The sequence below is a fragment of the Castor canadensis genome, chromosome 8, assembly GCF_047511655.1.
Source record: "Castor canadensis chromosome 8, mCasCan1.hap1v2, whole genome shotgun sequence".
Classification (NCBI taxonomy): domain Eukaryota; kingdom Metazoa; phylum Chordata; class Mammalia; order Rodentia; family Castoridae; genus Castor; species Castor canadensis.
In genome coordinates, this window is record NC_133393.1 from 98638590 (window position 1) to 98914062 (window position 275473).

Below are 275473 nucleotides of genomic sequence, written 5' to 3' on the forward strand. Positions count from 1 at the left end.
AATAGATGAACAGATGAAGGAATTTAAAGATGCTTGGGACCATGGGATAAGAATTTCGAATTTCCCATGCCTGCCCCTCTCTGACAACTACTTTGTACAGAAACGCTTTTGCGAGCCGGATGGGGTGGTGCACCCTTGTAATCCCAGTACTCTGGAGGCTGAGAATCGCAAGTTCAAGGCCAGCCTGAGCCACATTCAAAAGAAAAAGGAAAAAAAAAAATGCGTCCTCAGACCAGAGGTTACTCATTAGAAACTGGGCAAAACTGGAAGGAAGAAGCCCCCGACCTGGGAGTGAGTCAGGCTGACCAGACCGCACCCTGCCGCCTGGTGGACCTGCCAGAGCCTCGCGCGGCTGCAGGCAGCGCTCCGGGCACTGCGCTCCCGCATTCCAGCCCAGTGCCAGGTGAGCCCGCCCACTGCGCCGGTGGGGGGGGGGAACGGGCGCACCAGGGGGCGGAGCCAGCCTCGCCCCGCCCCGCTCGCCTGCAGCCCAGCCTCCGGTCACGTGACGGAGGTGCAGGTGAGCACCGCTTCCGGGGTCGGGCGGCTTGATCGCTGCTGGCTCCCGCTTCTACTCGCTCGGGTGCGCGGGAGACTATGGCGTCCTCCTCGGTCCCGCCAACCACCGCACCGACGGCAACAGGGGGCCCTGGCCCGGGATTCGGCTTCGCTTCCAAAACCAAGAAGAAGCATTTCGTGCAGCAGAAGGTGAAGGTGTTCCGGGCGGCCGACCCGCTGGTGGGCGTGTTCCTGTGGGGCGTAGCACACTCGGTGAGAACTGGTCCTTGTCCCCGTAGCTCTGCCCTAAGCCTTTAGCTCTTGCGGCTGGGGGCGTCCCAGTTTCCAGGCTCCCGCATCCTGAGCCCCACGCGCTGCCACCCGCCACCTCCTGTCTTGGTCCCTGCCCACCAACCTTCACGTGTTCCCCCAGACTGTCTACTGGTTGTAACTTTTGTCTTTCCCTTTGCCCTTTCCCTCCTGAGCTAGAGTTCCATCTTCCCCACCTAAAATTCAGCCCCTGTTCCTTGACTCCTTCCTACCGCGTCCAGCCTCAACCTCAGGCTATGGAGACTAGCCAGGATTTGGCTCCAGCGGGAAGGAAATTAGGAGTGGTGCTTTGTGGTTGGTGGTCCCGTGAGAGTGTGTGTGCCTGGAGGAGGTTTGGGCTGGATGGAGGGAATCGTTCACTTTCCTTTCCGTTTTGCTTTCTAGCCCCAGTCCTTGACTGTGGAGCCTTGGCTTTGACTGGGGGAAGCATCAGGCTTCTTGCCCTTTCCTTTCTCTTCCAGAGGTGCAGCATCTCAGAGGAGCTACCTAACCCGGAGCCTAGAGATTGCACTCACTCAAGTCTTAATGTACATATATATGCCTTTGGTCTTAACTGCATCCCCGTTGTTGTCTGGAGTGGTGGTGTTTGTTGTAAGTGGGGGTCATTTGTGAGCAGAGAAGGCTGAGGAGCCTTGGTCCTAGTGACACTAGATTGGTGAGCTTTACAAGTTCTAAGGGATTTGGTCTGGGAGTCAGGAGGTGACTAAGGAGACCAGTATATCTCCTTTCCTGAGGATACCGCTGGTGGAAGAAGCACATCCATTGCCTCCCTACTCAGATCTTGAGTAGGAGGGATGCACTGATCTTCAGTGTGACAGGAAATATTTTAGTAATCAGCTTCCTCCAATTGTTATAGTCCTGGTTGGGTTGTGGAGGTGGAAGGATTGAGGATGAATGCAGTCTTTGTCACTTTCTTAACTAGTAGTTTAGAATGTCTTTTGGGGTCAGTTGGTTTTCTATTGCATTTGTGGCTTTCTGAGTGGTAATGTCTAAGGTATTGGTATTGGTATGGGCAACTCTGATGGAGGTAGGGCTGTCTGTCCATATGTATCTTCCATGTGACCCATCCATCCTTGTTGGTTGCTAATAGAGAGGGTTTTCCTTTGGTAAGGATTGGGGGAATTACATGTAAGAAGACCTGCCTCAGCTTCATTAGGTATATATATTTTACCTGTAACATCCCACCCTCTGGCCAACACACATCTACTTCAGATGTCTGGAATGGAGAAATTCCTTGAACATATGCCTTAGTGATGATTCAGCCTGCTTAGCAGGTGGTGAAGAGGGGGCAGGAAAAGCTATAGCTGAATTTTAGGCTGGGAGTCTCAAGTGGCTTTTTTTTCCTGGAGGAATATGTCTGTCCTCCTTTTCTACTAAGAACAGGAGGAGTTGCATGCACTGCAGCCTGGTGGGTTTTAGGTTAGACTGAAATTCATAACCTTTATTGAATGATCAAGTAAGGATAGACAAGATATTCATTTATTCAATTCACATTTCAGACCACTGTGTGCCAGACATTATGCTAGCCAGACATCTGAGAGATGGCAGACAACTAGGATGGACCCTTGCCCTTGAAGAGCTCACAATCTTGGGGGTGGGGAGAGTTAGATAAACTGGTGTTTAGAGTCATGTGTTACATGCACAATTAAGGGCAGGTGAAAGGTACTGTAGCAACACTGAGGAGAAAACACATCTTGGGATTCCTAAGTACATGAACCCCCTTTAGCCTTGAATTAGCAGGCTGCAAATTCTGGGGGCTGATGAGAAAATGTGCTGCTTGCACCTTTGGGCTGTGGATTGGCTTGATTTAGGGAACAGACACCTGAGGAGCTCACATTCTCTGATGGCCTGCATTCTTTTGAGATCAGCTGCTCTTCCTTTACCTTACACTTATGCAGGTGGACACCGACTGCAGAGAACTAGGTCATAGTAGTCAGGAAGCACTGTCCTGTTTGTATGAAGATACCTCTTAGAGGGTATGGGCATTTTATCCTTCTTACTGCTGCTGACCCCCTCAGAGTCCCATTAATTCTCTGTGTACATTAAAAATGCTTTGTGTACTGGGGGTTGAACTATAGAACCTCATGCATGCTAGGCAGGTGCTCTACCACTTGAGTCATGCCACCACTGCACTTTTTGCTTTGGTTATTTTTTTGAGATAGGGCCCTGCTTGGGACCTGGCTTGGACCACTGCTTCCCATCTAGCCACTATGACAGACATGTGCCACCACACCCAGCTGTTGGTTCAGATGGGGTCTCATAAACTTTTTGCCTGTGTTAGCCTTGAACCTCCTGATCTCTGCCTCCTGGGTATGTAGAATTATAGGTTTGAGCCACTTTTTTTTTTCCCTAGATGGAACATGTAACTTTGTCTTGAGCCTACCGGGTTTTTCTTGGTGTTTTAAAATTAATTAATTATTTTTTTGGGTAGAATTTCTTACAGCTTTAAAAATAGTCCTGAGTGCTTACAGGGCTTTCCTAATATAAAATGACTGTTATGAGCATGAAGTTCCATGGGAGTGGGAGTGTGAGGAGTGTGAGGGTTGCTTACAGCCATCCTTGGGTAGCAGAACGGGTTAGACATTCTCTCACTTCAAGCTATGCACAACCGATGTTTTTAAAGGAGTGAGGTTTGAGTTTGAGTTTGCCCTTTCCTTACTCCTGTTCATATACAATGTATAAGTACTCCACACCTTTAACTCACTGCCTCCCTGTTCATGTTTTGGATTATCAGATAAATGAGCTGAGCCAGGTACCTCCCCCAGTGATGTTGCTGCCAGATGACTTTAAGGCTAGCTCCAAAATCAAGGTCAACAATCACCTTTTCCATAGGTAAGTGGGCATTCTTGCCTTTCTCATGGCAACCTTCTAGAAAAACAGTAATTTTAAAAGATTAAACGAGGAGCTGGGGACATGGCTCCAGTGGTAGATTGCTTGCTAGCAAGCACAGGCCCTGAGTTCAAATCCTAGTACCAAAAAAAAATGAGTTGAAGGTTTTAGTATTAGGAGTGAACTTACAAGTTGTATGGTCTAATGGCCTTCCCATGCATAGATTGAGTTTTGTGCAAAGAAACCATTAAAAGAATTTCCAGTGTTGCCTCTCCTCTAGCCTGGCAGTTCCATCGAGTAGATACATTCAGATTCCATTGCCATTAGCTACTAGAAAGAAATTATTGAGTCCCCTAGGATTCCTTATACCACAAGACACCATTCAAAAGTTGGTGTTTATAACCAACTTTAGGATGCCTCTAAGGCGCTTGAAATTTGAAAAATGCTTCTGTCTAGATGGACAGTAGATCTTTGCTCTCCTTATACCAGCCATGTGACTTGGGTAGGTTACCCACCACCCTGAGATACAATCTCCCCTACTATAAAATGGGACAATATACTTTTTAAGTATTTCACAGGATTTTATGAGAAGCAAATGAGGTAGTAAGTGTAAAGGTGCTTTATAAACGTGAAGCCTCATACAGATGTAAAGTGATGCTGTCACTTTGTTCTCTTACCTTAAAAACCTGTATTTTAGGGAAAATCTGCCCAGTCACTTCAAGTTCAAGGAGTATTGTCCCCAGGTCTTCAGGAACCTCCGTGATCGATTTGGCATTGATGACCAGGATTACTTGGTGAGTCTATTACAGGGTGAGGGTAGTCCTGGCGACTGGAAAGTCCTTGGGATAGTCATGTTTGGAGACTTGAAAGCCTCAGCAAATAGGGCTCTTTATCTTTTTGTGGTCATGGCATCTTCAAAAATCTAATGAGAACTAATGAAGCTGTCCTTGGAAAAAGTATAGATACATTAAGAGTTTTTTATTCAGTTTCATTCGGTTCATATGTGGCACCAGATTAAGAATATACCCTGATCAGTCTGTTACCCCAGAGTTTCATCCACTTTCAGAAGCACTCGGTTGGTCATTATCCTATGATCTGTAATCCACAAAAGGGGATAGGAAAAGAGCTTGTAGCCTGTTCTTTCTCTCCAGGTATCCCTTACCCGAAGCCCCCCAAGTGAAAGTGAAGGCAGTGATGGTCGCTTCCTTATCTCCTATGATCGGACTCTGGTCATCAAAGAAGTATCCAGTGAAGACATTGCTGACATGCATAGCAACCTCTCCAACTACCACCAGGTCAGACTTCTCTCTAGCCTCATTCTTTCCTCCTCTTCCCTACTCATATACATAGCTCAGCTGCTAAACCACACGAAGAGACTTTTTCTCCCTTCCAAACCATTACTCTCCTTCAGAAGCACTCAATATCATGTTTTGTTTTTTTTTTTTAAATTAGGAAGTTCAGGGGAAAAAAGGGCTTCTGCTACCTGTTTGTGTTTGATTTAACAACAATTTGATATATCCTTTCCCACTTGGTACTTATAATTTATAACCACTGTGGATTGATACATACAGGACACATGTGTAGCACAATGTAGACTAGAGAGTCAGAATTAGGGTGAGTGCTAACATCACATACACTATGAGGAATGGCTGCAGTTTTGGGAGAAAACCAGGATAAAGGCATGATTGGGATGAATTGGAACGTAGGATCCATAATCACATCCAGCCCTAAATGGGACTAGGGAAGCTATTCTGTCTGATTAACTTTACTTGAAATGTGGACTTTATGTAATGTTTTGTTGATAAAAACATGCCTCCTGAAGGTCTTTCAATTGAAGAAAACTCATCAAAATCAATGAACAAGAAATAAATGAAAAACAGGTATGGTGGTGCACAGCTATAATCCCAGCACTTGGGAGGCTGAGGCAGGAGGATTGAAAGTTCAAGGCCAGCCTGGGACACAGAGATACCCTATCTCAAAAAAGCCAAAACAGCGAGGTGCTGGTGGCTCATGCCTGTAATGCTAGCTACTCAGGAGGTAGAGATCAGGAGGATCATGTTTCAAAGCCAGCCAGGCAAATAGTTCTCGAGACTATCTTGAAAAAACCCATCACCAAAAAAAAAAAAAAAAAAAACTGGTGGAGTGATTCAAGGTGGAAAGGTGGAATTAAAACTCCAGTACCAAAAAAAAAAAAAAAAAAAGCCTGCCAAGACTCTAACAGGAATCTTGATTTATTCAACAAATATTGAATGTCTATTACTACTAGATTCTATTCTATGTTAGGTAGTAGAAAAAAACAGATGAATGAAGTAGTGATGGCCCTTTGAGAATCTCTTGGTTTAATGGCAGAGTCAGTAAACTAGCACTAGCACACCAGTAAGATGCGTGCAATACATGATAAAAGCTTTAGCACACAAGGGAGGGGTGAGGATAGGTAAGACACCTAAAAAATTAGCATTTGTTGCCCTTAACGCAGAGAAACTAAAGCAGATACCTTAAAAGCAACTGAGGCCAATAGGAAAAGGGGACCAGGAACTAGAGAAAAGGTGAGATAAAAAAGAATTAACCTAGAAGGTAACACACACACACAGGAAATTAATTTGAGTCAACTCCCTGTATAGCTATCCTTATCTCAACCAGCAAAAACCCTTGTTCCTTCCTATTATTGCTTATACTCTCTCTACAACAAAATTAGAAATAAGGGCAAAATAGTTTCTGCTGGGTATTAAGGGGGTGGGGGGAAAGGGAGGGGGTAGAGTGGGTGGTGGGGAGGGCAGGGGGGAGAAATGAGCCAAGCCTTGTATGCACATATGAATAAAAAAAAAAAAAAAAAAGATGCGTGCAATAGCCAGGTGTCAGTGACTCACACATGTAATCCTAACTACTCAGGAGGCAGAGATCAGGAGGATCACGGTTCGAAGCCAGCCCAGGCAAATAGCTCATGAGACCCTATCTCGAAAAAAACCTTCACTAAAAAGGGCTGGTGGAGCAGCTCGAGGTGTAGGCTCTGAGTTCAAACCCCATACCACAAAAAAATAGTAGAGGTATGCACAGAATGTTCTGAGGTTGCGGAGATCACCCCCAACTTACCTGGACAAGGAAGAACACTTGGGAGGCTTGAGGAGAATATTTGAGAGTGGAGGAGGTATCATAGGAGTTGATCCTTTTTTTTTTTTTTTTTTTTGTGGTACTGGGGTTTGAACTCTGAACCTTCACTTTGAGCCACTCCACCAGCTCTATTTTTGTGATGGGTTTTTTTGAGATAGAGTCTCTCAAACTATTTGCGGAGGCTGGCTTTGAACCTCGGTCCTCCGATCTCTGCTTCCTGAGTAGTTAGGATAACAGGCCTAAGCCACTGGTGCCTGGTGATCCTTTTTTTTAAATTGCTTTCTTTCCTCAATATGTGTGTACATGCACACATCCATGCATGCGTGTGTGTGTTTGTGTGTGTGTGTGTGTTGCTGGAATCACACTCAGCCTTTCACGTGCTAAGCACACACTCTACCACTGAGTGGCGTCCTCGGCTCAGGAGTTAATTCTTGAATGACTTGGAGAGGTTAACCAGAGGACAAGGTGGAAGAGAGCATTCTAGGCAAAGGAGAATAGCACTTGTAAAGGCACAGAACCATGAGAGACCGTGGTATTAGAAAAGCGCAGAAGAGTCAGTGTGGCTTTGATGTGGTATTGTAAAAAACTAGGCAGGAGCCACATTGTGAGGGACCTTAAAAGCCACAGAAAGAAGTTTGGGTTTTTGGCTGGAGGCATTGCTCTAATGCTAAAGTGCCTTGTGAGGCCCTGAGTTCAAACTCCAGTACCACAGAGGGACAAAAAAAGAAGAAAAAAAAAATCCCTGTGGCAACATTGTAGAGAATGGATTAGAGAGGGGAAATACTTAGGATGTATAGAGGTCAATTAATTTTAATAGTGTAGATGAGAATGGCAAAAGCCTGGCAGAGCAATGGCAGTGGGCATAGAAAGAAAGACCTGTGGGATGGTTGTGGAAGTTAAGGCAAAGGAGCCTCTGAATTCCTGAATGCCCATTCACTAACAATTGGAAAACAGATAGAGGAGTAGATTTTTGGAGGAAGGTAATTCTGAGTTGAACCTGGTGAATTTTAGGCTTCTGCAGATACAGATGTCCAGTAAGTGCTGGGGTATGAGTATGGAACTCAGGAAGAGGATTAGACTAGGAGTATAGATTTGAGAGTTACACATCAAAAAGTGGTCATTAAAATCACTTATTGCCACTTACAATTACTTACAAGTATAGGTAAGATTACTGAAGGGAGGTATGTGGAGTGAAATGAGAAGAAGGTTGAAGAAACAACCTTAAAGAGTAAGTAAGGAAAAGAACCCACAAAGGAGGTTACATACATGGATACTTTTTTTTTTTTGGTTGGACTATGGTTTGAACTCAGGGCTTCACACATGCCAAGCAGACACTTTACCACTTGAGCCACACTTCCAGTCCATTTTGCTGTAGTTATTTTGGAGATGGGGTCTCTAGAACTGTTTGCCTGGACTGGCCTTGAGATGTGATCCTCCCAATCTTAGTACCCCAAGTAACTAGGATTACAGGTATGAATCACTAGCACCAGGCACATGTGCACTTTTGGTTATTTATGCCCTAGTCCATTCCATAAAGGACTTGAGGGGAAGGGGGAAGAAAATTCAGAGTAGTATAATGAGAGCTGAGGGTGAAGATCATTTTGAGTGCCACATAGTTGAAACTGGGCAAGGACTAGAATAGCCATTGGATTTGACAAACCAAGGGTTTCAGGGAGTATTTCAGAAGAGAAATGAGGGTATAAATCTGGTTTCAGTGATTTGAGGTGTTAGTTCCAGATAGGAAATTGATTACTGATTACTGAGGTTAACTTTGAAGTGGACAGTGACAGAAAGAGAGAGAGAGAGAGAGAGAGAGAGAGAGAGAGAGAGAGAAATGGCAAGCAGTAAAAGAGACATTTATTTATTTAATACAGTGCTGGAGATCAAACCTATGGTCTGGTGCATGTCAGGCAAGTACTCTACCATTGAGCTACACACCAAGCCCTGAAAGAGAAATTTTGTTTGTTTTTGGTTTTTTTTTGTTTCGTTTTGTTTTGTTTTGTTTTTGGCAGTACAGACTCAGATCTTCTTATCTATGGTCTGCCAGGCAGCTGGGATAACAGACATGTGCCACCACATGTGGCTTATTTGTTGAGATGAAGATCTCTTTAACTTTTTGCTAGGCTGACCTTGAACCAAACTGATCTCTGCCTCCTGAGTAGCTTGGATTTTGGGTATCACTCTTGGCCCTGGTTTTGTTTTTTTTGAGACGGGGTCTTACTAAGTGAGCTAGACTTATCCAGAACTTGCTATGTAACCTAGTCTGGCTTCAAACACATGATCCTCCTGCTTCAGGCTCCCAAGTGCTGTGATTATGTGTTCACCACCATGTCTAGCTGAGGAATTGTTTCTTAAGAATCTAAATCGCAGCCTGGAGGCAGCCTGGGAATTGAGCCCAGGGCCATACTAGGCAAGCACTTTACCACTTGAGCTATTCCCCAACCCTTTTCCTTTTTTTTTGTTTTTGAAACAGGGTCTTGAGGCTATCTTTGCTTGGGCTGGCCTGGAACTTGAGATCCTCCCACCTCCTGAGTAGCTAGGACTACAGGTGTTTCCCACCATGCCTGCCTCCAAATTGCAGGCCATCTTTTTTTTGGGGGTGGGACAGGGGTTTGAACTCAGGGCTTCACTCTTGCAAAGTAAGAGTGAAGAGCACTTTTCCACTTGAGCCACACCTCCAGTTCATTTAGCTGTTGTTATTTTAGAGATGGGGTCTCTTGAACTATTTGCCCAGGCTGGCCTTAAACCACATTCCTCCCAATCTCAGCCTCCCAAGAAGCTAGGATTGTAGGTGTGCGCCAGTATGCTTGACTTTGCAGGCCATCTTGCGTGCATTTTTACTACAGGAATGTAGCCCACCAAGAAACATTGATGTAGATAAAGTAATTTTACTGATAAGCAGCTGTAAATTGTATTCCTAGTTCTGTGACCACTTGCATACAGAGAGAGCCTAAACTAAGGATTTTAGCACGTACCTTCCACATCTGGAAGAATGATAAAGATGAAATGAGAGATGGCACTTTAAAATTAAGAGACATTATACAAATGGATGAAATTGCAGGAGACGGATTGTGTGGATTAGCCAGGGGCATTTTTAGGAAGCTCCCACTTTTTTTTTTGGTGGTACTTAAGATTGAACCCAGGGCCTTGGTGTATGCTAAGCAAGCATTCTACTTGAGTCATGCCTCCAGCTCACTTTTGATCTTGTAACTACTCTACCTGAAATTGTCTGCCCCACTGCAGAGCAGTAGAGTTTGCTTTCCCATCCCCGAGCCTTTGTGTTTTTGCTACTCAGTCTCTCCTCATTGCTTTCTTGCACCCTAGTACATTGTGAAGTGCCATGGCAACACACTCCTGCCACAGTTCCTGGGGATGTACCGGGTCAGTGTGGAAAATGAAGACAGCTACATGCTTGTGATGCGCAATATGTTTAGCCACCGGCTTCCTGTGCACAGGAAGTATGACCTCAAGGTATGGACAGGCTAGCGGGGCTTAGGGAGAGGCTGCTGCTGGCCTGAGAGTGGGAAAGGCCTGGGAGGACACTGGGTGGTTCCCTTCAAAGGAAAGACTGGATTTGAGTACTCATCTTAGGAGTTCTTCTCTTAGCCACTTCTACTAACTTGGTCTTTGGGTTTTTCCACAGGGTTCCCTAGTGTCTCGGGAAGCCAGCGATAAGGAGAAGGTGATACTTGCTTTAGGTGATGGGTAAGGGAGTGGGGTGGGTGAAAGGGATCTTCTTAGGATAGAGAGGCCATTCTCCATAATGGGTAGGGATCACCATCTGTTTGTCTTAAACCACTGAAAACTTCTGCTGATCTAGGGATAGTTTGCAAGGGGCAGTAGGAGCAGCTGTTTTGTTAATGCCTTAGGTTATTCCATGTGGAATATGGAGTATGCCAGTCTTTTAGAGCAAAATGGTCACCTTCCACCTGCCATGCTGGGGTCTTGTATCTAGACTGCTGTTTTTGCTGAGGAAGAAGGAAGAAAAGTCAGCAAGGAGGGTGTTGACTGAAAACCATGGTGGAAAGTGTGGGATGTGATGTGGGGTACTACTGAGTGATCATCATCAGAGGCAGAGCACAGAGCAACTGTAAGACCACCTTGCTTTGAGGCTGCTGAGGTAGAGATAGAACTCTGACAGAGACAGTGTTCTCCAAGACCTTGAGGAGAGATATATTCCCAAGACGTCCTTTTCCCTATTCTAGGTTAAAGAACTGCCCACACTTAAGGATATGGACTTCCTCAACAAGAACCAGAAAGTATATATTGGTGAGGAGGAGAAGAAAGTGTTTCTGGAGAAGCTAAAGAGAGATGTAGAGGTGATGACTGGGATATTCAGAAATGCCATATTTTATCCCCCTCCCCCTTTTTTCTTTCTTTTTTTTTGGTTCTCTTCCATTTACAATATGAAGGCGCTCCTTCCCCTTATTCTCTGTTTCTTCTGCATATGGGAGGTTGGGTATGTATGAAATTAAAAAAAAAATAAAACCCTGAAGCTAATCCCTGGAGACTGGAATAAGTAAAAGGGTGATCTTAGATTCCTGGACATTTAGTCACTAAAGGGCAGTGGTCTCACTCAATCTCAACTTTTGCACTTCCTTTCCCCAGGAGGGCCCCAGAAATTCAAGGGTGGAGGTGGGGGTGAGGGAGATCTGGGATGTGTGATTTGTCAGTGGGTCTCAGTTTCTAGTGCAGCTGAAGATCATGGACTACAGCCTTCTGCTGGGCATCCACGACATCATCCGGGGCTCTGAACCAGAGGAGGAGGGACCTGTGCGGGAGGACGAGTCAGAGTGGGATGGGGATTGTAACCTGACTGGACCTCCTGCTCTGGTGGGCTCCTATGGCACCTCCCCTGAGGGTATTGGAGGCTACATCCATTCCCACCGGCCCCTGGGCCCTGGAGAGTTTGAGTCCTTCATCGATGTCTACGCCATCCGGAGTGCTGAGGGTGAGAGAGATCCTGGAAATTTTGAGGATGAAAGAGGGGGGTATTGGGGGCTAGAGACCAGGGTGGTGAATGGAGAGACTGGTTAGTTTTTCAGAACAAACTGCTCCCTGGAAAAGGGAATTGAGACTATACCTGCTCTTTATTTTTGACCTCTCTCCCTAGGGGCTCCCCAGAAGGAGGTGTATTTCATGGGCCTCATTGACATCCTGACACAGTATGATGCCAAGAAGAAAGCAGCTCATGCAGCCAAAACTGTCAAGCATGGGGTGAGAGTTCCCCAAGGCCTCTACTTTCCTATCTGGACTCTTCTCTGGGAAGAGAGAGCCCTTGTGTCAGAGAAGTTAGGTGGCAGCAGGAGGGAAATGTGGAGAGTGGGTTAGAGGATGGGGAGTAGGGAAGGTAGAGGGCAGCCTGACACAGTGTTCCATGCTTCCTCTCACAGGCGGGAGCAGAGATCTCTACTGTCCATCCTGAGCAGTATGCTAAGCGATTCCTGGATTTTATTACCAACATCTTTGCCTAAGAGCCTGCCTGAGCTGTGGTGATTGCTGCTTTATGTTCAAGGTGGTAGGGTTCTGAGAGGCTTGGGGGAACTGTGGGTATTCTGGCCACTACTTCCCTTCCTCCTTTGCTAAATTCAGGCTGTAGTTTCCTTCCATCCAAATAACTCCATCTTTTGAATAGGCTTTTCCTATTTCCCTAAAATACATTGTCCTTTCTCCCTTTGCCATTTTTCTGCCTTCTGTCCTTCCCACCACCAAGCCCTGTTACTTCATTAGAGTGTTACTGTTAACTCTCTCTCAAGTGCCTTGATCTTTGTAAAATCTCCTGTTGTTTCTATAAAATAGGAGGAGCTGGGGGCAGGGGGTTGTTTGCCATCTTCGGAACCTGACTGGACAGTGGACGTGGCTCAAGCAACTACTCTGGATGTACTTTGCTGTGTGGGATGAACTCAGAGTGTCTGAATTTTACTGATAACTTTATAGAACTCACTGTGGCATGCCTCCCTCCTGGTCGGCCCTGGGATGGAGGACTTTCAGGCTACTACAGATGTGGCGCAGGCATGCACACACAATGGAAAATGGCCAATCTGAAACATGGAGGTGGGGTGGTGAGTGGTCAGCAGGCTGGCGCCTCACAGAAGCCGGACCTAAAGGGACTTTTGTGACTATGCAGGGAATTGGAGAGGGTGTTTGCCAAGGATTGACGACTCTTCAGTCTCTTCTCCCATCCCACCTTCACCCAGCTGTACTTCTGGACACAGGAGCCCAAAGAGGGCCAGAGGTGGTCAAGCCAGGGTATAGATATCTGACTGCTGCCAGAAGTGTTCAAGCCAGGGTGTAGATATCTGACTGCTGCTGTGCTTCCCCTGAACCTTGCGCCTTTGCTGGGCTGGAACCCATCAGTGAGTTTGTGGCCACTCACTGGATGCTGGGATGACGGGCCAGAGTTTAAAGTTCATTCCCCATGTTAGATTTCTTTTCTTCCTATCTAGCCATTCCCAAGGTTTATTTCCAGCAGAAGGGAATATCTCTACCTGGGTCAATTCTGGTCATTTCAAGAGGATGGAGGTCTTGAGTGTGGGAACTTGCCCATCTCCTGAATGTGGGCACCTTCCCCTACCCTTACTCAGACCCTTTTTTCCAGTGGAAATTGTTATTCTGTTCTCTTCTGTCCCATCTTATGCTGTTACTGTGTCTCTCAGGGGACAGATGGCCTACTTTGTCATCTTCACTCTCCACCCCCAGAGAGGAGTCAGAGCCATAACTCAATCACCCATCCCCCTTCAAAGATAGCTGAGTTGGTGCATGATATTCTCCGAATGTAGAGGACTCTGATGAGATAAATTGTCCTCCCCTCCCTCCCCAATGCCTTTGGGGCCAAAACACCCATTCATCTTGCTTCCCCATCCTCATCCCCCTTGAGACTTCCATACTTTTTTCCCCCTAAAGATGCTCTGAATCTGGCTGGGCTGATTGGTCTCGGAAAAAGTCATGAGACCCACAGGAAGAAGCTCTTCCCTTCACCTCTGCTCCAAAGGAAGTAGCAAGTGGGGTCCCAATCAGGGCTTGAAGCCCCTATAGTATCTCCCTGTCAGGAGCCTGCTGATTCTTTTCCATCCCCACCATCTACCTTTCCCCTGTTGAATGCAATAAAGCTCTGTGACACCAGCAGCCATTGTTCTTCAGAACTGAGTTCTCTGACCATGAGGCTGATGTATCATGGGCAATATGGTCGCCTTCATTTATTGCCTGTTTTTCATCTTTTTTGTTTTATTAATAAAAGATCTTGTGTATTTACTCCCATTGCTATCATAATACTGAAAATAAATTATTCAATTTCCTTCACATAAATGCCTTTTTTTCTTTTTAAAACTTTTCTGGAAAATCCTGTGGTTAGGAGTACAGAGATCAACTGAAGACTAATGTTAAGGTGCTGGGCCCCTAACTAAGGATGTGGGTGTCTAAAATGGCTGTGGATGTAAGAGATAGTGAGGGGTAGAGATGGAAATAGAAAACATCCATCAAGACGTGTGGTGGTACACACCTGTGTCTCTAGATGGTCCAGCAGGAGCATCAAGAGTTCAAGGCCAACCTGGGCTACATAACTTTGTCTCAAAAAAAGAAATTCATGAACCTAGTGGGAATTTAGCAGTAGTGGAGGCCATGGAGGAGTGGGATGATGCACCTCTCTTCCCCCAGGGCTCTGGGCTCCCTCATCTCTAAAGGTGAATGGGCCTCTCAGCCCACCAGCTAAGTGAGAAGGAATTCTGTTTCCCCAGACTTCCCTGGGAAAGCTGTCCTCTGTTTGGAGGACAGAAGGAGTACAGCAGGGTCCTGGGAAAATGAGAGTGACGGGTCTCCAGTCCAGAGGGGGAGTGAAAAAGGGTGATGACTAGAGGTGGTTGCCAGTCAGAGATCAGCATGTCTTGGCTAAGGCAGTCTTTTGGCTGGTGGAAAAACCTGGCTTGATGTGGCCCCAGGGAAGTGAGTTGGACTGGGGGCGGAGTCTGCTGTGATGTGGGAAGCAGAGCAGAGCAGAGCTTTTTTTTTCTTTTTTTTTTTTCTGTGAGAACTTTTAACTCTATTTGAACCATACCCTAACACCACCACCCCAAGGCATTTTTAAAAGATCTGTTCATTTCTCATTCTGCACCAGCCTCAGTGTCCCCCTATTTATGAAAAGAGAAAAATCAGAGGCACTCAACAGTACCCATCTGGGAACAGGTTGTGGGGGTCACAAAAGGTAAAATCTAGAAAAAGGCAAAAGATGAGGGAGGGGACTGAAGCAGTTTAGCAATGGAATTTATTTTGGCACCGGTGCTTTTCTTTTTAATAAGACACTTCCCATCCCACCTTGTTCCTCAAAGGCCCTTGTAGCATAAGGATTTCAAAAAATTGCCCTCCCCCCCAAATCCCCATATGCTACCAACACTACTCACCCACCCATCCACCACCAGCCCCCAAAGCTGCCACGCAACTGGCTGGAAAAGAAAACGTAGAGGTCTTCTCCAGGAGGGGAAGCGAGAAGGGTGGCGTTTCTAAGGGATTTAACCTCCTACCCCTGGTTACATGACGCCACCCCCTCCCTCCAAAGACTGGGATTGCGCCTCCATTTTTGTTTTGGGGCGGAAGGGCAGGGGCTCCCGGATAGAAGGGTCAAAGGAAACGGTGATTGTCACCCGAGAAAGGAAACTGGATGCTGTCTTCCCTCCTTCCCTTTCCTGCACCCCTGCACCCCCTTCCACCTTCTCGGGGTCTCCCCCCCACCCTTGTTGCTAAGGCCCGGACCGTCATCCCAGCAACAGCCTCAGTCATGTGACCGGCAATGGCGGCGCTGACGAGAGGTAGGTGAGCCCGGCGCCCCCCACACCCACCGCGTGTCCCCCGGACCCCGCTCGCAACCCTTGCAAGCTCCCCGCTCCTCTTACGCCCCCTTCTCCCCCTCCTTCCCCCGCGCGACGCGCCGGGGTCCCCCATCGGGGCCGGGCGGGTCATCTTTCTAGCACTCCCAGCCTTGGCCTCCATTTGGGGGGTTCTGAGGGCCGCAAACTGGTCGACATTCACCCCTACCCAGCGGCGGGGCTCCAGGGGCTTCCGCGAGTGGGGGATGCAAGGAGTTGGTTCCCGTCGGGTCTTGGAGGAGGTCGTGGGGGGAGGGGGAGCTGCCACAGGGGATGCCCCCAGGGACCCTTGCCCTTCCCGCTGTCCCTGACTCTGGCCTCGGTCTGGAGGGAGGGACTGGCCTTGTGTCCCGTCTGGATTGCCCCAGAGGAATCACAGACCCAGCCTAAACTGTGGCCCCGCCTCCCTATGCTGTGCCAGCAGGACTTGGAGCTAGGACACCTGAGTCTCCTCTGATTGGGAGGGGACGTTCCACCCTTTACAGGTTCTACCTTACACCTTATGCGCAGATCCTGCCTGGGGTTCCATCTGGCCTTGAGGGAGGCTATGATAGAGGCACAAAGGGACAGCAGCTCCTTTTTTTGGAGCAGTCAACAAATTGAGGTCACACTGATGGCCCCTTCTTCCAACTGAACCACACTTGGAGGTGTTGTGGGGACAGCTATGTAGCTGAATGTAACAGGACTTAGGGGAAACATCAGGCCCCTCCTGCTGAGCCCCTGTGTGAGCCCTGCCTCTCCTAAATGCAGAGTAGGAGCTGACCGGCAGTGCTTGTGTAAACGGTGACAGTGGGAACTTTGTTACTGCAGGGGCTGGGCTGTTGGCACATTGTTGGCATCTCTAACAGCCTTCGGCAGAACGAAGTTAGCTCTCAAGGAAGGCTCCCCTTCAGCCACAACGGCGGAATTATTTGGGAATGTGGAACAGGGCAAGGACTTAGGGAGTAAAAGAAATATTCCTGTCCATGTGATCTGAGGGAGGTGGCAAGAATGACCTCCGTCTGTGTGGGCTTTTCCCTTCCTGTCTTCTCTTATCTGTGCTCTAGGCTCTCTTGAGAGTCTCAGAGCTGGAGAAAAAAGAGAAAGGTTAGCATGTTGAAAGTTCCTTTAGCAACTTGGAGAGAGAGAGGCTGGAGGTGGAATTCTGCCCAGGAGAAGAAGAGGAAATGGAAGAAGAGTTTTATTTCTGGGCTGGTGAGGGGACTTGGAAACATTTACCATCATAACCCTTTACCTTCCCTCTCACCCCCCAGCTCTGGTCAGCTGAGTGAAGAAACAGAGGGATTTGTGCTGCTTCATCTTCCATGGGCTTTCCAGGTACCTGTGTCCCAAGAGACCCTAAATCCTTGCTTGGGTTTCCTCAGATGCGCCAAGTAATCCTCTTTCTGGTAACTTACAGGTTTACCCCAGGTTCTTGTCTTTACATGGGCTCCTGGGATGGGGCCACAGGAGTTGAGGAAGGGGTTTCTTACTTTCCGTCCTTTTCCTTCTCACCCTACCAGGTCACACAACCAACAAGTAGGGAGCAGGGAAAGAGAGAGTGAGCCTGCATGCCAATTCTAAGCTCTTCAGGATCAAAGTGAGCAAAAAGGAGGGTCAAAAGTCTCCCTCCCCTTGTAAAGAGCCCATTTTTTTAAAACCAAGATGGGGGAGGGACAAGATGGGAGAAATGAGATTCAAGTCTGATGCTTGGCGTATAATAATAAAGTATGGAAACTTTATTGCTCCTCAGAGGGTGCTGGGGATATGGGAGATAAGGGGAGATAGAAAATGAGTTTGCCAGAGGGCTTGGGGGTTGGACTTTGATACAGTACAGGCAATACAGGGTTTAGAAGGAACCTGAAGTAGGAGGCACTAATAAGTATCAAACGGGGACCCCCCACCCTGAGTCCCTTTCACCCTGGGGGTAGTGTCGTTCGTCCTGTCCAGAATGGCAGCCTGTGGAGGCACCTGCAAGAACAAAGTGACTGTCTCCAAGCCTGTGTGGGACTTCCTGAGCAAGGAGACCCCAGCCCGGCTGGCCCGGCTTCGGGAGGAGCACCGCGTATCCATCCTTATAGATGGCGAGACTTCTGACATCTATGTTCTCCAGCTCTCCCCACAGGGCCCTCCCCCAGCCCCTCCCAATGGGCTGTACCTTGCCCGGAAGGCTCTCAAAGGGCTACTGAAAGAGGCAGAGAAAGAGCTGAAGAAAGCTCAGAGGCAGGGGGAGCTCATGGGCTGCCTGGCTTTGGGGGGTGGCGGGGAGCACCCTGAGCTGCACCGCCCAGGTCCACCCCCTCTTCGAGCAGCCCCGCTCCTACCTCCAGGGGCAAGGGGGCTCCCTCCTCCTCCTCCTCCCCTGCCCCCTCCTCTTCCTCCCCGTCTTCGGGAGGAGGCAGAAGAACAGGAGAGCACCTGCCCCATCTGCCTGGGTGAGATCCAGAATGCCAAGACCTTGGAGAAGTGCCGGCACTCTTTCTGTGAGGGCTGTATCACCCGGGCCCTGCAGGTGAAAAAGGCCTGCCCCATGTGCGGCCGCTTCTATGGGCAGCTGGTGGGCAACCAGCCCCAGAATGGGCGGATGCTGGTCTCTAAGGATGCCACCCTTCTACTGCCCAGCTATGAGAAGTACGGCACCATTGTCATCCAGTATGTCTTCCCACCCGGTGTCCAGGGGGTAAGAAAACCACAGCCTGCTCTTACCCTTTGGTTTTCCCCATGCTTGTTCTCTGATCTCAGAAAACTGGGTAAGGGAGAGTGTGTTTGTTAGATGTGATATGGTCTTGCTGATTCGAAGTATGTTTTCCTACTCGGTGCTCTGGAGCTGGGAGGTCTCCTTGAGGCCCAGCTTTTCCATTCCCATGACTGCAAAGCATACATAAATATCAGATGTGAGGGATGGGGTGTAGCTCAGTGTTAGAGCATGTGCTTAGCGTAGTATGCAGGAGGCCCTGGATTGACTCCACTCCCTAGCACTGCAAAAAAAAAAAAAACCCAAACAAACAAAAAGTCAGGTATGAGCTGGGCACTGGTGGCTCATGCCTGTAATCCTAGCTACTCAGGAGGCAGAGATCAGGAGGATCCAGCTTCTAAGCCAGCCTGGCCAGAATAGTTTGTGAGACCCTATCTTGAAAAAGACCCATCACACAACAAAAGGGCAAGTGGAGTGGCTCAAGCAGTGGAACAGCTACCTAGCAAGTATGAGGCTGTGAGTTCAAACCCCAGGCCACAAAAAAAAAAAAAAAAAAAAAAAAGACAAAAGAAGTCAGGTTTGAGAGAAAGGAATTGCATACTAGTTCCCTAATGAAAGTGGATGTTGAGAAATATTCTTGGCTGAGGTAAAATCTGTGGAGGTGATGGTCAAGGTACAGGCAGGCATAACAGAAAGGGATCTGACCATCCTAACAGAACTGGGACTGTTACTTTGTTCCACATTTATGAGCTTGACAAGCCTGAAAGGTAGAAACAGGAGTTGTCAAGGGTCTGTAGTTGTCTTCCTGCTGGACAAAGAGTGACGTCCAATTCTGGTTCTGAGAGGGATAAGAAAGCTCTGTAGAAGAGAAACAGAAAACTGGAACAGGTTAGACAGTGGCAGAAGCATTAGGAGTAGAGGAGCAAAGGCTGAAAGATAAATTGTATTCAGTCTTCAGATTTCTGAGTTATCTGGAGAGTAAGGACCAGCTACCTTCCATTACTTCTGAGAATCCATTTGTTGCTGAAGTAAGACTTGAGGAATTGTATCAGATGAAAGAACCTCTTGACAAAAATTATTGTGTCCACAAACAGGCTCTTTCTGCTCAGGCCTGAGACTTGCCCCTTCCCTGTTAAGCTGTCAGCCTGCTGTTGCCCTGCCAGCATCAGCTAGGAGTGCACAGACAGAAGGCTGGTCAGGATGACCCTCCATTGGCATCCAAGCCGTAGGATGTCTAGCTGCTTACTGCCCACTCTGCTTCCCCTTCCTCCTAGGCTGAACACCCAAACCCAGGAGTTCGGTATCCTGGTACCACACGGGTGGCCTACCTCCCGGACTGCCCTGAGGGCAACAAGGTGCTGACCCTGTTCCGCAAGGCATTTGACCAGCGTCTCACCTTCACTATTGGCACGTCCATGACCACAGGGAGACCAAATGTCATCACTTGGAACGACATCCACCACAAGACCAGCTGCACAGGGGGACCCCAGCTGTGCGACTCCTCTTCATTTCCCTTCCCTTAGCTCCTCCCCTTCTTTCCATTTCCACTGAGGGAGCAACATTAACCCCCTCCCTCTAGGAGCATCCTAACTGGAGAGGGCCACTTCCAAACTGTTCAGCCATCTCTTCCATCTCAGTTTCTCGCACTTTCACCCTGGTCCTGATGTGCTCAGGTTAACCTACAAAAATATGCAGAGTTGGACTGAGTCAGCTCCAGTTTGGAGGTCTTTTCTCAGGGGTGGTGGAGAGGGGTCTGAATGCAGCTTCTACTGAGTTACTCAGAATGAGGGTAACCATGGGGTAATATAAGCAAGCCCAAATAGCTAATCCTGACCCTCATTTGCCTTTGCTCCCAGGTTTGGGTACCCGGACCCCACCTACCTGACCCGGGTGCAAGAGGAACTGAGAGCCAAGGGTATCACAGATGACTGAAGGACATCTCTTTTTGCCAAGGCCCTGCTGTCCTCCTGTACTAGGACCCAACAGAAGCCTCTTTTCTCCTCTTTCCCCCTGCCCCCCACATCACCCAAGTAGGGGACCTATCTGACTGAGGAGGGAGTTCAGAGGGGAAGGGGACAATCTCTTCCCCTGTCCCCATTGGCCAAGTGCTTCAGTGCCCTGTGAGCCACTCCCTTCTGGCAGAGACCAAGTCTCCAAGGCTCTGCTCCTGGCTGGCTGCCCCGTGTACATACTCCTTGTTCCTTTGCCCCTCCATTGCCTTTGGCTTCTCCTGGTATGTGCTGTGCTCCAGTGACTAAGCTGAGAAAGGACCTAGGTGGGAAGGATGGGGTCTCTTGAACCCTAGACCCCATATACTGCTCCACTTTGGACTGATGTGAGCCCCTCTCCCCCTCCAGGGAGCCAGCTGTGTGTCCATAAGATAACAGTTCTCCTACCTTAACTTTGTCCTCTCCTGTGTCTGTCTCTGTCAGTTTGTCTTTCTCTTGCTCTTCTGTGCCCCCTATAAAGAGCCTCCTTATCTTGTTCTGGAATCGCTGCCAGACTGTAGCTTTTAATTTAATAAAAATAAAGTAAAATATGCAACTCTGTATGCTACACCCATTCTGTTTCTTGGATAGGGTGGGATGGAGTGGGGAGCAGGACCTGCTGAGAAGGGGAAGGTGATAATGGGGAAATCCCCTGTCCCATCATAGTCTTTCTGTCTCCTGAAGACCCGGGGAAATGGGATGGAACTAGTGGGGTCTGCAATAACACTGCGAAGCTCTGGGCCACGCTTCGACATTGGAATCGGGATTCAGAAGGATTTGTTTGTTGTGGAACTACGTAGAGAAAAGAAAAACCCTACCCCTTTTGCGAAGTTTGGCTGGGTGGGAGTGGGGGCGGAGCCGGGCAGGGGGGCGGATTCGGCCGCAGCAGCAACTCCCCGGACGCACGCAGGCATCAGAGCCCCCCAGCTTCCGTGCCCCCTCGGCAGTGAAACTTGAAGTAGGGTAGGGGTCCAGCATGAAGCCCCCGGACCGCCCCGCACCTGGCCGCACTGACCGGATACTAGGGGTTATGGGGGGCATGCTGCGCGCATGCGCCGTACCCGGGCAGGAGGGGGTAAGAAGAGGGGACCGTGGTGGGAAAGGGGGGTCTTTAGAGTACAACCCAATTTACCCGCAAACAAAAGTTCTGCGGAGCAGTCTCAGGGATCCTTGAGTTCAATTACGAGGGCCATAGCCACGTTCTGGGAGACTCTTTCATAACAATGTGGATTTTGACAGGAGAGAGAAAGGGAAGAGGGAGGTCAAGCCTGTTATAGTCATTCTGTCCTTGCAGCCCCCGAAGAGAAGTCCCATAGGACCGGGGTGTACCGAGGCAGAGAGTGACTGTGCCGAGAGGGATCAGAGAGAGGAGCGCGAACGTGAGATCCTCGCCTGGGCTCCGCAGCCCGGTAAGAAGCTGGGGTAGGGTGGGGCACAGTTTGCCCTCCTGCGCCAAGTGGCGATTTCAAAAATATTCTGCTCTTATTAGCATAAAGGTTAGCATCTAATTTGCATGGACCATTTAATCGCAGAGATCTCTACGCTTCTCTTCGCCTTCTAATCCGATGGGTGTCCCCCACTTCAGCTGGTCCTGAGCCCCTGCAGGCGGAGTGTCCCCAGCGCCCCACCCTTGGCCCCTCGCCAGCTCAGGCTCCAGGACTTCGCCTTAATTGGTGATTAGTCTTAGCTGGAGTCCCGGGGCCTAGAGGAAAGAAGGGTCCGGAGAGAGGGCGGCTCCTGGGTTGTGTTCCCCACAAAGAGTTCCCCATACACGCACCCCCTACCGGGAGTGGAAGGGCTGGTGACAGCTCCAATCCCAGAACATCACATAGGCTAAGGCCCCATCCATCAAGTCCTTTCCCACCTCAGAGACCTAGGGGCGATCTGGGTCGACCCAGGGGCCAGGGTTAGGCCCTAACCCAGCGCTCCGCAGTCAGGGCCGAGATGCAGGAGGGAGGGGAACCCGGGGCGGGGGGGCACAGGCTTGCGAGGAGGGGTGGAGGGGCTGGGGACGTGGAGTGGGAACGCGGTGGTATCTGGGGGAGGGGCACTGGGGCGGGAACCCGGCCAGGGCAGGAGTGGGAACGCGAGGGAGAGGCGGAGCTGGGCCGCAGAAGCCCCTCCCCGCGGCCGCACTGCTGCGGGGCCTGTTATTCCGCTTGCCACTCGGCCAGGACCCGCGCAGCGCCAGTGGCTTGGGGAGTCGGCCCCCGCCTCCTCCTCTCCCAGGCCTAGAGCCACCCCCAACCAGAGGCCGGAGACCGAGCTGGAGCGGCTGCCGCATCCCGGCCTAGCCTCCCCCATCATCCCTCCCTCTGGCTGGCTCTCTGGACCCTGGGCCCCGCACCGACGGGGTTCCGGAAACCTTCCCCGCCCAGTTCCGCGGCCCGGGCCTGCACCGCCCTCTCTCCAGAGCCCCCAGCCCTTCACCAGACCAGACTTGCATCTACTACTGGAGTCCTCTTCCCCATTCCCTCTCTCCCCTCCTCCCCCAGCCTGGACCCCGGTAGGAGGGAGGGGGGGGTGTGCGCCCTGCGCCGTCCCCTCCCCGCCCCCCCCGTGATTCCCCCTGCATGGCCGGCCCAGGTGGGGGGCACGGGGGGGCACAGGCGCCATGCGGGGGGTGCACAAAGGGGGTCGCTGTGCCTGTCCCCGTGTGATTCGAAAAGTGCTGGCAAAATGCGGCTGCTGCTTCGCCCGGGGGGGACGTGGTGAGTGCGAGGTCGCAGGGGCCCAGTGTTGAATGGGGGGGGTGGGCTCCATTTACCCTGGCCTTAAGGATGTAGAGTTGAAGCACGTATGTGTGTTTTCTACGAAAGTGACTTAGTAGATGATCTCTAAGGTCCCTTCTGCTTCCAGATTTCTATTAGGTCAAATTGGAGGAATTGGGGAAGGGGCAGAGGACTCATCGCTTTCTTAGAGTCAACTAGATGTGAGAAAAACTCACCCACAATTCCCTTGGACTGAGAAACGCGTACCTTCCCTCAAATCATTTTGCTGAGAATCTACTTCTGAAGAAGACAGGGGAATGGAGGAATGAGAAATGAGGGGAATTCTACAGGGGGCTTTATAAGGACTCAGTTGTAGCTCCTCTCAATTGATGGCCAAAGATAACCCTGCTGAGGTCTCACTGGGCCTCTTACTTGGGTGTGCGTGTTTTGGGGAGGTGGGCTGCTGAAGTCTTTTCTTTTTATAGTGATTGCAGCCTTTGGAGGAGGAGGGGTCTGGAGGTGGCAGATGGACTCTTAGCTCTTTTTTCCCCCCACCTCTTTCCCTGAGAATGATCTGTACCCATTGAAAGGGGGAGGGTTGAAGGAGAGCAGATGGCTATCCCCAGCATCCAGTTTCTGCCCAGATGGCTGCCCTCACCCCCGTTTCTCTGCTCTGCTCAGAATATGGGGACCCTCCACATGTAACTGGGGGCTTCAGGCCTGGGGAGCCATCCTCATTTGAGATAGGAGAGAGAGAGACTGACTACCATGGGAAGGACATCCTGGGAGTTCCCAGAACATTCTCAGTCAGGAGCTGAGGCAGTATTTATTACCTCCTTCCTTTTTCCCCTCCGTTAGAATCCTATTCCATTGCTGGTAGTGAGGGGAGTATATCAGCTTCTGCTGCCTCGGGTCTGGCTGCCCCCTCTGGCCCCAGCTCTGGCCTCAGCTCTCGCCCTTGTTCCCCGGGCACCCCGGGACCAGTCGGTGGCCTGAGAAGATGGTTGGATCATTCCAAACATTGTCTCAGTGTGGAAACTGAGGCAGACAGTGGTCCAGCAGGACCATATGAGGTGAGCAGGGACTGCCACAGAAGCATGTAAAGCATCCATGAAGGACACTGGGAAGGAGGGCAAGTTGGGGCCACTGGTCATTGGGGGACCCAGCTTCTGTTTGTGACCTCTGACACTTGACTTCTGGACCCAGAACTGGATGCTAGAGCCAGTGCTAGCCACAGGAGAGGAGCTGCCAGAACTGACTTTGTTGACCACATTGTTGGAAGGTCCTGGAGCTAAGCTACAGGTAGGAAAGAAAGGGATCTGAGGTGGCTTCCCTCACCCAAAAGGGATTCATTTGCTTATCCCAGGGTTTTTTTTCTTCCAGCCAGCTGAAGAAGAGACTTTGTCCCAAGCCCCTGAGACTGAGCAGCAGCGAAAGAAGAAGGCTCTGGAAAGGAGTATGTAAGTATACACACACACCAACCACCTCATCCTGCCCTGCCCCAGTTATAGAACTTTCACAAGACCATCCTTCATATTTTGGGTGGAATGCTCCTGAAGTTGACTGTGGTGATGAAGGAGCTTCTGGTGCAGGAGGAAGGAACTGGCTAAACCAAGAATGTACCCAGCCTTTGAAGTGAGGGCACTCCTTCCTCCTTTTCTAGGTATGTCCTGAGTGAACTGGTAGAAACAGAGAAAATGTATGTGGACGACTTGGGGCAGATTGTGGAGGTAGCTTCCTTTACCCCCTTATAGCCTGGCCTATCTGCCCTTTCCCTCTGCTGGGGTTGTTTTCAGGAGATGCGATGGTACTCCGGTGCCCCAGCCTCCGAGTGCCCCTGCTTCTGTACTTCCGGCGGGGGGCGGGTGTCACAGGACCGGGGATACATGCACATGGTTTGACCACAACCTTCCCACAGGGTTACATGGCCACCATGGCCGCTCAGGGGGTCCCCGAGAGTCTTCGAGGCCGTGACAGGATTGTGTTTGGGAACATCCAGCAAATCTATGAGTGGCACCGAGAGTGAGTGGTGGAGCCCTGAAAGCCGGGTGCTGGGGGAGGGATATTCATCTCCTTCTTGGTCTCTGTATTCATTACTGGGCCCATTGTGACCCAAAGAATGTTTGGAGAAGTTTTGTGGGGAGAACAACTAGGGCACAGTAATTCAAAATCCAGGATGTATGAAGGAGGTAAAGGTTTGAAAAGTATTTGATCTGTCTTTCCCTGCCAACCCTCCCAGCTATTTCCTGCAGGAACTCCAGCGGAGTTTGAAGGATCCTGATTGGTTGGCTCAGCTATTCATCAAACACGTGAGGCTTGGGGGGTGGAGCTTAGGAGGGGAGGGGCTTGGAAATGGGTTAGGGCTCTTTGAAGATGTGCCTTAGATCCTGGCCCACCCTGCTCTCTCTTCAATATTACGTCTAATAGGAGCGCCGGCTGCATATGTACGTGGTGTATTGTCAGAACAAGCCCAAGTCAGAGCACGTGGTGTCAGAGTTTGGGGACAATTACTTTGAGGTCAGTGACTGAAGCGCCTTGGGGAAAAGAGAACAGAATCAACATTAACAGGCTTTCCAGGCTGCATAAGCACCCTGTCCCTGTCCCCAGGAGCTCAGACAGCAGCTGGGGCACCGCCTGCAGCTCAATGACCTCCTCATCAAACCTGTGCAGAGGATCATGAAATACCAGCTGCTGCTCAAGGTCAGGACCACCTTTTCCTTGAGGGTATGGCTAGCTGGGACAGCTGTTTCCCCAGTCACCTCTCCATGGTTCTTGAGGATCCCCAGACTTCTTGGGTGGTCTTCACACCTGAAATCTCATGGGAAGATGGTGAAGAACTTCTGAGGACGTGCTGATGTTCTCCCTGAGCACTTCTTCTCTATGTCTTAGGATTTCCTCAAGTATTACAGTAGAGCTGGGATGGATACTGAAGAACTGAAGGTGAGGATCCTAAGAACCTCCAGAACACACCATGTTCACCTGTCCTCTTAGTCCTGTGGGTTCCCAGTCCCTACGGTGGGAGGCTGGTTGTGGTGGATATGTGTGACAGGTCAGCTGGCTGGGGAGATCTCTTTTACCAACAATCACTGTCTTTGCCCAACCATGTTCCTCTTCATCTGCATCCATAGCAAGCTGTGGAGGTCATGTGCTTTGTGCCCAAGCGCTGCAACGATATGATGTCACTGGGGAGACTGCGGGGATTTGAGGTATGGAGATGGGGCAAGAAGCCAGCGGTCCAATGCTCTTGTGCCCAGGTCTTAGCACTGTGGAGGTTCTTCTGGGGGCTTACCTTCTTCTGGGGCTGACTCATGGTTGGGAGTGTCAGGGGAGTGAAGGAGAGAGCAGCCAACAGTTGTTCTTTTCCTCTTCTTGCACATTCTCAAAGGCCATATCCTTTGGTTCCAGGGCAAACTGACTGCTCAGGGGAAGCTCTTGGGCCAGGATACATTCTTGGTCACAGAGCCTGAGGCTGGGGGACTGCTCTCTTCCCGGGGTCGAGAGAGGCGTGTCTTCCTTTTTGAGCAAATCATCATCTTCAGTGAGGCGCTGGGAGGAGGAGTGCGAGGTGGCACACAGCCTGGATATGTGTACAAGAACAGCATCAAGGTGGGGAGGGGCCAGCAGGGAGGGCTCTGTATGGGGTGAGGCCTCCGAGAAGATGCCTGGCTCTTGGACTTGTTGGGTGGCCTTGAAGAATATGAGGACTATCTCCTATTTGCCAATTCAGGTGAGCTGCCTGGGACTGGAAGGGAACCTCCATGGTGACCCTTGCCGTTTTGCACTGACCAACAGAGGCCCAGAGGGTGGGATCCACCGCTATGTCCTTCAGGCTTCAGACCCTGCAGTCAGTCAGGCCTGGATCAAGCAAGTGACTCAGATCCTGGAAAGCCAGCGGGACTTTCTCAATGGTGAAGCTCTCATCCTCCCTTGTACACACCTTTCTTTAGCCTTTTGACCTCCTGAATTCCTCTCTTCCTGATCTCCAAACCTTCCCTCTTAGCCTGGCTTCTCTCCACTCCTACTTTTCCACTATCAGCTCAAGATTTGGTAATTCAGAATCCCTGAAAGCCTCAAGTTCTTTACACCAGCTGACTTGGGAGGGAGGGAAAAATGGAAGGATGGCCCCAGCAGAGTCCCTAGGGAAAGGCACCTTTCTCTGATGTAACCTTCTTCTGTTCCTCTCTTTTCCCCAGCATTGCAGTCACCCATTGAGTACCAGAGACGGGAGAGCCAGACTAACAGCCTGGGGCGGCCAAGAGGGCCTGGGATTGGGAGCCCTGGGAGAATCCGGCCTGGAGACCAGTCCCAGACCAGCACACATGCATCCATCAATGGCTCTCTTCCCTCCCTGCTACTGTTGCCCAAAGAGGAAGTGGCCAGAGCTCCCCTACCCTTGGACACACAGGTATGAGGAGTATAGTTTCCTGGTTGTAGGGGTAGAATGAGGAGGGCCTCTCTTGTTCCAAGAACCCCAAATCCCCCTCCCCCACATCATTCCTTTCTTCTACCATCTTCCTTTTGTATGTCCCTTCTTACTTTCCATTCCTTACTTTCTTCCCCTCAGGTGGAATTCTGGGGTGAGAGGAGGTGGCTTGGCTAGGAGTCTTAAACTGAAAAGAGAAGAGTGATGGTAGATTGATGACTTTTGTTGATCCTTTGACTTGAATCTTTCTTCAGGCTCTCAGTGACACCCTCCGGGTTCCTTATGAGTCTCCTTTAGCCCTTCCAACTCCGAACACCCCTCCCTGCCAGGCCAGACTTGCCAAGTTGGATGAAGATGAGCTGTAACTGGTGAAGGCCATGGGGGTGGTACTGACTCAGCCACCTGTTCCCTAAGGAACTTCAGGGCAATCCTTCTGGCACCACTCCAGAATTCCTCCCTCTTACAGTGTCTGGAGGATGGGCAAGACTGGGAGAGATGTCAACTTGGAGGAGAGTACTTAGACCCAAAAGGACTTCTTTCTGCCCAAGGAACACAGGATCCTTCAGCTCCACCCATATGCATGCATCATCGGTTCTCTCAAAAGGAAGATATATGGGTGGTTGGAAGGGAGGGATGAGGCAAGGGCCAGATAGAAATTATTGGTTTTGGTTTTGATCTTTTTTTTTTTTTTTCTGTTTTCTGCGAATAAAGGTTTTGTTATTTCACCAAGGCTGCTGTCTTGGCAAGGAATGAAGAGGCTGCAGTGGAGGTGGGATGGGTGAAGTGGTATGGAAGATATCAGCTGGCCCCATTCATTTGAGGAGGGGCCTGATAAAAGGATAAGGGCACAGAGTATAAGACAAAAGATGTTGCTATCTTTATCCTTCACCTAAAATTGTAGCATTAGTCCAGAACTCTCAGTCCAGAACTGGGGCTTAGGGATACTGGAAAACTCTAGATCCTTGATGTAGGGTCCCGGACCCTGTAAAATCCAAACCCTGCGGAGAAGGGGATCTCTCTACCGTCTGAGCCACCCAGAGATAGCCCAAAGCATGGGACTCTCTCCCCAGAGACACCAAAGGGAGAGACCGTAAAGGGAGCCCAAGAAGGGTAGGTGGACTCACCAAAGAATATCCGGTGTTGGATGCAAGCAAGGGTGATCGGGAGGATGAGTCCTGGCCAGTCACGTCCTCAGGGTGGTCGTGGGGTGAGTCAGAATCGGGGTCCCACCAGGATTAGTGGGGAACCCGCCCCGAGTCATGGCACCAAATGTAAGGAAATATAGGCCCCAAAATGACCACGTGGAGAGGAGTGATCTGGCCAAGAGATTCTTTATTGCTGGGTGGGAGAGGGAGAGAGCAGAGAGAGCCAAGAGCGAAAACTCTAGATCCTTGATGTATTCTTCCCTTTATCCAGCCCTTCTTTTCCACCCACCCGTCCTCTGGTCCAGACCCACTGGAATACTCAAGTGTACATAACTTCCTGACATTCCCCCCAACATGCAGATACTAAGGAACAAGATACCCAGTGTACCTTTCCTTCCGAGGCCCCCATGTTCAGCTGAGGGAGAATGAGAAGGTGGGAAGGAGCCCGGGTCTCCTTTGCTGTCTGGGAGGTAGTAAGGCATGTCCACACTGAGCCGGCGAGGATTCTTCTTCAAACTGGGATCCAACAGTGGAGATCCCTAGGAGACCTTCACCCCTCCCAACTTCTGGTATGGTCTCTGGAATAGAGAGAGCCAGACACACAGATCCAGATGCCCTGTTCTAGGTCCTTGTATATCTGTGTGTCCCTGTGTCCATTCCTCCCCTGGGCTTGGTCACGTGTGCTGGGGCTTCCTTGACAGACAATAGACTGCTGGGGTGGGAGGGTGAGGAGATGCTGGAGCCTCCCTGTGGGCCCCAGGTCCCTCTAGCCGACAATAAAGGGAGGGATCTGTAAGGGGGGGACAGGACATGGGCCCAGATAAGATTTCTGGGGAACAATAGGAGGAATTGAAGAGGGGGGACCCACCCTCTCTGTACCCCACCCCTAGGGCTTTAGGGTCAGGGACTGGGGGACCACAGGGTGATGGGGAGTGGTGCCAAAGATTCTTGTGAATGGAGGAGGGGATGGCAGCAAACAGCAGGATTCTGAAGTTCATTTTCAAGCTACTTTGATAGAGTCACAGGGGTACATGAGGTGGATGGGTGACCCTTTTGTACTTAGTTTAACCATGCATTCCTACGTTGAGAATAGCACTTGAATGTGAGACTTAGTACTTGGCTCCTAAGAAGTAAAACCAAAATTTCCTGTCAGTTCAGTATTTTCCTAAACTAGCTCCAGCCACTCTCTCAAGGTATGGGGTGGTGGGTCTCTGTCATTGTCCCTGACCAATACATGTAAGCTTCTTCCCATTTCAGTATTTTATGAAACTGTGGAAGCCAGTAAAGCCTCTTACACTTTGCTGGGGCAAGCTTGCCATCTGAGGACTTGGGTCTGGGGTAGGGATCCCAACCTTTGAGGAATTTTCTGCTCCTTTAGCTGCCAAGATGCAGACGCTCAAGGCAGGACCCATGCAGGAACCAGCCTTTGTCTCTGCTCAAAGTGCAGATGGAGAACGAACTAGCCTGAAAAGCTGGGGATCAAAAACCTTAGGAGTGGCAACCAGTGCCTTTGGACCTGTCTGATCTCTGCACTTTTCTTCAATTAAGCTCATAGCAAGGCCCTTGGGCGCTGGAGCAGTCATATCCGGCTAAGAATATCTGAGGAAACACATACAGACTTTCTCCTCCTCAGCCTGACCCAAGAAGATCCCCGAGAGAAGGCGCCCTTCAGGGAGGGATTGGACAATGTTTCATGGGGGCGGGACTCAGAGCTAGCTCGCAGACGGGTATTTAAAACCCGGAGGCGTTGGAGGGGAAGCAAGGGCAAAATGAGTGGGCTACTAGGCGGCAGGACCTGCTCAGCCCCAGAAGAAGCCTCCAACCTTAAGTACCCCCTAGGCACCAGGCTCAGGGAACCTCTCACCGAGGCTCGGTTCCAGCAGCTCTTTGGGGGCCCAGAGCAGGAGCTGGAGCTACCCGCAGAGCCCAGATTGCCCCGTTTGTGCAGGCTGTGGAGGGGCCAGGCCAGCACTTGTTCCGGGTCGGGGGCATGGCGCCTGCTGCTGGCACGGCTGCCCCCACTGCGCTGGCTACCTCTTTACCGCTGGCGGGCCTGGCTGCTCGGGGATGCGGTGGCCGGAGTGACCGTGGGCGTCGTGCATGTGCCCCAGGGTGAGAGTTCCCAAGACCAGCCTGTCAGGGGTTTCAAGATCTAGGGGACTTAAGGGAGAAAGCATGGGGAGCTGGGAATTCGGGGGTGAGGTGGTGGGTTAGTGTCCCTGAGAGAAGGATCTGCGGCCAAATTCTGAGGGGAGGACTGTGGAGCTCCATCAGATCTCCACCCCCATCCCTCCTTATCTGCGCAATCCTGCGAGACGTCTTGGACTGGTTCTGGCTCAGAGAATTGGAGAGAGGCACTATTCCTGCCCCCCAGGACGCTGGCGACAAGGATCTATGACCTTGATAACCTTATGATCTCCCAGTGAGGCCCATTAACCCTTCAGTTCCTCATTTGGCATGATTTGCCATCCCTGATGCCAGCCTAAGAATCTGGAACAGGTGGGCCTGGAGGCTGTATGTCCTCCCCACCTGCACCCCCAACCCCTCATACCCACTCCAGACCCTTCCTTCCATTCTACCTCAGGCATGGCTTTTGCACTCCTGACTTCTGTGCCCCCGGTGTTTGGACTCTACACTTCTTTCTTCCCAGTCCTCATCTACAGCTTGCTGGGCACTGGGAGACACCTATCCACTGGTGAGTGGTCAGAGCCCATGACTCCTTTCTTTGTGGGGTGAGAATGGACAGGGGTTTGAATCTTCCTTTCACTTTTTCTACCTTCCCTCCCCTTCTTGCCACCATTCTGCCATGGAACTCTGACCTAAGCAAAGCTGTTGGAGTGGGTGCAGAGACACCCCCTTGGCTAAAATGAACAACTCCCAGAATTGAAGGAAAAGATGTCCCTCCCCTACAGGAGCACACTAGGAGTCAACAGAAGGGGTTTTTGTTGTTGTTGTTTGTGGCTGGTGCGGCTATCTTCCCAGCCGCCCTCCCCCCACCTCCCGCCCCAGTTCCTGGCCAGCTCACGTCCCACTGTCTTCATCCTGGCTATTGCCTTCTAAAAGATTAGGGTCTGACAGCAGCATTCCAGGCTCCAGAACTGGGGAGCCTGTTCTGTTTCCCTGCCGGGGGTGGCACAACCACTGATTCCAACATTTGTCCTCTGACTCCAGGAACTTTCGCAGTACTCAGCCTCATGACCGGCTCAGCTGTAGAGCGGTTGGTGCCCGAACCTGTCGCAGGAAACCTGAGCGGAATTGAGAGGGAACAGTTGGATGCTCAGCGGGTTGGGGTAGCAGCAGCTGTGGCCTTTGGCAGCGGGGTGCTGATGGTGAGGGAGGGCCCTAGAGGATGAATCTAAGTTAGATCTAAGAGGACCAGAGGAACTGGACCGGGGGAGTGGGGGGGTGGGAAGCCTCCTACTCAGATCCTGTGGGGCAGAGGTGCGGGGGTGGGGGGGTGTTGGGGGAAGCTGGTGCACTGTGCTCTGGCTGGTCTGCCCCACCTCTGTTTGTGATTGCGCGTTTTTCTCTCTTGGCAGCTGGGGATGTTTGCGCTGCAGCTCGGCGTCCTGTCCACCTTTTTGTCCGAGCCTGTGGTCAAGGCGCTGACCAGCGGTGCAGCGCTTCACGTGCTCGTGTCCCAGCTGCCAAGCCTTTTGGGGTTGTCCCTCCCGCGCCAGATAGGCTGCTTCTCTCTCTTCAAGGTGGGGATGGGAGAACAGCGGAAAGAGGCTGTGGAGGTCCCTGGAAGAGGGACACTCAAAAGGGGAGGAAGGACGGAGGGGTGGAGGGACTGTGTGATGAGCACGAAGGAAAGGGGTTTTAGAACTGTGGCCGCAGGAGGGCGCTGCAGAGGTGGAAGCCCTGATGACAGCCGGAGAGAGAGCTTTGCCTTAGTCGGATGGGTTGGGGCTGAGGAGGGAAGGGGACAGTCAATTCTGGCAAGGGCACTTCTGCTCACGCCTCTGCCCGCAGACGCTGGCCGCCGTGCTCACGGCGCTGCCCCGGAGTAGTCCGGCCGAATTGACCATCTCGGCGCTCAGCCTGGCGCTGCTCGTGCCCGTCAAGGAATTGAACGTGAGATTCCGAGACAGGCTACCCACCCCGATCCCCGGGGAAGTCGTCATGGTGAGGATGGCCGCGGGTCCCGATTCCCTGCCCTGCACGGACCCTGCCCATCGTTAGGATCTGGCCGCTGCCGCCCCCTTGTGGAACGCAGAGAAGTCACAGGCGAGAGGTCCTGCTCACACACGTACTTTCCCAGGCCTTGACCCACCAGAATCCCCCACCTATAGTGTCCCGCTTCTTTCACGGAACCCCCTCTAGACCTCTCAGAATGCCTTCTTTCTCCATACAGCGCCACCTTACGGTCTTGCTGGCCACAGCACCTCCTGTCTTCTCTCTCCTCACAGGATCCTTCACTGTAATTCAGTGTTACTCCCTCTGTCTTCCCAAGTATAAAATGTTCTATGTCTCTGCAGACCCTCGCTTGCCTAGATACAACCCAACTTCCCTACTTAAAATGGCTTAGTTGCGTCTTTGATATCCACCACACCCACGGGAGCCCCCTCTTACTTCCTCTGGCCTGACTCTCCCTGGTCCCAGGCATACCTCATGGCTTTTCCCCTTCCCCACACTCCTTCACTCTAAATGAGTTGTCAGGTGGCCATTCCACCAGTTGTTAGACTCCTGTGACCACCTAGTCTTGCATTGGAACCCCTTCTCATGCTGAACCCCTTCTAGCCTCTTTCAGGGGCCCATCTCCTACTAGATCCTAATGTGCTGCTGTCTTCCCCCAGGTGCTTCTGGCCTCCGTGCTGTGTTTCACCTCTTCCCTGGACACAAGATACAATGTCCAGGTAGTGGGGCTGTTGCCTGGAGGGTAAGAGAGTATGAAAACACACCAGCTTTTTTTTCTCTCCTGTCTCCCACAACCACCTCCTCTTGTCCTGCCCCATCCTATTTACTCCCCCTTCCCTATCTCCCTGTAATATTCAACACCTCCTCACCAGGGATTCCTCTCTCTCCAGATTTCCCCAACCCCTCCTCCCCAACATGGCTGAGCTGCCCAGGATTCTGGCTGACTCCCTGCCCATCGCACTGGTGACTTTTGCTGTGTCCACCTCCCTAGCCTCCATCTATGCAGACAAGTATAGCTACACTATTGACCCCAACCAGGTGCGACTCTGACTGTGGATCTCTAGCCTCATTCAGAGATGGCCCCCTAACCTTACTTCCCCATGCCTTTGTCTCTCTCCTCTTCATCTCACTGCATCCCTGCAGGAGCTATTGGCCCATGGTGTCTCCAACCTTGTTTCATCCCTCTTCTCTTGCTTTCCCAACTCAGCCACCCTGGCCACTACCAGCCTACTAGTGGATGCTGGTGGGAATACACAGGTAAGAGGGCGCTCTTGGAAGAGGAGGAAGGATGAGACATTTAGGCCCCGGGCAGTGGTACTGGAGAAATAGATGGAAGAGTGGTAGATACCTTAGTGGTATCTATGTAGAGAATGATGAGTGAGTGAGAGGATGGGATTATAGAGAGAAGAGATAGGCGATAACAAGATCCATGAAGACCTTTGTAGCTTCTAAGCACTGAAAAAGTTTATGGTGCCCCAGATGTAATTTACTAAACTATAAAGTAAGTTTAAGGGATAAAATTCTGATTTTTTCCATGAGGACTTTTTCTTTTAAGAAATATCACATATTAGTCTCCCCCTAATATTTTTTCCCTTACTTTGCTACAGCCCCAGGTAGGTGGTTAGCCTGCTTGTAGAGTCATCCAACCGTGGCTTTGGTTGTTTTTTTGGCAATGCTGCGGATCAAACCCAAGGTCGTGCACATTCTAGACACATGGTAAAACATTGAGCTGCAACTCCAGCCAGAATTTTTTTTTTATAGTACTGGAGTTTGAACTCAGGGCTTCATGCTTGCTAGGCAGGCACTCTACCACTTGAGCCACTCTGCCAGCACTCCAACAGTGACTTTTAAAATGAAGGTGGGCTACAAAAATAGGGAACTTGAGCTGCAGACAACCAGGGGAGACTGGTGAATGATAAGCATTTGACTGGATGGAGAGGTAAGTGTGAATGGCAGAATATCAAGGAGGATGAGAAATGAATATCTGTGTGGAAGACTTGGGAAGAGAGAGACTCCCAAGAAAGATGAGGCAGAGTGGGCAGGGAGACCAGTTCTCCCACAGGAGTTGGGGAATGAGAGATTCCCTCCCTTCCCTGCTTCTGTCCCTCTTTCCCTATAGCTGGCAGGCCTCTTCTCCAGCATAGTGGTCTTGTCCGTGCTGCTGTGGCTGGGGCCCTTCTTCTATTATCTGCCCAAGGTATGGGACAGAGGAGACATGGGCATTCCTGAGGAGGGGTGACTCGTCCAGGACAATGGGGTTAGTCAACCTACTTCCTCTGCCCTAAGGCTGTCCTGGCTTGCATCAATATCTCCAGCATGCGCCAGATGTTCTTCCAGATGCAGGAACTTCCACAGCTATGGCAAATGAGCCGCATGGACTTTGTGAGAAATGGCAACATTACTCTCAGATTACCCCTTCCCATCTTTCCAGCATCCCTAGCCTCTGCCCTGGACCAAAGCTAATTATCCTGGTCCTAAGTTCTGCAAGCAACCCACCTCCAACACAAATACCTCAGAGACAAGGGAAAGGGTTGGGGTGAACCCCTCAGACCTTATTTGTTTGAGGGCTTTTTTTTTTTTTGGCCATACTGGAATTGAACCCAGGGCCTTGCACGTCAGGCAAGTGCTCTACTACTGGGCTACATGCTCAGCCTCGACCTGAATATGTATAACCTCCCAACTGGCACACGGTCTAAGGTCATTCTACTTTCTCCTGGGCCATCCCTCCCCATCACTTGCCCTGATATTCACTGCCTGTGGATCCCAGTCTTTCTTCTTGGCAACCCACCCCAATCCATGTCCTGTAGGCTGTATGGATGGTCACGTGGGTAGCTGTAGTGACTCTGAATGTGGACTTGGGCCTGGCTGTAGGCGTGGTCTTCTCCATGATGACTGTGGTCTGCCGAACCCAGAGGTGGGTGTAGAGATGAATAGAGTTGAGAAGAGGAGAGGACAGGGTGCTTGGGGGTGACTCTAGCCAGACCAGGCTAGGCTGGGAATCTGACCTCAACTTCTTTCCTAGGGTGCAATGCCTGGCACTTGGACTGGCTGAAGGGACCGAGCTCTACAGACCACTCAGAGAGAGCCACAAGGTGGGTGGACTTCAGCCAAAGAAAAAAGGGAGATTAGATCTAGATGATTCTCTGACCATCTTACCCCATAGCTCCTCCAGGTCCCTGGTCTCTGCATCCTGAGCTATCCAACACCACTCTACTTTGGGACCCGTGGGCAGTTTCGCCACATCCTGGAGTGGCATCTGGGGTTTGGAGAAAGAGGCAAGGTGAGGATTTTAGTGAAGGAGCAGTGTGGATCTTCTGGGATTGGGAGGCAGGTGTGTGTTCTGAGGCAGATCCTGTGCTTAAGGGGTACATATTCATACCCATGTCTTGGGTTGGTGACTGCCCTTCTCTATTTATAGGACTCTCCAAAGCCAGATGGCTTATCTGACACAGGTGAGATGGGATGACAAGGAGGGAGATTTGGGCATGACCCATGGAGGTATCCAAGTACTCCTGCCTTGTCCCATCCTAGTTGCTGAGCCTGTCAAAGTGGTGATCCTAGACCTCAGTGGTGTCACCTTTGCAGATGCTGCTGGAGCCAAGGAAGTAGCACAGGTAAGGGAGTAGGTAGGCTGAAGAGAAGTCCCTTATCATTTCACCCATCCCCTCTGACTTGGGATTTAACCTCTCTGCCCTACAGCTAGCCAGCCGATGCCAGGATGCTGGGATCCACCTTCTCTTGGCTCAGTGTAATGGTGAGTGGTGTGGAAGGTGGAAGGGCTGGAAACTGGGGAATGGGTGGATGCACAGGGGAGGGAAGAGGACACAGTGTGGATTTTGGGCTTCAGAGCCTGACGCCTTCCCTATATAGCCTCAGTACTGGAGACACTGACCCGGGCAGGACTCCTGGACAGAGTGACCCCAGAACAACTTTTTGTGAGTGTCCAGGATGCAGCTGCACATGCCCTGGAGAGGCTGGTAAGAGGTAGTAGCATCAGGAGAGGGAGCCAGGGGCTGCTAGGCTAAACCAAGGGAAGGGTGGGTGAGTGGAATTTGGAAAAGGGACCAAGGAGGAAGATTTAAGAAGGAAGATGCGGTAGAGATGATTAGTACATTCAAGACCAAGTCAAGAGACTGGGCCAAGCTCTGGGTTAAGAATAGAAGAACTAAGGATCCCAGAGGGGGTGGAGTGTCCCCAAAGCACTGCCAAATCTTGGGGGAGGAGGTGATACCTAATCTATTCCCAACCTGTCCCCTCTTTTCTCCAGGAGCTCACTGGTCCAAAGATTTGCACAGTGTGGGTCTAACCAGGTCGCTTGGAGTGTGGAGGGCACCAACAGTATGTGTGAGAGGAAGGCCATGGTCACTTAGCTCCCTTACTTAATGTAATAAAATGAAGCTGAGAACCTCTGGGGTCTGTGAAGTGGGTCCGGGTATTTGCATGTAGCTCGCTGCTGCCCCTCCCTCCACACCCACAGCAGCTCAGAGACACAAGTTAAAATGGCTTTCACCATGTGTTCACCAGCCCCACCTATCTCCAGAGTCACAGTGCTCTCTGTGGGGGTGGGCTGGAGCGGGTGCACGGAGTGCTGGATCCAGAGCTGGGGGTCTTGGGATTGCATGTTAGGAGCTTCCCTACCCCCTCAGTCCCAAGGAGATGAGAGTGTTTCCACTTGAGGGTCTTAAGAGTCCTCCTGGGCTCTTTGGCACTTGGAAAGTGAACTCCCCCATTTCCTGCCCCATAGAATGGGGTGGGGGGAGGACTTGGCACTGGCTGTGGGAGAGGTTATGGCTCCATTAGGTTCCTGGGCACTCACTGAAAGGAGGGGTGTCACCAGGACAAGCCCCTATTTGGGATCAAGTTCTGAAGGGGAGGGCCATCAGTGGAGTGCTCATGGGGTGGAGAGGTTTGCTGGAAATTCCTGGCAAGGATAAGGAGGCAGGCTGAGCCTGACAGGCAGGAAGCCCAAGTGACCATCATTCAGCAGTCATGCACTGCAGGCGGTGTTTGAAGAAGAGCAGGCGGTGTTTGGCCACCTGACTTTCATCCAGTGATCCTGGGTAACGGTACCGGGCATAAGTCTCTCTCCCAGCCTCCCTTGATACCCAGGGCAGCTTCAACTTTGATGCATGATCAACAATGACGTCAGAGCAGGAGCCAACTCGAAGGGAACCAAGCCCATCCAGGAAGAATTCTGGGGGTGGAGGAAGGGAGAACAGGCAGTGAGGGGTCCTGACCGTGGAACGGGCCAACCCCTAAGTTGGAATGGAAATTGAGGGTATGGAAAGAGTGCCTGTGCGAAGACCTTGGCACATACCCCTCTCCATTTCAGTTTTACTCTTGTATAAAATGGACTCCATACACTTTTTTTTTTTTTTTGCTTTAACGGAAAACCTACCCCCTACAACCCACACACTCTCAGAGGTTCGATAAATGCCAGATGGGCTGCTCCCGAGTGCAGTCTGAACAAGAGGATGTGGCTGGGAATGAAGAAAAGGTGGTCATGACAGTGACAGAAAAATTCAAGGCAAATCCGGAGGCTGTGCTGGGCGTGGAGGTTTACATGGTGTGCGGGACTGGAGAGGGTGGGAGAACTGTCCCCTCGTCAGGGTGCAGATCTTGCTAAGTCTCAGAACTGCCCTAGGGGCCCAGGGGAGAAGGGGCGCGTGCCCTAGGTGTCCGATTGCACCGTGCCTCGCCCAGCGCCGCTCTGTCTCCTCCTAAACCCTGCGGAGAAGGGCACCACTCACCTAGATGTGCCACGCGGCTGAGGCGCGGGTCGAATCCCACCTCGCGCACCTTCTCCGTGCGCGCCAGAAAGAAGTTAACCACGCCGTCGGTCACCACGCAGCCTGGGAAACCCACGAGCTCATGGTGGAAGCCGCGTTTTTGACGGAGGCAGTTCCCGAGACCTGGGGCGCCGGGCTCCACGCTCAGCAGCTGCCGGTAAGTGGTGGCGAAGCCCGAGATCTCGCGCACCGCGCCCCCTACCTGCGGAGAGTGGAAGGATGATTCCAGGACGACCCTAAGAGGGTAGGTCTGTGCTCCTTGTCCCTCTTTTGGTTCCCCTGTCCTATCCTCTTCCGCTTCACTCCTGTACTATCCAGAGTGCCCCCCCCCCGACTCCACTTTGTCGGCCCCTTTCCGTCCCACGGCTGGCTGTTCTGGACAGCAGCTGTCCCTCCTTGGCATTGGCATGATTAAGGCCCTTCTTCCACCCAAGCCGCGGCTCCTCCCCTACCAGGTCCAGCGGCGTCCGCTCCAGCACGTCCACCAGCCTCTCCAGCCGCGTGCGCGCGGTGAAGATAAAGTCGTCGTCCACCCACAGCACGTATTTGGTGGTTACTTGGGAAACGGCCAGGTTCCGGCCTGCGAACCAGCCCTGGGGAAACAGGTGTGTTTGGTTGCAGTCTGTAAACTGCGACACTTCCCTCCGCCAACTTTTTTCCTCTTCCCTAACCTCTTGCAACAATTTGTGTCTTTCTCCACACTTTTGAGTACTTTTCAGTGACCAGAAGCTAGGTTTAAAAATGCAGGTTCCCACCTCCCTCCACTCCCGGAGGTTCTGAGTCTGTTTTGGGGAAGGGTCTTGGAGTACATTTATGTCTTGCGTACATCCATCCGTCCATTCATTCGTCAGTTATTTTGAGTGCCCAGTAGGTACTAAGCACCATTCTAAGAATGCAGATAGAACACAGCAGGCACGATTCGGCTCCCACGGAGCAGGGACCTGCTTGATTCTGAGGCAGGTGGTTCTCGAATCACTACCTTGGAGGCTGCAGATTGAAGGCGCGCCCCCTCCCAGAGTCCTCGGGCGCCCGGTTCAGCCTTGCTGGCTGCGCACCTTGCCAAACGGCATGAGATAGTGTTCTATGTGGGGGCCGCTAACACGCTCAGGTTTGTCGCTGTCGTCGGCGATGACCACGGTGACGGTGGGGTAGAATCGGCGAATGCTGGCGATGAGTGCCCGCAGTCGATCATAACGAAGGAAGGTCTTGGTAGCAATGGTGACCAGAGCACTGATGTTGTACTTGGCTGAAAGTGAGGCCCAGGGTTGGGTGCAGACACTGCAGGAAGGACCCCCTCCCCACCAGGTGGCCCTTTCCCAACTCCCTCCCCGCCAGGGCAGGGCTGGATCTGCTACTTCCCTACTCCCACCAGCCTCACCTCCCTGGGGAAGAGGCCCAGCCGGGTACAGCCGAGGATTGGGGGGATGTCTTATGCGGATGGTAAAGGCCACCTCATGTCCCTCGGTGGAGAATCGGACTGAGAATAAAAGACATGGGCTTGTGCTCTCAAGGCTAAGCAGCAGTTCCTTTTCAGTCAATCAATATTTCAGTGCTTACTCTTATTTTCCACTTTTCTTTTTTTTGGGTAGGACTGGATTTGAACTCAGGGCTCACACTTTCAAAGCAGGCATTCTATGGCTTGAACCATGCCCTCCATTTCGTTTTGCTCTGGTTATTTTTGGAGATGGGGGTCTCCTGAACTATTTGCCTAGGCTGGCCTCCAATCATGATCCTCCCTATCTCAGCCTCCCAAATAGTTAGGATTACAGGTATGGGCCACTTCACCAGGTGTGTGTCCCACTTTTCTAGGCCTTGATAGGCAAGGCTGTTACTCTCATGGAACTTACATGCTAATGGTGGGAGAAAGACAATAAGTAGGTGTTAATTAAAAGCTAAACTTTATTGAGTATTTACTATGTGCCACACTTAAAAAAATTACTTTGAAGGGCTGAAGGTGTGGCTCAAGTGGTAGAGCACCTGACTAGCAAGCACAAGCCCTGAGTTCAAACCCCAGCACCACAAAAAAAATTACCTTAAATATATGAATTGATTTAATCCATTAAGCCCCTACTACAGAAAAAGAAGCCTGAGGCAAGCCAGCCTCCAGTGTCTCACACCTGTACTACTCAGGAGGCTGAGATCAGGAGGATTGAGGTTCAAAGCCAGCAGGGCAAATAGTTCACAAGGCCCTAGCTTGAAAAAAAATCCATCACAAAAAAGGGTTAGTGAAGTGGCTCAAGGTATAGGCTCTGAGGTTAAAACAAAACAAAAAAAGCCTGAGGCACAGAAAAGTACCTTAACCCACCCATATTTACATAACAACAAAGTTGACAACATTTTCAGTCTGGTCCCAGGTAAATGAATAAGAAATTTCAGGTACTGGTAAGTTTTAAATAGCCAATAAGACAAGTAATGTAATAGTTCAGAGAAGGCATTTGAGCTCAGATCTAAGTGACAAGAAGGAGCTGGCCATGGGCAAATCAGGGGGAAGAGAATTCAAGGCCAAGGCAAGTGCAAAGGTCCTAAGGTGAGAGCAAACAGTCAGAAAAACCTGCTTTGCAGAGAAGCAGGAGAGCTATGTTATGCCCCTTTTGCTACAGGACAAATGGGGACTCTGGAAGTTAAGGCCTTTGCAGTGGTAGGTTGGGAATAGAGCCCTGAAACTTCTGGCTCCAGGAGCAGGTCACTTCATGGGACTTTCATGGTTGTCACACCCAAGGCTCCAGTTTCCCTCTGACCTGCTCTGTCCCCATATGAACAAAGGTCCCTTCTCTCCCTCCCTGGCTCTGCTGGCCCAGTTGAAACACCCATTGTGTGACTGGGCAGCTCTAGCTATTGCTCAAGTGCCTCCCACACTCTGCCATGTGCCCATTGCAGCTTTTCTGGGTTCTTTCTGTTTGTCCAGCCTGTCCTTGCACCCCACCTGTGTCTGCTGTATTGCCCTGATAGCTCCGGCTGCTGTAGGTGACCAGTTGCAGCTGCCGGTTCAGTTGGTCCAACCCTGAGCTGGAAAGGGTGAGATCTGGCTGCCCCTCTCCAGTGAGAGTCACTCCAGTCACTTCCCCTGCTACATCCCAGTTGCCCAGGGAAGCGGTCAGGTTCACCTGGCACAGGGAATTGGAGAGTTCACGGTTAGGTCCTATACCCACCTCTTGCCTCCCTGATTCCTCCATCCCTCCCTTGGTGGTCCTTCCTCCCTCTCAGCATTCTCCATGCCCACCTGGCCTCCTTGCTGTCCTGTTTTCTCTCACCTGGTATACTTCCTGACCAGAAACTGCCTGCAGGCTCAGCCCTGGGAGGAAGAATGGGATCAGAATTACATAGAAAGCCCTGAATTCTTCATTTTTGCTCCCCTCTTGCACCACATACAACACAGAACGACACCCATCCTTTTTTTGAGGCCTCAGCAGAGCATTGCACAACAGCCTACAGTGACTAATTTTTGACTCCTTCCCTTTAAAAAAGCACTATCTTTTTTACACCCTGCCCTATGTATCCACTAACCTTTGGCCAGCAAAGAACAGATTATTTTCCCCAAGCCTCCCCAGTTATTGTTTTCTGCAATTCCTAACAACCCTAGAGTTCCTTCTGCCTTCAACTCCCACCTCCTAAACTCCCTTCTGACCTGAAGGCCCCCTTTCATCAGAAGTCCTCACCTCCCTAACACTTTTCTCACATTCTTCCCCAACCAACCTCCACTTCTGCCACCCCCCACGGTGGCCTAGACCTTCCAACCTCACCTGGCACCAAGATGCTCCTGAGGGGCTGAACCTCCACGCCTTGCAGGGGATATTGTAGAGGGGAGTTGGCAGGAGCTATGAGCAGCTGGTCAGCTGGGGAATGGCTCCTGGCAGTGGAGGAGGGGACAGAGGAGGAGTCAGGAGGAGAGGGGCTATCTTGGCACAGCCACTGTAAGCCTTCACTGCCCTCCTCTGGCAGAGTCATGGCCTCTTTTTTTCACTGGTACCTTGAAAGGAAGGCCTGGAACTCCTGCTCCCTGGAGGCAGAGGCAGCCCTCAGCTCCTCAGGGTCAAAAGCCTTGGTGAAGTCAATGGCTCGGACCTGTCTCTGGAAGGGGAGGAGGAGGTTCCCTCCACTGGACTCACAACTGCAGTTGTTCTGAGTCAGCAGCCTGAAGAGGGAAGAGGGGTCTTCAGAGCCCAGCCACAGCTGCATTCATCCCACAAAACGCACAGCGCCCCACACTTTGGCTCCTCAATCTGCCCTATCCAGTATCTGTCCCCTTAAACATTGCTCTTCTAATAGTCCCCAGGAGGGGACTACAGATGGGATGACACATTCCTTAAATCTGATTTCACGGAGGTGTCGAATAGGATTTCAGGAGCTGCCTACCCACCATTAGGAATCACTCTAGAAACTCTAGTCTGAATCTGGGCATCCGGGAGGATTTCAGGGTCCTTCTCTGCCTCACTCTCTCTCATTCCCATCACCATGACAAGGTTCAGGGAGGACAGATTTTCTCCCAGCACAAGCCTCAGCAGCCCTCTCCACCTCCCACTTCACTCCACCCAACCAGTCAGGAGAACGCTGGCAGCAGAGCCCAGCAGTGGAGGAAACAAAAGCTCCCCAGGCCACCCCCATAGCGAGCGCTGCACCGCGTCCGCACTCACCCCACCACTTGCTCTTTGATCTTGACTGGGATGTGTGCGTAGCGGGGCTGTGGGGCAAGGTCTGGCAGCTCGGGCCTGGGGGGAGCCTCTAAGGGCGCCCACAACGCAAGAGGGGTCCGGAGGCCCGGCGCGTCTCGGGTGCTCGCGTACAGGAGCGCCAGGGAGGCGCAGGCGAGCAGCAGGACTATCGCGCAGAGGGCCCGGCGGCCCAGCCGCATCCTGGGGTGGGGGTAGGATGCGGGGTGAGAAAGGGAGAGAGGGAAGGTGAAGGAGGGAGGGGCTTAACTCCGGCGACCTCGAAGGCTCCAGCCAGCTCCCCAGGGCGCTCCCCATTCCACACATCGCTCTAGGATTTGCACTCTTCTCCGTACCCCTCCCCTTATTCTCCCCCTTCCCGGCCTCAGGGTTCCCAGGCCTCTATTCTTTTCGCCCTCTCCAGCATCTCAGTTTCCTCCAACACCCGAGGCCTGTCATCTAGATGTAAGAGACATTTGGCTTGCGGTGGTTTCGACGCGGCAGTTCAGGAGTAGAAAAGCGCCGCTTTATTAGAACAGCGGACGTCCCCAAGCCAGCCACCCGCCCCGGCCCACGCACCCCCACCCCCACTCGACTCCTCAGTGTGACCATCACCTGGGCCGGGGTGGGCTGCAGAGGGGCGGCTCCATACCTTGCCTGTCAGGGAAAATGCAGAATCACACCCCAGCTATCGGATGCCCCAGCGGAGGTAACCCCTGGGGCGGCCTCGCTAGGCTGCGCTGGGGACCCGCGAGCGCATCTCCTCCCGCCTCCAGCTCCGCCTCTCATCCCGCCAGGGCACTGACCTGTCTAACGCTCTAAGGCCACCGTAAGATTTCGGTCCGGGCTGCGCCGGGCTCTCAGCCCTGGCCTGGGGGTCCTCATGGGGCCAGGGGCGGCCTGACGCGGGAGCTGGGCGTGAGCCTGGAATGCGGAGGATGCTTTGCCTCCGCGGAGCGCCCGGCTCCTCCCGCCTTCGGATTCTCGGGGCTCTGTAGACCTCGGCGCGGGGGGCGGTTCTGGCTGTTTTCTGCGGGGGGGTACACGGAGTTAAGACTCCGACGTGCCCCAGCCCCGAGAACAAAGCCGGGGATTCCCAGCACTGTGTCGCACTCGCGGGGCCTGGAAGGCTCAGGCCGCCGCCCGGCTTTCACACCGCAATGCCGCGCGATTGGGCTCTGCTCTGCGCCGCCGACTCGGGAGCCGTGGCGCCTTCTGGTGGGCGCGGAGGAAATTGCCGGGGTGCGGGGCCGACGCGGGATAGGGCCTCCCTCTTAGTGCCACATCCCTTTACCCCCAAACTTTGATATCTCAAAGAACTGCTCCCAATCCCATCCAGTCTATATCCTGTCCACCCAGAGGCGTAGGCAAGATGGGACTACTGGATTTTGGCAGAAGGTGTGTCGGAAATGCTTTAAAACCTCATGCCAAGGAAAGCTTGGGTCACTAGGGTGAAATAAAGGAAGCCACGCTCCCCGCACCCTCCCCCTCCCTTATCAAATGAACCTCAAGAAATATGAACACAGTAATTTAGGGCCTACTCCTCATACTGCTCTTACTGGTCCATTGGTCAGCCTTGAATAAGGGGAACCTCAGCCAGTAGCCCTGCTTCTGAACTTTAGACCATAGACACTCTGAGTCCTTACACTGCCCAGACTTAAAGTCCTATGGGCCAGTAGTTTTCATAGAAGATATATCAAGATTTAATAGGAATAAAAAGACATAATACGTGTAAGAAATGTAGAACCCAATGAAAATCTATGTTGGACAGAATGGATTGTTGAATGAATTGCATACAAGTAAATGACTAGTAAGCCAGGAAGAAAAGGGGAATCCCATCGTTCTTACACCAAAATAAATTCCAGATCTGCCTTTTTATTTTTTTATTTTTTTGCATTGGGGTTGATCTTAGGTCCTTGTTTCTGCAGATGCTTTACTACCCGAGTCACATCTCTGGCCTAAGGAGGTGTTGTTTTGTTTACAGTCTTGGAGTGAAGAAGAGTATCTAAGCAAGATATAAAGGGGCTATTAAGTAATTTAATAATACATTTATAAAATTTGCCTATACAAAAACACTTGAGGGGGCTGGGAGTGTATGTAGCTTAGTGGTGGAGAATTTGCCTATCATGTTGGAGGGTCTGGGTTCCATCCCCAGCTGCGCGCACACACACACACACACACACACACACAAGCATATGAAGTTCCTGGAGACCATTGCAAAACATGAAAGTCACTGTCACACTTAAATATTGAAAGTAGAGTTTTCTTCACTGGCTTATGGGGTTTGAGCCTTTCTGCAGCAGAATGACAGGACAATCTTGCCTTGAAGGGAATGGGGGTTTAATTGTATCATACCAGTATCCTTGTTTTTTTTATTTTTAAAATTGGCATTTATTAAATTATACATAGTGAGATGTTTTATCATGGTATTTCCAAACTCTTTGTAACATGCTTTGATAACAGCTCTCATTTCTTTTTATTTTATTTTTTATTTTTTATTATTTTTTATTATTCATATGTGCATACAAGACTTGGGTCCTTTCTCCCTCCTGCCCCCACCCCCTCCCTTACCACCAACTCTGCCCCCTCCCTCTCCCCCCCACCCCCTCGATACCCAGCAGAAACTATTTTGCCCTTATTTCTAATTTTGTTGTAGAGAGAGTATAAGAAATAATAGGAAGGAACATGGGTTTTTGCTGGTTGAGATAAGGATAGCTATACAGGGCATTGACTCACATTGATTTCCTGTGCGTGGGTGTTACCTTCTAGGTTAATTCTTTTTGATCTAACCTTTTCTCTAGTTCCTGGTCCCCTTTTCCTATTGGCCTCAGTTGCTTTTAAGGTATCTGCTTTAGTTTCTCTGCGTTGAGGGCAACAAATGCTAGCTAATTTTTTACGTGTCTTACCTATCCTCACCCCTCCCTTGTGTGCTCTCGCTTTTATCATGTGCTCAAAGTCCAATCCCATTGTTGTGTTTGCCCTTGATCTAGTGTCCACATATGAGGGAGAACATACAATTTTTGGTCTTTTGGGCCAGGCTAACCTCACTCAGAATGATGTTCTCCAATTCCATCCATTTACCAGCGAATGATAACATTTCGTTTCTCTTCATGGCTGCATAGAATTCCATTATGTATAGATACCACATTTTCTTAATCCATTCGTCAGTGGTGGGGCATCTTGGCTGTTTCCATAACTTGGCTATTGTGAATAGTGCCGCAATAAACATGGGTGTGCAGGTGCCTCTGGAGTAACCTGTGTCACAGTCTTTTGGGTATATTCCCAACAGTGGTATTGCTGGATCAAATGGTAGATCAATGTCTAGCTTTTTAAGTAGTCTCCAAATTTTTTTTCCAGAGTGGTTATACTAGTTTACATTCCCACCAGCAGTGTAAGAGGGTTCCTTTTTCCCGCATCCTCACCAACACCTGTCGTTGGTGGTGTTGCTGATGATGGCTATTCTAACAGGGGTGAGGTGGAATCTTAGTGTGGTTTTAATTTGCATTTTCTTTATGGCTAGAGATAGTGAGCATTTTTTCATGTGTTTTTTGGCCATTTGAATTTCTTCTTTTGAGAAAGTTCTGTTTAGTTCACTTGCCCATTTCTTTATTGGTTCATTAGTTTTGGGAGAATTTAGTTTTTTAAGTTCCCTATATATTCTGGTTATTAGTCCTTTGTCTGATGTGCAGCTGGCAAATATTTTCTCCCACTCTGTGGGTGTTCTCTTCAGTTTAGAGACCATTTCTTTTGATGAACAGAAGCTTTTTAGCTTTATGAGGTCCCATTTATCTATGCTATCTCTTAGTTGCTGTACTGCTGGGGTTTCAACAGCTCTCATTTCAAAGACAGTTTCACTATATAACACTGGCTGGTATTGAATTCACTGTGTAGCCCAGGCAGACCTGGAACTCACAATCCTCCAGCCTTCACCTCCTAAGTGCTAGGATTACAAATGTGCACAACCATGCCAGGCACTTATTTTGCTTTTGTGTTTTGAATAAGACTTGTCTTTTTAGTACATATTTGGAATATACTAGCTGTCATTTTATGTGTTTGTAGTGAAGGGACGGTTTTCCCTTAAATTTACTCAGTCATTTGATGGAAGTGATCCATTAAAATTTGTCTACTTATAAACTTATTTTTTTTTATGGCAAAGACTTTCTACCATACCCATGGAACTACACACTGCTTTTTCCACATGGCCCATATCCCTTTGAGGTCTTTTGATAAGAGCACACATCTCATTTTAGTTTGATGGCATATTATTACATCATATAGATCTATCGTAAATTATTTGAGAAGTCCTAATTGAAAGATATCTCAATCAGGTGTTTCTCTGCAAACAATGTTTCCATAAACACCCTTGGTCAACTTTTGTAAGTCTGATCTATTTCAACCAAATATGTTCAGAGTGTTTCTTAATTTAGATGTTTGAAGCCAGGCATGGTAACACGTGCTTGTAACACCAGCATTCTCTATGTGGAGACAGAAGGATCGTGAGTTTGAGGCCAACCTGGGCTACATAGTGAGACCTTGTCTCTAAAATCAATAAAAAATTTTTGAAGCCAGCCTGGGCTACCTAGTAAGACCCTGTCTTAAAAGTCAACAAAGTTTTTTAAATGTTTGGCTTAGGTTATGGAAAATAGTAAGTTCAAAGATGTCAACCAGAAAAGACAAGCAAGAAAACTGAATCACTTATTGCTTGCCACAACACTTTATTCTGATATAACAAGTTGAGCTAACAAAAAGGAAGCCCTGTGCTACTTTATTCCTGGGATTTGATCAGTTTTTCTCAACCCATCACAGTTTGCTGGTTGCCTCAGTTATCCTTTGTTTCTGATATGACCTCGATCCCTAACTTGTAATGTGATATCAACACAAGAATTATATAATAAGTTTTTTTGTACTCATGGCAGTTTGTAAACTGGGTCAGTAGTACTCACAGGTTAACTGGGGTTGAAGCCTACTAATCCAGATTTCCCCTTTTGCTCAAATTCCAAGTGAATTTCTCCCAGATGCCTCTGACATCTGTTCTGTGTGTATACTCAATTGAACTCACATTTATCTGGGACCCAGAGGCACATAGAGAAAAACTCAGAATATGTGGCCACATGCATCATCTGCAGACATTTACTTACTAAATTTTACCAAAAGCCCATTGTCAGGGACAAGGCCAACAACTTATATTTCATCCTGGGAATTCTGCACCATTAGCGAGGCCACGCTCCCATCACCCAGTACTATGGGTAGACAAGGTCTTACCAGCCACAAATAATTCAACTGCTCTTTCCATTTTTATACCCTAGGGCAGGGTCTGACTCTGTGGCCTCCTTGAAAATGGCCACCTAGCTGAAAACCCTATCATCTTCCTCCAGCCTATTATCATATCCATAATCAAAGATAATTACATTTTACAATATCTGAATCCCTCAGCAGTCTCTTTCTCAAAAGAGAAAAGGGCTATAAGCCAGGTGCTAGTGGCTCATGCCTATAATCCTAGCTATTCAGGAGGATTGATGTTCAAAGCCAGCCCAGGCAAATAGTTCTCTAGACTCTATCTTGGGAAAAAAAAAAAAAATCACAAAAAAGGGCTGGTGGAGTGGCTTAAGGTGTAGGTCCTGAGTTCAAAGCCCAGTACCGAAAATAAATAAATAAATAAATAAAAGGTCCATCAGCTAGAAGCTGCAGTAGGTATGGCTGCAATAGGGTTTGCCCATCAGGAAGCCACCCTGTGCAATCTAACGTCAACAACTGAAACAACCACAATGAACATCCATGAGACTGCCATGGAACTTAAGAATTACTTAATAACACTTAATTCCTTAGTAAACAATGTCCCTGATGATCGTTTAGCACTAGTTTTGGATACATGCCACAAGTCAAGGCAAACATTAGGATATTGAGCTGGAGTCATGGCTCAAGTGGTAGAGAGTTCAAGGGCAAGTAATGGAAAAAAAAAAAGGAAGGATATATTATCAGGCCTAGGGGCACCATTCTTTTGCTCTTATTTCATAATAATACTAAGATATCATTTGTCTTTTTTTCCTGGGTTAACATTTGCACAGATATACAAAAACAATGCTGGTTAAAACACCCAGCACTGTAAGCACTGAGGGGCTGACCCTCAACTGTGTCTCCATGATGTCTGTTATAGTAACGCACTGCAGTGAACTATGCCAGTTTTAATTTCTTTCTTTCACCATACCTCCAGTCCATTTTACTCTGATTATTTTGGAGATGGGGGTCTTGCAAACTACTTGCTTAGGCTGGCCTCAAACCTTGATCTTTCAGATCTTAGCCTCCCAAGTAGCTAGGATTTTAGGTGTGAGTCACTGGCGCCAGGCTCCCTCACTTCTTCAAATACCTATTGAAGTCTTTTGCTCAATTTTCTATTGGGTTGTCTGCATTTTCTTTTCTTTTTTTTTTTTTTTAGGAGCCATGCTAAATTTCTTTGTATCATTCCAATTTTAGAATATGTGCTGTTTGAGTGACCATTACTGGGTTATCTGCATTTTCAATTTGGTTAATGAGAGCTCATTATATATTATGAACACTTGTCCTTTGAAAGACAGCCATTACAAAACTTTTCAAACTTGTTTGTTTTGCAGTATTGGGTTTGAATTGAGGGTTTCACATTTGCTAGGCAGTTGTGCTACTTGCTCAAGCCATAGCCCGAGAAAATCTCTCCTTTAAGGCTTCTATTGTATCCTCTCTATGGTAACTATTTTAAAACTCTTACTTTCCATGTAGAAAAACTTCCTTTTAGCTCTTGAATAATAGGGGAGCAGGGTGATAGAGAAAAAGTAAACAATGGGGGGGGGGAGTGTAATCTGATTAAACCATGTCTGATCAATATACACTTAAAAAAAAATGAAGGAGCCAGGAACCAGTGGCTCATGTCTATAATCCTAGCTACTCAGGAGGCAGAGATCAGGAGGATTGTGGTTCAAAGCTAGCCCAAGACAAATAGTTCTTGAGAACCTATCTCGAAAAACTCAATACAAAAAAGGGTTGGCAGAGTGGCTTAAATGGTAGAGTATCTTCCTAGGAAGGGTGAGGCCCTGAGTTTAAACCAAAGTACTGCCCCCAAAAAAGGTCAGGGGGGTGGGTACCAGTGGGTACCAGATGGGCATAAGAAGAGTGTGAGTGAATATGGTAGATGTATTTTGTATTCATATATTAAAATAGAAGAATGAAACCTGTTGAAATTTTTCTAAGAATGGGAGGAGAGAGGAGGAGGAAAAATGACAGGATAAATCTAAGGTGTATTTTAAACACACATGTAAATATCACAATGTAGCCCTCGTGTACAACTATTAAATGCTAATAATAAAAAATTTTTTAAAAAGAAAAACTTACATTTTCCTTCATAGGTAATGCTTTTTTGGTTCAGTGTTCATGAAAAGTTTCTCTCTTATTATCCTCCTAAAGCCTCAATTTTGCCTTGATAATGTAGCTTTATAATACTCCTGGATTTGATTTTTGTAGATGATGTGAGGTAGGATGTGTAAGCCAGCTTTCTGTAGCTATAACAAACACCTGAGATAATTAAAGAGGAAAGGTTGATTTTGGCCCAGGTGTTTAGAGGTTCATCTTTGATGTCGGCCCCATTGCTTCTGGGCCTGTGGTGTAGGGCTGTAAATCACAGAAGCAGTTTGTGGCAGTGGACCTCAGGCCAGGAAGCAAAAGAGACAGAGAAAGGGAGGGGACCAGTCTGGACTGTGATCCTCCTATTTTTGCTTCCCACATACCTGGGATGACAGGCACACACTACCACGCCCAGCTTTTTATTGGTTGAGATGGGGTCTTGCTAACTCTGCCTGGGCTGGCCTAAAACTACTATTCTGCAGATCTCTACCTCCTGAGTAGCTAGGATTACAGGCATGAGACACTGTGCCCAGCTCAGTTTTATGATTTTCATTTAATGTACAGTTATGTAACCAACACAATAATCCAAGTTTAGAACATTTCTATTGCCCCCCAAAATTTCCCTCTTGCCTAATTTCAGTCAACTTCCACTCTACTTCCTGCCCCAAGCAATCTTTGATCTGCTTTCTTTCTCTAGAGATTTGCTTTTTTTTTTTTTTGCACATTTCATATAAACAGAGCCATGAAATATAAAGGTTTTTAATTTTTAACTTTTTTATGGTGCTGGGGATTGAGCCCAGGGCTCATATGTGCTAAGCATATGCTTTACTATTGAGCTACAAGCTCAGCCTGACTTTTCTCATTTCATATAATATTTTTGAGGTGAATACATATTGTAGCATGCATCAGTGGCTCCTTCCTATTTTATAGCTGAATAATATTCCATTGTGTGGATATGCCACAGTTTGTTTATCCATTTACCAGTTGGTAGGCATTTGGATTATTTCATTTGGGGTTGTTATGAATAATGCTACTATGAATATTGACTTTCAAGTGTTATGTGGGCATGTTTTCATTTTTACTGGCTAGACACCTAAGACAGGAATTGGTGGTTTGAATAGTTAAGTTTATGTTTAACTTTAAGAAATGATCACTTGTTTTCTGATTTTGCTGAGGATCAAACTCAGGGCCTCAAGTGTGCCAGGCACTGAGCCGCACCCCCAGTCCAGGAAATGGCCACTCTTTAAAGTGGTTGTGCCATTTTACATTCCCATTCGAAAGACATGAGCGTTCCGGTGCCTGTATTACAAATGTTATTACAAATAACATTGCGATTGTGTCTTTTTCATTATAGTCATTCTTGTGGGTATACAGTGATATCTAATTGCAGTTTGAATTTTTATTCCATAATGACTCATGATTATTTCATCTGCCTAGTAGTTGTTTATCTTCTTTGTTGAAATAGCTATTAAAATCTTTTAATCATTTAAAAATTGAATGCCTGTGATGGTGGTGCGTGCCTGCAATCCCAGCATTGAGACTGTGGGAGCAGGAGGATCATGAATTCCAGGCCACACTGGGCTCATAATTGTTGTGGGAAATTATGAGCTGAGATATGGGACACCGAGGCAGCTTAGCAGGAAGCAACGTTTATTGGGCCGGCTGAGCCCCAAGAACAAAGGGATCTCACCTTATATACCCTTGCAAGCAGATTACAGAAGCAAAAACCAAAACTCAACCCACATCTGGCTGCATGTGACTTCACTGGCTATTTCATTTTCCCAGTGCTATGTAACCTTCATGTTTCAATTCTTTAAATGTTATCTCTTTGCTTTGCCATCCCCCCCCGCCCCCCCCCCAGTCTCATCATAACACAGCCTGTTTCTTTTCTGCCCCACCCCCTTCCTGCTACATCATTACCCTTTTTGATGCTCAGACCACTGAGGGCCAAAGAGCATTATCTGGATCTAGGGGTTTGTATTTCCACAGCATCATTACATGTGCAGCTGTTTTCCTTTCTATACTGGGCTCCATAATCGTCCTGGCAGACCGCAGCACCAGGGGGACCAGGCAGGGCAGTATTAAGCATGCTCCCAGGACTGGGCCTATTGTCCTTATCAGGGTTTTGAATCCACCTAAGGCAGAAAACCACCCTCCAAACAGGTCATTGGGATCCCATCCTCTCCAAGTCTGGACAGGGACATGGGCAGGCTTTCTCGTTTTGTTGGTGATCTCTTCTATGACCTTTCCTTCATCATCAATCTGTAAGCAGCAGTTGCTCAGGTTAAATTTTCCACAAACTCCTCCTTTAGAGGCCAAAAATTAGTCTAAAGTCAAGTGGTTCTGATACATGGCATTACGCATCTTAATGTTTGTTTTGCCAGCAAATTGAGAGCTCTTGTAGTTTTATTAGTTATGATTTTAACAACAGCCTGCAGCCTGATGATACCGTTGAGCAGATATATAGGGGTGCGATAGCCCCAGGACCCGTCTTCTGCCCAGGTGGCAGGACCATAGTACTAGATAATTCAATCAGGAGGCCTCTCTTCATCCTTCCACTTGCCAATTTGTAAGGCACCCTATTTTTGTCTGTTTAATCTTTCTTTATTTATGGGGATTCCCATCTTTTCACCTTGTCTAAGGGGAAGCAAGAAGAAAGATGGTCTGACTGAGCCTAGCACACAAGACCTGAACCAGCTGCTAGGTAGCACTGTATAAGCTTGCTTCCCACAGATCCAGTAGAGCCCCCTGGGTGCCCCCCAATTTATGTTTGTAGTAAGATTGTTTCAAGCTCTCTGGAGATTAGAAAATTTGGCCAGTGGGTGGGGCTGGGGTTCTGTGTGGTTTGGAGCTCCCCACCATTGGGTCTCTTGGGCAGTGTCATTGTAAAACTTCTGTCCTAAACAAGTTAAATCCTCCACTGAGGTGGAGAATTGGCCTTCTGGGTGGGAGATTTCTGATGATGGAAGTCTTTAGGCGTCAGATGCCTTTCCTGTGCTTTGGAAAAGCAGTCTCGTTAAAAGTTCCTGTGTATCCATCTCCCTTGCTTCCTAAGGCCAGTGGTCTCCCAAGTTGGTCTCCCCACAAACATAGCACAAAGTGACATTCAGTGTCCGGGCTATAGACTCAGTCAGTGAGAGGAACAAGTTTTTGGCCTTGGTAGAGATAGAAAATTCACTCCTCATCTCCTCATAAAAGGAGTGAAAAACTTGGTATGAGGAACTCTCATGGGTATCAGTCACTAATTTGAGGTGCATCAGAGTCCCGGGGTCAAGGCCCTTTCCATCTATCCTTATGCCAATTACATGTCCCCGTGTCCAATCAGATGGCTTAAGTACAGTGAAATTTACAGGGTTACAGGTGCCAGGGGTGCAGTCAGGGCAGCTTCCCCTTGTGAAGGAGGACTGTGTGCTTAGCCCCCTGCCATGTGGCCCATGCACACAACCCTAATAAGGACGATAATAAGAACCCACATCATCACATGGCCAAGAGCTGTCTCCCCGGCACAGATTCTTATCATTTGACGTACAGGCTCTTTCCCAAGCTAGGCCCCACAGTCACAGCATGTACCTTCACACCTACCTTGGTCTATGGCCTCATATGCATCAAAGAGCCTTGACACTGGTTTATCAGGGCTAAACACCTGGGTGTGGCTGACAAGGTTTTCAGGGTTGCAGACGCTCCGGATCTCTAACCATTGCTCCTGGGGATGATAAGTGAATCACTTAGTGAAGCAGATATGCTGATTACCATGGGAACACACTGAATAGATGGTTGTGGGTGCATGACCCGATGACAGTGCCTGCTCAGGAATAGTAAGCGTAGAAAATCAAAGTCTAGTGACAGCACTGTCTGCTGGAGTAGTATGTATACACAGGTCACAGGAGGAGGGCTCTAAGGCCAAGAAGGGAAACCACATCAGCAACAATAAACAGTAATTATGCATCCTGCCCAAAAGAGACAGAAGAGAGCAAATAAAAACTTTTCACCATGAATCCAGTCAGTGGGGACGGTTTCTGCCAAACCTGTGGTAAAGACTAGGGTGAGAACTACAGCAACAGATACAAACAAGGGGTGACAATTCATTACAGTGAGATAACTGGTGTAAAAAACAGTCTGTTCTGTTGGGGAGTCCACTCCTCAAGCTTCTGCTGTGCATAGACTAGTCAGCTTCCGGGTGTGACTAGAGCAGGTCTGTTGTCCTGCTGTTCGTGATCCCCTGTTGTTTCCTGGGAAGCAGAGTCCTCCGGAGAGAGGGCGCTCAGGTTCCGTAGGGTGATCTTACATGGCGAAGCTGGACCAGGGATGCATACCCACTCGAGAGAAGCTGGCTTTGACTCAACTGTGGTGGATCCAAGGAGCAATCTCTGCTACTTTAACTGCAGCAGGAGTAGACAAAATAATGACAAAAAGGCCTTTCCAATGAGGCTTTAATGGTTGGACCTTCCATTCCTTTACCCAGATGGCATCCCCTGGCCTATATGGGTGTGTGGGAGTTGTTAGGCTAATGGAAAGTCTCTCCCAGACCCCGTCATTAGTCTTTGAAAGAGTTAATCCGAGGGCCTGCATCTGTTGCCTCAAGGTGAGGTCACCTATTTCTATAAGGTCCCCTGTACGCCCTTGGTTAAGGGGGATGGGCATCTATAAAGGACTTTAAAGGGTGAGAGCCCCGTTTGTTTCATGGGGCTAGAACTAATCCTTAGTAATGCTATGGGCAGTAATTGATCCCATTGCAGATGGGTCTCTTGACACAGTTTCCCTAACTGTGGTTTTAGGGTTCTATTCATGTGCTCCACTTTTCTGGAACTCTGGGGGTGATAGGCTCTGTGCAGCTTCCAGGTGATTCCTAAGCCCTTAGCCATTAGCTGTACCACCTTGGCTACAAAGGCTGGCCCATTGTCTGACCCAATAGACACAGGTATTCCAAACCAAGGGATGATTTCCTTTAATAGGCGGGCTACCTCCCGGGCCTTTTCAGTTCATGTGGGGAAGGCTTCCTCCCATCCTGAGAAGGTATAAACAAACACGACAGGTATTTGTATCCTGAAACTTGTGGCATTTCACTAAAGTCTATGATCAAGTCTTTTTTTTTTAATTAAAAAATTTGTTTATATACAAATATGGTCTTTCATTGAGTGGTGTGGTCTTGGATAATCCATTCAAGGAAGATCGCTTAGACTAACTTAATGAAGCTGATGTCCTTTGCATACTGACAGAAACACTGCCGGCATGAGTTGAGCCCGTGCTTCCAGATCAGACCATGCTGGTTCGAGCAGATGTGGCAAGAGTGAGATCCCTGGCTGAATTACTCCAATAGAGCTGCTGGTGACTCATCTTGCCTTCAGATGTCCAACGAGGAGAAAAGAATGATCAAGTCTTTAAGAGGAGTTCTACCAACACACTGAGCATGAGGGGGTGCTCTTGGCTCTTGTCTGGGGTTGTTTTTGGCATATAAGGCACATCTTTCATATACTGCCTTATTTATGTTGGAGAACCTGGGGACATAAAAATGCTGGGCCAGGGTGGTCTCAAGGGTGTTCGTCCTGAATGAGTTCCTTCATGGAACTGTTTAACAAATGTAGGGGTCAGCGGCTCGGGGATAGCAATACGATTATCAGTAAATTTCCACCATCCATTTGGTAGAAAATTTCCCTCCTCAGCCTTAAACCATGCCCATTCTTGTGGTGTATACCATGAGTCCCATTCAGCTAAGGGGCATAGGAACAAGGCAGCTGTCAGAACAGCTGGAGCTGGTACCCTCGTGAGGGCCACTTGTTTGGCTTCCCTCTGAGCTTTTCCATTTCCCTGAGCAATTGTTTCATCTCCCTTTTGGTGCCCTTGGCACTTCGTAATTGCCACTTGTTTAGGGGTCCATATGGCATCTAGCAGTTCAAAGATTTCCTGCCCATGCTTGATACTTTTTCCTCTTGAGTTAATGAGTCCCTTCTCTTTGTATAAGGCCCCATGGACATGAATGGTTGTGAAGGCATATTTAGAGTCAGTGTAAATTTTTACTTGTACTCCTGCAGTGAGCTGGAGTGCCCATGTGAGGGTGACAAGTTCAGCCTTTTGTGCAGAAGTCCCTACCGGCAGTGAATGAGCCTCAATTACTGAGTCTAAAGTTACCACCACATATCCAGCAAAGCATGTGCCATCTTGGACAAAGCTGCTGCCATCTATGAAATATTCAACATCCAGATTGCTGATTGGCTGATTGGTTAAATCTGGCCAACTCGAGAAAACCTCATCCATAACCTCTAGGCAGTCATGCTTAGGGGGACCGGTGTCAATTGGTAATAGAGTGGCTGGGCTTAGAGTCTTAAGAACCTCCAGCCGGATGCATGGGTTTTCACACAGCATACTCTGGTATTTAACCATCCTAGAGTTAGTCAGCCAATAATTTCCCTTATACTCCATAAGTGTCAGGACAGAGTGGGGAACTCGGACAGTGAGTTCTTGCCCCAGGGTGAGCTTATCTGCTTCTGTTACAATAGTGATAGTAGCTGCCAACCCCTGTAGACATGGTGACCAGCCTCAGGAAACTGCATCAAGTTGCTTGGATAAATAGGCTACCAGGAGGTGTCAGGAACCTAGCAGCTGGGTCAAGACTCCTACAGCTATCCCCAGTCTCTCATGTACATATAGGAAGAAGGGTTTCATCACATCTGATAGGCCCAGAGCAGGGGCATTTGTGAGTGCCATTTTAGTTCTTTAAAGGCTTTTTCTTGTTTCCTTCCCCATACCAAAGGCTCCCTTTCTCCTCCTTTTGTGGTCTCATAGAGGGGTTTGACTAAGTGGGAGTAGTTAGGGATCCAGATTTGACAGAAACCTGTGGCTCCCAAAAATTTTCTGATTTGCTTGCGGGTCTTAGGGTCTGGAATGGAATATACAGTCTGCTTCCTTTCAAGGCCAAGCTTGCATTGCCCCTGGGACAGGTGGAAGCTGAGGTATTTGACAGTGTTTTGGCAAATCTGGGCCTTTTTCCTAGAGACTTTGTATCCTGCCTCCCATAAAAGAGAAAGGAGAAGGCATGTCCCTTCCATGTAGTCCTCCTGAGTTGGCCCAGCCAGCAGGAGGTTATCTATGTACTGGAGGAGTGTACAGCTGTGCCAGTTGGCTGAGAAGGCTTTTAGGTCAGATGCCAGGGCAGTTCCAAAAATAGTGGGTGAATTTTTGAAACCATATGGCAACAGAGTCCAGGTTAGCTGTCCCTTTTCCCCAGTGTTGGGATTTTCCCATTGGAAGGCAAAAATGATCTGGCTCTGTGGGACCAGGCGGATGTAGAAAAATGCATCTTTAAGATCCACGCAGGTAAAAAACTTTGCCTCAGCTAGAACAAGACCTAAAAGCGTGTATGGATTTGTGACTATGGGGTGCAAAGTGACAGTTGCTGAATTTACTATCTGGAGGTCCTAAACTGGCTTGAAATCCTCAGTCCCTCATTTCTGGACTGGTAATAAGGGTGTGTTCTAGGGCAACTGACAAGGTCGGAGGATCCCATATTTTAAAAGTCTGTCAAAGTTTTTTTGAATTCCAATCTGGGCCTTTCTAGGAATGAAGTACTGTTTTTGGCAGGTGGGGATGACTCCCAGCTTTAATTCTACCACTACTAGTGGCACATTTCAGGCCAGCCCTGGGGAGTTATCTTCAGCCCATATATCTGGAATCTTGAAGGGGAGTTCGGGGATTTCAAGAGTCCTCCCCTCAGGGGCATAGAGCCACCATTCCTCCTCTTGTGTAACCATGAGGATTAAAGTCTTTGCCTCTGGTCCTCTCAACTTTAAGACTGCTGTGCCATCTGAATCAAAAGTTATCTGTGCCCTCAGTTTGCATAGCAAGTCCCACAGGCCCACAGGACAATCAGGGAGACAGAGGAATTTATGCCTTATTTCATGACTCCCTGGATTACATTGTTTAGTCATTAGGAAGGGCGACAGACCCGGTCCCCCCAATAATAGTGGTGTGCTTGTTGGAAAGAGGACCCATTGATTGGGCCACAACTGAATGTTCAGCACCTGTGTCTACCATGAGATCAACAGGATGGCCCCCTATTTTTATTTGGACCATAGGCTCCTGGGGGTCCAGTCATTCTCCTGGAGCCTGGTCTGTCCTAGTCTTCCTTATTGCCTTCCAGGCCTGCCAGACCAACAATGCTTTCCTCCCAGGGGCTGGGTCCCTTGTGGATGAGCTGATATTTTCCTTCAATGATTTGGCCTTCGTCTCTAGTCTTGGGGGTTTTTGGGAGTCCTCAGCCCACTTGGGACATTTATTCTTTCAATGCTCTTCCTGGTGACAGTAGGCACATTGGTTTCACCCCAGTTCCTCCCTAGGGTGGGGAGTGTCCTGGAGGCATTTGTATTTGTCATTGCCGTGGGGATTGCCTTTGCCTCTGGCTGGATTTTCTCATCTGGGCCCACCTGACTGTCCTGCAAAGACTGCTGCAAGGAGGTCCACTTTCCTTTTCATCTTCCTTTCAGCCTCCTGCTTAGCCTCCTGATCTCGGTTGATAAAAACCTTTGTGGCCACCTCCAGGAGCTGGCTAGCATTCATTCCAGCAATTCCCTCCAGCTTCTGCAACTTTCACCTTATGTCTCCCTAGGCCTGGCCAACAAAAGTGGCCTTGATCATCCTCTGGTTTTCAGTGGCTTCCGGATCAAAGTGGGTGTACATATGGAAGGCCTCACACAAACACTCATAGAACTGGCTGGGACTCTCACCTGGCCCTTGGAGAACTTTTGATGTTTTGCTCATGTCCATGGCCTTCCCCCCCCCCCCCCCCCCCCCCCCGCCTTCCTTCATGCCTCCCAATGCTGTTCAAGTTGCTGGTAATCTTGGCTATTATCGGGGCCCCAATGGGGGTCTTGTTCAGAGAAATAAGCCTGAGTTTATGCTTGGGATTTTAGAGTGCCCTCAGGAGCATGATCTTCTAACCACGTTTGAGCTTCCAGTGTTATACGGCATCACTCTTCGGTATTAAATAGAGTCAGGAGAAGCTGTCGACCGTCTGTCCAGGAGGGTTTGTGAGTCTGGATGATAGACTGCATCAAATCAGTCAGAGCCTGAGGTTTTTCCATGAAGAAGGGGGTATGATGTTTCCAGTTGAGGAGATCTGTGGTGGTAAAGGTCTGAAAGACAAGCACCCATCCTCCTCCTTGTATTTGGCCTTCCTGATCATAATACATGGGGCTCTGGGCTTCCCTCAGGGGCATCTTCAAGGCAGCGGGAGTCTGAGAAGAGGAGAGGTCCTCACAGTGACTGAACAGATGCTCTCAATCAAATGGGGAATGTGGAGTGGGCACTGGTGGACATAAAGTGGGTATGGGATCCATAGGACTCAGGGGAGTCAGGGGAGTTGAGGCTCCAGGAGGTTCTGAACCAGATTTTACAGGTGTGACTGTCCCTCAAGCTTCTCCATCTAGTTTCAGAGGTGGAGGAGTGGAACTGGGCACTGGTGGCAGAGGCGGATAGAGTGGTGCATAGGGTGGTGGTATATATCAGGTTCCTCAGCCATATAGGCTCCTTTGCTTTCTCTCTACACTTGGAAGTTGTGGCCACCCTAGCTACCATAATCCTACACACCTCTTCTAGGTAAGGTTTTAGCCACTTGGGCCAGCTGAGAACAGCATCCTCCCAGCAATCAATATAGGGAAATTGATCTTGGTGTCCAGACTACTCTACAATTACTCTATACACTTTATTAACCACAGCTTTATCTAGTGACCCTTCGGGGGGCCACCCTACACCAAGAGCAGGCCACTCTACTTCACAAAGGACCTTAAGCTTGTTATGAGTTAAATTAACTCCATAGTCTCCATTAAATCCCTTTTTAAAGTTTTTAACCATACACTTCAAGGGAGTGTTTTTACTCTGATTTTTACCCATCTCCTCCCATTACTAGACTGTCAGACAGAGACAGCGGAGGAGGGGTTTTGGTAGAACACTGGCTTCACCTGTCTCTGGTCACTCCTCTTGCGGGGATTTAGGCATCTCTTTGGCCCTAGTGAGTCTGTATAAACCCCAGACTGGAGGCCCTGTTAGGGCTCACCCTTGACCTTATGAGTTTGCCACAGACCTGCAGATTGGGACTTCTCACTCACTTCACAGCTGGGCTGCGTCTCAGGCTTGCACTTTCATACATTCTCACATGGCAGAATACTTCCATCATGCTCCTTAAACCAGAGAGACACATTTCACCCCAACAGGTGGTTACTAGCAGTCTCTGGGAGGTGATCAGCCTCCCCTTCTGCCTCCTGAGGCAGGCCTGAATTCAGACCTGGGTTCTTACCAGTCTGATGAGTGGTGCTCCTAAGTTGGTTCGTGCACCTCACTGGGTTCTGTTGTCCATCTGAGGCCCTCACCCCGACTCGCCAGGAGGACAAATCCCCCTCCAGATTAAGTTGTCCATTGGCACCTGGTGAGATCTCCTTCCAGCAGTCCAGGGGATGCACCCTGGTGACAAGGGAGGTGATAACTCACTGTCTCTGCAATCCTGGAAAGTCCCCAAGTAATGATGTGGGAAATTATGAGCTGAGATACAGGACACTGAGGCAGATTAGTAGGAAGAAATGTTTATTGTGCCGACACAGACCCAGCAGACTCATGTCCAAAGGCTGAGCCCTGAGAACAAAGAGGTCTCACCTTACATACCCTTGTAAGTTACAGAAGCAAAAAGCAAAGCTCAACCCACATCTGGCTGCATGTAACTTCATTGGCTATTTCACTTTCCCAGTGCTATGTGACCTTCATGTTTCAATTCTTTAAGTTTTATCTCTCTGCCATCCTCTCCCCCTGTCTTATCATTAGAACACAGTCTGTTTCTTTTCTGCACCCCCCCCCGCCACCATTCCTGCTTCAACATAGCAAGATCCTGTCTCAAAAAACAAACAAAAAAAGTGTTTTGTAGGCACCCTCTCTTTGGACTCCTCCCAGCTCTGGGGGCTCTACTTTTGCTGCTTTTCTATCTCAGTAAGCTCTCCCACTTTACTCACACACAAAAAAAGTATTTTGGTTGCAAGTCTGTTATCAAATATATGATTTGTAAATATGTTCTCCCAGACCTTCCTTCCTTCCCTCCTTCCCTCCCTCCTTCCCTTCCTTCCCAGAGTAGCCCATTAGTGTTAGGATTATGTTCTCCCCACTTTATTTTTTAATGGTGACTTTTGAAATGCAAAATGCAGGTTACTGGGAGTGTCTGTAGATAAGACCTCTGGGAATGAGGAGCACCACTGGGTCTGTACCCAAGATTTTCTAGGGGTCTGATTGGGGTGTAACTGACTCTGGGTTTGCATAATTTATGAGATCTTTGTTACTACACACAGGAGCCAGTGCCCACTGCTTCACTGCTACTGCCTTGGCAGCTAAGCATAATCCCTCAATCCTTTTGCCCCTTTGGAAGGTTGTTCAGCACCCCCCCCCCTTTTAAACTGGCAGTGAACCCAGAGCCTTATACATGCTAGGCAAGAGTTCTACTAGTTGAGTCAGGCCCCAACACTTTTTGTTTGTGTTTCATTTCTGAGATAGAGTCTCCCTAACTTTGCTTGGGCTGACCTCTAATTTGAGATTTTCTAGTCTCTGTGTGCTGATAGCTGGGATTACAGGTGTGTGCCATCACACTTGGCCTGGAAAGTGGTTTTAAACAACAGAATTTCTCTAGACTTTCTAGGAGTGTGTGTGTGTGATTGTCAACGCCTGCAGCACCTGGATAAACTACTCAGCATTGGTGAAACACCAGAGGACATGTAAAAGAAGGCCTCCTGCCTATGGTGGTGGAGGTCATGTGCCCAGAGCTTCCTGCTCTGACCTCTTTAGCATCTTCTTACCTGAATCACTAGAACCTGGGCTAGGTCACTGCTTTGGGCTGGTCTGGTTGTCCTGTTGGTGGTAGTAGTAATAGGTGGCTCTCATGGGCCCAGTAAAATGTCCTCAGTCTATAACTCAGGGATGGTGCCCAGAGAATATGTCAGTCAAAGTGTCGTATGGATCCGACAACACAGACCCCTGTCTCCAGAGCCAGGGAGGTCAGTGGGCATGTGAAGTGGACTTGCTTTGCTGAGGGGTATATCTGGGTGGACAGTGGTCCACCGGACAGTTCTACAGGTAGCCTTGGACCCTACCAGTTCTCTCCCTTTCTCAAGAATAATTGTAGAACGTGCCAGAAGTACAACATCCTGAGATGAGGAGGAGCTGCTGGAGATAGGCAGCTAGTTATGGTTGGGACTCTGGCAGAGTCGGTTAAGTTACGACAAGGCACTTGATTTCCTCCCACACATTGGGTGTCAGGTCTCCACTCAAGCCAGGTGTAGGCTCCATTGATACACGTGGTTTACCACTGGCAGGATGAGAGGGATACTACGGGTGGTGACCAAACGGGTCTGGGATGGTAGATCCAGCTCTTTGTCAAGTGACTAGTTTCATCAGGTGGTCACAGCTTAGAAGAGCCTAATGGAAAAAGGATTGAAAAGATTGACAGGTATGCCCCCCGCCCAGGGTCTTATGTTCCCTACCTAACCAATAGCAGTTGGGCTGCACTAATATGATGACCCAGTCTATCTACCTATGTCCTGAAGCATCTGCCTTCTCTCTGTTGCCTTTGTGCTTGACCCAGACCTTCCAGCTTGACACCCGGTCCAGGAAGACAGCTATACGAAATCCTATATAGATTTTTCTTTTCTTTTATTTTTTTTGGCAGTGCTGGGTTTTGAATTTGGTGCCTCATGTTTGCTAGGCAGGTGGTCTACCACTTGAGCCACTCCATCAGCCCTCTTCTTTTTTTCTTTGTGATGGATTTTTTTCAAGATTGGGTCTGGTGAACTATTTGCTTGGGGCTGGCTTTAAACTGTGACCTCAAGTAGCAGTTGATATGGCTGGTACAAAGTTCACCAGAATAGAAAGATCACATGCCCTCCATGTATAAAAGGGACCTTAGTATTCCTTGGTCCCATGTCCCACCTGCTGGAATCCTGTAGGGGAGACAGAAGGTGACAGGTGGAGGAAGCATCTCCTTGAGATTAGGAACCTTGTCTGCACTACTCTGGAACTACGAACAACCTCCAGAGTATGCATTCTGAAGGGAAAATGGGGGAGGGGAGAGGAAAAGGTTGGTAACTCTGGGACTGCAACCTAATCAGGTGGCCACCTGCTCCACCTCCTCTCCTGCGAAGCCCAGTATTTCTCATCAGCTACCATAGTGCCATGTTTCCCTTGCTTTGGGGGCAGGGCTTAAAGTCCACACTGTCCTAGTCAGATGGGGATACTGCTCCACTGCAAGGCTGTCTTGATGTCCTTTCTTCAGTTGTTATGTGACTAGGATGTTCCATCATTCAAAGGCTCCATTGTCCTGTAGACAACAGGGAATATCACATTCCATGAGAGTGTGTACTTTTTCATGTTCTTTGGGTAGGGAAGAATGTTTGGGGGTCAGAATAAAATCTCATGAGATATCCAAAAACATGACACATTTCTCTCAAGGGTTGTCATCACAATTCCAGCATCTACATGAGTGATATATATTTGCCCCTTCAGGCTAGCAAGTTGTTATCATAGTCCTTATCCTCACACAGGGTGTCCTTCGGTAGGGTCCTTAGTCACTCAGTTGTCATTCTCCTGACCACATGGCTAGCCTATTGACAGCAGCCCCTAAATCAGTGACAAAGTAACAAGATATGGTAGAAAATGTAGCCTGTATGCCTATCACCAGCTGCATGTAGTTTGACATGTAGTTCTGTCTTGGGCAGAATACCTGTGTCCAGTCCCACAGCTGGTTGACCTCATCTGCTTATTATTTTACAGAGCCATCAGTCAACCATGCCACATTACTGGCAGGTGTGTCACTGAACCTTGGATAATGGAACTCTGCTGAGCTTGTCCAGTCTTATTGGTGGGGTTTAAAGCACCCAAGAGAGTTGGGGTCTATGTCGTAGCATCACATATAGTACTCTGGCAGTACACATTCAGGTTCCAGCAGTTTCCATGCTCAGGCAAAGAGCTCCAAACAAAATAGTAATGTCAGGCTGCTACAGGGATATGTGCCACAGTACTATCTATGCAGGAGGCTGAGGTGGGAGTGAGGCTGGATAGATCAGGGAAAATGAGCCATGGGGAACAGGAGCCAGGAATTCAAAGATAAACAATGTATTAAAGAATAGCTTGATTAGAAGCACTGGGCAGTACGTTCTTGCTTGAAGCTTTACACTCCCTCAGTAAGATGCAGTATTTAGTAAAAAGAAAAAAAAATGGGAAAAAAAGCTGCCCTTTCCTTCTGACTTTGCCCATGGGCCCAAATAATTATGTGCTCTGAGAACTGGTCAAGGATATCTTAGAAAAAGACACTTGTCCTGGGAGTGGGGGGAGAGGGTCACTTGGGAAAATAACTCCTCTGGGTACAAAAAATGCTTGCAAAAGAAAATATTTCAGGAAGAGACACCTGTCTTAAGGGGAGCATCTGGCAGGACCCATCCTTTGTTTAAAGGTATGCTTAAACATCTATGTCTTAATGAACCAAATTTAATAAATGAATCAACTTTGGTATCTCTGGGCCCAATTGACAATAAGAATGATTAAATGTACCAGGTGTTCAGAACAAAAGGAAGCACTTATCCTAAAGTGAATTTGAGCCAAATCCCCAACCTACTTTTTCACCATCAATACCCTTCCTTGATGTTAGAGCACTCGTTGCACTTGTTATCAGATGTGCTTGCACCAATGCCTGGACTGTATATTATCTTTCTATCTTTCCTTTGCTGTGTTTTGTTAATAAACTTTCTTGCTCTCTAGGTCAATGTGTCCTAAAACTCTTTTTTTGTGACATCACGGCTGGGTGCTGGTGGCTCACACCTGTAATCCAAGCTACTCAGGAGGCAGAGATCAGGAGGGTTGTGGTTCGAAGCCAGCCTGAGCAAATAGCTCATGAGACCCTAATTCAGAAAAACCCATCACAAAAAAAGGGAGGGTGGAATGACTCAAAGTGTAGGCCCTGAGTTCAAATCCCACAAAAACAAACAAAAAACACAAACACAGAGGAAAAAAACGTGGAAGAGTGACAACATCACGAACTTGGTATTCAAGATCATCAGGCCTCCTTCCATTTTGGAGCCTCCCTCTCTGGAACCTCACCTGTTCTGGAAACAGGAGGATCACTTGAACCCAAGAGTTTGAGACCAGCTGGACAACATCATAAGACCCTGTCTAAAAAGAAAAAGAAAAAGTGATGTCCTGCTCTGCTTTCCGTATGTAGTACTGCCTTTGTTCACAGGTGGGATTGGGGTGGGGGTGCATGCCTAATCCCATCTACTAAATGGTAGGTAGAGGTAGGAGGATTTGTGGTCTGAGGCTGTCCTCAGCTAAAGGATTGGGGCATAGCTCAAGTGGCAACGTGCAAGCTCAAGCCCTGGGTTCAATCCCGAGCACTGCCAAAACCAAAGCAAATAAACAAATTAAAACCACACACACACACACACACACACACACACACACACACACATGGACTAGGGTAGCTTAGGGGGAGGCAGGAGTGGATATGCCTCACTGTTGTGGCTTCAATTCTTAGCTGTGAGGAGAGGAAGTGGTGGTGATGTTCTGTGCCACAAGCAGCCAAAGTGCCTATAATGTGATGGGGACCACAGTGACCTATGAACCACTGGAACCCAAAATGCCCAAATGGCCTAACTTACAAGCAGATAAGCACAGCCCACAGACAAGCACCACATGTTACTGAGTTCTTCCCAAAACTTTTCAGTCACCACATTAATGTTTTTCCCAAGGGATCTGGGATACTGTCATGTGGCTCTAGTAGCTAAGAACTCAGAAAGTCTGATTCCCAACCCCCACCCCCATTCCCCTTATATTTTGATATTTTGATCAGAGTATAGTGCCACTGGCTTCCAGGGGGAACCCAGAGACCTTGGCCAAATTCCTAAGTACACCAATCAGGGTGAGAAATTTGAATGTGAAATGTTCCTTTATCAAACAAACACAGTGGCTAGGCTGCATGAATTTCCTCCACTTTCCTCATATGCAGCCTTTAAATAGTGTATCTCCCTTTCTGTGAAGGCCCACACTGTGTGTGCAGCTTCCCTCTCAGGTGCCTCAGGGTGCTTCTGAGTCCCTTTCTCTCATAACTTGGGGTCCATGTGAGTGTCAGTTCTTTAAGCCCTCTGGTCCTGGGAATGAGCACCTAAGTGCTCAACAAAAGGGCATCCTGTGTTTTTGCTCCTCTATTTCCACATTGCTTTCTTTCTGCCCAATGCATGCACATTTGAGGAAGTATGTCTATGTGGGTAGCCCAGGTCCCACTTATCACCCTTCCTTCCCCATAAATCAGCCAGCTGTATGTCCCCAGGCTGAGGGCTCCAAGCTAGGCCAGGCACTGGGGGTAGCACACCACCTTTTTTTTTTTTAAATCTCAATAGTTTCCTTTATTTTATTTTATGTTTCTTGCTTTACTTTTTTTTTTTTAATTATTCATATGTGCATGCAATGCTTGGGTCATTTCTCCCCTCTCCCCAACCCCCTCCCTTACTACCCATTCTGCCCCTTCCCTGTCCCCCTAACCCCCTATCTCTAATTTTGTTGAAGAGAGAGTATAAGCAATAATAGGAAGGAACAAGGGTTGTTGCTAGTTGAGATAAGGATAGCTATACAGGGCATTGACTCACATTAATTTCCTGTGCGTGGGTGTTACCTTCTAGGTTAATTCTTCTTGATCTAACCTTTTCTCTAGTTCCTGGTCCCCTTCTCCTATTGGCCTCAGTTGCTTTTAAGGTATCTGCTTTAGTTTCTCTGCGTTGAGAGCAACAAATGCTAGCTAATTTTTTAGGTGTCTTACCTATCCTCACCCCTCCCTTGTGTGCTCTCGCTTTATCAAGTGATCAAAGTCTAATCCCCTTGTTGACACCACCCCTTTTAACAATAAGCCTTAAGCTGTCCTACCCTCCCTGGTCAAGGTACCAGTGTTTTATGGTTTCTCACAATTTATTTATTTATTTATTTGGCTTGAAAATTTAGAGGATATTTATTTCTCGGGAAGGTCCACAACAGCTGGCAGACACCACTTTCCCTGCCTGGAGGATTTCTGCCCTCTCCTATTCTGGAAAAGTCTCCTCTGTGCTTGGAAGTGCCCATGGGGAGGCTGGGATATGAAAAGAAACCATACACAACACTCCAAAGCCTTAAAAAACATAAAGCAACGACCTCTTCTCCACAAATACACACATATAAAATAGACATAAGAGAGAGGCTACGTTCTTCACACACAGCTGTGGGGCTTCACCCCACTCTCCTAGCCAGGATTATCCAGAGACTACATGGTGATGAACCAAGAATAAGCCCTGGCTTCAGAGGGAGGATGGATGGGTCCTCTCTCTGGAGTCCAGCAGGGAAGATGTGAGGGTAAGGTAGGAATGAATGAATAAATAAATAAATACAGATTCAACAACATGCTTCCAGAGGCCTAAAGGCTTGGGCCAAGGCTTGGAGCTCCTGGGGTCTATTTCCCTGAATAGCAGATCCAGTAACAGGCAGAAGATGCTCAGGGAACTCGAGTTCAAAACCACACCCCACCTGGCCTCCAGAGCCTACATTCTTCAAGTGATAGAAGAGCCCAGACCCAACAATTTATTTATGACATACATTCCACATCCATAATTTTCTCCAGTCAGTTGGTCTTGACCAATCAGAGAATGGAGTCATCTGACACCCATCCTACAAATGACCTTGCCGATAGTATGGGTTTTAAACTGGCCTTCAAACTTGCCCGTGACCTTGTCACCTTCTCCTCTGCCATGTTCATCTGGATGGACACAGGCCTTTTGCACCAATAATACACTTGTTAGTGGAGCATTTCCATGGCACACAGAAATCCACGGGTGCCTGGAATGGTTTTGCAGGTCCAGGATGCACTTGTTACCTCCACAAGGGTGAGCAGAGAGAGCCGGGTCAATTCTGTGAAACGGTTCATTATGCACTGATTACCAAAGCGTCTGGATCCAGTAAGACAGGATATAGTCACAGAAAAAGGCACAGGAAGCACATTTACTATTTAACGTGACAGTTCAGGACCCACTGTGAGCCAGTCTCCCAAGACTCAAGGAAGCTTCCAGGGACTGGGGGTGTATCTCAGTGGCCCTGGGTTTGAGAGAGAGAGAGAGAGAGAGAGAGAGAGAGAGAGAGAGAGTCAGGCATACATAGATGGAACCATGACTGTGTATTCCTGTTGGCACTACAAGGAGGAGACAGGTAATTCACCCTTAGGGTTCCTGTGAGTCACTGGGCAAAGCTTGGAAAGCTATCCCAATTCTAGGGGAGAAAGAACCAAACTGGGCAGTTTCTCCCTAACTCAGCATGTTTCAAAGTATTCCACTCTCAGGAAGGGACAGGAAGTGGTTGTGTTTGGCAGTTCCTCCCTAGGTCAAGACAATTGTGTTGTCAGCACACTCCTCAGTTATTTGTGAGAACTACAAGCAAGGGCATGGGGGGAAAAGGGGAAGAATCATTCTGTACAAAAGTTTTAAATTTTTATATCGTCATAACTATGAATTCTGTCTAACCCAAGGCATGGAGATTTTTTCCTAGCAGTATGAAGGCTCCTCAAAAACTACAAATAGAATACTATAAGGTACTGCTGGGGGAGGGAGGGAGAGAGAGTCTGGTCTCTGATTATCTGTGACCACCAGATAGAACAGGTCGACATGCCCGGCTAGTTGAGTAACTGGAAGTTCCTGAGGTGTTTTTCAAGCAAAGAAACAAATAGGGGAGTTGGGCAAGCAGTCATAAATCAGGGGGTCTGGTTTCAGGGCTAGCCTTGGGATCTTCTGCCTACCCCAAGAATGCCAGGGACCTAACATTCCAGCCTTTTGTTGGTATTATGGTCGCCGATTGATCTAGCTGCTTTGTGCTGAATGAGGGCATCGTTAAGGGGGATTCAGCTGGAATTTGGAAATTTGTGAGGTCCCCAGGAGTAGAGGCTGATGGTTTTTCCCAGGCTTCATTTGTAGACAAGGCCAGTTGTTGGGAGAAGGTTGTAGTAACATTTGGTGGAAAGTCTGTCTGCTGAGTTCCCTGAATGATCCTGGTGGCATCTAGGGTTAAAGAGCATTTTCCTAGTTTAAGGGTTTGTATTTCCATAGCATCATTACATGTGCAGCTGTTTTTCTTTCTATAGTAGCCTCTATAATGGACCTAATAGATCGTATAGCAAGGGAAGGAAGCAGGGAAGTATGGTGCATGCTCCCAGAATTAGGCCCACTGCCCCCACTGGTGTTTTAAATCTACATATGGCAGAAAACCATCCTCCAAACAAGCTATTAGCATTCCAGCTTTTCCAAGTTTGGACGGGGACATGGGCAAGCTTTGTCATTCCCTCAGTGATCTCCTCTATGGCTTTTCCTTCATCATCAATCTGCAGGCAGCAGTTACTCGGTTAAATTTTCCACAAACTCCTCCCTCAGAGGCTAGCAAATAGTGCCTTGTTTTGCCAGCAAATTGAGGGCTCTTGCAGTCTCATTAGTAATAATTTCAACAACAGCCTGCAGCCTGATGATGCGGTTGAGTATATATATAGGGGTGTGGTAACCCCAAGACCTGTCCTCCACCCAGGTGGCAGGACCATAGTACTGATGTTTCGCTCAGGGGGCCATTCATCGTCCTTCCAAGTGCCTATTTGTAAGGTTCCCCATTTTTTTAATTTAATCTTTGTGCATATATGGGGACTCCCAGGTTTTCACCTTGTCCGAGGGGGAACAAGAAGAAGGATGGTCTGATGGAGTGCAGCACGCAAGGCCCAAACCAGTTTTTAGGCAACATTGTACAGGCTTGCCTTCCACAGATCCAATACACCCCCTGGGAGCCTCCAGTTTATATCTGCAGTAAGATTGTCCCATGCTGTTTTGAGATTAGAAAAGTTGGCCAGTGGGCGAGGCTGAGGTTCTGTATGGTGTGGAGTACCCCACCACTGAGTCTCTTGGGCTGTGTCATTGTAAAACTTCTGTCCTAGACAAGTTAGGTCCCCCACTAGGGTGGAGAATTGTTTTCCATGGTGGGAGATACAGTAATTCCCAATAATGGAAGTTTTAAGGAGCCAGACGCCTGTCCTGTGTCATGGGAAGGAACTTTCATTGAAAGGCACTCGTGGGTCTAACTCCCTTGTCTCCCAGGGCCAGTGGTCCCCCATGTTGGCTCCCCTGCACACATAGCATGAGGTGACATTTAATGTCTGGGCTATAGATTCGGCCAGTGTGAGGAACAAGTTTTTAGTTGTAACAGAAATGGGGAAGTTATCTGGCATTTCCTCATAAAAGGAGTGGAAGACCTGGGGAACTCTCATGGGTAACAGTTGTTAACTTAAGGAATAACAGAGTCCCGGGGTCAAAGCCTTGGCCTTCTATCCTTATGCTAACTATCTGTCCCTGTGTCCAGTCAGATGGCTTAAGTACAGTGAAATTTACAGAGTTACAGGTGCCTTGACTGCAGTTAGGGGTAGAAGTACCTTTTTGAAGGAGTGCTAAGTGTGTAGTCCCATACCATGTGGCCCATGAAACAGAACTCCAATAAGGGCAAAAATGATAACCCTCATTATTACATGGCCAGGAGTTGTCTCCCCAGCACATATATTTTTCATTTGATGTACAAGTCCTTTCCCAACCCAGGCCCCCACAGCCACAGCCTGTACCTCCACATAGCTTGTCTATGGCCGCACATGCATCAAACAACGACATTGGTTTTTCAGGATCGAACACCTGGGTGCAAGTAACAATGTTCCCAATGAGGTGGCCATTCCTGAGTTCTAACCACTGCTCCACAAGGTGATAAGTGGGGTTGAAGCAGGTAAATTGATTATCATGGGAGCACACCTGATAGATGGTGTGATTGTGAGTGCATGACCCAATAACAGAGCCTGCACAGGAATAGTTAAGTGTGGAACAGTAAAGTCTTAGTAACAATACTTCTTGCACATGCAATGCACATGCATGGGTCACAGAAGGAGGATTTCTGGGCTGTGAAGGAAAAGCAGATTGAGAGCCAAATGAGGACTAAGAGCTTATGCAGGAGTGGAAGAGGGAGAGAGTTTGCAGGAGAGGCATAGCCACATGGGTCCTAGTGGTACTCGTCCTTTTTTGTAGTGGAAGAGTCTGAAGTTGGTAGGCAATGTTTTTTCCTTGAAAGGTGCTGCCACCAGGGGGTCTCGTTGAGCTTTGATGGTGGTGGGCATTGTGAGGACAACCAGATGAGGGCTGGTCCACTGAGGTCCCAATGGAGAGGGTCAAAGATCCTTTAGAAGAACAAGATCCCCTGGTTTAACAGAAATTGTTACAGGGCCCTCTGAGGGGTAGGACAGGATCTGATCTGCCTGTTCTCTGAGAAGTTCCCAGAGGAGGTTAAGATAAGGCAGATAGTCAGCCAGAGGAGCAGAGTCTTCTGGAGGCAAGTTTCCTAAGAGAAATAGGTAGCCATACATTATTTCAAAGGGGCTCAAGAAGGAAGGGCTTTGGGGAGTCTGTCCCTTTAAGAACACACTTAGGTAGGTGACCTGTGGGAGACATAATTGAGCCTTCTCCTTAGAGACTTTGTATCCCCAGAGGCCAGAAAGTTTTAAAAAGGACTCAGTCGCCCTGCAGATGAGGGGCTCTGTGGCTTTGTACATATTGAAGAAGGGTGGCCTCTGGGTAGTGCCAACCTAATAAGTCTCTGGTTAGGGCTGTCCACAAAGATGAGGGCTGTCTTTAGACTTGTGGCAAAACTGCCCAGGTTAGTTATTATGAAGCATTTGTGGGACTTTTAAAGACAAATAGAAGCTGACTGTCAGAATGTAGGTTAAATGTAGCGCTTTTGGATAAAAGAGATTTAGCTCATCATTTTATATAAATTTACATTTTTAACTTTGTAAATGTTTGTACCATATTTAGGTAAAGTATAGACACAGAACACAGTTACAAAATGGTCATTTAAGACACATGAGGAAATATGTAAATGAACTCTGATTTAGTAGTACTTAAAGCTTGACAAGATCAACAGAAAACACAAGTAATTACTTTGATAAAATCTTTTATTATAACAGTTTTCTGTAGATGTAACTCAGAACAGAGCAATATTAAGGTAACCTTGTTGTTTTGTAGAAAGAGAGAATTTGATTTTAGTTTGACATGACCTTAAAAAAATCTTTTAGGCAGCTCTTATAGTCAACTTTAACTTCATTACATATTGAAGTTTACCTATCTATATCTATTTCAGTAGTTTACTTTGTAACTTGTATTTTAAAATTAACTTTTATAAGAATTTTAAATTTAAATAAAACTGTCTTTCTTTTTTGGCTGGTGGATGAGACCATCACCCCCACCACGGAGATCTGTGAAGAATAAAGTTTACCCAAGAAGTCAGGTAGCACCAAGTAGGTGATTGAGGCCCATCTGCTACTTGGATGGTTACCCTGGGCTCCTTTGAGGTGATCATAAAGGGGGCCGAGGTCCCAGGGCTGCATCAGTCTTCTGCCGCCAGGCCCAAGAGGTCTGTGAGGCCTTCACTCTGTTGAGAGTGGGAGTGGGAGACTGACCTAACTTGCAGAGACAAAGAGGGGCAGTTGTCCTTCCAGTGTCCATTCTGGCCACATTGTGGACAGGGTCCTGGCAGCAGGTGGGGTGAAGGGCAGTGTTTTGCCCAATGTCTTGTCTGGTTGCACTTGAAGCAGGCCCTGGAGGCATGCGTTGTTGTCCAGCCCATCTCAAAGTTGGAGGAGGTAGCCTCAGGGCAGCCATCAAGAGCTGGGCCTTTCACTGGTCTCAAACCTCATCTTGGTTATTAAATACCTTAAATGCCATTTTCAAAGATCTCCCTGGGGGGTTTGAGGCCCCCCTCTGTCTGTTTAAGTTTTCTTTGAATATCAGGGAAGGATTGGGAAATAAAAATGAGAGTTCAGAATAATTATTCCATCCTTGGAATCTCATGCCAAGTCATATCATATGCTTGGATAAGGTACTTAGATTCTTTAATATAGGAGGCTGAGTCATTAGAGAAGGAGCTAAGTCTCTTTTCAATTTGAGAGAGATCAGTCATGAAAAAGGGCATATGAACTCTGATAATGCCATCAGCTCCTGCCACCTCCTGGAGTGGGTATAGATGAGCTGGACGTGCTTGGGAGGAGGTATGGGAGCGGGCATGGGATGAAGGTGGGGAGAAGGGTGAGGGTATAGCAGGGGCTGAGGGCAAGGCTGGTGGTGTTGGTTACTGAGGAGCCGATGGCTCATGGTCAATTGTGACTACTGTAGAAGGGGAATAGGGGGCAGATGTTTGGCAGAGCCAGCAGGGGTGGAAGAAGGAGGGTCTGAGCCATGTGAGGATAGAGTGGGAGAAGAGATTGATGTAGAGGACTGACGAGAGAAGTTGGGAGGTGGGCAGATGGAGCCCATGAGGTCACAAGTAAGAGGAGTCTTCTGAAGGGGGTTCAGTGGGAGGGAGAGACACAGACTTTGAGGGGGATTTTGTCACTGGCAAGTTTTGTCTCTCAAACTATTTGCCTGGGCTGCTTCAAACCTCAGTCTTCCTGATCTCTGACTCCTGAGTCGCTAGGATTACAGGCATGAGCCACCGAGCCTGGCTTCACATTTTCTTAATCCATTCATCAGTTGTAGTACATCCAGGCTGTTTCCATAGGTTGGCTGTTATAAATAATGCACACATGGGTGTGGAAATGTCTTTATTGTATCCTGACTTACATTCCTTCAGATATATAGCTAGGAGTGGTTTGGTATTTGTTAGGTCCCTGGCATTCTTGGGGTGGGCAGAGGGTCCCAAGGCTAGCATTGAAACCAGACCCCCTGATTTGTGACTGCTTGCCCAACTCCCCTATTTGTTTCTCTGCTTGAAAAACACCTCAGGAACTTCCAGTTACTCAACTAGCCAGGCATGTTGACCTGTTCCATCTGGTGGTCACAGATAATCAGAGACCAGAAACTCTCTCCCTCCCCCATGGCTTGGCCCTTCCTATAAAGCACACTACCCATTTCAGCCAAGCTGCTGCTTCCTGATCTGGGGTGGGGGGAGCAGTCCTGTGGTCTGGTTCCAATAAATCTTTCTTTTCCACACGTGGCGTGGTCTTTATTTGGCAGTACCTTATATCTGGTGCCAAAACCCGGGAGAGTCTAATAGGATGCTCCGGCCTGGGGCTGCTCCCTTGGCCTTCATGTCCTGCCCTCTCCTGAACTCAGACTGCTGAATTGACCCCACGTGCCTCCGGACTGTGGATTTCCGACCTTACTGCCTTGCTGGCTTTCCCATCCATCATTAACCTCTCTCTTCCATTGCTCTCCACCTGACCTATTCCTCTCCTCAGTTTCGATATGTGTCACCCTCCTCAGGGCTGCCTGCTCTCTCTGGTCTGGTAGTTGTGGCACCATGCCAGGTATGCCTTCTACACCCGCTGGGGCACCCCTCCACTTAGCACAGGGACACCTGTCTAAACAGTTGGGCATTCTCTACAAACGGCATCCCAGGCTGGTGACACCTGCCCTTGGGAACCTGTTTGGGTGACACTCCCCCTCCCTCTCACTCTCTCACTCACTCTCTCACTCTCTCTCTCTTTCTCTCTTGCTCTCCCTCCCTGTTTTCCTTTCCTCTGCCTAGGGTGAGAACTCAACAGCCCCCCCAGCTTACTTTGACCAAACAGCAACTGGACAATTCTGCTCTCCTCTCCTTGTCTTAGTCACGAAAGGGAGGCTAAATCTTGACCTAGGTCTATATTGGCCTGAAGGGTGAATTCACCAAGGTATCGCTCCCTCTCCCTCTCTCTCTCTCTCTCTCTCTCTCTCTCTCTTTCCTTCTACATTATGGGGCCTCCCACTGTACATTAGACGCATCCACTGGGATGCCTTCTCTGCACCCTCCCCCTTGGTCTCCAAGATGATATAAAACCTAAGCGACTGATCTATGACTGCAAAACCATTTGGCCTCAGTACAAGCTAGACAATCATTCACAATGGCCTGAAAATGGTACTTCTGATTCCCACAAACTTCTAGATCTTGACAATTTCTGCCATCGCAATGGCAAGTAATCTGAAATTCCACTCATCCAAGCTTTTCTTTCTCTCTGCTCTCGACCCTCCCTGCACCAATCTTGTAACAGTGTTCAAATCCTCCTTGCCAGTGACAAACCCCCCCCTGGTGTTTTGTTTGGTGACAAAACCACCAAACAAAGGGCTGGTAGAGTGGCTCAAGAAAATGTGATAGAGGGCTGAAAGAGTGGCTCAAGTGGTAGATATCTGCCTAGCAAGTGTGAGGTTCTGAGTTCAAACCCCAGTAGCACTAAAAAAAAAAAGAAGAAAATTTGGTACATATATACAAAGGAATATTATTCAGCCATAAAGAAGAATGAAGTTATGTCAGTCAAAGTTAAATGGATAGAATTGAAGAACATCATATTAAATGAAGTAAGCCAAGTCCAGAAAGACAAAGATCACGTGTTCTGTCCTAAGTGGGAAATAGATTCAAATACAAACAGAAGCATTATCATATATACATGCATATACCTATATAAATATATATATATATGTAGAGAGAGAAAATATGTTTCCAACAGTGGGACTGTTAAGGAGACTAAGGAAGGAAAAAGAAGAAAAGAATGATAGGGAGTGAATAAAATTGAAATGGATCACACTGTGTAGGAACAAGACAACACAATGCACTTAAAACTGTTGAACAACACAGGGTAGGGGAAAAAGGATAAGGAAGAGTAAGAGGGGGGTTGACTGATTAAAGTACAATATATTTATAGGCAAAACCCCATTGAACAATGAAAAACACTAAAACAATAAAGAACGGGAATGTAAAACAGGTCATGTTAAGGGGAGGGGAATAGCAGGACAGGGAGGGAATTTGAAGGGGGTCAAGAAGGAAGAACATGGTTGTGGTACTTTCCATCCACTTATAAATGTGGAACACTGAAACCTGTCATAGTTTTAAGAAGGGGGCAGGGAAAGGGAAAACAATGGAGAGGATGAACCTTACCGGGGTACAATACATATGCATATGGAAATGTCACAGCATAACTATCATATACTATGTTGTAGGCACCATGCAGTCTCTGCTCAGAAAATTTCCAAATTCTTTTTTTTTTCTGTACTGGAGTTTGAACTCAGGGCCTTCACCTTGAGCCACTCCACTGGCCTTTTTTTGTGAAGGGTTTTTTTTCAAGATGGGTCTTGCAAACTATTTGCCTGGGCTGCCTTCGAACTGAGATCCTCTTGATCTCTATCTCCTAAGTAGCTAGGATTACAGGCATGAGCCATCTGCACCCAGCTCCAAATTCTTTGTGTCTTACATGTAAGCATCCAGGCAGGACACATGGGTATAATAAGTTAGGTAATGGAGTTCATTAAAAGTTATGGGTGGGAAAATTTACAACAGCCACGATGGGCCAGGTATGAGGCAAAAGCCTCACCTCTTTCCAGGTGCTTTTTAAAATCTGTAGTAATCTATGGGAGGGGAAAAAAACCTAGTGAGTGGGAAGGGTGTGGGTGGTCCCTGGGCTGAGGAGATGTTGTTGGTTTAGTTTTCCTTGGGGCAAATGTGAATAATCTGCACATCTTTGCAATTGAAAAGGCTCAGAGAAAGAGAGGACTTTTTTTTTTTTTTTGCGGTACTGGGGCTTGACCTCAGGGCCTACACCTTGAGCCACTCCACCAGCCCCTTGTTTGTGAAGGATTTATTCGAGATAGGGTCTTGCAGAACTATTTGCCTGGGTTGGCTTTGAACTGTGATCCTCCTGATCTCTGCCTCCTGAGTAGCTAGGATTACAAGTGTGAACTACCAGCACCCAGCAGAATGTTCAATTTTTGAACTACAATATTAAGTCAGAGTTTTAAGAGTTTCAAACTTTTCCTATCTTAGCCTGCCTTACTTGAAAAAAAAAAAAGGCTTTTAAAAAAGAATTTTTCCTAAAACTTTCTTAGTTCTAGTTTTTATGTTTAGGTAAAGTGTGATCCATTAGGAGTTAATTTTTGCATGTGGCAAAGGTCTAAATGTTTCTTATGGATTTCAATTTTTCCTACACCATTTGTGGATATGACTACCCTTCCCCATTGAATTGGCTTGGCACCTTTGACAAAAAAAATCAATTGAAGGTTTATTTTATTTGATTGATCTATATGTCTAGTTTTATTCCACTACAGTGTTGTGTTTTGTGTGTGTGTGTGTGCACGTATTGTGCTGGAGATCAAACCCACACCTCACACAGGCTAGGCAAGCATTTTACTAACAAAGTATACTTCCCATCCCCAATAGAATAAATGCAAATGTGTGTAAAAGAAGTTTCTAATTGCTTTCAAGTCTTGACAAGTAAGGATGAGGGATGACGTGGTTCTCTCAGGTTCCCAGTTTCCATGCAAAATCACAGGTACTTGAGATCCACACGTGAAAACCATTTTAAAGTGTCTACAACAAAATTTCTCACAAGGTGAAGTCGTTGCAAGGATTTATTTTGGTATTACAGAATAAAGAAGGAAGAAGTGGGAAAAAAAGGGACATTTCCTGCTTCCTACACAGGAAATGGGAGTAAAGACCCCAAATAGTGGTTCTTATCTGTGGCCTTTGCACTTTCTGAGATGCCCCAATCACTAGACAATGGTTCCTCGTGGCTAAGACCAGGTGCTGCCTATTATAAATATGGAGAGGCGATCTGGAGCATCGTGCTCTCAAGGCAGGCACTCCAGCACTTGAACCATATCTCCAGCCCACAGTGAAAGTTCTCATTGCTCCACATCCTCAACTGCAGGCCAGGCTAGCCTGGAACTCAGCATGTTGAATTCATGCACCTCCTGCTGCAGCCTCCTGCGTGCTGGGATTTGCAGGCATGCACCACCATGCCCTGTAGACGTAAATGATTTAAAGAATTCACTTTCTTCCTCCAGATAGGAAGGCTACAAAGTTAGAAACTCAATTCTTTGAACTATGATTATGGGTGAAGCAGTAGAGCTGCACAAGTATGAGGCCCTGAGTTCAATCCCCAGAACAGCAAAATACACAAACATAAAATAAATTGAATTTTTCAGTCTTCAGCGAAATGGACACAGCCTTTTGCATAGTCCTCAGTCTATATGTATGGAATGCTTCAGCAGGAAACACATGGCTGAATTTTTTCTTTTAAGAGGCCTTGTACTCCAGATCCATAGCTGAGAACACCTATTGCAGGACACTGAGCCAAGCCAGACTGGACATCAACACCCAAGGCTCCTGACCAATTCTTTTCCCTCTTCCTGAATTCATCCTGGTTTATTTATTTATTTATTTATTTATTTTCGTACTGGGGCTTGAACTCAGTGCCTACACCTTCAGCCACTCCACCAGCCCTTTTTTTGGTTGGGTTTTTTCAAGATAGGATCTGGAGGACTATTTGCTGGGGCTGGCTTTGAATTGCAATCCTCCTGATCTCTGCCTCCTGAGTAAGTAGGCTTACCGCTGTGAGCCACTGGCACCCAGCTTATCCTGGTCTATTTAAAGTCTGGTTTCTGTTAGCAGCAAACCCCAGAGGCTAGGAGATCAAAGGTTGTTGGTGAGCAAATGGGGTTTCTCTGTAGTTCTAGGGGTGAGTCTTCCCCTAACATCTATTCTGTACTGCCTGACTGCACTAACCCTAGGGCAGGATGGCGTCCTGTGGTGCAACCTTGGGAAAGCCACACCAGGGAAGCACAGCAGGAGATAGACTTTTTCATCATTCTATTAGGTAGGCAGTGGTGTCTCAGCATATGTTTCTAAAGACACAAGATACAGAGCAGCTTTTCATGCTTTCCCCTCCGTGCATCTGAATGCCTTTGGTGAGGTGTCTATAGGTCTTTTGCCCATTTTAAAATTGTGTACTTTTCTTGTTTTTGTTTTAAGAGTTCTTTGTATATTTTGGATACTATTTCTTTTATTTATTTAGTTTTGGTGGTACTGGGGTTTGAACTCAGGCCCTCACACATGCTAGGCAGGTAGGAGCCACTCCTCCAGCCCTTTGTGCGTGTGTGTGTGTGTGTGTGTGTGTGTGTGTGTGAGAGAGAGAGAGAGAGAGAGAGAGAGAGAGAGAAAGAAAGAGAGAGAGAGATGGGTGTTTTTTGAGATCGGGTCTTTTGATCTATTTGCCTGGGCTGGCTTTCAACTGTGATCCTCCTGATCTTGGCCTCCTGAATAGCTAGGATTATAGGCATGAGCCACTGGCACCGGCTGGATACCACCTCTTTCTCAAGTATGTCTTTTGCAAATATTTTCTTGCATTCTGTGGTTTGTCTTCTCATTCTCTTGAAGGACTGATTCTTTTTAAGTAGACAGTTTTTCCCAGATTGACCTGTGGTGTAGATTCATTGCAATCTGTATCAAAACCCTAGAAAGATCTTTTGTAGAAATTGACAAGATGACCCTAAAATTTGCATGGAAATGCAAAGGTCCCGTAATAGCCCGAATAATTTTTAAAAAGGGAGAATTCAGAAGGTTTACTCATTTAGCATAAAGTAATCAAAACTTTCATCACCTTATGTCCACATAAAACATGCACATTTATTTCTAGACGCTTTATTCTTAATCGCCAAGACTTGGAAGCAATCAAGCACTCAAGCAGTAGAGCTCCTGCCTAACAAGTGTGAGTCCCTGAGTTCAAAACCCAGAACCACAAAAAAAAAAAAAAAGAAAGAAAGAAAAATAAGAAGATGCCCTTCAGTGGGTGAGCCGATAAATAAATAAGTGATAGCCTGCCCAGACAATGGAGCATTACTCCATTCTGCAATACATCTTCTAATTCCATTATGATTTTTACTTTGAACCAATTGGGTTTTGGAAATTTTTTATTTTCTAAACATTTGTGTTTATTCTAGTTATTTCTTGGGTACTGATTTCTGTCTTAATTACTTTGGGGTCAGAGAACTTGCTCCCTTTGATTTAAATTCTTTAAACTTGTTGAGACTTCTCACTTTGTCCAGTTTATCTCAGTTTCTGTGAATACTTCTTTATGCTTGAAAAGACTGTGTATTCTACTGTTGGGTACCATGTTTTGTGTATACTCTTTAGGTCATGATTGGTAATCATGCTTTTCAAATCTTTTGTGTCCTTATGAATTTATGTCGCTCATTCTAAATACGGATTTTTGTATGCAGCTAATTTTATTCTGTCATTTGCTGCTTTTTATATCAGAGCTACTTATTCATTTATTGAACAAATATTTATTGAATGCCTTCAGTGTGTCACATCTGTTCTAGCTGTTAGAGAATACAATGGTGAATCAAACACAGGAATTCTTGGGTTGGACTAGAGGTTTGGCTCAACTGGTAGAGTGCCTGAGTTCAAACCCCAGTGCTACATTCACTCCATTCAAACTCAAAAAATCTTGCAGTAAATGAATCAGACTAAAAGCAAGATAAATAATTGAATTAAAATTTGAAATTAGTATCTTTCTAAAGAATTGGAGTTTTGAACATTACAAAGTGATCATCTTCCTCTTTAATACTGTTTAGTGTAAACTCTAATTTCTGTGATATTAATATTGCTATAACAGCTCATATTGAGTGACCACTGTTTTAAAATATTTTCCAGCCCTTTCTTTTCAACTTTCTAGATTCTTATGCTTTTTTGTCTTGAAAAATATTTTTAAATTGATATATAGTAATTGTACTTACGGATTACAGTGTGACATGTCAATACCTGTACATGCTGTGTAATGATCAGGTCGGGGTGATTGGCGTATATATCACCATGAACATTTCTTTATATTTGGAAACACTTGGAATCCTTTCGACTAGCTATTTTGAAATGTTCAGTTAAGTCTTGTCAAGCATAGTTATCCTACTGTGTTACAGAATAGAAGTTATTCTTCTGGGATGGAGGTGTGGCTCAAGAACATCCCCAACACCCTTCCCAGGATCTAGTAACCACTATTGTATCTTCTGCTCCTCCTCCCTCTTTCCTCTTCCTCCTCCTCCTCCCTCTTCTTCTTCTGTAGTACTGGGGTTTAAACTCAGAGCGTCTTTTTGGGGAGGTGCTCTACCACTTGAGCCCCACCTCTAGCCTCCATATCAACCCAGTAGTGGGATTGCAAGATCATGTTCTAGTTCTGGTTTGTTTTTTGAGAACCTCCATACTGTTTTCCATAATATCTATACAGGTTTACATCCTCACCAACAGTGTATGAGAGCTAGCCTTTCTCTACATCCTCACCAGCATTTGTGGGTCTTTTGCTTGCTTGCTTGCTTGCTTGTTTTTGTTTTGGTAAGGATTGAACCCAGGACTTCATTCATGTTAGGCAAACACTCTACCAATGAGCTACCAGACCCCCAGTCTGGTTTTTTTTTCTTTTTTTATAATAACCACTTTAATTGAGGTGAGATATTTCCTTGTGGTTTTGATTTTAATTTTCCTGATGATTGGTGATATTGAGCATTTTTTCATATTTTTATTAGAATTTATATGTACTCTTTTTTTTTTTTTTTTTTGCAGTACCAGGCATGGAACTCAGGGCCTTCACCTTGGGCCACTCCACTAGCCCTATTTTTGTGAAGGGTTTTTCGAGATAGAGTCTTGCAGAACTATTTTGCCCAGAATGGCTTTGAACCGTGAGCCTCCTGATCTCTGCCTCCTGAGTAGCTAGGATTACAGAAGTGAGCCACCAGTGCTCACCTCTATATACTCTTTTGAGAAAAGTCTATTCAGGTCATTCACCCATATTTAAAATTAGATTTGGATTACTTTTGTTTGGCTGTTGAGCTGTTTGTGTTCCTAATATATTCTAGAAATTAGAACCTTCTTGGGTGAAGAGTTTGCAAAGGTTTTCTCCCATTCTGTAGCTTCTCTCTTCATTCTGTTGATTATTTCTTTTGCAGAATAGAACCTTTTTAGTTTGTCAGTTTTTGCTTTGTTACCAGTACTTTTGGGATCATATCAAAAAAATCTTTGCCCACAACAATGTCCTGAACCATTGCTTCCATTTTCTACTAGTTTCATAATTACATGTCTTACCTTTAAGTCTTTGATACATTTTGAGTTAATTTTTTGTATATAGTGAAATATAGGAGTCTAGATTTTTCCTTCTGTATATGGATATTCAGTTTTCCCAACTGTTAGGGTTTTTTTCTTGCATTTTATTTATTTATTTTTGTAGTATTAGGTTTGAACTGGGGTTTGAGTGCTTGCTAGGCAGACATTCTACCACTTGAGTCACTCCAGCAGCCTGGTTTTGTGTTGACTATTTTCAAGATAGGGTCTTGCAAACTATTTGTCCAGGCTAGCTTCAAACTGGAATCCTCCTAATCTCTGCCTGCAGAGTAGCTAGGATTATAGGCATGAGCCACCACTGCCCAGTCTGAGCACCATTTATTGAAGAGACTGTTGTGAGAGTCTGAAGCTGAGATATGGGACACTGAGACAGTTTAGCAGGAAGAAACATTTTATTTTTGCCAGCACAGACTCAGTGGACTCATGTCCAAAGGCTGAGCCCTGAGAACAAAGGGGTCTCACCTTATATACCCTTGCAAGCAGGTTACAGGAGCAAAAAATGGGGTCTAATCCATATATGGTTACATGCAATCCTATAGGCTACTTTACCTTAGTGCTATGTGACTTTCTCCCCCTGCCCCAGTGCTATGTGACCTCCACTTTTGGATTTCTTAGGTTTTATCTCTTTGCTATGCCATCCCTACCTCCCTGCTACTTTATCAGAACACAGGCCTGTTTCTCTTCTGGTCCTCCTCCCTACTACATCATTCCTTCCTTTTATGCTTGGACCCACCTAGAGTCAAAGAGCATCATCTTGATCTAGGGGTTTGTATTTTCATAGCATCATTACATGTGTGGCTGGTGTTTTCCTTTTTTTTTTTTTTTTTATTTATAGTAGCCTCTGTAATAGTTCTGATAGACAACAACCCCGGGGGAACCGGGCAGGGTAGTATTAAACATGCTCCCAGGACTAGGTCCATTGCCCCTAGCAGGGTTATGAATCCTCCCCCAAACAAGTCACTGGGATCCCATCCTCTCCAGGTCTGGATGGGGACATGGGCAAGCTTTCTCTTTTGTCTGTGATTTTTTTTTTTTTTTGTTAATGACTTGTTCTTTATCATCAATCTGTAAGCAGCAGTTGCTTAGGTTCAATTTTTTACAAACTCCTCCCTTAGAAGCTAGCAAATAGTTTAAAGCCAAGCGGTTCTGATAGATGGCATTGCACATTTTAGTGTTTTGTTTTGCCAGCAAATTGAGAGCTTTGGAGGTTTTATTGGTTATAATTTCAACAACAACCTGCAGCCTGATGATGTGGCTGAGCATATATATGGGGGTGTGATAGTGCCCAGATCCATCTTCTGCCCAGGTGGCAGGACCACAGTACTGGATGATTTTGCTCAGGAGGCCACTCATTATCTTTCTAATTGCCAATTTGAAAGACATCCCATTTTTGTTTATTTTATCTTTTTTTATATATGGGGACTCTCAGTTTCTTACCTTGGCTGAGGGGAAGCAAGCAGAATGGTCTGATTGAGCCTAGCACACAAGATCCAAACCAGCTGTTAGGTAGCACCAAATAAGCTTGCTTCTCACCCATCCAATGTAGTCCCCTGGGTGCCCCCAATCTATGTTTGTAGTAAGATTGTTTCAAGCTCTCTGGAGATTAGAAAAGTTGGCCAGTGGGTGGGGCTGGGGTTCTGTGTGGTTTGGAGCTCCCCACCATTGGGTCTCTTGGGCAGTGTCATTGTAAAACATCTGTCCTAAACAAGTTAAATCCTCCACTGAGGTGGAGAATTGGCCTTCTGGGTGGGAGATACAATAATCTCTGATAATGGAAGTTTTTAGGAGCCAGATGCCTTTCCTGTGTTTTGGGAAAGCAGTCTCATTAAAAGGCTCCCGTGGTCAATCTCCCTTTCTTGCCAAGGCCAATGGTCTCCCGTGTTGGTAACTCCCACAAACATAGCACAAAGTGACATTCAGTGTCCGGGCTATAGACTCAGTCAGTGAGAGGAACAAGTTTTTGGCCTTGGTAGAGATAGAAAATTCACTCCTCATCTCCTCATAAAAGGAGTGAAAAACTTGGTATGAGGAACTCTCATGGGTATCAGTCACTAATTTGAGGTGCATCAGAGTCCCGGGGTCAAGGCCCTTTCCATCTATCCTTATGCCAATTACATGTCCCCGTGTCCAATCAGATGGCTTAAGTACAGTGAAATTTACAGGGTTACAGGTGCCAGGGGTGCAGTCAGGGCAGCTTCCCCTTGTGAAGGAGCACTGTGTGCTTAGCCCCCTGCCATGTGGCCCATGCACACAACCCTAATAAGGACGATAATAAGAACCCACATCATCACATGGCCAAGAGCTGTCTCCCCGGCACAGATTCTTATCATTTGACGTACAGGCTCTTTCCCAAGCTAGGCCCCACAGTCACACAAGCATCAAAGAACATTGACACTGGTTTATCAAGGCTTAACACCTGGGTGCGGCTGATGAGGTTCCCAAGGTTGCAGACGCTCTGGATCTCTACCCATTGCTCCCCAGAGCAGTAGGTAGGGTTGAAGCCGATACGCTGATTACCATGGGAACACACTAAATAGGTGGTATGGTTGTGAGTGCATGACCCGATGACAGAGCCTGCACAGGAATACTAAGTACGGAAAAGCAAAGTCTTAGTGACAATACTTCCCGCCCAAGTAGTATGTATACACAGGTCACAGGAGGAGGGCTCTGAGACCACGAAGGGAAACCAGATCAGCAACAATAGACAGTAATCATGCATCATGCCCAAAAGAGGTAGAAGAGAGCTAATAAAAGCTTCTCACTGTGAGTCCAGGTGGTGGTAGCAGTTTCTGCCAAACCTATGATGAAGACTAGGATGAGAACTACAGCAACAGACACAGACAAGGGTTGACAATGCATTACAGTAAAATAACCAGCATAGAAAACAGTCCGTTTATCCCATTGGATAGTTGACTCCTGAAGCTTCTGCCATGCATAGACTCGTCAGCTCTGGGGTGACTAGAGCAGGGCTGTTGTTCAGTCGTCTGTGGTGCTATTGTTTCCTGGGGAGCAGAGTCCTACCGAGGAAGGGCAATGATGTTCTGGAGGGTGATCTTACATGGCAAAGCCGGATCAGGGATGCAGACCCAATTGAGAGAAGCTGGCTTGACTCGACAGTGGTGGATCCAAGGAGCAATCTCTGCCACATTAACTGTGGTGGGGGTAGGTAAAATAACTAAAAAAGGGGCATGAGGCTTTAGTGGTTGGACATTCCATTCCTTACCCAGACGGCATCCTCTTGCCTGTAAGTGTGTGTGGGAATTGTTAGGCAGACAGGAAGTCTCTCCCGGACCCAGTCATTGATCTTTGAGAGAGTCAACCCAAGAGCCTGCATCTGCTGCCTCAAGGTGAGGTCACCTATTTCCTTAAGGTCTCCCCATATGCCCTTGATTAAGAGGGATAGGCATCCATAAAGGACTTCAAAGGGTGAGAGCCCTGTCCGTTTTGTGGAACTAGACCCTAATCGATCCCACTGCAGATGGGTCTCTGGACACAGTTTTCCTAACTGTAATTTTAAGATCCTATTCATATGTTCCACTTTTCCTGAACTCTGGGAGAGGTAAGCCATTTGCAACTTCCAGGTGATTCCTAAGCCCTTAGCCATTTGCTCTATGACCTCTGCCACAAATACTGGCCTGTTATCTGACCCAATTTACACAGGTATTCAAAACTGAGGGATGATTTCCTTTAACAGACATCTGGCCACCTCCCGGGCCTTTTCAGTTTGTGTGGAAAGGCCCATCCTGAGCAGGTACAAACACCAACAGATATTTTCATCCTTGATCTTGTGGCATTTCAGTGAAGTCCATGATCAAGTTTCCAAGAGGAGTTCCACCAACACCCTGAGCCTGTGGAGGTGCTTTTAGCCTTTGTCTGTGGGTTTTTTTTTTTTTAGCACATAGGCTACATCTCTCACATACTGCCTTAATTATGCTGGGGAGCATGGGGACATAAAAATGCTGAGCCAGGGTGGTCTCAAGGGCTGTTCGCCCTGAATGAGTTTCTTTTTTCTTTTTTTTTAAATTTTTCTTTTATTCATATGTGCATACAATGTTTGGGTCATTTCTCCCCCCTTCCCCCCTCCCCCGCATACTCCCCCGCATGCTCCCTCCCTTACCCCCCCTTACCCCTTGCTACCTGGCAAAAACTATTCTGCCCTTATCTCTAATTTTGTTGTAGAGAGAGTATAAGCAATAATAGGAAGGACCAAGGGTTTTTGCTAGTTGAGATAAGGATAGCTATACAGGGAGTTGACTTGCATTGATTTCCTGTGCATGTGTGTTACCTTCTAGGTTAATTCTTCTCGAACTAAACTTTTCTCTAGTTCCTAGTCCCCTTCTCCTACTGGCCTCAGTTGCTTTAAAGTATCTGCTTTAGTTTCTCTGCGTTGAGGGCAACAAATGCTATCAAGTTTTTTGGGTGTCTTACCTATCTTAATATCTCCCTTGTGTGCTGTTGCTTTATCATGTGATCAAAGTCCAATCCCCTTGTTGTTTTTGCCCTTGATCTAATGTCTGCATATGAGGGAGAACATACGATTTTTGGTCTTTTGGGCCAGGCTAGCCTCACTCAGAATGATGTTCTCCAATTCCATCCATTTACCAGCGAATGATAACATTTCGTTCTTCTTCATGGCTGCATAAAATTCCATTGTGTATAGATACCACATTTTCTTAATCCATTCGTCAGTGGTGGGGCATCTTGGCTGTTTCCATAACTTGGCTATTGTGAATAGTGCCGCAATAAACATGGGTGTGCAGGTGCCTCTGGAGTAACCTGTGTCACATTCTTTTGGATATATCCCCAAGAGTGGTATTGCTGGATCAAATGGTAGATCAATGTTTAGTTTTTTAAGTAGCCTCCAAATTTTTTTTCCAGAGTGGTTATACTAGTTTACATTCCCACCAGCAGTGTAAGAGGGTTCCTTTTTCCCGAATCCTCGCCAACACCTGTTGTTAGTGGTGTTGCTAATGATGGCTATTCTAATGGTGGTAAGGTGGAATCTTAGTGTGGTTTTAATTTGCATTTCCTTTATTGCTAGAGATGGTGAGCATTGTTTCATGTGTTTTTGGCCATTTGAATTTCTTCTTTTGAGAAAGTTCTGTTTAGTTCACTCGCTCATTTCTTTATTGGTTCATGAATTTTGGGAGAATTTAGTTTTTTAAGTTCCCTATATATTCTGGTTCTCAGTCCTTTGTCTGATGTGTAGCTGGCAAATATTTTCTCCCACTCTGTGGGTGGTCTCTTCAGTTTAGAGATCATTTCTTTTGTTGAGCAGAAGCTTTTTAGTTTTATGAAGTCCCATTTATCTATGCTATCTCTTAGTTGCTGTGCTGCTGGGGTTCCATTGAGAAAGTTCTTGCTTATACCTATTAATTCCAGAGTATTTCCTACTCTTTCCTGTATCAACTTTAGAGTTTGTGGTCTGATATTAAGATCCTTGATCCATTTTGAGTTAATATTGGTATAGGGTGATATACATGGAGCTAGTTTCAGTTTTTTGCAGACTGCTAACCAGTCTTCCCAGCAGTTTTTGTTGAAGAGACTGCTTTTTCTCCACTGCATATTTTTAGCGCCTTTTTCAAAGACAAGTTGGTTATAGTTTTGTGGCTTCATATCTGGGTCCTCTATTCTATTCCACTGGTCTCTGTGTCTGTTTTTGTGCCAGTACCATGCTGTTTTTATTGTTATTGCTTTGTAATATAGTTTGAAGTCGGGTATCGTGATACCTCCAGCGTTGTTCTTTTGACTGAGTATTGCCTAGGCTATTCGTGGCCTCTTATGTTTCCTTATAAATTTAACGATATATTATTCAATCTCTTTAATGAATGTTATTGGGATTTTGATGGGAATTGCATTAAACATGTAGATTACTTGTGGAAGTATAGACATTTTTACTATGTTGATTCTAGCAATCCATGAGCATGGGAGATCTCTCCACTTTCTATAGTCTTCCTCAATCTCTTTCTTCAGAAGTTTATAGTTTTCCTTGTAGATGTCATTCACATTCTTTGTTAAGTTTACACCTAGGTATTTGATTATTTTTGAGGCTATTGTAAATGGAATTGTTTTCATATATTCTTTCTCAGTTTGTTCATTATTAGTGTATAGAAATACTGATTTTTCTATGTTGATTTTATATCCTGCTAACTTGCTATAGCTATTGATGGTGTCTAGGAGCTTAGGAGTAGAGTTTTTTTGGGTCTTTAAGGTATAGGATCATATCATCTGCAAATAGGGATATTTTGACAGTTTCTTTACCTATTGGTATTCCTTTTATTCCTTCTTCTTGCCTGATTGCTATGGCTAGGAATTCCAGTACTATGTTGAATAGGAGTGGAGATAGTGGGCATCCTTGTCTAGTTCCTGATTTTAGAGGGAATGGTTTCAGTTTTTCACTGTTAAGTATAATGTTGGCTGTAGGTTTGTCATATATATCTTTTATAATGCTGAGGTACTTTCCTTCTATTCCTAGTTTTTTTAGAGCTTTTATCATGAAATGGTGTTGGATCTTATCAAAGGCTTTTTCTGCATCTATTGAGATGATCAAGTGGTTTTTGTCTTTGCTTCTGTTAATGTGGTTCATTACGTTTATTGATTTTCATATGTTGAACCACCCCTGCATTCCTGGGATGAAGCCTACTTGGTCGTGGTGAATAATCTTTTTGATGTGTTGTTGAATTTGGTTTACCATTATTTTATTGAGGATTTTTGCATCAATGTTCATTAAAGAGATTGGCCTCTAGATCTCCTTTTTGGAGGTGTCTTTGCCTGGTTTTTGGATAAGTGTAATACTGGCTTCATAAAATGTGTTAGGCAGTTTTCCTTCCCTTTCAATTTCATGGAACAGTTTAAGGAGGGCTGGTATCAGTTCTTCTTTAAAAGTCTGATAGAATTCAGGAGAGAATCCATCAGGTCCTGGACTTTCTTTTTAGGGAGACTCTTGATTGCTGCTTCAATTTCATTTTGTGTCATAGGTCTGTTCAGGTGATTAATATCCTCTCCGTTCAGTTTTGGATGATCATATGTATCTAAAAATCTGTCCATTTCTTTAAGATTTTTGAATTTATTTGCATTTAGGTTCTCAAAGTAGTCTCTGATGATTTCCTGGACTTCCATGGTGTTTGTTGTTATCTCCCCTTTTACATTCCTGATTCTACTAATTTGGGTTTTTTCTCTCCTCATTTTAGTCAGGTTTGCCAGGGGTCTGTCGATCTTGTTTATTTTTTCAAAGAACCAACTTTTTGTTTCATTAAATCTTTGTAATTTTTTTTTGGTTTCTATTTCATTGATTTCAGATCTTATTTTTATTGTTTCTATTCTATTTGTTTTGGGATTTGCTTGTTCTTGTTTTTCTAGGAGTTTGAGATGTATCATTAGGTCATTGATTTGGGATCTTTCTGTCTTTTTAATATATGCACTCATGGCTATAAATTTTCCTCTCAGGACTGCCTTTGCAGTCCCATAGGTTCTGGTAGGTTGTGTTTTCATTTTCATTGACTTCCAGGATCTTTTTAATTTCCTCTTTTATTTCATGAATGACCCATTGTTCATTAAGCAATGAGTTATTCAGTTTCCAGCTGTTTGCATGTTTTTTGTCTTTATTTTTATTGTTGAGTTCTAGTTTATTGCATTGTGATCAGATAGAAAGCATGGCATAATTTCTATTTTCTTATATTTGCTGAGGCTTGCTTTGTGCCCTAGGATATGATCTATTTTGGAGAAGGTTCCTTGGGCTGCTGAGAAGAATGTATATTGTGTAGAAGTTGGATGAAATGTTCTGTAGACATCAACTAGGTCCATTTGATCTGTGATATATTTTAGATCTAGGATTTCTTTATTGATTTTTTGTTTGGATGACCTATCTATTGATGATAATAGGGTGTTAAAGTCTCCCATGACCACTGTGTTGGAGTTAATATATGCTTTTTAGGTCCTTCAGGGTATGTTTGATGAAATTGGGTGTGTTGACACTGGGTGCATATAGGTTGATAATTGTTATTTCCTTTTGGTCTATTTCCCCTTTTATTAGTATGGAAAAGTCCTTCTTTATCTTGTTTGATCAATGTAGGTTTGAAGTCTACTTTGTCAGAGATAAGTATTGCTACTCCTGCCTGTTTTCGGGGGCCATTGGCTTGGTAAATTTTCTTCCAGCCTTTCATCCTAAGCCTATGTTTATTTCTGTCAGTGAGATGGGTCGCCTGTGAGCAAGAAATTGTTGGATCTTCCTTTTTAATCCATTTCGTCAAGCGGTGTGTTTTGATGGGTGAATTAAGTCCGTTAACATTAAGCGTTAGTACTGATAGGTATGTGGTGATTCCTGTCGTTTAGTTGTCTTAGTTGTTTGAAGGTTTGATTGTGTGTACCTAAATCAAGGTTACTCTCTACTGTCTTGCTTTTTCTTTTCCTGTAGTTTGGTGCTGCCTACCCTTTCATGGTTATGTTGGGTTTCACTTTCTGTGTGCACAATCCCTTGAAGAATCTTTTGTAGTGGTGGCTTTGTGGTCACATATTGTTTCAGTTTCTGCTTATCATGGAAGACTTTTATTGCTCCATCTATTTTGAATGATAGTTTTGCTGGGTAGAGTATCCTAGGGTTGAAGTTATTTTCATTCAGTGCCCAGAAGATCTCACCCCAAGCTCTTCTTGCTTTTAATGTTTCTGTTGAGAAGTCTGCTGTGAGTTTGATGGGTTTACCATTGTATATTATTTGTTTTGTCTCTCTTACAGCCTTCAGTATTCTTTCTCGAGTCTCTGTACTTGTTGTTTTAATGATAATATGCTGTGGGGTAGTTCTATTTTGGTCAGGTCTGTTTGGTGTTCTGGAGGCCTCTTACATCTGTATGGGAATAGTTTTCTCTAGATTTGGGAAATTTTCTGTTATTATTTTGTTGAATATATTATGCATTCCCTTTGCTTGCACCTCTTCTCTTTCTTCTATGCCCATGATTCTCAGGTTTGGTCTTTTGATGGAGCCAGTGAGTTCTTGCATTTTCTTTTCACAGGTTTTGTGTTGTTTAACTAATAGTTCTTCAGTTTTTCCTTTAATTACCATTTCATCTTCAAGTTCTGAGATTCTGTCTTCTGTTTGTTCTATTCTGCTGAATTGGCCTTCCATTTTGTTTTGCATTTCTGTTTCATTCTTTTTTCTGAGGTTTTCCATATCCTGAGTTGCTTCCTCTTTAACTTTGACTATTTTCATCCTAAGTTCATTTATCTCTTTATTAATCATGTTCTTTGTTTCACTTTGGTGTTTATACAGTGCTTCTATGGTTTCTTTTACTTCTTCTTGTGCTTTCTCAAATCTCTATTTTTGTTGTCTTGGAATTTCTTGAGTGTCTCCTGTACATTTTGATTGACCATATCCAGTATCATTTCTATAAAATTCTCATTGATTTCTTGGAGTATTTCTGCTTTCATATTATTCTTGTGGGCTTCATTGGGTTCTTTGGCATAGTTTATCTTTGTTTTGGTGGAGTCTGGATCTGAGTATCTGTTTTCTTCATTTCCCTCTGGTTCCTGTACTAATTTTTTGCTGTGGGGAAACTGGCTTCCCTGTTTTTTCTGTCTTCCCATCATTGCCCTTGGTATTGTTATTGTCCGTGTACTGTGTGCAATTAAATATTTTCTAGCTTGTAATAATAACAATGGTGGTATTTAGAATGGAAGGGTGAGAGGAGAGGGAAAGCAAAGAAGGTAAAGAAAAAGGGAAAAACAAACAAGTAAAAAAACAAAACAAACAAGCAAACAAATGTGTCAAAGATATAAACAGGGAGAGATAGTGTGCTAATCATCAGTAAGTTAAATAGGCATTAGAGAGAAAGAGAGAGGATTAAAATAATAATAATAATAATAATAAATAAAATTTAAAAATCTCCAAGTTCAAATGCAATAAAGTTTCAGTCTTAATAATTTTGGTGTTAGTCCCTCAGCCTCCAATCCTGGAGATGGTGTCTCAGAAGCAGTTCTGTCATTGTTTCATCTATGGGGAAAAAAACCAAAAAAACCAAACAAAAACCAAAACACCACAATGTGTCCCAAGTTCAAATGCAATACAGTTTCAGTAAGTTTTTCAGCATGCAGGTGTAGTTTGGTTGTTATCTCTTCAAAGGAAGAGAGAGAGAGAAAATAAAAGAGTCTGGAGACAGTTCTGTGAATGGCTATCTGCTGCTGTGGCTTGCCTGCCCGCTGCTGTCAGCCTGCTGTTGCTGGTGGTGTTATTTATTCAGATCTCTTGAGTGAGCTTAACACTCACCTGGCCCCTCAGGCTATGTTTACTTAGAGTTCTCCTGGACACGACCACCACTGCTACAATCTTTCCCATCTCTAAGCACACTGGGGGATGTGACACTGCTCCCGCTTTCTCAGGCCTTTGTGTTTATTTACAGTTCACGTGGGAAGTGGGTCTTCCCCCTCTCCTGTGGAGTTTTCCTCCCACTGCTGCTTTTACAAGCTTTCCCTCTCCAAGGTTGCTGGGCGGGTGCCGCCACTCCTGCCTTCTCTGGCCTGGCTTGTTTATTTACAGTTCTATGAGGGATTGCCCCTACCTCCCTCTTCAGCACTCAGGGAGCCCCGCCCTCTTTGCTACATGTCTTTTTTGTTGTTGTTATTGTTTATTCAGTATTTTTTCTCTCTTTTTTCCCTGGGTCGGGGTTGGTCTGTCCAGGGAGCTATGCTGATTTTCCCCAGGGTCGTCTGTGGGAGTACTCCATGCTGCTTAGCTCACCTGGTGGTCTACGTCTTCCCAAGTGGTCTGGGAGCTGGCGTCTGGCGACTCAGGAGCCCTCCTGGTTTCTCCATTTAACATGGAGTGGGAATGCCATGCGTGGGCTGGGGGTGTGGAAGAGTCAGGGTTTTGCCTCTTCTTGGTGGTTTTTCCTGTAAGGTGCATCTCTCCAAGATTTTATTTTAGGAAGCACGCTTTCTGCTTCCTCCCTCTAGTGGCCATCTTGGAATCTCTGCCTGAATGAATTTCTTTGTGGAACTGTTTGACAAATGCAGGAACCATTGACTCAGGTATGACAATGCAGCCATCAGCAAACATCAACCATCTGTTTGGTAGAAAATGTCCCTCCTCAGTCATAAACCAAGCCTGTTGTGGTGTGTACCATGGGCCCCATTCAGCTAGGGGGCATGGGAACAAGGCAGCTGTCAGAACAGTTGGGGCTGGTCCCCTTGTGAGGGCCATTTGTTTGGCCTCTTTGTTAGCTATCCAGTTTCCACGGGCAATTGTTGCATCTCCTTTCTGGTAGCCTCAACAGTATATTACTGCCACCTGTTTAGGAACCCACACAGAGTCTAGAAGTTTGAGGGTTTCCTGTCCATATTTGATACTTTTTCCTCCTGAGTTAAATGAGGGCCCTATTTTTATTTAAGGTCCCATGGACATGAATGGTTGTGAAGGCATATTTAGTCAGTATAAATGTTTACTCATACTCATGCAGTGAGCTGGAGTGCACAGGTGAGGGCGACAAGTTTAGCCTTTTGTGCAGAAGTCCCTACTGGCAGTGGGTAAGTCCGAAGTCACCACTGCATAACCAACAAAGCGTGTGCCAACCAGGACAAAGCTTCTGCCATCTGGGTTTGGATTGCCAATTGGCTGATTGGTTAGGTCTGGCTGGCTCAAGAAAACCTCATCCATAACCTCTAGGCAGTCATGCTTTGGGGGGCCTGAGTCAATTGGCAATAGAGTGCTTGGGTTTAGAGTCTTAACAACCTCCAGCCAGGATACATGGGTTTTCATATAGCATACTCTGGAATTTGACCATCCAAGAGTTAGTCAGCCAATAATTTCCTGTATCCTCCATGAGTGTCAGGATGGAGTGGGGAACCCAGACAGTGAGTTCTTGCCCTAGGTTGAGGTTGTCTCCTTTGCTCACCAGGGCAGTGGTGGCTGCTAGGACATGCAGGCAAGGTGGCCATCCTCAGGAAACAGCATCAAATTGTTTTGACAAGTAAGCCACCAGTTGGTGCCAGGAGCCTAGTAACTGAGTCAGGACCCCAATATCTGCTCCCTTTCACTCACGGACATACAGGGAAAAGGGCCTCATCACAGCTGGCAGGCCTAGGGTAGGGGCATTGGTGAGTACCTTCTAGACTCCTTGAAAGGCTTTTTCTCACTTCCTTCCCATACTAAAGGCTCCCGCTCTCTCCCTTTGTGGATTCATAGAGTAGTTTGGCCATGAGGGAGTAGTTAGGGATCCAGATTCAGCAGAAATCTGCAGCTCCCAAAAACTCTCTAGTTTGCCAGTGGGTCTTAGGGCCTAGAATGAAACATACAGCCTGCTTCCTCTCACAGCCAAGTCTGTGTTGCCCCTGGGACAGGTCAAAGCTGAGGTATTTGACAGTGCTTTGGCAAATCTGGGCCTTTTTCATAGAGAATTTGTATCCTGCCTCCCATAAAAGAGAAAGAAGGTATGCACTTTCCCATACAGTCTTCCCGAGTTGGTCCAGCCAGCAAAAGGTCATCTATATACTGGAGGAGCATACAGCCAAGCTGGTCAGCTGAAAAGGCTTTTAGGTCAGATGCCAGGGCAGTTCCAAAAACTGTGGCCAAATTTTTGAAATCTTGTGGCAACTGAGTCCAGGTTAGTTGCCCCTTTTCCATAGTGTTGGGATTTTCCCAAAAATAGGCTGGCTCTGTGGGGCCAGGTAGATGCAGAAGAATGCATCCTCAAGATCTAGGCAGGTGAAAAACTTTGCCTCAGCTGGGACAAAGCCTAAAAGCGTGTATGGATTTGGGACTACGGGGAGCAAAGTGACAGTTGATGAATTTACTGTCCGGAGGTCCTGAACTGGCCTGAAATCCTCAGTTCCTCATTTCTGGACTGGTGTTCCAGGATGACTGACAAGGTTGGAGGATCCTGTATATTAAAAGTCTGTCAAAGTGTCTTTGAATTATGACCTGGGCCTTGCGAGGAGTGAAGTACTGTTTTTGGCTGATAGGAGAGGCTCCTGGCTTTAGTTCCACCACTACTGGGAGCACATTTCGGGCCAAACCTGGGGGGTTATCTTCAGCCCATACACCTGGAATCCTGAAGGGAGTCTCAGGAATCTCAAGAGGTCTCCCATCAGGGGCATAGAGCCACCATTTCTCTTCTTGTGCAACCGTGAGGATTAGAGTCTTTGTCTCATGTCCTCTCAACTTTAAGGATGCTGTACCATCTGAATCAAAAGTTATGTGTGCCCTCAGTTTGCATAGCAAGTCCCTGCACAACAGGCCCATAGGGCAATTAGGGAGATAAAGGAATTCATGTCTTACTCATGACTCCCAAGATTGCATCATGTAGCTATTAAGAAGGGGTGGTGGACCCTTTCCCCTGTACCCCAATAATAGTTGCTTGCTTGTTGGAAAGAGGACCCACTGGTTGGGTCACAACCAAATGTTCAGTACCCATGTCCACCATGAGGCCAATGGGATGGCCCCCCATAGGCTCCTGGGGGCCCAACAGAATGGAGCCCAGTCTGTCCTAGTCCTCCTCACAGCCTTTCAGGCCTGTCAGACCAACAATGTTTTCATCCCAGGGACTGGCTCCCGTGTGGGTGGGCTGATATTTTCCTTCAACAACCTGGCCTCTGCCTGTAGTCTGGGGGGGCCTTTTGGGAGTCTCTGGCCTGTTGGGGACATTCACTCTCCCAGTGCCCTTCCTGATGACAGTAGACACATTAGACACATTGGTTTTGCCCTAGTTCCTCCCTAGGGTGGGGTTTCCTGGGCACATTAGTCATTGCCCTTGGGGATTGCCTCTGTCTCTGCCTCTGCCTGGATTTGCTCACTGGGGTGCTCCTGACTGTCCAGCCAGGGATGATACAAGGAGGCCCACTTTCCTTTTCATCTTCCTGTCGGTCTCCCACTTAGCCCCCTGATCGCAATTGACAAAAACCTTTGTGGTCACCTCCAGAATCTGGCTAGCGTTCTTTCCCATGATTCCCTCCAGTGTCTGCAATTTTCACCTTAGGTATCCCTAGGCCTGGCCAACAAAACAGCACTAATCATCCACTGATTTTCAATGGCTTCTGGGTCAAAGGGGGTGTACAAAAGGAAGGCCACCCCCTTAATACCCAGCAGAAACTATTTTGCCCTTATCTCTAATTTTGTTGAAGAGACAGTATAAGCAATAATAGGAAGGACCAAGGGTTTTTGCTAGCTGAGATAAGGATAGCTATACAGGGAGTTGACTCACATTGATTTCCTGTGCATGTGTGTTACCTTCTAGGTTGATTCTTCTTGATCTAACCTTTTCTCTAGCTCCTGTCCCCTTCTCCTATTGGCCTCAGTTGCTTTTAAGGTATCTGCTTTAGTTTCTCTGCGTTGAGGGCAACAAATGCTATCTAGTTTTTTAGGTGTCTTACCTATCCTCACCCCTCCCTTGTATGCTCTCGCTTTTATCATGTGCTCAAAGTCCAATCCCCTTGTTGTGTTTGCCCTTGATCTAATGTCCGCATATTAGGGAGAACATACAATTTTTGGTCTTTTGGGGGGCCCTCTTCTTTGACACACAAGGGAGGACAAAAAAAATTGCCCATATTGTAACAATACTTAAAAAAAAAGGGGGGAGGGGACAATACGTGCCACTTATTGGTGACCTGGGCATGGTCAGGTCCTACACAGGGTCCTCACATGCTTGTCTGTCCCCAGCCGCTCCCCTAGTGGGGATTTAGGTGTCTCTTGGATGTAGTGAGTCTGTATAAGCCCCAGACCAGAGGCCCTGTTAGGGCTCAACCTTGACCATATGAGCTTAACACCGACCTGTGGATTGGGACTCTGCACTCACTTGGCAGTTGGGCTGTATCTCAGGCTTGCACTTTCACACACTCTCACACAGCCCAATACCTCTGCCCCACTCCCTGAACCTGAGAGACACGGTTTCACCCCCAAAAAGCAGTTACTAGGGTGTCTCATTGGAAGTAAACCAGTCTTCCCTTCTGCCTCCGAGGCAGGCCTGAATTCCCATATGGGTTCTTACCAGTCTGATGAGCAGTGCTCCCCTCCCCTTGCTGTTTCCTGCACCTCACCAGGTTCCATTGTGTGTCCTGGCCCTCGCCCCAACTCACTGAGAGGGCGAGTCCCTTCTCCAGATCAAGCTATCTATTGGCACCTGGCAGGCTCACTTCTCCTGACAGTCCAGGGGACACACCCCAGCAACAAGGGAGGTGAAAAAAAATACCATCTCCGCAATCCCGGATGAACTCCCAAGAAATGTGGGAATCTCAAGCTGAGATATGGGACACTGAGGTAGTTTAGCAGGAAGCAAGATTTTATTGTGCTGGCACAGACTCAGTGGACTTGTGTCCAAAGGCTGAGCCCCGAGAACAAAGAGGTCTCACCTTATATGCCCTTGCAAGCAGGTTACACAAGCAAAAAGCGGGGTCTAACCCATATATGGTTACATGCAATCCTATAGGCTTCTTTACTTTGGTGCAATGTGACTTTCTTCCCCCAGTGCTATATGACCTTCTCCACATTTGGAGTTCTTAGGTTTTTTTCTCTCTGCTATGTCATCCCTGCATCCCTGCTACTTCATCAGAACACAGGCCTGTCTGTTTCTCTTCTGGACCCCCTCCTGCCACAGTCCCATTTGTCAATCCTTTCTCATAGTTGCTGAGCTGCTTGAGTTCTACTGAAGAAGTCCTTGTCTATGTCTATTGCTTCCAGTGTATTTCCTGCTCTTTCCTGTACTAGCGTCAAGGCTTCAGGTCTGATATTAAGGTCCTTAATCCACTTTGAGTTGATACTTGTACAGGATGACAAACGTGGATCTAATTTCAGTTTTCTTCATACAGACAAGCAGTTTTCTCAGCCACATTTGATGATGAGTCTGTCTTTTTTCATCATATGTTTTTGGTACCTTTGTCAAAAATTAGGTGGACATAGAGTAGAGGGCATAGTCTTCTATTCTGTTCCACTGGTCTTTATATCTGCTTTTTTGCCAGTACCATGCTGTTTTAAGTATAGTGTAGTAGAGTTTGGAGTTAGGTATTGGGATACCATCAGCGTTGCTCTTTTTGTTCAGTATTGCCTTGTATATTCATGGTCTTTTGGGTTTCTAAGTAAGCATTAGGGTAGACTTTTTAATCTCTGTGGTGAATGTCATTGGGATTTTGATGGGAATTTTATTGAACATGTAGATTGCTTTTGATATTATAGCCATTTTTACTATGTCGATTCTGCCAATCCATGAGCACAGGAGATCTTTCCACCTTCTGTAGTCTTCTTCAGTCTCTTTCTTCAATGGTTTGTAGTTTTCTTTGTAGCAATCATTTGCATCTTTTGTTAAGTTCATTCCTAGGTATTTGAGGGTTTTTTTTTTTTTTTTGAGGCTACTATGAATGGAATTGTTTTCCCACATTATTTCTCAATCTGTTCATTGTTGGTGTATAGAAAAGATATTGATTTTTGCAAGTTGATTTTGTATCTTGCTACTTTGCTGAAGCTGTTTATGATATCTAGGAATTTTTTGGTGGAGTTTTTTGGGTCTTTTAGGTATAAGATCATGTCATCTGCTAATAGGGATAGTTTGATTTCTTCTTTACCTAATTGTGTTCCTTTTATTTCTTCTTTCTCCCTTATTGATCTGTCTAGGGATTCTAAGACTATGTTGAATAGGAGTGGAGAGAGGTGGGCACCCTTGTCTTATTCCTGACTTTAGGGGAAATGCTTTCAGTTTTTCCCCATTAAATACGATGTTGGCTATAGGTTTGTTGTAGAAAGCCTTTATTATGTTGAGGTGCATTCCTTCTATTCCTAGTTTCATCAGAGCTTTTATCATGAAATTGTGTTGAATTTTATTGAAGGCTTTTTCTGTACCTATTGAGATGATGCAAGTGGTTTTTGTCTTTGCTTCTGTTAATGCGCTATACTACATTTATTGATTTGCATATGTTGAAACATCCCTGCATCTCTGGAGTGAAAATGAAATTGGTCATAGTGTATGATCTTTCCAATATGTTGGATTCAGTTTGCCATTCTTTTATTGAGGATTTTTTACATCAATGTTCATTAAGGAGATTGGCTTGTAGTTCTCTGTTTTGGATGTGTCCTTGTCTGGTTTTGGGATGAGTGTAATACTGGCTTCATAAAATGAGTTAGGCAGTGCTCCTTCCCTTTCTATTTCATGGAACAGTTTAAGGACAGTTGGTATTAGTTTTTCTTTAAAGGTCTGGTAGAATTCAGCAGAGAATCCGTTAGATCCTGGACTTTTCTTTTTTGGGGAGACTGTATTGCTGCTTCAACTTCATTGCATGTGATAGATCTGTTTAGGTGATTAATATCCTCTTGGTTCAGTTTTGGATGCTCATGTTTATCTATAAATTTGTCCATTTTTTCAAGATTTTTCCAATTTATTTGAATATAGATTTTCAAAGTAGTCCCTGATGGTTCCCTGGATTTCCTTGGTATTTGTTGTTATCTCCCTTTTTATTTCTGATTTTATTAATTTGGCTCTTTTACCACCTCATTTTAGTCAGATTTGCCAAGGATTTGTCAATATTGTTTATTTTTTCAAAGAACCAGCTTTTTGTTTCATTGATTCTTTGTATGGTTGTTTTTTTTTTGGTCCCTATTTTGTTGATTTCAGCCCTTATTTTTATTATTTCTCTTTCTGCTTGTTTTGGGTTTAGCTTGTTCTTGTTTTTCTAGGAGTTTGAGTAGAATGAGTTTGTTTATTTGAGATCTTTCTGTGTTTTTAATACATGCACTCATGGCTATAAACTTTCCTCTTAGGACTGCCTTTGCTGTGTCCCACAGGTTCTGATAGGTTATGTTTTCATTTTCATTAAATTCCAGGAACTTCTTGATTTCTTCCCTTATTTCTTTTATGACCCACTGATTGTTGAGCAATATATTGTTCAACCTCCAGTTGTTTGCATATTTTTCTTCTGCACTTTTGTTGTTGAGCTCTAGTTTTTTTGCATTGTGATCTGATAGTATGCAGGAAGTTATTTCAGTTTTCTTATATTTGTTGAGACTTCCTCTGTGCCCTAAGATATGGTCTATTTTAGAGAAAGTTCCATGAGCTGCTGAAAAAAATGTACATTATTGATGTTGTAGGGTGGAACATTCTGTAGATATCTGTCAGGTCCATTAGATCTATGATGTCATTTAGTTCTTGGATTTCTTTGCTGATTTTTTTTGTCTGGATGACCTATTAGTAATAGAAGGATATTAAAGTCTCCCACTATCTTTGTGTTGGGGTCTATATGTGATTTTAAGTAACATATACTAAAGGTATATGTTTTACACATTGAGTACACTGACATTGGGTGCATGTAAGTTGATAATTGTTATTTCCTCTTGATGTATTGCTCCTCTTATTAGTATGAAGTGACCTTCTTTGTCTCTCTTAACTAATTTAAGTTTGAAGTCCACTTTGTCTGATATAAGTATTGTTACTGCTGCCTGTTTTCAAGGGCCATTAGCTTGGTAAATCTTCTTCCAGCCTTTCTCCCTAAGCCAGTGTTTATTTCTGTCAATAAGGTGGGTCTTTTGTAAACAATAGATTTTCAGGTCTTCCTTGTTAATACAGTTTGCCAAATGGTGTCTTTTAATGGGAGAGCTGATTCCATTAACATTCAATGTTAACTTTGAAAGTTATGTGGTGATTCTTGCCTTAGTTATTTTGGTTGTTTAAGGATTTGTGTGCAGTTGATACAGTGCTACTTTCTGAATAGCTGTTCTCTTCATGAGGTTTAATACTTCCTATCCTTTTGTGGTTATGTTTGTTTTCATTTTCTGTGTGTGGAATTTCTAGCAGAATCTTGGTAGTCATATATTGTTTTCGTTTCTGTTTATCATAGAAGACTTTTATTCCTCCATCAATTTTGAATGATAGTTTTGCTTGGTAAAGTATCCTAGGACTGAAATTATTTTATTTCTGTGCTCGAAATACCTTACTTCATTCCCTCCTTGTTTTTAAGATTTCTGTTCAGAAATCTGCTGTGATTTTGATGGGTTTACCTTTGTATGTTATTTGTTTTTTCTCTCTTCCAGACTTCAATATTCTTTCTTTGTTCTCTGTGCAAGTTGTTTTAACAATAAAATGCCAAGGAGAGGTTCTATTTTGATCAAGTCTGTTTGGTGTCCTGGAGGCTTCCTGTACCTGAATGGGCAACTTTTTCTCAAGATTTGGGAAATTTTCTGGTATTAGTTTGTTGAATATATTACATTCCCTTTGGTTTGCACCTCTTCTTTGATGCCCATAAGTTAAGTCACAGGTTTGGTCTTTTGATGGAATCACTGAGTTCTTGCATATTTCTTTCACAACTCTTGAGTATTTTGTCTAAGAGTTCTGTTTTTTCTTTAATATCCGTTTTGTCTTCGAGCCCTGAGATTCTGTCTTCCATTTGTTCTAGTGTACTTCTTTTGAGAATTGTCTGTTCAGCTCCTCTTCATATTATGATTCTACTTCTGTAGCAAAAACCTGGACTACAAGTGCCCCCTAGTGTCAAAACAGCATAAGCAACTACAATCTAACAACAGACAAAACCAGCCTCTGGGAAAGTGTATGCTAATGAGTACAGTTAAATAGTAGCTTGCTGCAAGATGGCCAGGATTCAGAGAACTTGTACTGCACACTGTGAACCTGGGTGTCCTATTAAAAGAGCTTTGAATTTCCCTAACCTCAAACATGGAGATTTGAGATGGAGAGGTCTCCTTTGTTTTCCTCTGGGCTGGCCTTGAATAAACCTGTTTCTTTCTACCCTTGCTTTTTTTTTTTTTTTTTTTTTGGCAGTTCTGGGGTTTGAACTCAGGGCCTCATGCTTGTGAGACAGGTACTCTACCACTTGAACCACTCAACCATCCCTTTCTTATTTTGGGTATTTTTGAGATAAGGTCTCCTGAACTATTTTCCTGGGTTGACCTGGAACTGCCATTCAACCTCCTGATCTCTGCCTCTTGAGTAGCTAGGATTACAGGTCTAAGACACCGAAGCCTAGCTCTCTACAAACTTCTGTCTTCTGGGTTTTCAGTAGAGTAGCAAGCAGTACTTTTTGGCAGTACTGGGGTTTGAACTCAGGTCCTCACACTTGCTAGGCAGGTGCTCTACCATTTGAGCTATACCAGCAGTCCTTTTTTTCTTTAGTTATTTATTAGCTTGGGCTCTTCTACTTTCGCTTGGGGCAGGCCTTACACCATGAGCCGCCCACCTGTGCCTCTTATAGCTGGGATCCCAGGTGCACACTAACATTCCCAGCTTATTGATTAAGATGGAGCCTAGCTAACTTTTTCCTGGGAATGTCCTCAAGCCAAGATGCTCCCAATCTCCACTTCCTGAGTAGATTGGATTAGAGGCTTGACCCACCGTACCTGGCTCCTGGTAGCAATTTCATACATGAATACATATGCCAAAACTCAAGGCTGGGGGCCTGTGGCTCATACCTGTAGTCCTAGCTACTCAGGATGCAGAGATCAGGAGGATGGAGGATCAAAGCCAGCCTGGGCAAAGAGTTAGCCAGACCCTATTTCAAAAAACCACATCACAAAAATGGGCTGATGGAGTTGCTGAAGATGTAGGCCCTGAGTTCAAGCCCCAGTACTGAAAAAAAAACTCAAATGGCAAACATTAAATAATTTGTTTTAAATCAGCTGCTCAGTTGCACCTGCAGAAGATTGTTAAAACAAAGAACTCCTGGCTTTTGTCTATTTGCTACAAGCCAGGTACATTTACTGCTAGGAACAGTATTGAAATTTCTTTCCCATTGAAGGTTCTTTTTTTATTTTTTTGCAGTACTGGAATTTGAACTCAGGGCTTCATGCTTGATAGGCAGGTGCTCTCATGATTTGAGTTGTAGCAGGGAGGAGGACCAGAAACACCTGTATTCTGATAATGTAGCAGCGGGGGAAGGGATGGCATAGCAGAGAGATAAAACTTAAAGAATCTAAATGTGAAGAAGGTCACATAGCACTAGGGTAAAGTAGCCTATAGTATTGCAGGTAACCATATATAGGTTAAACCTTGCTTTTTGCTTCTGTAACCTGTTTGCAAGGCTATATAAGGTGAGACCCCTTTGTTCTCAGGGCTCAGCCTTTGGACTCAAGTCCACTGAGTCTGTGTCGGCACAATAAAACGTTGCTTCCTGCTCCTCTGCCTTGGTGTCCTGTTTCTGTGTTTGAAATTCTCAAAACAGAGCCACTCCAGCAGCCCTTTTTTGTGTTGGGTAGTTTCTTTTTAAGCAGTACTTGGGATTGAACTCAGGGCCTACCCCTTGAGCCACTCCACCAGCCCTTTTTTGTGAAGGGTTTTTTTAAAGATAGAGTCTTGCAAACTATTTGCCTGAGCTGGCTTCAAACTGAGATCCTCCTGATCTCTGTCTCCTGAGTTGCTAGGATTACAGGTGTGATCCACTGGAGCTTGGCTATATGTTGGGTATTTTTAAGATAGGGTCTTTCAAACTATTTACCCTGGGTTGACTTTGAACCTTCTTTCCTTTCTCTTCCTTCCTTCCTTTTCCCCTCCTCTGCCCTCACTTTCTTCCCTTCCTTCCTTCCTAACTTCTTTCCTTTTGAGACAGGATCTTGCTATATATCTCAGGCTGGTCTCAAGCTTGGACCTTCTGCCTCAGCCTCCGGGAGGCTAGTAATGCACCACGCCCCCCCTTGCCTTCTCCCTTTGCCTCCCCATTCCCATGTTACTTGTGGCTATTTCATTTTTTTCCAATCCATTCCCCTAGAGCTCCAGGTTCAAGAGCATATGGTGTGTCTTTCAAATTACTACTACCGTGAACACTACTGCCCTGCACCATACATGACCTAGTTGAATTCTACTACAACCTAGTCTTGCTTGTCTTTGAGGACAGAGTACCTGTAGACCAGAAGTTCCTCTTCAGTTGGCCTAGCCAAAACTGGTTGCCTCTAAGATGGCTGCCAGAGTGACCAGACAGCTTCTACCTTCATTACAATCTCATCTACATACTAAATGACACCCCTCATCCCCTAGCCATTACAGATGACAATTGCTGTGGGATATCTGGAAAGAACCATAAAAGGATGGAAAAGAGCCTGAATTCCTGGGAAATCTCCACTCATTCCCACTCCTTCCCCTTCATTAGCATATCCCTCCCCTTAATTTTTTTTTACCCTATAGCTATAACCTCCCCACCTCAGGGATTGAGATTGACTTGCAAATTTATCTTTCGTTTCTCATATTCTTGACCATTAATAAAGATTTCCTTCACTGTTCAATGGGTGCTTGGTCATGCTCTTAGTTCCACTATTCTGATAGGGCCAAAGGACCCAGTTTCGGGGCAAAACAAGCGATATTTTGTCATCGCTTAATAGGATGCTCCAGATAGTGTCTGTGGACTCTCAGTTCCATGTTTACTGTTTCAGAACATTTTCCAACTGTCAGTGGGAGAATCCTTCAGTTACATTTCTCAGACTTCCTAGCTAGCTGACTTCCTGTTGGATTCCAACAACAATGGTTTGAGCTGCAGTGGGCTCCTGAGAGTCCTTGGCTCCTGGGTTCCTATTCAGGTAGCTCAGTTTAAGAGCAGCACAGCAACTGTGGACTCTGTTTAACATCATTTCCTCTTTTGCTCCCCTGGCCCTAGAGTTTGTGGCTTCCTGCTTTTACTAATCTTTCAGTAATATTTTCTTTTCATTACTTCATCTGTTGTGACACTTTCATAAATGATTAAATTTCCTGTACTTAAAATACCTAGAAATGTTTCTGTTTTCTTAACAGAAACCATGTTTATTGTTTTCACGCCTTCAGTATATTTTCTCATTTCCAATCTAATTGCTATTCGAATGCCAATATATTTGGGTTTTTGTTACAGCAGCACTCTACTTTCTCAAAATGTCTGTATTTGTTAGGTTAGTATGCTAATCAAGGGCTGTGATGTAGCTCAATGGTAGAGTGTCTGCCTAGCATAAACAAGGCCAGCATTATACACACACACACACACACACACACACACACGCACGCACACAAGCCAGTGCTCAGTGGTAGTAATGCTAACTGCAGCCCCCAAACAACAATGAATTAACAAAAGTTTATTCCTTTATCATTGCAGAGTCTGGCATCGTTGGAGGTAGCAGTGTAACATGCTCTGAACCATGTATCCATTCAGAGACTCAGTTGGCAGAAATCTGCTATCTTCAAATGTGGTGGCCAAGGTCTCCTTGGGAGTTGTAATCCATCTGCAGGCAGAGGCTAGAAAAGAATGTGGAAGAAAGCACAGAATCTTTTAGGAGCTAGGCATGAATGTGGTAATCCTTTTGTCTACATCTCATTGGCCAGAACTCAATTACCTGACCCCAACTAACTGCTGGGAGGTTGGGAGAGGTAGTTCACCTGTGTATGAGGAGACAGTAATGGAACTAGTTTGGTAAAACACTGCATTGTCTCTGCTACATTAAATTTCATTTTATTTATACTTTATATGGTTTTATATTTTTATACTATACTTTTTTAGCCATTTTATTATTAATCATTTTGTATCCTTTCATTTTAGATGCTCTTCCTTTTAAGAAGCATATATTATATACACTTGATTCTAAGATACACATTTTTTCATATTTTAACCCATCTAAAATTGGGAATATCAATGAGTTGTGACAAATGTATTCACCCATATAATCCACACTCTGGGTGATTTTAAAATCTGCTGTTTTCCTTTAGTGCCTTCTATTCAGTTTTACTCTAATATATAGAGAAAAATTTTTGGTACTGGAATTTTTGGTACAAGGCCTTTAGCATGCTTGGCAAATGGTCTACCACTGAGCTATATCCCAGACCTATATAGAGACTTAAAAAATTATCCTGCTTGAAATTTGTTGGACCTCTTGAGTCTGTTGTTTTGTATCTTTCATTATTTCTGGAAAATGTTCAACTATTGCCTTAGCTCTGTTCTCTCTCTCTCTTCTCCTTCCAGAACTCAAATTAGTTAGGTTTTTCATTCTATTCTTTGAATGTTTTATTCTGTCTTTCGTACTTCTTTGTTGCTCTGTGTTTCATCTTGGATAATTTCTTCTGACCCATCTTCTATTTCACTAATGTTACCTTTGACTAAATCTAAACTGTTCTTTGTGGGCTAGGAATGTAGCTCAGTGATAGAATTCTTGCCTAACATACACAAAGTTTGTGCCCTGGATTTGATCCCCAGCACTACAAATAAGACAAAACAAACAAACAAAAACCCCAAAACCCTGCTCTTTGCATTTTTTAAAACAAAATGAAAATGGAAAATTAAAATACAATCAAAATGTATTATCATGCTTCAACAATGATCACATATGTTTAATTTTATTTCTTTTGTACCCCAGCACTTCACCTTAGACTTCCAGGTGAAGTCTTATTTTAATTATTTTAATAAGAATCCCAGGCATTATACCATTTCATGGATAAGTACATAGTATGTATTTTTAAGAGTTAAGAACGATTTTAGAAAACACAATCATGGGGCTGGGATGTGGTTCAAGTGGTAGAGTGCCTGCCTAGCAAGTGTTAGGAACTGGGTAAAAACAAACAACCATAATAAACATTATTGCATCTAACAAAATTAATAATCATATAGTATCTGATCTGTGTCTTAATTTCCCTAGTTAATTTATAAAAGTCTTTTATGGTGGCTCAAGTGATAAAGCACTTATCTGGCAAGCACAAAGCTCTGAGTTCAAACCCCAGTACCATCAAAAAAAAAAAGTTTTTTAAGACCTAGATAGTTTGATTCAGGATCCAAATAAGATCTAACCATTGCATTTGGTTGATGTCTGCAGACTCTTTTAATCTATAACAATTCCCCTCCCTCTTTGTTCCCTTGCAATGTATTTGTAGAAAAAATTATGATATCAATCTTCTTTTCTCCTGATTACATTCTTGTGATGTCATTTAACATCTTCTCCTATTTCTTATATTCCCTATGAACTCTTACATTTAGAGTCTTACTTTTCTTTTTTTTTTTTCTTTCTTTACTTTTTTTCTTGTAGTACTGGGGTTTGAACTCAGGACCTCATGCTTGCAAGGCAATCACTCTACCACTTGAGCCACACACCCAGATTGTCATTTTTTTGGAGAGGGGAGGACAAGAGTCCTTCATGGATAGTTCTGTTACTTCTTATTATATCACAGGAAGCAGTACTGGTCGTTCCTTCTTTCATGCTGCCATGTTTTATCAGTGTATTCATATAGTGTTAGTTTGACTCACTCTTAAGCCCCTACCTAATATTTTTGATAGTTGGTGCCTAAATCATTTCATTAGGATCGTAAGATGATGGAAATACAGGTGGTTAAGCATGACTAATCCAAAAGCTTAAATCTGAAATGCGCCAAAGTCCCAAACTTTTTCAGCACCAAGATAATGCCACATTGGAAAATTCCACAGCTGACCTTGTGTGACAGGTTGCAATCAAAATGTAACCAGGTGTGGTGGAGAACACCTGTAATCCTAGCCGCTCAGGGAGCAGAGGTAGGAGGATAGGGGTTCCAGGCCAGTCCAGGGAGAAAAGTTAGCATATGATCCTACATGAAAAAACAGAGAGTAAAAGGATTGGAATATGACTCAAGTAGTAGAGTGCTTGCCTAGCAAATGAGTCCTCGAGTTCAATCCCCAGTACTGAAAAAAGAAAACATTTTGATAAGGGCTTGGGCATAAGCTCAGTGGTAGAGTACTCGCCTAACATGCACAGGTCCTTGGTTTGCTCCCTAGCAACACACACAAACACACACACACACACACACACACACACACACACACACACACACACACAATGCAGCTTGTGGGCTGGGGAGCAGGGTACCAAAAATGGTAGAGTGGTGCAAGTTCCTGGATTCAGTCTCTGGTATTGCCAAAAAATTCAGGTTGCACTAAAAATCCTGTAGAAAATTATCTTATGCTCTATTTTCAAGGTACATAGGAAAGATAATAAATTTCATGTTTAGACTTGGATCATGGACTAGGGGCATGGCTCACATGGTAGAGCACTTGACTAGCAAGCACAAGACAAATTTATAGACTGACAGGTTTTTTGTTTTGTTTTTTTATAAAACCATCCAGATCTGAAATTAGTTTTGATTTTTTTTTTTCAGGCTGGGGATGGGCTTAGCATATGCTAGGCAAGTGCTCTACTGCTGAGCATTTCTTTATGGCTCTGCTTGTGGTCATGAATTTCCCTCACTCAGCTGGACACATAAGAAACTTTCACTGCAGCTCTGTGGGAACTGGGATGCAAGGGAAGGCTTCCAGCAGGGAGGCTTTTCTCTTGGATTCTGCACCTCAGGCTCTGGAAAACAGCATGCTTGGCAAATACCCTCCAAGTAAATATGACTGCAGTGTTTAGAGGTCCTCTCTAGGTTCCTGACTTCATTTAGACTGTGGCCTGTTACTTCTTCACTATCTTGCTGGCTTTATCCTGCTTTTCAGAAGACATTTCCAGTGCTGGAGCTGTGGCTCAAGAGGTAAAGCACTTGCCTAGCCCTGAGTTCAGATCTAGTACCACTCAAAAATGAAAAAGATCGATCTACCATTTGATCCAGCAATACCACTCTTGGGGATATACCCAAAAGACTGTTACTCCAGAGGCACCTGCACATCCATGTTTATTGCGGCACTATTCACAATAGCCAAGTTATGGAAACAGCCAAGATGTCCCAGCACTGACGAATGGATTAAGAAAATGTGGTATCTATACACAATGGAATTTTATGCAGCCATGAAGAAGAACGAAATGTTATCATTCGCTGGTAAATGGATGGAATTGGAGAACATCATTCTGAGTGAGGTTAGCCTGGCTCAAAAGACCAAAAATCGTATGTTCTCCCTCATATGTGGACATTAGATCAAGGGCAAACACAACAAGGGGATTGGACTATGAGCACATGATAAAAGCGAGAGCACACAAGGGAGGGGTGAGGATAGGTAAGACACCTAAAAAACTAGCTAGCATTTGTTGCCCTTAACGCAGAGAAACTAAAGCAGATACCTTAAAGCAACTGAGGCCAATAGGAAAAGGGGACCAGGAACTAGAGAAAAGGTTAGATCAAAAAGAATTAACCTAGAAGGTAACACCCACACACAGGAAATCAATGTGAGTCAATGCCCTGTATAGCTATCCTTATCTCAACCAGCAAAACCCCTTGTTCCTTCCTATTATTGCTTATACTCTCTCTACAACAAAATTAGAGATAAGGGCAAAATAGTTTCTGCTGGGTATTGAGGGGGGGAGCGGGAGGGGGTGGAGTGGGTGGTAAGGGAGGGGGTGGGGGCAGGGGGGAGAAATGAACCAAGCCTTGTATGCACATATGAATAATAAAAGAAAAATGGAAAAAAAAAAAAAAAAAAAAAATGAAAAAGACATTTCCATTTTCCTGCTTTTTTTTTTTTTTTTGAGACAGGGTGTCATTGTTTAGCCCAGGCTGGCCTCTAACCCATGATTCTCCTGCCTCAGAATACAGAGTGCTGATATTACAGGTGTGCACCACTACAACTAGCTGCCCACCCTTCATTACTTGTTTCAGAAATACTCATCAGATTGAAGAAAACAGAAATCTGTTTAGCATTCCCAGCTCAACTTTTTATTTTCATTAGAAGTAATAGTTGGCTTTTGTCACTAATGTAGTCCCAAATTCTCTTCTACTTATGCAAATCTCTTCACCATAAGTCAAATATGCTAAGTATTCAATCAGTTTTATTTTCTTAAAGAAACTACTCCCAAACCTTTCTGAACTGCTGTGATGTTAAGGAACTGATCTCTAGTCCTGCTGTGCAATATGGTATTTTCCTTCAGCATTTCTCTGTCTCTCTTTTGTGCTGTATCCTGATTCTTGGATTCCACAGTCTCATTTTTGGCCTGCTGATTTTTCTTGATGTAATAAATCCTTTCCTAGCGAGGTGCTGGTGACTCACACCTGTAATGCTAGCTACTTGAGAGATTGAGATCAGGAGGATTGCAGTTTGAGGCCAGCCTAGGCAAATAGTCCCAGAGACACCCCCCATCTTCAAAATAACCAGAGCAAAATGGACTGGAGATGTGGCTCAAGCAGTAGAGTACCTGCTTTGCAAGCATAAAGCCTTGGGTTCAAACCTGTCTCTCTCTCTCTCTCTCTCTCTCTCTCTCACACACACACACACATAAATCCTTTCCTATATTTCTGAAAAATAATGCATGGAGTATTGGTACTTTGAGACCTGTATATCTCAAATAGTCTTTATACTTAAAGAAAAATTAAATCATAGTTTGGCTGGAAGTAGAATTCTAGATTGAAAAAAAAATTTTTCCCTAAAAAAATTGAAGAGACCCAGTGCTGGTGGCTCACAGCTGTAATCCTAGCTATTCAGGAGGCAGACATCAAGAGGATCCAGGTTTGAAGCCAGCCTGTGCAAATAGTTCTCAAGACCCTATCTTGAAAAAACCCATTACACACACAAAAAAGGGCCGGTGGCTCACGTTGTATGTCCTGAGTTCAAACCCCAGAACTGGAAAAAAAAAATTGAAGATGTATGCAGTGGCATGTATCTGCAATTCCAATACTTGGGGGCACAGGCAGAGATCTTTAGTTGAAAGGCAGCCTAAGTTACACAGCAAGATCCTGTCTCAAAAAAACAAGGGTTGGGTTGGAGTATGCCTGCCTAATAAGCATGAGGCTCTGAATTTAAACCCCAGTACCACCAAGAAAGCAGAAGGGTGCAGCTCAGTGGTAGACTGCTTGTGCAAGGCCATGGGTTCAATCCCGGAAACCCCCCCAAAAAAAATTTTTTAAGGCAATTGGGTGTGGGCACACACCTGTAATCCCAGCATTGGGGAGTGTGAGGCAGGAGGATTGTGATTTTGAGGTCATCTTGGGATACATAGCAAGACCCTGTCTTAAAAATTAAAATTAAACAATTGAGGGCTTTTTCTTTTTTTAAATCTAAACATTAAGCTTTCAGTGATGTTTAGATTATGAATTATTTTTCCATAAGTTAATTTAGGCACACTGGTTTGTGTTGTAGAGAAAATAATTATCTTTAGGACACAACTAGGACTGTCCTAGTTATATGCAAATATTCGAAGATGATTCCAAATCTAGCTAGCCTCTTTCCCAAACTGCAATCACTCATTTAATCTTTAATAACTAAACAGATCAAAAACAATTATTTAACCACATCCATGTGACATCCTGGTGAATTTAGAAATCCCTGAAGGAACAGTAAGCTGTGATTATTGAAAAGCTCAGAACACTGTTAATTGTAAAGTATTTAACAGAAGGCCACAAAGGTTGTGCTCCTGAAGCCCAGCGTTGGTGGCTCACACCTATAATCCTAGCTATTATGGAGATAGTGATCAAGTTAGCCCCAGGCAAATAGTTGGGGAGACCCTGTCTCAAAAATACTCAAGACAAAACAGGGCTATTGAAGTGGCTCAAATGGTAGAGCACCTGCCTAGCAAGCATGAGGGCCTGAGTTCAAACCTTAGTGCTACCAAAAGGGAAAAAAAAAAAGGCTATGTTCCTGAGAGGATGAACCACAGGTGCCACTAGCAATGCACTGAAATGGCATGGCCCAGTGTGCATGCTGCACTGAAGGCATTTTCTCTTGTCTTCTAGCTCCCCAGGTTCAGTGATAAGTTTAATGCTGTTCTGATCCATGGGTGTTCTTTTTCTCTGGTAGCTTTTAGAATTGTTCGTCTGTGTCCAATGTTCTGAAATTCCATAATGTGACTTGGTGTGGGTCTGATCTTTTGTGCCCTTTCAATTTGTAGACTGAGTTTTTCAGTTTAGGAAACTACTTTTAAATAATTTCTTTGATGATTTGTCTTCCCTTCTCATTCTCTGTTCTCTTTCTAGAACTCTCATTCTTTAGGTGTTTGACCTTCAGCACTGAGCCGCTGGTTGATTTTCCTCTAAAGTAGAGCAAATTTGATATTCTTCAACTTTATACTCTAGTCTTTCTATTGAATTTTTATTTCTCCTATCATGGCTTTGATTTCCAAGATCTCTTTTTGCTTATTTGAGTAGTAGTTACTTTAACATAGCTTTCTGGGCATCCTGGCATGATGGTACATTCCTATAATCCCAGCATTCAGGAGGCAGAGGCAGGAGGATCAAAAGTTTGCAAGCTACATTAATAAGACCCTGTCTCAAGTGGCGATGTACTTCAGTGGTAGAGTGCTTGCCTAACATGCTCAAGGCCCTGGGGTTCGGGAAGTGGCTCAAGTGGTAGTGCACCTGCCCAGCAAGCAGGAGGCCCTGAGTTCAAATTCCAGTACTGCCTCACCAATTTAAAAGAAGCTGTGAGTTTGATTCCCTGTACCCAAAAACGAGAACGAAATGCTTTCTGTTGTTATTTTATGGATGGACTATATTATTTCCGAGGATATGGATGACAGATTGATTGATGTATTGATTTGGTGGGACTAAGGCTTGAACTCAGGGCTTTGCACTTGGCAAAGCAGGCGTTCTACTGCTTGAGCCACACCTCCAGTCCATTTTGCTCTGGTTATTTTGGAGATGGGGGTCTCACAAACTATTTGCCCAGCCTAGTCTTGAACCTTCATCTTCCCAATCTCAGCCTCCCAAGTAGCTAGAAATTACAGGTGTGAGCCACCAGTGTCCAGCTATCTTTTTTCTTTTGTTTCCTCCCTTGCAAGCTGTTTCCCCTAATTTACTTTTTCTTTTTTTTTTTTGCTTGCTTTGATTTCTTTCTTGTATGTTGTAGACTTTCCTTAACTATCTAACAATGCATGACTATCTGCTTATATTTACTAGAACATTAATAGTTAATTGGAAAGTCTGCGTGAGGACCAAGGCATATAGGTAAAGGGCTTTGTAGTGGGATTCACCATCTATTTCATTAAGAAAAAAATCTGACGAGAGCATCTTTGGGATTTTTCTTTAGGACTGGTGAGATTCCTCAGAGAAGGTTTTTTAAAGGCAGAGACAGGCTCTTGTTTACTTTCAGGAATCAATTTTCTCAAGGTTTGCTAAACCAGTTACTACAGTTACTATTCCTGTTTGCTTTTCAGCTTCCAAATGCCGCTGCTGTTACCTCCTTTCCCTTTCCCCTTACACGTCTCTACCTCTACTGTATGGCCTAGGCTTTCCAGCCTCCACCTTGAAGCCCTATTTCCTAAGCAAAATTTAAAAAAAAAAAAGGCAGTTGGCCTTGAATTCGCGACCCTCCTGCCTTGCCCTCCTGAGTACTGGGATGACAGGTGTGCCCTTCTCTTTAGGATAATGTTGTTGGAGGACAACTGCAAGACAGTGTAGAAAGGTTTTTGACACAAATTATCTGAATGCCTTAAGGTAGTATATATACTATGAAAAGATGTATTCTTCTGTATAGTAATTGGTTTTGCAAAAAATACTAAGTAACTTCCAGGGATATCCACACAATACTCCGCCCAACCGGGGAGGTATATATTGTAAGAAATCTATTTTAAAAAAAAAAAGTATTAAGAACTGCGCATGGCAGCTGAGTGAGAACACAAAACTTGCTAAAGAAACCCAGGGCATAGACCACGCCTCTTTGGAATTAGGGGAGAATGAGGGAGGAGGTCCAAGCTTGTTGATGATTGGTTGGTTTCTCTGACCAATCACGCTCAACAATCGATTTTGCTACTCGTTGTGATCCACCTCCCCCGAGGCTTTGGAATCACGTTTACAAATGGGAATAGAGTACGTAAGAGGGATAGAACGTATAGCCAATAAGATTTTGCGGCGCTAATGGGCGGGGTGAGGCCGCTGCCAGGTTTAGGGCGGAAGGAGCGTCTCCCGAGGAGACGGGGAACGAAAGATGGCGGCGGAGTTGCTGCTGTCCAGTCTGTTGAGGTTGCTATTTTTGGGGCTCCTGGTACCTGCAAGTCTGACCCGCGGTGTCGGGAGCCTGAACCTAGAAGAACTGAGTGAAATGCGTTATGGGATCGAGATCCTGCCATTGCCTGTCATGGGAGGGCAGGTGAGGAGGCGTAGAAGGGGCGAGGGTCCTGGGCAGAAGAGGAAGAAAGGGAAAGCTAGAGAAGGAAGGGCAGCTGCGGACTCTGAGGCCGGCGATTAAGGGAAAATCGAGAAGAGTAGGTAGGATTTTTACCTTGACCCCTAGAGAATCACAGTCAGACCCATTCCCTGGGGACCAGGCTCTGGGAGGTATAGGGCTTCCCGCTGTCGGCCTCCAGGTCCCATTTCGCAATGAAAACACCCAGACTCCGCCCCGTGGAGAAGTGGCCTCTCTCCCACCCACTAAATGCAGCTGGAAGGACTTGTGGATCATTCTGTCTTCGACTGGGCTCTTCCCCAGGATCTAAAGAGGGATCTCGTTGTTCTCCCTAATCCCAGCCTCTCTTTGCCTCCCTGCCCCTAACCCCTCCCTTCTTTCCCAGAGCCAAGCTTCGGACGTGGTGATTGTCTCTTCTAAGTACAAACAGCGTTATGAGTGTCGCCTGCCTGCTGGAGCTATTCACTTCCAGCGTGAAAGAGAAGAGGAAACACCTGCTTACCAAGGGCCTGGGATCCCTGAGTTGTTGAACCCAATGAGAGATGCTCCCTGCCTGCTGAAGGTGAAAGGAACTGGAATAGATGAAATGCTGTCTGGGGAACTAGCAGTCCATCTGAGAACTGGAGTGCTTGTGAATGGAGTGGGACCTAGGGAACATGCAGGAGTTAAGAGGCTGTTGGCAAACCAGACATGGTTTGTAGACAAGAAAAAATAAATAAGCAAAGACTCCTGAAACTACTGATGACACTTTGCCTAAGGTAGGGGAAGACCTCAGAAGAGGCTAAACCAAGATTGAGGTGCCTACAGAGCGTCAGTGTGGGATAAAAGGTGCAGGCCTTTCCTTGGAGAAGCTTACCTGCTACCGTAGCCATCTGCCTCTATAACTCTACCCCTTTCCTGTTTTATCATGGCACCCTTCATGATCTGAAATTATCTTATTAATTGAAACAATATGTTTATTTCTTGTCTGAATCCTAGTATTACGTCTGTGAAGTGAGAGAATTTGTCTTGTTCAAAGGTGAATTCCCAATGACTAGAACTATGCAAGGAATGTTATAGAAGTTCAATTCATATTTGATTTTTGAGGGTCTTCTCTGTTTCCCTGATCTGAGTTCTTCAGGGATACCTTGATTTCTTATCTCTGTGGAAGGAAAAGAAGAATTAAAAAATCATAAAAAAGGGAGAAATGGAAAGACCACAGGTAGTCCAGGTGTGGTGGGACATGCCTGTAATCCAAGAGCTCTGGAGGCTTAGACTGGGGTATCAAGCAGTTTGAGGCCAGCCTGGGCTACATAGTAAGAGGGAGACCCTGTTTCAGAGAGTGAGGGGAAGGAAGGAACAGGAAGAAGGAAGGAAGGACAATGGAAAGACGGTCAGACTTTAGATGTATGCCTCTAACCACAGAAGGAGAACAGCTGAGCCCTGCTCACTGAGCATCTGGAGAATGATGTTGAAGGCAAGAGAGATAAGAAGCAGGTGACGGCTTATATATTTCAGAGCTAGGAGACTCTAGCTCCAAAAAGAGGCCTCTGCAACCTACCTCACTGGTTGTTTATTTTTTAATTGTCAGACCAAGGACTGGTGGACATATGAATTCTGTTATGGACGCCACATCCAGCAGTACCATATGGAAGGTAACTCACTCCTACATTTTCTCTAAGCCCTCGACATTGTATCATAGAAGGTGACCTGCCTCCCCAGCCACCTTCCATCCTAGACCTCTTAAAAGAGAATAACATGCTCCAATGTGGCTTCTCTTGCAGATTCAGAGATCAAAGGTGATGTCCTCTATCTCGGCTACTATCAGTCAGCCTTCGACTGGAATGATGAAACAGCCAAGGTGGCAGGAGTGTGGGACTGGGAGAGAGTGGGGTCTGGCTGCAGATTGAGCCCAGATAAGAGGGGAGGATTAAGATTAGCTGATGTGTTTCTTGGGGCTTGGTGGTCACCAGAACAAATTCCCCTAGGGCCTGGATTCTTATAGTCTCAAAGTTCCTTTGTGGGAGCAGTGCCATTCTTCTACCTTGCTATCTTTCTTATGGTCCCTCCCTCCTGCCTGATGTCTTCCCCAGGCCTCCAAGCAGCATCGCCTGAAACGATACCACAGCCAGACCTATGGGAATGGGTCCAAGTGTGACCTCAATGGGAGGCCCCGTGAGGCTGAGGTTCGGGTAAGTCTCGAAAGAAGGAAGTTGACACTCCCTGGATGACAATCCACATTCTAAGAGAAGAGGGCAGGGTTACATCTTATAGTCAAGAGGGTCTCTCCCACCTAGAACCTAAAATTTGAGACTTGTTTCCAGGTGTCAGCTAGGCATTATTGCCTGGATATTCAGGCATTTCCCATATGTTACCCTCTGTAGCCCTGCCACATTTAATACTTTCCTCATTTCTCCTTTCTGTCACCTACATTACAAAGCTGAGTGTCAATCCTTGACTTGTTTTTCACCATTATCTCACCATTCTTCATTTAACAACTTGAGACAGGGTCTCCCTATGTAGCCCAGGCTAACCTCAAACTCATGATCTTCCTGTCTCAGCCTCCTTAGCGCTGGGATTGCAGGTATGAGCCAGCATACTCAGCTTCACTTAACAACTCTTTGGTGAGGTCTTGCACTGAACATAGGGATACAGTGGTAAGCAAATACAAAGTCCCCGTCCTTGTGAAATGCACAGTGAGGGGAAGACAGATACAAACAAAAGAGTCACAGAAGTGAGTCTGTGATTATCAACTCAGAAGTAAGGAAGAAAGAAAGGAATCTAGTTCTCTCAGAGTAAATAACAATGCCTAGTTTATTCTACTTCTAGTAATCTCTTAAACTCTCACCTGCATCACTGCCAATAGCCTCTTAACAAGTGGTGTTCTTCTCCTGGTCCTTAACTGAGTGGAGACAGGCAAGCAGACATGCAGAGAATGTTCCTCAGAATGCATATAAACACTTAGTAGAGCTGTTTTCCATAAAGTAGATTTGCACTGGCAATCATGTGCTGGTAAGTGTTGAATCCCCAGATTCCTGGGGTAGGGGAGAAGCTCTGAATTGTAGTGATTTTGCTGTTATCCGTGGTATAAATGCTCCTGTCATGCCCACATGAAGCTATCAGTGTGGTGCCAATCACCTCGAATCATTTCCAGAAATGTATCAATTGATTTTTGTGAGCTGGCTCTTACACACCTCTGTAAGCATATGTCACTGAAGGTTGGAAAACCTTCAGTGATTCTGCTTTGCACAAAGGATAAGATCCAAACACTTCTAGTGGCAGTGGAAGTGGTAGGAAACAGACAGGTTCTGAATATGTATTGAAGTTAGAGCCAGTAAGATTTGTTGAAGGGTTGCATATGGGACAGAATTAAGGAGAACTCCAAGATTTCAGCTTGAACAATTCTAATGATAGAATTGACATTTACTAAAGTATAAAGGCACAGGTTTGCCAGAGGAAATTAGGTTGGTTTGGGGCATTCGAAGGTCGGTCAAGACGCCTGTTAGATATCCCAGTAGTGATTTCAGTTGGCATTTAGCTCTGTGATTATGGAATTCAGGGACAAGATCTAGGCTGGAGATAAAAATACTCTTGTTTCTGTCACACTGGCCTTCTTTCTGTCCTTTGAACCAGTGGGTCTCGTTGTTCCCTCTGCCTGGAACAGTCTCCAGATCTTTGAATGGCTTGCTTCATCCCTTCATTCAGGTTATATTCAAGTGATACCTCTACGGAGAGACCTAAATCATTCTCTTCCTCTGTTTCCCTCTATCTTTCTCCCTCTTTCTCTCCCTCCCTCTCCCCCCTTTCCTTCTCTCTCCCCTCCCTCTATTCTCTCACTCTCTGTCCTCCTTTCCCTCTTTCTCCCTCTATCCCTTTCTGTCCTTTTCCCCTCCCTCCTTCCCTCTTTCTCCCTCCCACTTCTTTTTCTTTCTCTCCCTCTTTCCCACTCCCATCCTGACAAGCATTTCTTGTGTTTTATATTCTTCAAAGCATGTATCATTACCTGAAATGATTTGTTTAATATCTGTCTCTACCTAACTACACTAAAGTAAGCTCCAGGAGGACAGGGGCAATGTCTCTTTGTTTCTGCTGTATCTTCAGTGCCTGAAATGGTGCCTGGGCACCACGTAGGAGAGCAGTTATTTGCATGATAAATGGAATGAATGAAAAACCAGTTTAAATGCCATTTTTCTTGATTAATCCTTCACTGTTCATGTATTTTCTTTGGGTGTTTGTACCTTTAATAGGCCAAGAATTAAGGGCAAAGACCACATTTTCCTCATATCGATTGAACACATGCCCTGCGCGCTGGGATAAAAGGGTGTTTGAGAGCCTGGTTCTATTCCTGCCCTCAGGAAACAGATATTAAATAAACAGCACAACAAGCAGGCTAAGTACTATGACAGATGAAGCACATATCACAGGGGAATGCATGATAAAAACTGAGTCTGGGGTGTAAAGGGAAGGCCTGGTAGGAAAGTGATCTTTGAACTGGTAACTGGAGGATGAGAAGTTATCTCAGAAGATGTGAAGGGGCAGGAAGGCAAGAAGAGGGCATGTCAGGTGGAAGGTGTGGTAAGTACAGAAGGAAGACCTGGAGTTTGAACTCAGGATCTACACTTTGAGCCACTCTGCCAGCCCTTTTTTTGTGATGGGTTTTTTCTAGATAAGGTCTCACAAACTATTTGCCCAGGCTGACTTCAAACCACAGTCCTCTTGATCTCTGCCTCCTGAGTAGCTGGAGTTATTGGAGTGAGCCATTTTATATATTAGAGAGATCATCCTTTTGCCTTGTAATCTTCTTTTGATGCTGGGGCTTAAACCCTAGATCTCACACATGCCAAACAGCTGTTCTTAGCTAAAATCCCAGCCTCTATTCCTGTAATTTCTTGAGCAGAATGCTCGCCCCACTAATTTCCAAGCTTTCTCCTTTCCTAAGGATGCATTTAAAGCCATTCATTTCACTGTAAATTCTATTTTGGTTGCCTCCCTCAAGTTTTGATATGTGTTATTTCCATTTTCATCATGATCTCTACCTTGCTTCAGAGCTTACTTTGGATTTTGTTTATTATATTTCTAAACAAACAGGTTTTACTTTTGTTTTTATAAGATTGCTGTTGGTCTCTAATGTGACGGCATTGAGTGAGTGATTCTTTGATGGTTTTAAAGACTTATTTGTGGTGTTTTTTTCAAAATGATAGGTTTGTTCTTGAAAGCATGTGTTTTCTGTAGTTATTCAGTTGGAGACTAAACAATGCTGGGCATGATAGTGTGCACCTGTAGTTCCATCTACTTTGGAGGCTGAGATAGGCTGATAGCTTGAGCCCAGGAGTTTGAGACCAGCCTGGACAATATAGTGAGACCCCCATCTCACTTTTTTTTTTTTTTTTTGGCAGTCCTGGGGATCAAATCCAGAGCTTTGCACATGTTAGGCTCTACCTCTGAGCCACATCCCTATCCTGAGACCCCCATCTCAAAATGAACAAACAAGGCAATTTTCTGTTGAATTGGCCAGTCATTATTGAAAGGAGTATGTTGAAATTCCCATCATGATGTTGGATTTGCCAGTTTGTTAATTTTTCTTTCATATGTTGTAGGATATTTTAATTTGAAATTAAATGATTTATAGGTTTTCTAACATTGAACCAATTTTTCATTCTTGAGGTAGACCCATTTGGTTACATATATTATCCTGATTGTTCCTTTGACATCTCCCATGATTCAATTTGTCTTTGTTGTTATTGCTTGGGATTTTTTGTTTGTTTGTTTATTTTTTGAGATAGTGTCTCCCCATGTAGCCAGGGTGGCCTAGAACTCAAAATCCTTTGTCTCTGGCTCCCAAGTACTGGGATTGCTTATAGGCACTTGCCTCATGCGCAACTCTCTTACTTGTTTTTATTTCCCTTGACAACAGTTCTTAGAGATCTTTCGATGTCAATATAGCTATTTCTTTCTTTGTTTTTATAGCTATATAATATTTCATTGTCTTTTTTTTTTTTTCTTTTTGGTGGGACTGGAGTTTGAACTCAGGATTTGCACTTTCAAAGCAGGTGCTTTACCTCTTGACCCAGACCTCCAGTCCATTTTGCTCTAGTTATTTTGGAGATGGGGTCTTGCTCAGGCTGGCCTCAAACTATGTCCTCCAGATCTCAGCCTCCCAAGTAGCTAGGATTATAGGCCTGAGCCACTAGTGCCTGGCTATTCTATTGTCTTGTCATCATTACTATCCTGACTGAAATAGTTTTGTCCCCAATCTTTTATTGCAAAAGATTTTTACATAAAATAAGCATTCAAGGAAGCATAAATTCTAAGTAGCCTGATTTAATCATTATACATTGTATACATGAATCAGATTATCACACATACCTCCTAAATTTGTACAATTAGTATGCCATTAAAAAATGAAAATTTTTGTTGTGGGGCAGGCACCAGGGGCTCATACCTGTAATCCTAGCTACTTGGGAGGCTAAGATTGGGAGGATCACAGTTCAAGGCCAGACTGGGCAAATAGTTCATGAGAGCCCATCTCCAAAATTCACAGAGCAAAATGGATTGGAGGTGTAGCTCAAGTGGTAGAGCACCTGTTTTACAAGCACAAAGTCTTGCAAACCCCATTCCCACCCCCAGAAAAATTGTTGGGGGCATGGCTCAAGTGATAGAGCACCTGCCTTACAAGCATGAGGCCCTGAGTTCAAAACCCAGTACCACCCAAAACAAGCTAATTAATTAATTAATTAAAAAATTTTAGCTGGGTGTGGTGTTGCATATCTATAATCTCAGCACTTGAGAGGCTGAGACAGGAGGTGCTTTTTTTGAAGAAAACTTGTTGCAAAATAAAAATTTAATTAAAAACATTATACATTTGTCTCAAGTGTGAATACTTAAGTGTAATTGCTGGTGTGGATTATGTACATTTAAAGTTTGTTTTTTAAAAAAACTGTTTTTGTGGTACTTCCTAAGGTGCTCTACCATTTGAGTCATACTCCCAGCCTTTTTTGCTTTCATAATTCTCAGATTGGGTCTCAGGCTTTTTGCCTCGGCCAGCCTTAGACTGCCATCCTCCTACCTCCACCTTCTCTGTAGCTGGGATTATAGGTGTGTCCCACCACACCTGGCCCCAAAATCTTATAGAGAATGCAGACAGGGTTTAAATAATAACACCACTATGTTCTGTTAATAAGTCATTAGGTATGACTGAATTTCTTTTGAGGTTACTAAAAATCTCAAATTTCTGTCTGTAGAATAAAATTTAATTAAAAAAAAATAATACAGAAAATGCAGCCAGGGCTGGGAATGTAGCCCAGTGGGAGCTCACTTGCCTAGCACATGTGAGGCCCTGGGTTGGATCCCCAGCACCACAAAAAAGGAAAACAAATGTAGTCATGCATAGTAGCACATACCTGTAGGCCCAGCTCTTTGGGAGGCTGAGACTGGAGAATTGCTTGAGCCTTGGAGTTCAAGGCCAACCAGGGCAACAGAGGGAGACCCCCTCCCCTCAAAAATAAACATAGAAGATTACATATAAAGCAAGAGACAACTGTACAGTGACCCCTTGTATCACCTATCTTTAACAATTTATGGCTAGGCCATTTCATCTGTTCCCTCACTACCAGGTTATTTAGAAGTGAATAACAGACATTAAATTTTTTCATCTGCAAATATTCCTATATCTCTAAAAGATAATGGCTCTTTTAAAACCATAACCACATGCCAGATTACACTAAAAGTTAACAATACAAAAATTTTTTAAATAAAAAGTTAATTTCTTATGATAATCAAATAGCCAATGTTTCTGTTTCCAAATATCCCAAATCATACATACATACACACAATAGAGTTCTTTGACTCATAATCCAAATACGGTTCCTAATGTTTGATCAAACGGCTCCTGAATTTCCTTTCATCTAGGGATAGCACTTCCAACTTTTCTGACTTGCTTGCCATTTATTTGTTGAAGAAACTGGTTGTTTGCCTTGTAGTCTTCCATAGTCTGAGTTTTCTGAATGCATCCTCAGAGAGTCTTTTAATGTATTTCTTAGTCTTCCTGTTGTTTTCTGTAAACTGGTAATTAGATGTAGATATTTTTTTGTTTTGTTTTGTTTTTATAGTGCTAGGGATCAAACTATGTCAGTGCATACCAGGCAATCTCTCTTACCACTGACCTATACCCCAGGCCTAATTCTTCTTTGAACTTTGAGTTGTTCAGAAGTTTCTTCTTAAACAAGGTACTGGTGACTCACCCCTGTAATCCTAACTGCTCAGGAGGCAGAGATCAGGAGGATCACAGTTTGAAGTCAGCTTGGGCAAACAGTTCAGGAGATCATATCTCGAAAAAAAAAAAAAAAAACCCTATCTCAAAAAAATGAAAAGGGGGTAGGGACTGGCGGTGTGGCTCAAGCAGTAGAGCACCTGCTTAGAAGCGTGAAGCCCTGAGTTCAAACCCCAGTATCACACACACACAAAAATTTCTTCTTTTCCTAACATCTGAGTTTATTCTAATTATCTTTTATGGACTTCTTGCTTAATTACATTGTGGTCAGAGAAATTGTACCATTTTGTTGAGACTTTTGTATGGCCCATTATATATCAGTTTCTGTGAATGCTTTTCTCTCTCCCCCTCTCCCTCTACTCTCTCTCCCTCTCTCTGTCTCTTTTCTTGAGACTGGGTCTTGCTATGGTAGCCCAGTCTGATCTGGAGCTCTTAATCCTGCCCCAGCCTCCCAAATGCTGGGATTACAGGCTTGTGCTGTGACTGTTTCTTTGTGCTTGAAAAAAACACATTTACTCCAGTGTTGGCTACTATGTAATTTGTGTGCATTTTAGGTCATGATTTTTGTTGTGTTGTTCAGGTCTTTTGTATCATTAATCATCTGTCTCCTGCTGTAAGTATGGATTTATATACTATTCCTTATTAGTCTCTTAATTTATTCTTTCTTACACTGTCAGTTGTTCCTCCTTGAATCTGTGGGGCTATTTACTCATTTATTCACAAGTATTTATGAAGCGCTTCTCTATGCTAGGGATATTTCCGGTTCTAGGGATATTTTAGTGAACAAAAAAGACAAGAATTCCTGTGGTAAATTGAGAGAGCAAGAGCAAGAAGTACATACGATTTTAAAATTAACTTTTTCACAAATTGAACCTTTTAACATTATGAAGTGACATTCTTTAGTAATTTTAAAAGTGTCTTGTGTGGGCTGGCAGAGTGGCTCAAGTGATTGAGTGCCTGCCTAGCAAGTGTGAGGCCCTAGGTTCAAACTCCAGTACCACAAAAATAAAACAAAAAGTCTCTTGTGTGATATTAATATAACATAACAGCTTGCTTTGAGTTACTATTTATTACATTTTCTTCATCCTTTTATCCTTTCTATGTTCTTAAGGATTTTTTTCCCTTCAACCTTCCATCTGACCACTCCTGCCTTATTTTTATGTTTTAAATGTGTTCTCTAAACAGCATATTATGTTTTTGAAATTTTAAGTAGTTTGACAATGTCCTTAGGTAAAGTATTGCTCTAAGTTTGACATTTGTGAGTGAGTGAACTCAGGGTAAGTGCTCTATTGCTTAGCCATGCCTCCATCCCTTTTTGCTCTGGTCACTTTGGACATAGGGCCTAGACTGCAATCCTACTTTACACTTCTTGCTGTAGCTGGGATGACAGACTTGTGCTACCCTTACAGGTGTGAGTCACCATGTCCCAACTTCTTCTTCTTTATATTTTTGACTATAGCCATCCTAGTGAGTATGTGGTTTTGCAGTTCCCTGATGGCTAAAGAGGTAGAACATATTTTTATCTGTTTATTGACAATGTGTTTATCTACTCAAAAGAAATATCTACTTGGATCTTTTGCCCATTTTTAAATTGGGTGATTTATCATTTTATTATTGAGGTATAAAAGTTTTTTATATATTCTGGATACAAGTTGTTTATCAGATACATGATTTACAAATACTTTCATTCTGTGGATTAAAATTCACATTCTTTTTGGGTTTTGTTTGTTTTGGAAACACTGGGGTTTGAACTCAGGGCCTCAGTGCTTTGCTTTATCAGTTTTATGCAGTGCTGTGAATTGAATCCAGGGCGTTACACATGCTAGACAAGTGATAAATCCAGCCCCTTATTTTATAGTTGAGACAAGGTGTTGCTGTGTACCCCAAGCTGGGCTCAAACCTCTTAATCCTCCTGCCTCAGTCTCCTGAATGCTGGGATTACAATTATAGGTGTGCACTATCATGCCCAGCTCTAAATTCACATTCGTGATGGTGTCCTCTGTACCACAGAAGATTTTAATTTTGGTGAAGTCCGTTGTATCTATTTCTTTTTTTCTTTCTTTCTTTCTTTCTTTTTTGGTTCTTGTGCTTTTGACATCATCCAGGTGACCTAGCATTACTTCTTGAATAGACTATTCCTGGGCTGGGAGTGTGGATCATGTGGTAGAGCACCTGCTTAGCAAGCACAAGACCCTGAGTTCAAACCCCAGAACCACCACCATCCAAAAAAAAAAGACTATTCCCATTTAATTATTTTGGCAATTTGAACTTTACTCTCTTTCACTTAGTCACCTCCTTTGGAGAGTTTGGGCACTTTCTTAGGGACTACCTCCCCTGCTGGGCAAAATCTCTGAAACCCTACTCTGGAGCTAGTATAGGGACAGTGGTTTGCATTTCTAGGAGTGGCATTCCTGCTTTATGAGCAGGGAGCTGGTTGTTCTTAGTCTGCATCTCCTTTTGTAACACCTCTACCTTGCCCATGAGTGAGCTCAGGTGAAAGTACTTAGGGTCCCAAGATTCTTGTCCTGCTGCACTTGAGATAAAGCTTCTGCCCTGAGAGTGGGCAGAGTGGAGGAAGGGAGGCCTGATCTCTTGGCCACATTTGCCACTTGGATCTGGGGAGGGTTGAGAAATACTGGTAGCCTGTCCCGCCTAGTGAAATAACATATCCAACTGCTGCATGCCTGGAAATCCAAGCACTCAGAAGATTGAGGCAGGAAGATTGTGAGTTGGAGGCTAGCCTGAGCTATTTAGTGAGACTCTGAATTGATTTTTGTGATGCTGGGGTCCAAAGTCAGGGCCTCACACTTGCTAGGCAGGCACTCTATCACTTGAGCCATGCCTCCAGCCCTCAAAAAGAATTTTTAAAATTATTTTAAATATGTCTTGTTGCCAGGTGCTGGTGGTCACACCTGTAATCCTAGCTACTCAGGAGGCAGAGATCAGGAGGACCACAGTTCGAAGTCAACTGTGAGATAGTTTGTGAGACCCTATCTCAAAAATCCCCAACACAAAACAGGGCTGGCGCAGTGGCTGAAGTGGTATAGTGCCTGCCTAGCAAGCTTGAGGCCCTGAGTTCAAACCCTCAGGAAGATCACAGTTTGAGACCAGCTTGGGCAAATAGTTTGAGAGACCTTATCTCAAAAATACCCAACACAAAACAGGGCCTGAGTTCAAACCACAGTACTGTCAGAAAAAAAAGGGGGGGCGGGGGCTGGGATGTAGCTTGGTACAGCAGTTGCCTAGCATGCACAAGGCCCTGGGTTCCATCCCAGCACCAAAAAAGAAAAGACAAAAATATATATATATAAATTTATGTATATATACATGTAGGGTATATACCCTACATGTATATAAAGCAAAAGAACATGACACAAAAATCATCTGGTTACCTACAGTTAAGCTGCCTGAGTTCATTTCCTATTTTTGCCACTTAATCAGCTGAAACAAGTGACTTAACTGCATGGAACCTAAGTTTCTTGAGCTCAAACTTGAGATCTAATATCTCTCCCACAATTATATGAGCTATGTCTATGCAGTGTACATGATGTAATGCACAGTACCTGTAGTGCTTAATGAAATATAGCTGCTCCAAGAATTAAAGCTAGCTATTGGTGGCAAATACAGTTTCTTCTCCCTTTCTGTCCTGGCAGTTCCTCTGTGACGAGGGTGCAGGTATTACCGGGGACTACATTGATCGTGTGGATGAGCCCTTGTCCTGTTCTTATGTGCTCACCATCCGAACTCCTCGGCTCTGCCCCCACCCTCTCCTCCGGCCGCCACCCAGTGCTGCTCCACAGGCCATTCTCTGCCACCCATCCTTGCAGCCTGAGGAGTACATGGCCTATCTTCAGAAGCAAGCTGGTAAGTGACTAAAAGAGTGAGGAGAGGAAGGAGAGAGATGGGGACTGGCAGGCACAAGGTAGCAATGTGTCCCTGTCCTCCTTGCCCACTGTTTTCAGTAGACTCAAAGCAGTATGAAGATAAAATCACAGAGGAGCTGAGAGACATGGACTCCCAAAGGTGGAGTGAGACCAAGTCTGGGGTAATGCCCCCAAAGAAAGCAGGTATGATGTGGTTCCACCTGCTGCATGAAACTGGCTTCCACTTCTTTCCTTCTTCTTATCTTACTGTCCATACTGACTGGTGTGGTTGGGCTGAATGATTATCATGACCCAACCCCTTGGCAGTGTACCCCGTCATGTTTTCTCCCTTCCTTTCTTCCCTCCTTTCTGTTCCATCCTGTTCTTTGTACTCCAGGTGTAAGCCCATCCAAGGATGAGAGTAAAGAATCAGACTTCTGGAAGATGGTTCATGAGCCAGAGGACCAGACCCCAGAAGGGGAGGAGTCACAGGTGGAGGTGAGAGCCATCTTCCCAGCTGCTTCTCTGATAAGGCTGGACCTGAGCTTTGGGATGGGGAGGATCCCTCAAGCAGAAGTCACTATGAGGTGACCTCCATCTGTTGAGGAATACAAAGATATCCCCAGAACCATTGCCTGAGAGCATGGTGCTATAAACCAGCTTTCATACTTGAGTCTGCTCTTTCTCATCAGGAGCAGAACCTGAACCTTGACTCTGCAGCAGATCCAGCCCCCAGCCCTCCTGATGGTGAGTTAACACTCCAATATCTCCTTTACTGCTTGAATAGGCTGCTAGGGCTGAGAGTGGAGAATAGAGCTAAACTGGGATGGGAGGTAGGCAGTTAGGCCAGCAGGAAATTCATCTTCCTTCTTCCCTTCTTTCCTTCCTTCCTCCCTCCCCTGGTGCTGGGGATTATACCCAAGGTCCCCACATGAGAAGCACACACTTTACCTCTGAAGTACACTTCCAGCCCCAGGGAATTCATTTTTACCTGAGTTAATCTTTGTAGACAGCAATGCTATTTGAGGGAGACAACAGAGCAGAGGCTCCACCACTTACTGACTTTGTGTTCCTGGACAATTTCACTTAACCTCAACCTCAGTTTTCTAACCCACACTATGTGGGTAATAACTCCACCTTACCAGGTGGTTATAAGAGTAAAGGGAAATGAATCTATAATTTGCAGTAGAATGCTTTGAACTGTGTAGTCAATGAGAGGTTAGTATTTGTGGAAATGGGAGATCAGAATCAAGGAAAGAAGAGCCCTTGGCCCCACAATCTCTGCTGTAGTGCTAAAAACTGGAGTTTTCACCAAAAGGGCCTTAGAAGTGAGTGAAAGAGCTTGTTGGCATCCCCCTCCCGCTGCGAGCCTACCTTAGGACAGAGCTCTTCAGGGGTGTTTACTCTTCTGTTACCAGGCAGGTAGCACTAGGAGGCAGAGACCATGTCCCTCCTAGGCCTCTCGTTGCCTCTCCTTAGGAATCAAAGAGAATTTAAAATGCATCAGGCCCATGCTATTCTCTCATCTCAGATTTCCAGAACAATGTGCAGGTCAAAGTCATTCGGAGTCCTGCAGACTTGATTCGACTAATAGAGGAGCTGAAAGGTGGAACAAAAAAGGTAAGGCCCCTACTGGAGGGAGGAGTAGGACCTGCCCCCTGCCTGAGGGCATTTGAAAACCTACCCCTACCTGGGCCTGAATTGGACTCAATGGAGTTTATTCCCATCCTTCGTTCCTCCTCAGTTCCCCACTACCACACTCTGCTACCTGTTTGTCTACCTCTCTCCCCACTGTGTGTCACTACTGAAACTCCAAAATTGTCTGTCTTCTCACCAACCCATCCAGGGGAAGCCAAATGCAGGTCAAGAGCCACCTGGAAATGATGCTGTGGAAATCCCTCAAAGGGAAACAGAGGTGAAGGAAAAGGGTGACACCAAACATCAGAGTGCTGTGGAAGAAGAGGAGGACAACGATGAGGATGAAGACGAAGATGAGGACGAACGGCAGTTACTGGGAGAATTTGAGAAGGAACTGGAAGGGATGCTGCTCCCATCAGACCGGGAGCGGCTCCGTTCCGAGGTAAAGGCTGGCATGGAGCGAGAACTGGAGAACATCATCCAGGAGGTGAGCCCAGCTCTTACTTCCAAGGCTGCTGCAGCTACCTGCCTCTGTGTGGAGTAGGAAGGGCCAAGAGGCTGAAGCAGTGCAGCTTGGGCCATGGAACAGAGAACCGGATGTGGTGGTTGTTTACTTAATTAAAAGGGCAGAAGAGGTGGGAGAGAGGGTTGAGAACCAGACATCAGACTCTCCTATTGAAGCATCTTCTCCACTGGGCTGGACTCCCAGATCCTTGATTCTTTGCCCCCTCTTGGACTTTCTAGACAGAGAAGGAGCTGGATCCAGATGGGCTGAAGAAGGAGTCAGAGCGTGATCGGGCAATGCTGGCTCTGACATCCACTCTCAATAAGCTTATCAAAAGGCTGGAGGAAAAACAGAGTCCAGAGCTGGTGAAGAAATATAAGAAAAGGAGGGTTGTCCCAAAAAAACCTCCCCCATCACCCCACTCCACAGGTAAGAGCAGCCAGGTTGGTTGTCTTCACCCTTCAGCTGGTGCTGTTCCTGGAGGGCACCAGGTTTTTCCCCTTCTGAGGGTGCACATTCTCTTCCTGCCTTCTGGAACACTTCTCACTGTTGCCTTCTTCCCACCACTGCCATCCATTTGTGTGGTTACCTCCTAGTTATCTTTTTGGAAAGCAGCTTTTAGCAAGAGCCTATCTTGATTTCTGATTTGCTCCTCTGTGCACAGTGCCTAGCACTCTGCCTGGCACGTAGATAGTAACTAAATGACTATAAGCCTAAATGCTGAAAACCACACATCTGTGCTTGTCAACAATTAGGACTTTGTACTGGGAGAGGCCCGAGCCATCAGTAAGAATAGGCAAGCCCAGCTGCACATAAGCCTCCAGCCTGAACACACTTTTAAGTTACTCCTTTTTATTGCATCAGCTTGTGTCCATTCCACAGGATTCTATAGGTGTGGAGATCAGACATTCCAAATGGAATGTTCCAGTTTCAAACCTTCCATCCCATTCTTTCTGTAAACATTGAAAGGTCATTAAAAGCCCAGCATGTGAAGCACCAAACCACAGTTTTCCAACCTCTTTAAAACAAAACTGCTTTGTTGATGCAGTTGGCCTGGATTTTTGCTTTCAGAAAACAGTTGTTTTCCTGAAGGTGTTGGGAAGAAGAAGGCTACCACTGGGGGAAGTGCACTATTTTTCTTGAGCCCTGGCTCACATACATTGAAATGGAATAGCCACTAAAACCAACCAACCGATGGCTTAGGAAGAGGTGACCACCACAGCCCCTAACCCTGGAGTCACGGCTCTGCTTTGTGTCTCCCTGTGTGTCTCCCCCTCTAAGAGGAGGATCCTGAGCACAGAGTCCGGGTCCGGGTCACCAAGCTCCGTCACGGAGGCCCCAATCAGGATCTGACTGTCCTCGAGATGAAACGGGAAAACCCACAGCTGAAACAAATCGAGGGGCTGGTGAAAGAACTGCTGGAGAGGGAGGGACTCACAGCCGAAGGTGGGCCCTGGAGGGTGGGCTGAGTAGAGCTGTCAGAAGGGCTTGCTGCTGAAGTGGAGGGGCTGGGTCAAGGTGGACTGGAAACCTCAGCTGGGAACCTGGGGAGCAGGGAACCCTGAGGCTCCCAGCCTTCCCCCCTTCACTACCATTACTGTTCCTTTCCAGGGAAAATTGAGATCAAAATTGTCCGTCCTGGCACTGAAGGGACTGAAGAGGATACACGTTGGCTGACTGATGAGGACACAAAAAACCTCAAGGAGATCTTCTTCAATATCTTGGTGAGGCATCCCACCCCAAGTCCTGGATCTCCAGCCCTCCCTGATCCCAGCACTCTGTGCTCTGGGAGTGAAGCCTAGTCACACACTGTCCAGCCTTGCATGCTGAGCTTCAGCCTCCTGTCTGGAAGGCAAGCCTAGTGTTCTGGCTGCCACTTGGGAAGAGCCCTTTTGGGGCCTTTCCCCCTATCAGTCCCCAGAACCTCCCTGATCCTGTGGCACCCAGCACTTCCCTTTCGTTCTGTTCAGCACCATCAGCTCACCCCCACTCTCCCCAGGTGCAGGGAGCTGAAGAGGCCCATAAAGAGCGCCAGCGGCAGAAAGACCTGGAGAGCAATTACCGCCGGGTGTGGGGCTCTCCAGGCGGTGATGGCACTGGGGACTTGGATGAGTTTGACTTCTGAGATCACCATTGCAAGACCCTCCAAGGAGTCCAAAGTCTTCCTAATTGGCCCTGCCTCCTCTAAACTTCCCCAAACCTGGGGCCCTGGAAGCAAAGTGGTAGAGAGGAGCTAAACCGTGGATGCCTGGGGCCCAGCCCTGAAGTGTGGGGGGCTGAGGGCCAAGAACTGCCAGCCCCCTCCCACTTCACCAGGCCTGAGGGTGTTGCTCTCCCCACATTCCCCTTCTTTTCCTCCTTTCCTTGGCTTTCCCTGTTATTGTCCCCTAATTTGTGGGTTCTTTCCTCCTTTTACCTAGAGACTTTGAAATTTTGAGTGAGGCAGGGAAGATTAGCAGGCTACAGGAAAACAGACTGCCCACGTCTGCCCTGTGTGGAATCACTTTGCCCGTTCCTTTGGATCGCCTTGAATTTCCTTCTCCCTTCCTGTTCCCACAGTCCCCTAAAATCTGTGCTTCTGGGTCAAGGAGCCTTTACCTCTGTCACTGAGGAAATGAGAGACCATTGTGCATCACCTCGGACACAATCCAAAAGAAAGGGTGGGACGCAGAATCATCCGCCATGTTCTTCAGCAATCAGGTTTCTAAATAAAGAACTGAACCATTAACCCATCAACCTTTGGGGGAAACAGGCAGGATGCTCAAGTAGAGGAGGTGTGGTTTTCTTTGCTGGTTGGAGGGCACAGTCTCTCATCCTGTTCTTTGCTCCACACCTCACAGGTGCTATATGTGGGATTGGGATACACATGCAAAGACCATGACAGCTGAACAAAGCCAACTTGCTGACAAGGGTTGAAAGAAACATTTGAAGTATTGTTATCCCTCTTTTCCTCATTTGTCCCTTCCTTTTTTAAAAAATTATTTTACTTATTTAGTGGTACTGGGTTTGAACTCAGGGCCTCATGCTTGCTAGGCAGGTGTTCTACCACTTGAGTCACTCTGTCAGCCCTGTTTTTATTTTTTTGGTGGTGGTGGGAACAAACCCAGAGCTTCACAAGTTAAGTACCCTACCTCTGAGCTACATCCTAGCCCAGCTGTTTCCCTATATTAGCACCATTTCCTTCCCTATCCTTTCTCTTTATATCCTAAAAGCCAAAATAGGACCAAGGAGACAGCTCCCACACCCTGTGCCCAGACATCTTCCTTCTGCTGATACCTGTGTGCATGTTCCAGACTCGTTGCCAGCCACACCCCCACACCCACCTGGTGTTCACCTTTCCTAAGAGAAGACGTCCACCTTTGGCGATGCCCAGAGAGGGCTGCTGCCCACACATGCTAGATTCATAGTATGTCAGGGGTAGATGGACCTGGTGGGGTTTTTTTTGGTTGGTTGGTTGGTTTTTTTTTTTTTGGAGGGGGTGGGGAGAAGGGCTTCATGCTTGCTAGGAAGGCACTCTATAGCTTGAGTCACACTTCCAGCCTGTCTCCATCTCTTCCTCATTGCCAAGTCCAGGTCTGGGCCCCCTCACCCCTGCTTCCACTTCCAGAGCAGGGGCTTACAGCTCCCCACGTCAGAGTGACTCCACTGACTTGCAAGAATAGGAAAGGGACAGAGACGATATGCAATGTCTTGTCTCCAACTGTAGAAAGGGATTCAGTTGTTAGAACTTGCATGAGTCTGAATATGAACTAGTACTTACTATGCATGTTACACTGTTATTTTGTTTTGAAATGTAAATGGGTAGACTTGTCTAGACCCATGTTGAGTACCTTGAGGGGAGGGATGCTTCATGGGGCAAGAACAGGAGCTGCCTTTGAGGGTGGATAGAGGCAGAGCACTGGGTTCAAATCCTCACCTCCATCTCTCATCAGTGCATACTTGAGCAAAGGATTTAACTTTTCTAATGCTGTTTCCTCATTGGTAAACTCTGACTAATAAGCACTGGCCACTAGGACAGTTGTGAGGATTAAGACACAGTGTGTGTCATGCTCTTTGCATGGACCTGGACCCCAGTAAGTGTGCATCAGTTCATAAACCAGCTTCTGAGAATTTAAGAGATAGTATTTGGAGGCAAGTCTTGGAAGGCATCCTAAAAACTGACAGGAAGCTACAGTAATCCCTTGGAATATTAAGGGGCAAGAAGCTGGGGCAGGAGGTTATCTTTGGTTTGCTGGGTGGAGTCTCAACATGGTCAGAAAACAGATCTAGAAACCACAGTGTTTTATCATTTTGTACTTTCAGTAATAAATTCCTTTTTTACTTTTCTTTGGCTCTTGGCAAAACTCCCATGGAGGTCAGTTTGCCCCAGCTGTGCTAAGGCAAACAAAAGGAGGGGTGCAGGATATGTGGCAGATGACAACCAGAAGGCCTGGAGGGCTGGGAAATGGCAATGGGAACCCAAGTGAGGAAGTGCAAGGTGAGATGTGGGACTGGCATGGATGCAAAGATGGCAGCTTGCCTTCATCCACCCAAGATTCCTTCTAGAATCTTATTTTACCATAACCTGGAGGGCCTGTCACCCCAGCTGCCCATTAAATAATCAAGTGATTACTTGGTGGTGGGATTGGTGGATACCTTGACCATTTTGCTGGTAGAAAATTAGATCTTCCCACTGGCCTGTAGTTCCCTTTGCTGGTAACTTCATTCTCTCCTGGGTCCTTGTTTCTTCCCCATACTCTCTCGCACTCCAAGCTTCTGAGGAAAGGAGTGAGCTTTTGCCATGAGGAAAGTGGAGATGAAGTGAGGAAGAGTTCAGGGTCTAAACTGAAGGCTAAGTGGCCAGGTCCTCCAGGTGAGACTTATTTCCCCTTCTTCCTCTCATTTGCCCATACATCTGCATCTACACCTGAACTCCTGACGCTACCTTTTCTTGGGTCACACTGCTGTGCTGAGTGATCACTCAGCCTAGGATCCTGCAGAGTGGCAGCCTGCATGTGAGTTGGCCTGATGCTGGTGCTTCCGCCATACCTTGTCTGTGGGCTGGCACACCTGCAGTTGGATTCCTTGGGGCTAAGAGGCACCAGGGACTGAAAGCAAAGTTGCTGGTGTCACCAACTGATTCCTCAAAGTGGACAACACATGGGGGCCCACCACTATCCTGCCAATTCCCTCTACCAGGGCTGATGCTTTCAGCTGCACGCAGGCTTATGTGCTGAGCTGAGTAAGCCACCCACCCGATCAGGATGGCGCCATAAGGATAGGTGTGCAAATGCCTGCATCAACTGGCATGGAGCTTGTGGACATCAAGGACCTGTAGCCAGTTGGGCAGTCTTTCCCAGATCTTTCACCCACTGCCTCCTGTACCCACTGCCCAGGGCCAGGAGGATCCCTACTGGTAGCTCTACCCTGATATCCAGTGCTCAAGGAAAGCAGGCTGGTTTAGGGCAGCACAGGTCTGGAGCACTTTCCACACCTGGTGCCTTCTGAACAGATATTGCCCATACTACAAACATGCCACCCAGGTCACATGCCCAAGGTCCCCTAGCTAGGGAGCAGAGGGCCAGGTACCTGTTCTTAAATCAGAGCAACCCTACCTTCTTACCTCCCCTGCCCCCAGGCCTGTCCATTCTTCCAAGCACCACACCTACAACTGGCTTATCTTGTGCATCTGACTTTTCTGCTCACAGCCCCATAGAGCAGCTCCCATTTGCCTATTTCCTTTCATTACATGAACTCAGGACTGTTGTACAAGATGGAACAACCTCTGTGCCCTCAAACCAGCCCAGCCGGAGGTACAGATGCCTGGCCCTTTCCACTTCCAGGTCCCCACCTTGACCAAGGCCATACCCTGACCTGCCTCTTCAAGAACAGACCAGCAGCTCGCCCCCTAGACAAAAATCACTTCCTCTTTAATTGCTGTTGAAGATTCACACCACCTGCTTCCGAGGAGATTGGGGGAAGCATCGCCCTTGCCCCCATCCTACTCCCCTCCCCTATTACCTGGTCTTTTGCAAAATATTTTTGCCAGGAAAAGAAAAGGAAAAAAAAAAAAAAAAGACCGGAAACCACTGACACAGACAACCCAAGGGCTGGGTTGAACGAGGGAGGCAGAGATAGGCCAGGTAAGTCCACCCCACCTCCCCCTTCTGAAGATGGGGCAAAGGGACCTGGAAACCTAGAAGCCACTGCACAGCCTCTCAGCCCTGGCTGGGAGGGAGCATGGAATTGAGGGACGGGTCTGGAGCTGCTCCAGTGGGAGGGAAGGGCTGGACAAAAGAATAATGGGGGAGAGGGTCCCATTGTAGGAGTGCCCCCTACCCCAGGTCACCATGGGCGCTGCACAGTCACAGGTACGCAGTCACGGTCACAGACACTCACAACCCAAGAGCACCCCCACCCCACCCCCTGCCCACCCTTGGCTTCCCCTCCCCCCAAAACGCCCTCCCCACGCCCTTGCCCACCCCACCCCCATGTTGGGGAACAAAGCAATAAATTACAAGGCCCCTCTCAGCCCGCTTCTACTCCATCCCTTCTCCCTCCCTAGATAGTACGGGAGAGACCCAGGCTCTAGGATCCCCGCTTCCATCCAAGGGTAGGTGTAGGGGGACATCTTGATTTCCACTCCTCATGGTCCCTTTCACGGAAAGGGTTGGGGACCCCCCCCACACCTCCATGGGCAGCAGGGGTCCTGCCCCTCGCTGCCCTTCCCCCCTTCACTTGGCAGTGAGATCAGCGTGGAAGGGGTGGGGTCCCGGTATTGGTCCCACGTCCCAGGGCTAGCCCTCCAAGTACGAACCCCTCCCTCTGGCGTGGCATAGCCCCAGGAACCAGCCTGGGTTTGGGCTCCCGCCATTGGATTGTTGAACGCAGGCAGGACTGGATCTTTTTCCGCCCCTAGGGGGCGCGAGTGGTCATGTCCAAGCGCCCTGCAGCAGGTACTGCGGCGGGGGCGTCCCCTTCTGAAACACGGAGCGGGAAGACCCAGAGTAATCCGAGTGTGCAAACAGTGGAGAAGGGGGCTTGTTGAGCTGGGGTCTCCATGCCTCGTTGGGGAGAGGGAGGTGAGTTTGTGTCTTCTGGGAGGCGTGGGGGCTGTGCCCTCGTGGGGGTAGGAAGTGCTCCCGTGGGGCGGGGTGCGGATTGGAGAGGTGAGTTGGATGCATCTGTCCAACGATCCACCCGGTGTGGTCGTGCCCGGCTCGCGTGGGGGTGGGGGTGTCTCTCCCGGTGCTGAGCAACTATACCAGCGCGACCGGGGCGTCGGCGCGACCCACGCTGGCTGCGCTGCTCCGGCGCCGGGGGCTGGGCGTGGCGGTAATGCTAGGCGTGGTGGCCGCGCTGGGCGTGGTGGCTGTGCTGCTGCCCTCACCCGGGCAGCCGTGCTGGAGAAGGATGTCTGCACACAGCTGGCTCCCAGCCTGACGCGCGTAGAACAGCGCGGTGCGGCCCTGCGCGTCGCGGGCCGCCACGTCCGCGCCGTACTAGAAGACGAAAACGGCAGCGTGACCGCGTGTCCCGAGGGGAACCCGGCCTCCCCAAGACTTCCACGCCCACCTTCAGCGTCGCTCTCCCGCGCCGGGTGTTTTCCGAGATGGAATCCTCAGGACCCCTTTACCTACCCCCTCCCATTCACTTACCCACAACAGCAGTTGCGTGATGACAACGTGGGCGAGCTCAGCAGCCAGGTGAAGTGGGGAGCGGCGCTGCGGGTCTTCCACGCTGGTGTCGAGCGGCCCGTGTCGCGCATGGGCCAGAAGCAAGAGAACGGCGGCCACGTCCTGGGCCTGCACCGCGGCCCACAGCTGGTGGCCTAGCGGCCCCTCGGTAGTGCCCAGCGGCGCCAGGAACAGCAGCTGCTCATATTTGGCGCGAATCCAAGACTCACGCTCCTCCCTGCAAGACCAGGCATCAACTGAGAGAGTTCTAGGGACCTCTAAATGGCCAGGGGACTCGCTCCCAAGAGCCGCACGCCTTAGCACCGCTGCCCCCAACCCCCGCGCGCGCTGTTCCTTTACGCTTACCGAGAAGAGTCCCGCGTGGGCTTGGCGCGGCCCCGAGTGTCGCTCTCCCACACGCGGTTGGCCGTGTCGTTGCCAATGGCCGTCAGCACCAGGGTCAGCTCCCGCGGCCAGTCGTCCAAGTCCAGCGAGCGAACGCGGGACAGGTGTGTGCCCAGGTTCCGGTGAATGCCAGAACACTCGATGCAGATGAGTGCACCCAGGTTTAAACTGGCCCACGTGGGGTCTGGGGACAGAGTGCAGAGGTAGGCTCCCGATTGGGCCTTGATTGGAACCACACTCCCTGGCCCAGGGTACCACTTCCCAGTCCCCTCCACTGCGCCCTGGCACTCACTGGGGGCCCCACAGTCAACGCAGATGGAGTTTCCCTTGGCATTCCTGATCGCCTGGATGGCCACAGCTTCACTTTGACTGTCTGTGCGCAACTGCAGACGGGGTGAGATTAGTACTGATCCTCCCACAGAGCAATTCCTCCCCCCTCTCCACTCCATCTCATCTCCGTTCAGCCACCACAAACCATTACCTTGACCTTGCTGCTCTCGCAGCATTGCAGACTGGCTAGGATCTGACTCTCAATAGCCTGGACCCAGGCATCCCGCTCCTCAAAGCTGGCTGCCTCAAAGTGCCACGTCTGACCAGTGCTGGATACGATCAGGAACTCAAAATTTTCCTCTGGGTTATGGACGGATGGGGTCATGAGGGACAGAGTTCAGGCAAGGGCCTTCCCCAACCCTTCCTCCCTGATGTCCATCCGGAGCCCCTGGGAGTAGGGCAGTGGGGAAAGGGGAAGCAGAGGGTGGGGGGAAAGCAGGAAGCCCGAGCACATGCAGGGAGAGGCAGGGGCACCCCCACCCCTCTGCACCCCAGCTGAGCGCCCCTCCAGGCTCCCCACTTGTTACCTGCTTTATAAATATTTCTTAAACTACCAAAGGATTTTAGTTTCCACATTTTGCGCTTGGCTGGTTTCCCGAAGCGGAGGAGATAGAGATAGAATGGAGAGCAGACAGAGAAAGAGAGACCAAGAAAGGAGGAAAAGAGAGGCAGATGGAGAGATGGAGAGAGACGGTGACAGAGAGTGCCAGAGACAAAGCAGGACAGACAGATGGGGAGAGAAAGCAGAACTAAAGTCAGTGGCCCCAGAGCAGAGTGGAGCGGAAGCCAAGAGCCATGAGAGTAGGCAGATCTGGAACCAGGGTCTGAGCACCTGGCAGAGAGCAGGGGCAGTGGGAACAGTTATGATCAGAGAGGAGCCGGGTCTCTGCAGGGGTGGGGAAGGTCAGGATCTGCATGAACACAGGGGAAGGGGACAGAAGCTGGGCCACAGGCTAGGATGAGAAATCCCTGGGATTCAGGAGGAGACTGTGGGGCTAGGGGAAGGGTCCCTGGGAGAAAGAAATAGAGATCACTGTTGTTGAGGAGCTGGCGATTGCTGAATGTTACTGAGAACAGGGGCCAGGTGGCCAGAGTTCAGGAGCTGGGGACTGGGGACACTGAGTTCAGGGGTTGAGTTACCAGGGTTAGGGCGCAAGGGGCACAGGGGCTGGAGTTGTCAGTGGAGATTAGGGCAGCAACAGGAACTAAAGAATCATTAGGAAAGGAAACAGAACAGGCTAGAGGCTCTGGGGAAAGGCACCGGCTGGGGAACAGGGGAAGGGGCCAGGGGATGTCCATCCATTTCCCACTAAATCATGTGCAATGCAATGATGATTCAGCATTCATCTCAGGCACTTTGCCTCCTGTTGCAGGAGCCAGGCCAGGGATCTGATGTTGGGCATGAGGGTTCAGGGTAGAGTGGAACCCCCACCAGAGCCTCACCTTCAGCTTGCACAGCCGAGCCTTCAGTCTTCGATGGTGTTGTCAATTTTTTCCTCCTCTGCTTCTTCACCATGGGAGATGGAGGGGGTTCCCGACTCAGAGGGCTCAGGTCTCCAGATGGGGTACAGTCTTAGGAAGGGGGACACAGCTGCCTCAGTTGCCCCCTGCACAGGTTTCCTGATTTCTTGATAGCCCTTCTCCTCCCCTGAACTAGCTTTGTCATTATAGAGTATCCCTCCTCAGCTGTCCCTCTCCAGGAGGTCCCCCTGGATCATTCCTAGGGAGGTGGGCAGATAAGTGGTTTAGCATTAGACCTGTACTCAGTTCCTGGCTCTGTCACTAGTACTGGCCTTGGGACCCTGAGCAAGTCACTTAATCTTCTGAGCCTCAGTTTCTTCATCCCTAAAATGGGGACAATAATCTTGACCTGATAAGGTTGTTGTGAGGAACATCTGCTACAATGTTACTTACTACTTAAATATATATTTATATACATGGATATGTATTTCTGAACATTCTAAACACTGGTATATGCTATCTATATATGCTAGATAATGTTCTCAGTTGTTTAATCCTTGATGAAATCCTGTGAGTGGAAACTGTATCTCCACTTTACAGATAAGGAAATTTAGGCATGGAGAGGTCAAGTAACTTGCCCATGTGGCAGCCAGGATTTGGGCTCAGGCAGACTGGCTCTAGAGCCTACTTGTCCTAACCATCATGGTAGACATGATGTGTGAGTTTGGTGCCAGGCACCCAGCAAACACTCCATGTGTTCACTCAAGCATTTATTCCAGCTCCAAGCCTCCACCCCAATTTCACTTCCCACCCACATCCCACTGGGATCTGGAAGACAGTGGATGAATGGTGTTCCCACTGACCAGTGCTGAGGGCTCGAGCCAAATTCCGATCTGGCTTCAGCAGGTGCTTGGATGACTGGTCTGGTGGTAGCTGCAGGGAACTGGGGCTGGGACTGGGGCTTGGCATGGGAGTAGTGGCTTCTGAGGGAAGGAAAAGATGAGACTTCAGTTCATCTGTCTCCCAGCCTCCACCCTTATGTGGTACCTCTTTATCACCCACCTTCCCACTGACCCATTGCCAGCTCCCACTTCCCTCCTGCTCCTGTTTTCTCTTCTCTGGCTTCTCTCCTGCCTCTTTGTCATAAGCCCCACTTACCAGGGCCTTCACCCATCTGGACAGTGCTCATGTCCTTGACTAGCCCGTTGATGCTGGCTGAAGGTCCAAAAGCAGAGATGGCTCTTGGGGGTCGCTTGCCTGGGACTTTGACTGTTGTTCGTAGCAAGTCCATTTCCTTGCCGTGGGTACTATGGATGTAATCCTGGAGGAGTATGGAGTTGAGAGTGTAGGGAAGGTTGGGGTCTTTGGTGATGCTGGGAAACAGTCCATAGTAAGGGATGGCAATGGGGCCCTGGGAGCTAGCTGACTGGGCTGGGATGAGCCTCTAAGGAATGGCCCTAGAAATGTGCCATCAGACTTGGCCCAGGATTATCTCCTCCAGAAAGCATTCCCTGAATGGCCAGGGACAGGGCCTTCCTGGTGCTCTCCCAGGTTCCTGGGGAGGTGAATTTACCTTCACAACCCCAGTATGGGCAGATGGTGAGCTCTTAATATGCTTGCTAAACCTAAGAGCGTAGAACTAGAACTTCCCAGAAATTATGTTAATACTTGTCAAAGGCACAGACAGGTAGAGCTGGAAGGACATCCAAGGTTGGCCTGTGGCCCACTCTTTGCCACTCACATTAATGCTGGGGTGATAGAGTAGGAAGCCATTACTGGACAGGGTCACATATTTCTTCTTCCATTCTTTGTTCAAGGAGTTGCCACTCCGCTTTAGTAGGAAGCTCTGAAGTACAGAAAGACATGTATGGGAGAAAAGCCAGCTAAGACTAGCTACCCCAGCCTTCCCCCAGTCCCCAAACCACCTACCTGTTTGATGGGGATGGCTCGCCCACTCCCTGTTGTCTCTCCCCGACTATCCAAGCTCCGCTTCTCAGAGTCACTACCCCGACGATTCTGATATGGTTTTTGGAATCAATCAGATGGATAGAAGGACAGAGAAGACAAATGAGTGCCCAACAAAGAGGACTATGGAGTAGGGATGAAGGGAAACAAACAGAGGACAGCAGGATAGCAGGTCTGCATGTTCAGTACCGCAAAAAGGCTGGTCCTTCGCTTGGCTGCACGATGCAGGGACCCTGGAGTGCTCAGTCCAGCCACTGCAGCTGCCTCAGCTCGGAGCTCCCGGTGGCCAACATTGGGTGAGGATGGGAGGGAAGAAGAGTAGTCGCTAGTGTGGCCCCCGTTACTAGCCTGGGAATATAGAGAGGAGTCAGCAGCGATGAGCTGCCCCCCCTCCCACCTCCTCAGTTATGAGGAATTGGGGACATTCCTTGATCTCATCACTATTTATTTATGTTATCAGTAATAAAAATGCTTACTAACATTGTTATAGTGCTTTAAGTTTTGCAGAGATTGGCTTCACACATATTATGCTATATGATCTTCCAAAATAATCTTTAGCAGTTAGGTGACTTGCCCAAGGGCATTGCAAATGTTATCTTAAACCTGGTCAGTTTTCAGTCCAATGTACTTTCTGCAAACAGTATCACTGCCATTTCCACCTGTTGCCCTCCCTCAACCTCCTGTATTCTTTATCAGTCTTTGGATCCCCATCCCTTCCTCTTGTGTTTCTGACACCCCGACTCACCTGCCCAGCTACAGGGGTGGAGGCAGCTGAGTGGCTTGGGGAACTAGGCAGGGACTTGCAGGCAGCCAGAAGCTGCTGCTGTTTTCGCAAGGTCACTACCTTCTGGGCCACTGAAGGGAGGGAGAGAGGGAGGTGTGAGCAGGGCAGATACCCAAGTCCACTCTTCCATGCCCACCTTTGGGAAATTCCCAGGAGTCAGGTGCTGGTGGCTCAAATCTATAATCCTAGCAGCTTGGGATCAGGAGGATGCAGGTTCAAGATCAGCCTAGGGAAATAGTTTGCAAGACCCCATCTTCAAAATAACCAGAGCAAAATGGGCTCTGCTCAAACAGTAGAGCACACCTGCATTGCAAGAGCAAAGCCCTGAGCTCAAGCCAGAGAGAGAGAGGGAGAGAGAGAGAGAGAGAGAGAGAGAGAGAGAGAGAGAGAGAGAGAGAGAGGAGAGAGACAGACAGAGAGAGAGAGAGATTCCCAGGTGATAACAAAGGTCCCAACTTCCTTGTCACTGTGTCCTCCATGCCACCTGTGGCCCAGCCAGTTCTCAAGCCCAGAAAGCCTTTGTGACGATCAAGCGATCAAGCAAACCTTCCCTGGCCTACCTTATCTATCCTCCCTCCCACAGAGCTAATTTTGTGTCACTCACTGGAAAACATAGAGACCTGGATGCATAGAACATCCCAGACCCCTAGCTCCCTGCTTTTCACATATTCTAGGGATCGCCATACTCACCCTCCTGGAAGACCCGATCCACGTTGAGTCCATAGGTTGCACACGTCTCATAGTAGCTGCAGCGTTTCATGTCTGCACACAGAGCCCTGGCACGAGCATCACCCACCACACGAGGAGAGGAAGCACTGATTCTGTCTGAGGGAACATGAAAGGAGCAGGATTGGATGTGTGTGTGTGTGTGTGTGTGTGTGTGTGTGTGTGTGTGTGTGTGTGTGTGTGTGTGTGTGTGAGGTTGGGCTTCTCCCCACTTTTCATGATTCCTTTTCCTGTGTGCTCCAGGCTCAGGCTGGGTCCACAACAGATGGAGGTGGGAAAACATCTAATTTCAAGTTAGTGTATAAGCTCTTTCTCTGTGCTGGCCAGGCTCACACATCAGCTACATGTAAGGAGGCTGGGTGACCTGGGTGAGCTCTGTGTGTGTGTCTTTTAAAAGAGCACTATAGAAGTGAGTGGTGCTTCCTGACAAGGTCTGAGCTTGCTGACAATGGCTGAGACTCATGAGTGATAATTACCTTGTCCTGAAAATCCACTGAACACTGACCTGAGTGAAAGGACACCTGACATATGAGCTAGAAAAAAGTTGAACACCCATGGGTAACAGGTGGACTGTATAGTGAGAAACCGGGAGGCAAGCAACAAGTGGAGGCATACACCTGCAGCATTGGCAGCCAGACAGAAAGTCCTGCCAGCTGGATGCAAGTGGCACTGGAAAAGCTCTTCCTGTCCTGGTCTGGTAGAGAGTCTGAGGGCCTCAGAGTCACTGCTTTGAGAACTAAAAGGTTTTCTGTTCTCCTTTTTTCTCTAGCATTTCCTTTGTTGTTTTTCTTTATTTCTAAGATAAGTTTCTTTAAAAAGGTATCAGACTGACCTGACATGTAGCATGGGGAAAATGGGAAAGACTTTCTAATCCATTCTAGGACTTGAGACTCTTTGTGTGCCCCATGGTAGTGGCATCAGGAAATGGTAGTGTGAGAACAGAAGGTAAGTAACATCTCAGGAGAGAAATCGAGATAACTACTATGGCTGTCCTTTCCTCCCTGGTACTTTCTCTGCTCAGATCTCTGCATTTTTGTTTAGTTTCATGACTCCCTTATTTGGAGATCATGCTCCCTTCCAGAGGGTTACTGGAGTCTAATTAGTCATCTCTACATCTCACCAAGCTCTCACCCATGTTGGGGAATATCGCAGTGGCAGCCTCCCCTGAAAGCAGTGCTTCACCAGCCCCTCCTTACCTTGTGTCCCCACCAGTGCCAGGGCCAGGCCTCCTCGCCCCTCTCCTCGAAGGGAGCTCAGCTGCCCGTGGAGACGGCTCACAGCCTGGAAACTGCTCTCATCCTCCAGGCTAAAGACGAAGATCACAGCATCTGCCCAGCCTGAGAACTTGTGGGGATGAAAGGGCAAATAAAGAATTAGACAGGTCCACTCCTCTGGACACTAACCAGAGAGAGACCAGGGAAGCCAGAAATCTCTCCCTTGTCCTGTCTACCCATCCCACTACCTTCACCCCTCACCTTGGCATCAGGTGCCCCAGCTTCCTCTCGGATCAGCACCAAATGAGTCTGCCCATCCACCAACATCTCTTTCTTGTACTGCTCACCTGCCCAGAAGAATCAAAAGGTTTAATAGGTCTGAGGTGACCAGTCACCAAATCTTTCCATATTCTCTATACTTAAGTTATTGTGGTCCCATCTTCCCTCTGCTCTCCATACCTCCTGGACCCCCACCCCCATCCTTAGCTTACTGTGGTTCCTGAGAACTCACTCTCACTCTTCTCCAGCACCTGGTATGAACCGGTCAGGAATCGGTGGATGAGTGATGACTTCCCACTCCTGGTGTCACCCAGCACACCCTAAGGCCGAGGTTGGAGAGCAGAGAGTGGGAATTAAGAGAGAGCAAGATGCTTCTGTGTGCACATGCCAGAGAACCCAAAGGAACTGACAGTGTCAAATCACAGTCAGTCAGGAGAGGCAGTTGGGATGAGTAGGGCATAGTGTGGTAAGAAATGATCCCAAACTTGAAGTGGACCATAAGCTGTCCAGTTCCAGATGTTTTGGTGTTGTCTAGGAGTCATGGGACCTGTGGGGGGGGGGGCATATCTCAAGAGTGGGCATTCCTTGGAAAGTTTTACCCAATTTTAAGCAATAGACTATGAAGGGCCAAAAGGGTAGATGCCTGGAAGAGGATCCTGGACAAACAGAAGATAGCACATGAAGATGAGCAGAAAAATCATGTATTAAGCCCCACAATAGTGCTATGAAGGTAGTGTCTCAAGAGCAGAGGTAAACTTCCTGGTCCTCACAGAGAGAAGGAAAGGGAGAGGTGAAGAGAAAAAGAGGTGAGAATGCAGTAGGAGAGGTCAGCCTTCCCTGCAGGCCAGGGGCCTGGGTTACCTACCAGGCGTAGTTCAGGAATGGAGCGGCTCAAAGTCCATTCCTGGCTATTGACCACAGCCTCTGTAAAGGGAGAGGGGCAGTAAGAGGGGAGGGTGCAGCCCAGTAGGACACCAGATTTTCTGCCACACTCCTCTCTTGGTGACGTCCTTAACTCCCAGGACCCTGCCTGCACTGGAGAAGTGTGTGGAACACATAGTTCTGACAGTGGTCCCCAGTCCTCCCATCCCAGCCGCTCTCCCCACAGCTGTTGCCACCACTCAGTGGTTGCTAAGCAACAGAGCTAGCAAGACAAAAATACTTCAGTTGGCACCTCCCTTAAAACACATCCCCAAATGTGGGTCCCTGCCCCAGACCGGGAGACAGGACTCTGTCACTGGTGGGTTCTTCCCCCTAGAAAGAGAACCAACCGAGGGGCTCCTCCCAGAAGGACAGATTCCCAAGGCAGATACAGTGAGGCGGTGCTGAGCATAGAAGGCAGTGCATCTTTCTCAATCTCCATTTCACAGGAGAGAAACTGAAGTGAGGGCTTTTCTTCCCCCTTTTCAAGGTCAACAAGCAAGGTATTCCTGACCCCTCCCCACATCCCAAGGGATAGACAGCTTGGATTTTCCTATGCTTCTGTCTCCCACAGCCTCCCACAAGCGCCCTCCAAAATAACTGTGAGGAAGGGCTCCATCCCCTGGCTGAGACAAGCCACTGGCCTGGGGAGAAAGGACACTCCTTCCGCCCGCCGGGTCCAGCCCCCGCGCCTGACACTGGCCGGACGTTCCCGGGGCGCCGCAGCTGCGGCGGGAACTATGGGATCCGGAGCCATCTGCTCCCACCCGCTCTGCAGCCAAACCCGGGGGGCCGCCCCCGCTTTCAGACCCGCCTCCCCTCCGGGGAGTGTGAGCCGAACTGAGTCCCCCTGCCTATCTTCCTCCAGTTTCGGGAATTAAAAAAAAAAAAAGTACCTTCCCTGTACCGTCCCCCAAGTCTCCTGGGGTAAGAATTGTCTTTGCAGCAGTTCTGCCCCCCTGACTCACTCTGGGGTCAGCCCCCGGCGGGTTTCGACGCCGCTGTGGGGCGGGGGTGGGTAGTGGGGAAAGTGAGGCTTCCTGTCAGCCCCCTCTCAGTTCACATTTAAATATTCAGCACGTTCCAGCCCCCGCGCACTCGCGGACCGCCCAATCCACCTTCACTGCATGGAAAACACCATTAGCTTGCTCTCCACCCAGGAGACCTGTCCCTGGCGAGCAACTGCCTGCAAGGTCATTGTCACGCCACCTGCCCCAAGTGCTACGGGGAACTGGGGTTTCCACGTCCCCTTCACCCTACAACATCCCTCTAGGCAAAGCAAGGAAGGCTCCGTCTCCCTGCTTCCAGCTGAGGCTGGAAGAGGGGTCTGAGATTGCTCTGGGAGTAATTTCCTACAGGTATTGACCAAGGGCATAATTTTCTAGAAAGCTCTGAGTCTCCCCAATCCCTCCAAAATCGAGTCATCTCCCATGTCGCGCAGTGTAGCTACTCACCGCGCTTCAGGGTCTCTTATTCTTTGCCCCCGTCCTTCGGAGAGAAGCGAGCCTGGCTTGTCCGCCCACCCAAGAGAAAAGCTTCCCTAGTTTCCTGCACATCTCTTCCCCAACCCGAAATGAGCATTCCAGGTGCCCTCCCTTCCTTGTTCTCAGGCCCTGACCCTACTCACTAGGGGAGGCGCGGAGCTCTGCGCCCAGCAGCTCCCTGGACCCGCTGCCAGAAGACAAGCCTGGGGGTCCGGGAAGGGGCCCGGAGCCAGGAGGCCCTCCTGTACTCTTGGTGAAGATACCGCTGATAAACTTGAGCATCTTGCGGTCACGAGTAGATGCTCGGCCCCCCTCCCGGCCTCGTTTCAGCCCAGGGGCTGGAGGCTCCAGAGTGATAGGAGGTGCAGGCCCTGGGGACTGCATGGAAGCGGCGGTGACAGCAGCGGCCGGAGCCGGGATTGCTGGGACGGTTAGCGGAGGAGGAGAGCCGGCAGGCGGTCCTGGGTGCAAGTCACTGTTGTCCAAGGTCTTACTCTTGCCTTTCCGAGGAGACAGCTTTCCTCGGGATCCAGCCCCAGCCCCGACCCCACCAGAGGTCGCGGCTGCAGCGCCCCCTCCCCCGGAAGCGGCGGCAACGGCAGAAGCTCCAGTCCCAGCGCTGCTCTTTGACCCCTTGACCCTGGGCTTGCCCTCGCTTTCGGGCCATGACAGGCGGCTACTCGCGCCCTTGCCCCCGCCGGCTTTGGCTCCACTAGTGGTCACGGTCTTGCAAGGCTTGGGAGCAGGTGGAGGAGGCGCCACCTTGAGCCTCCTGCTGCCAGTGCCAGGGTGCGGGGAAGACGAGCCCGGGACGCCGCCGCCCGGCCGGCCTTCAGGTTCCGGGCCCCCCCAGCTCGGGCTGCTGAGTAGAGGGCGCCGGGAGGAGGGGGGGGCGCCCCCGGGCTTGGGGTCGGGGCTCAGCCCCCCGGAGAGGGGGGGTCCCGGAGGGGCGGCCCAGAGGGAAAGGCGGCGGCCGGGAACCGGGGAGACCGGGCGAACCGGACTGGCTGGGGACAGGGCGGGGGGCTCCGCGCCCCCCATTCCCGCGCTGCTCGTGCTGATCCACAGCGCATCCTGCCGGTGGAAGAGACGCTCGTGCCGCTTCTTGCCCGGCTCCTCTGCGCCTCGAGGGCTACCAGGATCCCCGGTCTCGGAGCCTCTGGCTCCGGGGGCGCCGGCCGCGGCTGCAGACGGAGAAGGCGGTGGCGGAGGTACCGACTCGAGCTTGACCAGGGTCAGCGAGATGAGGTAGGTCGTTGTCCGGCGCTGAAGCGCGCCCGCGCCCCGGCTCATGGGGCCCCGAGACCCCCGAGCTGGGGAGGGGAGGGGACTCCCCCGGACTGTCTCAGGGGGGCCCAGCCATGGGGCCGCCCTGCTCGCTGCCCCCAGCCCCCGGCCCCCGCTGAGCCCCCGGCCCGGCTCCGCTGTCGCCGCCGCCTCCGCCGCCTCCGCTTGCGCCCCCCTCCCATCACATGGGGCGCCCCCTCCCCATGCTCCCCGCCCTGCACCCCCACCCCCTTGGAGCCCCGGGACCTTGGTGCTGCTCCAGGGAGGCGCGCCGGACCGTGCACCCCGGCCTGGGTGGGGGCTCTGAGATGGGCGGAGGAGGGTGGGGAGGACAGTAGTGGGGGCAATAGGGGGAGAGGGAGGAAAAGGGGGCAGAAAAAGGGACTGGAGACTGAGGCAGAGAACCGGTGCGGGGGAGGCAGGGGCGGGGAATGGGACTCTAGGGACAGGGGCCGCGGATGCGGTTGGACAGGGGGTCTTGAGGGTGGGAAGCTAGTGGGGCTGGCTGTGCGGGGGATTCGCAGGAGCGCGGGGAGGATGCTGGGGATGGAGATATAAGAGGCGGAGGGGGAGGAGGAGGGAACGGGAGGGGGTGGGAACCCAAGGGTCTGGGGTCTGGGAGGGGAGGGGCGTGAGATCCTGGCGAAGAGTCCGGAGGCCTCGCCCGGGCTCGGCTGTGTCCGGATGCGCGCTGTGTCCTGGCGCTCCCCTCACATTGAGGAGGAGGCGGCCCCCGGGTCCCCCCACCCTAGCTCCCCCCAACCTTTCCACCAGCACCGCTGTCTGCTAGGGCGGTGCAAAATCCAGGACTGGATTTCCCTCCCAAATCCTGGGCTGGATTTCCTGGGACTTGGACTCACCTCCTCCAACAACCTAGCCCCCTCCTCTCAGCACATCCAAGGTTAGGAAGCGTGACTGTGGTGGGTGTGGCATTTAGGAACCAGTGTAAAATTGATCTACTGGGTGAACAGGCGTCGGGAACAGAGCGAACTCGGGGTTACTGCCAATTCTGGGGCAGCAAAGTGGAAAAGTGGGGAACCTTGAAATCCTTTTCCCAGGACTCCTCTTCTCCCGCTTCTGGGGTACTTGGATGCTTTCCGTTTCTCATCACCCAGTTCCTTCTTCTACCCCTACTCCATACTTAGTACTTTCACCAGCCGACTGTCCCAAAGTGAACTTGAAAAGTATTCCCCAGGGATGAGGACAAACATGGAATTTACCAGGATAAGGAAAGAGGGAGGGTCTGTGCAAGAAACCTGAGGGCTTCGGAGCCTAGGGTGAGTCAAAGACCCCACCTCAAGGTGGAGGGAGAAGAAATACATCTACCAGCTGTCACACACACACCCCCCCAACCAAAATGCATCAAGTCTCCATAGCAACCGTGGCTCCAAGGGTGCCTCAGAAGCAGCAGGGATAAGCAGAGAAGCAGGATCAGTATGTAGAGTGGGTGGGAGACCGGCCAGGGGCTGTTGGGTTAATAAAGTACTCCACTCACACCTGGTTACCCACCTCTGAGGGATTTTGCTCCCCAAATAAAAGGATCCCTCAGTTTAAGTAGCGGGACCCTGTCACTTCTAGGTTTCCATTCAGTCTCCTGAGGTTTATGGGGCAGGCTCTTAGCAGGTTAAAAAGGAGGTAGGTAGAGCGACTGGACACCATTTACTCTGTGTCCCCACACCTCTAGCAGCCTTCTATCCTCCAGCCTGAGTGAGAAGCATGAGGAGTTAGGCCTATGGGGAAGAGACCCCATTGGGGTAGCATAGCGTGGGCCGGGAGGGAGAAAGTCTTTCCAACGCCTTGGAGACCCCTCCCCAGGATTTGGAGAGTCTCAAAGGTCCCTTGATTTGACGTCCCACCCTCCTGACGCAGCCGAGACTATAATAAGTGCTCCCGTGGGCGGCTCTTGGAGGCAGGAGCCGGCGGCATGCTCGGCCTGGTGGGGGGGGCGGGGGCTGAACCAGGATGCTGGGAACCCTTTGTTCTCTGTGGCCTGTACCCAGTTCATCCTAAGTCCTGTCTTGGAGGTCAGCAGCTTCTTCCCTACTCCTTGAAGAACCAAGATGACACCACCCCCCAGGACAAGACCCTAGTCTTATGAAGGAGGGGGTGAAGGAGAATTGTTAGTTCTGCCTTAATCTTCCTGCCTTTGATGGCCTCCGTTTTCCTTCACTTTCAATGGAAAGAAAATTCCTACTTCCCTAGAGAAACAGTAAAACAAATCACTTATAAAGAGTGGAGTCTTGGGCTGGGGGTGCAGCTCAGTGATAGAGTAGTTGCCTAGCATGCAGGAGGCCCTGGCAGCCCTGGGTTTCAACCCCAGCACCACAAAAACGAACAAACAAAAAAAGTCTTCTTTTTTTTTTTAATGGTAGTACTGGGGTTTAAACTCAGGGCCTTATGTTTGCTAGGCAGGTGCTCTACCACTTGAACCACTCTGCCAGCCCTCTTTTGTGTTGGGCATTTTCAAGACAGGGTCTCAGGAACTACTTGCCCAGGTTGGCCTGGAACTACAAGTTCTCCTGATCTCTGCCTCCTGAGTAACAGATTACAAGTGTGAGCTACCAGCACCTGGCTAAGGGGAGCTTTTCTATCTGGTCTAAACCTCTCACTCTTTTTAAAAACAAAGGTGGGCTTAGAGTTCTGGGAGGCCACTAAGGCTGTCACTGAAGCTGTCAGGTGTAGTTCCTTTCAGCGTGTGGGATGGGAGCTGAGAAGGGCACTTAGCTTTATAAGAGGAACAAGCAGAGCAAGGTATGGAAAGTGCATCAGGCCGACCTACTAGTACCCCAAGCCAACCAATCCTCCCCCAAGTTATGCTCTGGTGGTCTCTCCTGTGAGGGGTCTGGTAAGAGGTGTCCCTGATGGAAAGAATAGTCTCCTGATCTCCCACATACACACACACCTTGGGGATGCAGCTAAGAGTGGAGAGGACTGCAGTGACTAGAAGAGATCAGGATATGATGAAGATGTGCTTCTACCAAACACTCCTCATGAACAAAGAAACCTGCTTTTGTGAGTTCTTGGCTATCTCTGAGGTGAATGAGATACAGCAAGCTAGAAACAATGTCTAGTTCTACCAGTTCCTTAGTGATGGGCCTTGTGGATGGAGAGAAGCTGTTCCTGAAAGGGCCCCACCACAGGATTAAAGGCTGGGGTGGGCAGGAGGATGTGGCGGATGGTGTTGCCATGGCAGCACTTCCTCTCTGTGTTGTCATCACATACTCTAATGGCCCTAAGGAGGTAGAGCGGAAGGTGTGTGTGTAGGGGGGGGCAGGAACAGGAGCACGGGCAAGAAAGGGGACCATGGCAAGTCCTGGGGACTGCTCTGTACTTCAGCTGTGCAGAACATGGTGTTTAAGTGTTAGTGTGCCTGGAGGCCCGACATTCTCTGCATGGGGTATTTCTGTGTGTGTGTGTGTGTGTGTGTGTGTGTGTGTGTGTGTGTGTGTGTGTTTCTCTACAGCTGGAGAATAAGAGGTCGCTGATCCTTAGTAGGTCCTGGGAATGAACATATTATCCAGTCTCAGAACCTTCTGCCCCAGACTGCTTCCTGTTCTGGACTCCCCAGGCAAGGGACCACATCTACCATGGGTTTGTCACAGCTTGTCTTCCCCATGCTCACCCACTTCTCCATTGCCAAGAAGGTCAGCTCAACAGTGACCTGTATTTTGTTCTCCTGGGAGAAGGATCAGAGTTGGGGAAAGAAGAAGAATGATACCTCCCATGTCTTTTTCTATTGTCCCCAAATGTATTCTTCCTCAGAGTCCCAGCTCCCTCTTGGGGACTAGGAAGTAGCTGTTTGAGAAATATTTGACACAGCTAACCTTTTCATACCCCTGGTCTCCAAACATCCAAGTTAAGGCTGGTGCTTCTCTTACCTCGTATGCTCTCCAGTGAGGCCTGGATGCTGTCCCGAAGATCAGGGTCACCCACTCTCTCTGCTAGCTTCCTGAGGCGGCTTAGAGCCTGCTTGGCCACCTCATGTCGTCTGACTTCTGCTCTCACTGTGGCTACAGCCAACTGCCTCTGGGCATACATGTTGCCCAGACTTGTCTTTCCAGACTAACAGCGACCTCTGGCCCTGAAGCCCATGGCCCACAGCCCCCAAACTCCAGAAGGCCCCCTCTGCAGCGCCCCAGAACTCCCCGCCTCTGCCCGCCCTTCCGTCTGGCGGCCTCACTTCCTGACTGGTGAGTTTCAAACCCACAGCCTAGGACAGCACCACCTTCTGCACCTCCCACCCCCTCTAGTGTTGGCCCATCAGACTTGCCACCCAGCCCCTGCTATGATTCCCTAGCCAGGTGGAGGGACAGACCTTAACAAGCTTCTCAGGCCCTTCTGGGGGAGGTGGCTAATTAAGATGGGTGTTGGTTCTGGCAGAATGTGGCCAGCCAGTTCTCAGATGCAATCCCATAACTCTTGGGGATTTGCAAAGTTGTGTTGTATCACATTCACATATACTTGGTCTGTCACCTCATAGCCCTGCATTCTAGTGTGCAGTTGTACTCACCAACCACTCTACACATTCAACAAGCCCTGCCTACTTATATCTTGCAGTGTCAACTACCCACCATTATCACTTCCTGGTCAAGAATCCCAATAGTTGTGGGGAGAATGAGTTATAAAGGGGGAAAATAACCTATAACCAGATAAAATTACCATTTTTCTATATTCAATTACCTGCATAATAATTGACATGTGTATAACATTTAATAGTTCACAACACACTTTCATATGTATTATCCTCATGACAAGCCCAAGGGGTAAGATTATTTAGCCCTATTATGCAGAAAAGGAAAATGAGGCGCAAGCCAGCAAGGAGTGAAACCAAGATATGGATCTAGGTCTTTGATTACAGTTTTAATACACATACTCAACCAAGATACTTGCCAGCCAGTTCCTCTTCCTCCTAATGCCATTGTCCTGCTTGAGTCAGGATCTGAGAGAGAAGAGGGTGGATGAGGAATGAAAGAAGAAGAAGGGAGATGGGGGTAGGATGAGGGGTACTTTGACCTAATTGCTTTGTTTCACATCTTGAACTTCTCCGGTCCTTCTACATTTCTATTCCCTTGCATAGCTTCTTGATGGCGATTTATGAAAGACGAGAGATTAATTTTTATTCGTGTACTTGGAAATAAGGGAATTAAGGTTGGGATTATCTACTGAACTCTAAAATGGCCTAGATAATAATAACTAACATTGAGTGTTACTATGTGCCAAGTATTAAGCATTCTATATATGCTAACTCATTTAATCCTCACAACAGTCCTGAAGTTGTTAAAGGTATATTATTAGAGGCAAGCGTATTGCAGTGTATTCCCATTTTACAGATGAGGAAATAGGCAGAGTTTACCTGGTTGAAGTTTATACAGCAAAGTTGGAATTCATGCGATCTTATTCTAGTAGTAAGGCTATCCTGTGTAGACAGCTACAGAATCTAAGTACAAACTTAAGTCATTCTGTGGGGTTGACGGGATGTTTTTCTTTTTTTGTTCCCACTAAGACTGTTTCTTCTCCTGGGGGAGGAAGGGAATATGCTTTCCCCATCCCTATGACAAGGAAGTGTGTCAAAACACTTATGCAATAATGAAGGTATTGACCAACCCCTATGCCCACCTCTGGAGTGAAAATGTGGAGAGGACTTCTTCCTCTCTTATTTATTCATATCCCAGACTCCTCCTTTGTGTCATTTTTGCTGACCCTGGATCAGGATGCTCGTTATGCACCTGTGGCTTTGTCACAAACAGGGATTGTATACGCAAGGCGAGGCCGCTGTTTTCCGTTGGAATGTCTGGCACATCTACAACCCCTTAGGAGGGAATGTGCTACAGAACATGCATACTAGTAGACACACTTACAAACGTGTGTGTATTTTTGCTGGGTGTTGCTATGCCCAACCCGGGGCCTCGTGGCGGGACTAAAACAGCTCAATATTTGGCTTTTTGAGTGTTCCATGTATGATGCAATAACAAACCGGTGGCGTCATCATGAGGTCACTGCGGGACAAGGGAAAAGAGGCGGGGAAGGGCCCGCCTTCGAGGGGCGGAGCTCCCTCGCTCAGCTCTCGAGGCCCCCCTTTTCTCTCTGTTCATCTGAGTGTTTCCAGAGCCTCTTCCGTCGGATTACCCTCACTCAACAGAAAGCTCGGTTTTCGATCTCGGCCTTTGAAGATGAGGCTCTGGTGGGTCGGAGAATGTGTAGAAGCACTGCCCCCAGTTTTAAGTTTCATCCAATGAAGAAGCTGAGGGAGGGACTGGCAGGCGGGTCGGTGACGTAATGCAGATTGATTGGCATTGAGGCCATCGATGTTCTGGATTAGCCACGAGTTTCGCCAATCCAGAGGCAGGGGTGGGACGGGGCAGGCGCAGAGACTTGGTTTGGCTGGCCTCGATTTAAAGAGACAGAAGGTGTCGGGGTCCTGGAAGACTGTCCCCAATACCCTCCCCCCAAGTCTTTGGGACCACTGTGGGTCCTCAGAGCTGGGGAGATGGTTTGCGGCGGCTTTGCCTGCTCCAAGAATGCGCTGTGCGCTCTCAACGTGGTCTACATGGTAAGGTTTTAGAAGTGGGGAAGCTTCAGGATGGAAAGGCCAGTGAAGAGAATCTCTAGGGGTCTTCAGTGGGGAGAGGGTTGTACTGGGGGGGCTCGGGGAAGATTCTCAGGAACTTCCGATGAAGAGGGGATTCCTGGGGACTTCCGTGGAACAGGAGAGACTTCCGGTGATGAAGGGGCTTATCTAGGGGTGGGGAGGCGTGAGCTGAAGGCTCTAAGCACAGGGTCTCATTCCTCACTTCTCAGATGTAGTTTGTTCTCAAAACAGAGGCAGTGGACGACGTCTGTATATTGAGACCCTTCCTCCCCACCCCCATCCCATTCTGCCCTCCTTTGCGAAAGCGCCTGGAGATGCTCCTGGATCCAATAGCACACCCTTTACCCTATTCACACACAGCTCATTTATCCTACTGCCCCAGTCCCTTTGTAATGCCTTTGGCTGTCTGCACACCAGAATTCTTTGAGATGTACTCTGCTTTCTGTTTCTTGTAGCTGGTGGGCTTGTTGCTCATTGGAGTAGCTGCTTGGGGTAAGGGCCTGGGTCTAGTGTCCAGCATCCACATCATCGGAGGAGTCATTGCTGTGGGAGTCTTCCTTCTCCTCATCGCAGTGGCTGGACTGGTGGGTGCTGTCAACCACCACCAAGTCCTGCTATTCTTTGTATCCTGACCTGAAGTTACGGGAGAACCTGGGCTCTTGGGAGGGCTTTGTCTAGGAATTAGAATAGGGAAGGGACTTCAGGGATAGTGGAGACATGTCTCCTTAACCTGACCTATGCAATGATCCACAAAACAAAACTTTTTTTTTGAACTTGGTAAGGTTGTGTAATTTCTATTAACAAAAATGAAACAAAAGAATCTAGATTTTTTTTTTCCCATAACTTCCTCTCAGTATATGATCATCCTTGGTTTGGTCTTCATCTTCCAGTTTGGAATCTCTTGCTCATGTCTGGCTATTAACCGAAGCAAACAGGTAAGAGAATACCCTTTCAAATATTTGCTTGCCTTTTTTTCCCCCTTTAGTTTCTCACCCTTACTTCTGGGAACTTTATTACCCCAAACCACCGTTAGGTCTATTACTTCCAGGCTCACACCATTTGCTTCCTCTGGGATGTATGGTTTAATTCTCCATGAGGACCTAAAGGGAGGTCCTTAAAAAGTAGACATTTACCATTGCCTGTTAATTGTGGCATACCATATGTTTCTAACAATGCCATCTTTGCAATATTAGGGAAATTGAGGCAATTGAACTGAGATCAGAGTGTAGGGAGATTAACTTCCATGTGTCTGTGTCCTCTAGACAGATGTCATCAATGCTTCTTGGTGGGTCATGAGCAACAATACCCGGCATGAACTGGAACGTAGTTTTGACTGTTGTGGCTTGTTCAATCTTACAACTCTGCACCAAGATGACACTTCTTGCAATGCAGTGAGTTGGGGGATGGGGGAACACAGCAGGGAAAAAGGTAGAAAACTAGATAAGGACAACGTCATTGCCTCTCTCTAGCAGCTCTTTTGAATTGGGATGTGTGTTGGAGGGAGGATAGAGGCTGGGGATTTAGCCAAGTGGGATTTCAGTCTGTATGATACTGGTCAGATATTAATTTCTAGGGATATTCACTCTAGGTATTTGGATAGGAAATGTGACTTTGTATTCTGCACATACATCCTCAGATCTGCAAGAGCAAGAGCTCTATATGCCAGTTGTGTGGAGAGAAGTTTCTCAAGCATTCAGATGAAGCCTTGAAAATCCTAGGAGGTGTTGGACTCTTCTTTAGCTTTACAGAGGTAACATTCTCCGGTTCTCTCATGTATACTCCTTCTCTTGTTAATCCTCAAGGTTCAAATTGATTTGTGCTTCTCTTTCCCTTTGTTCCTATAGATCCTTGGTGTTTGGCTAGCAATGAGATTTCGGAATCAGAAGGATCCTCGAGCCAACCCCAGTGCCTTTCTATAAGACTTTGAGTCCTTCTGACATTTCTTCTGCTCTCTCTCAGCTTTTTACTCCTCCCAGTGAAAACCTAGGTCTGTGCCTAGGCTCTTTGCCACATCTCCTAAAACTGAATGAATGGCTAAGCTTTATGCTTTGACCTGTTTGGTGGGAATGATTACAGGGAATAGAAAGAAAAACTTTCTCCCTCTCTCCAAGGGAGATATGGACAGTTCCTGGGAATGCATGGCCGGGGGGGCGGGGTTTGGAGTTATTCTTAGCTGTTTTCCTTCTTCACTCTTCAATATGATGAACCACTCAACACACCTTAGCCTGGCTCCTAGAGTACATCAGGGAAAGAGCCAAGAAAACCACCAAGAACTCTTTGGAGGAGGGTGGGGCACAGGGTTTGCTGCACATTGAACCCAGGGCCTCACACATGCTAGGCAAGTGCCACCACTCAGCTACATTCCCAGTCCCACCAAGAACTCTAGTAATAGCCAGGTCCTGGTGTGAGGAAATTCAGTAAATATAAAAATAAAAGCTATTTTAACTCCATATTCAAAAGAAAGTTCCTTTCCAATCTTTGTCAGTCAAGGGGCTCTACTGCCTACCTAGGCCATGTTTTAACTTAAAAAGAGAGAATCTTTAAAGTCTTACAGAGAAGTTCCTTCTTTCAAGTGGGTTCCCAAATCTCCCATGGCAAAGCCAATTAGAGAAACATTAAAAAAAAAAAAAAAAAAAAAAGACCGCATTTCTTTGTCTTGTTTTGTTTTCCTGTATAAAAAGGACCCCGATTTTAAGGACAGGGAGGGGAAGGAGGGGATATACCCTTAGTGTAGAGAAAGAGGGGGACAGGAGGATAATCTTCAAAGGGTGGATAGGGAATGTCATTAAGGCAACAAAATGTTCTCTGTAAAAAGCTGGAGGAGTTGCCACAGTTTCAGGGGAAGGCAGAGGTCGCCTTCTCAGTGGGGTTCTCTCCACTCAAGTGTCCAGAAGGGGGAAATGGCACCCACTCCACTGCTCACTCCGGATCACCTTCTTCCTTATGTAGATAAGAGTGCTGCAGGGCTCGGAAGGCAGAAATTCTCTTGTGTGGGTTAAAAGTCAGCATTTCCTAAGGGGAGAGACAAAGGTCAAAAAACCATGGGGCAGATGGGGGGGAAGACTGCTGTCTACCCCCAACATACCTAGGATGGGCTCTCTATTTTTCCATATCCTGGTCTGTGGCTGTTCAATCACAGTAGGAATAAAAAACTGTAGCCCACTTACCAACCAGGTCTTATGAACCACAATGGTCTGGGCCCCATTATGACCCCATTTCTCAGCCCCATCCCACCTCATGCCCATGTCATTACCAGCAGCAGCTGTGCTCCAGACTCTTCCATCTCAGGCACCACTGACTGCACTGGATGAGGTCCTCTGGGGGCAAAGGCTCCTCTGGGTAGAGATACATCTCGAGGCCAGTCATCCTCTGGGGGCAGTCCAATCAGACTGTGTGGACAGGAGAACTCTGGTCAGGAGGATCATCCTCCAGTTTCCCATCCCCAAGGGCAGAGCCAGTTGCCATCCAGGGCTCAGCAGAAACAGGACTCAGAATGAAAAATTTCTTTCCCCTTTCTTGGGCACTTACTCAAAGATTTTCCCTAACTGGTCAGCTTCAGAGTTTCCACAGAAGAGAGGCCTAAGGTGAGGAAGAATACAAGGTATCAGTCCCTTTCAAAGACAGTGGAATGACTATTGCTAAGTGGTTTACAGAGAATGGAAACTAAAGGGATGTGCAGTTCCTAATTCGAGGACATTTCAGAGTTTTGGATTATAGGTAGGAGATTATAGGTGATCAGTAACACTCAAGTTAAAGAATGGGCAATGTGGGCTGGGGTCATAGCTTGGGGAGAACACTTGCCTAGCATGCACAAGGACCTGGGTTGGATCCCCAGCACCACAAAAAAAGAGTAAGACATAGACATGGTTTATAAACCTAGAATAAGGAATTGCATGTCTGGGGTTATAGCTCAATGGTAGAATACTGGCCTAACATATGTGAGGCTGAGTCAATCTCCAGCACCACAACAACAACAAAAAAGCCTGGAGGGGAGTGGACTCAAGATGGTTTAAGGTTTTGAGTGCCATACTTTCGACGAAACATCTCTGCAAAGATACAGCCAACACTCCACATGTCCACAGGTGTTGCATATGTAGACTGTAGAAGAACTTCAGGAGCACGGTACCAGAGTGTAACAACCTAAAGGGAACAGAAGTGGGTGAGTTCCCACCTGGTTACCCTGAGCCCCAACTGCTTGCCTGAAGGCACAAAGCAAAAGACTTCTTAACTGCTATGGAAAACCACTCTTACCCCCCAACCCATTTGGGCTACCAGCTTTGTACTGACCACAGGTGTAAGGGCCATCTGGTAGCTGTAGATTCTGGCCAAGCCAAAGTCAGCCAATTTGACTGTCCCACCACTCGTCACCAGAATGTTCTCTGGCTTCAGGTCTCGGTGGACGATGCAATTGGCATGAAGAAAATCTAGACCTCTTAGAAACTGGCGCATCAGATCCTGGTTTGGAAGGGAGAGATACAGACTCACAGTGGAAATAGGTACCATACTTAAAATTCCTACAAGTTCACTACAAAGGTCTCAATGAACCTCTCATCTACCTATCCCACTCACCTTGATGGTCTCAGCTGGCAAGCCTGGTGGGGGTGCCTTGTCCAGATATGTCCTTAGGTCTTGGTCTACATGCTCAAATACTAGGGTCACCTTGATCTCCCGGTCAGTTCGGGAAGTGGCACAGACGTCCATCAGCCTGGCCAAAATAAATGGTCAATCCCTGGTCAGTTCCCTTTGATGCAACATGGCCTCCTGTATTTCCTCAGGGTCCCCACTCTCCTAACCACACACCCCATTATGGGTTCTTTTCCCCTTTGCTCCTCACCCTCCACCTTCTCACCGGACAACATTGGGGTGCTCAAAAGCCTCCAGCCGCCTCAGTAAGGCCACCTCACGAACTGTGCTGATGGGAAGGCCCCCTCCGGCTCCTCCTCCATTGGGGACTCTCACACTCTTGAGGGCCACAAAGTGGCCACTGTGGGGATCACGGGCCTTGTACACCGTCCCATACGCACCGACACCAATTTCAGCCACAGGCTCATATCGAGAGGTAGCCATTCTCAGATCGGGGAGACCCTACAATCACAAAGACTTCCACTACCAAAATTTCCTTCCACGATTAGGACGCTATGAGCCTGCATCAACAAAGTGACTCCCACAAAGACAGCACAAACACACGATCACTGGCATCCCACCCTCTTCCCAACCATCCAGGGGCCGCCCCTCAGGTAACACAATGACTGCCACCAAATCCTCCAGCCACGTGATGCTCTAGAAGAAAAAATTACTTTTTTTCCTTTGCGGCCATCGTGCCGGACACAAAGGATATCACATAAGACACACGCCTTGCATCCAAGACTCCATAACTCAGTCCCTAAAATTACAGCTGCCCCGCCACATCTCGACAACCACAAAGGCCCCACTTCCCGCCCTTGGGCGACCCTTCCATGAGCCTGCAAGGCGCACGCGTGGGAGGCCGCGGGGGGCGGGAACTGATCCCCATTCCTGGGTAGAGGCTGCACTTACTTCACGCCCAACCAGGCCCGTTATCGGGGCTCCGGAGCCGTTCCCTGCGGCGCCATACACCCGAGCTCGGTCCCAGGCAGCAGGACGCTAAGGGACGGACCATAGACACAAGCCACAGGCTAGAGAGGCCCCCTTACCCCCACCCTCACCATGTGACCATCTGCCAAAGAGGCGCGCGGAAACCGGGAGGGCGGGGCGAACGCCGGACGTTCCGAACACGTGACCTCTACCCAGGCGCAGATGGGAGGGGGGTGGTGAAGGGAAGAGGGCGGAGGGCTGATGGCAGCCACGTGATCTGTTGCTATCACACGTGACCGCTTGACATTGCTCTGAGGAGCAGAGGCGTGGTTACGCAGCGGAGCCGATGACTGGCTGTGGAGGGGGGGCGCGTGGGGGTGAGAGAGGGTGGAGCCCGAGGCGGTGCCATGACGACCTGGGCCACCCAGATCCCAAGTCGCGGTTGAAGGCCAATCCCCGGCGCTTCTCCAGTCTCGCTACACTTTTTTCTGTGTCGCTGTGTGGGTGAGGGCTCCGGGTGAGGGTAGGGGATTCCGGTATCAGAAGTGATGCTGCTGTCACCTTTTCCACCGCCACGGGAAAGCATATTCTTATTTGTGTCCGTTTGCTCATGCAACGAAATTTTATCAAGTGCTTTGCTTTTGGTTTGTATGTGATGTTTTTGTTTTGGTTTTGATGTCTGTACTAGCCTTTTGAAGTAGTGATAAAGCCGTGTGGCTAAAATAGGGAGCAGACGGTGCCCATTTGAGGTCAAAATGAGGATTAAAAAATGGACGGAAAGAGTACTATAGTAATTCAACAGGAAGATTGGCAAGGGAATGCCCAACCCTCTTCCCAGCTTCTAAACCTCCCTGGGAGTGTTAAAGAAAGACTGAGAAGTTCTTGATGAACAGGAATACTTGACCAAAAGTTTTTTTCCAGTACTAACATTCTGAGATTTTGTGACGTGTGTATAATGTGTCATATATGAACGGATAGATACAAGGGTGAACACGTGCAAGGAAGTCACCACCACCTGAGATCACCACCTTGCATTGAATGACTAGAGCCCCTCTGCAAACCTTGTGACTCCTCATTGGGGTTACATCCCCTCTTTTTCGCCATTGCAGCTGTATTTAGCCTTATTGCTGCCCAGAACAGTTTTTCCAAAGTGGCTTCGGTCCACAAAAACCTAGGTAAACTGAGGTAACTTTCCCTGTCTTATTGGCTCCAACTTTATTATTTCCCAGACCTTGGGGATATGACAGTAAGGGACCACTGTCCCATTGTGAAAATTTGTCCAAAATCTGAAGCCCTTTTAAATTTGTTGGTGCTGAATATTGAGCCCAAGGCCTCGTGCATGCTAAGTACACCCTCTATCACTGAGTTACACCCCCCCCTTGAAAATATGAAATAGTTTTATTACTTGCTTGCCACACCTTTCACCTTAACTTCTATCCAACTGGCTGAGAATATGAGTTCGGACTTGAAGATTAATATAAATCATGATTCAGGACAAAATGGAAGATAGACTTCCTCCTTTTTTGGTTTTCATGCTGGATGGACCATTGGAGACTAGTATGAAAAATCTGAACTGGCTAACAGGCTGGAGAGATTGGTGTTTTGCTGGCTACCTTGCTAGGGCTGGTAGGACTGTAAGCCTTCTGGAAAGCATGAGCCTGTCAACCTCCGTACTTACTCATCACTAAACTTCACCTTCCACATGAGCACACCGGTAGCTTACTGTCATTAAACAGGAATGGTCCTCCTTTGTCTGCTTCAGTCCCAGCTCCTTTTTTTGCTTCATTCATTTGTCCATTCAAAACACCTGAATGCTTTATTAAAAACATTCGTCCCTCCTCTCACCTTCTATTGAGGAGCCTTAATTTGGCAATCTGTACCTGGCTCCATCTCCTCCATTCTCCTGTTAATTACTCTTTTACTAATTAATTTTTTCCCAGTATATTTGACCCAGTGGGCTCCCCTGGAATCCCTTTTCCTTCAGCTTTGCAAAAGGGATGAAAGGGACGGTGTAAGTGTAAGGCAGAAAAAAAAAATGTGATGGACCTAGGGACAACTGACTCTCAGGGTCAAGGCTCCCATAAAAACAAAGAGCTGTGTGTTCATAGTAGTAGAGGTGAGGGCAGGAGGGTACCAGGAAAGACACTCCTATCGTCCCTTTAACATTATCTCCCTTTGCTCACTCACCTCCCTCACACATTTCAATCAAACGCTCTCATTGTCGCACAATCGGATTCCATTACTTACACACTCACCTCTCTTTCGCAGTCCCACGCCCATCACACTTTATAGTCTTTTGTGTAAGTGTTCATTGCTTGAGTCCATCCCTTGCCAACTTACATCCCTCACACCTCGGACCCTCGTACAGCTTTTTCTTTGCACACTCCCACTGTGCACAAGCCTCTCTCCCCCGGTACACCTGCACCCTTGACCACTCACCTTCCATCCTCACCCCCTCATCCCCACCCAATACACACACCTACCTATTCTTCTACCCGACTGCACACTCCCCTTCCTTGGCCACTCCCCTCTCTCCACCCTCCCCGGGCTCGCACACTCGCCCCGCCCCTGGGGACACCTGCTCGTGCAGGGCAGGGCGGGGATGCGCAGCCGCGGCCCCTTCTCTCTCCCTCCCTGCCCCGCCCCTCCCTCCATCCCTCACCGGCTCCCCGGCTCCTGCCCCGCCCGCCCGCCGCTCCGGGGGGGTCTCCGCCGCCGCCGCCGCCGCCGCCGCCGCCGCCGCCGGAAGGAGCCGCCATTTGCCACCACCGAGCGCACGGGCCGAGCCGAGCTGGATCCGGGAGCCGGAGCGGGACTGGGGCCGGGAGGACGGCAATGGGGGGCGGCCCCGCCGCAGGAGGTCCTGGGCGCGTAACCCCCGGGGCTCGGCCGGCTCCGGACCCGGACCCGCGGGGCGCGGCACCCTGAGTCCCCCTCCCCGCCCCCTGCCCCGGCCATGGCTGCCCACCCCGCCGCCCCTGGGCCGCCAGCCTTCTCGGCCCCGCGAGCCCCGGAGCCTCGGCGGCGGCATCAGTGAGAGGCGCTTGCAGGCCCCAAGACCCCAGTCGGGTTCGCCTCTCCAGCGCGCGCCCCCTTCCCGGCCTTGTCCTCTCCCCTCCCCCCGCCGCCCGACAGCCCCCTTGCACGCTGCCCCCCGCCCCCCGGCGCCTGGACGATGCTCAAGTCTCGGCTCCGCATGTTCCTGAACGAGCTGAAGCTGCTGGTGCTGACGGGCGGGGGGCGGCCCCGGGCCGAGCCGCAGCCCCGGGGGGGCGGGGGAGGCGGCTGCGGCTGGGCGCCCTTCGCCGGCTGCTCCGCCCGGGATGGTGAAGGCGACGAGGAGGAGTACTACGGGTCGGAACCGCGGGCCCGGGGCCTGGCCGGTGACAAGGAGCCACGGGCCGGACCCCCGCCGCCGCCTGCGCCGCCACCGCCGCCCCCAGGAGCGCTGGACGCCCTGTCGCTCAGCAGCAGCCTGGACAGTGGGCTCCGAACCCCCCAGTGCCGGATCTGCTTCCAGGGCCCGGAGCAGGTCAGGCCGGGGTACCCGGCCGGGCGGGGAGGGGTGGGGGCGCGCACCTGGGGCATCCGCGGAGACCGCGAGCGAGGGGCGGGCCTGAGGAGGCTGGGCGGGCCCCAGGACCTGGAGTGGGTTTCGGGTGAGGTTGGGCGGCTGGCTGGAGACTCCTAGAGAATAGCGTTAGGGTTGAGGGGTCTGGGGTCCCCAGGAAGGGATGGGGATTTCTCCTGGGAGGGCTCGGAATCCCTCTCACCCATTAACGGGAACAGCCTTTCTCCCCTACTTCCCTCACCCCAGAGTCGCCATTGGCTGAGAGGACCTATTCTCTCGAGGTGGGCAGAAAGGAGAGTGCATGTGTTTCCACCTTGAGGGGAGAGACCCGGCCAGCATCCTGCCTTACTCAGTATTTCTCCTGGTGGGGTACTTTTCATCATTTCCCAGTCGGCAACTTTCTACCTAATTCTAAAGAGCCGCCTTTGTTAAATTTTATAAGCAGAGTTGTCCCGGGATAGTGCTAGAGGATGTCTCTGTGTACTGAGAAATGATTCCTTTGCTAACGGGGAACATATTCCATTCTCACCCCCAGGATTTCTCCCCTTTTTATTACCTGAAAGTTGAGAACAGAATCCATCCAAGTCTCCATTTGTACTCCCCATCATTGCGATGGGGCGGGGAAAGGAAGGCATGGGTCAGAAGCTCTTGAGCTTCCCTTCCTTCTGGCTCCTAGGGGAAAAAACCTTCCCTTTGGGAGGTTTTTAAAGACCACTGTCTCTAAGTTCTAGGGGAAGACCTGGTCTTTCCCCCACCCCCCATCCTTCATCCCTTTGGCATGGGAAGTTTGCCTTGAGCTCTAACTTTCTTGTTTTATAATGCAGCCTTAGCCTCTTTCTTTGTTTTGGGTGAAAGGCTTGAGGGTTTTTTGTTTTGTTTTGTTTTGTTTTTTGTTTTGCGGTACTAGGGCTTTAAACGCAGAGCCTGCACCTTGAGTCACTCCACCAGCCCTTTTTTGTGATGCGTTTTTTTTTTTTTTCAGATAGGGTCTGACAAAATATTTACCTAGGCTGGTTTCAAACTGCGATCCTCCTGATCTCTGCCTTCTAAATAGCTAGGATTGCAGGCATGAGCCACCGCCAACCGGCTAAAAGACTGGAGGTTTTTTTGTTTGTTTTTAAGTAGGAGAATGACTTACCTGAAGAAGAGTTTTCCCTCCAGGAGCACATGAGGGGTCCAGGTGGTAATGACTGACAGGGGCCCTCCCCACTCTTCCTCTAGGGGGAACTCTTGAGTCCCTGCCGCTGCGATGGCTCAGTGCGCTGCACACATCAGCCGTGCCTCATCCGCTGGATCAGTGAAAGGGGCTCCTGGAGCTGTGAACTCTGCTACTTCAAGTACCAGGTCCTGGCTATCAGCACCAAGAACCCACTGCAGGTGAGGTGCAAGCGGAGGACTCAGAGTGGGTGAGGGCCTTTCAGACATCAGACTGGAGGACTTTCCAGGGATCCTATTTCATCTTATTTACTCTTTTCCAGAATTTACTTGTCCTTCTATTATGGCAGTTCCCAGTCTATAAATCCTCCATTTGTTCTGAAAGACATTTTTAGGTGTCACTTGTATTCCATGTCCTGTTCTAGGTACTGGAACAATGGAAAAGGAAAAGATGATAATATTGTTGATAATAGCAAACCTAGTGTTTTCTGTGTGTCAAGTTTTTGGTGTATATTAACTCTTTCAATCATAACAATCCTGTTAGTTAGATACCATTATTATGCTCATTTTACTGATGAGGACACTGACACATAAAGAGATGTAAAAATTTGCTCAAGGTTACTCAACCAGTAAGTGATGGAGTTAAGGTTTGGAATTCAAACCTATATGCTTTGGCTTCAGAGGACTCAGCCAATCCTGCCTTTCTAAAATGAGGCAGACAAATGGTGTTAGACAAGTGCCACATTTTAGGTTGATCAGGGCACAGAGAAGACAGATGTTACTCTTGCCTGAAAGGTTTAGGGAAGGCTCCAGGAGCCTTCTCTTTTTCAGGGTGCACATCGACTGCCCTCCATCCCTTTCTGTGACTTTTTGGAGCCTTTTCTCCCACACAGTGGCAGGCCATCTCCCTGACGGTCATCGAGAAGGTCCAGATTGCTGCCATAGTTCTGGGTTCACTCTTCCTTGTTGCCAGCATCTCCTGGCTCATCTGGTCCTCACTCAGCCCTTCAGCCAAGTGGCAACGGCAGGATCTGCTCTTTCAGATCTGCTATGGCATGTATGGCTTCATGGATGTTGTCTGCATAGGTAAGGGCACTTTTCTCCCCCTTACCTGCTCAGTATCTCTCTTATTCACTTAACTTCCCTGCCCATCTCTTCAGTTTCATGGCCACACTCTATGCCATTGGGGGCCTTTAATGCTGTCCTGGTACTCCTCCCTTTCTGCTTCTCCTGGTTTCTTTTCACTGCAGGAACGCATGCGTAAGACCTCTGGCATAGGTCTGGGCAGTAGATGACCCTGGACTTCTCTCTCTCTTGCTCAGGCCTCATTGTCCATGAAGGCTCTTCTGTTTACCGCATCTTCAAGCGCTGGCAGGCAGTAAACCAGCAATGGAAGGTCCTGAATTATGACAAGACCAAGGACATAGGAGGAGATGCAGGAGGAGGGACGGCAGGGAAGCCGGGCCCTAGGACCTCACGGACGGGCCCCCCTGCTGGGGCTACCAGCCGTCCCCCAGCTGCCCAGCGCATGCGGACGCTCTTGCCTCAGCGCTGTGGTTACACAATCCTGCATCTTCTTGGACAGCTACGGCCACCAGATGCCCGTTCCAGCTCCCATTCAGGCCGAGAGGTTGTAATGAGAGTCACCACGGTCTGACCTGGACTCCAGGAGCAGGGATCTTAAGTCAATGAATCAGCCAGAGATGAGCTCTCATGGCTGCTGGAGGTACCACCTAGACAAGGGTTTGGGGTACAGTACCCCCACCAATGAGGATCTCTGTGGGCAGCCTCAAGCTGGAGACATTGCCTGGCCTCTACTGCCCACTGGGTAGAGACACCTGGATAACATTCCAGCCTTCATTGACAGCTCTTCACACTCATCCTGAGATGACCAGTGGGAAGGCAAGGAGAGCAGCTTTTCTTCCTGGAGAGAACCATCTTTACCTCAGTTCCTAGGGCCTCCAACCCCCTGAATCCACCATGGTGACTTGGTGAAGGGGGACCAATGCCAGAGAAAAGGGGCTGTAGACCCCCCATTCCCCACCCCATGGCCACAGGGCATCTGGCAATAAGACTAGTATACATTGACCTCCCGTTCCCTGCATGAGGGCGGGGGACTTCCCCCTGCTCCACCCCCCCATTGCATGGGGGAAGGGCATAAAGAATCATTTATATGCACGTGAAGACTCCTTTCTCATCCAGGGCTTTTCTGGAGGGCTGCAAGGTGTGGGAAGGTTTCTCTGCACAGGTTGCAAATCCCAAATGCAGCAGTGGGTTCTGAGTTGGAGGCATGACTCCCACTTGCTGGTGAATAATTCACATTGGCTGCTAGGTGGCAGTGCTCAGAGTATCTGAGGAGGGATAGACCTGCCACCTGTGAGTTGTATGATTTAGAAAAAAATCTCAATGCTATGGTTTTCCTGTCTACCTCACAGAGTTGGAATGAGGATAAACAAGGAGCAGGTTGGATGCCATTGAAAGGAAAATCGATAAAGGCACAAAAAGATTTCTAGACTAGTTAATGGTCTATTTAATTCAAACAGCTGGGATAACAAATTCTGAAGTGTGTTTTTCATCAGGAGTTGCATAGAACCTGGGAATTTTGTGTTGAGCGATAATAGTTATGGAAATATGAGAGGAAGTAGACATTGCAAATGTGAAGGCTGATGGATATTTGGAGGAATGAGAACTCCTGACCCTCTTAAACATTGGGACCTGAGGTTTTGGAAAAGGCTCGAGCCATCCAATCCATCTTGTTCTGAGAGCATCTGAGTTCTGTTAGTCCCTCCCATGTACTGTGCTCCACCATAAAAATATTGTGCAGTGAATATGGGATAATTTGAGTGAGATGAAGAGACCTCCCCCTAACGTGATGAGATTAGCCCCAATTTAAGCTGTTTTTAAGGCAGTTCAGGCTCACACATCTGAGACTGGTGTGCCCAGCTAGAGGTATTAAGCAGAAGACATTGTGCTTAAAGGTAGCAGCATTTAGGGCTGTTGTTTTTAGAGAGAATTGAGGACTGGTTGAAATGTGGGTCAGAGGGCTGGGTGGCAGTATGGGGGGATTATAGCTCAGTGGTAGAATGCTTACCTAACAGGCATAAAGTCCTGGGTTCAATCCCTAGCACTGCCAAAAAAAAAAAAAAAGTGGGTCAGCTTGAAGCCTGGTTCCTTTCTCCAGAGGCTTGGGGGCTATGAATTATATGAATGATGTCTTTTAAGTGAGCCATTCTTCAGCAATTAAAATAATTCCTTCATATATTGCTAGTGTCAGATACAGAGGCCTTACTTATTATTGGTCCTGCTCTTAAGGAAGGTGCTGTTCTGCCTCCTCCCTTGGGAGGGTTTGGAGAAGATGTTTCTCTTCTAAAGACCCAGGTATCCTTGCACAGAAAACCTTGCTCCTGAAGGGGTCTTGGCTGCTGTCCATGGTGCTGGCATCCAATTTTGCTTGGGAATGTAGGAACCAAAGCTGAACTGGGGTCTGACTTACTTCCAGGTTCTAAGGAGATCAGAGTAAACAGGGGACTGAGGCTGAGCCCTCCATCTTCCCAATGGGAAACTGTTTACCAAAAAACTTATCCCTCTATACTCCTCAATTCGGGAGTCAGAAGAATTAGACTTTATTGACTTGCCATTCACAAAAGAGCTGGTGGGAACCAGATGAGAGACAGCAAATCATAGTGACTGTTAATACATATACTGGCAGGCAGACACATGGAGTTTCTATGTCAAGCCTGGGCTGTCACCTGTGATGGCTCATGGAAGCTGACTCATATTCAAGAACATAGACACACACACAGTCTCTATTTCACTGTGGGTCCTAAAGCCAGACATGGTGAGACAGTATTTTTTACTTTCCTTCAGCACCAAAGGAGGTCTTGGGATGGGGTTGAGACCAGTCACCAGAATGATCTCTCCTTCCCTTTTTTTTTAATTTAGAGACCCTTGTTTAAGAAAGGGGTCATGAGCACCACTGCTAAGAAATGCACCTTCTCAAGTGGGCATTTCTGTTTGCTCACCAGGGAGTATGGGTGGGTAAATTCTAATTGATCCCAGGGGAATGGATCTGACAGCAGGCTGGGCTTCATTATTCCTTAAAGCTCTAATCTACTAAGAATCAGGTCATTTAAGTTCAAGGTGAGTTTGATGATAGACAATACAGGTGGAGACTTGCTGTACAGTAGAGAAAGGGAGAAGGGGCAGTAAATATACAAAAACCTTGGTTTCTGTACAAGGCTTTGAGCATGCCTTGCCTTTCTGTGTATCTTGCATGATTTGATTTCCCACAGACGGCCTAGTGGTCAGGGAGCCATGTCCAGGACAGGGGGCAGAGGTGGTGTGGAGGATAAACAAGTATGAAGTGAAATCTTTATCTACACCCAGCTAATTGGAATAGGGGGAGGAACATGGAAAGGGGACAAGTTCTGACGTGGGGAGGGTAACCTGGGATGTGGTTTATTTATTTATTTATTTGGATGAAGATGAGTTAATCTGTATACATCGCAAAGCGAGTACTGTGCCCAGCTTCTGGGGGGTCCAGAGAGTGCTAACTCAGGGAAATAGGCTCCCTCTGTCCACCCCCCTTCTCCTGCCTTGATGCCCCAGGGCTCTTGGCCATGTCACACACTCGGCTTCCATCCTGTCTGATCTGCTTCCCTGTCCATATCCCTGTCTTTCTCTGAAGGAAATTATCTTGGTGTAACTTTTCCAGAGAGGGTAGAGTGGCCATTCGAAGATGCTCTTCAATTTTATCAGTTCAGGTTACAAAATCATTTCTCTTCCCAAAGACCCAGTCACCTCTGCCTATGTCTGCAAATCCCTACTTCCTGACCCATTCCTTTTCACACACACAAACACACACACACACACACACACACACACACACACACATACACACACCCTTAATCTCTTCTAGGAGCCAGACTAGACTTGGCTGCTCTCACTACAGACAGAAACATGTCTAGGTTTGTTTTAAACCACTATTCCAGGCGTCCAGATCTCCCATAGTTAGGGGAGTCGCTCCCAGAATCTGAGACAGCAAAGTGGGAGATGGGGGTCAGGATCATGCTGGGAGTGAAACAAAAGTGAGCCAAAAAGTCAATGATGAAACATTTTTTTTAATTTCAAAATATGAATATTTTTCAATTTCAATATTAAAAAAAAAGACAGAAGCCTGGGCAGGGACAGGCGGAAGGATGGGAACAAAGTGGTGGGGCAAGTCCATTTAAGAGTAGCTAGAAGTCAGGCTTGGTGGTACACACTTGTAATCCCAGAACTCAGGAGGCTGAGGCAAGAGGATCACAAATTCAAGGCCAGCCTGGGTTGCACAACAAGTTTGGGGCCAGCCTACTTACATAGACCCTGTCTCAAAAAGAAAACCAAACCAAAAAACAATACAAACAACCAACAGAACAAAACCAAAAAACACAAACAAACAAAAAACAACAGTAAGAGTGATCAGAGAGCCAAAGAGTTTTTTTTTAAGTTGTAAGCCAGGCTAGGGAAGATTTACTTTGGTAGGAGCAAAGATGGGGGGGAGCGGGGGAAGCACATGGGCTGGGGGAATGGCTCAAGTGGTAGAATGCTGGCCTAGCAAGCACAAGGCTCTGAGTTCAAACCCCAGTACTGGAAGAAAAAAAAAATGGGGAAGGGGTGGTAGGCAGAATGTGGTAAGCTGATGCTGCTTGTTCCTTCTGCCACATGGTTCAGATTCAGTCTGAAATGTGTATGATGTCACCTAGGCAGGGACAGGATAAATAAATCAAACAGGATTGGGTATGGTGGTACATGCCTATAATCCTAGCATTTGGGAGGCTGAGGCAAGAGGATTAGAATTCAAGGCCAATCTGGGCTACATAAAGAGACCTTTTTTCAAAAAAACAAAATAAAAAAGCAACCAAATAAGGTCTAATCCCTCCTCTCAGCTCACATGCTTAAGTGGGAGAACCAACCACGTGCAGACCAGATGTACAGTTTCTTAGCTCATGCCATGGTAAATGCTTAGCCAGCAGTATGGATGAACACCATGGAAACACCAAAAGAGCAGTGTCTCAGGTCACCCAGCCTGATGAATTACCATCTGAGTTGAGGAGAAGTACTGAATAGTAGGAGAGCATGGTTCTCTCGGGATCTACTGAGTCATGCCAAGTACATACTTCATACATGGGTCAGGGCTGCTTCATTCTATCCAGTTTGCTCAGACAGACATGCCTGGGGGAAAGCCCGATTTTGAGAGAGTCCTTCTGCAGGACTATCTGTCCACAAACTGTAGATTGATGCTTCTTTCAGGTACCAGGACAGTCCGGGTCATGGGTCTGATTGGGGGAGCACCTGGCTCAGGCAGAACTTCAAAATGGGTCAAGATCTGGAAAAGGAAAATGAAGGCTATCATTATGGGGATCTGTAATGGCAGGACTGATTGGTAAAGAGCATTGTTAGTATTAGAATGGCCAATAAGGGGCTTCTTGGTTAATAAGGGCAAGGGATTATGGAAAGGGAAAAGATAATCCAAATACCCTTGCTTTTTCGCTTCAGGCCTGTAATGGGATTGTCATATTTCCAAGGATTACATCTGCTGGATCTTATGTTCTCCTGTGTTTGTCAGAAGACACAAGTACACAGGGTTTTTTTGTTTTTGTTTTGTTTTTTTGCTGTACTGGAGTTTGAATTCAGGGCCTACACCTTGAGCCACTCCATCAGCCCTTTTTGTGATGGGTTTTTTCCAGATAGGGTCTAACAAACTATTTTCCCGGGCTGTCTTTGAACCTCGATCCTCCTGATCTCTGTCTACTGAGTAGCTAGAATTAGACATGAGCCACTGGTGCTGGGCAAAAACATATAGTTTTAGAGGGCTTGAGTCTTTCTAGTCTGGGAATAGTAAAAGGTCTAGATCACTTACCTGGGCCAAAGCCATTTGCAACTCAAGCTCTGCCAGGCGTCTCCCCATGCAGCTGCGTTTGCCAAAGCCAAAGGGAAGAGATGCAAATGGATGGGGGGCTGGGCCCTCCCCCAGCCAGCGAGCTGGATGAAAAGAATTTGGCTCTGGGAACTGGGCAGGGTCCCTTGAAGTGGCATAATGACATAGAGAGACCAGCGTCTGGTGGGGGAGGAACACGAACTTGTCAGTTTGGTAGACAGATATGGTAGTGTGTACCTGTAATCCCAGCACTTGAGAGATGGAGGCAGGTGGATAATGAGTTCAAGGCCAACCTGGACTACCTAACAAGACCATGTGTCTTGTCAGTTTGGGCCCAGAGGATTAGGACAAAGGCAGACCTTGGTTGGTGATGGGGAAGTATTCTGGAGTTACTTTTGAAATTATTTCTCTGCTATCCCATTATAACCTAAAGGGCTGGAAGGGCTCTTGGGGAGTATCTGAGAACCAGGCTGGGGCCAAAGATAGTAAGAAATGGCTCAGCAAAAGGAGCTCATAGACTGTACTCACATTTTTGGGGATAATATAATCACCCACACAAATGTCTTTGTCTGGGACACGGGAGTTTCCAGGTACCACAGGGTACAATCTAGGTTGCAAAGCAAAAGATGGAGGTGAGGCTGGGGCCTATACCTCCTCCTTTTCATCACCTCCAACTTTTGGCCAGGAGTACCATTTTCCTTTTCCCTAGCTCCCTGGTTTCATTTGCTATCTGCTTCCCAGCCCTCCCCCAGAATTTTTGCTAGTTCCCCATTTTGTCCCCCTCACCTTAGCACTTCCTTGACCACAGCCTTCAACAGAGGTAGCTGAGACAGAGCGGTGGCTTGAGGATGGGCACAGGAGCCAGAGCCCAGAGCAGCTGTGATCTCAGAGTAGAGTGCAACCTGGACTTCAGGGTGCTGGGAGAGTTCATATAGAGCCCAGGAGAGTGTGTTGGCCACCTGAAGGGACAAGTGAAAGCACCTGAGATGTTAGGAATGGGGACCCAGAAGCAGGTGCGCAGAATACAAGGCAATGTGGGGCCAAGATGGAGCTAAGCCAAACTGATCTAGTGGTCACAGTGGATCCCATGAAGCAGGAAAGTGGCCCCAGAAGCTGGGGAGGCTAAACTCTGTAAGAGCAGCTCACAGAATGGAAGGAGAACCTCACCGTGTCCACTCCAGCTAATAGCAACTCTGTCACATTCCCCACGATGGACTGAACAGGCAATTTCTCCCGGAAAAGGAAGTGGGTCAGGTGTGGCCCAGACAACATGTCCTCCTCAGGCTTTCCCTGGTTCCTCATGGCTATCTCGGCCTCACGCCGCTCCACGTGCTGCTGGGCTGCATCAAAAGAAGGCACCCTGATGCCTCACAACCCTGGACACAGCCTTATATCCCCCCATTGCCACCTCACTTCTGTGCCTTACCAAAGGTAAACATCTGGTCCCAGTCTCGGCAGAGGCGGGCCCAGGGTCCAGGCACAAGGCGGTGCAGCCAGTTGGGCATAGCCATGGTCAACAGCGTGGACACAAACACAGACCCCACCGCGCGGATGAAGGTTTCCGTGTCCCGAGGTACTTCAGATTCCAGGCAACCCAGGCGCGAACCCAGCAGTACGGCAGCTATGCCTGGCCGGGAGGGGGCGCTGTTAGGCACTGGGAGATGTGGCTAGGTGCAGTCAACACCTGCCCCTAATTCTGTTTTGGGACTCACCTTCTAGTCCGAACTTGTAAAACTCTCCCGCCACGTCCCGAACCAGAGCCGGTGGCCCGGTGCCACGTCCCCGCTGGTGCCTCAGCCGTCGCACAAGGTCACGGACCACGTTGTCCAGGCTCCTGGTATAGCCACTGGCCGCTTGAGGCCGGAGGAGGAGCGGGGCAAGGAGACTGCGAAGCCTCTGCCATTCTTCGCCTTCCCTGCGGGGGTGAAGAGAGAGCGCAACCAGGAGGTGGGGAAGGGGGGCGCACACTCGCGCGCGCGTGTGTATGTGTGTGTAGCTGCCTCGTGGGGGCTGGCTGTGATGGAGAAGGAACACGTTTGGCTGCCGTGACCAGGAGAAGCACTGTGTCTGCTCCCTACGGGTACAGAAACGTGCCCCTACCTGCGCCCATCTTCCATCTGCCCCGGATGGGGGTGGAGGTGGGGGGCGGGGCTGGATTCCCGGGTAACCTGAGAATTCGAATTCCATTCGAGTGCTGGTACTTGTGCCTATTCCGCGGGTTTCCTGGGGTTCCCAGGGTTGTGGTCTCAAAGGATAAGGAGGTGGGTAGGGGGCGAGGGCGGGGCTCAACCCGAGTTTGAATGGAACGGACTGGAGAACGCGGAGATGCCAAAGAAGACTGGGAGAGACTGCCGACGTCCCTCCAAGCCACGGGGTAGATTGCCGTGGATATGAACTTTTGGGGCAGAGAAGACTCACGCGGTGAGTAGTCCGCAAGGCCACTGGTGGCGGCGACGGTGCTCCGCCCAGGACGAGAAGCTGCAGCGTTCCGGTAGAGGCCCCTCCTGTCGCAACACCTGCTCGATGAGTGCAGGGGCAGACACATACACGGTGCGTACCGTCCCGAAGCTGGCCAACCACACCGGGCCGAAGCGCGCAGCGCCCTGCACCTGTGAGAATCCACACAGCGGACTTTAGACACCTGGTCAGAGGATTTCAGCTTGGCTTGTGCCAATGGCTAGACTGGGGAAGGGGAAGCTTTTAGAGTACCTGTCTAGTGTATGGCCCTGATGCTGCAAACTCGTCTTTTTTCCATCCCATCAAAGTTTGAGTGTGACAAGCAAAACGAGAAACTGCATAAAACATTCAGGACTTCTCTTTGGTTATCTGGGTCGAGCCTAGGCAGAGCTATCACTAAAGGTCCTCCACCTGGGCTGTCCAACTCAGGACGTGTCCCAGTAAATCAAAGCAGTGCTTAGCTTTAAGCCAAACTGCACGGAGGTTATCATGCGCTTCCTCCTCCCGCGCACTTGTCCTGGACCTCCGGGATCTCCAGACGTCAGAACGGAACTGGGTGTTGGGATGGCCTCCGAGCAATTGCGCCACCTCCCCTGGTCCCAACGTGCCTTTTCCAAAATTCTCACTGGTACTACCTCTTGCATTCTGCACTAATCTGCCCTTTCTGGCTCTGAGAGCCAGTTCCCCCAGCTCTTAGTTCTCCTCCTACCTGCAGCTCGTGTAGCCTGGATAGCCCCCCTTTGCAGAAAAGTTCAGCCAGGAAACTAGGCACGGAGGGTCCTGGGATGTCTGCCAAACTCTTGGGTGCTGAGTTGGAGCCTCGGGAATCCTGTGAAGCGCCCAGCTCCTGAGGCCAGCGAATTCGATGGAACACTCTGGAGGCCAGCTTGAGGGTCTGGGTCATGGTTCCCTTCAGGAAGCCTGGGAAACAGAGCGTTTCTCCAGAGCATCTTGCCTACTTTCCTGAACCCCTATTTAACCCTTGATAGGGGAGGTGCCTATGCCTCCTCTTCAAGCTCCTCAGCCAATCCCCTTTCTTGAGTGGTCCTCAGTGGTCAGCACCCAGAAACTGTAGGCGGGACTGGGGCTGACTCTGGGTCCTTTGGGACTCAAGTTGCCTAATGACCTTGGTGGGGGTGGGGTGGGTGTCGAGAGACAGGACAAATAAAATCTGTTTCTACTCCTGGGCTAGTGCCCTGGTCTGGCAGCCCAAAGGTCTCTTTCTGGGACAGACTACTTGATATGAATTACAGGGGTCAATCCCTCCTTTCCCCACCACTTCAACCAGGGAGCCAGGATTCCCCATCCTCCAACTCCTCCAGGAATCCAGGAAGAGGTACATTTGTAATTATCCCTACTTTCTTGGCTCATTGAGCATCACTGTCTCTGTGAGCAGAATTTTCTGGCACTAACTATATCTCCCTGTCCTTCTGTACCTAACATGTTAATACAGGGCAGATGACAGTGAGTTAAAAATAGCGGCAGACACTGTTATCTTTGGTTCTTGGGGAAGGGGGTTTATTAGGTCAACAAGCCCCCAACTTCCAGCCATGAGATTTGGGGCCTGAGGAACAGAAGTGAAGGAACTTTTTGCAAAACAGAAGTTTGGAGATTTTCTCTGGGCCATTGGATGGACGAGGGGCTAAGTGCATGCTCTGAAGTCCTAGTTTACTCCGTCTCCTCTGAGTTTCAGAATCTTCCAGTTTAGCTCCCTGCTCCTCACTCCTCACTACCCTTCCCACCCATATCAGGCCCTGTGCCAGTATGTCAGTTCTGAAGTTTTGGAATCAAAGGGCAACATGGAAAAAAGAGAGAGTCTCCGCTCCCTCACCTTGTAGGGACACTCCACATACAGCAATAATTAAAGGAGCACAGATTGCCCAGGCAAGTCTTAGGCAGGAGAGGATGGGAGGAGGCACGTGATATACACCCCAGCCTTTTCTAAGAAACAGCATCACGGGCACGTGCGTGCACACACATTATCCCCAGGACTGCAAAGTAAACACAAGTGGACAGTAATTTGAGCCGAGCAGACAGTTTAGATGGTAGAGTATTGCATTCCTCACTTCAGCTGAGAGACCCAACAAGGAGAAGGGAGTATTAAGGGAGAACAAGACCCCACCCCCTTCCAAAGGCCCCCTCTGGTCCAAGGTCCTTTAACCTTCCCAGTCAGCTTCTTTTGCTTTTTGCTGGCAGTGGAAAGGCAAGAGGTCGAGGGAAGCAAGGGGCAGGTGTGACACAGTCAGCACCCCCAACTTTTTGATGAGAGATCACGTCCTCCCAGCCTCACCAGTCTCAGCTGGGAGGGCCCAGGGGGCTTGATCTTTCTAGTCCCTGGAAGATGGGATCCAGCTAAGGTAAGGTAAGTAGTCAGTGACCAGGCAGGGTAGGATCGGGGGTCACTGCCTGGAGGGTGGGATCCTGTATTCTTCTAAAGATGGCTGGGAAATTCTTTCCTCCATTGCGTAGAACTTTCTTTCCTTCCTCAGTGGAGGTGCCTAGATGTCCCACAATGGGGTCTTCACTCTAGAAGAAAGGATCCAGCATGTTCTTGCCCACCTTTCAAATGGTCCTGAGCCCCTAGACCCCCACCCCATCCTTTTGTCCTAAGCTGGGTTCAGAGAGTTCAGGATCTCTGCAATTTTCCCTAAACCTTTTACTTACCAGCTCCTCCAGAGGCACACGCTCAAAAAGGGGGTGCCCTTCGAAATGGGTGCACATCCACTGGTGTAGCTCCAGCACATCAGTTATGGTATATAGCAGCCCCTGCATAGGTAAAATCACCCTGGGCAGAGCTGCACTCAACTCAGCAAGATGATGAGAGTGATGGTGTAAGTGCCTAAATGCACCACCAATCAATCCTTAGTGAAGGGCCCAGGGTAGGCCAACCAACCTATCCTCACCAACTCACCCCAACTCTCAGCACGTAGGCATATTCTGCCAGCAGTGTAGGACTGATGATTCGCCACTTGTGCTTTGTCCGCTTGAAATGTGGGTCAGGGAAGAGGAAGAACATCTTTGTCAGCTGTGAGACAGACATGTACCAACAGGATTGTGAGTGCCTGACCTTCATGTTATACCTGCTTACCAACCTTTCCCACCAGGGCTGCTTCCCACCTGGCCCTTGCGGAAGAAGTTAGGAAGGTGCTTCATGGCATTACTACGGAGACAGGCGATATTCTGGAAGCCACCTCCAGGAGCTGCACGTAGGGCCCGAATCCGGTCTTGAACATAGTCTGAGACCTTCACCCGAATCTCAAGACCCAGAATCAGGGTGTCTGGGAACAGTGGTGACAATGCCACTGGACACAGAAATAGCAATGGGATATCAATCACATACTTGCAGGAAGCCCAAATGGTCAACACAGGAAAGAAAGCCTCAATTTGTAACTACCAAAGCCAGAATTAGGATCAGAGGTATCTATATGGATAGTTCCCTGCTGGAGAAGAGGCAGGAAAGGTAGAAAAATTGTCATTAGGACTAGAAAGGAAGGGCTGAGACCTACATGTACAATTTTCAACTGCTTTAGAACTTTCACAGTGATTACACACATAGTCTCATTTACTCCTTATCACACTCTGAAGTAGACTGTGAAGATGAGGAAACTGAAAGTCAGAAATGCTCAAGAGGATTGGGGGGTGTGGTTCAAGTGGTAGAGTGCCTGCATGAAGCCATGAATTCAGATCCCAGTACCATTAAAAAAAAAGTGCTTGAGATCATAGAACTAAAAAGGAAGAAAGCTGGAATTCGAACCAAGATTTTCTGCCTGTAAGTGCCTGTCAGGCTGTATGGGAAGATCTAAATCTAGGGAAGTAGCTTGGTATACATGCCTGGAACAACACAGACAATACAGAGGAACCCAAAAACATGACAGTAGAGCAGAAAGAATGTGTTCTGGTAAGGGAGGAGGCAGGAGAGGGGAGGTGGTGGAATCCCTGAGAAGACAGTTCAGGATCACTGGCTACAGTGGCTAATCTCTGATGCTTGTGCTGACCAGCTCACTGACCCAGCACAGGGCAGGTAAAATGGCTCATGTAGGGACTAGAGCCAGACAGAACAACCCAAGTTCTGGAAGGCATTTGAAGCAGCCCCCTCCCTTCTCCAGGGCAAAGACCACAGACCTAGAGTAGAGGGAAGGTGGATCTTTCCACACTGATGTCACCAGTGTCTGGCATGAAGGGGAAAGGTCAACTATGGCCCCCACTGAACCTGCTGAGGTGGCAGAACCTAGGCCTCTCTTTGCCCCAGAGAAAGGGCCAGAGTGTTACCTAACAGGCCACCATAGCCACAGCCTATGTCTGCAAACTCCACTTGGGCTTCAGATCGCTTTTCTTTCTTATTCTTTGGGCCATCATGGCTTTGATTTTGAGTGAGTGGAGCGAAGAACTCAGGGTATAGCTCAGACCAGTCCATCTCCTCTGGCTTCACAGGGCTATTGGAGAGAAGACATGAGAAATGTGAAAAGGTTGGTCATACACTGCAGAATTGCTATTGTTTGTGTGTGGGTGGGTGGGGGGTGGGTGAGGGTGGGAAGCAGATGGGTAACAGTGGGCCCTGTGGCCTTTAGGACCAGTGTGAGTCACAGGTCCATCATAAGGCCCATGATTACTGACCTGCCAATCTCCACTTTGGAGTTAATGTGATCTTAGCGGGAAGCTCTTCTTTTTGGGGTACAAGTACCCTTTCTTCCAGAGACTGGTTGCCTAAGGCATAGTTTTTTGTTTTTTTGGGTTTTTTTGGTTTTTGTTTTATTGGGACTGGGGTTTTTAACTCAGGGTTTTGCCCTTGCAAAGCAGGTGCTCAACCAGTTGAGCCACACTTCCAGTTCATTTTGCTCTGATCATTTGAGATGGGGTCTCCAGAACTATTTGCCCCTGCTGGCCTAGAACATCGATCCTCCTGATCTCAGCCTCCCAAGTAGCTAGGATTACAGGTGTGAGCCACAGGTGCCCAGCTGGGATCCTATTTTGCTTTGGTATTTTGTGGGAGAAGGATGGAGTAAGGAGTGGGCAGCAATGGGTATACGTTTCTCTTTTTATGAAATCCAACAAACAAAATCAAAAGATGGGAATGACAACCTGCCTCTTCACTCTAGTTTCAGTAATAATTTCTTTCTCTTCCCAGATTTGGAACTGCTACCAAGTCTTAGGCTAGAACACTACGCCCCCTCCCAACTGGCCAACTCCGCCCTCTGCCGAATCTCCCAGACCCACCCCAAGCTGACGTTACCCTGCCAAGCCTCCCGTGGGTACCAAGTCCTCCCTCCGGTCCCAGCACAATTGCTGTCCCAGGCTCCTTTCCCTTCCCGTGCCCGGCTCGCTCACTAGCGCAGCGTGTGGTCTGCCATGGGGTTGGAGTGGGCGCGTTGCCGGTAGTAGCGCTTCTGAGGCTGCTGGGCCTCGGCTCCCGCCTCGTTGCCAGCCTCGGCTCCCGCCATGATGCCAGACCCCGGGTTTCCACCGGACCCACGTGGAAACGAAGGCGCGCGGCGCACGATAATGACGCATCTCCAAGCTGCGCGTAGGTACCGCCTCTTAAGGGCCCAGGAGCAACTTCTGCGCGTTTGGTCACGGAGGACCGCAGGCGGAGAATGCAGCAGGGACCCTCAGCATGGTCTGTGTGTCACTGGGCTGGCAAGGCTCGACCCAGGCACCCAGCCTCTTCCCTTAGCTTTTTTTGCCTGCTCTGGGTTATCACGTTAGTTGTAGGCACCTGTGCGCCCCACAGATGAGAGGGACTTGGGGGCCCCCACCTTCTATAGTGGAATCCAGCATCGTTCCTCTCTCCCCTGGTCTCAAGCCAAGTCTGCGGTGTCTGTTCTGTAAGGTCCTACGTGGGTCTTGTCGGGTGTGTGACAGGGCAGGGGGACAGCCCCTCCAGGAAGTCCAACTAGAGGAAGGAGGGGAAACTCGGGAAGGCGGGGCTCAGTGCCACGGGGAAGCGGAGACGGCCAGCAGCCCCCAACCTATAACCCGCCACAGACCCGAGATCCGACCACTGGCCGTGGTGCCCGGGCACGCTCTCGCGCGGGATGGCGAACTCCTGCCCGGATCCTGAATCAGAGTTAGAATCGGTGTTCCCTCGGGAAGTCGGGCTCTTCACCGACTCTTACTCGGAAAAGAGCCGGTTCTGCTTCTGTGGGCACGAGCTAAGCATCACGCAGAACTTTGGGTCCCGTCTCGGGGTGGCGGCAAGCGTATGGGATGCGGTGAGGAATGGGCTACTTGGGATGAGGGTCCCTGGGAGGTCTAGACGCCTAACCCCGCCTCTCCCATATGGAAGCCACGTCAGTCTTTCTTCCCCTCCCCCCCATAGGCTGTAAGTCTGTGCAACTATTTCGAGAGTCAAAATGTGGATTTTCGAGGCAAGAAGGTGATCGAACTGGGCGCGGGGACGGGCATCGTGGGAATCTTGGCAGCGCTGCAGGGTGCGTGAGCTGGCATTGCGGCGGGAGGGGTGAGGGAGAGGGAGTGGGAGTGTGGCGAAATTGTAACTACGTGGATTCCTGGGAGAGGGGAGTGCTTCAAGCTCAGCCTAGTTCCTTTCTTTTAACAAACATTCCCCTTCCCCAATTTTCTGTATAGCATTCAGCGCTAATTGGCTTTCAAAACTCCCAGGATGGTTGATTTGGGGACAGGAAATAAAAATCAGGCAGGGCTTGTAAAAGGGAGTTGCTTCTATCTTTTTGCTCTTCTGTGAGTTCACCGAGAATCCTGTCATTTAAAATCCCCTTTGGATTGGGCATGGTCTTCTGCCAAAAATGCATATAGTGGGTATCCTGTACAGGGAGCAACCTGCTGATACTAAGACTCGTGAATGCTTTTATAACTTCGTTGAATATATGTTAGGCGTTTTTTTTTTTTTCTTTTTGATAGAACCTCATTATGTAGCCCAGAATGGCCTTGAACTCAAAATTCGAAATCCTCCTGCCTCCAATTCCCAAGTGCTGGGATTACAGCTGTGTACCACTATACCCAGCTAGATCCTTTAGGTTTTTATTGCTAGGATAAATAAAGGTAAAAGTTTTGGTGGGTTACATTGTGCCTTTTGGGAAGTGGGGATAGTAATTAAGCACCTCAACAGACTTGGGAAAGAAAGGGTAGCAAAATTATGCTTTAGTTTCATAAAGACTCAGAAACTAAAAAGGTCCTTAATTTATAAATATAAGGGGCAGACCAAGCCCCACACTGAAAACACTCATTTATAAACACTATTAACAACAACAAAAAAAGAAAGAACAAAAAAACTCCTAAAAACACTTAAGAAGTCTTGTAAACAAGCAGGTCCTTGTTCACAGGGACAGAACTAGGCGACATTAAGGGAAGTCTTTCCACAGGCATGCGGTCATCTATTCATTCAGTCAACATGTATTCCAAGTCCTCTATGTGCCAAGAGTCATGCTAGGCATGTGGGATTTGAACAAAAAGTACTTCCTCTCCCTAAGAAGCTTGTGGTCTGGTAGGGAAAATGGAGGAAGATGCTATGGTACAGTACTATGATGTAGAACCAGTGGGTATGCTTGGGCCATGTCTACCTTGACCCCTTGGGAATCCAGCAAGGCGAAGCTCTGTCAGGCAAGAAGGAGATGAACTGGGTGAACACAGAGACTCATGAAGAAAGGATAGAGTGCAAACAGCAACTTTTCCATGAAGGATGGGAGAATGAGCATCAGCTAGTTATATTACAAGGGGAGAAAAGGCATGTATATGAATGAGAACACTCATCCTCACTCGTTCCCAAACTGGCTGCATCTCCTTTGTCCCCTGTTGAGTTTCTAAGTCAGAAGTCTGGGTGTAAATTTCTTGCCTTCTCTCTTCACGTCCCAGAAATCATCCTGTCCTCATATGGCCTTAGCACTTCCACAATTATCTACTCTTCTTTCTACACGTTTAGTTTAGGCTACTACCATTTTTGGCCTGAATTTTTATGAGTCTTCATGCTTCCCCAAGGGGAAGTTTAACATTCCCAAACTATATCTTGTCGTTGTCTCCCACCAAACCTGTTTCTCCCTCAGACCTCCCCATCTTGGTGAATCAAACCACCATCTACCCAATGGGAAACCTAGACTTCACCTTTGACATTTCCCTGTTTCTCACCCAATATTCCTATTGATTTTATCTCCTAAAGATCTCTTGAATTTTCTCCTTTTTCCATCTCCACTGACAGCTCCCCAGCCTAAGCCAGCACCCAGTTGCTTGGACTGTGATAATTAGTTAAACTGCTGGTCTTCCTGCTTTGACTCCTTGCCCTGGCCTAGACCTCTGCCCACTCGCTCAGTAGTCAGAATGACCTTTTCAGAATGCATCTATAATCACACCCCACTTCTACTCAAATCTTTCGATGGCTTCCTATTTTTGTTTTGCTTTTGTTTTTGTTTTTTGGGGGATTTTTTGGTAGGACTGTGGTTTTGAACTCAGGGCTTCACACTTGCAAAGCTGGCACTCTACCACTTGGGGCCACACTTCCAATTCATTTTACTCTGGTTATTTTGGAGATGGAGGTCTTGTGAGCTATTTGCCAAGGCTGGCCTCAAACTGCGGTGGTCCTGATCTCAGCCTCCCAAGTAGCTAGGATTACAGGCATGAGTCACCACGCCCAGTCAATGGCTTCTTATTGTTTTTATAGTAGAGCCAACATCTTTAGCATGGCGGCCAATGCCCTGCCTCCCTCTCCAGCCTCTTTCTGTGCCTCTCTCCCTCCTGTCCTTTTTGTGCTACTTACTACCCTTCTGTCAAACTCACTTTGATCTTCCCTTCCTTAGGGACTTCCTTTGCACTTTCTGTTTGAAACCCTGTTACCACATGGTTAACACATATGCAGTCTTCATTCTCAGCTCAAATATTACTTCCAAAGCTTCTTTGATACTCCCATCCTAGTCTGGCTTAGGCCCTCCTAGTACATACACAGCTATACTAACTGGTCTCATTTTAAAGTTAGTATCACTGAGGTCAGGTGGGTTCTAAGTACCACCCAACTAGCCTATTACAATTCCCTTATCTGTTTATTCTTCCACTCTCCTAAACGTGTCACTGCAATTTGAACTCAGGACCTCACACTTGCTAAGTAAGTGTTCTACCACTTGAGCCACACCCTCAGCACCTTCTTGTTCTTCAAATATATGATGCCTCCTCTGCTCTCAGTAATCTCACTTGATTACTTTGTTTCCTATTTTCTTATTGGTTCCATTTTCTCAGAAAATGTCCGTTCACATGTTCCTATTACATCTAACCTAACTGTCTGTATGCACTGCCTCTATCTTGTTATCATGGATAGACAAACTAGTGATGGTCAAACTCTCCACTGTCACAAGATCCCAAGCCTTCCCACCTGTTCAAAGACACTGTTCAGATGGACACTTGTGGCTTATGCCTGTAATCCTAGCTACTCGAGAGGTAGAGATAGGGGGATTAACATTTGAGAGACCCTATCTTGAAAATATTCCAACACAAAAAAGGGCTGGTGGAGTGGCTCAAGTGGTAGAGCACCTGCCTAGCAAGTATGAAGCCCTGAGTTCAGGCCTCAGCACTACACACACACACACACACACACACACACACAATTCAAGCACCTCCCTCTTGTCTGTCTGTCTCTCTCCACACACACACACACACACACACAGACACACTCATTACATGTGCATGAATATGCTTTAATTCCTCCAATCTCAGGAAAAAAATCTCTGATCCTATTTCTTCATCTAGTTCCTAGCCATTTTCTCTGTTCTCCTTTAAAAGAAAACTCAAAAAGTTAAAGTCCACTGCCTCTAGTTTCTCTCATTTTTTTTCTCAATCCATTCTAGTTAGACTTCCATTCCACCATGTCCCCTTTCTAGTTAAGATTATGAGCTTTCTGGGGTAACACACTATTGGTTTCTGCCTACCTTACTGGCACACTTTTCCATTGTCTTTGTTGATTCCTTTTCATCTTCACAACTGAATATTTGAGAGCCTCAGAGCTCAGGAGTAGCTCTCTGACCCTTTCTTTCTTCTGTCTACACTCCCTCCTGAGCAGTCCATTACTCTGTAGGTTGGTATGTCCTTTTCATGCTGATAGATGTGATTCTCCCATTTCTATTTCAAGACTTGTTTGCATAGTGCAATGCCTACTTCCTATCTTCATGTAGTTGTCTGATGGGCATCTCAAACTTAGTGTGTCCAGAAATGAAATCGGGATCCTCTTTCAAAGCCTGCTCCTCTTGTAGCCCTCCTCATTTAAATGAACTATAATTGGGTCTTCCCTCCCCTCCTCCTTCCTCCCTTCTCTCCTGCTCTCTTCCCTCCCTCCCTCAACATCTGATCACTTCTTGGTCATTGCTACTACTTTGGTTCAAACTGACATCTCTCCTCTGAGTCATTGCAGCTACCTCCCAATTAGTCTCTTTGTTTCTGACCCTGCCCTTCTGCAGTCTTTTCTAATTGCAGCAAAGTGCTTCTCTTAAGTCATTGTATGCAATTCTTCCATTTAAATTTTTTCCATGGCTTCCCACATCACATAGACTACAAGCCAGATTTTCCAGTCTCCTTACAAGGTCCTGCTTATGATACTGTTCCTATTATTATTTCTCTCACTCACTCTGCCCTAGCCACTGGTCTTCCTGCTGTTTCTCACACCTGTCAGGTACAGTCCTACCTCGAGATCTTTGTTTGCTGGTCTGTTGTTTCGTAGACTTCACCCTGAGAGAGTCATGTGGTTTGTTCCATTGCTGCCTTTAGGTCTTTGCCCAGATATAATCTGCTTAGTGAAGCTTTTCCCTGATTATCCAATTTAAAATTATGTTCCTGTGTGGTGGTGCAATACTGTAATCCTAGCTATTCAGGAGATGTAGGCTGGCTCAGGCAAAACAAGACCCTATCTGAACAACAAACTAAAAGCAAGAGGACTTGGGCATAGCTCAAGAGGTAAAGCACTTGCCTAGCAAGTACAAGGACCTGAGTTCAATCCCCAGTTCTGCCAAAAAAAAAAAAAATTAATTTCCCTACCCTGCCCCTCAAGCAATTCATATTTCCTTCATTGTTTCATGCTTCACCATAGTATATGTTATCATTTGATGTATGGTATGTTTTAATTCATTTATTTTGTTAACATTTGTTTCTTGTCACAATTTTTTTTTTTTTGAGACAGGATCAAGCTATGTAGCCCGGGCTGGTCTCCAACTCAAGATTCTACTGCTGCCACCTCCTAAGTGTTGAGATTATAGGTGTGCCACCACACGTGGCTCTTGCCACCATCCTGGAAGCTCCATGGGGGAGATTTTTATCTCACTGCTGTTTTCTCAGTTCCTGGCATAGGCACGTGACAAAAATGAATGAATGAATGAATTATTAGTACTTCCTGTTTCTCTTTCTATTGTATTCATCATGATTATGATTAGTTTCTTTGCAGTACCCAGTATGCTACTCTAGAATGAAACTCGAAGTTGAGATTTTGTTTTGCTCATCAGTGTATCCCTAGCACTTAGTAGGTGCTCATTACATATATTTATTGCATGAATGATGCTTTCTGAAATGCTAATCTGATCATCCTATGCCTGCTTCTACTCTTAAAAATGATCCTCTTCCTTCTAAAAGCTGGATTTCTTTCCCATGTCATAATCGTCTTGTTTCATGCTTTGACACTTATCTCCCCATTCCCACATCCTCTAGGATACAGCCTTCCTTGAATACTTCATACTCTATCCTTGCCAGGCCTTCGTACTCAGTATTCTCTGCTCAGAAAGCCCCACTTGACTAACTCCTCCTGGCCTTTAGGGCTCAGCCGATGTCACATCTTCTGGGAAACCTTCCAGGCTTCTGAAGGCAGATTTGTGTCGGGTGTGGGTACACAGCCCATCTCCAGCTTAGTCTTGCCCAGGCTTCTGCTAACATCTGATTGTTGTGTATTGGGCAGAGTAGTTGAAGATTAGCTCAGGGAGAATGTTGATGTTGTAGAATGTGGAGTAATGAGGATGGCAGTGGGTGGTTAGGAGGTTAGGACAACTTCAAGTCAAAGTGTGGACTTTGGGCTTTCAGGACATTGACCTTTAGGCCTTGAGGTCTCTGAACCTTCCAGGCAGGAGCCAAGAGCCCTTGGTTGGTCCCTCTGACTTGCGTTTCTCCTCCTTGTGCTCTCCCTCAGGGGGGGATGTTACCATCACTGACCTTCCTCTGGCTCTAGAACAGATCCAGGGCAACGTCCACGCTAATGTGCCAGCTGGAGGCCGGGCCCAGGTCTGCGCCTTGTCCTGGGGGATTGACCAACATGTCTTCCCTGGAAACTATGACTTGGTGCTGGGGTCAGATATCGTGTACCTGGAGCCCACCTTCCCACTGCTGCTGGGAACTCTCCAACACCTGTGCGGGCCCCATGGCACCATCTATCTGGCCTCTAAGATGAGAAAGGAGCATGGAACAGAGAGCTTCTTTCAACATCTCCTGCCCCAGCACTTCCAACTGGAGTTGGCCCAGCGGAATGAGGATGAGAATGTCAACATCTATAGGGCCAGACACAGGGAAGCGAGACCTGCTTGATGTTACCCCTTCTGTTTTCAACCCCTTATCCCAATGAAGGAACTGCAAAGCTCCAAAGCCTTATCTCCAAAAGGACCAACAGGATGTATTTCCCTGAACTCTCTTTCCTCTTTCCATCTTTGTTCCCCCAGATACCCTTGGGCAGATGCAGGAAGGCACCTATTTGTTAAGAATCCTAGAGAGCTCTAAAAATACAGGTATTAGAGCACAAAGAAGAGTCCCAGCTCTTATTTTCATAGGAGGAGAATGGGCAGGCATTCAGGGTGTTTAGGGGTAAGGGAAGTTAATGGGTATAACAGCAGTGGTTACAGAGATTGTCTCAGAGCAATTCCATTTGTAATGTTGTTTCTTTATACAGAAACAACTTTGAAAAACTCTATGGAATTTTTTTAAAGGGAAAATGAGCATTATTGATCTCTTCTGCATCCAAAGAATGCAGCTTTTGCCAGGGAGCTGAGAAGGAAGAAGCCTCAGATCACCTGTTTTCTTGTTCTCAGGGATAAGAGTCTGGAAGAACCATGGCTATGACGGGGTCAAGTCCTCCCAGTCCCGAAGCTAGGAATAGGTAGCAGAGCTGTCCTTTGGAAAGTAGCAGTTTTTTCTTCTCCTCCTTCTCCTTCTTCTGGTGCTAGGGATGAACCCAGGAGGACCTCACATGTGCAGAGGTAGGCAAGAGCTCTACCTCTGAGCTACATAATCAGACATTTATCCTTTTCAAAGTTGAAGCCCTGATCACAAAACATCATGCTGTGAAGAACACTGAGTTTAGTGCTAGGTTCTTCTGATCTTTGTTTTTTCTCTCCAAGCTCCATTAGTCTTTCCTTCCTAACTTGTTTTGCCCTCACTTGTCTCTTCCCACTGCATCAGCTCTGGTTAGGGCTCTTTACTTACTTACTGCTCAGAAGCAAGAGATGCAAGCATAAACTGCTTGGCATTCAACTTATTTCTATGTGATCCCAAATTACCTTTCTGTATCACTTCCTACTTCTTTCCTGCATGTATTGGACCTCTAGCCAGATTACAAAAGATGTGCAGTTTGTTCCCTAAGCTGACACAAAGGTTTCCTGACCTATTCCATTCTTTGACTCTCTGCCTGGAAGGGCTATTGCCACCTGTCAAAACTCTTAATTACTCTGTCGTTTTTTTCAAAACAAAACAAAATTTTCCCTGAGCCTCCTGTTTGAATGTGATTTCTTTCCCCCTGACACCCTTTAACTCTTTTCTCATCTTACAGGAATTTACCTTCTTTTGACTGATGCTGATATCTTGGAGGGTAGGACTGTGTTTTATTCATCTCTGAAGCTAGTACAGTTCCTATCACACAAATGTTCAGTAGACATTTTGCTAACTTGACAAATATTTATTGGGTTTGTTGAAGGGTTTCCACCCCTACCTGTCTAGGTGACCTTGGGTAATTTCCTGAACCCACCCACCTACCTCACAAGTTTGTTGTGAGTCATAAATGGATAATGAATATGAAAGTTCATTGAGAATAAAGAAACATAAAGTATTATCCACACATCTTGATTGTTATTTTATGACAACTTTATCTCTTGGTTTTTCTTATTTTACCTGTTGGAGGTAATTACTGAGTATTGAACCCAGAGCCTTCAGCTTGCTAGGCAAACCCTTTAGCAGTTGAGCCAGGCCCTCGGCCTTTGGTTTTGGTTTTTGTTTCTGATAAAGGGTCTCCATAACCTTGCCCCAGCTGTCCTCAAATTCTCCATCTTCCTACCAGTGCCTCCCAAGTATCTGGCATTGCTGGGTGAGATGTAGCTTTAATAAACCAAGCAGAGGCGGTGACTATATCCCTCCAGCCAGCAGATGGCGCCATCTCGCTCAAGGCGTTCTGGTGGAGCATTTTGGCCCTTCTGCCACGCCGTCGGCTGTCGCCTCACCTGTGCGCCAGCCGGCGGGAGCGCACCGCAGTCGGAGCGATGTCGCTGCTGCTGTCCCTACGTCTCTGCGTGGTCGCGCGGACCGAGAGCCGACTGGTGAGCGCTCCGGTCCCAGGGCCGGCCTGCCTTCCTCGCAGAGCGCCTTGAACGCACCCTTCTTTTTTTGACCTGGTTCGACACCATTCGACCCTCCCCCAGAGACCCTTAGTTCTTCGCGGTGCAGTCCCCCGGGTGCTGGCCTTTCCCATGTTTCCCGAATCCTGGCCTCCTCCCTGCCTCCCTGAGGATGTGGCTCTTCCCCCCGCCCCGTCCCACACACCTCTCTTCACCTCCCCCTTCTCCCAGCTCCTAGCTGCTTCCGACTTCCCATTCCTTTTTTCCGACTCCTCCAGGCAGGGTCTCTTCTGCTTCCATCGCCCCAGCCATGGCACAAGTTTCACGCGGGGCCCCAGCTATCTTCCTCCAGCAAAGAGCTCCTGATGAAGCTGCGGCGGAGGACAGGCTTCTCTTTTGTAAACTGCAAGAAGGCCCTGGAAACCTGTGACGGGGATCTCAAACAGGTGCGAAGGGATGATGCAGGGCGAGCCACTGGGGCCTGACCTCAGCTCTGGGGAGGTCACGCTGGTGAGCACAGCGCCAGAGCCCGACATGAAGTTCTGAGCCTCAGCGGTTAATTTTGTCTTACATGGAAGCAGTTAACTCAGGATCCCAGGGTTAACCAGCCTTATTCCATTACATCATTACTGTGGTGTTTTCTACTGCTTGGAGCTGAAAAGGTTTATGTGACATTTGGCGTTAGACCCACCAGGACTCAAATTATGGAGCTTTCACACTAATACTGTGACCTTGGAGAATTCAATTAGGCTTTCAGAGTTGTGTCATTGTCTGTTATTTGGAAATACTACTGTCTACCCTATAGGTGGTTGTGAAGATTAAACTTATCCAAAGCACCAGTTACCACAATACCTGGTTTAGTGGTAGACTGCCAGTAAATGATAGATTACTTGAGTTTTTATTATAGAATTTAGGGCAAGCAGGAAGATAAGTTCATGTGAACATATTTTAAATAACCATTCAGTTCTAAATTCTGTGACTTTGTCTTCTGCTCTTTTTCTTTCCAATTTATAGGCAGAGATCTGGCTCCACAAGCAGGCCCAGAAGGAGGGCTGGAGCAAAGCGGCTAAGCTCCATGGGAGGAAGACGAAAGAAGGCCTTATTGGGCTGCTACAGGAAGAAAACACAGCTGTATTAGTAGAGGTGAACTGTTGGGAATTCCACATTCCAGGAACAGCTGTGTCTTGGGTGTAAGGCTTGTGGTAGACCCCTTTGCATCCTTAAGGAAGAAAACTGTTTGTGAATCTTGAAAGGTAGTTGGAGTTAAACTCATGAAACTGTAGTAAATTAACTATGAATTCATTTAGATACAGAAATGCCAGGTTGTGTTGTTGAGAAATGGCTTAGCAGTCTAGAACATTACTCCTAAAAATGAGTCTAGTGCTATCTTGCTCCTTGTCACTGACTGTTTCCTGGAACAGTTAGGTTTTTTTTTTTTTTGTGGGATTGGGTTTTGAGCTCAGGGTTTCATGCTTGCCAAAAAGGTGTTCTGCCACTTGAGTCACAACTCCAGTCCATTTTGCTCTGGTTATTTTGAAGATGGGGGTCTCAATAAGTATTTGCCTGGGCTGGCCTTGAACTTCAATCCTTCTGATCTCAGCCTTCCAAGTAGTTAGGATTACTGGAACAACTCGTACCTGGCTCTGGAACAGTTAGATTTTAAAGTTAGTAATTAGTTGATGGTAAAGAAAAGCTGCTTTAGAGGAGGTTTGGAAGTTGTAATTGGTGAAGAAGTAGATGTGGATTAGTTTAGAGTAAAAAAAGGATAAACACAGTGATAGCTAATGTCACTTGAAGTTGGAGGAGGCTGGAGAATAAGGTGATTATGGCATGCAACCACAGGCAAGAGATGAACTTTTAGTGACTCCCTCAGGACATTACAGAACCCTCTTCTGAATATGCAGATTATTGCTAACTCCCTGGTATAGAAGAATCTGGCCTCAAGGAAAAGAGGGACTGTTACTTTAAAAGTCTGGGGTCATTTATTTCTGTTGAGTCTGCAGCTTATTCCATCCATATCTTGTTTTCTTCCCTACCTTAATACACTTTGGAAACTCTTAGTAAACAGCTTATACAGCAACATCTATTTATTCCCACAGGTGAACTGTGAGACAGATTTTGTTTCCAGAAATTTAAAATTTCAACAATTGGTCCAGCAAGTAGCCCTGGGAACCATGTTGCATTGTCAGAGCATAAAGGATCAACTCTCCACATACAGTAAAGTGAGTTTGGAGGTTGTCTCTAGCATGCTGAATTTGTCCCCCCTTAGGGTCTTTGCCATTCCTTTGTTTTTGGTATTTGGGGATCCCACCCAGGGCCATGTGCCTTACCCCTGAGCTACACCCCTAGCTTCTGCCATTCTTTTTTTTCAGATACTCTATTGCTTCACATAGCTGCTTAAATGTTCTCTCTTTGGGAAGGAATACCTTTCTTCTGTTGTTCTATCTTCTTGTTCTGCCTCATTAAATTTTTTTATTATCATGCCTATAATTAATTACATTTTTATTTATTTGCAGAATGTGAGCTTCATAAGGCAGGATGTTTGTCTTTTTCTGTTGTATCTCTGGTGAAAGATAGTGGGTGCAGCATTTAGTTGAAGCTCAATAAATCTTTGTTGAATAATTGAATGCCAGTGTGGTGAACAAAACCATCTGAGGTTTCCTGTTCAGAAATCTGTAATGGCCTGGGGAAAGAGTTTCCAAGCAGTGAAAAAAGGCACAATTTGGTGGGGGTAAGCAGATTCTCATCCATAGAAGGAATTATATCAGTCTGCTTTTGATTCAGCCTATTGTCAAGGCAAAAATGAATTAATTGCTTACGACACTTTGTAACCACTTTGATCCTCTTATTTTTTCTTCTCTTGATATTGCTAAGTAAGTGGTAATTGTTACCATTTTGTAGTCATAGTATATGGAAGATTGTGTTGAGAGTATTTTGTGGTGAGGATGCTGGGGATCGAACCCAGGGCTTCACACATCCTGAGCAGGTACCCAGTCACTGAGCTACACCTCTAGCTCTCAGTTTAGATTGTATTGTGTAGATGAATTGCTTGAATTATTCTTTTTAATTTTTTTCTTTTTTGGTGCTGGGGATTGAACTAGGGTCTCATATATCCTAGGTAAGCACTCTACCACTAAATTGCACCCCCAGGCTTAAATTCTAATCTTAATTTTGCCAAAAATCTATTTTTAACCAGGAAGCAGGAGTTTATTTTCCTGGAGTCCTGTTTTATTATCTGTAACAAGAGACTTTGGCCTCCTTTTGTTTTTATTTTGGCCATACTGTGGTTTGAACTCAGGGCTTTGCTCTTGCTGGTGCTGTGCTTCTTGAACCACACCTCTAACCCTGCTTTATCTCTCTCTATATTATCACCATCATGTTTTTAAAAAAATCCTTTTGTGAGTTTTGTAGACATCAGGACTTTTTTGGGGGGGCAGTACTGGGGTTGAACTAAGGGCCTTATACTTGCTAGGCAGGCGCTCCACTCCTTGAGCCACTCTGCCACCCTGTTTTGTTTTGGGTATTTTCAAGATAGAGTCTTGAGAACTATTTGCCTGGGACTGGCTTCAAACCACAATCCTCTTGATCTCTGCCTCCTGGGTAGCTAGGATTACAGGTGTGAGCCACTGGCACTTGGTGACATTAGCACTCTTGAACTTGGCCTTGAGCCATGTCCCCAGCCCTTCTTTCATTATCTTTTCAGGTAGGGTCTTCATTTTGTGCTCTGGCCAGCCTGGACCATGATTATACTATTTACATATCCCAAGTAACTGGGACATCAGGAACGTACTACCACACCCAGCTTTTTTGGTTGAGATGGGGTTCTCATTAACTTTTTACCTAGGCTGCCCTTGAACTGTGATCCTCCTGCTCTCCATCTCCAGAGTAGCTGGGATTACAGGTGTAAGCAACTATGCCCATTGACATCAGGACTCTATTCTGTCAGCATGTATCTCCTAAAAACAAAGACATTCTCTTATATAACCATAGTACAGTGATCGAATTTAGGATTTTAACATTGATACAATATTTTTATTTATATGATATACATTATGTATTCTAATTTGCCAACTAACAATTTTTTTTCTCTAGAATCCATTCCAGTATCATGTTCATTTGGTTGTCATGTCTGTGTAGTCCCCTTTCTTTGTTCCTCAAGACTTTGGGAGAGTACCAGGGCAGTTTTGTACAATGTCTTTTAATTTAGGTTTGCCTGATGTTTCTTCATAATTAGACTCAGAAAATACTGGTTTTGTAGAAATATTAAATAGTATTTTTCTCAGATCATCATGTGAGAAGGCACATGATGACTGTGGGGTCCATTATTGTCAGTGTTAACTTTAATCTCTTGGTTAAGGTAGTATCTGTCAGATTTCTCTACTGTAAAGTTGCTGCATTCCTCTTTGTGATTAATAAGTGATCTGTATGAGAGATTTCTTTGAGACTGTATAAATACACAGTTCTTCAAAAGACTTTGCTAATGCTAGTTTTAGTATCCATTGATAATTGTTGCCAAGGTGAGTTATTAAGATAGCTGCATAATAGGTTTTTTTTTCTTTAATTTCTTCTACCTGCATTGATCAGTTGGCACTATACTGTTAGTTTTCTTTCCCCTTTGTTTAATGATTTATGTAGTACCAACGTTGACTCATGGATTCTTACTTTATAAAATAGGTTATAATTAATTATTTGACTCGTTATTTGTTCCGACCAATATAAGCCAAGCCTGTGCAAGCAGGCTGTAATGTCCTTTTGATATGTTCTTATCGTTTCTTTTTGGCATAAGACATTCTACATTTATGTTGCTCCAGCCATGGAACTGGCCACTTCTTCAGGGAGTCCAGGTCCTTTAAGTAGGGTTATGATTTTTAGAAACTAAGATGTGGACATTAGGTATGCTCATTTCTACTGAGATTTTATTGTTTCTGTTCTTTCAGCAGAAAGAACAGCTTTTCAGCTAGTGTGTATGTTTTATTTATAAACCAGACCTGTAAGGTTCCTTCTTTCCCCATGGTCTATTTGAATCTTTCCTTCATCATAGTAAGAAAGCTGATTCCTAGCAAACTTCAGTGTTTACTTATTTACTCAGTGTTTATAAAATACTCAAAATTGTTTGAGAGTCTCTGCGCCTAATTACTGTAAATGATAGACCTACTAAAGAGTTTAAAATTTCTTTGTAGTTCTTTTTGTCTTTACATTGAAGTTATATAGTGAGAGGAGACTATATTGAAAACTACTTGATTAGTGGTTTTTTTTGTCTTTTGTAAAGTTATGTTAATCATTGACATATAGTTAAGAGTCTTTCTGTGTGGTTAATTTTTGTTTTCCTTCCAAATCTTGTTGATTTTACTTATGTATTTATTTGTGGTTCTAGGAATCTAACCCAGGTCCTTGTGCATGCCAGGCAAATACTGTACCACTGAGCTACATGCCCTGTGCTAGTTTTTCTGTTTTTGTTTTTCGGCTGTACTGGGGTTTGAACTGTGGGCTTTGCACTGTCTATCACTTGAGCCAAGTTTCCAGCCCAAGCCCTTGGTTTTTTGAGACAGGTTCTCATTTATGTAGCCCAACTGGCCTGGAACTCAGGATCTTCTTGCTTTAGCCTTCCGAGAGCTGGGATTACAAGTGAGTGCCACCATGCCTGGCTTAATTTTATGGTTGAATGTGGAAAAAGTTCTAAAAGTTAAGTATCTTATATATATGTGTGTGTGTTGTATTATACAACTTTATATATATATATATATATATATATATATATATATAAAGAAGTATACTCATAGAAGCCTTAATTCCTCTTCTATTCCAGTCTCATCCACTCCTGTAGATAGCCAGCCTTGCTGGATTAAAGTTGCACTTTCAGTATGTCTTTTTGCAAAAATAATCAGATAAATACAGATATTTCTTGTACAAATGATAATGTGTATACGTACTTTTAATTCTCCTTTTTCAGTTGGTGATATGTCATGGAAATAACTCTGGAGCAGCTCACAGATCTACCAGCTGCACAGTATTCTATTGTTGGCGGCGCCATGTTTTACTTAACTAGCCTTCTTCTGTGTTTGGGCATTTAGATTGTTTCCAAACTTTTATGATTAGAAATAATTGCTCAATGAATGATTTTGTGCATATGTACTTTTCTTCTTTTGGAAGTATTTCATCAAAGTCCTAGAAACAAAATTGCAGAGTCAAAGGATAAACATGTAGTTTTGTTAGATATAGTTCAAATCTCCTCCATTGGATTTGCACCATTCTGCATTCTCACCAACAATTTGTAAGTTCCCCAGTTATTATTTTATGGTTGTATGAAAATATTATCTGTGGGTTATAGGAAATTCTAAAAAATTAGGCTAGAGGATAGAAGTGGAATGGAATTGGAAATGGTGTAGTAATAGAATAAAATATTAATAAAAATTAAGCTATTATTGATTTTTAACATCCTTGGCTAGAGAAAATATCTATACTTAGATGTCTTCATCACTTTCTTATAAATAAGCTATTTTTGCATATTCTCTGGATAATTTCAGTAGTGCAGAACTGGCTTATGTTTGTTTTCTTATACACTTAGGGCTTCCTGAATTCTTCTGAGCTTTCTGGACTTCCAGCTGGGCCTGACAGAGAAGGCTGTCTCAAGGATCACTTGGCCTTAGCAATTGGTGAGTTATTTGCTAGATTTTTGGAAACCAGAAATAAAGGTCTGGATTTCTTGGTATTCTGAGTTTCCTCCAAATCTAGTTTGAGAATTGCAAGCTTATGTGCCCACAGAGGCCATATCATGTTAATCTGAGAAGTGGGTTGTGTGGTAGGTGTTGGGGAGCAATAGGCATCCTGCAGGGCCTTTTCTTGGCTGAAGGAAGCCTTGTCACCAACCTCTAGACTATTGTTATATTGGGCATCATCAAAATTTCTAAATTCCTTGAAAGAATTTAGGTTTATATATAAAAATCTCATGAGTTTTCAACTCATTTGCAACTGTTGCAACTGCAACTAGTTAAAATTATTATTATTCTTTTTTTTGAGACAGTGTCTCACTATATAACTCAGGCTCACTTGGAACTCACTAAACTGGGCTCAAACTCTCCATCCTTCTGCCTGTGCCTCCCGAATGCTGGAATTATAGTCATGTAGCACCACACCATTCTTTAAAATTATTTTCTTCACTGTGATGACCAAAGAAAGCATGTTCTTAGGCAGAATGACTTTTGACTTCCAGTTGACTACCTCTGTATATGGCATAGAGAAAATAGTAAACCAATCTAGGAAAAGTTAGGGTCATCATTTTTAGGAATTTGTCTCTCTTTTCAAAAAATCTGCCTTGAATGTGTGAAGGTTCATTCTTTTAGAACCCACTGGTTATGGGAACCACATCTGGGTCATTGTTGGGAGCCTTAAGTGGGGATTTTGCTTTCTTTCTACGTGTCCTGATGGAGGGAGAGAAGCAGGGCTAGGTTTAGAGTTGCTGGGTATTTTCTGCCCATCGGAAGTTTCCAGTCAAGGCATCAATTCTGTTTTTATCAGTCATCTCATAATATCTGTGATATTTTAGTGAGTCATGGATCAGAAACCAGCTAGCCAGCTTTATTAAGAAATGTGACTTACTAAGAAATCCTGGAAGAACTGGGTGTTTCAGCACTGTCAACTTCTGGGAATTAACTACTGGGTAGATGTTTTGAGCTATTTTAAAATTTTAGTCTCTGAATTTTCCTTTTTTATAACTTTCAGATATAACTGTAGCTAACCCAGGCATATTTATCTATATCTCTTTATCTTCCTGCCCCTTCCTAATTTTGGCTTTTTTTGGGCTCCTGTTAGAAGGGAATGGCATACTGAGCAAAAGGAGAAAGCTGAAATTTTTTTTGGGTTCTCATAAACAACTTTGAAAATGTTTTCCTTTTATTTTTGATGAAAGGCAGTTGAAACTCTCAGATGTGGATTTGAGAGCTTGGGGGACTTTTATTTGTAGACCTTTTCTTGATATAGTGGATGATTGGGAGTTCACTGTGTCAAGTTATGGTGGATTTGGGAAAGATGGTAATTTTGTGAGAAAAAAATACCTAGTTGCTTTGGAGTCAGAGCTGAGTTTTAATTCCAGCTCCACTATGCATTACTAGGTGAGCAATGCCCTCTAAGCCTAAGTTTAAGGTATTCATAACAGCTAACATATGAGTGCTCACTGTGTGCCTGATACTATAATAAAGTTGTTCACATATACCACCTTTTTTATTTCTAATAACCTTAATAGGTAGGGGGTATTATCTCCATTTTATAGATGAGGAAACTAAGACTTGGAAAATTAGTAAATGGGGTTGTGTCATTAAGTTTCTTGCCCAAGGGCATATAAGCAGGAAGGGGAAGAACTGAGATGTGAGTCTGTGACACTAGCCTCTGTTTTAAGTACTAGCGTGCTTGGCACATAGTTGGTGCTCATTAAAGTACTCTTCAATCCTTCCACCCCGTCTCCTCTTTAAACAGAAACTGAAAACTGTGCTTCCGTCTTTCTACCTATCCATGCAAGTGTAGTCCTCTTCTGTGCTTATGTTGGTATCACTGTAGGCATCATATTCTGGTTGGTGTTATGGTTCTTTCTTTTTTCTTTTTATAGGGAAGCTGGGAGAAAACATGACTCTTAAACGAGCTGCCTGGGTGAAGGTGCCGTCTGGGTTCTACATTGGCTCCTACGTCCATGGAGCAATGCATAGCCCTTCACTCCACAACCTGGTGCTGGGGAAGTATGGGGCCTTGGTCATCTGCGAGACTTCTGAGCAGCAAGTGAACCTGCAAGACCTTGGCCGCCGCTTGGGGCAGCATGTAGTGGGCATGGCCCCTCTCTCTGTTGGCTCCCTGGACGATGAGCCTGGGGGAGAGGCAGAGACCAAGATGCTGGCCCAGCCATACTTACTGGATCCCTCCATCACATTGGGACAGTATGTGCAGCCCCAGGGGGTGTCTGTAGTGGACTTTGTGCGATTTGAATGTGGAGAAAGTGAAGAGGCAGTAGAGGCCGAATAGGTACCAGAGACTTTTTGGTCCAGGAGGAAATATTTATTTTTAGTTCTGGACATCATTACAAAAAGAAGTTATTTCCTAAGCCTCTTCAAACTTGTTTTTTCATTTGAGTTTATAATGAAATTATATACTCATAGGTATAGTTATTAGTTATATAATAAAGAGAGTAGAATTTTTTCCTTATTTGCATAATTCTGGTTTTAGTTTTGTTGTATGTTCCTTGTGATGGGTTTTAAGAAAGAACAGGTGAGTCTTGCTGTGGCTTGGTGAACAGACCACAACAACCATTGTGCTGCTCAGTTTAGTGTGGTGTTGCTGAAATTTCTAACTAACATGGTCCTTCATGATGGAAGTCTCTTGTCCTGCTTTGATTTTGTGACACTTTGGACTATGCTTCTTCCCTGGAACTTCTCCAGCTACATTACTTCCTTTGGAATTGTTGATTCACAGTACAATTGTCTGGAAAATGTGAGTTCATTTGTTGAAGTCTGTAGTGCTTTGAAAGCATTCTGCAGTGCTATATGTACTGGTTCTGGTCTCATTTATTGAAATTAATAATAACACATGGCTTTAATTGTCTTTTGGGGTAGATACTGAGGTTTCATGAACAGCTATAAGACCCTTACTTTTTTTTGAGATACTAGAGATTGAACTGAGGGGCCTGGTGCATGATAGGCAAGCACTCTACCATTAAGGTATATCCCCAGGCCTTGTAAGGCAGATCCTGATTGTCTTGTGCCAGAGACAGGAATTACAGTGGTCCTGTTGACCAGAGAGCTCACTCAGCATTGCCTCTTTACTTCCCCAGTACTGAAACCTTGCTCCCAACATAAGGTACAATTACCATAACACCAAGCACCAGGTACTGAAAAGAACTCTCATTTGCTCATCTAGCCATCTTTATTTGAGAAGTTAAAAAATGCTGTGGCACATAATAGATCTGGGCATTTGGATTTTGGGTTACATAGGTTTTAGAAATATTAAACTTTAAAGCAAATATATGTCCTGAAACATACTAAATTAGTAAGCTTAGTTTTTGGGTTCTCTATCTTTTGACTTTTCTATATTCATGCAGCTTTTAGTGCTTTCTGCTAAAATTTTTGCTGAAAGGCCACAAAAACCAAAAAGTGGGTACTTTAACATTTTTTAAGTATTTAACAACCAAGGATTGCAAGAATGAGGAAAAAATGGAGAATGTGCTATGATTTTCAGACTTGATTGTATCTAATTCAGTAGCTGAATATCAGGCAGAAATTGGTAGATAAATTCTTTCCTGATATTGGCACTATCTGCTCTCTTCTGTGCTCTTGCAAGAGGCATATGCCTTCTTGTCTTAGAAGAGTCCCTTTTCTTTCTTCAGTTGTAGCTGTTTCCAGCCAGGCAGAGCAGCAAACTGCCCTCTTGTGATGCCAAATACAGACATGAAGTCCTTCTCAGAAAGGTAATTCTAAAAGAGAAAATAAAGTTTCTAGTTAGAAAGAAGACATGGCATGTATTAATGACAACAGAGGTAAGGAGAATGAGCAAGAGGGCAGCCTAGGTAGACCCTTGAAGGAGGAAGTAGAATGACTTCTCAGGGAGGTGATAATAGACCTAAACTATGCACAGCAAATTTGTTCTTGAGGCCATGGAATCCCATTTTGGCCTGTGGAAGAAACTGGTTTCACTGCTTTTGCAGTCCTGGCTTCTTGCCAGAAAGACAGTAAACGGGTTATATATTATTGGTGAATTATAGACATTTAAGTTTTAGAGAGTGGGGGAGTAAATTGAATGATACTTTTTCTTCATATTCTTAACTGCCATTTTTATCCAGAGCTTTTTTTGGTGGGGGCATATTGGGATTTGAACTCAGGACCTCATGCTTACCAGGCAGGTGCTGTATCACTTGAGCCATTCTACCAGCCCTTTTTTTATGTTGGGTATTTTTGGGATAGAGTCTTGCAAACTACTTGCCTGGGCTGGTTTTGAACCGTGATCCTCCTAATCTCTGCCTCTTGAGTAGCTTAAATTACATGTGTGAGCCACCAGTACCCAGATATCTAGAACTTTAATTTTTTTTTCTGGTGGGGGGATAGGGGGTGTGTGTAACTGGAGATTAAATTCAGGGCCTGGTGAATGCTTTACTACTGAAGTCTATCCCCAGCCCCCTAGAACTTTTCAGGTGGATCTTGCTGAAAATATAAAATTCTTAACATTTATTTATTGATGTGATGTACATTTTGTACCCAATTAAAGATTATTAGCATGTGGTTTATAGTCCAGGTAATTAAGACATGGTTAAATAAGACATTGCATGAAATCCGGAGCCCTTTCCCAAATCAGTTCTTTCAAGGGTAAATAAATTAGTTCACTCAACATAGATATGTTAATTCATCCATCCAAAACTAAAGGAGTGTCTACTATCTGCTAGGCACCGTTTTAGGTGCTGAAAAGCTGAGAACATGCTGATGGACAGGATAGACTATGGATGTTATTAGAGGGGAAGACAGACAATGAACAAATCAGTGTGAGGTAATGGATGATCAGGGAAAGCCTATCTGGGGAGGTGACATTGGAGCTAAGACCTAAATGGTAAGAAGGAGCTGACTCTGATGTTCCTGAATGTTCATGCAAGGTTGTTATAAGCATGTTTAAAGAAAGAAAAGGGTGAAGGGTAGTAAGTTAAAGAGAGTAGTGATACGTGAGATACAATCCTAGAGGGGACAAGGGCCAGATTGTGTAGATATTTGGATTCTTTTATCAGCATAGTGGGAAGCCATTTGAGGTGTTTTAAACAGGGCAGTGCAATCTGCTTTTAAAAGATCCCTTTGGAGCTGAGCACATTGGCTCACACTTGTAATCATAGCTATTTGGGAGGCTGAGATCAGGAGGATTGAAGTTTGATCCCAACCTGGACAAATAGTTCATGAGACCCCCAGCTCCAAAATAACAGCAAAAATGGATTGGAGGTGTGGCTCAAATGCTAAGCACCTGCTTTGCAAGCAAGAAGCCCTGAGTTCAACCCCAGTACCCCCCACCCAAAAAAAAGATCCCTTTGGTTATTAATAATAATAATGATTATATTGGAAATAGATTATAGGGTTGGGGTGGAAATAAGTTGATACACTAGTCCATAGTGGCTGGACTAGATTAGACTAGCAGCAAAGATGAAGAGGAGTGGACAGAGACTACCTGATGGATTCATGTAGAAGGTGAGAAAAAAAATACCAAGAAGGAGCCCTCAGTTTTTGGTTTGAGCCACTGGGTCAATATCCATTCAGTGCCTAAAATGTGCCAGAACTATTTGGTCTTTTATTGAGATGGGTGCTTTAAGTGATGGGGAGTTCCACTTCTGTCAGATGCAGTTCCTTTGGCCACTCACCTCCTTTTTGGCAGGGTTCACATCCTCTGGCAGCTCCTGATTCTGATTCTTCAATAGAACTTCTATAGGGTAATATTTTGGTTCCCTATCATCAGAATTCAAGGAGAGAATTGCATTCTTCATGTCCTACATAAGAATATAGACAACAGGAAAAGACTGTTCAGTGATTTTATGTGACCTGCATGTGTATAATATTTACATTTTAGGTTATATCACTTCACCTTTTGTAATCATTTTTCAGAACAGTGCATGTCAAAATCATCTGTAAATTGAAAATATTCAGATTTTGGGGTTCTTAGGAAAACTTATTCAGTAAATCTAAGGTGAGTCTTTATAGCCAGTTTGGCATATGTGGTGCACTTGTCTCTTTCATTGTCATTACTTGCAGTGCTAGGGATTGAACCCAAGGGTTTAAGCATGGTAATAAGCAAGTACTATGCCACTGAGCTATAACTCCAGCCCTATATGTCTTTTATATATTGTGGTTACATACCTTTTCTTGGCACTTTTATTTAGGCCCTATATTTAAAAGCCTTTAAATGTCTTCAGATTGAAGTCATACTTTTCTTAAATACAGTTTGTTTTTGTTTTTTGAGATGGTCTCTATGCAGCCAGGTTAGCCTCCAACTTGCTATGTAATCCAGCCTGCAAACTCTCAGCTCTCCTACCTCTGCCTCAAGTTCTAGAACCACCATACCTGGCTTCTTCTTTTTTTTTGGTGGTACTGGGGTTTGAACTCAGGACTTCACACTTGCAAAGCAGGCACTCCACAGCTTGAGCCATACCTCCAGTCCATTTTGCTCTGGTTATTTTGGAGATGAGATCTTGCAAACTATTTGCTCAGGCTGACCTGGAACTGTGATCTTCCTGATCTCATCCTTCCAAGTGGCTAGTATTGCAGGTGTGAGCCACCGGCATCTGGTTATGCTTGACTTAAATACAGTTTAAAGATACTATATCACCATTAGCTTTGGAATCTGACTTTGAAGGATACAAAGGACAACACTGCTAGATGGTTTGGACACCTGGTGCCATGCATTCATGCTGATGTAAAAAGCTGTTGGATTCCTGGCTTGAGGCTCCACTCCTTTTAGTTGTAAAAACGGGTAAATGGCCTAAGTTTTTATGGACTTTACTACCAGAAACTGATAAAAATATCATTTGGGTTAGAAGCTCTTTCTGAAGAGTACTGCCCATAACTATAATCTCTCCTGAATGATAAAGAGAGTTAGACAATAAAATTGCGTTTTGTTTTTTTGAGACAGGGTCTTGCTATGTAACCCAGGCTGGCCTCAAACTCATAATTTTCCTGCTTTTGCTTCTCAGATGCTTGAGATCTGCTTTTCTAAATTGATTTTTTAAATCTTGGGGTTGAGGGTGCAGCTCAGTGGTAGAGTGCTTAGCATGCTTGCTTCGTGGGTTCAATTCCCAGTACCAAAACCAAAACTAAACAAAACTCCCTTTATATCAAAATAGTCAAACAAGAGTAGTACTAAGAAGAACATAGTAGAGTATTGCCTATGTGGAATCTGTAGTATTTGCTATGTACTATTTTTTTTTTTAAGTGGTACTGGGGTTTGAATTTAGGGCCTCATGCTTGCTAAGCAGGTGCTCTACCACTTGAGCCACTCCATCAGCCCTTGCTCGCTCTTCTTGGCTATGGGGCTTCTCTAAGAATAAACCCAACTCACAGCAGTGATTTGCATGATAGCAGCAGCATCTCCCAGCTCCTCCTTTAACTGTTCATATGACTTTCCTGCCTGAGAAGAGAAAGAACAGGATGAGGTATTGCTGATAGTGGAGGAACTACCTGGTCTATATCATCAAAAGTAAAAGAGCTGAAGAGGAAATGTAAAAGAGCTGAAAATCAGAGGCCTTTGAAAGGTAGGGAAAAATGAAAATTCCCCTTTCTGGCCCATGTAGCGTAGAAAGGTCCTTTTCTCATAGTGTCCAAGTCTGAACTCCAGGTCTTGTGCTTGCTAGGCAGGCATTCTATCAATTGAGCCATGCCCCTAGCCTGAGAATTTTTCAAAAAAATTTTTTGGTGTTTGAAGTCAGGGCCTCACACTTGCTAGACAGGCTCTCTACCACTTTAGTCACTTTGCCAAACCTTCTGTGTTGGGTATTTTTGAGATATGATCTGATTTTTTTTGCCCAGGCTGACCTTGAACCATAGTACTCTTGATCTCTGCTTCCCTAGTAGCTAGGATTACAGGCATGAGCCACCAGTGCCTGGCTTGCAAGGTTCTTACAAGATTGAAGAAAGAGCAGTTGATAAGGAGTCAGACAACCTGGCTTCTTCCTATCGGTTAACTGTGACTGTCGACAAATAACTTGACCTCTTAAGTTTCCCCATCTATAATAACCTGCACTGGTTGTCAGATGGTGGTAAAGATCAAAAAGATAATGTGTGTGGATGCACTTTATAAACTATTAATTCACACTGCCTACTACTAAGACTACCTGTGAATGATCTAGCTGGACCTATTGGCTATGAGGATGATGGGGAAAAGAACAAAAGTAAAAGGCAGGGAGTGGAATGGGAGAAATGAGGTTCTGGTTTTACTTCGCTCTTGAGTCAGTACCCCAACTCCTGCCTGAGCTTTGAGGCCTGACTTGCCTGGCTGTAAGAACATCTTCCCCAGTCCCTTCATTCTTACACTCCAGATGTGAGGATCCCAGGCCAGGAACCAGCCTGTAAAGATGGGAGGCTCAAACCCCTGTTTGATGATCAGAATCGGTGTGTCAGTGTCTCGGCCACTAGGGTGAGTGTGCAGGTATTCCTGGGCAGTTGCAAGTGCGTTCTTCTTCTCTGTAGCATTGGCCTCAACTCCAATCCATAAGAACACCTGTTGTACAGATTTAGTATTTGATAATGCACTTGTGCTAAGGTAGTCCTAGGTCATGTACACTGCTCATCATTCCCCCTCAGCAATTCACAACCTCAGAAAATGTTCTCAGCCTAATTTGTTCAGCAGAGAAAGGTTTTCCCAGAACCAGCTTGATATTTTTTATTTTAATTGCCACTTGTATCTCCCAAATCTCCATCTCCAAACCTGAGCTCTATCTAAAGTTCAGCTTCCTGAATTTAACTTCTTGCAAAACACCTCCTCTTGATGTACATCAAATAAAACCCTCCTTAAATGTAGCTCTTCTTTTTAAAATGTGTATCTGAATTTCCATTCTTGGTAAGTGGCAAAGGGGTGGCATCCATTCAGTCACCTAAGGCAGAGTCATGTCCATAACTCTCCATACCCAGTGAGTCACTAAGGAGGGCTGGCCAACTTGGCTTTTTAGGGCATTGGTCCAATCTGTCACCATCCCTCTATCCCTATTCTACTGTCCTCATGTGGGCCCATAGCAGCTCTTCCTTGACCCCATTACTCTTTTCCTACACTTGCAGGAATAATCTAAAAGCACAATGACCATGTCACTCACCTACTTAAACATCAGAATAAACTTTCTGACATTGTAGGCCAGGCTAATATCTACTTCTTCAGCTTTATCTCTAGGGTGCTTAACTGTCTTATGTTCTGATAGCACTTCGTGTTGTACTTTTCTGTGTACTCTTTTCTTTGCCCAGAAGGTCTTCTCCATCCTTCCCTCCCACCCCCCACCAAGCCCTTTGCTATTTGAGTCACGCCCCCTGCCCTTTCTCCATTCAGTTTTGCCAAATTATGTGTACTCATATTTTGGTATTCAGCCTTGGAGTCATCTCTTCCAGAAAGTCTTCTTAGAGTCCCTAAACTGTGTTGAGTGCCCTTAATTGGTGCTTCTGAGGCACCTTGTGGATACCTCATCATAGTGCAATATTCCTCTGGGTAGATTCTCCTACCAGCCTAAAAACTCTGAGAGCAGGAGCTCTTTGCCTTGGTGACATCCACTTGGCACAGTGACTAGCATGGAGGTGATGCTCGGAGTATTTTTGCTAAGCTGAACTGTTGAGAAAGGGTTGCCTTGAAGCTATCCCTTTCACATTCCTTGGTTCCTTAAAAGGCCCACATTCTCTGGATTTGTAATCTGCTTCTGTTAATCCCAAAATACAGAAGGGCAGGATGATTGGATGGCTTGGTTTTCCCAAAGCAAGGTGAAAAAATTCCTGGGGTGGTGAGTTTCAAACATTCTGTTCTCTGACCATGGCAAAAAAGCAGTCACTTCCTTTGACAAATGTTTGACATCTAGGCTCATTCTGGTGGAAATGCTACACAAAAAAAATAGCTTGAACTGTGGGGACCTTGTCATTTGTTCTGAGTTCTACGGCTGTGTCTTACCTGGTCCCACGTGTCCAGGAGCATCACATCACCTGGGTTCAGGTCATCCTGGGTGAAGTCTGTGATCTCAGTGACAATGAAGCGGCCAGTCTTATTGGAACATTCAAAGAGACGGGACTGGACATCTAGTGTTTCCTGCTGTAGTCTGCAGTACAGTCCATGTAGAGGAACAGAGCCACAGAGAAATTGTTTTTAAAACTGAAAGGGATCTTAGGGTTTGTGTCCTTCACAGGCCTGAAGGGAGGGGGAGTTAAGAAGAGGGGGATGCTGTGTTCCCATACCTTTTGTCATTGGCATAGGGTGTTTTCCCTCCCAGTAGGTCCCAGAATTCAGCTGACTCCTGGCCCTCAGCCACAGTGTCCTCGGTGCCATCACAGAGAAGCCCGGCTAGCTCCTTAGCCATGGCCCGCTCATCCCCACTAGACCCCTGAGTAGGGCAAGGAGATCACAGATGTTAGTCACACATGCTGCTGAAACTAGTAACTCAGTGTAGCGGGATCAGCTATTGAGTCATAGTGCCTCCAGATGGAGAGGTAGACTTGTTCTATTGTTAGGAAAGAGGGGAAAGAAGACAGAGTAACTGGAAAAGAATAGGACTAGACTCTGAAACCCAGAATAAATGGTGATAAGAGTCATCTTTGTTTCAGCCTTAGCTGGAGTTTTAGCACCTGCTTTTGATTCTTTTTTTTTTTTGAGGAAAAATTAATCACATATAGTAACATTGACTCTCTTTGATATGCAGTCCATGAGGCTTAACAAACAGACGTGTTACCACAGAGAAGATACAGAATAGTTTCCTTTTTAGTCCTCCCCCAAATTCTTTGGGGTTACCCCTTTGGAGTCAAACCCTACCTGAATCTTTAACCTCTGCAACACTAATCTGTTCTCATCCCTCATCAATATAGTTTCACCTTTTCCAGAACAGCATAGTGGAATCATACAATGTTTAGTTCTTGAGTCTCGCTCTGGCTTCTTTCACTTAGCATGAATTGGAGACTCACCCAATGTTGTGTGTATATCAGTGGTGCATTCCTTTTTATTGCTAAGTAGTATTCCATTGTATGGGTGCATCGCTGTTTGTTTACTCATTTTCTAGTTGCATTGTTGATTTAAAAAAATTTTTTTGGTAGGACTGGGGTTTGAACTCAGGGCTTCACACTTGCAGAGCAGGTGCTCTACTACTTGAGCCACACTTCCAGTCCATTTTGCTCTGCACGCTCACAAACTATTTGCCCAGGTTGGCCTAGAACCATGATCCTCCTGATCTCAGCCTTCCAAGTAGCTGGGATTACAGGCATGAGCCAGCGATGCCTGGCCTGGATTGTTTCTAATTAGGGTGTTTATGAATAAAGGTGCTGCATACATTTTTGTACAGCTTTTATTTGAAACTAGCTTTTTATTTCACTTGGGTAAATACTCAGGAGTAGGGTTGCCTCTAAATGTATGTTTATAAGAAACTGTCAAACTGTTTTCTAAAAGCTGTTCCATTTTGCAGCCCTACTAGCAATGCATGGAGGTTCTTATTGCTCTGCATCCTTGCACACATTTTATATTCATGTTTTTAGCCATCTTAATCAGTGTGGACTGGTGTCTCATTGTAGTTTTAATTTGCATTTCTGTAGTGTGATATTGAGCATCTTTTTCTAGTCAGTTCCCTTTCAGGATATTTATAAATACCACAGGCTGGTCTCAAACTTGAGATCCTCCTTCTCAGCCTCTTAAGGAACTGGGGTTACAAGTGTGTACCATTAAGCCCTGCTTTAATTATTTTTTATAAAACAGTTTTTAATATTTTTAAAGGCACTAATAGAGTATGAATTGACATCACATTTTTCATGTTTTGCTCTGTTAGCACCTGACCTGTTACAAGCCACCATACTCATGTGAGAAGATTAGCTTATCCAGCCTTCATGCATGTAGAAGTTCATGGGATGTCTCCTGGGGTGAGCAGGGCCATCAGTGAGTTTCTGGGAGGCCAATTGTAGGATGCTTCCTTTGAGGATTGTTTAGGAAAAAGCCACCTCTTTTTGAGGCCAATGCCAGTCTACTCTTTAGTTCCTTGAACTTACTGACCAGGGGTGTCCAGGGCTGGGCTGCAAGGGGTTCATCTGACCACTGGGCTTAGTCATCCTACCTTGCCATACCACAGATAGTGCTCCGCCTGGGTTCGCAGCAGAAAGACGTCATTAGAGTTTAGGGAGGAGGCAAAGGCTGGCACCTCTACTGCCTTGGTGTTTGATTTGTCACTTCCTTGAATTTGGAAGAGTCTCACTGGAGGGTCAGGCTCAGCATTTCCTTTCCTGGAAGTCCCACCCTACAAAGAAGAAAAGCAGAGTGATCTATAAGGACCATGTGAGCACTTGGTTGGCCATGGTGGGGAACATGGATGTACTTGATACCATCTTTGCCCTTCAGGATCTCCTAAGCCAAGTGGAAAGGGTTAAGATGAGCTGGGATTATGGCACCAGTAATAGTAGGGTTTTTTTTGTTTTGTTTTTTGACAAGATCTTATATAGCTCAGGCTGGCCTAGAACTCACTGTGTAATCCAGGCTGGTCTCAAACTCATGATCCCTGCCTTAGTCTTCTAGGTGCTGGAATTACAGTGTGTGCCACCATGCCTGACCTAATGTTATTTTTCATTTTGAGAATTTTTTCATATGCCAGGCTCTGTGTCTAGTGCCTTACTATTACTACATTGATCCTTCTAAAAATTCTGTGCAGTAGGTACTATTATTCCAGTGTAGATGAGGAAACTGATATTTAGAAACCTGGCTACTAAATGGTAAGACTAGGACTTGACTCCAAATTTATGGGATATCTAACATGTGACCTTATGCATTGCCTGGTAGTGCTTTAGACAGGGCCAAGAGAAGTGGCCCTTAAACTTGAAGAGGCGCATATGGTGAAGGGATGACATCTGTGAGCTCTAATGAGGAGACCCACCCAGCTGACTGGAGGGGAGGGTGCTGGTTGAATAGCTGGGGTAAGGCTCCTGTATAGGTAATTTGGGTCCGATTACCAAAGACCTTAAGTATTTATTAGACAGTGGTATGGACTTGAAGCCCTAGGCATTTGGGATTTCCTTGAATGTCTTAGACTAACCCTCTTCTCTGTCTCTGTGTCTAGCCTACCCCACCCCTCCTCAGTTCTCCCATAGCCCCTAATAGATGGCTAGCTCTGAGCATTTCTGAAGGTCCTCACCTCATAGATAACCAGCTTTCCTTTGAACATGGCCATGAAGTGGCGTGGCTCCTTCCCCATGCTGACCCGAACCTGCACAGGGGCCCCGCCAAACTGCTGATCCACCTCCACTGCCTGGTAGGCTGAGGCTGCCAACTCATCCTGTGAGGCATGGCGGCCCTGTAGTGGTGACAGGGGAGTGAGTTCTTCCTTCCCCCTCCAGCCCAGTGGCCAGCGGAAGTATCCACATCCAAGGCTGAGAACCTGTGCCAGGCCTACCTGCCATATGTACAAGATGTGATGTGGCTTCCCATTCACCTCGTATGTGTAGAGAACCAGATAGCAGTCTCCCCCATAGAAGAAGCCATGCCACTGACGTTCCACAGGGACCAGCTCCAGGTTCTCAATTCTCCAGACCTATGCACAGGAGACAGTTCCCAACAGGTGGGCGTCCTGTTCAGAGGGTGCTCCCTAAAGGGAACTGGGCTGTGCTGAATGGAGAACCTAGGTGGGTGAGGTGCTATACCTACCCCAATGCCTCTTCCCCCTCTGGTTCTTCTCTGCTAGTGGTGAGGCCTCATCATATTTGCATGATTTGAATCCCAAAAAGACCAGGGTTGTCCTGGTCTGGTGCCTTCCATCACAGCTGGGTGTTTGTAGGCTGAGTGGTGATTTGAATATGTCTGCCAGGTGAGTTATTGATAATACATTTGGGGATGTGCCTCTTACTTCCCTGAAGCATTGTGGGGAAACTGCCAACTTGCCAACCTCTTAGAGAATATTGAGGTGTCAGAAAAGAAAAGTCAAGCAGACAATCACCTGCCTGTCTCTGCAGCAGGAACAGCCCCGATGGCTGTTCCTCACCAGCCTCACCTCAACTTTCCCGTTGCCATCATCCACCATTCTTTCCTGGGCAGCTACCTCTGGCTTGGTGTGTAGCAGAGTCACATCAAATTTATCTTGGAAAACTTTAGCTGCAGAGAAGGGATTGGGAAAAGCTGAGTGAGTGAGAAGCACCCATGCCTCTTTCTAGAGTCTTGGCAAATAGAGGATACTCTGGGGACAATCTCACCAATTTTATTAGTGCTGAATGTTTTCCCCAGGCCCATGGTCTGGTCCTTCACTGACCACTTCTGGAACAGCTGTTTGAACATGGCTGACTCGGCTCCATCATTGACGGTCTCCACGTTGGTGCTGCTGGAGTAGCCCTTCATCTTGATGAAGCCCTGCAGAGTTCCCCCACCGCCCCCATACAAAAGCAAGTCAGTCAGGATTACACTGAGTTTTTTGCTTGTCTGGTAATTCTTGCCTTTGAAACCAGTTGATAGGATCCCTCCCCTTGGGAGTCAGGGTTAAATTTGGACTCATTTCTGTCTAAGGACCAAGTTACCTTACTAAAGAATGACTGAGTGGGACATTTTAGCATCTATTTATTAGTCTGTCATGATTATGATCATTATTAATTGTTTTTGCAAGACCCTCTATGCTGTGTTCTTTTCAGCAATTATGTAAATCTCTTTTGTGTGTGTGTGTGTCACAATCATTTATTGCTTTTAAGTGCATCTTTCTTGGGTCTTCTGCTGCCTCTGTATGAATATCATAATCTCCTTGAGGCCAGGGCTGTCAACCTTAACACATGATATCCCCTCAATACTAACAGCACCTTTTACAAATCAGGTGTTGTGTACCAAATAGTGTTCTGAGAACTTTACAATGTACTTGGTTTTAATCCTTTACATGTTTTAATACTTATAACCCCAGGAGATAGGTATGACCCCGTATTAGATATAAGGAAACTGAAGCTCAGTGGTGTTCAGTAGTCTTCCCCAAAACACTCAGCTGGAAAATGTAAAAAAGGTAAAACCTGCATTTGAGTCCTAGTTTGTCTGACTTTGAAGTCCATGTATGTAACTGTAGTGTTCTGTGCTCAAGTGCCTGGTGTGGTTCTGCACACATCTGAAGTGATATTGGCAGAATTATTTGGGTAGTATTGTACATCTGCAGCTCCTACCAGGGCTTTAGACATGGCCGCCTGTTTCTCAACTTTTGTGGCTCCTTTTCCTTTCCACACATAGATCTTGGCTCCACTTTGGTCCAGGATGTAGCAGTCCTGAAGCAGTCAGGGATAAATATGGTTACTGCTGCTCAAGATAGAAGGAAAGCCTTTGCACAGGGTCTGCTTCTGAAGCCATGTCTGACTACCCCAAGCCAAGCCCCCGTAGCTCTACTCACATCATGATTCAGTAAGTCCTGGACAAGAGGCCTTGTTGCCACCTCTGTGACTGCCAGCTGCCCATCTGAGTCTGAAACACTGGAGAAGGGGAGAGGTTAGCTTGAGCCTTCTCTTTACTAAGCATCTTGTGGCTAAATTGATGTTTTAGTGTGGAGCTACTGGGTAGAGTTTGACTTCTTAAGGAAGATGTGGCTTGGATGCAGACAGGAATATACAGACTCTATTTCTAGGTGGAGGAGACTTCTGTGCATCTCTCTTCCAAATTTTATCCCTTTCACATTCCTGGACATGCATAGACCAGAGTATAAGAAAGGTCTCCCCAAGGGTCAGGGGAGTTATTAATAAGAACAGAAAATAGATGCCTCCTTAAAAGAGGGTCTCCAAGCTCCTTCTAGGTACTGCATTTGAAAAGGACCAAGAAGAAAGCTAGACACCTATACCCAAAACAAGGGGCCAAAACGAGAGCCTGATTTTCTAGGGGATACCTTCGCCCCATCCAGCTTTTAGCCAGCAGCCAGGTCTAGCTACTCACTGATACAGCATGATATTTGATTTCTGCTGCTGATCTATGATCTCATCAGGGACTGCAGACTTGATAATGGAGCGTCGGCCAAGGGTGTCCTGAAGCACCATCATCAGCTCCGGGCTGGCTGCCTCCTTGTCCCCCTCGATCACTCCTATTTCAGCTCGGCCCCCTCGCTCCCTGTCCCGAATATCCTTTGCCAGAAGCATAGCCTGTCAACAAAACCCAAGGAAGCACTCAGCCTACCTGCAACCCCTTTCTGCCTGATGGCTTCAGAGGGAGCAGCCTGGATGCCAGACCCAGGAGATATTCTGATGCCAAGAGCCCTGAGGTGGGTCACACATTTGGCTTGTCTGTAAGACTGAGTCTACTCAAAAGCCAGGATCTACCTTGAATCTTGCGAATCAGCCATTATGGAAGGAAAACGGAGACAGCACCTGAGGAAGCCCAGTCTCATGACTGGGCTTGAGGAAGAGGAGAGTGCTAAGACTAGAAAGAGCCATACCTTTAGGCGCTCCCCACTATTGCTCTCTGGGCCATTCCATTGGATGATGACCTTCCCAAGGTCCAGCAAGAAGACATCACCTCGGTTAAAGCTGTCCCAGCTCATTTCCACCTGCAGGTGAGAAGTTAACATTGCTTGGGGAGGTCTTAGGTGCCATGGGGAAGCCCTAGGCCCAGGAATAAGTGGACAGGACTTACCTCAGTGGCCCGGATGTTTCTCTTCCCCTTCACATGTAGCAGCCGCTTGACATTATAGGTGTTAGTCTCCACATGCTTCATCCCAGAGGTCACACCCCCCTTTTTATAGCTGAGGAACAACCATTCAGTTATTATTGATCATCTGCTATGTGCTAGGCTCTAGGGAGACCATTGGGAATTATACAGATACAGCCTCTGCCCACGTGGGCAATGATAACCAATAAGCAAGGTGAATGCAGATCAGGGCAGTCTTCTCTGAAGACGTCACCTTTGCGGGAACCTCAGTGATAAAAACACTGCTGTGTGGAAGGGCTTGTTTTGTCTAGGAACTGTCTGAATATCAGTGTGCAATGGAGAGAGGGACACAAGTCAGGCAGAGGCAGAAACATTTATGATACCATGGCCTGAAGACCACCCACCCAAGAGTCAGCCTTCCTGCCACTGGAACTCACCTCAGTCCAACCTCCTACACTTTTAAGGACTGCAGCAGGCAATGCTGGAACAGAGGTTTCCTGATGACTCAGTGTGGTGTTTTGTGCCCAGCAGGTCCTCAGTGAAGACTACTGACCTGGAAGAAGCTGCCCTTGACCCAGCCTCAAAATTCTGGGGCTCATTCCAATTGTCTTTTGGTTTTTAATCTCAAGTGCAATGTTCTCAGTGCTCATGGAACATTATCATCAGAGGCCTTATAAGATCCTCTTTCGTGTCATGTCTGCGCATTTCCTCTCATCTGTGTTCCCTATTCCCATTCCTCTTTCTACCATGACTTCCATGCTGACAGTTTAACATCTCTTCTTTTTATCCCATAAAATGTGTCCTGTTGTTTGAGGGCATTATTTTTGTAAAACAGAACTTGGTATTTTGCTATGTACTTCAGTGTTTCTTACTTTGTTCATTAAGCACCTTGTCTGTGAGATGTGTCCATGTGCTGGCTGTGTATCTGATCTGTTGCTTCTGGTGCACATGCCTGGTCTCCTGGTGATGGACACCTCCCACCATTAATGATATTGCTTCCTTCTAGAGTGTGGGCCCTCAGGGACCTGGGTATGTGAGGATTTGAGTTATACACCCAGAAGCGGCATTCACCTTAGTGGCATCATGACTACTCTCCAGAATGTAATGCCAGCCCACACTCCCATCACCAGGGTACAAGCTCCCATTTCCTCACTTGGCACCACCCAGCTCTCTAATTTGTGCCACTCTGATAAGTGAAAGTGATAGCTTTGTTTTGCTTTGCATCTCTTAGATTACTTTCTTCATAGGCACAGTGGTCTTTTGGGTTTCTTTTTCTGTAAACTGTTGTTTCTGGCCTTGCTGTGTGCATCACTACTCACATGATGCCCTGCTTGAAGTAGCCACGGAAGGTGTCAGACTCATGGTATTGCACTTCCCGGTGTTGCACGGGGCCACCTCCCAGGTAGTCGTCCAGCTGCGTGGTGTAGATGGCTGCACAACTTTGCTCATCCTGGGAGGAGTCCTTCCCGATCCAGAAGTGGATGTTCTGGGAGAGGAGACTGCCCACTCTCCGGGTCTGAGATATAGTCAGAGAGATCAGGTCACAGGCCAGCTCACCACCCCTTTGCTACCAGCCCTCTGGGATGGAAAATCACAGCATACAGAGGCTTGTGCCCTGCCTGCCTGAAGTTGGTACTAGAACTGCCCAGCCCCTGTGCAGACCTGCTCTGTGACTCCAGCTTCGGCAACCCAAATTTCTCCTCACATTTAGGGAAGTTGACAGCTGTTGTTCTCAAAATAATGGAGACCGAGAAGATTTTTCCCCAATTGGGCTGCAAATTTACAGGTCTCCTTGCAACCTTGCACTTACATGGCTGACCCATACATCTGTATGGCTATCAGTGTTTTTCACTCGGATATTGTTACCTTAACTAAAATGAGCACTTTGAGGCAAGAGAAAGCCTAGTATTTATCTGGTCTTCTTCCATACCACTTTAGTGCAGGGCATGGGGCCTGGGCCTCAGGAGGGGGAAGTGGGAAGTTTGTGAGGATCAGACAAAGGGCCCCACACTCAGCCTCTGAAGCAAATTTAAAACCCAGGCCTCATGATGGCCTGTCACAGTCAAACTTCAGGCCTACTCTGCATAGCACTAAGGAAGAATTGAGACAGACACCAGGAACCCCATTTCCTTCCCTCACCAGCAGTTCTGGTGAGCCCAGGGATGGTCTCAGGGGAGAAACTTTCAGGGCTGGGGATGCTCACCGAGAGGATGACGTAGCAGTCCCCCTCATAGAAGTTCCCATGGGCACTCAGGGGCACCAGTGCCAGCTCCATTTTCTGGAAGGACAGGTGGTGTGTACAGGTTTCATTCCTCCCTTCTCCCTTCCCCACAAGCCTCCCTCTCCTCTCTGCCATTTGTCACAGGTGGTAGATTAGTGAGGAGATGACCCCATGACCTTAACAGAGTAAAGTGGCCAGCAAAAGATTCATGTGACCATTGCTCTGGTTTCTGTAAGCTTTGCCTGCATCATTCTGGATCTGAATCTGGGTCCTGTCCTGGTTTCCCTCACCCTGTTCTCCTCATGTCCTGCTTGGTCTCACATCACCACACTGTGGGGAGCCTTGTGAGCCCCAGCAGCCCTTTGAAGAGGAAAGAGTTGGATGTAACTTTCAAGTAAAACCCTCTGAGCTGTAGTGCTAATGGCTCCTCCAACACTCTGACTACCTAGAGCTGGTCAGGCCTGCCCCTGTAGGAAGGAAGGCCAGCAGTGCAGGTGAGGGCTACCAGAAGCTAAAGAGTGCCTGTGGGGTGCATAGATCCAGGTTGAGTGTCACGTATTTAAGACCCCAGAATGGGGTCCTGACTTGTCACTGCATGTACTGCCTGTTCCAGGAGGGCCATTCACAGCCTCAGATGTAAATTATGACTCTCTCCAAGTGAGGTAAACCTGTAGCCATACTGTGTGTATACTATGTAAAATGTCTGTGTTAAATGTAAAAAGGTTAAGTATACCACAATTTTCGTAACCCCGTTTTTTAACCTGTTCATTTTTAAATAAACTGGGAGCCTTAAAATACTGAAAGTGGTCTGAAAGTCTTGCTGGAAAGCTGCGAGTCGCCATTCCTAGTTGAGGAAGGTGAAGGAGGTGTCATCTCTGGGGAGTGGTGAGGAAGGCGTGCATTCACATCTGGCAGGCAGAGCTCCTCAGGCCAGAGTTTGGCGCTCATAGTCACCCACAGGGGCCCAAGCCCAGGAAGAGAAGGGATGAACAATGCCCTTTCTGCAGCACTCCCCTGCCTTATAGGAATCTGACATAGGAAGATATAATTCACTACTACTCTGATCTGAGCAGCCAGGAGTCCCCTGGGAGGGTCCCACCCTCCCAGCCAACTTTCCAAAATAGTTTCTGGAAATGCAGACTCACTGAGCAGATGGCTGAGTAAAGGACAAGCTCATTTTTGCTCAGAGCCCTGCTTCCCACGGCTAAGAGAATTTCTTCCACCTGCTTTGAGCACCTGGGAGGGGACAAAGATGGGAACGCATGCACTCTGATACTGCCTCTCACAGGCCCAGGAAGGCAGGAGGGCTTTCATGTAGCAGCCCTGCTCACCTCAATTCTCCAGGTAATGATCCCAGGGTCGTTGCCCACAGCCCTGAAGGCACTGCTCAGAGACATGATGCTTGTCTTCCTAGGACTAAAAGGTCACAGAGCAAGAGGTGATGTTTCTTGCATTAGGAAGCAATTCAGCTTTTCTGTCAGTTCCTGATCTCTTTAGCCATCCTGCCATGTCCTTGTGTTATGTCCCATACTACTTCACCATGGTAGGGGAGATGACTCGTTCAAGTTCACATGATGGGCCCGGCCCCCAAGTCCTGCTTCCTACCTGCTGCTTCTTTTAAGAGCTCTGGGAATAAATAGTAAGGAGTACTTCCTAAAGGGGTGATAAATGTGCTAAGCCCTGTGTAGATTCTCTTTGCTTATCTCAATTCTCAGGCAGTAAGCTGTCTGCTTCATCTTACCTTAGTAAAAGTGGGGCTTAGGGAGGCTAATAACTTGCCCAAGGACACGCACTAGAATGAGATCCATATCTGATTTTCAAACCTGTGCTTTTAGCCATTTTTGACATACTGCTACCCTTCCAAATATATCTAAATTCAGTGACTTGCAGAGAGGAAACCTGGTCAGATAGTTCCAAACTGAATTGCCTTCTCTCACTCTCATTCCCTCCGTCTGCCCAGATTCCTAGTCACCTCCAGCCGGCCTTTATTATTCATTTGCCTTTAAAAAAACTTCTAAAACTCAACCCTTACTGCTTTTATCACATGATTATAATATAGTCCTCCTCGCCCCCTCTTACAGAGGAAAAGGGAAAGTAAAATGTCAGAGCTGGGCCTGGGACAAAGGGTTCAGGGGGCCAGCAAGGGAAGGTGGTTGTGGCCTGGTCTTGCTGTGACCAGATGGCTTGCTTCCTTGAACCTCCTACACAGATTCTGGCTTCTCTGGAAGAGTTGCCCTCAAAGAACTTACAGGTCTCCAGTTCCTTTTGGGTTAAAGGAAGCAGAGTGGGGGAAAGGAAGAAATAGTAAGGAGAAGTCCATGTGGGTCATGTGCTCTCTGGCCAATCCTGCAGTTTCTGTAGCCAAGGTGTGGCGTGTGTCACTAAATATCTGCACACATCCAAGGTCACCTGGAGGCTTTATTATGATTTGTCTCCTTTGGTAGTTCCTGCTCTAAAGGAGCTTGCATATCTGACAATACACATAATGAATGCTAGATTAGTTTCTGAAGGAGCTTGCATATCTGACAATACACATAGTGAATACACATAAGGAAAAAGGATGGGATTGATGGATTTACATAGGTTTGTTTTTAAGCCCCAGGAGGGACTGCATGGGTTTTTTGGTATTTGGAAGTGTTTTGTGCTTGTTCATATGAACATGCTTGGGGTATGGCGGGGTACGTGTGGGGGAGTGTGGTGGCTTAGACCATTTGCCTAACATGTTTGAGATCCTGGGTTAGATCCCCAGCATTGCCCTCCCCCTAAAATTAAAAAAGAAGCATGTCTGATCATTCTTTTATTGAGTTTTGATGGTTGAAGCCAGATTTAGAGAATATGTGCCATTATCTAGTATGTACTTTGGCAAAAAAAAAAAAAGAAAAGAAAAGCAAACTCCCTTTGTGTTTTGCTAGAACAGGACTAAAGCAGATCGATGATGCGGAACAGCCAGTGTTTGAGGATTTAATTTGATAACTTGCACTGCCCCACCCTGGGCTGCTCAGAATTGCCAGGAAATATTTGTTCAGGTTTTCTTCAGACCCTAGGTTTCAGTTGGTAAAGGCAAATGCATGACCCACCTAGGGGAAGGGGACTGGGGCCAATGAATTCATTCTTTGGAGACAAGCGTGAACCTGGTAAAAGCCAAAGATACTGTCTTTAGGATTGAGTCTTAGAGCCCCAAAGCAGTCGCATTTCCCAGCAGGGACTTCACAATTGGGAAGTTCACTGAGCCAGGGACCCCAAATGCAGGAGGAGATGCTCCAAGAAGAGACTTCTTGCCACACTGCAACACCCAGAAAATCTAATTCCATCTGCAGTATCAAAGTCCCCCAAAGCTGGGTCTCTCTCCCTTCCTCAAGTCCTTAACTCAGAATCCTTTGAGAGGACTGCTGAGATCCCTGGAGTGGGGTACATTTTGAAATTCCAGGTTAGAAGGCAGCGGCTCTTAATTTCACAAGGATACCCCTGTGGATGGACCCCAAGCAGAGGAAACTGGTTTTAACTTCTGCCTTGTCCCATACCATCTTTTTTTAAAGACAGGGTCTCACTATGTAACCCAGGCTGGTCTTGAACTTGTGATCCTCCTGCCTCTGCTTCCCAAGTGCTGGGGTTACAAGCGTTCACCACTACCAGGCACCCATACCACCATACCGGTAATTTTTTAAAGGAGGAAGGATGAACAAAGTCCTGTCTTTGTCCTATCCAGTGGTCTTTAAAAATGCCTCTATACTTCTCAACAGGAAGCTTGCAAAACTGGCACAAACTCCTGGGTCAACCCTTTAGAAGTCTCATCTCAGAAGACAAAGCCAAAGGAATTTCCATCTCCTCTTCCTTTCCATTCTGCCTTATTCTGTAGGATTATCCGGCTAACAAACACCCATAAACCAGACCTTACCTTGCCTTCTTCTCACGTCTTCAGTTTCCTGGTAAGTAAGCAGCAGCAGTATTGAAATGCCCCCCAAAGCAGGAGGCTCCAAGTCTGGCCGCCTTAGCTGAGCAATGGCTGCAGACACTGAGTTATATTTGCTTGTGTTTGCATCTTAACCACATTTTCCTAGTTCTGGCCAATCACAGCCAGCCTAGCCCTGGGCTTGACTTATTCAAACCAGAGGGAAAGCTTTATCTGTTCCTATTCAAAACAGCAAAAACAAGAGCAGACTTTTAAAGGCTTCTTTGAACTCCAGCTCCACACCCTGATCTATTGATTTTTTTAAAGTGCTCAGCCCATAAATAATGCAGGAAGGAGGGAGGATATGAAATTTGCCATATTGTAGATATGAATGCATTACGCGGATGACAGGCAGCAGAGCCTCCCTGAGAAGCTTCTGGTCTATTTCTCAGAGGGACAGAGGTCTGTGAGAGGGAGGGCTCAGGAAGGTTTTGCTTCTTGGGGTCTCCACTAATCACCCCTCAGTCCAATACGAGTACCTACTATGTGCCAGGAGCCATAATGGGCTCTGAATTTCAGGGCTCCCCTGCTTTGGCAGCATCAGGGAGGGGTGCAGGAGAATGTACTCAATTCTCTTGGGGCTTCTGGTTCATGCCAGGCAGTCAATAGGACACCAAGCATATGCTTGTTAAGCTCCTGGACAGCAATGGAGTTGGTTCCCGATGGGGGCCAGGAAAGAGCTAATGTAGTCCAACTTCTGTAACCTTGACCTGAAGCTCAGTGTGTGTTCAACCTGGGTGCTCCAGCAATTATGACCAAAGGGGTAACAAGGTAAGAAGGATATGCTCGCTGAGTGCCCAAACGGATAATGGCAGGATGAGAAGGCAGCTCCCATTGCTCAACAGGTTTTTTAAAACCGCTTTTATTAATTGTAAGTAATACAAATATTCCAAAAATATAAACAGACACTTAATGGCATCCTATACTTCAAGTTTTTGAATACAACAAATTTATCAAATCATGAAGCAAGGTAGTCAGAATCCCATAGCCCAGTCACAGTGGGAAGCAGAATCCCCCCACCCCCACCTAAAATGGCCATCTTGAAAGGGGAACACAGCAAATTTGGGATAATTACAAGCAAAGCAGCTCATGAGCCAATGGGGAGGGTGTATTCCAGGGCCAGGGACCCCACATTGAAGGAGCGGGGCAGCTGGCCACACCTCTGACGTCCTCTCCCCTGGTTGAATATACAGTTACTGGTGTTTAAAAAAAAAAAAACAAAACAAAGCCTCTGTTTTTAAAAAAAAAAAAAAAAGACTAAAGAACAACAGTGGCTAAGTAACCAACTGAAGCCAGAAGGGGGCGGTGGGCTTCCCTTTCACACACACCTAGCCTAGGTGGGACACTAGAGGCAGAACAGCCACGCTGGGGCTGCCCATTAATGGGGCCTCAGGAACAGGGTAGGGGCAGCAAGTTGCACAGGGCCCATTCCCCAGTGATAACTCCCATGCTTTTAGCACAAAGAAGCTTCTGGGCCACTGTTAACAGAGGTGAGTCTATATACTTACATAAAAATCTTTGGGAGGCAAGAGGTTGCTAAACAGAAGGTCCCAGGTTAACTGAAGGCAAATTCACTTAACTCCTCCAGTAAGGGATCCCTGGGCCTACAGAGTGTCCCCTCTACAATGTGCAGAGTGGAAACCCTTACCTGACCCTTTACCAAACTGGTCCTGTGTCCAAAGCTCCCCCTATAAGAGGGACACGAACATCAGGCTTTTGACTTAGAAGCCCAATCAGAGAGACACACTGTGTCCCTGAAGAGGCACCTTAGAAAACTGAAACCTGGAAGGTGGGCAGATTCCTGGCAGGGCTTAAGCTGGTGTTGACAACAGGCACGGTGGCCTAGTGACTCCCAAAGACCAGTTTCAAATGGGAAGGGCTGGTGGCAAGTCCTAGAACAGATCACGGGATGGACTGGCTCCTTCCCAATCTTGCCCTCCTCCAAGTAAGTCTGCCTGATTCCTTGGAGGAGCAAGTTCCACAATCATCACTTGCCCCCAACAAACTAAAACTAGAAAGCAGGCAGCAAATGACTTTAGGCTGGCTCTGGTCCATGCAGACAGACCCTGTTTAGGTTTGGCTGAGTTGCTTCTCTGGGAAAGAAAAGGGGTGGGAGTAGCATTTCTGTGAAAAATTGCAGGTGACAATCAGAGTGCTTACGGCAGCAGGGTCTACAAACAAGGGCTTCATGCAAAAGCAGCAGGGACACTGCCACCAAGCCATCTTAGGCTTTGGTCATACGTCACACTCCAAGCACTTAGACAAGCCTGATAGGAAACGGGGTAGCACAGGCTCTTCTTCCACATGGAAAAACACAGAGAGTCACAGGAGGGAGAGCAGAAGGGTCCTTGGAACTCAAATTAGCCTTGAGCCTCTTATTGCTTAGTCAGAAAAGCTTGGGTGAACCAAATGATAGAATTGTCTAAAGGCTAACTCTTAAAGTAGGGCTTGGGAACAGGCCCCTCCTGCATTAGGATGGTGGCCGAGGTCAGGGCCTGAACCTGAAAACCTTACAATTCTGAGCTCTCATGTTCCTGAAAGAGCCGGTGTACCTAATTAACACATGGAGTCTTCTCTTCATCTGTAGCAGAACCCCTCACCCCCGCCTCCTCCCAAGCAACAGGGAATGATGCTAGGGTAAACAACATGAACTATGGGGTTTCTGTTCCACTTCTGTAACACCAAAGAGCAAGATAAGGCCTCACAACCTTGGGACAAGGAGGGAAAATATAACCACAATGTTAGCCAGACAGCTACTACTCAGAACACTGAGCTGCTGTTTCACCACCTGGCTTTCTTGAAGCTGGTTCATTCCTGAGGCTGGACCTAGAGGTGTGCAAACTGAAAATGGTAAGGGCATGAGTCCTGAGTGGGTGGTGACCTGCACCTAAAGCAATTCACAAATGCTTTGTGACACCTGGTTCAAGGGAGAAGAGAGATGGGGAATTCCTTCCCACCCAGGAGGAGGGAGGAAGAAAGGAGAGAACCTCACCCAACCCTGGGGGAGGCCATGATTAAGGCAGTGATGCTGAGGTGGGGCTCCCTTTTGGGGGGAACCCCCTTGTGCTCCCAATTATAGCAGCACTTCCTCTTTTGTTTACCACCCTGGGGAAACTTCCATTTTGTGATTATTTTTTAAAGTGTTCACTATTAAGAACCTTTGTAAGCAAGAGACACTGAGTGTACAGGTCTGTGAGGGGCTCACTCGCTCCTGTTACCAGAGACAGGAGTTATGTGCATTAGGTTGGCAACCAAATGACAAGAACACCCATTCCCCCTCAGTCCTGGAAAAGTAGGACTTCTGAGGCCATGGGGAAGAAAAGCAATAGCTAGGAAAGATGAAGGCTAGAACAGACAAAGCTTGGCACAGGACAGGCCCCAAGGGAAGACACAACAGGAAAGAGCCCTGCCCACGTAATGGGAGGGGCTGGGGCAACTGAGAGCCCTTCCCAGCCTTTGGAACAATGTCCTTGTGCCAGCACCAGCAGAATCCCTGAAGAGCAGACTCCGAAAGAAGCTTGGCTGATCTGGAAGCCAAGGGGACACAAGTTCATGCTTTGAGGATTTCTCTCTTCCCTGAACGCCCAGTGCCTCCCACATCTATCTCGGGCCCAGGACTGCAGCTTTGCCAGAAACAAATGAGGCCCACCACTCCATGTTTAGAAAGAGAATTTTAAACAGAGTCAAAAGAACGGATATCAGTTATCTGTCCACTTCCAGCGCAAGGAAAAAACTTCCTTCCTCACAGGATCAAGGCTATGGCTAGGAAGTGAGGAGGCAAGCCCAGTACCCAAGCCTTGGGGAGACAGGGTCCATGGCTGGCACTCAGCTAAAGGCAAGTGCAACTCTTGGGCCACAGGACCTGATGGCCATGGGAGCACTGGTTCTGGAACAAGTTCTCATCTTCCAAGAAATGGCATCTTTTTGTCTGCAGCAGCTGGCTGGAGCAAGTTTTCAGGAAGGTATGTGTCTGGGACATCCAAGGGCAGCCTTTGGCCCTTCCTTTCCTTGTCATACTATGACACTGAGGAAAGGCCATGGTTTGGCAATGGAGCAACAGTCTTCATCCCTATAAAGCTCAGTGGCTTGTAGGGTGACAGGAGAGGAGACACACTAACTTGGGAAGAATCTTGATCTTTCAGCTTCTGCCCCCTCAAACACTGAATATCCGGGGCACTGCAAAACACACACACATGCGCGCGTACACACACAAACACACACACTAATACACACACACACTCACTAACACACACACACACCTCAGGAACCCAACTTAGGCAGTGGGTGATTCTGGATATCATTGGTCTGATTTGCCCACCTGACATCTGACCTGCCCTAAAGTTCTTTCCAATCACTCTATTTCCAGAACCCATTTGGTGAGATGCTCCAGCTTCTGCTTGATCCATCAGGCTGATCAGAAAGGCACAATATAGCAAAGTCCCCTACTGGGATGGCCATTGCTTAGAAGCAGGAAGGCTAAGGGGCCCGCAGCTGTCCAAGACTGGTGTAGACATCGTCTGCTCCACTCAGTTCCTCAAAAATTGGGATCAGGTTCAGCAACTCAGTATCTGCCATGTCATCAAACCAGGACTGCACAGGCACCTGGGGCAGGACAAAGGTGGCGTCAATCTCCTGACTGCTGCCTATTCTCTTCCTAACCTGGAGCCCCTGGAGGCTTCGGGGGGGTGTGTGTGTGTGTGCGCGTGTGCGCGCGCGCGCACCTGGAGGCTTCTGGGGTGTGTGTGTGTGTCACTCGTCTAGTGAAGCACGTAGTCCCCAGCCCACTCCCTCTCCCAGTCCCTCCAGGGGGCCTATCTGGACTACTCACTGCGTTCTCTGGATGGAAGATGTAAGAAGCAGGCGAGTTGTCCAGGATGAGGGTTTTCCTCAGGTCCCTCCCTAGGCGGCTAAGGTCCTTGACATAGCAACCCTGGTGGAACACACAGGACTCCCGGAACAGGCGGGCCCGAAATACTCCACACCGGTCCAGCAGGTCTGTCACAGGATCAGCATACTGGAAGGAGAAGCAGCCTTAGTTTGGATGTAGTTCTGGTCCCCCTGTGGCATCCTGAGGACCAGCAAGTAGCTACTGAACCAACTGTGTCCACCACACTTGCTCCTGTTCTTTCCTCCCATCCCGCCGGTAGGTACCTTGGCCAGACTGGCAGTGAAGAGAACACATTCAAAGAGTTCCCCCATTCGTCTCAGGAACTCATCCACATAAGGCCTCTTGAGCACATATACCTGTGAAGAAGCAGAGTGGCTATGAGGCTGAAGCAGGTAGCATTGCTCACCTTCACCACTGACACAAAGAGCGGCAAACAGGCCCAAGCACCCTAGCCTTTTGGGCCAGCTGGCTGGAGCCCTCTGCCCCAGCACAGGGTAGCATCACCCCTTTACTGGGCTTCTGCAAGCCCAGCAGTCCCAACCTTAACCAAGCTCAGGAAACAGACCACATACCATGTCTCAGGAGCCATCTCTGATTCTGGCAGAGGATTATCAGCTGCCTCCAGAAACAAGTAATCAAGAATAGGCCTCACAGATGGAAACAGCCTATCCTGGATTACTTGAATCCAGCCACAGCCTCTGTGGAAGCTTTCTGTCCTTGGCTCCAGTAGGACAGTCTGTCCAGGACCCCATCAGGCAAGGACATGGGTACTTCCTGAAACATCATGACCCCACGTGGCTTCTTTGGAGAAGTGACTTTTCTCCTTGATGATCACAGACTAGACAGATAACCCTTGTGTCTTGCTCTAGCACCTACCTTTGGTGCTTACTCCTGCCAGCCACCCCCAACACCTGTATCCACCTTTCTTGATCTTACACATTTTGCTCTTAAAGATACTTTGGTACACGTTCCCTATCCATCTCATTCTATTGCTTTCTGCCTTCAGGTTATACTTGTGCTCCTAGGACCATTTCCTCAAAGCTCATTTCATCAACTCCACTCCCTAGCAAAGAGCATGTGCCTTCTATCAACTCACCAACTGGCTCAAATCAGCCACCAACTCAACAGACCCTTCTTAGCTCTGCAGTGGAATCTCCATAGAGCAGCTACAACTTTGTTCCCATCAGTCTGCCATCTCTTCAACCTCCACAAACAAGGCCCTTCCTCATCCTGGCTACATTTATCAGGTCTGACTTCCCTTCACCACTCTCTTCAAAACCAACTTTGGGTAGACAGTCCTCCTACTTCAATCATTTATATTATTCACATCCCCCATCCCCCGTTAACCAGGGGTTCACAGTCTATATTTGCTTGTTTGGAAGTATGCCTTCGTTTTTTTCCTCATGGGTTTTGCACCTCTCTTGCCCTCACCTAGACTGTCAAGGCATGCTGGGCCTAGCACAGCACCTCAGGGGGCAATGGTGCAGAAAGCCGTTAATGGAGGTGGCTGTGATGAGAACCCTTGGAAGCCTCAAACCCCATTTTCCTTGACCAGGTTATGCAGACAAGTATCAGGGGTACTAGGGCATCTGCTCCAATGGTTCCTGACCCTCAGGCCAACTGGCAGGCCTTCTGGGCAAGCATTCTCAGTAAGTGGTCTTTCATTACCAACTTCACATGATCTTTAACACCAGACTAAGCAGGTCATGCATGGCTAGAGCCTGGTCATGTTTAGATTCCAGTGCTCTTTACTTTGACAGATACATACTAAGCACTTACTCGGGCAGAATCCAGTGTTGGGGCTCAAAGGAGGAAACTCAGAGAGGGTTTCACAGAGGAGATGCCTAGGTTGGGGAGGAAAAATTCACTAGCTCCTTACAGGTAGTAGAATGGGGAGGAGGGCTGTTAAGGCAGGGAATACCTACTACTGGTTTCCTTGCTTATGACACTCAGAGAGACCCAACTATTCAGGAATAAAGAAAATGTAATAGGGCTGGGGTGATGGTGCATGCCTGTAATAAGACCTAACTCAGGAGGATCACTGTTCAAGGACAGCCAGGGCAAAAAGTTAGTGAGACCCTATCTCATGTTTTTTTTTTTTGATGGAACTCAGGGCATCCATACTTGCTAAGCAGCTGCTCTACCACTTGAGTCACTCCACCAGCCCGAGACCCTATCTCAAAAACAAGCTGGGAGAATCTAGGTCTGAGGCAAGCCCCAGCCAAATTAGTGTGAGATCCTAAGCAAAAAACAAACTAAGCCAGGTACCAGTGGCTCATGCTTGTAACCCTAGCTACTGAGAGATCAGTTAGACTGAGGTTCAAAGCCAGCCCATGAGACACTAACTCAAAAAAAAAAAAAAAAAAGCCAAAAGGACTGGGTGTGGCTCAAGTGGCAGAATAAGAGGGCTGGGTTCAATCCCCAGTACTGCCACACAAAAAAAAAAAAAAAAAAAAGAATAAATCTGTTAATAGTGCTTTGTTATTGAAATAAGGGTATCATCCACATGGGGAAGCTAATTAATAAATGATAGCTATGACTATTATTGAATGAGTAAACTGTTCTTTCAAATAACCTAACAACAAAGAGAGTGAATACAAAAAGGGTGAAAGCTAGAAGGGGATGGGGGACTTAAAAATTTTTTTGTTTTGTTTTGTTTTTTAAGATGAGAAAGCCTTAGCCAGGAGTCAGTGTTTCACACTTATAATCCTAGCTACTTTCGAGGTTCAGATCCGGTGGATATGGTCCAAGGTTAGCTCCAGCAAAAAAGTTAGCGTGATCCCATCTCAACCAACAGCTGTGCACAGTGGCAAGCACCTCTCATTACTATGAGCAAGGCAGAAATCGGGAGGATCATACTTCCAAAGCAGGCTGGGCAAAAAAGTCTGCAAGACCCCCATCTCAATGAAAAAAGGCTGGGTGTGGTAGCATGTCCCTGTCATCCCAGCCATGGTGGGAAGCCTGAAATAGGAGGTCCAGGCTGGCCTGGGCAAAAAGCAAGACCCTATGTCCAAAATAACCAGAGCACAAAGGGCTGGAGGTATACAAAGTAGTAGAGCTCCTGCCTCACAAGTGCGAAGCCTTGGGTTCAAACCCCAGTGCTACTAAAAAAAAAAAAAAAAAAAAAAAAACAGAGAAAGCCAAGATACCAGTAAAATGTGAAATGCCTAAGTCATGGAAAAGGGATCAACTGATGGAACACAGCCCCAGAAGGGAGGTAAGAACACTAGCACAGGTGGAGCAGAAGGCAGATTCCCCACCCTTTGGGCTGGGTGTGGCCTGGCAGGCAGCTCACCTGGTGAGTGGTCCCTTCAATCTCTACAGGCACTATGAAGTCAGCATTGTTGATTGGCTGTAAAGCAGAAGTTAAGGACATCAGCATGGTGGCAGAGATAAGCTGCTCCCCCTGCCCATCCACCCAACACTTGCGAGGGCTGAGAATGGGGAGAACAATCTTAGAGACTCCAGGAAGCTCCTTCTGCCAGCCTACTGAGTTCTTAGCCTAACACACTGCTATGCCCTCTTCTGGTTTTTCCTCTCTACACACCCCTCCACCACCACCTGTAAGCACACCCCACCAAATTCTGCCTAAGCTTTGACTTTTTATTTTTGAGACAGGGTCTCCCTATATAGCCCAGGTTCACTTTGAACTGGCATTTAAACTTCTGCCTCAGCCTTCTAAGTGCTGGGATTCCAGGTGTGTATCACCACACCTGGCCTTTCCAGGGCTTTCTTGAGTTAACAAACATTCTGGTAAAGTCAAAGCTAATTCAACCACTTGTTTAGGCCTGCCCTGTGTAAAATCCCAGTGGCCCTCTGTGCTATGTGGAGGGGGCAGATGTAGCCTATTGATAGTTACTGATAACAGAGGGTTCATACTCAAACATTCTTTACTATGGCTTCTAGATATCTGTGACACCAGGATGGCCTGGCCTCTCTCTTCAGTTCTCTTCTCCCCTTGCCTTTGAGCACCCGTTGCTGAGCTCACAGGCAGGCCTGAGAGGGGTGTGACTTACCTTAAAGGAGCTGTGCACAAGGGTTTCATCCAGGTCAATGACCACACAGATCCTTCCTTGATCTTCCTCTGTCACCTCCGGCAGCAGACAGGTCCCAGGGATCTAAAATCAGAGGCAGGATGCTGAAATGTGCCCACCAAACAGAAAACCCAATCGCTCCCCTCAGCAGAACTCTGGGAAGAGATGGGCTGTTTATGAAGATGGAATCATCAGGCCAGGACAGACGCCACTTGAAAGACAACAGAGACAACAGGGCTGGTTCCCTAGTTTTAGCCTCCCACGGTGACTTAACATTAAGTGATTTGACATGAAATGGTAGCTTATGGCTGTGCAGGATGGACAGCAGTTATAGGAAGAGGGTGTATGGCTGTCCCCCAAAACTTTACAATAGGCCCTCTTACAAATACTTAGATCAAATGGCTTGCAGGGCAGGGAATGGCTAGCCAGGCAATAGAGTAGGGGCATCGCTCTGCCCGCCAGGTCAGTCAGGGGCCACAAGGTAGGCAGATCCACATACCTGATAAAACTGGTACTGGAGACACTGGAGGAGATCCGACTGGGGGAAGAGAAGGAGGTGGTTAGTGCCAACTCACCAACACCTTCTGCCCCATCCAAACTACTGCTTTTGCCTCCCCAAGATCTAGCTGCCTGGAAGCCCCTCACATGACAAGGGGTTGTTTTTGCAATACTGAGGTGTAAACTCAGGGGCTGTGCTTGCTAGGCAGGTGCTCTACCACTTGGGCCATACCCAAGCCCTAAAGTGGCTTTTTTAAGGTGCTGGATGGGGAAGGGGGGAAGGCCAGAGCTTCCTTTCCACATTAGGCCTGATGAAGGGTGGAAAAGATGGCGTCCCTGTTCTTAGATGCTTTTTCAGTTGCACAAAGTGAAGAACAAGGGACTCCAGAGGCTGACTAGGGAGAGAGACAGAGGCAGAACCAGAATCTGAACTCCTCACTGGGATAGTTCTTAAACCTAGCTTCTCTTTGAGAATGTGTTTCCTCTCCCCCCACTGTGAGAAGTGAGAGGAGCACTGAGCCCCACAAAACATCAAGTAATACAATGTGAAGCCTCACTGGGAGTAACCAGAATGTGAGGGGAGGGGATGATGGAGTGGCTCAAGAGGGCCTGCTTACCAAGCACAAGGCCCTTGAGTTTAAACCCCAGTACCACCAAAAACAAAACATAAAAAATGTGAGGGAAGATGAAGAGGAGAGAGCTCAGAAAGACACCTTCCTCTTCACCTTTTGCTAATAAAATATAAAAAAGCAGAAATTGTTCTTAATGAAAGCTTAAAGACAAATTAAAATTCTAGAACTTAGAAAGACCTTGGTGTTTTAGAGAGAGGTGCCATTGGTATTTGGGACAGAATAATGTTTGTTGGTTGGGGTTTGGCTCCACCCTCAAAATGCTAGATCATATGATAATAAAAAATACCCTGTTTCCAAATGTCTCACACTGGTATAGCTGAGAACTGCTGGAAGGGTTGTTAAGAGGATAGCAGAGTTCCAATTCCTTGATTATTTGCAAAAAGGTAACTTGGAAGGTAGCTTTAAGTAGCAGAGAAAAATAGCCACAAACACTGGCTTTATAGTCCACAAGATGTGAGTTTGAATCCTAACACTACCCATGAACTCTTCTGGGGCTACCCATACCCTCTGGGTCTCAGTTTCCATATCTGTAAAGTTGGAATCCTGTGACTCCCCTGTGGAGTTACTGTGTGGATCACATGAGACAATATATGCAAAGCACCTTGTGGGGGCCCTGGAAACCACAAAGACATCTGGATGGCCCATACCATAAATGGGAAGGAGGACAACTCAGAGAAGGACAGAGGGAAGGTCTTTGTCTGGGCCAGGGACCTTCAGGACTTCACACAAGGTCACAATGCCTACTAGCTGTGGTCTGCAGGGAGTCCCACGCCAGCAGGCCCTTCCCAGCTAGGATCGCACCACCCCATCCAGCTACCTTAGCAATGGTGTTGGCTTCTTCCTTGTATGCGGTAAGTTCAGTGGAAGAACTTGACTGACCAACATGCTGGGAGCGAAAACAGCAGAAAAGGGCCTTGAAGATGTTACGTCCACGTGGCTTCTTAGGAGAGGACTTGGAGACCAGGCCTAGACAAAAGGGAATGGCAAAGGCATTAGGTACAGGGACAGGGGACACTTGTTTCTGTCAATGTTCTCTTCCAGGATATAGGAGATACACCTGATAAACGCCACATACAGTGAAACATGTGTGTTTACTCCAGCATTTCTCTTTGCAGCAGAAATAGCAGGACTCCCCACTCTCTGGTTTGGAAAATGAGATCTGAGTTACAGAAGATTTGTTCTTCATTCTATTTTGGGGGTTTGCTGGGATACAAAGATGGTCCAGGCGCACAATCTAGATATTCTCTTTGTCTAGCTGCAAGGGCTCTCAAAATTAATTCAAGAAGGCGGAAATCCCTCCTGATAACAGCAGTCTCCAAGAGCACTGATAGTTCTAGACGAGGGCTAACCCAGTCCCTGTGAATCAAGCAGAACTGTAGTTCAGTTCAGAATCAGCTTCCCTAGTTACTGAAAAACTCCAGGTTAGAAATTACCAAACAACTACAATCCCAAGGAAGAACGTACGCTCTTTGTCCACACCCTGTCTGCCCATGCTCCAGCCACTTTCCTTAACACCCCTTCCCCTTAGCAACACAGAGCTTGAACGGGAAAGAGGTGAGCCTGTGGGACATGCACGCCCAGCCCCGGGTCCTAGGCTGAGGCCTCTAGACTACAGCTGCTTTGCTCTATGTGGTGATTCCGGCTTTGGAAATTTAGACATCTCAATAGGAAGCAGGGCAAAGTAGCCTCAGAAAGGCCAAGTGGATACAAAAAGCTCTGGGAATTACAAGATTGGCCAGAAATGGACTTCAGAATGTCTTTTGCAAGTTTCTTTCACTTCAGATAAACTGTTCGGGCAACCGTTGACCACAGTGGGAAGATATGATGGCCTATGGCCAGGAGGTGGCGCTGTACAACCACAAGTCCCAAGCCACAGGTCTTTCCTGGGGGTCTGAGAACCCCACAGTTTGAGCAGCAGGCTTATGGATTGAGCCCAAGCCAGTCCAGTTTTAGGCACAGGACGAATGAGTGGGCAGGCAAATAGATGCCAGAAATGCCTATCTTTGTTGGGGAAAGAAGAGCAAACAGGGAAGCCCTGAGCCTGTGTTCTTCCTAGGGGTGAAGGGTGGGGCTGAAGGGAACAGGAAAGCAATGTGGTGGGGCAACTCAGCTCCCTCAGCTCAGTCCAGTCCTCAGAGCAGGTACCAAGGTATCCCTTTGCAGAGTAGATGATGGGACTGCCTGTGACTGTGGAGAAGAGAGCAGAAAACCAAACTGTTCCAGGGACTAAGGATGAAGAATGGGCCCTTATACAGCAGTCAGTCAAGTTTAGTTAGCAACTTCTTACCAGGGTAGCCAGGGTAGCAGGGGCCTCCCCAGGGAGCTCCCTGATTGGCTGTCCAGAGCTCATTCTCCTCTCCCTGGGTTAGGCCTTGGCTTACCCTTGACACTGGTATGACCACTGAAAATGACACTTTCCAGCAAATGGCCTGAAAACCTGGATATCACTCTCAAATTCCGAGCCTTGAAGGAAGATTCAAGATTTCTTTGGGTATGTGGTTATCAAGCTGTGCTGGGGGAGGGCAGGGCAGGCACAGGACGTGCCCCAAAGCCTTCTGTACCACAGACACCAAATTTAGAGCAGAGCCCAGCACTTAAAGATAGCAGGATGAGACGTTCTTTGGAACCCCCCTGCCCAAATACAATTCTTAATAATCTATGCAGAAATTAGGGGGAGGACAACCTCCCCCACCTGCCCCACATTAAATGCTAGGCCCAGAGACCAGGGCAGACACTGACACAAAGCTCCAAGACCAAAGCTGAACCACTGCTTTTCCTTTGGCTTATGGTTCCTTCATGCAGAACCACAACTGGAGGCTTAACCCAAGCACAGGGCCTTTCTTAAAAGGCCACATAGTCTGGGACTTTCCTGGAGAGAGGCCACATTAGGAGTGCACTCGGCAGCAGAGTGACAGACGCTGTGAAGGCTGAGTAATCCTGAGAGGCAGTGGGGTGAAAGGGGCAGCTGGCTGGGGCCATGAAGAGGCCTGACCTGTACCCATCACGGGAAGCCCAAGAGTCCTGGCCCTACACAAGAAGCTTGGGTTCTGCAGAGGGGTGAGGGTCTTTTAAAAAATGCAACGACACAGGCAGCCCCTGCGCCTCAAGAGATCACAAATGCACCAACCTTGGGAGCAAGCTCTTCAAACAGAATACCCCAGACCCACAAGAGCAAGGACAACGTCTCCCATTAACCCCACGCTCCTCCCCACAGGTCTTACTTCCCTCCATTCTTCTCCAGTTGTCTGTCCCTCTACCTTTACAAACACCACTCTGGAGAATTCAGCAGGGCCTGCTTCAGCCTTCCCTGAAGGCTGCCTCCCCTACAATGGCCTCAGTCTCTGGCATCTGTGTGGCAGGGGCTCAATAACTTTTCACTGGCTGAGTGAAAGGGACTCTGTCACTTCCACAGAGCTAGAACCTGGACAAGCTTCCACTAGTTTGCTGTGACCAAGAGGAGTGGAAAACAGAAAAAGCCTCCTTTATGTTAGAGGAAGGGAGCACTGAAGGAGCTGAGCACCTGAGGCAAGCCACCGAATCTGTCAGCCTCAGCGATATTTACTGAGCACTAAAGATGTACCAGGCCTCTATTAGACACTTGACATCACTAGCTCATTTAATCCTCATTATAAACCCATCTGTAGGTACTAATCCCCCAATTTACAGAAGGAAAACTAAAGCACAGATGGGTTAAGCAGCCTGTTCAATGTCATGTGTTAGCAGTATCAGGATTTGAACCCAGAGCCAAGGCTCTTAAGCCTTACCCAGCAGGGCCTCTGACTGTTCAAGGACATCATGCAGCTGTCCTTGAGCTGGGAGGCTTGGGGGCACTCTCAAAGTCTTGTCTTGAACTTTTGCTCCATTCCTCTCTAGGATGGACTGGTAAAAGATTAGTTTGGGGTCCGACCCCCACTTCCTTGAGGGCAGGCCATCTACAGTGCAAGGGTAACAGTCCAGGGCTCTGGGACTTCACTCCAGGGAAGTCACCCTCACTGTCCTTCCTACCTGCTCTGACCAGCAGATGTGGGGGAAGGAAGGACTGGAGCCAAGAGTTTTGGTGCAAGACCTGCTTTGTTCAGTAGGTTTAAGGGTTAGGGGAACCACACACCAGAGTGGGATCTAAAACTTGTGTCAAAAAGCCTTTTAACAGCTCCATTCAGCCAGCATGCAGTCAGGTGCAGGTCATTCCCACCCCTTTGTGTGATGGGGAGGGCACCACCCACCGCTCCAGGAGAAGAACACTGGGCCCAAGAGGATTTACAGGCCTGAAGGGATTTCATAGCACGAGGTTGCCCTCATGAGGGATTCCGTCATGAAGCGCACAGCAAGCTGCTCTCCCTCCTTCATCTGCTGGCTGTACCCCCTCTGTGGACACCAGTTCTCTTCTCCTGCCCACAGATGTGCATCTGCCCTCCCTGCTCAAACCTCTGGGTTACAGCGGGATGCCACCCAAGAGGGAATCCAGGCCAATGCTCACTGCTGCAAGACTTCCTACTCAGGCAGGGCATGGAGAGAGGGGCGATTTGAGAGCTATCCCTCTATTCTGAGGGTCACCTTGGTTGGGGGTCTGGGCTCTGCCAGTTACTGACTCAATCACACAGTCTCTTGTAGCCTTAGTTTTTTCCCCTATAAACTGGGGTAACAGTGGCTCAAGCCTGTAACCCTAGCTACTCAGGAGGCAGAGATCAGGAGGATCATGGTTCAAAGTCAACCCCAGGCAAATAGTTCTCAAGACCCATATTAAAAAAACCAATCACAAAAAAGGCAATGGTGGTAGAGTGGCTCAGGCAGTAAGAGTGCCTGCCTACCAAGTGTGAGGCAGCGAGTTCAAACCCCAGTGTGTCCTAACAAAAAGAAAAAAAAAAACAAACTGGGATGACAGCAAGACCACATCCAGGACAGAAAGGATAAAACTTAAGAGTGAGGCACTGTGAAAACTCTAAAACTAAATGCTGTGCTTTAATTATCTAATTGGTGACATCATGGGTGTCACTCCAGGAAACCAGCAACAGGACCAGGAGCCCTCCCACTCCCATCATGCGGATGAAGCCGTGACAGAAGATGAGGAAAGAGGGCCTGCCAAAACCACCTTCTCCCAATCCACCAAAAAGTACGCTCAGTTCACAGCCCGCATGGTACAGTGAATGATAACTTAGCAGGCAAGGCTGTCCCATTTGCTACGGACATCCCCCTCTCCTCTTATGTCCCCCACTCCCCCAGAAACAGCCAGATAAGAACCATGTTTGTTTCTGTCCTGTAAGAAGCATGTGCAGGCACACACATGTCCACACACACAGATGAAGACTAGCCTTATGAGGGCCATGCTATTTTTAACCTTCTTCTGAAGGTCAGGTCCAGATATTACCCTTGCCATATACATAGCTTTGTGTCCCAGCAAAGGAACTCCTTGCAGGAAATCCGCCAGGGACTGGGCAGAAGGCAACCCTTCAAGCCACTGGATTTTAACAGGCCCATTCACATACAAGGATGCTTTTCTTCTAGGTTTGCCCCCCCACACACAAGGCACTTCCTTCCACACCACCTCCCATCCCCCCACAGCAAAGGTTTGCTCTGGCTATCACTATAAAATGGCCTCTCAGAGGGGCCTCCCTCCCCTTAGCTATTGGAGGAAGGAGAGTATTTGGAGCATTTCCGGCCCTTCTTGGCCAGCTGCCTGGGCCCTCCGGCCAAGACACATCTGATTGGAGCTCCCCATGGAGAGGAGTCCTCCCAGGTTGTCGGAAAGGGGCATCTGTGTCTTGGGTAAAGACACGCACTAAAGTGCCAGGTGGACGGAAGGACTCCTGGGACCAGCAGATGAATGGGCAGGGAGACAAGAGACTGTGAGAGATGCCTAGACGTCCTCCACACAGAAAGGACTGGAAACACAGAGAGGAGGGTGTACCTCTATCCATCGTGCCCAACCACTAACACTATCCAGCTAACAAGGCAGGCAGGACCTCATCCAGCTCAGCACCAGCTCCCAAAGTTCCAAAATGTAGCTGTGAATCTGACTGCATGGACATTTTTTTTTTTTAAATAAAAAGCAGTTTGCCTGGCATCAGTGGCCCACACCTGTAATCCTAGCTACTCAGGAGGCAGAGATCAGGAGGATTGCAGTTTGAAGCCAGCCTAGGCAAATAATTCGCAAGACACTATCTCGAAAACACCCTTCACAAAAAAAGGGCTGGTGGTGAACTCAAGGGTAAGGCCCTGAGTTCAAACCCAGTACTGAGGAGAAAAAAAAGCAATTTGAATCATGCTGTTTGGCTCAAACTAGCTCTCTTCACAGTGGTGCCCTCCTGCCCCTCCCTCCCTCCCTCCCTCCCTCCCTCTCTCTTTCCTTCTTCTTTTTCTTTTGTGGTGCTGGGGAATACTATGCAAGTGCTCCATCATTAACCTATACTCTTTAAATAGTCCTCGTTTTTTTTTTGCGGAACTCAGGGCCTACATAAGCCGTTCCACCAGCCCCTTTTTTAGATAGGGTCGTGAACTATGTAGCCCTGGGTGGCCTCAAACTTGAGATCCTTCCAACTCAGCCTCTAGGGTGCTGGAAGTACAGGTGTGCATCACTATGCCTGGCACCTCTCTTCTGTCAGTCCTGCCACCTGTGGAATGGGATGGGGCACAAGCCACACACTACTATGCCTCCTCCCTTGTCCCCTTCAGCAATCGAGTCTCAACCTGAGGGCCATTCCTTAAAGAAGGGCTCACTTTGGGAAGGAGATTTCTGGCAACTTCTAAAGCATGATCAACATACCTTGTTGATTTTAGAATCAACCTCTAAAGGAGTCACTGGCAAAACACCCTCTTGGACAGCTCCAACATTTTACAAAAATGTGTTTAAAAAAAAAAGACTGGGTGCCAGCAGCTCACACCTGTAATCCTAGCTACTCAGGAGGTAGAGATTAGGAGGATGACTGTTTGAAGCCGGCCCAGGCAAATAGTTCACGAGACTCTATCTCGAAAATACCCAACACAAAACAGGGCTGGAGTGGCTCAAGTGGTAGAGCATCTGCCTAGCAAGTGTGAAACTCTGAGTTCAAGCCATAGTACTGGAGAAATAAATAAATAGTTTTAAAAAATGTGCTGGGGTGGGGTCCCCAGAAGTAGCAGGTTCTGAGCCAGAGATAGGAGGCATTTCCTCACAGATATGTAGGCAGCAAGCTCAGGTCTCCTGGCCCCACTCTACAGGTCCTGGGGCAATGTCAGGGAAGTTGATCTGATGGCCCACTGGGCAGCAGGAACAAACCTGAGATGCATCTGAGAAAATGCTAAATGCTGGCTCCTACCCTGCCTAGGAGAAGGCTACAACACACACAGCACCAGCCAGAGCAGGGGTGACATTGTGGGGGACTGGAAGTCAGCCATCTCAGGCCTTTCTTCCTCCTAAAGAGATGCTGAGCAGGCCCCTGGGGGGCTAACAGAAACCTGCCACATAGGACACAAATACCCTCTTGGTGGCTGTTTTAGTTCCTGTCTTGGCTCTCTGCCCCTGACTCCTGGAATGCATGAATTTAGTCACAGACCAAGAAGAACCCAGTGCCCCTCTCCTCCAGCTTCCACAGCCTGCCTTTGGTTGACAGCAGCATTAGAGTGAGATAGAGAAAGGGCAGTGAAGGCACAGGACAAAGGAATGGGACCCTTGGACCAGTTAACAAAATAGTTGTGCCACAGGCTCAAGTTTAATTACTGGCTCCAGGGGCTAGGAGTATAGCTCAGTGACAGGGCGCTAGCCTAGCATATGCAAGGCCCTGGGCTTGACTGAGTTGAAAAGTAAAAAAAAATCCTGTCTCTGCTGTCTATTAAGGTGTGTGGCCAGGGGCCTCAGTGTCTTTAGAAGAATACCTGTATCTCAGAGGGTGAGTATTACAAGGAGCTTTGGGAGTGATCTGGCCCTAATAAATTCTTGGTGTCAGCTACTAGTCATTAAGGGCAAGGCACTTTCATACTCTTATCTCAATCTCAAAATGCCTGCACTGAAAGGGACCATAGCATTTCTTCTAACTCATTCTAGGTCAGAGAGATAGTGACAGGGCCAAGCCCGGGAAACAGTCTTTTCTAGAACTCTACAACAAAAGTCAATCACCTCTCACTGAGGCTGGCTAACCAGTTCCTTCCTCAAGCAGCTGACCTTTGCAGAAGGACTGTAATTTTACCAAGGAAGCACCCACCTCCAGGGACACTCCCCTGCTCCTCCCACAAGCCTCATCTTCATCTGGGCCCAGCCAACCAGTGTAGGTGTGTCCACCTGAGACAGCACTAAACTGGAAGTTAGGAAACCTGGGCTTGTGCCCCAGTGCAGCTTCACAGCAGCTCTGGGATTCAGTTTCCTCACAGGTCACTAGGGAAGGTCTCCCCTGGATGGTCCCTTACAAGGGGACTTCAGATCACCTAAGCCACCTTGTAACTCAAAGGCACTCCAAAAAAGTGGAAGGCCAATGCAAGCAAGAGGAGTAATGCTGGCCTCTGTAGCCCAGGTCTGGCTGACACTGGGCTGTGGCCCTAGGTGAAGTGCTTACCTCATGGGCTGTTACGAGGATTAGCTGAGATGCTAGATAGAAACATCTAGTAACAGTGCTTTGCTCATGATAAGTAAGTGCTTGATAAATACTGGTTGTGACCACTGCTGGGTAAGCAAGGATCATTACTGTCTACTCTCTCAGAAAACTTCAGGATGTCCCTTGAGGAACACAGGATCTCTAAGGACCTCCAAAAGCCAATCTTCCTGTTCAGGACTGAACAGGCAGTAGAGTCACTGCTGTGCTTACCTGGCTCTTCTCCGAGGACACCTGTCAGAATCACAGGGAGCATCTGGAACACACACATGCCAGGCCCACCTGCCATGCTCTGATTCAGTAGGTCCCAGTTGGGGGGTTCTGTATTTTTAGTAAGCGTCACAGGAAGATTCTGATGCATGCCCCTGGTGGAGAGCCAATGTCTTAACGGTTGCCAAGAGGTCTCTGAGCCACCATTCCAGGACTGGAAAGGGATTCAGTTAAAGTCCCATAGCCTCTCCCCATCCCCCTCCCCACACACCCTATCAATGGACTGAGTCGTCTTTCTAGGGGCACTTGTTCTATTCCAGGGGCACTTGTTCTATTCCATACATGAGTCAAAGATCTGAGCCTGCCAGCATTCAGGTCCCAGTCCCAGTCAAAGGAAGGGTCTTCCCATTCTGCTATGCAAACAGAAGAGCTGGGATGCACTGTCCCTTCCCACAGGCCTGTGTTATGCAATATGAGCCTTCCTATAAGTCTGCTTGGTTCTCACTGAGGCTGGGGCCCCACTTGCTCCCTGGGAACTATGCAGGTGGAAAAGAGCAAATTCAACAGGATGGAAAATTATGTCAAGAGATAAAAGAGGCTGGGTGTGGTGTTGTTCTCCCCAATCCCAGCAGTTGGAGGCTAAGGCAGGAGGATCACAAATTTGAGGCCTGCAAGACTGAAGAAAAGACAGAGAGGTAAAAGAGGTATAAGAGACTACAAGCAAAGCCTGATTGGGGTTGGCGGGGGTGGGGGGGGTTTAAGAGCCCCTGGAAGGGAAAGGAAATGTCAGATCCCTAAAAGAGCTGACCAGTAAAAGACAGCACACATATCTCCTGCCCAGAGGGAGGCTCTGGTGCCCAGTGAGGACCCATTCTGCAGAAATGGATCCAGGCTCAGGCTGAAGCCCAGTCTGAAGAGCTGGGCACTATGTTGACAAAGAAACTCAAATTCTGTTCAAGTTGGCCTCTGGTCCAGAGAGGCTTTTAGTTCTAAGAATCTAACCTCTCCACTTTGATTTCTACTACTTCAGTCATAAGACTTGCATATTCATAGCGCAAAGTGGCTCAGACCTCTAATCCCAGCTACTCTGGAGATGGAGACCCAGAGGTTGGAGGTTCGAGGCCAGCCTGGGCAAAAATTTATTCAAGAGACCATGTTTCAACCAACAGCTGAGCATGGTGGTGCATGCCTGTCATTCCAGCAATGTGGCAAGCATAAATAGGACTGTGGTCCAGATCTGCCAGGAGAAAAAAGTGAGAGCCTAGCCTGAAAATAACCAAAGCAAGAGGGTGTAGCTCAAGTGGCCCCAAGTTCAACTTCTCATACCACCACACACAGAAAAACAAAACAAAAACGAAACCTTGCATGTTAATGTACTCCTCTGCATCCCAGTTGGGGACCAGCCCTCCAAGTCAGAAGAGGGGGAGTGAATTTTATCAGAGGGACACCCATATATCCTCCCTTACCCGAAGACAAGTGAATCAATTCCAGACGGCAGCCTGAGACAGGATGAAAAGCAATTTAATGTTGTTTTTCATGCTTTCAATATTCTACCCCAAAACTGAAGCTGCAAAGGCATAGCTTTAAAGTATGTATTTCTCCTCAAAACCTGCTTCTTTTTTTCCTTTCAAGAAATTAGGATTCTTGTTGGGCGCCGGCAGCTCATACCTGTAATCCTAGCTACTAAGGAGGCAGAGATCAGGAGGATCATGGTTGGAAGCCAACCTGGGCAAACAGTTCTGCAAGACCCTATCTCAAAAAACTCTTCACAAAAATTGGGCTGGTGGAGTGGCTCAAGGTGAAGGCCCTAAATTCAAACCCCAGAACCGCAAAAAAAAGAAAGAAAGAAATTAGGATTTTCTAAAAGAAATAACCTCAATTTCCCTGAGTTCATAAACCCTCAAAGCAAATGTAAGCGGTCAGAGAATGTGGCACAAACTGTCTTAGGTATTGTTATATCTGCCTCTGAGAGGCCAAGCAACTGCTGTGAAAGTTTAGTTAAGACTTCAGAGACTCTTACAGGAGGTGCATGCTCTCCTGGCCTACTCCCACCCCCATCTGCCCAGGCCCCAGGCAGAATAGCTGAAGCCCCCAAATACACACCACTAAAGACACAAGCAGATAAAATGCTATCCCAAGTCACACAGACACAAGGAAGGGGTCTGTGCAGGAAGACTGTGTGCAACCTCAGAAATTGATGCTTCCAGAAACCCCAAGCCTCCCCAGTGTCCCCTGACCCCAAGCTACCTGTTCTTAATAGTAAAACCCACATGACCTGTACACTGTGTCCTTGGGGGAATGGAAGTAGTAGCAGATGAGCTGCATAAAAAGGAATATTAACATTTACCAATCATTACTAAGCACAGCATTATACAAAGGTAGGTATCATTATTCCTATTTTACAGATAAACTGCTCAGAATATTAAAGTGACTTGTCAAGTTTCATTATGAATAGGAAGAGCAGGAGTTTGAACCCAGCCCTTCTTGGTCCCACATTTTATGCCATTCAAGAACCAAACTTCCCAAGACGGAAATAAAAGCTAATATTCCAAATTACCCAAAAGCTAGCAGGAAGAAAAGTAAGGAAGAGAAGCGGTGTCCGTACACAACCCCACATGTATTTACAATCGTCTTTCTTTCTCATACTTAGGAACGTTTCTATTCGTTAATTTGCCACAGGAAAGCTGGGAGCATCAAATCACCTTGGCTAAAAATGTGAATTCTAAAGTATTTACCATTTTACGAAATCTGTGTTGAGGGATTTGGAAGGTCCCACAGAGAAGAAACCTGCCACCGTATTTTGTTGAGAAGGAAGGAGCTTCACCATCTTTGTCATCCAAGGGACTTTTCATAGGAATTCCAAAGTCCTGGAAAAGTGAACTGCAGAGGGCAGCCCCAGACACTGAGCATTTTACAAACTTTGCTGCTGAGTTAGAAGCAGTCCCCTGGGGTTCTTTCTCAAAACAGGACAAACACAAGCATCAATGGCCACACAGGCCCCAATCCCACCCCAAGATGAAGGGGGGTGGGAATCCAAAGGGGACATAGGACTGAGCCTCAGCTGCACTGAGAATGCACAGAGGCCAAGAGAGAGGCTGCACGGGGAGAGCACCCACCCCACACATCCAGCTAGACTCCTGTCTAGCCTTTCCCATGAATGGCTCAGCTACATTTATAGGGAGAGGTTTTGGTTTCTTGAAAAAGAGGCAGAATTTCTCCCTTCTGTGCAGAAAGCAGGAGCTAGAAACACCTGCCTAACTCTGGCAGTCATCAGTTCTGCTTAGTTATCAGAACCTACCCAGTTCCACATTTAAGAAGCCGAATCATGCTTCATGCTTCCCAAAGAAGGGGCATCAGGTTTCTCTGACAGCAAAGTTCATCTCCCACTCCTGAAAAAAGGGCTGTGGTCACTGAATGAGAGGAAGCTGCCTCACTCTTTTACTTCACATTGGGAGGTTACAGGGTAGACCTTGCTTCCTAGACTTTGCCCCGTCTAAGCACAAAGCACAGGACACCACATCCCAGCAATGCAGTGACACCTCAGGATGGGGTTGCAGTAAGAGGCCTTTCAGGTCGAACTGATACCACCTTTTCTTTTCGATAAATACAAGGATGTATTTTTGGCTGAGGTTTGAACTCAGGGCCTTGAGTTTGTTTGGCAGGCACTCCACCCCCTGAACCATGATCCCAGCTTTTTGATTTTTGATGTTACCCTCAATCCTGTCCTTGCTGTACCAGGAAGCCATTTCTCCCATCTGTCTGGACAGACGATCCAATTTTGGTGCTTTTCTCACTGATGCTTTCAGCAACTTTGTTCTACTTCTCCTACTGTAATTACTTTTGAATCATCAACACACCCAGACAGCCTTAAAGCTCAGAGAACAGAATGCTAAAAATGAAAAAAAAAAAAAAAAAAAATCTGCAATGGAAAACAACTTCTCTAAAAAGCCACCCAAGCTAGAAGCAATTTGTTTCTTTCCAGAAATTGACTTAATAAACTATGTCTCACTCCTTCCCCTCTTTCTAAAGGCAGGCAGGGGTTGGGGATGGGATGTGGGGGATAGGAGGGGACTCCTGAAGGAGCTAATGAAAACATGTGCTCCCTCCCTGTCGTTTTGGTTTTTGTTTTTAAGATGCAGGTTCTGTTTGTAAAAGATGTGGAACTCAGCAAGTTGGCTTGGTTGCTGGGTGCCCAAGCAGCCTAGGAAGAAAGCCTGCCTTCTCTGGAATGCAATCAAATTACAAGGAGAGGGGAGGGAAAGGGAGGGAGAGACCCAATGGCTGCTGGCTTGAGAATTCAGATTCCTCCAGGGTAAGTTTGAAGGACAAACCACACACACAAAAGACAACAAAAGCATAACTCCAAGAAAATCCAACCAACCCCAGCAACTTGACACTGTCAGAAAGCCAGTTGCTTTGCTTTCTGCTGCCTACCACTCATCTCGGTGGAGGAAAAATGTCACTCCACACCCTGGCTTTCCTTCACTCCTGGTGGCCCCTCCACCACCAAGTCACCGAGGGAGATGCTACATGAGAGAAGGGCCTGCCAGAAAGCCCCCAGGTTGCACTTCCTAGCTTACCATTGGCCCCAAATTCTTCACCTCTGGCAGGCTCTTGGAGTCCTTTCCTGGGATGAGAGCGGGAAGAGAGTGGCAGTGAACTGTAAACACAGGCAGCCAATCCCCTTTCAACCCTCAACACAGCTGAGTAGTCAGCAGACGGGGTGAAGTTGCTGTGTCTGTCACACAGTCGGTCAGGGATGCAGCCAGGAGAGCAGGGATCCTGTCAACAGGAGGTCAGGGATGCAGAGGCCTTCTGGGGCTTGGATCTAAGTAGGGAAGTGAGTAGGCAAGGCTCCGTTCCCTCCTCAGGACAAGCTCATTTAAAGGGCCATGAATGAAAGAAGCAAACACTGCCCCCTCCCTCCACCAAGAAATTCCTGAGAGGCTGACACACCACCCCAGCTGCTTTGCCCCTGGGCAAATTGGGGGAGCTTCTAGGGAATGGGAACCCTAGGAATAAGTGACCGGCTGACTAATACTGCCAAACAGAGGGAGGTGACGACACCCAGGCCCTGCAGCTGGTGACCCACCAGGCTCTAGGCCTCAGTATATTCAATTGCAGCACAGGCCCTTCCTTTCACGCCCTGTTCGAGGGTGAGGAAGAGGGCAGAAACACTCAGGTTTTGGTCCCAAAAGTGTGCTGTCTCCCCAAGCCTCAGGACCAAGTGGCCCCAGTCCTGGGAGTTCTTTAGAAAAAAAAAAAATCGATATTAGTCTTTACTCTAGAAGGAAATTCTACCTGCTATTTTAGACATAGTCCTCAAGGCCAGAACATTGGGGTGGGGGGAATTTCGGGGCCCCCACTGTGATCGAACTAAGCGATTTCATCCTTGGGCTCCAACCTTCTCGCCCCTGCGGGAGGCATAGGCCTCACTCCACTCGGGTCCCCAAGCCACCACAGAAAGGGCCGTGACTGCCCCACCCCCGAGTCTCCACCTGACCGTCAGGAAGGCGGGGGCCGCAGCCGCTGCCCACGGAGAACTCGCACTTTTTCGCTGCGCGATTCAGAAACACGCCGGGTCTGATGCCATCCGGCGAATTATGTAACCAGGGACACCGCTCCCGGGCTAAACAAACGCGGCTCTGTGTGTGCAGCGGCGGCCCCAGGGGAGCGCACCGGGCAGGGAGGGGCTCCGGCCCGGCCTCGGGTCGGGCTTGTTTGCTCAGCGAAACCGGCGGGAGGCAGCCCCGCGAGAGCCCCGCGCCACGGAGGTCCCAGGCCTAACGCCAGGGCCCAGACCCCTCCCCCACCGCGGCCACCCCCACCAGGCGGTGAACTTGGTCCCAAGTCCCACCGGACGCCGTCACCGCCAACCGTTGGCGCGATCTTAGGATCTGGGGGCCTACGAAGTACAGAACTCCAGTCCCGGCTCTGTTCCAGCTCGGGACCCCTCGGTCCCTCTTTTCCACCCCTTCCCGCGGTCCTTGGGCAGCCGCGTGCCGCGGTGCAGGAAAGTGACGATCCATTCCCCCCCACCCACCCACCGCACTCAGAAGGGGGCGGGCGCGGGTGGGCTCGTATTTCGAGCGCGACCCCTCAGTCTCTGCGTAGGGGGGAGGGGTTGCACGACGGGGTGACAGCTGCGCGGTTGACACCCCTCCCCCTTGGGCGCAGGGGGCGGGGGCCCCGCGAGCCCCCCCACGGAGATCTGAGTACCGATAAGGACGCGGTGGCAGGTGGACCAGGGGGTCCGTTTGGAAGCGTCTGTCCTGAGCCGCGAGAGGTCAGGAGACAAGACGCGGGTTCGGAGATGTGCCAGCCCCCTCCCCGCCCGGGGGCGACGCAAAGTTTTGGGAAGTTGCTGCCCCTACCTTGCTTGGTGAGCACCAGGGCGTCTTCCCTCCGCGCCTGGGTGATGATGGAGCCGTGTTCCATCTAACAATCCCGCGGGCCCGGGCTGGCTGGGCGGGAGGACCGGCGGGCGTGCAGGGAGGTTGGGTTGTGCTGGGGGCCCTGCGCGGGAGCCCGCTCCGGCTCTGGCTCCCGAGACTCGGACTCCCACAGCTGTTCACATCCCCCCTCTTGTTTCCTCCCCGGGCCGGGAAGGAAGGCGGCCTGTACGGAGGGCGGGTGGCCCGGGCAGCGGCTCCCCGGGTGCCCCCGGCCCCGATCCCCCGGTGGCAGCTCCGGGCTCCTCAGTTTGGGTCCAACATGGAGAATCCGGAGCGAAAACAAGAGGAGGAAATGGGACACGGGGCGGTTTCCAGGCTCCCCTCTCCCCTCCGTACTCCAGATAAACAACCCGCGGCTGCGGCGCCCACCCCCGCGCGCCTCCCGGCTCTGGACCCGGCCTCTTCACCCCCTGCCGGCGCTTCCTCTTTCCCAGCCACCGTCCTAGGCCCCGGGACCCTCCACCTGTGAGCGGCCGGGGCTGCGGTCGGTCCAGAGCGTAGCTATTTTGTTACGAAAAACGAATCCCGAGGGGGGTGGGGTAGCGGGCGGGCAGGCTGACGGGGGAGACTTGAAACCGCTCCGGCACTCCGATTGGCTCAGTTGGAGAAAAGGGGCGTGGCCCCTCCTTACTATGCGGTGCGAGGACCCAACAACATTCCAGTCGCCACGGCCACGCCCCCCGGCCACTCCCCCCCTCGCCAGGCTGCGGCCTCCTAGTCTCCTCGGCCACACCTCTTTCCCAACTACTTAAAAGGCCACTCCAAATCTCACGTTTCTCTCTTGTACTGAGGTGTTCTTGTTGCTTCGCGCGTTCTACTCCAGAAAAGCAAAATGGTTCCGCCCTTCGCGTAATCCGGGCGAGCCCTGAAGTCTAACCTGGGTCAGCCTGAGTGGCGGTGGCTCGGGGCAGTTACATTACTTCCTGCTCAGCCCCGTTTAGGTCCCACTGAGCCACATAAACGTACAACCATGAAGTCCCCAAAGGTGGGGGCAGGGAGGAGGGGGCGGACCTTATGACTCAAAGAGTGACTGAGCTGGAATTGACCTTCGGACTGTGTGACCTACACGCTTCAAATGAGACCTCAAATGCGGTGCAGGACTTTGCTGAAGCCACTCACTTATTCACATTCTGGCACTCCATCCTCCCAGCCTAGCCCCCTCCATCTCCATAGCCTCAGTTTAGGTCTCTTTCAGCTCTGTGGATTCAGGCTGCCCTGCCTAGGTTTTTAGGCCCCAGGGCACCCTCTTGGACTCCATACTCTTCTTATTTCCTTGCTCATGGTTGTAGTTGAGAGATTTCCATTTGTCTTCAAGAGGTGATTGCCTCAGAAAGGCAGGTTTCAACTAAATACCATATCTGTTTCAGTGATCTTTCTCTGTCCACAGGTAGCATGGGCTGCCTTGGGAGGAAGGGTTCAGGTCAAGGCCAGCAAGACGGTTGTAGAGAGATTGCAATGGGTGACTTCTGAGCTGTTTTCAACCCTAATATGCTGTGCTTCAATGAAGCTCACCCTGCCAAGGAAGCAACTTCCCAAAAGGTCAAAACTTTAGTCCTTGGTGGATGGGGGCAGTTGGTGGCCTTCCTGCTACAATTCCCATTGACTAACATGCATCAGGTCTTAGCAGTGGTCAGAGGACAGGTAGTATCTTCATGATAAGTACTCTCCTGTGTGCCTTGACAGTGCACACGCATGCCTGCTCCTGCTGCTCCTACACACATACACAAACCTTTTTATATAACACCATTTTAATGGAAATGCTGTTTTTCCAAAATGAAAGTGGCTGTTACAGAAGATGTGAATGATGCTTATGTAACTTTAAACACTGAGTTTGAGTAGACTAATTCATTATCAGAAGGGAAAACGGAGGAGTTCTGACATATTTGCCTCCCACCATTAAAACAATAGGATTCTCAAGGTAAATCTTCCATAGTCAGGTTGCTAGGAGGCCTTTTTTGGACTCTGCTCCTGCTCTCTTGCAAGGTAGTTCAGTTGCACTGGGAGGAGCAATGTAAGCAGGAGTGGAGGACTGAGGATTATGGGGTCTGCTCCCCCATCACCATGGGACACTACCTCTCTGCCTGCATTTCCTTGTCCAAAGATGCAGTCCCTCCCCTTTATGGTTCACAAAGTACTTTCATATGCATTATCTGTCTCATTTGATTTTTTTTTTACTACTTTGAGGTTAACAGCAGAAATTATGCCCACCTGAAGATGAAGAAAAATGGTCTGGAAAGGTTAATTGATTCATCTGAGGTCTCACAATTTATGAGGATAGAGCAGGAGCTGGGCGTGGTAGTTCATGTCTATAATTCCAGCACTCAGGAGGCTGAGGCAGGAAGATCAGAGGAGTTTGAGGCCAGCCTGTGTTACATAACAAGACCCTGTCTCAAAAAAGGGTGTGTATGTGTGTGTGTGTGTTGGGAGAGGACTAAAGTTGTCTTTAGACTTCTATTTTTATTTTTTTTGTGGTACTGGGGTTTGATCTCGGCCTTCCACTTGGCTAGGCAGGTGCTATGCCACTTGAGCCACATCACCAGCCTTTTTTTACTTCAGTTGTTTTTCAGGTAGAGTCTCCAATTTTTGATAGGAGCCAAGCTCAAACCCTGAGCCTCCTATACAGCCTTCCTCATAGATGAGGTGGCAGGCTCAGCTTACTGGTTGAGCTGGGGATCTCACTAACTTCTTGCCTAGGCTGGCCTTGAACCAAGAGTCTCCTTATCTCCACCTCTAGAGTAGCTGGGATTATGGGTATGAGCCACTGCTCCCAGCTCTTTAGACTTTTAGACTTGATAACACTTTACCATAGTTCTCTCCCTAACTGTAGGAGGGAGCCTAGTCCTTTTCTTTTCATTTTTTTTGGCAGCACTGGGGTTTTAATTCAGGGCCTCACATTTTCTAGGCAGCCACTCTAGTACTTGAGCCACTCTGCCTGCCCTGTTTTGTGTTTTTTTTTTTTTTTTTCTTTTTGTGGTACTAGGGTTTGAACTTAGTGTCTACACCTTGGGCCACTCCATCAACCAACTTTTTGTGTTGGTTTTTTCCCAGATACTCACGATCTATTTGCCCAGGGCTGGCTTTGAACCATGATTTTCCTGATCTCTTCCTCCTGAGTAGCTAGGATTATAGGCATGAGCCACCGGCACCCAACTTTTTATTGGGTATTTTTGAGACAGGGTCTCTCAAACTATTTGCCCGAGCTGGCTTCGAACTGCCAATCCTCCTGATCTCTGCCTCCTAAATGGCTAGCACTACAGGCATAGCCACTGACACCTGGCTCTGTCTTTTCTTGATAGGAATGCTGACTGCACCACTGCCACTGCCGTTGGGAAGCCTTCCAGATGCCCACTCTCATCTGAGGGTGTTGCCTACTCTCATCTACAAACTCTGCTGGAGCACCTTGTCTGGGTTTCTGAGTCTGTTTGTCTATTGGATTCCCAACTAGAAGGTACATTGAGACTGGAAACTGTCCTATTCATTATTGGATCTCTTGTGCCTAGCATAGGCCTGACACAGAATAGGTGGCTTTTGTGTGTGCTTGATGCATGTTGACCTTTGTCTTAACCAGTGTTATTTTGTCCAGGGGTTCAGCAGCCCATAGTAAGAAACACATTTTATATTGTGTGACAACTGAAAGAAAAGTTTCATGGGACGATACTTACTTACCCTCACTATGTGGCCACACTATTTCCAGCTGCATGGATTCTATTTCACCTTTATGGTGCTCTCTAAGTTGATTTCATGATCCATCTCTGGGTTGTGACCCAACATTAGAACTCAGCTTTTATCCTCTGTGTGCTATGAATGCCTTCTTGTGTAGGGCTCTGGCTATCTCTGAAGGATGCAGAGGAATGGGAAGAGCTCAATTACCTCTTGCTCTGAGGTCAAAGAAAGGGTGTGAAAGAATCTAGCAAGGAGGGGGAAGCGAGGGGAGAGGTGGATGAGGGAAGGTTCTGAGAGGCTTGGTAAGGACCCTTGTGACAGAGACTACAAAGGCAGTAGCAGGGCTGGTGATGTTGCTCAGTGGTTTAATGTGTTTGCCTAGCACGCAAGAGGCCCTTGGTTCAATCTCCAGTACCACAAAATAAATAAGTAAATAAATACATACATACATAAATACATAAATAAATAAAGACAGTGGTAGCTTTACTGGAGCCTGGAACCCCAAACACAGACAAAGGAGGTTTGCACTTTTTTTTTTTTTGGAGGTACTGGGGTTCGAATTCAGGACCTACGCCTTGAGCCAGTCCACCAGACCTTCATTGTGTTGCGTTTTTTCGAGATAGGGTTTTGAGCACTACTTGCCTGGGCTGGCTTCAAACCACGACTCTCTTGAGTAGCTAGGATTACAGGTGTGAACTACTGATGTCTGGCAAGGTTTGCACTTTTGGTGTCTAGGCTTCTCACTGTTCTGCTTTCAGGTTATTGGGTACAGGTCTCCACTCCAGAAAGCTCTCTGGGGTTTCAACAAGCCTCTTTCCTAAGTTAAGGTGGTGAGGGAGGTGGAAGGCAAGTGGCCATTCTAACTTCTGCCTTAAAACAGCCTCATAACCAACCATCTTCCTATGGGCTCTAGGCCAGACACTTTAGGTAGTCGAATTAATTTGGTTCCAGGGGGATGACCAAAGTTAGGCTTTCTAGGCTTAAACACTCACCCAAGAGAAAGCCCACTGTCTCTCTCCTTGTCACCTACCTGCTCCATGCCTTTCTCCCTGGCTCTCTGATTACAAAGTTGGTAGTGGCAGCTTGGCGGAGATTGAGGGTGGGGGTGAATTGTTAGACTGGAAGAGTTGGGGTTGGGCTCACATAGCGTGGCTGTCCCATCCTGTCCCTGTAGGGTCATAGGGTGTTCCTGAGCCAAGGGAAATGGAGCTGGAGGGGTTTCCTCTAGGGGACATGAATGCTTGCACCCAGACTGCCCTTTTCTCCACAGAATGTAAGCACTAGATGGGCCAAGAGAGACTTTTCATGACATCTCTGATGTTATTGCAATATTATATTTTTTAATTTTTTTTTATTATAAATGGAACATATTCATTTTCTTGGTGTCTCAGATTGTTCCTGAACGCTCAGTTCCATTCTGCATTGTAACTGTGAAGGTGAGGTCTCAACACCAGGGTTCTGGAGCCTTGTATCCTATCAAGGATGTTCAGTGAAGTCCTGTCCTGGATTCCCAGGTTGGGGAGGAGGGAGACCAGTGACAGTTGACTGAAGCTGTGGGGGTGCCACACAGCCAAGGGAGAAGGCTGGAGAGGATGGAGGAACTAATGGAGGGAGCATACTTCTCTGTAGAGCAGTCTCACAGGACCTTCAGGCTCTGGATGATGCACTCTGCAGGTGCAGGCGTGCCCACCATCCACCACTTAGTTACCTCTTAACTCAGTTTCCCCATATGACAGTGGAAATAACAATAGTTATTTACCTACTTCATGAGTTATTATAAGGATTCAGTAAGAAAGCAGGTTTCAGACAGTATTTAGTGCCTGAAGCAATGTAAATGGTCAATAAATATTTATCATCAGCAGCAGCAGCCTTTATTCCAAATCCCTCCCTTCTGGATCCATCATCTGCCATTTCCCTAAACTAGAAACTTCAAGTGTCTCTTCCTCCCCACTCATGCCCACGTCAGTAAGTCCTGAACACTGGAGGCTTCTCACCTCCCAACTAAGTGCCAGACCCTTTCTTTCTTTCTATTCCCACTGCTGCTTTCTCGACTGGCCACAGACACCTCATCAACTTTTTTTTGGTGGTACTTGGGTTTGACCTCAGGGCCTCACACTTGCTAGGCAGGTGCTCTGTCATGTGAGCCACTCCACCAGCCCTTTTTTTGTGTTGAGTATTTTTGAGATAAGGTCTCAAACTATTTGCACCAGCTGATCTTCGATCCTTCTGATCTAAGCCACTGGTGCTTGGCCTCATCAACTTTTTCATTTCTAGGTCCCAAATCCAAATCCATCCCAACTCTCCTAGAAAATACAAATCTGATGCCATTTAGGTGGAATGATTCAGCAGTTTCCCCCAAGACTTTCAGGGCAAAGCTCAGATGCCTAGCTGGGCACCTATGGTCCCCAAGACCTGGCTTACTTTACCCCATCTCCTGTGCTTTCCCTATACTCACCTGTGCTGTTGTTAGGAGACGCTAAGTACCTGAGACTCTGCTGATACCATATGTCTCCACATCTTGGCATAGGTTAAGTCTCTCTGCCTGGATGCCCTTCCCTTCTCCATATGGTAACTCCTCACTTTGAAGATATAACTCAAGTGCCATCGCTTCCTAAACCCTCCAGGTCCCAGTAAGACTTAGGTGCTTCTTGGAGTTCTCTTACTGCATTTTCACTCTGGTTTACTGACTTCTCCCACTGCAGTGTAAGCTCCTTCCCCAGCAGGTGCTGTCATGTTTTCTGCACACCCCTCACAGAGCCTGTCCCCCACTGCTCCATTGGAAGCCAGACCCAGCGGGCACCCTCCTCCCCAGGCACTGAGCCAGGAGGCTGGGAGACAGACAACCTGCCTCCCCGCCCAGGACGCGGGAGGCCCAGCCCCAGAGCCAGCCTGTGGGCATCCTGCCCACCACTCAGGCACAGGGATTGGGAGTCAAATCTACGTTCGCTCAAGCTTTGAGAAAGGGCTCGTGGGCTGGGGCAGGCCAGAGCAGGGCTGACCCCCGATCTTCTTGGGGCGGGACCCGATCCCCTCTCTCCTCAGCCCCACTCATTGGAAGCACTGGCTCCCCCATCCCCCAGGTCCTGGGAGGCCACGTGATCCTAGCCCCCAGCAGCCACTAAACGCGGGCTCCAGCCTGCTCCTAAATAAGGAAGCGACAAAGGCCGATCGAGTTTCCCCGCGGCCGGTATTTACAGGTTTCCTGGACGAAGCCAGATCTCCCTCTTCCCTCGCTCCTCCCGGTTCGCGTGGTGGGGAAAGGAAAGAAGGGGCCCCTTCTGCGCCGCCCCCCTCCCCTCGGGTCCTGCAGCCACTCCCTCCTGCCCCGCCACTCCGCCTACCCCTCTAGGGGCACTACTTAGGTCGCTGCATTCCAAAGCCCCGGCGGCTCTTTGAGGTCACGTGGCGCGGTGGGGGTGGGGAGGCAGGACGCCCCTGACCCGGGCGGACGACCTTGAGGCGTTCCAGTGATTGCAGATTCTGGTCCCACCTCTCCCGACCTCCCAGAAGGGGGCTTTGTATTGGCCTCGTGAACTCCGGTGTGGGGCACGGCGGGTTTTTATCCTCCGGTGTCCTGCTGTTTCCTAGCCTCTTGGACTGATCTGCACCGCCACATACCTTTCCCTTTCTCAGACTCCGGGAGTTAGGAGGGCACGCTGGCTGGAAGGGTTGCCATCTCTGCCTGCAAAATGGGCAGGGAAATAAGAAGACATGGCAGGCCAGCCATCTAATTTAGGCCGAGATCTATCCCTGTCAGGCAGGCCAAAAGTCCAGCGCCAACTAGGTAGCCTCTGTCAAGGCTGTGTCCCAAATCTCTGAGAGCTGTACTTTGAACGTGGGGACAAGGAAACCCTGAACAGATTGACTTCCTTCCAAGCTCCGCAGCTCAGTCCAATCTAGTGCAAACTCAGATAATTAGAAAACCCTGTACTGGAGCTGACCCTGGTCATAGGAAGAGGCCTGGCTTCCTTATGGCCTAGAGGCTGGAGTAAATGGATTGGGAGTTGAGCACTGGACACAGCCAAGTTGCCTGAGAAGTACTACAATCTTAAAGGAAGGAGAGTAGGCAGTAGGATGGAGAAGGGAGGTAAAGACTTTTACTATTTAGGATGGAAGGTAGACCTGTAATTTTTTGGTGAATCATCACTTATTCCAGTGTTTATTGAGTCGTGCATTCATCCAGTTGCATAATTCCTAACTTTTTTTTCTTCGGTACTGGGGCTTGAACTCAGGGCCTACACCTTGAGCTGCTCCACCAGCCCTTTTTTTGTGATGGGTTGTTTTGAGATATTTGCCCAGGGCTGACTTTGCACCACGATCTTTCTGATCCCTGCCTTCTGAGTAGCTAGGATTACAGGTGTGAGCCACCAGCACCAGCATATTCCTCACTTCTTACCATGCACCAGGCCCTATCCTGGGGCTCGAGTGAATAAGACAAGATCCCTGCCCTCATGGGGCTTGCAGTCCAGGGGAAGAGTCAAACTGAGGGACATCACAGCACTGTGTACTAAAGGCAACAGCTGGAAGTGGGGGAAGAGACACACATAGAAGAGGAGGAGCATTTAGACCAGACTGGGGGGAAGAGGGGAACAGTTGTGACGGAAATGTTACTTAAACTGAGGCCTGAAGTTCAGAGTTCATCACTTGGGGGGTGGGGAGAGGGGTTAAGGAAGGATAGCCTTTCAGGTAGAGGGACAGTGCATGTTAAGTCCCAGAGAAACGGTAGGGAAACCTAATAGGTTAGTGCAGCTACCAACTGATGGCTACCATAGGAATAGGGGAGATGGAGACATCCTATTTAAGAGAGAAAAAGGGGTGAGCTGATGAATAGTGCCCACACTGGTGGGAATGAAGATGGGGTGCCCCTGGAGTCCATTCTAAGTCCCGTAGGAATGCTGTAGGGAGGGTATGGCACCACAGCTTTATAAAATTAATGTTTATCTTATCAAGATAACACATACATATAGTTTAAAAATCAAATAGTGTTAAAAGGCTTGTATCAAAACAGAAGTCCCCCTGGCCTTTTCCCCACCCTTTATCCTAAACCCTAGGGCCACCACTTTCAACTCAGCTATTTCTTCTGGTATTTTCTTCCTTATTTCTAAATAATATATTCATCTACCTAATTTGTTGACTTGTTGTCTTGGTACAGGAGGGTTTTGAGTCTGTCCACACCCCCATTATGTTTCTGCCATAATTTAGGATTAAATCAGTGCTCAGTGGTTTTGGTTTCATTAGGGACATTGTAAATATTGTTCCTTCTTACGGCAAGTGTTCTGGTTACAATTCCTTTTCTAATATAACTTCTTGTTGTCTGCACTGTTTACATTTTCCTTTCCTTTCTTGTACAACTTTTTTGTTGTTTTTTTCTGTAGTTAATTGCCTCATTTTTTTATTTGCTTGGTTTTCTTTGAATCTCTGGCTCTGTCTTCTCACTCCCTTTAACAGTTCTGAAAAAACGCCCTCTCAGTAAGATTTTTGCATTTGGCCAAAATGATCATAAAGTCTCATCTTTTTTATCCTCCTCCCTCCCTAAGACATTTATCCTGGGGTGTTCCATCCTGGTACTTTTCTCTGGATGTGTTGCTTTCACTAGGCTTGTGGTACACCTTCATTCTGAACCTCTCATTGACAGTAGTGCAGAACTCCCTTAGTTTCCCTGACCCCCTGCTCTGGATGGAACCCAGGGCTTCACACATGCCAGGCAAGTGCTCTGCCACTGAAGTGCACTATACCCCAGCACATCTTTTCTTTCCTGGACCCAGTATTTTCTTCTTTCTTTGTTGACTTCCTTGTTTTGGTGAAGCATATCCTCCAGTAGCTTCCTGAGAAAGAGTGCCTGGGAGGTAACATTTAAAGACCTTTGCATACTTAAAACGGCTTTATTCTACCCTTATACTTGATTGATAGTTTGGGCTGGGTAAGGAATTTTAAGTTGAAAATCATTTTCTATCAGAATTTTGAAGACATTGCTTCTTTGTTTTCCAGCTTCTAATTTTACAGTTGAGAAGTTCTTACCATTTTGATTCCTGCGACTTTGAATTCACCTCCCTCCATCCCCTTGCTTCCTCTTTTGGGTTTTTTTTTTTTTTTTTTCTTTTATCCCTCACATATTGAAATGTCAAAGTACATTGACATAAGTCATTTTTCATTCATTTTAATGGACACTTGATAGGTCCTTTTCATCTAAAACAGTGGTTCTCAAAGTATGGTTCCCAGACCCATGTGAGAACAAATTAGAAATGCAAATTCTGGGGCCAAATCCACTGAATCAGATCTTCTAGTGATTGACCCCTGCAAGCTGTGCTTTATCAAGTGCTCCTGATGATGCTAACACTTAGCAATCCCATAACAATTTATGTCCTTTAGTTCCTGGAATTAATCCTCCCTCCCTTCTTCCCTTCCTCCCTCTCTTCCTTCTTTCTTTATTCCTTCTTTCTTTTGGTGGTACTCAGAGCTTTGTGCTTGCTAGGCAGGCCAGGCTCTCTACTACTTGAACCACGCCTCCAGCTCTTTTCCTTTCTTTTTAAAAAGAGTCTCACATCCTTTGGATGTGTGCCATATCTTATCTCTCTTGAGGATGTTACCTTGAAAGCTTCTTCTGGTATTATTCCTGTTTCCTCTGATTGTGTGTTTCTCTTGCTTGATTTGGATGGTGTTGGGGTCTTTCCTCGGCTGTCTGGTGCCCTTGGCTGTCCATTCATCTCTAAGAGGGAGTACTAGAGAGCCAGATGGAGGCTATCCCTGTGGGCTAATGGTCGGGCAATGGCGTGTGTGTGTGTGTGTGTGTGTGTGTGTGTGTGTGTGTGTAGGTTGGATGGACCCACACTGGGGCACTTTTTCCTCTGGTGCAGTTTACTTTTCTAGAAGACCCCATTAGTGTAGTTTCCTGCTTCAAGGTTATAAGCCACCTGCCCAGGGTCTAGGGCTAGATGTGGTAGGGAAGGGGAAGGTGTGTGGCAGGAGACTGGGTAATACAGTTCAAGATGTGAACTTTCACTCACTCAGTTTTTGATCTCCTTTCTTCCACCACCACCACCCCAACCTCTGGCAAAGTCCAAAATCTCTCTGGTTCCATATCTCCAGAATGGATATTCCATTCGGCATGAGTGGGGACAGGGACACAGTAAGTTCACTGATTGTGCCAGGTATTGCTGGGTTTTTACCATCTGATTGCTCTAAAAGAGATCTTCACACTGTCCCTAGGTTTGAGGTCCTGCCTTCACCCCTGCCTTCTGGTTTGATTGCTACTTCCAGTTCCTGAGCTTTTCTGGGATCATAGGGGAAGAATCAGCTTGTGTCTTGTGGAATACGCTTTACATATTTAGGGTGTGCCTTTCCTGGGCTCTGTGAGGCCATTTTGCAACTCACCCATCCATTTTCTGTTTTCATATGTTGTGGGTCAGAGTTCTAAATGTCTCCTGGTTTGGTGGAAAGTGGACATTGGCTTTCTGATTCTTATTTTCCTTGTTGTTTTGGGGGTGGTTTTTGAGAAAGGGGGCCTTATCATGTTGCGAACAGAAATCAGGTCTTCTTGAGGACTTACTGAGGCTTATGCTGGACACTTGTTCTTGCTCATCAAGTGTCAGGTGGTGTTGGGGAGGGGTCGCTTCTGGAGTTTGGAAAAGCCATTATGGGAACTAGATCAGCCTTCCTGAAGAAGAAAACCCAGTGAGGCTTAGTGAAGTGAGATAGTGAGCCTCAGTGGTGAATGCCGCAGGGAATGGGGATGGAGGCACTGAGCAAAGCATAGCCTCCAGCTCAGATACTGGCAGGAGAGGAGTGGGACCATTCCAGAGCCTGAGAGAGGAGCAGTGAAGTGCCTGGGCTCATAAGTAATGGTGATGTGTCAGGCACCTGACCATGTTCTCCAGGGCACACTCAGTGTGAGTAGGAATCAAGCAGAGGAAGGAAAGGGGTTCCAGGTCAGAGAAGGGAGGCCAGAGTCTCAGATTTGGGAGGTGGCAGGTCTGAGTGATGATGGGATCTTCTTAGCCAGAGGTGAGATTGCTGCTGAAGCAGACTTTCCCACAGCCCTAGGGCTCCTTCTTGCCTGTATCTGTGTCACCATTCTGTCCTATCTCACCCTATGTGTTGACATCACTGCTGATGCTGCCAGCCTTACACACCCCTCCTGTGTAGACCAGCCAGGGTTCTGTGGTTATAGGCCACAGAAACCAACACTGACTAGCTGAAGCAGAAAAACAATTTATTGGAAGGTTGTTGGGCAGCTTATAGATTCAACAGCCACTCTGTATGCTTTTGTGTGTGTGTGTGTGTGTGTGTGTGTATGCTGGTAATGACTTGATTTTATCCTGGAATTTACCTGCCCTGTACCCAGGGAAGGAGACCACCCTCCTCAGCCACCAAAATGAGTGGTGATGAGTCTCAGCAATCCAGGGCACTTCCTTGACTCCTCGATAAACAATGAGCAAATCAGCCATGAATGTGGTGCATACCTGTAATCCCAGCAATCAGGAGACTAAGACAAAAGGACCACAAGTTTGAGGCCAGCATGGACTGCACAGGGAGACCATGTCTCAAAAAAAAAAAAAAAAAAAAAAAAACCAAGCCCGGGCACAGATGGCTTAGTAATCCTAGCTACTCCAGAAGAGGCAGAGATGAGGAGGATTGAGGTTCAAAGCCAGACTGGACAAATAGTCCCAGAGACCCTATCTTGAAAGTGCTCAACACAAAAAAGAGCTGGCAGGGTGGTTCAAGTGATACAGCACCTGCCTAGCAAACTCGAGGTTTTGAGTTCAAACCCCAGTACTGAAAAAAAAAAAAAAAGAAACAGGCATGGTGGGGCAAACCTGTAGTCCCAGCTACTCTGGAGGCCAAGGCAGCTTGGGCAAAGTTACAGTGATCCTACCTCAAAAACAAAACAAGCTGGACACCACACCTGTAATCCTAACTACTTGAGATGCCACAATCAGGAAGATCTCAGTTTGAGGCTAGCTCAGGGAAGCAGTTGTTTTTGAGACAGAAGAATTACTTAACAGAAAAGAATTGATTGAGAACACTAGAGGGAAGGGCACTAAGTCAGGGAGAAGGAGGCCATATTGCATAGGTAGACACTCACTGTTATATCAGTCTCCATGGAAGGGGATGGAATACACTGGTGGACAGAAAGACAGTGTTCTTGCTCTTAGGAAACTTTCGGTCTGGATGGGATGGACAGATGACCAGCATTACATAAAAATTAACACAATAAGGAAATGGAAGGTAATTTTAGGGGAATGGGCATTTGTTTGTCTTAGAGACAGGGTCTCCCTATGTAACCAAGGCTGGCCTTGAGTTCATGATCTTCCTGCCTCAGCCTCCCGAGACCGACCAGATGATTAATTTTGGTAGATGGTAGGCCAGAAAGTCCCCTCCAAAGAAGAGACCCAAAGGGTGGGAATGAGCCAGCACAGGAAAAGCCACCTGGAAACTGGGTCTTGGTTAGAGTAGTGGAAGTTCAGTACCCATTCTGGGAAGGGAAGGAAATGGCAGCCCCGTTTGCCTTGGAGGCTCCACATGGAGATACTGTATTTACTCACCTGCCATATGATGCATAGGCTGGGAACCCAGGCAGCACTGACTTTCTGGAGGCTGGAAAAGTTTGGAGTATTTGAAGGGGGATCCTGTGGGTTGAAACAAAGATATTTGGGACCAGCAGTTGGCTTACACCTCTGGGCCCCAAACCCCAGCTGCCTCCTGTCTCCCCTTGTCCATCCATTCTGGAATTTCACCCTGCTTTCTGCTAACAGCTCAAGCAATCAATCAGCACTTCCAAAACCTTTGCTTTGTGAGCAGCTTCTGCTGTGTGTTTGTATGGGGTGGATACTATGACAGGAAGATAAGAGTTGGCCTCAAGAAGCTTTCTGGTCAAGATTTCACAGCACTCCATGAGAAACAGTTAGAAAACTGTTTATTGGTAGATCAAGGACACTCAGCAGGGTTGTAGAGCAAGGGTAGCCATCATAAGCCACCTATGATATGTAGCGTATTGGTTTTTCTACTTTCTACTGCAATAATCCCAACCTCCCAACCCGCTACTACATTAGTTGGGGATACTGCAATCTGCTTTGGTGCAATCAACTCATCTCTGATATTCAAAGAGGACAATGCTACTACTGCCTGAGGGTGGAATTTCCTGGATGATGCTCCCTGGGTCTTATCCTTTAAGAGCTCTACTGTGATCTACTCCATTTCTGGTGGAGGCCAGGGTAGCAGTGTGCAGAAGGAGGAAGAACCAGGCTGAAGCAGTTCCTCTTTGCCTGCCTGGAGTCTCTTCCAAAATGCTTTCTCTTCTCACCCAAAATCCTTTCCTCCTCCCTGAAGGTGGAAGGTGGATCCTGGTGCGTGATTTCTGCATCATTTTCCCAGGTGGCCTTCCTCAAGTCTCCTGGGGTTGTGGAGGGACCAGTCAGCTAGACTAAGATTACTTTGCCCAAAGATACAGTATCCTAGTGGAACTTTTCAAAGACAGCTTAGCCACTTTGAGGATCTGCCAAGCACAAGGTCCTAGTTTTGGAGTTCCTCTAGCTGGACAGATAAGATGTTGAGTGTTTACCTTGTGTCAGGGTCTGTAGAAGAAGAAGGCACTGGCCTTTTCTTGCATTTCTCACTCATTCTACATAGGAATATTCTATGGTGGGAATTATTATTATTTTTTGGCAGTACTGGGGTTGGAACTCAGGGCCTCATACTTGCTAAGCAGGTGCTCTACCACTTGAGCTACTCTGTCAGGTCTATGGTGGGATTTTTAATTATTCCATTTTACAGTCCAAGAAGCTAAGGCACAGGGAGGTAAAGTCCCTTGTCCTAGTTAAACAAATAACTAATAGGTGGTAGAGCCAATACTTGATTGAACCCAAGCTGACTGATTGCAGTGTCCCCAACTGACACCACCACGCACACTGCCAAATTGCTTATTCTAGGATTTTCCCTTCTTGGTGCCACGACACAGTAAGAACTGAGCTCACTGGGGATGTGGCTGGAGTGGCAGAGTGCCTGCCTAGAAAGCGTGAGGCCCTGGGTTCAAAACCTTAGTACTACCATTGGGGGAGGGGGGAAGCCTAAAATTGAGCTAAAGGCCATTTTGAGCAAGCCCCAGTTCATGAGTTTGGATCTGAGAAGAGGAATTCCAGAAGAGACACTGCCACTTGGGCTGTTTTTCCTGAATGTTCCCCAGAGAGCTCTAGCTTTTGATGTGCCAGGTGTCTCTCTGTTCTAATTAACACCAGAGTCCATCTTTAGCCAGATCCCTTCCTATAGCTGGAATGCATAACTCTGTTGGCTAAGGAGCCAGTTCTCTGACAAGAGAGGACAACAGGGAGAGCACCTCCAGCAGGAGTTTTCTGGGGTGATGCTCCCTGGGCTTCATCTATTAAGTGCAGAGTGTGAGCCACTCTTTTTCTGGTGGAGGCCAGGGTGGCAGGAGGAGAAACAACCAGCCTGAAACAGCTCCTCTTTGCCTCTTCCAAGATGCCTCTCTTCCAAAATGCTGTCAGCATTGCCAGTTGGAAAATATTTTTCTCTCTCCCTTTGTCTTCTTTCTTATTAAAAAAAAAAAAGAAAGCCATCTGGTGTCAAATTCACTCCTGGCACATCATAAAGGGTAGCACTAAAAATGTCCCTGACAAACTAAAAGCAAAACCACAGCAGTACACATGGGATTTAATCAGCATCCCAGAATTTCAGCGTTGCTAGAGCCTCAGAGATCAAACCCTTCATGTACACAGGAGGAAACTGAGGCCAGGAGGAATTAGTCATTTCAGAAAGGCTTACTGAGCCCTACTAAGTCCTAGGCACTCTTCGGGTGCCAGAGAGAAATGATTAACATTGAGACAAAAGTCCTGCCGTCTTGGGCTTTACAGTAGGAGGATCCTGTCTTTGCCTCTTTTTCCAAACCTTCTGGAGGAGGCTGGAGCGGAGTCCTGGCGCACGTGGCCCAGGCCGCGGACGGTACCAGGCGGCGTCCAGGTCTTCCGCCGCCCCTGCCCGCGGGAAGCTGCTGTTGGCAGCACGGCCCCACCGCTGGCCACTGGGATCTCGCGTCGCCGGTCTGGCTCCGCATTCCTCAGGGTTGAGCAACAACTTTCCCTTAGAAGGCTGCTGGGCCGAGCCAGGCGGGGCCCGGCCGGGGTCGCCCGCGCTGGGCCTCTTGAGGGGCGCGGTCCGCGTCTCAGGTGCCTTGGGTGGCACCACGGGCCAGAGAGGAGCGGAGCGCCGGTTCCTCGCCCGGGAGCGCAAGCCGGCGTGCTGGGGGCGTAGGGTCCGGTGCCATCGGACCCTGCCTTTTAGGCTGGATGGCCTAAAAGACATCGTGGGTGTGTGGGCCTGACCCTGACCTTGAACTTGGAGTTGGTCCACGTTGACTGGTCAGTCTGATGCCGTGTACTGAGTGAGCACGTAATGTTTGCTTCGATTTTTTTTTTTTTTACTCCAATCCTGGGGATTCTTTGACAACCAACAAAGGAGGATTTGTAATAACGCCAGAAGGGGGTTCCTAACCCAGTTCTTAGTCGGAATCTAAATATTTACATCTCTCTCTCTCTCTCTCTCTCTCTCTCTCTCTCTCTCTCTCTTTCACACACACACACACACACACACACACACACACACACTTTTTTTGGTGTTACTGAGGATTGAACTCAGGACCTTTCACTTGCTAGGCAAGCACTCTACCACTTGAACCATGTTCCTAAGCCCTTTTTACCTTTTTAGTTTATTTTTCAGGTAAGGTCTCCCACCTTTTTTTTGGCCAGTCTCAAGCTGTGATTCTCCCACCCCTCCCTCTGCCTCCTGCATAGCTGGGGTTGCAGGCATGCACCATCATGCTGTGCTTCCTCTTCCTTCTTTTTTGTGTGTGTGGCACTCAGATCTCACAGTTGCTGGCTAGAACTTTACTATCTGAGCCATTCCACCAACCCAATGCTCCACTTCTTTATTGAGATAGGGTCTTGGTAACATTTTTTGGGGGGGTAGTCACGGTTGGCACTGAGATCATTCTCTCTCTGCCTCCTATATAGCTGGGATTACAGTTGTGAGCCACCATACCTGGCATATTAATATAAGCACTTTTATCCTTTCAGTGCACTCTCATGCCTACTGAACACCAGCATATCTCTAGGAGAAAGCTTGTTTCTAATTACTTTGCTCATTTCATCAATGAGAACATCCAGGCACACAGTTTCATGAGAGCCCAGAAGCCAAGAGGTGTTACCCAAACTCAGTGAGCACTCGGGAGCCATCTCAGCCTTTTGCCTCTCTTGGGTCAAGCACAGTGGTTTCCTTCAGTCCTGGGGACTGTGCCTGTAAGGTAGAGTGGGGTTAGATAAGCAGACTGAGATCTAGGTCCTCCAAAATGTAAGCTGTGGGAGGGCAGGGATTTGTCTTGGTTCACTGCTGTATTCAATGCTGGCATGTAGGTGGGGCTCAGTAGATATCAATTGAGTGGATGAATAAATATAGCAATAATCTTCAGATTCCTAACTAAGTCTCTTCTTGCTCCTCTACCTTCTGTTTAAACTCAATCTTCTCTCTTCCTGCCTCTTAAATCTTAAGCTAAACTTTTGAAGTCCTTTTCCATTTTACTTTAATGTACAAATTTTAGATGTACATGAAACTACCAAAGGTAGTATAGCGTTCTCATAAACCCTTTTCCCAGCTTCCCCAAAGTTAGCATCTTACCTAACCTTGGTATATTTGTCAAAAGTAGAGAAATTAACATTGGTACAACACTAGTAACCAAGCTACAGACTTTATTTGGATTTCATGTTTTCCCACTCATGTCCTTGTGTTCCAGGACCCAATCTGAGATATCATATTGCATTTAGGGCTTGAAGCCTGTTACCATGTGATCCACATCACACTGTGAAGGGCCTTTCTCCTTGGTGATGAGTCAGAAAGCAGATTCCTTGGCACCAAACCAAGTTCCCTGTCTTGAGGGCCCAAGGAAGCACCCTGAATCCTGACTTTCCCACTCTTGCTATTAAGGGATTCCTTCTGGATCTGTTTGCTAAGTCCTGGTAGCTCCTGGTACAAATCCAGATCTCAAGGCCTGAACTGGGTCTTCCCTCCCTTCTCCTCTCTCCAAACGTGCACACACCTGAAAAGGAACAGAGATGCTGTTCCAGGTGAGCTGACTCAAGTCTGTCTTTCATTGGAGGCCCAATTCCTCTGTGGCACCTCACATGACTCCCATTTCTTGATGTTGATGAGGGGCAAATCCCCATCCATCCCTCTGCAGCCTCACTTCTCCTTTTTCTCTGAAAAAGTCCTGAAGCCCTTGGGGAACAATTTCTATGCTGGACTGTGTTTCTTGGTCACAGTTCACAATTGAGTTAGCGTTAGAACTGGAGATGAGTGAAGTGAGGGACAATTCAGTCAGTCACAAAGATGGACAATTACTGTCGCTGCTCTCCAGGAGCTCACAGTCTGGAGGGAGTCACAAGTAATTGTCTGCATTGTGGGACGCACCCTAATAGAGATAACGTGTACAGTTTGTGGCAGCACAGGGGGCAGAGACTTCTGCTAGGATTGTGGAGATCACTCGGATAGCTTCTCAGATGAGATCAGATGAGGACTTGAAAGATGGAGAGGGGAGAGATGAGGGCAGAAGGGCATCCCTGGCAGAATCAATATCGGGTGCAAAGGTACAGGGGTGTTTGAGAGCAGGGGAGTTGTGGAGTAAACCAGGGCAGCTTGAGTGGCCATGGGACAGCAAAGAGCTGTGAGTGATCACATCTTAGGTGACACATCTTTTTTTTTTTTTTAACTTTATTTTTTTTAATTTTTAAATTTTTTTTTCTTGGCTCTTATTGTTTTATTATTCATATGTGCATACAAGGCTTGGGTCATTTCTCCCCCCTGCCCCCACCCCCTCCCTTACCACCCACTCCACCCCCTCCCTTACCACCCACTCCACCCCCTCCCTCTCCCCCCCACCCCCTCAATACCCAGCAGAAACTATTTTGCCCTTATTTCTAATTTTGTTGAAGAGAAAGTATAAGCAATAATAGGAAGGAACAAGGGTTTTTGCTGGTTGAGATAAGGATAGCTATACAGGGAGTTGACTCACATTAATTTCCTGTGTGTGTGTGTTACCTTCTAGGTTAATTCTTTTTTATCTAACCTTTTCTCTAGTTCCTGGTCCCCTTTTTCTATTGGCCTCAGTTGCTTTTAAGGTATCTGCTTTAGTTTCTCTGCATTGAGGGCAACAAATGCTAGCTAATTTTTTAGGTGTCTTACCTATCCTCACCCCTCCCTTGTGTGCTCTCGCTTTTATCATGTGCTCAAAGTCCAATCCCCTTGTTGTGTTTGCCCTTGATCTAATGTCCACATATGAGGGAGAACATACGATTTTTGGTCTTTTGGGCCAGGCTAACCTCACTCAGAATGATGTTCTCCAATTCCATCTATTTACCAGCGAATGATAACATTTCGTTCTTCTTCATGGCTGCATAAAATTCCATTGTGTATAGATACCACATTTTCTTAATCCATTCGTCAGTGGTGGGGCATCTTGGCTGTTTCCATAACTTGGCTATTGTGAATAGTGCCGCAATAAACATGGGTGTGCAGGTGCCTCTGGAGTAACCTGAGGTGACACATCTTAAGTGCACAGCAAGGAGCCAAAACTTTGCTAGGTGGACGGTGGGAAGGCACTGAGGGCTATGAACTAATTTGCCTCTTAGAATAGCCAGTGGGGCTGTGCTGCAGGGTGTGGACTGGAAGCTGGGAGCACTTGGTTGGGCATCTGCATGAGAATTCATGTGAGAAACAGTGAGGTCTGGACCAAGGCTGTGACATTGGTGCTCAGGGAACAGACTTTAGGGAGTGTAGGGGGCAGGGCTTAGAGATTGGTTGGTGTGTATTGTGGTGACAGTAGAGGTTGAGAGGGGGTAACTTCAGAGGTCTGCCTTGCAGAAAGAAGAGGAGAGAGACTGAAAGGGCAGTGGAATGAGGTGGAGTTGTGCCCTTCCACAGTACAGAAGAGCATCTTGAGTGGGGATGAGATGTGGCTGGGCCCCACCTTCACTGCCCAGGGTAGGGAGATAGTCACAGGACAGGCCAACTACAGCTTGTATAGGGTTTTCTGACTGGGAGATGTTAATGGGGTGAGGAGGGGGAATAGGGAGGAAGTACCTGGCAGTGAGGGAGGTGGGGGAAGGGCTGGAAAAAGAGGAACCAAGGGAAGGCACTGAGTCACTCTAGGTGCAGAAGCCAGCATCGCTTCCAACCTGGATGGAGTCAAGGAAGTCCATGGGGTTCCTGAGAATGCTCAGAGCTGAGGATGTGAGCAGACACATGAACCCCCCATCTTTAGGCATTTCAATACCTGTCAGAATCCTGGAAGAGGCTAGAGTTTCACCTTGAGGTGCTCCCTTCTGATGTGGGAAGGGTCCAGGTGCCTGGAAACACCTATGTGATCAGCTGCCACTGGCAGATTTCTAGTAATTATCCCTGAAGACAGTCTGATTCTTAGCTGAATCCTGTCAAATACTGTGATGGGTGTGAAATTTTATCCTACTTCAAGATAACAAATTAGCCTACAAGCCAGGTGTGGTGGCATGCGTTTATAATCCAGGATTCCGGAGGCAGAGGCAGGAGGATGTTGAGCTTGAGTCCAGCCTAGGCTACATAGCAAGACCCTGCCTCAAAAAAAAAAAAAAAAAAAAAAAAATTAACCCATAGCTGCTGGTGGGCCCAGGTGGAGACTCATGGGTCAGAGATGAAGGACAATTTATTACTCATAGCAACAGCAGTGGAAGAGGGTCTGCCCCAGTTCTCTTAGGGCCTTCAGAGAAGGCAGGTGATGTCTGCACACAGTGTATTGCATTTCAGGAGAAGAACCTTAAATTTAGGGAGCCCCAATCTTTCCTAATAGGTCATATATATTTTATTACTGGCAGCATGTCTGCTCTTGCTCTGGAAGGAGACACACTATATAGCTTGCAAAGCTGTTCACTGTATCCTGGAAATGATAACATGGAACAAAGAACAGTTGATGCCTCATTTGTAAGATTTGCAGAACTGGAAAAGAACCATGAAGAATTAATCCCCAACAAACACAATGGCCATATAAAACCAACATGCCAGGTGTAGTGGCTCAAGCCTTGTAATCCTAGCTACTCAGAAGACAGAGACTGGGAGGACTGGGGTTCTAGGCCAGCCCTGGAGAAAAAAGTTTTCAAGGTCCCATGGCCAGATGTGGTTGTGTGTTTCGAGATAGGGTCTCATGAACTATTTGCCTAGGCTGGCTTTGAACTGTGATCCTCCTGATCTCTGCCTCCTGAATAGCTAGGATTACAGGTGTGAGCCACTGGCACCTGGCTTCTCTTTTTCTGATTGCTGGAATGTGGACATGATGCAGCATGAGCTGTCATGTTGGACTAGGAGAGCAGGTTAAGGACTAAGGATGACAAAACAGGGATATGCATGGAGCCTGGCTGTCTGATGGTGGCAGAAGTGACAAATTAGGTGTGCTTCCAATCTTTGGATTTGTTTAAAGGAGAGAAAAAAAAAAACTTGCATTGTGTTTTAACTGTTTTTTTTTTTTTTTTTTTTTGGTACTGGGGCTTGAACTCAGGGCTTATACCTTGAGCCACTCCACTAACCCTTTTTTGTGATGGGTATTTTTGAGATGAGGTCTCGTGAACTATTTGCTTGGGCTGGCTTCAAACCTTGATCCTCCTGATCTCTGCCTCCTGAGTAGCTAGGATTATAGACATGAGCCACTGGCTCCCGGCTTTTTTTTTTTTTTTACCTTAACTTAGTCCTAGGTGATGTAAAGCTACAGCAGAGATGGACCAATGGAAGGTTAAACCCCTCAACACAGAGAAAGGTCAGAAGTCCTTCTGCCTCTTCCCCACCCCAGCTTCAGTGGTGGTAGGGAGAGGGGAGGGAAGAGCTGCCTCTAGCTTGTTCACCACCCACTGGTGATGCCCATTCACAAGGGGGTCTGGCTGGCCACGCGACCCAGCAGCATCCATTTGAAGGCAGCAAGCAACAAGCTGGCTCCATTCACAAACCCTGTCCTCCTTTGAAAACCAATCACCATGCGAAGCGTGACTGGGTGGTGGCCAGCGTCAGCCCATCTGTCACGCCCTTTCATAGAGCCAGGCAACAGCAGCCGGCCTGGGCCTAGCCAGCCCCTTTCCCTTTGTACCCCAGGGACACGCACTGTAACGAGATCACAGTGCCTACTGAATTATTCAGAGCTGCCCTGAGTGTCAATTTTATTATAAGCATGCAGATTGCTTCAGGCTCCAAACTTCCAAACCTCTAGCAGTCATCTCCCTCCAGGATTTTGCCCTGGCTATTCTGTGCCTGTGCCTGTCCCCCAGGTCTTGAGGCCATTCAACCACCGTCCGCTATCCCCACAGTCCTGCCTTTGCCTCTTCCTGTCTCCTGGTGACTTCACCGCCCCAGTCAGTGACATCAGCCTTTCCTGGTGCCTGCGTGCTCCTGCCTGGGGACATGGTAATAAAAGCATCTTCCACTTCAGTGGCCTTAGTCTAACCCTTAAGCCCACTAGGACTCCCCAACTCAACCCTCTGCCCTTTCCCACATGTCCCACCCCCCCACCACTCTTCAGGGTGGGTCTGGAGAACCCTCCCCCCAAGCTGGTAATGAAGCAGGGATGGTAGTGCACATTTAAGAGTAATGAAATGCAGTGATATTTCAGGCCTGACAGACCTATTTCTGGCAGCCTTAGAATTAAAGTGTGAAGCTTTGTACTGCAGCTGCTACTAGGAGCCTTCAGAGTTTTTCTAAAGATGTGAATAAAGCTTGCAGGGTTTCAGTTCAGATCACTGTGGCTATTTATCCTGCTGCTGCTTTCATTGTACCTTTTTATTTGAAATTTTAGAGCTTTTAGATGAAGGAAACACAGCAGCAGGCACAAAGCATACAAAATATCCTGGTGGGGGAGAATGTCCCCATTTCTCTCTCCAATTGTCCCTGACAGCTCTGGGGAGGAAGGCTGTTCACAGGGAGCATTGCCTCTGTCTCCCCTTTGAGCAGGCTCCTCCTGGATCCTTGGCCCCACTGCAGCAGGATGTGGGATTTCCTGACAAAGCTCTAAGATCGAGTCTACACCACCAAGATGGTAGGCTGGGCGTCCCCCAGGGCCTCTATGCTGTGTGCTGCGGGTTTGCTGTCCTTGGTTGAGCAGTGTGGCAGAAAAGAGACCACTGTGGGCCAACAGTGAGAGCTCTTCTGGTACTCCAGCTAGGAAAGCTGGCCTGCTGAATCCCATCTCTTTGCCCTGATCTGTCATGGCCACCTCTATTCCATGAGTACAGGTGATGGTTGCACAGAGTGGTGGGGGCAAAGCATGGTCTCTGCTGTCAGACACAGCTAGGTGTGACATCTGACTGCTTACCAGCTGCAGTGCCCAGAGCAAGCCATTTACTCATTTTGGACCTTGGTTTTTCCCCACCTCTGAAGTGGAGGTAAGAATCCATGTATCTCTTAGGTCTTTTTGATGTACATAAGCTACTGCTGTACTTAAGGTATGAAGTCACAGTGATTATTATTAATATTGAAGTTGTCCCAGGACCCAGGACAGCTAGGCTTCCTTCTTGTGGCTTTCCTGTGCCAAGACCTTTCCCACTCAGGAGTAGGACAGGAGTGGAAAGACCAGGGTCCAACCCTGGTTCCTCCATTTTCTGGCTTGCTGAGATTGAGCAGGTTACTTCTCCCCACACCCACTGTCCTCATCTGCAATAAGCACTCATCTGGAAGGGCTGTACTGAGGATTAAATGAGTCAATGGCTAAAAAAGAACCCACACAGTGCTTGGTGCACAGTAGGTATTGATAAATAATGATCTCCTTCTCCCTCTTTCCTTGCCCTCCCTCTGCTTCTGTTAAAATGAGGGAAGTTTTAGGTCCAGGCACCAATTTACAGAAAAATGCAGGAGGGAGACAAGCATGGTAAAGGATGACAGGGGATTCCATCAGCAAGATTGAGAATTTGTGAAATTCTAAAGGACAAATGACCCAGAATCCTGAGGTAGAGCTAGAGGAGAGAGAGAGAGAGAGAGAGAGAGAGAGAGAGAGAGAGAGAGAGAGAGAGAGAAGAGAGAGAAAGAACTAAGTGAAGTGTAGGACCTCATTTGGATACTAATTCAAACAAACTGGAACAATAAAAGAGATGATCAGAGAAATTTTTATATTGACTGGATATTTGATAACATTAAGCAATTTGTGTTAACCTTTAGGTGTGCTAATGGTAATGGAATTATGTTGGAAAAGAGATTTTATCTTTTATGACATATACTAAAGAAATTAGTAGACTAAATAATATTGTAATTGGGATTTGCTTTTAAAATTTAGTGGGGTGGAGTTCAGCATCGACGAAGCAAAATTGGCCATGGTATAACTGGTGTATGGGGGTTGTTTAAATCGTTCTACTTTTGTACAAGTGTGAATATTTCCATAAAAGGGAAAAAGAGGGTGGGAATGACGCTTTCTAGATGGACAGTAGCATCCTCCCTGCCCCTCCCTCCTTCTCACTCTCCTGGACTCTGCAACAGCCTCTTATAGTCTCCCAGCCTTTGGTCTCCCTCCTTCCAATCTTCTTCCCATTCTGCTGCCAAAGTTATCTTCCTAAAATACAAATCAGATGATGTTACTTTCCTGCTTAAAAACTCTTCAGTAGCTTCCTATTGCCAAAAATCTATTAGAGTATAAAATCCTTATTATGCAATTCAAAGTCCTTCCCAGTTTAAGCTCAGACTTCCTATCTGGTCCTGACCCCCAACCCAGTTCCCACTCTCTCGTGAAAACACTTTGGTCAGACCAACCAGGCACATGCATGCCTCTGTGACTGCTCTTATATAACTCTATTTCTGGCAGGTCCTTTTCCTTGGTCCTTAACTTCATCTATTGAAGACTAAAATATTTTTCAAAGCTCAGTTCAAATGTCATTCTTCCTTGATGGTTTCTGGAAGTTTTTACACTTTTCGCCAAATATCTCTGCTTCCCTGCTTTCTGGCATATGGTAGGATCTGTCTTTCTGGCTCTCTGTGGTTAGATGGAGCCATATGGCCAGTTTTAGCCAATGGGTTATGAGTGGAAGTCATACATTTCACTTCTGGGCCAAGAATTCAATTGCTAATTCAAAATGCTTCTGTGTTCTCTTTCCCTCTGACTCAGCAATGGGCAATGTCCAGATAAAGGCTGCTCCACCAGGCTGGGTTCTGGAGCAAGCATGATGCCAGGGAGCAGACCCTCCTGTGCATCTGTGAAGGCTGTGTCACATGGGCTAAATAAATCTGGGTGGTTGTTTGCTTCTTCAGTACAACCTAGTCTATCCTGACTAAATCTTCCTTCTCTGAGTTGGAGTCAACTGTGCTGTCCTCTGCACTTTTGCATGTGTATGAAATATGCCTAGATGACACCTCCTTCAGGTTAGGAATTCTGTATTATGGTCTTGCATCTCTTTCCCCACCCCCACATGATGCCTCACAGAGTAAAAGAATAAACTGAATGTGCAGCAGTCCATAGCTATGGTTGGTGCAGGTGACTGAATGTATAGGGGCCCCCACACTCTTTTTTTTATTGTTTATTCATTTATTCATATGTGTATACATTGTTTGGACCATCTCTCCCCATTCCCCCCCTCCCCCCCGCTTCTAGGCAGATCCTGTTCTGCCCTCTTCTCCAATTTTGTTGAAGGGAAAACCTAACAGATAGTAAGAAAGACATAGCATTTTTTGCTAGCTTGAGATAATGATAGCTATACAGAGAGATTCCTAGCATTGCTTCCATGCACGTGTATTACAATCCGAATTGGTTCATCTCTACCAGACCTCTTCACTACTTCCCAGTCCCCTTCCCATAGAGACCTCTGTCAGTTTAAGATTACTTTATTAGCTCCTCTACAGTGAGCACATCAAACACTTTCAAGTTTTAGGCTCCCTTTCCTTTCCCTATTCATCCTGTACATGTTCTCCCCTTAGTGCCCCACGCTCTTTAGTCTTGGTGATCATGATGGCTTGGAGATGGAGCCAGTATCTAGCTTGCTCTTCTCAGTGGATGGCATGCCTAGCCCCAGGGAATGAAGCCTGACTGGTTTAATCCAATTGTAATAGTCCTTTCCCTTGTGGTTATGAGTAATTTAGACACAGGTACATGAACAAGTTCTAGACAAGGGGGTGTTAGGGACAAGTCTGTTTCTTCCCTGAGAAACAGAACTAGAGATGAGAAATGAAGCTGAATTTCTCTGATAGCAGAGCCTGAGACCATATTCCCATGCTGACAGTTGATGTGGGAGGGGATTCTAGGGCATATGGAAGAAGGAGCAGGGAGAAGAGAGTGAGAAGAATGAAACAGGAGAGGGAAAGCCAAGAGAGGGTATACTTTTGAGCTTGTTAACCTTCTGTGGGACATCAAAATTGTTGCTCCAAATGGCAGAAGGCAGGACATTTATCCCACAACTGTCATTGGTTACCAGTTCCTCATTTTGCGGGAACTGGATGTTCACCATGGCTTCCTAGTGACAGGAATCAAATGGATGCTTTCCAACTTTATCTTCACCAGATCTGTCTTCTGCTTCCTTCTTCTGTGCTTTCTCTATCCTGGATCCTATGACAGGTCTCCTTCCCATACTTGTTCAGCTCTCTGGCCACTCCTTCTTGGTTTCTTTCCCAGCCTCCTTTTCCTTTTTCCACTCTAGATGATCTATCTCCTGGATCTATTCTGATCTTTCTCACTTCTACCCACTCTCACTGGGCAAACCACTCCATAACATGGTTTCCACTGTTATTGTCATTCTGCCAGCTCCCAAATCTACACCCCCAGCTCTCTCTTCTGAGTTCTGCAAGCATCTGTCTATCTATCCATCCAACAACTGTTGATTGAACAGTTTGAATATGGTGGGATTTGGGACAGAGCAGTAAGGAGGAAGTGCTTCTGGGAGTGCTACCCAACATGGAGCTAGTGGACAAAATCCAAGGAAACAAATAAGTAGACCAGATATTTTTATGTAATGGTAAGTGTTATGCAGCCAGTAAAAAGGTCAGTGTAATACAGTGTGTGCATGTGTGTGCATTATTGTAGAGTGATTTGAGGGATTGACGTTTGAACAGAGATCATGTAGTGGCATTTGTCAATCATGGCTGTGCAAATGCAAAGGTCAGAGAGGCATGGAGAACTTTCTAATGTGTTTGAGAAGAAGAAGGAAGGCCGGTATGACTAGGAAGGCCAATGATGGGAAATAAAGTCAGAAGAATGGTAAGGGCAAGGTCAAGTAGGGCAAGGTGAGCATGCTTTTAATGAAATCTCCAGGTGACATTTATGTAAGCTTTTGCACACATTTGAGAGCTGCCAGGTAGATAGAGAAGAGAAAAAGATGAGAAGAGAAGCACTGTTTAAAAGTCATTCTTAAAAAGTATTTTGGAAAGTCGAAAACACACAACAAAAGTCTCAAACATACAACCTCCTGTATATCCATCACCAACTATATCCATCACCAACTTCAATACCGACTGTATTTTACAAAGGAAGCTGAAAATAGTAGTCAGGAATGTAGGAGGAAACCCAGGGAAGCATTGTGTCAACGAAGTACATCACAGAGAGGTCAACAGGGACAAATGGAAACTGAAGGTTCTGTAGGCTGAGCAAAGACCACACCCCTGCAATGTCATGTCACCATGGTGGCCCATAGGCTACTCAGTAAAGGTGGCAGACAAGAGACCCACATTACACCACAACAACCCCTCAACCTTCTCTTATCTTCTCTGTCAAATGAAAGTGGAGCCTGAGACATGGGTTTGGGTTCAGGGAGTCATTTTGGGAGGCCATTCTGGAAAGCAGGAATAGAAGAGCAAGAAGAGTAAGGCAGTCAAGGAGGAAAAGCCATAAAGTGTGTGGTAAAAGCTATAAGCCGTAGGCAGCTGGGGCTCAGTCCAACCAGACGCATCTCAGATTTTTCACAAATCAGGAGGCTTGGGCACCTATTCAGTGGTCTCTCGAGCTGTTTCTGAGGGTTGTGCTGGTGGCATTAACCTCCCTGCACTCTGGGCTGCCCTGAATACTGACTGAGTGAACTCCCCAGGACTTGCCTAAGGGAGGGAGCCAGAGGTGTGGTGGTCATTAATGGGGATGCTGTTAGTGTGTGTGTGTGGACTGCCTCATAGCTGCAGGTGACTCCAAGGTGGGCAAAGGGCATGGAACCCAGGTTCCCTAAAGTTGTCTTTTTATTTTTATTTTTTGGAGGTATTGGGGTTTGAACTCAGGGCTTCACACAGGTGCTCCACCACTTGAACCACACCTCCATCCAATTTTGCTCTGGTTATTTTAGATGTGGGGTCTCGTGAACTATTTGCTGGCCTTAAACTGTGATCCTCCTGACCTCAGCCTCCAAGTAGCTGGTGGTGTGAGCCACCAGCGCCTGGCTTAAAGTTGTCTTTTCCATACTAGACTATATATTCCTTATGGTGACACTGGAATCCCTCTTTTACTCAGCTAGAAACATTGGAGTCATTAGAAATGCTTTCTTAATCATTCCCTCCCTCTTCTTTATCTCTGCAAGTCACCTCTTTAGCTCAGGTGGTCATATTCTGAAGACCCTGGTGATGGCTTCCTTATCTTCTGTTAAGTACCACTGATACCAAACAGAGGATTAAATAAGTTCAAGGTGCTGAGGGCTAACTAACTCAGAACTAGAGCTCAGTGAAAGCTTCCAGGATGTGCCTGAGACTCCAAGCTGAACTCTGTGAATTGAGTAGGAAGTAGCCAGACCAAGAGGTGTGATAAAAGTGGTTCAGTGAGAGGGAAAAGTATGTGTGAAGGCTCAGGAAGGGCATGGCAAATTTAAGGCAGGAAGAAGGGTGAGTTTATCTAAAGTATGAGTGAGGAAGAGAAGAGAGACAGAATGGAGGCAAACCAGTCAGACCATGCAGGACCATGCAAGCCTTATTAGCAAGTGTTGTCTTTATTCTGAAGGAAATAGGAAGCCACACAGATTCCAAACAGGACAATGATGGGGTGGAATCTGAGCTTTAGTAAGATCACTTTGGATAAGGTATGGGAAAAATTAGTAGATCACAGTGATTTTTGGCTATTTGCCTGTTAACTCCTATTGGTTGCCTACCCAGTGTCTATTCTCTGTCTCCTGCCGTAGTACATGGCTTTCCTTTAGAGCATTTCACATTCTCAACCACATAATTTGGGTGGGATGGAATCTTATCCTTAACCACCACTAAGTTAATTAGCGTAAAGACCACAGTGGCTGGGTCAGGGTCCGGCACTTGACTCACTTCAAGTTGGTGAGAGAATTGCTGGAGCTACTTTGTGACTGTCATGGGGAGCTTGAAACTGTGCGAAACATGCAAGGAAGCTACCATGAAAAGCATAGTGGTGGTGGGGGGAGACATTGAGTCCTGGGTGAGATTGTGTGAACTCTTGGATCAAGCCCTGACAGAAACCACCTTTTCTTCTAGACTTCACAGTAATGTGAGTCAGTATGTTCTGTGTATTATTTAAGCTAGTCGAGCTGGATTTTTGTTTATCCCAGCCAAAACATTTCTAACTGATATAGAAACTAGTTTCATGAGTAGGATGTTTTAAGAGAAAGGCCCTAAAAATGGACTGGTTCAACCAAAGATGTAAGATGAGGGGCAGTCAGACCCCTGTATCTGGGATTTAGAAGTTGCAATCTAACATAACTAGCTATACAGAGTCCTATGATATCTTGGGAAGCAGATCATGAGTCCACTGTGGCTACAGGAGTATATCTCTTAGTAGAAAAGTTTAGAGGGGAACTGGAGGTGTACCTTAGTAACAGAGCACGTGCCTAACATGCACAAGTCCCTGGGTTCAATTCCCAGATCTGAAAAAAAAAAAAAAAGAAGAAGCAACTGGGCATGGTGGTTCACATCTGTAATCCAAGCATTCAGGAGACTGAAGCAGGGGATCAAGAGTTTGAAGCCAGCCTGGGCTAGAGAGATCCAGTCTAAAGAAGAAAGCAAAATTAAGAGTATTTAATTGATTTGGCTTCTTCTTGTTGCTATTAGTAAGTTACTATGAAAAGGTAAACTTATTTTCAAACTAGCCTTCCCAAAAACAGCTGTGTTAAAAGAATGACCTGGTTTAAAAAATGGGACTGAGATCCTGAAAACTGGCAGGCCCGGAAAAGCCCTAAAACTTTGATCCACGGTATGTTAGTAGGGATCTAAGATACGTTATGCTTTCCTGAATGTGTAGAAGCAGAGAGAGAGGATGCATTGCATGAGACAAGCCTGGAACATGGGCGAAGCCTGGTCCCTACCCCTTTCTGAACCTCTACTCCCCGAACGAAGGAGACTGTCAGTCCCATTTGGGTGAGAGTGATGAAGCCCACAGGCAAGAACCAGATCTAAGTGCCTCCCTGCTTCCTTCTTCAAGTTGTTCTAAGGTATAGTTCAAGACTGAATTTAAAACTGGGTGTTTGGAAAGAGCACTACAGCCTAGAGAAAGAAATACCCGCTCAAACTCCAAACTCAAGGTTCAGATTAGTTTCAGTAAGATCCCTGGTTTTATACACTTGCTCATAGAATCAAACAGAAACAAATAGACATGAAGCCCACTAAGGGAGTTATAGTGCAAACAAAACAAAATAAAACCAAAAACCAAAAAGCTGCCAAGCTTTTTTTTTGAAATAACAAAGGCTGGATACTTTTCAACTCCCAACATTCCCAAACAGAACAAATCAGTCCTCATAGGGTTGAAATATTAAAGTAGCAATTCTCATACTTTTGTGTACATGGAAGTTTATTAAAAATATAGTTTCTTGTCAGGCAAGAAGCAGGTGGCTCATGCCTGTAATACTAGCTACTTGGGAGCCTGAGATTGGATCAGGATTTGAGGCTAATGGGGCAAATAGTTGGTGAGACTCCATCTCCAAAATAACCAGAGCCAAATGGATTGGAGGTGTGACTCATGTGGTAGAGCACCTGCTTTGTAAGTGCAAAGCCATGAGTTCAAACCTTAGTCCTGCTCCTCCCTGCCCCTCCCCAAAAAAATAGCTTACTGAGCTTCATCTCCAATGAGTCTGATTCCTTCCATCTGGGACTGTGCTCAGTGAGATGCATTAATAACAAATTCCCTCAATGAGTCACATGCAGGTGGCTGAGGAAATGCACTTTGAGAAACACCATATTTAGGGAAATTATTAAATTCCTTAAGGACAGGCAGCAGAATTTAGTTTGTAGTATGTGTACCTATGGTGGGCATAGAGTGGGGACTCAGCAGAGCCTTGTCTATTAAATCTAAAAGGCATGGTTTTCCAGAGTCACGGTGGATTGGGAAGTATGCAGAATGTGATTCCTGGGGTTGACCTGCCTTGAGTCCCTTGATCCTCAGCTCCTGCCTCCATTCATCTTGCTTTGTACCTATTGGGGCTACTTTGTTCAGACACTGAGCTGGCAGTGAGTATGCCTGGGATCTTCTTTGGTGTCCCTGTACAGGCAGAGTTCCGGATCCCTTCTGTGGGAGATGAGAAGTGTTTAAGAGTCTTTTCCTTATCAGGACAGGGCATATTCAAGAGTCTTAGAAGTAGTTGCACTTCCCTGGCATCTTGGGTGACTCCTGTATATGCTCCACAAACCCTCTATCAAAGGCCTTGGGATTGTCAAGGTCAGGATATTTAAAGTCACATTCTTGGGAGTGCTCTGGACACTGCCAGCTCTGCTCAGGATGAGGGAAGTGCCCAGAGGACAGCTGTCAGTGTCAGTGCTGCTGTTTATGGTAAATCCAACAGCACATACCAGTTATAGGTATGGCCTTATCATTGTTTATTTCTAGTTGTTGATGGTCAAGTGACTGTTAGTTTTTCTTCATTCCCCTTAACATTTAATTCAGCACCTGCTATATGCCAGATACAAAGGAGTGTAGATGCAACCTTACCCTAAATGAGCTTACAGACTAGGAAGCAATCTCTGCACAGAGACTCATGAATAACAATTATCTTCACAGGTAGGGTGTTATTAGCTCACTGTTGTGGGCATTGGTCTTCAGTGGTAGAGTTGATGGTGGGTATCTTCTGAAAAGCAGGGTCATGAATGGCACATATATATTTAAGTAGAAATTACCCAGGCTGTCTTCTATTTCTGATTGAGATGGAATTTACCCTTCTACCTAAAGCAAAGAAAAAAGTTATATAAAATATATGAAGCGGTATTTTTGGATATCAGACAGCACAGGATAGTGATCTATGAGAGAGAAAAAACAAGTGAAGTGAACCCTGTGATTGCTCCCACCTACTGCCTTAAAAGAGCTTCCAGGTTGTGCACAAAAAGGAACTCAGGCAGAGTCCAACAGTGTCTCTGAGTTAAAGATATAGATCAGGGAGTCTGGGGAGGCCACGAGAGCTGGTGTTTGGAGGGCAGTGTAATGAAGAGGAGACAGAAGGAAAAATGTGTGCGTGTCTGTGTGTGTCTGTGTGTGTCTGTATGTGTATGTGTGCACAGAGATCCAGAAGTCCACAAAGAGTCCCTTTAGTCTTCAGTTTCATACTGACCAGAGCACGTGTGTGAGCAAAGTAACAGAGTCTAGGGAAACAACCACTCAAAATGAACAGAGAACAATGTCTGGAGCTCACACAAGGCAAGGAATAGTTTATGTTCTTACCAGTCAAATGGAAAATCACATCATAAATCACTCAGAAAGGTACTATCTTAATAGTGGGCAAAATTAGCCCTAGAAAATAGATATTGTAGTCCTAAGTAACTATATCCCAGAATAAAGCTCAAGGGTATTTATAGGAACACAAAAATATCCAGCACCCAACAAAGAAAAATTCACAATGACTACCATTTAGTCAAAAATTAGCAGGCATGCAAATATCTGGAAAATATTACTCATAGCAAGAAATTAATCAATACAAACATACCTGGAAATGACATGGAAGCTAGAAAAAGGATGTTAGTAGACAAAGACATTAGAGCAGTTATTATTGTAATCTTAGCACTTGGAGGCTGAGGAAAGATGGCAAGATGATTGTGAATTCAAGGTCACCCTGGACTACATGACAAGACCCTGATTCATAAATAGAAACAAATAAAAAACCACACACACACATACACACACCCCAAACAAACAAACAAAAACCAAAAAAAAAAGCAGTTATTATTTGTTTGAGAAAGTAAAAGTAATATTAAGCATG

General features: G+C 47.1%; 16 protein-coding genes and 1 long non-coding RNA gene across 49 annotated transcripts; 9 read left to right on the forward strand and 8 right to left on the reverse strand.

Annotated features, from left to right (window-relative positions):
* The first annotated feature begins 489 nt into the window (after positions 1 to 489).
* Positions 490 to 14064, forward strand: Pip4k2c (phosphatidylinositol-5-phosphate 4-kinase type 2 gamma). 3 transcript variants are annotated; one of them, XM_020163312.2, is made up of 11 exons: positions 490 to 771; positions 3563 to 3660; positions 4355 to 4451; positions 4809 to 4952; positions 10090 to 10236; positions 10409 to 10447; positions 10971 to 11084; positions 11449 to 11716; positions 11879 to 11982; positions 12159 to 12280; positions 12565 to 14064. In XM_020163312.2, exons 1-10 carry the CDS (start codon positions 598 to 600, stop codon positions 12237 to 12239), a joined length of 1266 nt encoding a protein of 421 aa, XP_020018901.1. In that variant the 5' UTR covers positions 490 to 597; the 3' UTR covers positions 12240 to 12280; positions 12565 to 14064. The 3 variants fall into 3 exon arrangements, with proteins under 3 accessions (XP_020018901.1, XP_020018895.1, XP_020018885.1); XM_020163306.2 differs by having other exon boundaries at positions 491 to 771; positions 12159 to 12257; XM_020163296.2 differs by having other exon boundaries at positions 491 to 771; positions 12159 to 14064.
* A 1133-nt stretch (positions 14065 to 15197) lies between these two features.
* On the forward strand, positions 15198 to 20843 carry Dtx3 (deltex E3 ubiquitin ligase 3). Of its 2 annotated transcripts, none has more exons than XM_020163552.2 (6): positions 15198 to 15563; positions 16874 to 16937; positions 17123 to 17199; positions 17550 to 18279; positions 19569 to 19786; positions 20151 to 20843. In XM_020163552.2, exons 3-6 carry the CDS (start codon positions 17171 to 17173, stop codon positions 20224 to 20226), a joined length of 1053 nt encoding a protein of 350 aa, XP_020019141.1. In that variant the 5' UTR covers positions 15198 to 15563; positions 16874 to 16937; positions 17123 to 17170; the 3' UTR covers positions 20227 to 20843. The 2 variants fall into 2 exon arrangements, with proteins under 2 accessions (XP_020019141.1, XP_020019153.1); XM_020163564.2 differs by having other exon boundaries at positions 15199 to 15563; positions 17531 to 18279.
* A 308-nt stretch (positions 20844 to 21151) lies between these two features.
* Positions 21152 to 28141, forward strand: Arhgef25 (Rho guanine nucleotide exchange factor 25). Of its 2 annotated transcripts, XM_020163282.2 has the most exons (16): positions 21152 to 21357; positions 21577 to 21691; positions 23852 to 24066; positions 24200 to 24295; positions 24377 to 24453; positions 24657 to 24723; positions 24912 to 25015; positions 25233 to 25302; positions 25421 to 25510; positions 25601 to 25693; positions 25883 to 25933; positions 26122 to 26199; positions 26399 to 26599; positions 26721 to 26901; positions 27187 to 27398; positions 27671 to 28141. In XM_020163282.2, exons 1-16 carry the CDS (start codon positions 21259 to 21261, stop codon positions 27779 to 27781), a joined length of 1860 nt encoding a protein of 619 aa, XP_020018871.1. In that variant the 5' UTR covers positions 21152 to 21258; the 3' UTR covers positions 27782 to 28141. The 2 variants fall into 2 exon arrangements, with proteins under 2 accessions (XP_020018871.1, XP_020018880.1); XM_020163291.2 differs by lacking the exons at positions 21152 to 21357; positions 21577 to 21691 and adding an exon at positions 22365 to 22993.
* A 2154-nt stretch (positions 28142 to 30295) lies between these two features.
* Slc26a10p (Solute carrier family 26 member 10) lies at positions 30296 to 37104 on the forward strand. 4 transcript variants are annotated; one of them, XM_020163269.2, is made up of 18 exons: positions 30297 to 30673; positions 31146 to 31256; positions 31733 to 31890; positions 32101 to 32265; positions 32537 to 32689; positions 33361 to 33443; positions 33592 to 33739; positions 33845 to 33958; positions 34821 to 34898; positions 34988 to 35083; positions 35509 to 35615; positions 35724 to 35793; positions 35865 to 35981; positions 36120 to 36153; positions 36233 to 36315; positions 36401 to 36455; positions 36572 to 36678; positions 36969 to 37104. In XM_020163269.2, exons 1-18 carry the CDS (start codon positions 30331 to 30333, stop codon positions 37005 to 37007), a joined length of 2061 nt encoding a protein of 686 aa, XP_020018858.1. In that variant the 5' UTR covers positions 30297 to 30330; the 3' UTR covers positions 37008 to 37104. The 4 variants fall into 4 exon arrangements, with proteins under 4 accessions (XP_073939861.1, XP_073939862.1, XP_073939863.1 ...); XM_074083760.1 differs by lacking the exon at positions 36969 to 37104 and having other exon boundaries at positions 30296 to 30673; positions 36572 to 36726; XM_074083761.1 differs by lacking the exon at positions 36969 to 37104 and having other exon boundaries at positions 30296 to 30673; positions 32537 to 32638; positions 36572 to 36726.
* A 96-nt stretch (positions 37105 to 37200) lies between these two features.
* Positions 37201 to 44284, reverse strand: B4galnt1 (beta-1,4-N-acetyl-galactosaminyltransferase 1). Of its 4 annotated transcripts, none has more exons than XM_074083764.1 (12): positions 43943 to 44284; positions 43752 to 43793; positions 43122 to 43340; positions 42458 to 42622; positions 42231 to 42337; positions 41742 to 41782; positions 41414 to 41594; positions 39869 to 39967; positions 39546 to 39736; positions 38943 to 39083; positions 38452 to 38692; positions 37201 to 37895 (listed from the first exon to the last, which is right to left on the reverse strand). In XM_074083764.1, the coding sequence occupies exons 2-12, from the start codon at positions 43784 to 43786 to the stop codon at positions 37678 to 37680; spliced, it is 1638 nt and encodes a 545-aa protein (XP_073939865.1). In that variant the 5' UTR covers positions 43787 to 43793; positions 43943 to 44284; the 3' UTR covers positions 37201 to 37677. The 4 variants fall into 4 exon arrangements, 3 of the variants coding, with proteins under 3 accessions (XP_073939865.1, XP_020018836.1, XP_073939864.1); XM_074083763.1 differs by lacking the exon at positions 37201 to 37895 and adding an exon at positions 37952 to 38181 and having other exon boundaries at positions 43943 to 44073; XM_020163247.2 differs by lacking the exon at positions 43752 to 43793.
* A 61189-nt stretch (positions 44285 to 105473) lies between these two features.
* LOC141425783 (uncharacterized) lies at positions 105474 to 114766 on the reverse strand. Its single transcript, XR_012450876.1, has 2 exons — positions 114501 to 114766; positions 105474 to 105649 (listed from the first exon to the last, which is right to left on the reverse strand). It is a non-coding gene; the product is annotated as an uncharacterized lncRNA (long non-coding RNA).
* Os9 (OS9 endoplasmic reticulum lectin) lies at positions 114164 to 131386 on the forward strand. 4 transcript variants are annotated; one of them, XM_020163525.2, is made up of 15 exons: positions 114164 to 114368; positions 114790 to 114966; positions 115975 to 116038; positions 116168 to 116244; positions 116477 to 116575; positions 126306 to 126516; positions 126618 to 126719; positions 126913 to 127013; positions 127208 to 127262; positions 128047 to 128135; positions 128362 to 128640; positions 128898 to 129087; positions 129940 to 130104; positions 130270 to 130382; positions 130658 to 131386. In XM_020163525.2, the coding sequence occupies exons 1-15, from the start codon at positions 114207 to 114209 to the stop codon at positions 130781 to 130783; spliced, it is 2010 nt and encodes a 669-aa protein (XP_020019114.2). In that variant the 5' UTR covers positions 114164 to 114206; the 3' UTR covers positions 130784 to 131386. The 4 variants fall into 4 exon arrangements, with proteins under 4 accessions (XP_020019114.2, XP_020019121.2, XP_020019130.2 ...); XM_020163515.2 differs by having other exon boundaries at positions 114165 to 114368; positions 126615 to 126719; XM_020163532.2 differs by lacking the exon at positions 129940 to 130104 and having other exon boundaries at positions 126615 to 126719.
* Positions 131387 to 134546: 3160 nt separating this feature from the next.
* Agap2 (ArfGAP with GTPase domain, ankyrin repeat and PH domain 2) lies at positions 134547 to 151284 on the reverse strand. 4 transcript variants are annotated; one of them, XM_074083766.1, is made up of 19 exons: positions 151048 to 151283; positions 144343 to 144401; positions 143710 to 143797; positions 143460 to 143545; positions 143181 to 143328; positions 141949 to 142083; positions 141220 to 141329; positions 140664 to 140822; positions 140439 to 140525; positions 140251 to 140355; positions 139668 to 139830; positions 139373 to 139492; positions 138492 to 138620; positions 137576 to 137635; positions 137200 to 137348; positions 137011 to 137101; positions 136680 to 136902; positions 136296 to 136551; positions 134547 to 136139 (listed from the first exon to the last, which is right to left on the reverse strand). In XM_074083766.1, exons 1-19 carry the CDS (start codon positions 151205 to 151207, stop codon positions 135897 to 135899), a joined length of 2571 nt encoding a protein of 856 aa, XP_073939867.1. In that variant the 5' UTR covers positions 151208 to 151283; the 3' UTR covers positions 134547 to 135896. The 4 variants fall into 4 exon arrangements, with proteins under 4 accessions (XP_073939867.1, XP_073939866.1, XP_020019091.1 ...); XM_074083765.1 differs by lacking the exon at positions 151048 to 151283 and adding an exon at positions 146026 to 147314; XM_020163502.2 differs by lacking the exon at positions 137576 to 137635 and having other exon boundaries at positions 151048 to 151284.
* Positions 151285 to 153513: 2229 nt separating this feature from the next.
* On the forward strand, positions 153514 to 156399 carry Tspan31 (tetraspanin 31). Of its 5 annotated transcripts, none has more exons than XM_020163478.2 (6): positions 153514 to 153719; positions 154214 to 154342; positions 154649 to 154693; positions 155021 to 155149; positions 155395 to 155508; positions 155603 to 156399. In XM_020163478.2, the coding sequence occupies exons 1-6, from the start codon at positions 153657 to 153659 to the stop codon at positions 155675 to 155677; spliced, it is 555 nt and encodes a 184-aa protein (XP_020019067.1). In that variant the 5' UTR covers positions 153514 to 153656; the 3' UTR covers positions 155678 to 156399. The 5 variants fall into 5 exon arrangements, with proteins under 5 accessions (XP_020019067.1, XP_073939871.1, XP_020019059.1 ...); XM_020163470.2 differs by having other exon boundaries at positions 153515 to 153719; positions 154613 to 154693; XM_020163462.2 differs by having other exon boundaries at positions 153518 to 153719; positions 154214 to 154381; positions 154613 to 154693.
* Cdk4 (cyclin dependent kinase 4) lies at positions 155914 to 159508 on the reverse strand. 3 transcript variants are annotated; one of them, XM_020163451.2, is made up of 8 exons: positions 159294 to 159505; positions 158608 to 158843; positions 158328 to 158463; positions 158046 to 158213; positions 157789 to 157898; positions 157287 to 157337; positions 157012 to 157147; positions 155914 to 156770 (listed from the first exon to the last, which is right to left on the reverse strand). In XM_020163451.2, exons 2-8 carry the CDS (start codon positions 158823 to 158825, stop codon positions 156678 to 156680), a joined length of 912 nt encoding a protein of 303 aa, XP_020019040.1. In that variant the 5' UTR covers positions 158826 to 158843; positions 159294 to 159505; the 3' UTR covers positions 155914 to 156677. The 3 variants fall into 3 exon arrangements, with proteins under 3 accessions (XP_020019040.1, XP_073939868.1, XP_073939869.1); XM_074083767.1 differs by lacking the exon at positions 159294 to 159505 and adding an exon at positions 159056 to 159271; XM_074083768.1 differs by lacking the exon at positions 158608 to 158843 and having other exon boundaries at positions 159294 to 159508.
* A 2436-nt stretch (positions 159509 to 161944) lies between these two features.
* Positions 161945 to 167217, forward strand: Marchf9 (membrane associated ring-CH-type finger 9). The gene is made up of 4 exons (XM_020163438.2): positions 161945 to 162843; positions 164104 to 164259; positions 164931 to 165123; positions 165360 to 167217. The coding sequence occupies exons 1-4, from the start codon at positions 162487 to 162489 to the stop codon at positions 165692 to 165694; spliced, it is 1041 nt and encodes a 346-aa protein (XP_020019027.1). The 5' UTR covers positions 161945 to 162486; the 3' UTR covers positions 165695 to 167217.
* Positions 167218 to 169137: 1920 nt separating this feature from the next.
* On the reverse strand, positions 169138 to 174748 carry Cyp27b1 (cytochrome P450 family 27 subfamily B member 1). 2 transcript variants are annotated; one of them, XM_020163220.2, is made up of 9 exons: positions 174123 to 174748; positions 173375 to 173565; positions 172669 to 172871; positions 172383 to 172583; positions 172124 to 172296; positions 171743 to 171915; positions 171485 to 171563; positions 170939 to 171136; positions 169138 to 170404 (listed from the first exon to the last, which is right to left on the reverse strand). In XM_020163220.2, exons 1-9 carry the CDS (start codon positions 174315 to 174317, stop codon positions 170291 to 170293), a joined length of 1527 nt encoding a protein of 508 aa, XP_020018809.2. In that variant the 5' UTR covers positions 174318 to 174748; the 3' UTR covers positions 169138 to 170290. The 2 variants fall into 2 exon arrangements, with proteins under 2 accessions (XP_020018809.2, XP_073939872.1); XM_074083771.1 differs by lacking the exon at positions 174123 to 174748 and adding an exon at positions 173666 to 174039.
* Positions 174749 to 175428: 680 nt separating this feature from the next.
* Positions 175429 to 179274, reverse strand: Mettl1 (methyltransferase 1, tRNA methylguanosine). Of its 3 annotated transcripts, XM_074083779.1 has the most exons (7): positions 178739 to 178874; positions 178028 to 178117; positions 177683 to 177846; positions 176531 to 176715; positions 176325 to 176438; positions 176078 to 176179; positions 175429 to 175939 (listed from the first exon to the last, which is right to left on the reverse strand). In XM_074083779.1, the coding sequence occupies exons 3-7, from the start codon at positions 177825 to 177827 to the stop codon at positions 175784 to 175786; spliced, it is 702 nt and encodes a 233-aa protein (XP_073939880.1). In that variant the 5' UTR covers positions 177828 to 177846; positions 178028 to 178117; positions 178739 to 178874; the 3' UTR covers positions 175429 to 175783. The 3 variants fall into 3 exon arrangements, with proteins under 3 accessions (XP_073939880.1, XP_020018775.1, XP_073939878.1); XM_020163186.2 differs by lacking the exon at positions 178028 to 178117 and having other exon boundaries at positions 178739 to 179274; XM_074083777.1 differs by lacking the exon at positions 178028 to 178117 and having other exon boundaries at positions 178644 to 179274.
* Eef1akmt3 (EEF1A lysine methyltransferase 3) lies at positions 177945 to 185920 on the forward strand. 2 transcript variants are annotated; one of them, XM_074083782.1, is made up of 3 exons: positions 177945 to 178658; positions 179730 to 179786; positions 185529 to 185920. In XM_074083782.1, the coding sequence occupies exons 1-3, from the start codon at positions 178430 to 178432 to the stop codon at positions 185918 to 185920; spliced, it is 678 nt and encodes a 225-aa protein (XP_073939883.1). In that variant the 5' UTR covers positions 177945 to 178429. The 2 variants fall into 2 exon arrangements, with proteins under 2 accessions (XP_073939883.1, XP_020019003.2); XM_020163414.2 differs by lacking the exon at positions 177945 to 178658 and adding an exon at positions 179275 to 179622 and having other exon boundaries at positions 179730 to 179841.
* A 1158-nt stretch (positions 185921 to 187078) lies between these two features.
* On the forward strand, positions 187079 to 197127 carry Tsfm (Ts translation elongation factor, mitochondrial). Of its 4 annotated transcripts, XM_074083774.1 has the most exons (8): positions 187079 to 187193; positions 187738 to 187914; positions 188211 to 188378; positions 188947 to 189120; positions 190032 to 190154; positions 193498 to 193557; positions 194498 to 194585; positions 196532 to 197127. In XM_074083774.1, the coding sequence occupies exons 1-8, from the start codon at positions 187176 to 187178 to the stop codon at positions 196936 to 196938; spliced, it is 1215 nt and encodes a 404-aa protein (XP_073939875.1). In that variant the 5' UTR covers positions 187079 to 187175; the 3' UTR covers positions 196939 to 197127. The 4 variants fall into 4 exon arrangements, with proteins under 4 accessions (XP_073939875.1, XP_073939876.1, XP_073939877.1 ...); XM_074083775.1 differs by lacking the exon at positions 187079 to 187193 and having other exon boundaries at positions 187750 to 187914; positions 188947 to 189075; XM_074083776.1 differs by lacking the exons at positions 187079 to 187193; positions 193498 to 193557 and having other exon boundaries at positions 187751 to 187914.
* Avil (advillin) lies at positions 196966 to 218490 on the reverse strand. Of its 2 annotated transcripts, XM_020163379.2 has the most exons (20): positions 217338 to 218490; positions 214774 to 214858; positions 213425 to 213499; positions 212541 to 212737; positions 211207 to 211315; positions 211010 to 211120; positions 210514 to 210716; positions 209981 to 210059; positions 209760 to 209858; positions 208821 to 208974; positions 208622 to 208722; positions 208028 to 208165; positions 207770 to 207928; positions 206702 to 206881; positions 204849 to 204994; positions 204568 to 204712; positions 202957 to 203145; positions 201988 to 202056; positions 200297 to 200422; positions 196966 to 198382 (listed from the first exon to the last, which is right to left on the reverse strand). In XM_020163379.2, the coding sequence occupies exons 2-20, from the start codon at positions 214837 to 214839 to the stop codon at positions 198269 to 198271; spliced, it is 2460 nt and encodes an 819-aa protein (XP_020018968.1). In that variant the 5' UTR covers positions 214840 to 214858; positions 217338 to 218490; the 3' UTR covers positions 196966 to 198268. The 2 variants fall into 2 exon arrangements, with proteins under 2 accessions (XP_020018968.1, XP_020018960.1); XM_020163371.2 differs by lacking the exons at positions 214774 to 214858; positions 217338 to 218490 and having other exon boundaries at positions 213425 to 214751.
* A 143-nt stretch (positions 218491 to 218633) lies between these two features.
* Ctdsp2 (CTD small phosphatase 2) lies at positions 218634 to 243174 on the reverse strand. 3 transcript variants are annotated; one of them, XM_020163402.2, is made up of 8 exons: positions 242586 to 243174; positions 228261 to 228409; positions 226813 to 226851; positions 226296 to 226397; positions 225575 to 225631; positions 222543 to 222635; positions 222220 to 222405; positions 218634 to 221993 (listed from the first exon to the last, which is right to left on the reverse strand). In XM_020163402.2, the coding sequence occupies exons 1-8, from the start codon at positions 242647 to 242649 to the stop codon at positions 221868 to 221870; spliced, it is 816 nt and encodes a 271-aa protein (XP_020018991.2). In that variant the 5' UTR covers positions 242650 to 243174; the 3' UTR covers positions 218634 to 221867. The 3 variants fall into 3 exon arrangements, with proteins under 3 accessions (XP_020018991.2, XP_073939882.1, XP_073939881.1); XM_074083781.1 differs by lacking the exons at positions 225575 to 225631; positions 226296 to 226397; positions 226813 to 226851; positions 228261 to 228409; positions 242586 to 243174 and adding an exon at positions 224059 to 224077; XM_074083780.1 differs by lacking the exons at positions 225575 to 225631; positions 226296 to 226397; positions 226813 to 226851; positions 228261 to 228409; positions 242586 to 243174 and adding an exon at positions 222852 to 222879.
* Between the last annotated feature and the right edge of the window lie 32299 nt (positions 243175 to 275473).

Bases quoted from the DNA above. Each gene is read 5' to 3' on its own strand.
- Agap2 (XM_074083765.1), bottom strand. From the start codon at position 147,175: ATGAGCCGGGGCGCGGGCGCGCTTCAGCGCCGGACAACGACCTACCTC. The intron at 137,636-138,491 runs GTGAGGCTCTGG...TCGGGAAACCAG, and splicing joins CTCGGCTGTGCAAGCTGAAG to CCAAGCGCAAAATGTGGAAA. The intron at 136,552-136,679 runs GTAAGCGTAAAG...CTGGTCTTGCAG, and splicing joins CCCACGCGGGACTCTTCTCG to GGAGGAGCGTGAGTCTTGGA.
- Os9 (XM_020163515.2), top strand. From the start codon at position 114,207: ATGGCGGCGGAGTTGCTGCTGTCCAGTCTGTTGAGGTTGCTATTTTTG. The intron at 114,369-114,789 runs GTGAGGAGGCGT...CTTCTTTCCCAG, and splicing joins TGCCTGTCATGGGAGGGCAG to AGCCAAGCTTCGGACGTGGT. The intron at 130,105-130,269 runs GTGGGCCCTGGA...GTTCCTTTCCAG, and splicing joins GGAGGGACTCACAGCCGAAG to GGAAAATTGAGATCAAAATT.
- Tsfm (XM_074083774.1), top strand. The intron at 188,379-188,946 runs GTGCGAAGGGAT...TCCAATTTATAG, and splicing joins GTGACGGGGATCTCAAACAG to GCAGAGATCTGGCTCCACAA. The intron at 194,586-196,531 runs GTGAGTTATTTG...TTCTTTTTATAG, and splicing joins TCACTTGGCCTTAGCAATTG to GGAAGCTGGGAGAAAACATG.
- B4galnt1 (XM_074083764.1), bottom strand. From the start codon at position 43,786: ATGGAGCCGCCCCTCTGCAGCCCACCCCGGCCCAG. The intron at 38,693-38,942 runs GTAGGGGAGGAG...CACTCTCCGCAG, and splicing joins AGCGGACGCCGCTGGACCTG to GTAGGGGGCGCGGTGCGCGA. The intron at 37,896-38,451 runs GTGAGTGGTGCC...CTCCACCCCCAG, and splicing joins CAGCCGCGTGGCACATCTAG to AATTCTTCCTGGATGGGCTT.
- Eef1akmt3 (XM_020163414.2), top strand. From the start codon at position 179,446: ATGGCGAACTCCTGCCCGGATCCTGAATCAGAGTTAGAATCGGTGTTC. The intron at 179,623-179,729 runs GTGAGGAATGGG...TCCCCCCCATAG, and splicing joins CGGCAAGCGTATGGGATGCG to GCTGTAAGTCTGTGCAACTA. The intron at 179,842-185,528 runs GTGCGTGAGCTG...GCTCTCCCTCAG, and splicing joins AATCTTGGCAGCGCTGCAGG to GGGGGGATGTTACCATCACT.
- Pip4k2c (XM_020163312.2), top strand. From the start codon at position 598: ATGGCGTCCTCCTCGGTCCCGCCAACCACCGCACCGACGGCAACAGGG. The intron at 772-3,562 runs GTGAGAACTGGT...TTGGATTATCAG, and splicing joins TGTGGGGCGTAGCACACTCG to ATAAATGAGCTGAGCCAGGT. The intron at 3,661-4,354 runs GTAAGTGGGCAT...CCTGTATTTTAG, and splicing joins AACAATCACCTTTTCCATAG to GGAAAATCTGCCCAGTCACT.
- Tspan31 (XM_020163462.2), top strand. From the start codon at position 153,657: ATGGTTTGCGGCGGCTTTGCCTGCTCCAAGAATGCGCTGTGCGCTCTC. The intron at 154,382-154,612 runs GTATCCTGACCT...ACTTCCTCTCAG, and splicing joins ACCAAGTCCTGCTATTCTTT to TATATGATCATCCTTGGTTT. The intron at 154,694-155,020 runs GTAAGAGAATAC...TGTGTCCTCTAG, and splicing joins CTATTAACCGAAGCAAACAG to ACAGATGTCATCAATGCTTC.
- Cyp27b1 (XM_020163220.2), bottom strand. From the start codon at position 174,317: ATGACCCAGACCCTCAAGCTGGCCTCCAGAGTGTTCCATCGAATTCGC. The intron at 172,297-172,382 runs GTAAGGCACAGA...CTTTTGATGCAG, and splicing joins GGACCAGATGTTTACCTTTG to CCCAGCAGCACGTGGAGCGG. The intron at 171,137-171,484 runs GTGAGTACAGTC...CTCCCCCACCAG, and splicing joins ATTATATTATCCCCAAAAAT to ACGCTGGTCTCTCTATGTCA.
- Cdk4 (XM_020163451.2), bottom strand. From the start codon at position 158,825: ATGGCTACCTCTCGATATGAGCCTGTGGCTGAAATTGGTGTCGGTGCG. The intron at 158,464-158,607 runs GTGAGAAGGTGG...TATTTTGGCCAG, and splicing joins GAGCACCCCAATGTTGTCCG to GCTGATGGACGTCTGTGCCA. The intron at 157,338-157,788 runs GTATGGCACTCA...TCCTCACCTTAG, and splicing joins GCAGAGATGTTTCGTCGAAA to GCCTCTCTTCTGTGGAAACT.
- Ctdsp2 (XM_020163402.2), bottom strand. From the start codon at position 242,649: ATGGAACACGGCTCCATCATCACCCAGGCGCGGAGGGAAGACGCCCTG. The intron at 226,852-228,260 runs GTAGCTGGATGG...CTCTTCCCCCAG, and splicing joins AAGCCAACACCATTGCTAAG to TCGGATCTCCTCCAGTGTCT. The intron at 222,406-222,542 runs GTACCTACCGGC...TTCTCCTTCCAG, and splicing joins TCACTGCCAGTCTGGCCAAG to TATGCTGATCCTGTGACAGA.
- Marchf9 (XM_020163438.2), top strand. From the start codon at position 162,487: ATGCTCAAGTCTCGGCTCCGCATGTTCCTGAACGAGCTGAAGCTGCTG. The intron at 162,844-164,103 runs GTCAGGCCGGGG...CTCTTCCTCTAG, and splicing joins GCTTCCAGGGCCCGGAGCAG to GGGGAACTCTTGAGTCCCTG. The intron at 164,260-164,930 runs GTGAGGTGCAAG...TCTCCCACACAG, and splicing joins GCACCAAGAACCCACTGCAG to TGGCAGGCCATCTCCCTGAC.
- Slc26a10p (XM_074083760.1), top strand. From the start codon at position 30,331: ATGAGTGGGCTACTAGGCGGCAGGACCTGCTCAGCCCCAGAAGAAGCC. The intron at 33,740-33,844 runs GTGCGACTCTGA...GCATCCCTGCAG, and splicing joins ACACTATTGACCCCAACCAG to GAGCTATTGGCCCATGGTGT. The intron at 35,616-35,723 runs GTGGGTGTAGAG...CTTCTTTCCTAG, and splicing joins GTGGTCTGCCGAACCCAGAG to GGTGCAATGCCTGGCACTTG.
- Arhgef25 (XM_020163282.2), top strand. From the start codon at position 21,259: ATGAAGCCCCCGGACCGCCCCGCACCTGGCCGCACTGACCGGATACTA. The intron at 25,016-25,232 runs GTGAGTGGTGGA...CAACCCTCCCAG, and splicing joins ATCTATGAGTGGCACCGAGA to CTATTTCCTGCAGGAACTCC. The intron at 27,399-27,670 runs GTATGAGGAGTA...ATCTTTCTTCAG, and splicing joins CCCTACCCTTGGACACACAG to GCTCTCAGTGACACCCTCCG.
- Avil (XM_020163371.2), bottom strand. From the start codon at position 213,577: ATGGCAGAGAGGAGAGGGAGGCTTGTGGGGAAGGGAGAAGGGAGGAAT. The intron at 210,717-211,009 runs GTATGGCTCTTT...TTTTGTTGACAG, and splicing joins ATAGTGGGGAGCGCCTAAAG to GCTATGCTTCTGGCAAAGGA. The intron at 204,995-206,701 runs GTAGGATGACTA...TGCCCTACTCAG, and splicing joins ACTATCTGTGGTATGGCAAG to GGGTCTAGTGGGGATGAGCG.
- Dtx3 (XM_020163552.2), top strand. From the start codon at position 17,171: ATGCCAATTCTAAGCTCTTCAGGATCAAA. The intron at 17,200-17,549 runs GTGAGCAAAAAG...CGTCCTGTCCAG, and splicing joins CTAAGCTCTTCAGGATCAAA to AATGGCAGCCTGTGGAGGCA. The intron at 19,787-20,150 runs GTGCGACTCCTC...CTTTGCTCCCAG, and splicing joins TGCACAGGGGGACCCCAGCT to GTTTGGGTACCCGGACCCCA.
- Mettl1 (XM_074083777.1), bottom strand. From the start codon at position 178,921: ATGCGTCATTATCGTGCGCCGCGCGCCTTCGTTTCCACGTGGGTCCGG. The intron at 176,716-177,682 runs GTAACACTCTGG...TTCTGTGTCCAG, and splicing joins TGGCTATGGTGGCCTGTTAG to TGGCATTGTCACCACTGTTC. The intron at 175,940-176,077 runs GTAAGTAAAAGG...CCTTTCTTCTAG, and splicing joins GTGTGCCTCTGGAGGAGCTG to AGTGAAGACCCCATTGTGGG.